The sequence below is a fragment of the Syngnathoides biaculeatus genome, chromosome 12 (genome assembly GCF_019802595.1).
Source record: "Syngnathoides biaculeatus isolate LvHL_M chromosome 12, ASM1980259v1, whole genome shotgun sequence".
Taxonomy (NCBI): Eukaryota; Metazoa; Chordata; class Actinopteri; order Syngnathiformes; family Syngnathidae; genus Syngnathoides; species Syngnathoides biaculeatus.
Genome location: NC_084651.1, coordinates 1,354,725 through 1,641,452, shown reverse-complemented (window position 1 = coordinate 1,641,452; position 286,728 = coordinate 1,354,725). Strand labels below are relative to the sequence as shown.

General features: G+C 46.1%; 8 protein-coding genes and 2 long non-coding RNA genes across 26 annotated transcripts; 7 read left to right on the top strand and 3 right to left on the bottom strand.

Moving 5' to 3' along the window:
- The first annotated feature begins 9,368 nt into the window (after positions 1–9,368).
- On the top strand, positions 9,369–119,431 carry cdh11 (cadherin 11, type 2, OB-cadherin (osteoblast)). 10 transcript variants are annotated; one of them, XM_061836556.1, is made up of 19 exons: positions 9,369–9,588; positions 14,036–14,128; positions 21,080–21,164; positions 38,003–38,339; positions 78,025–78,071; positions 90,353–90,645; positions 92,478–92,617; positions 93,974–94,268; positions 95,707–95,826; positions 99,402–99,569; positions 102,055–102,242; positions 110,949–111,062; positions 111,375–111,514; positions 111,594–111,730; positions 114,025–114,146; positions 114,652–114,769; positions 115,408–115,659; positions 115,895–116,046; positions 117,182–119,431. In XM_061836556.1, exons 6-19 carry the CDS (start codon positions 90,516–90,518, stop codon positions 117,548–117,550), a joined length of 2,445 nt encoding a protein of 814 aa, XP_061692540.1. In that variant the 5' UTR covers positions 9,369–9,588; positions 14,036–14,128; positions 21,080–21,164; positions 38,003–38,339; positions 78,025–78,071; positions 90,353–90,515; the 3' UTR covers positions 117,551–119,431. The 10 variants fall into 10 exon arrangements, with proteins under 10 accessions (XP_061692540.1, XP_061692542.1, XP_061692541.1 ...); XM_061836558.1 differs by lacking the exon at positions 14,036–14,128; XM_061836557.1 differs by lacking the exon at positions 38,003–38,339.
- Positions 119,432–139,701: 20,270 nt separating this feature from the next.
- LOC133510131 (uncharacterized) lies at positions 139,702–144,512 on the bottom strand. Of its 3 annotated transcripts, none has more exons than XR_009797527.1 (5): positions 143,868–144,512; positions 143,405–143,492; positions 141,511–141,587; positions 140,587–140,742; positions 139,702–140,509 (listed from the first exon to the last, which is right to left on the bottom strand). It is a non-coding gene; the product is annotated as an uncharacterized LOC133510131 (long non-coding RNA). The 3 variants fall into 3 exon arrangements; XR_009797526.1 differs by having other exon boundaries at positions 139,703–140,509; positions 140,587–140,845; XR_009797528.1 differs by lacking the exons at positions 139,702–140,509; positions 140,587–140,742; positions 141,511–141,587 and adding an exon at positions 141,641–142,984.
- Positions 144,513–149,834: 5,322 nt separating this feature from the next.
- Positions 149,835–159,551, top strand: LOC133509790 (acetylcholine receptor subunit alpha-like). The gene is made up of 10 exons (XM_061837147.1): positions 149,835–150,012; positions 155,104–155,246; positions 156,435–156,479; positions 156,678–156,787; positions 156,863–157,058; positions 157,201–157,438; positions 157,738–157,961; positions 158,517–158,631; positions 158,697–158,821; positions 158,893–159,551. The coding sequence occupies exons 1-10, from the start codon at positions 149,958–149,960 to the stop codon at positions 159,019–159,021; spliced, it is 1,380 nt and encodes a 459-aa protein (XP_061693131.1). The 5' UTR covers positions 149,835–149,957; the 3' UTR covers positions 159,022–159,551.
- Positions 159,552–159,977: 426 nt separating this feature from the next.
- lnpk (lunapark, ER junction formation factor) lies at positions 159,978–169,281 on the bottom strand. Of its 2 annotated transcripts, none has more exons than XM_061837148.1 (15): positions 169,147–169,281; positions 168,488–168,543; positions 167,850–167,891; positions 167,100–167,150; positions 166,884–167,020; positions 166,753–166,811; positions 166,640–166,680; positions 166,376–166,459; positions 166,234–166,285; positions 164,839–164,949; positions 164,501–164,611; positions 164,307–164,412; positions 164,150–164,220; positions 163,923–164,069; positions 159,978–161,902 (listed from the first exon to the last, which is right to left on the bottom strand). In XM_061837148.1, the coding sequence occupies exons 2-15, from the start codon at positions 168,512–168,514 to the stop codon at positions 161,736–161,738; spliced, it is 1,206 nt and encodes a 401-aa protein (XP_061693132.1). In that variant the 5' UTR covers positions 168,515–168,543; positions 169,147–169,281; the 3' UTR covers positions 159,978–161,735. The 2 variants fall into 2 exon arrangements, with proteins under 2 accessions (XP_061693132.1, XP_061693134.1); XM_061837150.1 differs by having other exon boundaries at positions 159,979–161,902; positions 164,501–164,593.
- Positions 169,282–178,242: 8,961 nt separating this feature from the next.
- Positions 178,243–217,980, bottom strand: LOC133509621 (uncharacterized). 2 transcript variants are annotated; one of them, XR_009797398.1, is made up of 4 exons: positions 217,580–217,980; positions 215,732–215,829; positions 179,521–179,610; positions 178,243–178,711 (listed from the first exon to the last, which is right to left on the bottom strand). It is a non-coding gene; the product is annotated as an uncharacterized LOC133509621 (long non-coding RNA). The 2 variants fall into 2 exon arrangements; XR_009797397.1 differs by lacking the exons at positions 178,243–178,711; positions 179,521–179,610 and adding an exon at positions 214,100–214,232.
- Positions 185,888–191,551, top strand: LOC133509748 (homeobox protein Hox-D9b-like). The gene is made up of 2 exons (XM_061837082.1): positions 185,888–187,837; positions 191,307–191,551. Exons 1-2 carry the CDS (start codon positions 187,090–187,092, stop codon positions 191,549–191,551), a joined length of 993 nt encoding a protein of 330 aa, XP_061693066.1. The 5' UTR covers positions 185,888–187,089.
- LOC133509619 (homeobox protein Hox-D4b-like) lies at positions 200,777–214,848 on the top strand. Of its 2 annotated transcripts, none has more exons than XM_061836828.1 (3): positions 200,777–201,008; positions 211,563–212,811; positions 213,896–214,848. In XM_061836828.1, exons 2-3 carry the CDS (start codon positions 212,286–212,288, stop codon positions 214,168–214,170), a joined length of 801 nt encoding a protein of 266 aa, XP_061692812.1. In that variant the 5' UTR covers positions 200,777–201,008; positions 211,563–212,285; the 3' UTR covers positions 214,171–214,848. The 2 variants fall into 2 exon arrangements, with proteins under 2 accessions (XP_061692812.1, XP_061692811.1); XM_061836827.1 differs by having other exon boundaries at positions 200,777–201,901.
- Positions 215,992–220,823, top strand: mtx2 (metaxin 2). Of its 3 annotated transcripts, none has more exons than XM_061836831.1 (10): positions 215,992–216,163; positions 217,993–218,040; positions 218,147–218,193; positions 218,320–218,392; positions 218,466–218,542; positions 218,678–218,770; positions 218,900–218,938; positions 219,014–219,139; positions 219,204–219,280; positions 220,306–220,823. In XM_061836831.1, the coding sequence occupies exons 4-10, from the start codon at positions 218,332–218,334 to the stop codon at positions 220,463–220,465; spliced, it is 633 nt and encodes a 210-aa protein (XP_061692815.1). In that variant the 5' UTR covers positions 215,992–216,163; positions 217,993–218,040; positions 218,147–218,193; positions 218,320–218,331; the 3' UTR covers positions 220,466–220,823. The 3 variants fall into 3 exon arrangements, with proteins under 3 accessions (XP_061692815.1, XP_061692813.1, XP_061692814.1); XM_061836829.1 differs by lacking the exon at positions 215,992–216,163 and adding an exon at positions 216,935–217,140; XM_061836830.1 differs by lacking the exon at positions 215,992–216,163 and adding an exon at positions 217,193–217,382.
- Positions 220,824–241,280: 20,457 nt separating this feature from the next.
- On the top strand, positions 241,281–270,793 carry cdh5 (cadherin 5). The gene is made up of 15 exons (XM_061837311.1): positions 241,281–241,495; positions 250,992–251,231; positions 251,528–251,807; positions 252,461–252,583; positions 252,914–253,081; positions 253,437–253,615; positions 255,224–255,337; positions 255,763–255,905; positions 256,026–256,159; positions 257,542–257,651; positions 257,850–257,952; positions 261,237–261,367; positions 261,450–261,564; positions 264,297–264,429; positions 266,268–270,793. Exons 2-15 carry the CDS (start codon positions 250,995–250,997, stop codon positions 266,647–266,649), a joined length of 2,352 nt encoding a protein of 783 aa, XP_061693295.1. The 5' UTR covers positions 241,281–241,495; positions 250,992–250,994; the 3' UTR covers positions 266,650–270,793.
- Positions 270,794–276,159: 5,366 nt separating this feature from the next.
- On the top strand, positions 276,160–285,269 carry synpo2la (synaptopodin 2-like a). Its single transcript, XM_061837738.1, has 8 exons — positions 276,160–276,575; positions 280,435–280,586; positions 281,443–282,146; positions 282,715–283,398; positions 283,803–283,873; positions 284,241–284,679; positions 284,746–284,937; positions 285,079–285,269. The coding sequence occupies exons 1-8, from the start codon at positions 276,474–276,476 to the stop codon at positions 285,267–285,269; spliced, it is 2,535 nt and encodes an 844-aa protein (XP_061693722.1). The 5' UTR covers positions 276,160–276,473.
- The last annotated feature ends 1,459 nt before the right edge of the window (positions 285,270–286,728 follow it).

Sequence of the window (286,728 nt, the reverse complement as noted above, 5' to 3'; positions counted from 1 at the left end):
ACATACAGTACACCACTCTCAGGTCACACAAGTGCTCCGTTCTCGAGTCAATCACGTACCTGGCCGTTCTTTTCTGTCCGAGGCTCATCCTCTCGCTTACATTTGCGCTTTTTGCACCTTGCTCGATGTTTTATTGACAAGTCGCCGTCAGAGACGAGCAGGCGGGTGAGTGACGGGGATAATGGCGCAAGCGCGTCGCCGTGACGAAGGTACCGAACGAAAGGAGAATGGTGTTACACGCACGCACGAATGCACACAAGTTTGCACCAAGTGCGAAAACGCTGAGAAGGAAAACGACATCTCTGGTGTCAGCCTGCAAAAAGCTACTCCTCGACTCTCGTGGACAATAACGCACACAAATGCCCGCACTCCTCCACCCTCAGTTCATGCATTTCTCGTCCATCCATCCATCCATCCATCCATCATCCACCATGTCAGCGTTGCAAATGACAATTTGTTCTCACTTGCCTTACCTGGACAGTTAAAGAAATACTGGGAAAACGGGGGAGAAATGCAGGACTCCGGAGACGCAGAGGCATTTTGGGAAAAGGGTTTATTGCTTCCAAGTTCGGGGATCAAGTGCAGCTGCGGTAGTCAGGACGTCGGGCGGAGAGAGCAGGTTCGCGGGCAGGCAGGAGTCGGTACACGGGAGATCGATCAAAGAAGGCAGGAGTGTCAAAGGAGTCAGGCTTACGGGGTCGGTCAGAGAACAGGCGGAGGTCGGTACGCACGGGTTAACGATCAGAGATACCGGAGTACAGGAACGGGGCATGAGTTGCGACGATCTGGCGAAGACCTGTCGTCCCCTGGGTCCTATATATAACGGAGTCAATCAGCCAGCATGAGGCGCAGGTGTGCGCCTCCTAATCAGTGCGACTGTGCGGGAACCCGCACGGCCCGGGCTTGACCGACAGTACCATGACAATTGGTGGATCTAGCCATCACGATCAAAACCGACCGTCATGAGCCAGGCTGGACCACGGCCAAGAGGGGCCGTCACCTGTCATGGCTGTTTCGCGTTGGGACTGTAACTCGACTGCCTATTTAAGTTTGTAGTTTTTGTCACTGGCTTGGCTTTTGCCAGTTCGTTGTGCCCTGGGTTAGTGAGTTGCATTCACTGACAGTAGGAATCCCCACCACTGAAAATAGAGTAGTGTTGAGCTGTCCTCGTCGCAGTGTTTCTGTGCCACCTCAGCTTAGTCCCGTCTTAGTTTATGTTTCATAGTCAAGTCCTAGTTCATAGTTTGTCTCCGAATCATCAGACCCCGCTGCATGTCTTTTGGATCCTGCTTAGCCTGGCCCTTCTGTACCTCTGCCTTCTCGGACTGCTTACCTCAGCTTTGGATAAAACTACACCTAACATCACGTCCTCGTCTTGGAGTCCTGCGTTTGGGTCCAGCCCCGGACTGGAGCTTTGTGAAACACTGACAATTCAACCGTCCACCACAAAACCAGACAATAACTTATGAATGCAAGGCTACCTCCAACCATACTTTCCCCTTTCTGTCAACATCCATCCACCCGTGCTATAAATTCAGTCTGGGTCACCATCGACTATCAGATTAGTCCATCCATCGAACCCAACCGTTGATCCATGAACCGATCCGCGCAAGCACGTCAAGGGGCGTGTTTGCAGTTGTAGGGTGCGTGGGAGGTCCGGTTTCAAGACACTTTCCTGATGTGCATTAGTTACAAGTCTCGTATAAAGGGCTTGGGACCGGCAGTGATCGGGGAATCGGTAGTCGGGGACCACTGCATCAACCCATCCAAGGACGGTTAATAAAGTTGACGATGCGCATAATTTTAGTACATATAGATTCCGCCACTGCGATGATGACGGAAAAGGAATTGGATGAAATGGTTTTTGGACGTACCGAATAAAAACAAACAAACAAAAAGACGGTCCGTTGCTCTTCTGAGGCAAAACGTCCACGGCGAAGTCGGGCACATCTTTTCAATGCAAATAAATTGACTGCGGCCCGAGACCCGAGTGACAAAAACGCTTCCATTTCACGGCTAAGCCTGTTAGCGTGTTTAGCCGCGGAATGAGGCCGAGAAGAAAGCGGCAGATTGAGCGAGAGGAGAAGAAAAGCGGGAGATTGAGCGAGAATAGGAAGGCCGCGGGAGGTGAGCGAGCGTGTTGATGTAGCCGAGAGGAGACGGGATATTAGATAGAAATTATTCATGCGCCTTCGCCAAATCCACCCTCTCGTGAGAGACGGCGGAGCGGTTGTACCTCCGAGACGCTCGGACGCGAGAGGAGATTGCGAGAAGAGAGCTGTCGCTGAACATCATTCGGCGTTCGTTTGCCAACTTTAGATTCAGTCCAGGAAACGACCACGTCTATTGCGTGAGAGACGTCGACTCGGAAAAGTCCTTTTTCGCCAGCCAATGCTTTTGTCGTGAAAACGTTTTTAGGAATAATTTGGAGCACAAAATTGCAGACGTGGCAAAGTTGACGCTTATCGGCTTGGTCTCTTCCGCGCAGAACCCGACGACTCCTGATAGGGTTGTGGTGTGATGAAATCCTTTTGGTAGTTTTGAATCATCCAAGTTAACGGGAAAGCCCACTCGTTGAAAATAACAATGTATCGTGTCATTGGGATTTTGACGTTAAAATAAAGATTTTCATTAGATATCATTTTATATCGGAATTTGGAATGTTCCCAGTCGCTGACATTTTGGCGGGTCACGTGATCAACGTGCTTGCCGGAGCTCCGGGGTGTCTTTGTTTACGCACTTAAGTCCCGGGCGTAGGCCTCCGAGTCGTTCCCGTCCGAAGAACCATCCGAATCTTCTTCTTCTCCTTCCGGCTTGTCCTGTCAGGGGTCGCCACGGCGTGTCATCTTTTTCCATCCAAGCCGGTGGTTCCCAAAGTCAACCTGGGCCCGGACCCCCAGTGAGTCATTCAAAAACCTCAACTTTTGCCAATGATGTCGTGCTGGACACAGCTACGTCCTTCTGGTACAAAGAAATACTCCATTTTAGTGGCTCGCGTGCTCTTGCTTTTTATTTTTGCACAATAAATCAAAAAAAAAAAAAAAGGAAAAGGACAATTCTTACGTCTCCACATCACGGACCCCCTGGAAGGACGTTTTTCACCCCCACGGACCCCACTTTGGGAACCCCTGATCCGAGCATCTTCTTCTCTAACAGCCACAGTCCTCGTGTCTTCCCTCGCAACATCCATCAATCTTTTCTCTGATCTTCTTCTCGCTCTCTTCCCTGGTAGCTCCATCCTTCCCATCCTCTGACCAATTTCCTCAGACTCTCTCGCCTCCGGAAATGTCCGAAGCATTGAAGTCTGGTCTCCGGAACATTCAACTTTGGCTGTCCCTCTAATGAGCTCATTTCTAATCCTACCCAATCCAGAACCTCCGAATCTTCATTTTTGCGACTTCCAGTTCCGCTTCCTGTTGTTTCTTCAGCGCCGCCGTCTCTCAGCCGCACATCATGGCCAGCCTCACCACTGAGGAACCATCCGAATATTCAACATTATTGACAAATCTGTACGGACGTATTCCTCCGTCTTCCCGATCAACCGATACTTGTATTTCTTCATCAGATGAGGATAAATCCGAGAAATCAGCGCTGCCCATAATTGTGTAGGAACGGAACCGAGCCTCAGGTTGAGCACACGACACGACACGTCACGTCGCCCACGCTCGTCAAAATTCATCGACCGTGAACATCTCATACGTTGTTATTTTCAGCGAGTTGACTTCCCCTTTAAGGTGGATTCTGTGATGAACCACTTTCAGAATTTCTGTAAAATTTAGATGCAGCGCTTCAAAGTACAACCGGTATTTATCATCTTGTCTCTTTTCCACAGAACACAGCTCAACATCTTCAACAGCTGTTGAATGTTTCCCCTTGTCATGCGCTAAGTCTCTTTTCTAAACCTTTTCACGGGTTTTTCCACTACATTCGCACAGCCCGTGTTTCCAAAGCTCTTTCACGCGGAGATTTTGCAAAAATCACCGATGGAACAAAACACGCCGGCACGTATCGGCCGCGTCTTTTTCATACGGATCCCAGCAAAGCCTCCTACGGTAAGGCCATGATTTCCCCCCGAGGGACAACATCCGATTGCCGTCCCCCTTCAGGGTTTTGCTGGGATCCTGAAAAAAGCAGACGGGAAGCCGCACGCAAACCCGACTCAGAACAAACGAAGCTGGCGGCGAGGGCTAATGAGCATGCGTGCGCGAGGCACGTCGGGCGGGCGTCTTTTGCCCGTTTGCGAGATCGCGTTCGGCGTGTAGCCGCGAGATCCGCCGCGTGTCTCATTAATGGAGACGAAGCCAAAGCCTCCGCAGCGCGCACGGGAAAGAAGCCATCCGACGGTCCGTCTCGCGTTCGAGTCGGATGAATAATTCAGCGTGAGCTAATGTTGTCTCGGCCTCATCGCGCATATTTCCCCACCGCGTGCTACACGTCTTTGTTCTTATTTATGTCCTTTTTTTTTTTACGTCACGTCTCGTTGGGCTTTGATTTCCCGACGCGATGCGACGACACGCAATCAAGTTCATCGCGTCGGCAAGCGCTGTTGCTGTTGCTTGTTCCGATGGCAAATATTGAGGCGTCCCGCGATGGATGGAAGCCATCTTCAAACCATCCGGTTATGCTGCGTTTGAATATGGATTTACTCTGGAAAAGTGACTTTTTACGAGGGTGGAAACAAATATTTGAGTGCCTGTTCACCCAGCGAGACTGAGATTAAAACAACCAATTCGATCTTTCATGGTTATTTATGATTGAAAATTCATTTTGCTATAATGTGATACGATCATTTGTCTTGCGGCCATAATCCCACCCCCGCATTACGAGTTTCCTCGCTCACAACTTGGCAGCTTGGACGTCTTTCAGGACTGAGCGCATAGCTAAGCAGAGCTGCATTGACTGTTTGGGGATGCGCGAAAGCTGTCGACATGGCGGCGAAAGCTCCATTTTTTTGTTTTTGTTTGGCGACCTCTCCGCTGCATGCGCCACACACGAGGATCCCCCCAGTAATTGACAATTGCACTTTGGCATCTCACAATCCAAAAACGAGTTTGTTGAAGACTCCAAATGGTGCGAATAACTGCGACTGTGAGTATGAATGACGTTTCACGACAGACATATTCAAATATATATTCGTTATGCACTGTCCCATTTTTAATGACATCAAATAAATACGGAAACCTGCGTGAGACAGGACCACCCCCTCAAAACAGGCTAATTTTAGGGGCATTTGACAAAGGCTCAACACAGACATGTTATTAAGATGCCTGAAAACGGTTTTAAATATAATAACTGTCCTTTAGAATTTACAAATCTATTTATTATTTATGTAGAACGACTACATTCAAATGGCAAAGTGCTTTTTTATAGTTTCTTCGAATCCTGTCTGTGTCGATTCTACGTTGCAATCTTAACGGTAATCGATAAAAATTGAGTCAAGGTGACTTGTTTGCTCGTTGAAGACGTTTCACCTTTCGTTCCAAAAGTCTTGATGAGTTCTCAACTTGTTCTCGAGATGCAAATGTCCGTTGAGCAGTCGCTTGGGTGTCTTCGAATTAGTGCTTAAATGTGTCTTCAATGGGTAAGGTTTCCGATTGCGCCACCTTGTGTCATGGAGGTCAAAGAACACCGGTGAGAGGTGAAGTGTAAGGTTTTTTTTTTTTCTACCGTTAATTTACCCAATTGAAACCTCCGTACAGGGCACTTGGCCACGCCTCCTGAAGTGACGTCACGCCACGTGCGCTCGCGTAAGACAAACAATTCGTAAAAATGGCAAATACAATACAATACATTCTGAACCGAGAGAGACGCCGTGCTTCTGATTTCATTCAAATCATTCACACTTAGCAATGTTATGCTAGCGGAGAACGTCTCATTCATTTATACGAGACGTGTATTAAAAATCACATTTAGGGCATATCTTCGCGCAAACACCGTCTGGTTATGGTTCTGGCCGCGAGCCGGCAAGAAATCGATACGTTTGCGCAGTCCGATCATCGCTAAATATCGCTCAACAAAGAATAAGTGTGGCAATCGTTCACACGCAGCAGTGTTATGCTAGCGAAGAACTTGGAATTCATTTATACGAGACGTGTATTGAAAATCAAATTTAGGGCATATCTTCGCGCAAACACCGTCCGGTTGAGGTTCTGGCCGCGAGCCGGCAAGAAATCGATACGTTTGTGCAGTCCGATCATCGCTAAATATCGCTCAACAAAGAATAAGTGTGTCAATCGTTCACACGTAGCAGTGTTATGCTAGCGAAGAACTTGGAATTCATTTATACGAGACATGTATTGAAAATCAAATATAGGGCATACCTTGGTGCAAACATGTGTGTTCCGGTTGATATTAGATGGATTTAGTTGATGATGCGGTCTTCCACAAAGTTTGACCCATCGAAGGCATTTTTCGTACCGGGTCTTCGGTTTTGGAAAGGGTACGAATCGAACTCCCACCGACTAGCCTTTCAGGATACCCGTCGTCACTATTACAAAGTCCGTGACGACACCTCTTAACCATATTTTTTGTTAAATAACACCAAATACGCGATAAAACGCTAACTAAACCTATACTGCACCACGCAATGTTGTAAAAAACAGGCTTTGGTCTATGCAGATCTCTGGCCTCTGATTGGTCAGTGACGCGGATTGCGCAATATCCACGGAGGGGTCAATTGGTCTCAGGGTGGTGGTGACGTCATTGGGAACCCATCCATTGCTTTGGAAACCATTGAAGGAAATATTATTGACGTTGATGTATGCCACAATTTCAGGTACTCAGTACAATAAATTCCTAAACACACGTTTAATAACTAAGAAGCAGCAAAGGCCTTCATCATACCAAACATGGCGGATGCTAATGCTAAGCTAAGCCGAAGCAAGGTTACGACTTTGGAGTCGTGTCGTCACAATTCGCAGGACACATGGGGACAAAGTGTGGACTGTGCAGAAAGGTTTATGCGATACATATTGCTCTGCTGGCCTCACTCTTCATCTTTTCTTCTTTTCGTTCCATATTTTCGGTCCCACGTGCCAACTGCGAATGTAAGACACGCGACGTAAAACAAATGTGCGCCGATAGAAACATAAGTCATAAAATCAGTCGCGCTCAGCAGCTGAGGCTGAAATGCGTTTGCCGATGATTTCGAGGAAATTACGCATGCAGATGTATTCGTCGCTCGCGTGCAATCAGCGCCGGCGAGAGGCACAACACTCACGTTGCAAAACACTTTTTTTTTTTTTTTTTTTGGGTTGTTTTTCTTGGCGCTCTCCTTTTTTGTCCGCGAGCTCTGATCCGCGCCGAGCGCGATCCTCATCAATGCGCCGGCATCACATTTTGTCCAGGTGAGGATCTAAAAATAGCAAATAAAGGGCAGCTGTCAGGCCGGCGGCCCAAATTGGAGATGGAAGCGAGCGGCGGACGCCGACCGCTTCACCCGCATCTGTCGCGTCTTTATCTGCGGCCGAAAGGTCGAACCCTGCCAGACTGCGGCTGACTGGCTCAAGTGTAATCAAGCATGGCCGACTTTTTCTGACACGTCTAACCAAGCCATTTCCTGGCGCTGACACTTTGTCATTTGTTACAAAGACGTCTCCTCTCCTTCAGCGACCTCCGTGGGCGACGACGTGAGCGCCTCAGCTAATAAAGCGAAAAGGACACGATGAACAACGCCTAAATTGGCGAGTTAACATCAACGCGCTGGCTCGGATCTTCCCGTTTGCGTCAGTTCCCAATTAGGGGATAACGGCGTATTTTTGCGACTCATTAAAACAACCACGCGAAATAGGCGGAAAACAAAACAAAACAAAACGAGAGAATCATCTTAAAAACTTTGAGCTTGCACTTCCGCAATTAAATCTCATGATAAGCCCTCAGACTCGCAAACTTATTTTGCTCGGCGTAACCTTTTCGTTAATAAACGACACAAACAATCAAGTCTGAATGGCAGAATATGGATTTCAGCAAACACAGAAGTAATACATATAAATGGAAAGGAGGGATGTTTTTATGATTATTATTTTTTCGTCCCAGTCACTGAAAGTCTTCCCCTCTGAGTTGGATTCAACTCGTGAGCATCGCGACCTTTTTATCGAGTTCAGAGGCCAGACGGACATCTCGGGCGAACCCACCCGGCCTCAAAGGACGCCCCGACTTCAGAGACGACTTTGAATTCCACAGTAGGAGGTTTGACCCCCCCACAACCCCATCCCTGACGAAAACAAAAAAAGAGAAAAAAAGAAAAAGCTATTCCGAAAAAGACGCTAGCATTCGCGTGGCGTGTCGCTAATTGCAATTAGCATTTTGTTTTTCTACACACAACTTTCCATCCGAGCACAAGAAAAATTAATACAGGACTCGGGACGGGCAGGTACCGATCGGGCCAATACCAGCTTTTTTTTTTTCTTTCGGTCTATCGGGACTCATAACGGCTGCCGATACTCGCCGGCCACCGATCCTCGTGTCCTGCCCGACGGCGATAGCTGGTGAAGCTTTGGCCTCGCAGTTCTGAGGTCCTGGGTTCGATCCCGGCCCCGCCTGTGTGGAGTTTGCAAGTTGCGTGGGTTTCCTCCCACATCCCAAAAACACGCAACATTAATTGGACACTCTAAATTGATTGTTAGTGAGCCGGTTTGCGATTGGCTGGCGACCAGTTCAGGGTGTACCCCGCCTCCTGCCTGTTGACAGCCGTTCTAGGCTCCAGCACTCCCCGTCACCCCTGTGAGGATAAGCGGCGAAGAAAATGGATGGATAAGTCTTGAAGTTGATTTTTTTTAAATTCTTCTTAGATCAGTGATTCCCAAACAGTGTGCCATGAGCGCTCTTCAGGTGCGCCGTGGGAAGTTATCCAATTTTATGTAATGTATTTCCAATAAATATGTATCTTTATTCATCTATTTAGGCCAGTGAGGCACAATGACAGACAGAAGAAAAAAAATCCTCTTCTGTTTGACGGCAGGAAGTACATACAGTAATTAATTGATCCATTTTTGGTGACATGTACTTTTGTTGGTGTGTCGGGGGATTTTTTCCAAATATGGTATATGGTAAAATATGTGCCTTGGCTCTATAAAGGTTGGAAATCACTGTCTTCGATTGACATCTTGATGATCTACCTCTCAGGTATTCCGAGTATTTCTTTATCGATTGTTTTTGTCTGATTTTCATCCTTGCCCACCTTGTCCTGTGCTGGAAACAATTGTCCTGTTCATTTTTTATTTATTTATTATTATTATTATTTTTTTTTCCTGTCTTGTTTGTTCATTTTTTGGGCCCACCTGTTCCCGTGAAGCTCCTCCTCCTTCTCGTGTTGACCAATCAGCTCCCTCCAGCCCCGGGTGTCTTGCCCAGGTGTTCCTCGTTGTGCCGCCACTCAATTTTTGTCACTTCCTTATCCGTTCACCACGTTTGTTCGTGTCGGCGCTGTCGTTACTGCCCAGTTGTCTTTTCGAGTTTTAGGTTTAGTTCACGATTTCTTTGCTTACTTTGGTTAGTTTGGTCATTTTGTCGAGCCTCCTGGACTCCCGCCTTGCCTCCCTGGACTCGCCTTGACTTCCTCATGTTCTCCAACCTCACCGTGACAACAACGTATGTACATATTTGTCAAGTTTATATTAATGCTTAAAGGGGAATGTTAGCTCGTCGCTCCCTAAATTTACGCTTATTTGCTACCTCGATGTCGCCCTTCTGCACGGCTGACAGTTTTTGCGTGCGTGCCGACCTTCTCCGCCGTCTTTTCTGCCAGTTGAGACATACGTGAGGGGAGCTCAAACCAACTTTTTAAAGAGGTCCAACCGATGAAAGCCATGCCGACCAAATTTCAGGTTACTCAGTGAAACCGGCTTCCTGGGCAGAATGAAAAACAAACAATCCCAGCGGGGGTGCGACTAAGATGTTAAGATGGATGATCACACCGACAAAATGTGGTGACGTTTTGATTGGGGGGGGGGAAGCCCTCAAAATGGCGACTGAGGAAGTAACAAAACTATTCCAAGATTGTCTTTGCACCCAAAGCGCAGGCCCTGAAAATCAAAAGACGGGTTTATTGTACAAGCAATAAAGTTGAGAGGTTTGCCCAGACGGGATTATTACAGCCCCGAAAAAGGCTGAATCGACAAATGTGCTGCAGAATTTCTTTTAATCCTCTAAAAACCTGCAATCACACACTCTGGCAAATCAGAAATAAAATGTACATACCGGATATATATATATATTTTTTTCCCCTTAGTGTTCAAGGGAGCGGAAAACGTGTCGGGCTCCACTTGTCCTGCTTTGGTGCAAAAAGACAGTTCAGCCGAGTTTTTAATACTTTGCAATATAAAGTGTACATATAGAGAAAATGGCCTGGTTGTTGCATTTCACTTGTAAAAAGTAACCAAATCCGTGTCCTGCCTCAATTTCGTTTGGGTCACTCGAAATGCTAACTAACTGGCGAGTCCAACCTTGACCCTTCGACTGCGAGTTGGCCGCATCAGGGAGAAGCGGCGTTTGCGTTTCGGGTCTCGGGTTCAAAAAGTTTCAGGAAACGGCGCTCTCGCCCGTCGATAAACGACACCCTCAGCTATTTTGGAGACAAAGACGCGGGCCGGCCAAGATGGAGAGCAAATTGAGGTAAGCCGGGGAGGAAGGGAGCTAAAGTGAGATTTAGGAGAGGAGGGAAGGCTGATTAGTGGGCGGCTGATGCATGGAGAGAGGCGCTGGGGTGAAGATGGACTTGGGGGGGGGGGGGCTCACGATGGAGGGGAGACGCAGACCATCACAGAGAGAGTCTGGCTGAGAGAGAGCAGGAAGGACAAAGTTTAAGCAGGATTGATGACCTGCGCCTGTCTCCGAGTAAGGCTGGAGATGTACATCATTACAAAAAGAGGATGCTCCCACACCTGAGCTGCGGGGGTGTTTCTTTTGCTCGCTTTCACAGGAGCCAACACCAACCTTGGATCACGGAGCACTTTTTAGTGGGTCGCTAAACCGAACCCCCAAAGGGGAGAGACTAATCTGTTTTTTTTTTTTTTTTTCTGGTTGAGAAAGAAGAATCGTTACCTCTGTAACGGAAGGGGCCACATATTTTCTTATCGATACAAAAAAAAATTCGCTAAACCTAACTCCTAACTTCCTTGGAAGGGGGTGACACTCATCTGTTTTTTTTCTGGTTGAGAAAGAAGAATCGTTCCCTCTGTAATGGAAGGTGCCACATATTTTCTTATCGATACAAAAAAAAATTCTCTGACCGTGACCCCTTCCTATTAAAAAAAAAAAAAACTTGTGATGCTTAACCCTATCCTGTAACAGTTCTTGAATTTAAAAAAAAAAAAATAAATTTGCACAGCAATTAACAAAACATTTTTTTTATATATATATATAACCTATTTTTGTTGTTGTAGTGCCAGGATAGCAAATTACACTTTTTGTTGTGTTCTCATTTTTCTCTAAGTGCTTGTCCTGTCTTTTTTTTTTTCCTACTTAAGGGTCAATATTTTGCTTCCTTGGCGGGTTGCAAACCCTAAAGCCAAACCTCTAATCCTACCCGTGTCCTAGTACAAATTTGGATTGGGTCACTAATGCTAACTCCCAATACAACTCCTGGATCAGTTTCTGTTGAGTTGCTAACCCGAACGTAAAGTCTTTCCTGATTTGGTTTTAAGTGGGTCTCCACGCCTATTACGGGTCTTTTTTTTTTTTTTTTGTTTTTGTTTTATTGGGTTCGTGGGTGTTAAACTAATGCTGCCCTATAACACATTTTACCGGTTTGCTAGCCCAAATCCCTAACACCGACGCCGATCACTTTGTAATGAGCAACTTATAACAGCCAACTGTTATCCCCAAACTAACCCATAAAGAGCACTTTGAATTGGGTTGGAACGGGTGTCTTAGACCCGTTTTTATCGGCTGGCTAACCCTAAACCTGTGGTGGATTGAGTTTTATTTTGTTGCTAACCGTAACCCCAGGCCTACATCCTCGTGCTTTTCTAATGACTCACCTTTTACTGGGTAAGTTTCAAGTGGCTTGCTGAACCTAATAGTTTTACCGAGTCATTAACCCTAACCCCTGTCCCCTAAACGCTGACCCTCTACCTCTAAGCAAAAACATCTCCCGGAAGACCTTTTCTAGGTTGCTAGCAGCTAACCATACACTCGCTTGATCACGCTATGTTCACGCTGCAAGCCGTGATCCTTGCTTCAGATTTGTCCGCCAAATCCGATCCTGTTAATGTTCACGTTACGAAAACAAATTTGACTTGAATGCATCACCGAAGTGACTGGTACGCTCACAAAACAGACGTCATATTGCGCATATGGACAAAACTCGCGGTGCAGTATTACTAGTGTTAATTTGGCCCCTCGTCTAGATTTCTGTGCTAATACTTTTGTGCACTTTTCAGGACTACATTAACCCTTAACGCGAAGAATCCCGCGGATCGCGGATACTTGTGATCTCCTTTAGCATCTCCCCGTGTAGGTCTGCTTGCAGTTCCAGATAAATGTTTTGTGCTCCTCGTCCTCCCGAACTCACGCAAATCGGGTTCAAAAACTGTCAGTGTGCCTGTAGCGTTCCGCATTTAAAGGGAATGGGAGAAGCCACTTTGAGCTGTACATGAAGTCGGCTGTCTTTTAGGAGCACCGGGGCGCGCTTCTCGGCAAAATCACCGGCACTGGGGTCTTCGCGGTAGATTTATGCCAGTCACGGAACTTGGAGGCCTCGGGATCAAAGGTTGGAGAACCATTTAATAAATGTTATCCGGAAAATGAAGAGCATCAGAGGGCGCCGCATTAATTCAGCGTCCCAAGGTAGTACATCCAGTTCTCGTCACGTATAGATTAGCCATTTGAAAATAAATAAACAAATAAAAGGCTCACTCAATTTAGACCTTGCAGGGAGAGGAAAACATGTCGTCGGCTGAATGCGAACTCACTTGGAGGTGGGCCAGCGAATTAGAGCGTGGAGGCCGTTGTCAATGGCTCCACTACGTTAAGTGTGCGCGCGCGTGCGTCGGCCTCCATTATCATTACGGTGATTCATTTCACCGCACGTGCTGGCGGAAATGGACGAGGGGGTGGGGGGTGGATGAGGATGGCGAAAAGGAGGGCAAGGGTGTGGCCACCGGAGGGAGCGATTTGGAGCAAACCGCCGTGAGGGCGCCGGTGCAATTAATGGAGGGGGCGGAGCAATCAAGCGCCACTTGCGTGGAAATACACGAGAAAGTGGGCCAGGTCAACTTTTTTTTTTTTTTTTTTTTTAAATGTTATTTTGGTTTTATTTATTTTTTTTTTTTATTTGCGTTGCCTCCATTGCCGACGCAATCGTGACAGAAATAATCCACACTGTGGAAAGTAGCATCATCAAAATTTGTCAAATGTTTCATAAAGGTTTCTTTACTTTTTTTTTTTTTTTTTTTTTGAAACATATAATTCCATTTACATAGTTAAGAAATATTGACTTTGTCTCCATTAGCAACTTAATGTTCCGGGTCAACTAGCAAATTTGCCAATCAATAAATTCTATTTTCAGACAGTTTAATTTTTCATTTTATTTTGAAAAAAAAACAACAAAGCTTTAAGATATTTGTAGTTATTTATCATTAAAAAACAAACTTGATTAGCCTTGGGGATAATTGACAATCATTTGAGAAATTAAGTGTATATTTTTTTATTTTAGCTGATTATTGGGCAAATTTTTATTTTATTGTATTCATTTTATGTCCAACCAGTATATCTCATTCCATGTTGTATTTTTGCGACTCTACTTGGGCAAAAATTAGTTGATTGATTTTAAATAAATAATAAAAATAACGATTTTTAACAAACGTTTTCGATCTGATATGGGGGTAAAAAGAGCAACTAATGGAGTAACTTATTTTTATACATTTTAATTTCATTATTTGTAGTTTTAATTAGCTTTAAGTATACTTATTTTTGTTTTTTAATATATTTTTGATTAATATCACTGAGTGATTAAGTACGTAACATAAGCGGCCGGGCACATATTCATATTTGACAGAGTCACGTCATTGCCTTGACCTTTCACCCTCATCCACAGCCCGCCCGCTCGACCCCGCCCAGGTGAGGCAGGCGAAGCCCGTTTTAGCCGAGGTGACGACGGGTCGCTCTGTCGTCGTCCATCACTCGCAGGGTGAGCGACGTTTTTTCATTGGGGAAGTTCGAGTCGGGGTCCCGAGGTTGGCGCAGGGAGATTTTAATGACTGACGAATTACGGCCGACGCCATCGCGAGCCCCGAGCGCGCACACACACACTGCTCGATGCCCTCGTTTGAAACTCTAACCCTGACTGTAAAACTTAATCCGAAATCATAAAACAGACTTGAAACTATAACCCTTGTTTCAAACCCTAACCCAGGCGTGAAACTGCACTTTTTTTTTTTTTTTTTTTTAAACTCTAACCCTGGTTTTGAACCATAACGTTGATTGGCTTGATTCCTTAATCTGGAAAACCCAACCGGGACTTCGAAACCCCCCTTGCTCCTTCTCTCAAACTTTAACTTCAGTTTGAAAATTTTACCCTGCTATGAAAGCGTCATTAAAAACCTTAACTCAACTCATGCAACCAAGGCATGTTTGGGGGAAAAAAAAAAAAAAAAGTAACAAAATTAAATTGCAAAACCACTCGTCAAAGTAAACAAAGAAACACTTGAGAAAGTCCAAAACAGGAAGCAAGTCATTACCAATGGCATGACTTGGAGAAGGCGGCACGGCGGGATCAGCTGGAAAGTGTTGGCCTCACAGTTCTGAGGTCCCGGGTTCAATCCCGGACCTGCCTGCGTAGAGTTTGGCTGTTCTCAAGGCACTCCGGTTTCCCAAAAACGTGCAACGTTCATTGGACACCCTAAATTGCCCCTAGGTGTGATTGGGAGTGCGACTGTTTGTCTCGATGTGCTCTGCGATTGGCTGGCGACCGGTTCGGGGTGCACCCCGCCTCCTGCCCCTTGACAGCTGGGATAGGCTCCAGCACTCCCCGCAACCCTCATGAGGATAAGCGGTGAAGAAAATTGCTGGATGGATGACTTAGAGAAACGATAATGAACCGACAAGCACTGAAAAATTCAAGGGCACGAAATCCAAACAAGGGGACGAGACATGAGTAGAAACCTGAAACAAAGCTAAACAATCTCAAATTAAAACGCAGACCATGGCAGTGAAACCTTAACCTGACTTTGAAACCCTGAACCTGACTTCAAACCTTACTAACCTTACCTACTTCGAAAGCCTAATGGGGGTTTGAAAACGTGGCTTGAAATCCTGAACCTCGCTTGGAATCCTAACGGAAATCCTTAACGCCGGTCGGAAAACAGTCACCCTCGCTAGAAAACCCAATGTGCTCACACGGTTCCGCGTAGAAGGATCTGCGTTCCGTGTGGTCCTGCTTTGTATTCCAAAGCGTCCGTCCCCGCTGCTACAAGACGCTTTGATTTGATATCAAACGAGCAGACGACTGTCAGATGAGCCAGCGAAAAGGTTAGCGCTCTTAATTGAACCCTCGTGTCGTCGGAGGAGATGAAGGAAGCGCAAAGGAAAACCTGCGAGAGCAGATAGCAGCGACTCTACGCGCAAGTACAAATACTTTGGTACTGTGTTTACGTAGCTTGATCAGGTTCTTTGCTTGAGTATTTATTTTCTGATAACTCGCTAGGATCCAGCTAAGGTGGCGATTAGCTTACAACAAATCTCTGGGAAGACGCTACCCAGTGACATGCGGACTTCTTTCACCGCCGCTAGTCCCCTCCCGTCCTTTCTCGTAGTTCTACTTTTGCCTTTTTGTTTTTCTCCAATAAACGGTACTTCACTTCTATTCAAATAAAACGGGCGAATGCTTTGCCATCTTGTTGTTGTCTAAATAAATAAGTAAAAATAAGCTCGCAGTATTTGGATAACCGAGCGCGGAAAGCCGCAATCCTCTCATAGTCCGCGATGGATTTAATGGCGCGGTCGGCCGTCGTCGTTCATCTGAAGACGCCGACTTTAATACTCTTCACGCCGCGGTTCCTGTTTGCGCTCCCAATTGATTTGGAGCCAGCCGCACGACGCGGTCCAATAGAGGGGATTTGCCGATGATGTAACGCGTGTGGGGAATGAAACAATGCCCGGGCAAGCCGGGCATATTCCATTATTTACGTCTTATTTCATCATTTTCACGTCACGGCGGGTTTCAGGCGCCCTTTGTTTGCGCCGAATTTGCATCCGCTGTCGTGTGCGTGCGAGTCTTTCTGACTCACTAGCGTGGTTTCAAAAAAAATCATTACAACTCGTGAGATTGACTGAATGTTTGGATCTTACATCAAATCCCAGCGCATTTATCGGTTGAGAAATTGGTCGTTTTTTTTTTTTTTTAAAAAAAAGATAATGAAAGATGACACCAGGAGGCCAACGTTAGCCGTTGGATAGCTTGGACAAGTTTTAATCCGTCTCGCATCTTGTCATGAACTAATATGAACAAATAATTAGCATGGCAACTCGTGGCTAGCATGGAGAATTGCGTTGCCATTAGTCAAAATCATCAACAACAACAACAAAAAACCACAAAAAAGGCCAACGTTAGTCGTTAGCTGGCTCCAACAAAGATCTCCATCGATCCATTAATCGATATTTCCTCGTCCGAAACTACAGCGTAGCCGCTAATCTCAAACGGTTTGACGGCCGCAAAATTGACATTTCAAGAAGAAAGTGGAAATCAATCTGGGCCGTGAGCGTCAGTTTGGCCAACAAAATCATCCACAAAACAGCGGAAAGTGCTAAAATGGGGAAAAATTGTCAAATGTGCAAAAAAAAAAAAAAAAGAGCTATTCAAGTACAAAATGGGAGAATACTACAGTTGTAAAATGCGACGTTGTAGACCTCGGTTGAAGTCAAACAACACGGTGAGTCACTCAAATTTGTGAATGTTGCTTCCCTTGAAACGCTGATATTAAAATACTGTAACCGATAAATCTAACCTCAAGCTGAAATATTATCACATTTGTCACACTTTTCAATAGGGTGGCAGTCTGCCTATTTACCGAGTCCCAGTGAATCAGATCGATTGAATTATTATTTTTTTTTTTTTTGACATGACAGTTTTTATTATTTAGCGGCAAATGAAACTATGCTCTGAAATGCTTCACCGCAGTGCAAGTGACCTTCACGAGTTGAATCAACAATAATAATTCGGAACAACACTGGGGGAAAAAAAAAAAAAAAAAAAGCCTTTAAAGAAGCGAGACGACGACATTGTTATGACAAAGACGATGATGACTTTGGAGTCCGCGCTGCATGTTTTTGTGCTGACGTTAGCCAGCGTCTTCCATAACCGCCATGGCGGCCGCTTTGCAACTCCAAATGGGTCAACTGAACACATTCTTACGGATACCATAAACGCATTATCATTTAAACTAATAATGTTGACGTGAATTCTGAGATTTGTTTCGAAATATATCAAGCGGCTTTGAAAGTCATTGCGGAAAATATGACTTAATAGAGAAGACTGACAACTTATTATTTAGCTTTGGACAGATGGCATTAAAACGCTTTTCATAATTTTTTTTTTTTTTTCCTCCATATTTTTGGGGTGTGGCTAAAACGTAGCAGCTTGAAGCACTTTGGTGTCCAGCCTACGTCCACACTTGCTGACTATTAAAACTTTTGCGCCTTCATTCGTGGCAAATATGTGAGGTACACTTCGCCAAAATATATCCATCCATGCATTTCCTTCACCGCTTATCCTCACAAGGGTCGCGGGGAGCGCTGGAGCCAATCCCAGCTGTCAATGGGCAGGAGGCGGGCGGGGTACACCCAGAACCGGTCGCCAGCCAATCGCAGGGCACATGGAGACAAACAGCCGCACTCACAATCACACCTAGGGGCAATTTAGAGGGTCCAATTCGTGTTGCATGTTTTTGGAATGTGGGAGGAAACCGGAGTGCCCACCCGGAAAAAACCCACGCAGGCACGGGGAGAACATGCAAACTCCACACAGGCGGGTCTGGGATTGAACCTGCGACCTCAGAACTGTGAGGCCAACGCTTTACTAGTTGTTCCACCGTGTCACCCACAAAATCTAAATATATAAAAAATAAATCCAATTAAAAACTGCATACAGTGCACGAAATGTCATGACAAGGGGAAATATTCTGGTTCTTTCAACTTGGATTTGAAATAATAATAATCCACCCATCCATCCGTCCATTTTCTTAGACGCATTCACAATCACACCTAGGGGCAATTTAGGGTCCCCAATTAATGTTGCATGTTTTTTGTTTTGGCTTGTGGGAGGAAACCGGAGTCCCCACCCAGAGAAAACCCAGGCAGGCACGGGGAGAACATGCAAACTCCGCACAGGCGGGGTCCGGGATTGAACCCGGGACCTCAGAACTGTGTGTGGCCACCATTAATAATAATAATCCACAAATGCATAATTATTGATTAAATCACTTCACCACTGGAACAAAATGTGCGCAGTCGAGTCCATAGAGAGGAGCGCACGTGTTGAACATGGACTCGAAGTGTCCGCTTGACCTTTGACTTCCACTCAGAACGTGAAACGGCAGCGTTCAAAGCCATCCGCCGGCGTCGAGGAGGACGCTCAGGATGTCGTTTGGGCGCACTCCGAAGAAGAGCTTGTCCGCTCTGTTTTGTTTCCCGGTGAGCGCCGCGTCCGGCCGTGTCATATTCGCGGGGGTCCGCGATGCGATCGGACAGCCCGCGTCGCCCGCGGAGACTCGGCACCGGCGTACCCGCTGCCGCCGCCGGCCGCCCGACATGACGGCGGGGCTTTGTGCGGCTCTGGACGGATGCGCCGGTTTGTGTTTGGGCCTGCGGCTTTGCCACCTGTGCGTGAAAAGAGGAAAAGACTGCTGCTGATCGGAGGAGGAGGAGGAGGAGGAGGACGTACCACCCCGGTCAGCCGTTCCCGGGGTTTTTGATGCATTTTTTTTTTTTTTTTTTTTTTTTTTCAGGCTGACTTGGATGCAAGATGGCAGACTTTCTGGAACTTTCCAGCCCTGGCTTTGTTTTGACACGGCCACCCAATTTCATCTTATTAAATTAAACCGGCTTCGGGTTGCGGATTGGGTTGCTTTTCGAAATAAAGATCGCTTTTCATTGCGAGTCTGCGGCTGTCGCGCTCTGCTGAAACTCAAATGTTTCAGAATTTAGCCGCATCCCTTCAAAGTGGGTTCAATTTGGTCGGCATGGGAGAAAAAGTATCTTTTAAATGCCTCTGAAAGTGCCCAAATGACTCGTCAAAGGTTGCTGTAAACCAAAAAGGTTGACTTGGTCGTACGTGACACAAAAATTAATTCGGATTGGATAAGATTGGAGACTTCCGGGTTCTTTTCAGGCGTCAGGTTTTTTTTTTTTTTTTTTGTGGTTCTACTACGAGAGAGACACCTACCAAATTTCAGATTTCTAAATCACACTGTAATCAGGAGTCAAATTTTTACAGTCTGAGTTCATCTTTGAAGGGTCCCTAGAAATGGCCTAAAATTCCCTCTTCAAACCCAGATGTAGTCCTTCGTGTCTCCTTTCAGGTATGGGTACTTGATACTTTTTTTGTAGAGATAATGATGATAACCACACGACCAAATTTCATGGTCCTTGTCGGTCCTTGTCCTGGCTGTGCCGTTCCCCGACACGGTGAGGCCCACTCCCGCACCTCATTCCCTGTAATTATGACTGATACAAATGGGACTCCTCCTCGGGTCTGGCCTTTGCCAGATCTTTGCCTCATACCTCGTTCCCGGATTCTCGCGATTCCGTTCCTGATCTCCCGTGTACCGACCCCTGCCTGCCCACTGACCTGCCTCTCACGCCTGACGACCTTGTTTCTGCCGCTCCCGTGGATTCCCTGCCTGATCCCCGACACCGGACTGAATAAAATCGTTTCCCGAACCGCCTCCATGTCTCCCGAGTCATCCATTTGGGTCCAACCCCGTGTTCTGGTCCTGACCGGCACAAGGTGAAACTGGTTAGGATGATTATTTTCTTTGAAGGCCCACCATTCGTGGCCAACAGGATCTGTTCAAACCCAGACTGTTAACTTGTTTTGTCTTTTTTGGCACGGGTTCCTGAGACTTTTTAGTGGGTCTACTCATGATAGAGCTTCATACCAAGTCTTGTGTTGCTAAACATAGACCGATCTGAGAGCTGGTTTCTCAAAAGAAATCCTATTTTCAGGACTGCCACAGCGCTCCGCCCATACCCAGGGACGAAAACGCAATGTTTCTAGCGTAGGTGCTGTAAATTTGGTGGCCGTCGGGCAAATTCTCGAGGCCGAGTCAATCTTTTGAATGTGCACTTAGAGGAATAGTTCCTGCTTTGAGAGGAGGAGATTTAGAATGGAGGAGAATTTCAGTCTACTCGCCGCTAGATTTACACACATCAGTGCGTTGAGAGGAAGAGAAGGAAGGAAGGAAGGAAGTGAAGGTTTTCAAATGTCAAGTCCTCCGAGATTAACAAGCCAGCGAGGGAGGCCCGAGCTCGGATTCCGCGGCGCTTCCGCCTCCGAGACGCCGCCGTCCCCCGCGACGCGACAAGCCGCCCCGACGCCCCCTAACACGCGCGCGCTCTCGTCGCATCCTTTGCACTCGCTCGCCTTTTTCGCTTCTCTCTCGTCGCACCTATTTTTTTATTTTTATGCGCTCTCGCTGTTGGGACTCGAGCAAAGAGGGCCAAGGAACGAATACATTAACTCCAACGGCTCTCGGTTGGAAGCGCGAAGCCAAACTGTCCTGATCCCCGGTGCCGTCAATTGATTGAGGTTGTTTGGGCGAATTCTCAAGGAGGAGATAACCGCACCGGTCCAAGTAGGGGAAAAACAAACTTTGCAATTTAGTATTGGCCATCTGTCGCGCGTACTTGCTCCTGATTGGACCTCATTTCAGCAGATTTCCACGTCGGAATTTTCCGAAAAGTCTCATAACTGGAATGTGCCCAAAATCTGCTGGAACTTGTGCAAAAGTGGCGGACTTATGGACGGTTCTCGGGACTGTTTCAACATTTCCACGTACAACAAGTGAACGTTTCTGATTTTGACATTTGGTTTTGGAACCATTTTTGTTTTATTTCATGTCATGTTTTTCTCTCTCTCGTTCAGGTCCAGTCTACTCATGAGCTTCTTGCGTCCGCCTGTTTTCGTCAGCCCTGTTCCTCGCGTCCCTCCGACCGCTCGTCTTGTCCAGGTGTGCCTTGTTGTCTCATCCGTTTTGTTTTTCTTTTAGTTCCTGCTTGTCTTCCCTTAGCGTCGATTCGCGAGTGTTGCAAGTCACACTTCCATAGTGACGTCATTTTCAGGTCTCTGGATTTGTATGCTAGCTTGTGTCAAGGGGATTTTGTTTTGTTTTGTTTTGTTTTCCATGTGCATGTATATTTTTGGGCTTGCACCTGCTCCCCTGCATTGTTTCTTCTGATACTCTGCACTTGGATACTCAGTTTTTCGCCACGGAAACCCAAATCCGTGGCAAACTCTCGTCAATCAAGATGCATTTTATGAGAGAAGGCTCAAAATTGATGTGAATCAGTACCACAAACTTTGTAGTAACTGTACAACAGGGTGATTTTTCTTTTTTTTTTTTTTTTTTTTTTTTCATATTGTTCTAAGTCACTTGAAAATATTTAGGATAAAAGAATATTTTCTGTGTGTCAAAATAGACAGGTTAAGCAGCATTTTTTTTTTTTATATGTTCATATTTTTCAGAGGCAATAAAAACATGCATTCAATCAGCAATGTCGGGATAGAAAGTCGTCAACTTTCAGCACGCAAAGTACATTTCCGCGCTAGCAAACAAATGATCTCGGGGATGGAATTTTATAGATGCACTGACCCCGATTCCGCTGTAGATTCCATCAGCATAAAACCCGACTTCTCCCTGGCGGGCCCAATCGATTCCATAGGGTGAAGGCGCGCGCACGCACACGTGGTCTTCGGAACGACAGCCGCGTGATTGCGCTCGCGTCGCGTTGGCGTGACCTCGCCGGCGCCATTGTTGAAGGCTCGACGCGTGGCGGCCATTTGTCCAAAGGACGCTCACGTTGGGAGTGGAGGAGTTGTTGTTGTTGTTGTTGTTGCCGCCGTCGGGGTGAACTCGGGTTAAGTTTCTTATGCTACTGCACGGCTCGCGGCCTTTTAGTTATACAATTCTTTCGATGGACGGCCAAATAGTCAATAAAAATAGTTGGAGGCATTTAATGGTTTTTTTGGTGGCGAGGGGGGGGGGGTGGCGTGCATCGTGGTGGGGGCATTAACTCGATTTGCCTTCAAAGTATTGCTCCTCACCACACTACAAAGTAACACGAGACTTTCACTTCTTCTTCTCAAAACTGAAGACCCGCCTGTGTGTGTTTTCATTTTGTAGTGGTTGACTTCTACGTGGACGCCAAGCCACACCCGCACGTGCACGAACAAAACCGTACCGTGACTTCCGGCCTATAAGCCGCGACTTTTTTCCACACGCTTTCAACCCTGCGGTTTATACGGTGATGCGGCCAATTTGTGCATTTTTTTTTTTTTTCCCCACTCGAGCGGAAAAGGTGAGAGTGAGACCGGTGGAATATGTGTGCCGAGGAAGTGACTTTTACCGCTCCGGCTCTCTTAGCGTTGCGCTAGAGTGCTACTGCCGTGTCTGTGATTTTTACCAGTATGTTTTTTTTTTGTTTTTTTTAAACCGGCCCAATTAGCGCGGCGTTAGCATGTGTGGCAGTGCTACCGTTAGCATTAGCACGGAGGCGAAATTGTTGCACTCTGTTTACAGTCTTTCTTTGTAAATATCTCGTGTTTCAATGTGGGCACTTGCAGCTTTTACACGGCTGCGGCGTATGTATGTACCAAATGGTATTTTCTTTACTAATGTACTGTGTGAGGCTTATAATCAGGCGCGCTCAGTAGGCCGGGAAATATGGTATTTGAATTTACAAGTGAACACACTAAGGCATTTTCCTATGAACATGCATGCACACACGCAAAAAAGTGCATGAACGCAGAAGAGAAGCCAACACCGATACACAAACAAGCACAGGAAAATATACAAACGCACACTAATGTACACAAGCGCATTGAGGAAACGCACACAAACGAACCCAAGTGAACAATGTTCACATACTACTGATGTAAAAGTACTCATTACCGTAATTTCTGGCCTACAGAGCGCACCTGATTATAAGCCTCACCCAGTACATTTTATTTGGTACAAATATAAGCCGCAAGTGCCCACATTGAAACCCACGTTGAGACTCTACACAGAGTTTTCAAAGTTTTAATACCTTAGCTTAGCTTAACATAGCAACAACATGATAGCACGAACAGGGCTGGTTAAAAAAAAAAAACAAAAAAAAATAAAATAAACATACCGGTAAAATAAAAAAACAGATGTGGCAGCTACACAGTAGAAACGTGGTAGGACAGTCCTAGCAGGGCCGGTTTTAAAAAAAAAAAAAACATATCTAAATGGAGAAAAGTGGCAGGAACACAGCAGCAACCCGCTAGCTCTGTACTAATGCTAGTGCAGCGCTAACTGCGTCAGTTAAAAAAAAAAAAAAAAAAACATACCGGTAAAAATTACTGAGACACAGCAGCAACATGCTAGCGCAGGGTTAACAGGGCAAGTTAAAAAAAAAAAAACATACCGGTAAAAGTCACTTCCTCGGCATATATATTCCACCGGTCTCACGTTTACATTTTCCGCTCGAGTGCCCCATTGTGCCCATTTAAAAAAATAAAATAAAAAAAAAATGCGCAAATTAGCCACATCACCGCAGAAGCCGCAGGGTCGAAAGTGTGTGTGGAAAAAAGTCGTGTCTTATAGCCCGGAAATTACGCTAATTATAGTAGCCGAAAGCAATCGGATCAATAAAACTAACAACTCGTCTCCATGACGATGCAGCAAAACGGCGACAAACAGCACCAAGACGAGCGCGGTGGTGTGTTGACGGTCCTCGTACAAACTTCAAACTCATCACGTTCGACTTTTCCAATTGACACCATTGCAGCATTCCTGACATTTTACCTTTTTACTGATACGCCCGTCTGACATTTTCTCACAGCGGCGTGAGGAATGAATGCTAATCGCGGCCGCTCATTCCGGAGCTCTTGGAGGAAACCGACAGTGGCGGCCGAGATCCACTTTTAAGCCGCAAAAAGACAAATCCAAATGTCACGCATTTTCGGTTTGTCCTTGCGTGTTTTGTCAACGTAGCATAAAAATACAGGAACGCACAACGTGAGCTTGTAGCCACTTTTTCTTGGGTTGCAAATAAATAATGTGGCTGGATATTATTATGGTGCCCCAATTTGGGAAGGTGGTGGGGGGGGGGGGTGTTCATATTTGTTTGGTACATGTTATGTCATCATTATGTCAGTACAAATGGAAATTAGCTTTCTAATAAATGCGGCGCAAGCATCTTTTCATGTCCACTAATATTGATTAATACTTTGTAATCATTGTCCATCAAGTAAATAAAAAAAAATCTTCTCTGTTGTACCGAAGTATAAATTGATATAAAAACATGAACATCATATTCTATTAAACAGTAAAAATTCTGCCGTGACTCATGTTGCTGACTGAAGGTCAAGGAGAGTCAAAGGTAACAAATGCGAGCGAATTTAGTGCCAAAGGTGTGAAAAGAAAAGGAAAGCAGTTCATTTCTTGACATTCCCTTTTATTGTCATGACCGAATGTACTGTACAATCTTGTACCGGTGCTTAAACCGTGATAAAAATGGTGTTTATCTGACGGGTTGGAACGGATTAATGGCATTTGCGTTCTGTTCAATGGGCGACGATTTGGAGCATGTGTTCCTGTATTTGGGATTTTCTTATGTGTTGAAACGCGTACGCTGCAGCGATTGTAATTTTTCAAGGGATTCCGCAGTGGCTCTTTTGTGTTGGGCTTGTTTTGTGCGACAAAATATGACAAGTCGCTTACTCACACTGCACGCTAATTGTCCCCGCAGCCCGCCATGCAAGCGCTCATTGAGTGCTAATTGCCGCCCAGAGGGAATGCGTTACGCCTCCCCCCTCCCCCTCCCCCCCCCCCCCCCCCCCCACACACACACACAAAACCCCCCACACAGATGCAGCACTTGCTATTGTTGTTATTAAAAGCAAAATTGCTAATTTGTGCCTGTAAATTGATAATAACAGTTTTGGGCGCAAGGGGATTTGAACGCGCGTTGACTCGTAGCCATGCGGTCGGCCATCTGATTGAACTTTAAATTGTCATTTAGACTACGGGAGCCTCGACCAAAATGCAAATGTCCGCCCGCGTCCTTAATTCACGTCTCACGCTGAACATTTTGACACCGTAATGAAAGTTGCGTTCATTATCGAGACGAACGTAAACTGTGGAAGGAAATGTTTCTTCCCATAATTTTTTTTTTTTTTTTTTTTTTTTTTTTGGCTGCCGTCTCGTCCCTTTTGCTTCTGAAATATTTTCATCTTGCAATAACCTCCGCCGGCGTGATTGGTGGTGCTGTGCCACAGGAATAGAAGGAGAATAATAATGCTCTGATTAAGCTTATAGAAATCAATTAAAATTGCAAGCACTCCTTTGTTTCGCGGCCAGCGTGAGAAATAATCATTTAACTTTGACGTTATGCTCCTCCCCATCTGTAGGACAAAGGCGAGAATTTTTTATGATTTATCTGTCAGGGATGCTTGCCTCTTATTGGGCATCGGTTCCTGACATTTTCTTTGTCCAATTTATCAAAGTGAGGCCTGGAATTCACCCAAAATGGTGGCTTCAAATCGAAACTGCCAACTTCGCCGTTCACTTTCTTTCTTTGGGCGTTAATAATTTTTCATGTGCCAATGTGATCGACTCGTTCACCCAATTTCAAGTCGATCGTTTTTTTTGTTTTTAAAGAAAAACAACCGAGTCCAGCTCTCCTTGGCCGTTTGCCATCCGATCCGTTAGCATCTGCTCCGTTCTCCTTGCGAGTGTTTTCATTTTGTATTTGTGCGTTTGGCTGCTTGTCCAGTTCGATATATTTCTATTTATATTTATATGTACATTATATCGGTCTAGTTTTTTTTTTTTTTTTTTTAATGGTTGCTTTTGTTTTGTTTGTTGTAGTAGGTCTTTTCTTATTAAAATCCAAGGTACTGCTCTTACCGATTTCCAATAATTTGTAGAATTGTATTTAGTGATAAGGATGTTTGATATTAGTCTCATTAGTCAGTTCTGTTTTCATTTATTTTTATTTTATATTACAGTAGGACAGCACGGTGGCGCAGCCGGTAAAGCGTTGGGCTCACAGTTCTGAAGTCCTGGGTTCAAGTTTGCATGTTCTCCCCGTCCCTGCGTGGCTTTTCTCCGGGTGGGCACTCCGCTTTCATCCCTAAAACATTAATTGGACACTCGAAATTGCCCCTAGGTGTGATTGTGAGTGCGATTGGTCGTTTGTCTCTATGTGCCCTGTGATTGGCTGGCGACCAGTTCAGGGTGTACCCCGCCTCCTGCCCGTTGACAGCCGGGATAGGCTCCAGCACCCCTTGTGAGGATAAGCGGCTAAGAAGAGGGATGGATGGATGGATAATGATGATGAAGTACAGATAGGGGTCAAGGTAAATAGTGTGTTGTATCTTCTTAAAAAAAAAATGTAGTTTTTGCATTTATATTTTTGTTCAAATGTTTTTTTTTCTGTGACTTTTTTTCTTTTTTTTTTTAATTAAAAAAAATTTTAACTCAATAACCGGTTGTAAGTTTCTCATAGGCGTCTGTCTATTCGCATATCTGAAGGCAATTTTTTTTTCCTTTTTTTTTTTTTTTTTTTTGCTCCCAGCACAAAGCAAACAACAGCAACTCAAGAAAACTTAAACTTTTTCTAGATAGCTTTTGTATTTGAAATTTTTGATCAAATAAAGAAATGTTCTTCTGCAGTATGCATTTGTACCCCACGGTGAGGCCGGGAAAGACCAATGGCAAACGTCGGTTCTTCGGATCAGCAGCGGAACTTTGTCTTCTCGCGTAAGAGACGAAACCCCCAAAATGTTCAATAAACACATCAGCAAAGGGCAGCCCGGGAGGCTCGCCAGCCGCCGTCTGCGTTTCCTCCGTCACAACTCCTTATCGCCGTCTTTCCCGGACATGTGCACTCAGTCAGCAGTCGGCGATAAGATAACGACAGGATGAGATGGATGAGGTGAGCTGAGCGGCCCCGCTGAGAAGAGTGACGGCGAGCAAATAAAGAGTCTGTGGGCTTCTTTAGCCCGCGAGGTGGGCTTCTCACTTCAAGAAAACACATTAACACCGACTTGATGACGTACGCGGCTATTTTTAGGAGCGGCGTCTTTGCCGCGTGTTGCTGCAACCGCGAAACCCGGCGTAAATGTTTGCTTCTGAAGCGCTCGCCTGTTTACACGAGCGAAAAGATTCAATCTTTAATTAGCCGCGCTTGTTTTCGAAGGGATCGCAAAACCTCAACGTAAACAAAAGCGCTTTCCCCTCCGAGCCCCCCGTCGGAGAAGGGGAAAACACACCTCGGAGGGAGCCCGCCGAGAGCTGCGGGGGTGCGACGGCTGACAATTGCGCTAAATTTGGATTCGGCCGCGGGCGACGAGCTAATCGGAGCCCGCGGCTGGCAGCCGAGATCGTTTTTTTCGGATCGTTGTCACGGCGGCGTTCGTAAATGCTCGCGCACTCGCAACGCCGATTCGGACAGACCGAATAAGTGACTGAGTGAGGGATCCAGTTGCTGTTACGCAAATGATTTAGATGTCGGTGGCGAGTTAGCGAATGCATTTGTTGCGAGTTTCGAAGTTGTATGTGAGCGAGTGAATTGCGAGACGCTTTTTAGCGGGGCAAGTGTCAATAAGCAGGTCGTGATCCGGTTAGGACTAAAGCGGTAATTAAATTGTAGGCTTGTAAGACTCAGATCTGATCTTGGTCGTGTCTCTGTATCGGATTAGCAAGACGGTCAAGACCAGCAGCGGCCTGCTATTCTTCAACTTCATTAATTCTGCAATCTTCAATTCATTGAAACGGCGCAGACCACGGCAAGCGTTTTACCCGGCCGGCATCGCGAACGTCTTGCTCGGATGAATACTTTTGAGTGTCACCATGAATATGCAAACGTAAAGCAAAGAACGAAAAACTCTTTAACTGTTCAACCTTGTCACTGTTTGGCAAATGGATTTGTGCAGTGTCAGCGTTTTCATACTTGAGTCTCGTCTCCGTCTTGGTCTTGATTTGGTCTCGACTCCCCAAAGTCTTGGCCTTGGTGCGTTCTGGTGTCGACTAGTATTTGTCTTGAACGGCTGAATATGTTCGTAGTAAGTTGTGAGTCGGCGAGTAAGTCACCTAAATGTCACGGAACAAGTGAGTGAGTTAACTTGTGAGTCAGTTGAGAGGGACTCATTTACCAGTGCAAGGGCCACGTCAGTGTCATGTGACTTAGTTCTTGGTACGCAAATAATTGTTGAATGAGCGAATTAATTAGTGACCAAGGGAATGAGCTCTCTTTTCTGTACGCAAGTGCGTTTTTCAAATTTGTATTTTTAAGAACTCGTGAGTCTGTTGTGAGTAAAATTGTGCAAGTAAGCGAGTGTGTTTGTTGTGATTAACCGACTTTGTGCGCTGTGAGTTCAACCATAGCATATGATTTTGTTCCTGTTAGCTAATACAAGACCTTTTTGCCATGTGCGAGGCCGGACCACGGCCAAGAAGGGCGTGGCCTGGCCTGGCGTTTGCCAGTTCGTTGCGTATGCTTTACCACATCCCGGGTTACTCCGCCACTGCGCCGTTATAGTCCAGTCATGCTCTTGAGTTGTCTCATAGTTATCGGACCTCGTTTCTTGTTTTGTGGATCCTGCCTTCTTGGACTGTGTTGTCGTCCACGACTTAGTTTATATTAAAGCCCGTTGAACATCATGCCTTTGCTTGGGAGTCCTGCATTTGGGTCCGCTTCCGCACCGCTGGTTTATGGCACCTTTTTTTTTTTTTTTTTTTTTTCCAAAGGAGACGGCCAAATATGTCAAATTTTGGAGGCAATGCACTGTTACTTCTTCTTGATCTTTTTTTTTTTTCGGAAATGATCTTCCAAAAATACCCGATTTAGTCCTGTAATGGTGCAAGGCTAGGCTACAAGTGTCCCTTCATTCTTCCCGCCGCTAACTCGTCTAACCCACAAAGACGGCTTACTGGGGCGCTATTAAGAAAATCAAAAGACCCCCCCCTATTAGCATTGGACAAGAGATGCGCATTAGCATAAATTCAAAACCATTTTTTTTTCCCCCCTCATCGCAGGCGACATTGGAAAAAGCCCACGAGTTCAAGCATATGCAAAGTACGCAACGAGAATAAAAACAAGAATCACATTTGACCGCTTCAAAGTGCCGCAGAGCTCCGGAGCATCAGCAGGGATTGGCAACTTCAGCACCGGTCTGCCGTTTGTCGTTTTTACACCTTCAGAAGGGTGGGGGGTGCTTTCTCCTGCAGAGAAGCTTTGTTCGCGTAATGGAACAATTGAGGAGAAAGTGAGGCGAGTAAACTGAACAGCAGCATCCACATCGGAGGCGAAGAAAACACTTTGGGGCCCCATCGACTGTGAATACTTAATTGGCCTCAGCCGAGGATTATTCAAGCGCAACGGCGACGGCTCCCAAACACTTTTGTGCACTTTCGTAACGGGAAACAAAAACAACTGCAACAAAGAGGGGAGGAAAAAAAAAAAAAAAAAAAAAAAAAGTTCACCCCGCGCTGAAAGTTGCAGTTTGTAGCGCGCGGTCGCCGCAAGCTAGCCGCGGCGGCGACGTTTTAATTGGAATGCGCGGCGGCGGAAGGCGTCCAACAAGTAAATTGTAAAATTGTGATGGAAATAAAACGGCAAAGTCCGCGTTGGTGACTCGCTGACTTGATTGTCAGCCTTTGAGTGAATTAGTTGTAAGACCGATTTGAGTGAGTGACTCCGAGCGAATGAGTCAATTGATGCCAGTGTCCCTACTGACACTTGACTACTCCATCCATCCATCCATCCATTTTCAGGCGCTACAGATATGGCAATGCGCTCCCAGCCTAGCCTACTCTACTACTAAAGCATACGCTTCAAGCAAAAAATCAATATATTTCTTAAATTATTTTATTATATAAACTATTTAAACTATGCACATATTCCAGTAAAGCATGTATCAGTAAGTGATCAGTAAAAGCTTTAAAAAATGCTCTAAAAAGCCCAATTTGTTAGGCTTGGAACGCATTATTTCTTTTTCCATTCATTGCAATGGGAACTATTGAATCGGTTTCCGAACAAATCACTTATCAAACCGCCTTCTGGAGTGGATTGTGATCGAGAACTGAGGCTGTGCTGTACTGTACTTGTTGGTTCACAAGTAAGTGAGCAAACATTCTTGCCGTTTGTAAAGTGTCACCGCATCGCAAATGTCCTTGAAACAATAAAGTAAGAACCGCAAAGTTGACCACATCTGCCTCGGCTGAGGTCTCCTTTTGGATTTGGATTTGCTCGAAGCCAGCCCGAGACCCCCCTGAGCGTTTATTAAAGGTGCAGGCTCGAACAAATCACCCGTGTCTCCTCTTAAAAAAAAATAAAAATAAAGATGGTCACCTTCCTCTTTCTGGGTGAGGAGGTGGAGAACAAAACGTCCATTTTCTCGCTCTCGCTCGGCTTCTTTCTGGCTGCGTTTGCCTCGGAATCTTCTCGTTGCATTCTCCCGTGGACGCGCCGTTGCTCTTTGCGCAACGCCGATGCATGCAGACGAGTCGAGGCTCCGATTAAACGAGTCCAGAGCGGAGGTCGAGGAGGGCCGCCCCGCGTTTAGCGCTGGGCGGCTGATTAAAGCGCGGGGCGAGAGGCCATTGCTATGCGGCGCCGCGAACTGGCACACAAGGCCGCCTCTGTGCGCCGCTCGCATCCTCCTTCGCCCATTTGGACTCGCCCGCCCGCTCTTGTTGTTTCCTTGTTTATTTTCCAACTTTGCGTCGACCTTTTCGCTTCTCGCCTGCGCCGTCGAGCCGCTTTATGAGGCCCATTAGTGCAGACAGACCCAATTAGAGGATGTTAAAATAGGGCCTGAAGGCAAAAAGCGAGTCTTGCTAAAATGATGTGATTTAAGGGGAGATATAAAAAAAAATTTTATATATATATATATATATATATATAAGTACAAGTCAGACACAAACAGGAAAGAGGCAGAATGTACAATGCATCTGAAATTTGTTACAGCTTTATTCCAACATGGATTCAGGTTTTATGTTTCTCTCGGAGCTCTGTAATAAAAAAGTTTATTGGGAAAGGAACACACCTGTCTGCATATGATGTTTCCAAAAATGTATTCGCAGCATTTGACGTTTGAAATGACTGGATTTTTCCCTCCCAACCTTCCAAAGTGACAACGTCCCCCGCAATCCATCAGGAAAATACTTGACTTTTTCCTCATTTTGTCATGGTAGTCAGCGAAATAGATCAAACATAACTTCCTCAAAATTCAAAATACTCTACGATAATTTTTTTTTTTTTTTTTCAAATCCGTCCCGAATGTACGGGTGAATTCCCAACCTTTGCCGATATACTCCACCGAATTTCTACTACATATTGATTGGAGTTCCACTCGTGGTAAATTCGGCAGATTGCTCTTAATTTGGAAAGCGACATGCCTGCAGTGTTTTCCACATTTTCGTATGTCCATCCATCCGTTCTTCTTTTCCGCTCATCCTCACGAGGGTCGCGGCGAGTGCCGGAGCCTATCCCAGCTGTCACCGCGCAGGAGGCGGGGCACACCCTGAACTGGTCGCCGGCCAATCGCCGCACTCACCATCACACCTAGGGGCAATTTAGAATGTCCAATTAATGTTGCACGTTTTTGGGGTGCAGGAGGAAACCGGAGTGCCCACCCGGAGAAAAGCCACGCAGGCACGGGGAAAACATGCAAAATCCACACAGGCGGGTCCGGAATGCTTTACCACCTAATCCACCGTGCCACCACCATTTTGGTAGGTACACATCCTTATTCCAAAATGGATGCCATATTTGTATCCTCTCAAAAATCTGCAAAGCGAGACCCAAAATGATAGTGCGGGGGGGGGGGGTCATTTCTGCATACTTATGCGTGTAAGATGTAATCACAGCCATCGCAGAGACTCTCTGGAGTGAACTCAGCCGCGTCCTGGTTCTGTTTATCATCCTTGAGATGTTTCGGCAGCCGATCGATGGTCCAAAAATTGCGTCGAAAAAGCACACAGCCATTTTCAAAAAAGTTCCCACGGTTGAGAGTGCGTGGCAGGAGCAACGCAAACATCAAGTCAATGGAAGTGTCTGAAAAGCACAAATACGGGAAAACAATTTCATCTACTTTGAAGGTCTTGGCCGTTCGTAAATGGAAGACCAATCCTGACACAAATCACAAAATGTTCTGTATTGTTGCTAGAACAAAGACTTCACCCGTTGGCACCGCAGTGTAATTAATTATCGGCAGCAAAGGAGTCACATTGATGGAATTCCTAGTTCGCTATGCGCATTCGTTTAATTATCCTGATGAAACTTGGAAGGTGACAAAAACAAGTCACTGTTGATAAAGTTGGATTGAAATGAAACGGCGGTAAATACTGAAAAGCGATTGACTGAGCAATTGGCGTATTTTCCGCGAAATAACGTGCAGATAATTTTCTCAAAAGCCGACGGTGCGCCTTATATATGGATCAATATTGAGCCTTTCGTGCAGCTCCATCTAATGGATGCATAACGTAACCCCAGACTCTACCGTAGCGACTATTCTGTGCGCCTTTATAATGCGGTGCGCCTTACATATGAAAACAGTTTTCAAATAGGCCATTCATTGGAGGGTGCGCCATATAATGCGGAAAATACGGTAAAAGCTCCCTCAATTCACTCCAACACAACGAGCAGGACAAAATCAAATGTCACACAAATCTCAGCGCTAAAACGTGACAAAAAAAACAAAGTAGCAGTGAACCGACATTCCGGTATTTTCCGCTTCATCCAGGTCATCGCCATTATGCAATCGTTTCTTCCTTGGACCACATTCACCAGGTTTTGGTTTGTTTGGGTGGTTGTTTTTTGTCGGATGTGCTGATTGGAGGTCGGTCATTTTTCGGGCTGGCAGCTGTCGTTTTTGTGGCTGATTGGTGGGTAGTTGTTATCCGAGCCTGATCATTGGCTGAAAAACAACTAGCATTTTTTTAGCTGTTTGCTTTGTTCTAGTTATGTCTTTTTTTTGTTGTTGTTTTTGTTTTTTGGGGGGAGGGGGGTTTAGTCGATTATTTTTTTTCTTTTTTTTTTTTTTAATTGCTTTGTACAAACATGACCTCGGAGACCAATAGCGATCCTCGTGCAATAAATTAGCGCAGAGCGTAGACGGCGGCACATAAAGCGAAGCGTTATTGCTCGGCTACCTTGCGAGCATGCGCTGAGCTCCGGCGTCGCGACCACGCGTGCGATGAACCAGACTGACGATTACGCTTTTATCGTTGCATCTTGATGTTATGAAGGGGAAAGCCATAAACGTTATTACCTTCATAAGCCTTTATTAAATAAAAGCTTTATGAAGGGCTATAGGTGAGGGCCGGAGATGCCGGCGTACGCGCCTCGTCATTAAGAACCAAAAATAAACCTCCCGTCGCTCCAAGACGCGGCCCCGATATCCTCCCGCTCGGTTACCGTGCCGACGGCTCCGATTCAATTATGGCCGACCGCGCGATAATCCCGGCCCGCTGATTGGCCGCCGCCGACCTCCATTAAGCCAACGCGGCGGGGAGGAGGACGAGGGGCTCCGCGGAAAGCGTAAGACGGGGAGAAGGCGGACAAAGGCTCGAGTGACTGAAAACGTATAGCCCGCCGTTGTGATCCCCTCAAAGCCGTCGCCGCCGCCGCCGTCCCGCAGGCTCGAGCGGAAAACAAACAAGCTGGCCCTTAAAAGGCCGCGCCGCAATCACCGGGCCGGCGTCCGGCAACGCTCGCGCACAGAAGCCCGAAGACGCGTAACGTGCGCACCCGTGTGTTTTTCATTTCGCCACATTAGCCAAATTCAGACATCAGAGAGGCAGTTGGTGCGGAAAATTGCGCAAAGATGGTCTCCAGCTGCACTCTTTGCAAATGGGGGGATGAAGGAAGATGACAAATTCTTCAAAATGGGCACGAGCGAGAATGGAAACTGGAAAGACGGCAGCTGGCGCACGTGCAAGTGAAAACAACAAAAGTGCGACTAATGTACGACTACTCGCCTACTTTTTACTGCTCATCTCGATGACATTGTGTCCATATCCCTGGAAAAAGATTCAAACCAAAACACTTTCTGAACATAACTGCCATTTTCTTTACTCTTACACAGAGAATAGTTTGGTGTTGTACTTGTAATTTTTGTGCGTTCAAATATGTCATCAAAATGTGCAAAAAGTGCCTTTGAATGAGTTTAAATGTCATTTTATGCCATTTGCTACAGTGCGTGACTAATAAGTGCTTGCGTCTTGTTGAGCACGTTTCTATTTTCCACAACAAGTTAGCAATATAAATCGCGCTTAATCAGAACCGATTTCCATAATCACATTCAGTGAAGAGTGAAGACGGAATTTTGCACCGGTCGGGGTGGCGACCCGCACCCGCATTTCGACTGCATCCCACTTTTACAAGTTCAGTCTGACCACGACGCATTTTTCGGACGATGCATTTTCCCAGAAATCGCGCTAGACGATCGGATGGTTGATGTTTTTCGTGCCCCTGATGTGATATTACAGCATAATTCAAGTGCCTTACGTTGTTGTCAAGATTAATTAACTTTAGTAAAGATGAAACAAAGTTAAGAAAATAATAATTCTGCTTTGACCGGGTGGACAGTCCTCATGTATCTGTGCAAGTTATTTACAAAGCCAGGCCGATAAAGGAAATTTTTCTAGCGGACTCAACACTGCGCTGCCTTCAAATTGTCCAAATTTGACATTTTCCTTTCTTTTCTGAACTAGTCACGTTTGTTTGCGAGTCTACTGACAGGCCAAACGGTCTCGTTTCCCTCCCTTCTCTTAATTCTTGGTTAAAAAAAAAATATATATATATATATATATATATATATATAGTATAATTGTAATTAATGCCCCCCTTCTACTCAGTTCAATGGCCAATCAGGTCTCCCCCTGCGCGGTGCAGAGGGTGGAAGAAAGAAAAATTGAATTTGATCAGAAGCCAGTTCCCATCTTTGAATCAAATTGAGCAAGGAACCCTTGAAATGGCCCAAATAATGGGTGGGGGGCGGGGGGGGGGAAATGCACCCTCATACCAAAACAGCCCATGATCTTTCCATTCTTTATTGATTTTTAGTTCGTCCTGAATGCACGTCAATCAGACCCGGCGGAGCCGAGTGCAAACACTTTGCAAGTCTCTTGGGGGCGACGGCGCATTGACAAAAACATGCAGCAAGCGCCTTAAGTAGGGGGAAATGCGCCGATTACACAACGGATGGCGTTCTCGGAGACGAGGCGACGCGTTTGTGACGGGAATGTCAAATATGTGCATCGGCGGCGCGACGTTGGAAATGTTTGGCGACAAGTCAGCGCGGACGCACAATTGTGCTTTTGTCCACGAAGCCGGAATCCAAATGTTTCTGTCGATACTTCTTTTGGTTTTATCGTTTTTTTTTTTTTAATTACCAGCGGTTGGCATGTAACATCTTAAATCGTCTTTTCCAATTGGAATGAATGGAAATGCCATTAATCTGTTCTGCGCACACATATAAAACTCCAGCAACTGGGGTGGCGGGGGGGGGGGTGGAAGGTTTGACTAAGATCACTTCTGAAGCGCAACACAATTTTGAATTTTGGGGGTAAATTATTTTTTTTAAACTGTATTAAGTCTATGGCATATTTTTTTTCAGCCATGAAAGCCACTTTTCATTGTGTTTCCAAGCAACCTTTCATGATGCAGTTGTGATCATGTCCTATATTTAGCTCTTTAGAATTGACGAACATTAAGAACTCGCAAATTTGAGTTAACTTTGGCAGCAGAAAAACTGAATCTTAGCTATTAAAAAAATAAAAGCCGTCAACAGGAAGTCAGCGTGAGATGAGACTCAAGTGAAGCACGTTTGAATTCGCCCGCATCTGGCCAAGAAAAATGGCCGCTGTTGTGTGCTCGAGACCCCGTAATTAAATTTGACAACGTGCCCTTTGTTTTAATCTAATTATGTCCTTCGGTCTCCAAACTAATAAAGTCCTACTGAATGTCAGGATGGAAACGTACAGTATCCGCCTCCATTTCTTATTCGTCGCCATGATTACTTCAGCGCCGTCGCTCGTGTTGTTGCGCAATTAGTTAGCGGGAGGCACACGAATAAATGACATTCCTGAAATTCCGAAACACACGGGAATAAAATGTTTTATGGCACGTTATCAAACTTCGCTGGCATCTTCCGCCCACGTGCCATGACAAAAGCTAACTGTTTTGACAAATTAGCATTAGCCATCGTTGCACTTTATGGGGTTCAAATTCGGTAAGAATAAGACGAGAAATGGATGACATTACCCACATTTGTCTTCTTTTGATATCATGCCTGGCACATTTAATGGCAAATTCATACACATTGACAACAAAATGCAATCATTTTTTTTTCCTATAGAATCTTTTGATGGGAGGGGGGGTCACTGATGGTGCAGTGCTACACACGCCTGCCTTTGGTGCGGGCAGCGTGGGATCGATTCCCGCTCAGTGATGCTGTCGATATCTGCCCTGTGACTGACTACGGCGACCGGTTCAGGGCGTAGTCCGCCTTTCGCCCGACGCTAGCCTGGATAGCCTCCAGCTTTCCTGCAAGCCTTGTGAGGATAAGCGGCTTGGTTAATGACATGACATGACATCTTTTGATGGCGGCACGGTGGTGTAGCCACGGAGTGTTTGCCTCCCAGTTCTGAGAACTGGGATCCAAATCCCGGCCCCGCCTGTGTGGACTCTGCATGTTCTCACCGTGATTGCGTGGCTTTTCTGCGGGTGGGCACTCCGCTTTCCTCCCCCATCCCAAAAACATGCAAGATTAATTGAAAGCGGTGTGATTGTGTGACTTTCTGTCTGTCTTTCTCGATGTGCCCTGCGAGTGGCTGGCGACCAGTTCAGGGTGTACCCTGCCTCCTGCTTGTTGACACAGCTTGTGAGGATAAGCGGCTCAGAAAATGGATGGATGGATAGCATCTCTGATCTTTCATACAGTGTTAAAATGTCATCGCCACTGAAGCTAAACGTAGGTTTAATCCATCTGTGAAGGATCTGCCGGACGTTAGCCAAAATGGCTACTTCAAAAGAAAATGGCAGATTTCGGCCATTTGCTTCTTGAGACATTTTTTTTATGGGGGGGGGGTCCACTCATGATGGACAGGCAGATTTACTAAATGTCATGTTGCTAACTGGGACTTAATTTTTTTTTTATAAGAATCAGAGGAAAAGAAATATTGTGGTGATGACAATGTAAGGATTTTTGCTGAATCATCAAACGTGGACAAGAATGTATAAAAAAATTATCCAGAAATGAGCATTTTTCAACCAAAATTCCCAACTTTCCCTGCCATTTTAGCCGGATGTGACTTCTTGAGACTTTTTTTTTTTCGCGGACGTCCTCCTGACAGAACTCGCCGAGCGAATTTCATGTCGTCTGATGAAACTCGTTCGCGACTCTCGCTGTCATCGCCTGGAGACGTGTGAAGCGGTCAGCCAATCGCCTCCCTCCCAGCGCAGGGTCTCCCGCCGGGGCCCCGCCCACTCTGCTGTGATTGGCCCGCTGCTCGTGACCAATCCAAGGAGAGCAGCAACTGTTGCATATCGGATGGGAAGAAGCAAAAGTTGAAGAAATCAATCAGCGGCTAAAGATTGAAGAAAGTCAGTCATTTGGGGGGGGGGTGCACACAGACAGAAAGAGAATAGCGGCTGTGATTACTGACTGCGCACCGCCCCTTGTCTCTCCATCCCTCTCTCTCTCTCTCTCTCTCTCTCTCTCTCATTGCCCCCCCCCCTCCCGCCCCTTCTCTCTCTCTCTCTCCTCTCTCTCTCTCTCTTTCTCTCCCTCTCGCACATCTCGTCCGAGGCTCGCGGAAGGAGGACGGACGGACTCAGAGCGGCTTCCGCACAATCGCAAGTGGAGGAGGAGAGGAAAGAAGGGATGCTCCAGTAGAAGCAGGGACATCTCGGCCACTCTTTCGTTCAGACCCCCACCCCCACCCCCCGCCGCCCCTTCGATTGTTTGACCCTCATTTTGTGGATGGAAACAAACAAACAAACAAACAAACCAAAAATAAATAAGGGGGATTGCCACCAACTGGACTGGACCAGCAGGCTGCGGATTTTTTATTTCTCGGCTGTGGAAGGATTTTTTTTTTTTTTTCCTCTCTTCCTTGCTCGGGACGTGCAAGCGTTTGACGGAGGTAAGAGAAGCCCTTGATGAAGGTGTAACAACCCCAACCAACACTAACCCCCCCCCCCCCCCCCGCAGATGAGCTCTTCTCGGGGACGAGATTGAAATGCTCGCCAGTGCCCGTTTGGGTGCACAATTGTTGCGCGGGGATTGCGGCGCACGCGCCCGCGACGCGATCGGACTTGACGCGCACGTTGAGGCGCCCCGAGGGCAGTTTTGCCTGCGTGGATGAAATGTTTCGCACGTGATTGTCCGCACTTAAGCGCCGCGGTGCGATTGCGCCCGACTGCGCGAGTGCGACTGATTGCCTCCGACGCGCAACTTTTCATTTTTTCCGCCGGTCTCATCTCTCGGCTCAGCTCGGTTCGTTTCAACCGAATGGAAGAATTGCCCGAATGAAGAAGAAAGAAAGAGATGGAGAAATTTGATGTGCAGCTCATCTCTTTTCTCTTTTTCTTTTTTTTTTTTTTTTGAATTGGTCTCCCCCTCTAACAATCCTCCCATTGTGAGCTGCTTTTGTGCTTTGGTTTTGCAACTCAATTGAAAAAGTAAAGGCTGCGTGTAATTACTGCGCCCGTCGTACAACGCGGTTACATTTTTTTCTTCTTCTTGGCAAATCTTTCGCTTGTGATGTGGACGAGGCTCGGTTCTATTTTGCCCGTGGTTGTGAAAGTTTCAAAGTTCCATGAATTTCATCACTTCTGCTCGAAAGGCTTCTCCTTTTTCTGAATCAGTGGCGTTTTCATTTTCATAAATAACGTCGATAGCAGCTGAGAGAACGATGCCAGGTGGAAGCCTGGATGCGCGTTGATTTCAACCAGGCTGATGAATTTCTTTCTGCGACAATTTGGAATCATCTTGTTGCATGAAAGCTGATTTAAAAAAAAAATGAGCATGGAGAAGATCATTGGCAAAAATGTTCCTTTGAGTTCTTCGACGCAGAAAGTTGAGATTTGAGGAACAGCAGATGGGTTCCTCTCCAACACGCCCCGTCGTGACCTTAGAGGTAAATTTATTCAGTTGAGCCTTCCAGTAATTAGACATCACCCACACACACATACAAAAAAAATTGCTGTTCGAAGGCCTTGGCAAGGGACTCCGTGGAATCTTTCAAAGGTCCTCCGACATGTTTGGAACCAGTTGAAAGAGCGCGAGTGAAGCTCTTGAGGTTCTTTGGGGGAGGAGGGGGTTGGGGGTGTATTAATTTACGACACTGTAATTGTGGTATATATAATTCATCAAGCGCCAGCTGGGAGGAAGTAGAAGATGAATGGGGGGGGGGATGTCGTGATTCCGCGAGCAGCAACAGAGGGTGCTGTCGGGCTTCGCTGCGGCGGCGCGGCGAATGCCCTTCGCTCTTTTTTTTTTTTTTTTTCAATCTCAACCCCCCCACACACACACTTCTGGCCACCCCCCTTTCAACAACCCCCCCCCCCCCATCTTTCCCAATAGCCGCTCTCGGTAGATGGAGCGCTAGTTGCTCTCTCCCCCGGGACAGCCGATTCAATCTCACACAAGTCGAGTCTGTCTGGATAAGTATGTCGGCCTGTGAGTGGCTTCTGTTACCTCCCAGACTGACTTGGGGGGGGGGGGGGACCCGTGGGGGGGGTGGTTATTGGGGGTGGGGTTCCACTGCTACCATTTTGTCCCCGGGATGTTTTTCTTTCGCCTCGCTCGCTAGCGTCAGCTCTGAGTTAACGCGCCGCTCCCCAACCTCCCCCCTCCCCCCGTGATGAGTGGCCGCCTTTGGCGCGACCGTTGTTTTTGGGGCGCTCGACTTTCCGTGACAAAGGAACGGCGGCGGCGGCGACAGCGGCAACGTCGAGAGCTAAGCAGAGCTGCAGTGTTGCCGGATGAGCATCGTTATTAATGTGGTGTGATTGTTTGGCAAAGTTGTCGCTTTGCCGTCTGCTGTGTGAAAGTTCCAACGACCAAACTGGAGATGACAAATACGCGTTCTTGTAGGAATGAGGGCGGCACGGGCAGAGCAGCTGGTAAAGCGTTGGCCTCACAGTTCTGAGAACCCGGGTTCGATGTGTGGAATTTGCATGTTCTCCCCCTGCCTGTGTGGGTTTTCTCTGGGCACTCTGGTTTCCTCCCACTTCCCTAAAACATGCAACATTAATTGGACGCTCTAAAATTGCCCCTAGGTGTGATTGTGTGTGTGAGTGTGAGGAGGGTTTGTTTTTTTTTTTTGTCTCGATGTGCCCTGTGATTGGCTGGCAACCAGTTCATGGTGTACCCCGCCTCCTGGCTGTTGACAGCTGGGATAGGCTCCAGCACTCCCTTGTGAGGATGAGTGGCAAAGAAGATGGATGGATGTAAGAATCGGGCAGCAGCAGATGGCCTTTATTCAAGATCACATGCTGTTGGAGAACCAGTTCTGGCCAATATTTGATGGTTCTGCAAGTTATCTATTTTACCCCAGCCTTGTGACGCAATGAATGTTACTCGAATGAGGCAGCAGACTTGAAGATCACAACACATCATAGCAAGGCAAAAACCTAAAGAGAGCTGCAGTGTTGTTGGATGCAGACAATTAACCTCCGATAAGTCTACGAATTGGAGGAAGCAGCATTTCGCTCTTGAAAAACGTATCACGTCCCATCCAAACTAGAAGCCGACCAGTGTTCTTGGATGCATTTCATTTGTCGAAGTTGCACGGACCGATCTGTCTCTCGTCTTCGTCTGGTGGAGCAACTCCGAAGTTCTTCCGAGAAAAGGGCCGCAACTTGCAAGCATAAATCGGCGAGCAGCCACCGTGTTTTCGCTCTCTGTACAAGTTTCATCGTTATCACTTGCCTCCACCTCGTGTCGTCTTTTAATCTTTGGTCGGGCGTCCCGCACGGAGGTGTAATGATGCCCGCCGTTGATTCCGACGACGGGATTATAACCGTGATCTGCTGTCGCGGGCGGATTGTGTGTCAGGAGGGTGTAATTAGTTCTTCTTCTGACCTCAAATCCTTTCAGTTGCCCCATCACCCCCCCACCCCCACCCCAAAACTCCCTCAGAGGTTCAAAACAGAGACTTGATTGTCTGCTTGTACTGAAATGTCCATTCAGGTGTTTGCTACTCACAAAGAGCCGAAAGAAGCTATGCTAAGTGCTAAGAGAACACACCTGTGATCTGGACACAAACATCACACGAGTTTCAACAACTCTGGGAAGCACGAGGACGCTGCTGCTAACAACATTGGCGAGTCCGTAATAGAATATACCGGCTGAATCAAGATGGCGTCAAAGGGATTTTGACGTGGTTATTTCAAGGGGGGAACAGTTTACAAGTTAGGAACAAGGTGTAGCTCGAGTGTGGCCGGTCCGCCGGCATTTCTCCCGGGCCAGCAAGAACATTCGCCCAAATGTTAGGTAAACGTCTCACGGTTATTACATAGTGCTGCTTTAAACTTACGGTACTGGAGAAGAAGGCTAAACCTGGAGTTCCTTGGACTGCTCCACCGCAAGGACGCCGGACACTAATTCAAGCCGGCGTCGCATCATAGCAATTTTTGACGTGGTTATTTTACCAACAGATTATTCCATGCGTTGCTTTCTATCAGTTCGAGGCTGAACGTGGCCGAGGAATGTCTGGTCCAGTCCTGTCACAAACCCCACTAATGTCGTGACTCTCTCTCGTCTCACCACGGCAACAGAGATCGCATTCTTTCAAAGTCAAATTTGATACGGTTTAATTGCGATATAAAAATGTCGAGGATGGCATCAGCGGGGCTGGGCCTGCTGCTGCCCCCCCCCCCCCCCGGGTGTCACCGCTCAAAGAGCAGCTGCAATTCGACTGGCATCGGATTTTACGTAACGTTGCGTCGTCAGCTATTTCTATTACTCTGAAATGAGTGAAAAGTCGTCGCCGTGGCAATGACAAATGTCACTCATTTCACAAGGATGTCTCGTGATGATGACTTTCAATATGAGGGGAATTGTTACGTAGCCTACTTTAATTGCTTCAAACCTTGTAAGATCGCTTCTAAAATTGTACCATCAACTTTGTCGTGATCTAAGAGAACAATAAGGTGCGCCCCCTGTCTGTAAACCACCGCTACTGCAGCACCGGGAAGAAATCTACGGATTGGTCTGACAACAATTAGCGCCACCGACGTCGAACCGAGCAGAAAAGCTGAGGTTCAAACATGCCATCTGTCGACTGCGAGGCAGGCGTGCGAACCACGATACAGCTCGTGCACCTACGTCGTAAAATCACGTGACTTTTGTTTACGTCGCCATAATTGCCGCTCAAGCTAAGCATTGCTCAATGCTAAGTCGCTTGGAGATGACACGGAAATGTGTCTCGTAGCACGACGCCCAGAGTCTTGTCCGATACCGTCAGACGCTTAGAAGGTGAAAATAAACGACGGCACGTGGAAAAAAAGTTGATGAACTCAACATAGAGGAGCCATATTTAATGCCGAAGTCGATGTTTTCGTCGATTAAGAAATTGGACTGTTAATTGGCTTCCGCTTGTCTCGGACAACTGGTTTGGAAGTCGTCCCGAATTACGCGGAAAAGTGTATAAAAGCATGGACGCATACGAATACTTTGTTGCTGGATCTGTCAATCAAGAATAAATCCCACATAGTGACGGTTTTGACGGCTCGTGAACGCGGAAGCGTGTTCGGCCACACGTTAACCTTTTGCCGGAATCCATCGTTTTTTTTCAGCTAGTATTCAATACAAATACCGATATTTAAATAAATGACCCCTGGTTTCACACAAACTCGCATTCATTAACTATCATAGAAAAAAAAAATATCGTCTCCATGGAACGTACACGGAAGCGATTGCGGCCACACTTAGCCTTCGTAAACCTCTGCGACCCACTTTTTTTTTTTTTTTAATAAGTATTCTTCTCAAATGAGCCAATTTGGCATTATAAATACTTTTTTGGTCATTTGAGATTGAGAAAAATAATTCCTACCTGAAATGAAGCGATTGCCACACAGGCGTGTGTGTATTTCGGCCATCACGTTAAATTGTCGAATTCCAATCGATATTTTCTGATCTTTACAGCTGGTATTCCATAAAACGATCTCTTTGAATATTTGTGTCGTCTGTTGTGACAACCAACAGCACAACAGGTCTCAGGTATTTTCAAAATATGGAAATATGGCGCCGTGAAAATGCTGACGTCACGTGCACGAACTCTTTAGCGGGTGTAACAAAAGTTTTTGTTTTTTTTTTTTGCTTCACCGTAAATGATTGGGGAGCCGCTTCCCCCGCCAAACGATTAAAACAATTGACTTTGCCGTCATACCTTCAGCGTTTCTACCTGAATGAAGCATCGCATTTACATTTTAGGGCGGGGAAAAGAATCAAAACTAAAAAAGAATTCTCGTTTTCTTTTCCCGGTGCGGGTCGGAGCGAATTGGTGGGCTAGCTTGAACGCTAATTAATAATTCACAGCCGAAAGGATCCTCGCCCCTTTGCGTCTGCGTTAAACCAGACGACGCCGGGAAAAGAAAGATTTTGCGACGCGTCGGGTCAAGGAGACATTTAATGAGTCATTTGCGTCTCATTATTCCTGATAATAATTAACAGCATGTGTGTGCGTGCGTGTGTGCATCAGTCACACTTGTCTTCTACTTGGATTCTCTTGAAGACATTTGCTAATTTATCACTGCGATGATGATGTCATGATTAAAAATCACACTTTGGGATTCCTTGCCAATCAATAAGGTAACGGATTGTGTATTCACACACGCATTAGCATAACTAATGGGGTTATGTTAATTACAGCTGCTGCCATTTCTGATGTTACATGTTATTTTTTTTTTTTTTTCGTTTTTACACGTACGTGTCTGTGCTGGTTCAGTTCTCCAAGTGCAACGCGTGTGTCCGTGTGTGCGTTTGTGACCTTTCCACGGGCACAGTGTGTAGTCGGTGGCGCGCACACACGTACCGAAACGGGCTCACGGACCGCGAACCTGACCAAAATGTTCAGCGAACACGCATTGATACCCGTTGCTCGTACTCCCCACAAGCTCGGACTGCGGCATTTAATTTTTATCTATATTTTTTATTGTCCAGAGAGTGAACGGCAACATGCAAACAGGCCACAAATCAACATAGACAAAATTAAAAAAAAAAAAAAAAAAAAAAAAGCTGCAGTATATACTGACATCTTTCCACGGTAGTCGCCTCAAAGCCCCCCGAACACAAACGCGGCGCACGGGAGATGATTTAAAAAGACAAGACTATATTTATCCAAAGGTGTGAGCGAACACTCGTGTCACGCACAAAATTTCCCAAAGCAGTTAAAGAAAAGAAGAGGGCCAATCGTGATTGGCAAATCAGCTCCTGTGCGTGTTTTTCCCAGTAATTTCCAGTGTGTGCAATCGTGCGTTGGCTGAAAAGAATGAGAAATGGCCTGGCAAAATTGATCTACGCTGTATAAATCAACATGCGAGGAGAATTAGCGCAGTAACACAAATCCTAACGTGGTACTGCGAGGATAATGGGGGGAAAAAAAAAAAAAAAAAAACGATGGGATTGTGCCATCTTTTTTTTTTTTTTAATCTTGTCGTGGGGCACAAATCCAAATAAACAAATTAATGGATGTATCGCAGGGAAAAAAGCAGAAGAAAGAGATCCATTTTCATCATCATTTCTCTGGTGGCGTCCGTCTGCGCCTTCGATCTTCTTGCGGCTAAAGTCCAAAATCGACGACGGCCACCTAAAGTAAATCGCGCTGTTGTCACAAACCAAATGCACCTTTTTTTTTTTTTTTTTTTTTTTAATTGAGTTTGAACCTTAGATTGTCGTCGTCGCTATTAAGCAGAATATAAATGAATAAAATAACAGATTTTTAGCAGCGTTGCGTAACATTTTACACGCTGATGTTTAACGCGATCTAATTGGACATCTTATGCAGTACATTTTCCATCATCGCCCTTGAATTTCTCAGGAAAAGCTCAATATTTGGAAAATATTAAGTGTTTCCACTAAAATATATATATATACTCAATAGCACAAAAATTACACATATTGGTCTTTGATAAACATGAATGAAAACATTTTTATTAGCAATCCAAACGTTTTGGCAACGGAAAGTGTGACAAACGCACCCTAGTGGCTGTGAGCAGAAGGGCGCAATTAGCTCAACATCCCGTTTGGCGATGCCGCGACATCACCGCTTTTGATTCTCTTGCAGCAAAATCAAAATCGGCGTGAAGACAAATAACGCAGTCGTCGCAGATTTTGTCCTTCAAATAAGTTTCAACCCAACGGCGCTGATATTAAACGCAATTAAAATGTACGCAATGGAAAGTTTTGGGCCTCGATATGACATCGTTGTCCAATATTTCAAAGTTGCTCCATGTTTTCACCAAGGAAATTACAACGCCGATCCTCACGAAACGTCGACACGTTTTCGATAAAACTGACGATAACAACAAAGGAACTTGGGAATTGACTTTCACCCGCGTTCTGCAATTGCGAGTTCACACCCGCGTACAAAGCCAAATAAGCGCGACTTCCTTTGGACGTCTGAGAAAGTCCGTTTGGCAATGCCGTGACATCATTTACCTTTTGATCTTCTCGCACTCAAAAGCAAAGTAATAAAGGCGCAGTTGGCACGACACTTTGCCCGTTGATTGGCGCCGGAACCCTCGAGCCGTTCCGCCGCTATCAAGCGCAAGAGAAGGGAACAAAAGAGAAGCGATTTCTGTTTTGCGCTCGGAGCGTCGTCCCTGCGCATTTACACAATAAAAGATTTTTATCGGCGTACGTTTGGCCGGCGAAAAGCGAGCGTTTGGCATACAAAAGGCGGTTTTCTTTTCTACATTCCGGCACGCTTGACCTCTCCTCCATAATAAGCTCCCGCCGTTGAGTCGCCTCCGTCCTCTGTTATCAATAACTCCCACAATGCATCTTCCCTCGCCGTTATTTTTTTTTTTTTTTTTTTTCCAGTCCACTTCCTTCTCTGACACTTCGAATGTCATCATACGATTGAATGGGACTGCTGCTACTTTGCCGCACAGTATTAATTTCGCTTTGGCTTATTTTCTTTTTTATGACTCTCAGACCAGCGTCTTTGTATATCTATATATGGATATAAAGGATCATGTACGTCTTTGTGGGTTTGTGTGACTGTTCTGACCTTTCCTTTATGGTTAGCTTTGGCTCCACCAGGACTTCCAGGATATTCAGTGAACACGACATCAAGTACGCTCAAGCAATCGATGTATTTGGGGGCTTTTTCTCGAATGTTAAATAGGTGCCAAAACTGTTGCTAGTCAGAGTCATAGTAATTGGCGTCAAGGAAGTAAGTCAAAGCAATCTTGCGGTCTCCGAGGAGCCAAATTTAGCCTACGTTGTTCGCGGAAGTTGTGAAGAGTCTGCCGCATGCGCATGTTTTTGTTCTGCCGAGTGACGATCAGAAAGCTGTCGGAAACAAAATAATTTTGATTGATTGATTACTTGACAGTTTGTCACCCTCAGAGTATAATTGCCATTTGCCAGACATTTTTGGACAGTTTTGTCAAATGAAAAAAAAAAAAAAAAAAAAAAAAGAGTCCGGTTGCCTCGATTCAACTTTTTGTAGATTAATATGACCTGCAGAGGGGGGTGGGGGGGGGGGGAGATGGCGAGGGTGGATGACTTCAAATACTTGGGGTCAGCAATACGGACCAATGAGAGTGTGGGAAGGAAGCGAAGAAACGGGTCCAAGCAAGCGGTGGCGGAACAATTGGTGGAAGGTGTCTGGTGTTCTATGTGACAGAAGAGTCTCCGCCAGGATGAAGGGCAAAGTTTAGAAACCAGCGGCGAGGACGGCCATGATGGACGGATTAGAGACGGTGGCACCGAAGCGACGACAGGAAGCAGAACTGCAGGTGGCAGAAATGAAGATGTTGACGTTCTGGCTCGGGATAGGATTAGAAATGAGCTCATTAGGTGGAGGGACAGCCAAAGTTGGATGCTTTGGAGACAAGGTTGGATCGAGAGAGCGGACTTGAATGGTTTGGACCTGTTCAGAGGCGAGAGAGTCTGAGGATGGAGCTGCCGGGCAAAAGAGCGAGAGAAAGACCAAAAAAGGTTGATGGATGTTGTGAGGGAGGACACGAGGACAGAGAGGAAGATGCACGAGATAGGCTTAGACGGAAAAAGATGGCACGCTGTGGCGACCCCTAATCGGGACAAGCCGTCAGGAAAAGCAGCAGCGTGATCGAGAACGTAAACACACGCTGGCGCAGAAATATTTTTGATAAATGTTGTAATATGAGGGCTTGTCGTACGGTTTAAACTACTATTACAGGCGCTGATACACATTTTAAGAGGAGGCGTTAGTTTATTCGTGTTTTTTTATTGTTGTTGTTTTTTTTGGTATCCTTGGGTATTCGTCGCTCCCTGTCTTATGAATAGCGGCGATTTACTGTATTATCTCGCTCCCGTTAGGCAAAGCAATCCATTTGCTGCGTCAATACCACCAACGGTTCTCATAATTGCTCGCTCGTGTGTCCAGCCTGTCCGGAGACGCGCTCTTCTCCTGCTTTTATATATATATATATTTCCCCCCCCCCCCCCCCTTTTCATCCCGTGTTTGCGTCCTCAACGTGCGGAACGCTTACGCGAGCGTGTTTGTTGTGATGTCGGGCGGGTACGAGTACAAAAAAGGTCGCTGGGCTTTGTAAGCCGCACTTGAGGGGGCAGTACGCCGAAAAAAGCACCGTACAGAGAATTTAGCCTCGAGTTGGGGGAAAAATATAGATAATAGTCGAACAGAATGCATCTAAAGTGGAAATTCTTTCAATGTTTAGTGACGCTACGACATCATTTTTCTCATTTTCTTACTCTTCTCTTCCGGTTCTCAACTTTGAGATGTCCCGCGAATGAAATCGACTCTGTGGAAAAGATGGCGTAACTCCATCAAAATGGGAAAAAGACGAGCCATTTTTTGATACATGTCGACATTTCGGTGCTGCCACGGACACGATCCAAAGAAAAATGCGATCCGTACCGCACTTTTTAACCATAAAAGGATCGTCGGGAACGTCGGGCGTGTCAAGTCCTCGGAATTGATCGGAAACGATATCAAGGTTGTAAAAGTTGTCGGCCGGTGTCGCGTTTGTTTCTCTCGGCAGGGCTAAAATCATCCGGACGGCTTTTTCGCCGCCGCTAATCTGCCCGCACGCGCTCGCGACTTCCTCGAGAGCGACGGGGTTTTGATGAAAGGGAAGCGTCGTCTCGCTTTGACACCCGGGCGGCGAGGAAATCTCATTTGCCGGGATCGCAGTATCGTGTTTATCCTTCAGACGCGGCGGGGAGGGATCCATCCGTTCAAAGCGAGCGGTTTGTTTGATGAGCGTCGACCAGGACGACGGGGATGGAGGTGGCGCAGTTGACGGGAGTTTAAACAAGAGGGTTTGTGGCGTTTGGATGAAGAGGATCCCACTCCACGCTCAAAGGATGGAGGAAATTGTTTGCGGCGGGTTCGGGCCACTTGATGACGACGCCAGAACCTTTTCCTGCGTGAAAGGCAGCCGCGTGTGTGAACTCCGACACCAGCGATGGCCCAACCTCCTGAGGACCTTACACGGATTGAGTACTTATCACTACAAACTATAACTACAGATCCTGCACATTTTTTTCCTGGTGATTTAAACTCGTAGCGCTGTCTATACACATTTACATTTTTCCATGATGCAATCCTGAATTCCCGGTAAATTCCCGTGGAGAGTTTCCAGTTCGGAATTCTGTTTTTTTTCCCGTGGAAATGGTCGTTGCCCCTTTTTTAGATGACAGACCGAGATCTCTTTGCTCGGTCGTCATGGAGAATGACGTCAGTCTTTGCAGTTGCTCCGCATTTGTATCCCGATTTGAAGACAAGTCCACAGCTTCCGCCACCTCTTTGCAAAGTTTCGCTGGCGTACCAAAGCGTAACGCTGCCGAAAATCGATCAAAACAAAACCTCTGGACCTCGGTGGGGGTTGCGGAAAACATTCAGGTTCCGCGCGCGATCCTGCGCCGAGCCAAGATCTCTCCTCTCCTTTGGGTCTCCAGCCTCCCGTACCGCCCCCGAGATTGAATAATTTTTGGCCACCATTGAAAGATTTCCTCATCAATCAACGACCCCCCCCCCCCTAAGAAAAGGACCCCGCAGGGGGCGGCGCCGTGGCGAGCCTTAATGGCCTTTCAGGCCTTTTGGCAGACGAGGAAGGAACTTCATTCAGACCCGAGATGGGGTTCGACGTGGCGGCTCGCGGGAACAGCGAGCACACAAGGGCTTCTTTGTCCACCTGGCTGCGTCCGCTCATTAGAATAATTGTATTCTTCGGACTAACCAGTTTACGTACACGTTTAAGTATTTGTCACATTTTTGTACTCATTTTACCGTTTATAGTAAGTTTCTTTCTTTCGGCTTGTCCCTTTCGGGGTCGCCACAGCGTGTCATCTCAGATGAACGCACATATGTTTGGCACAATTTTTACGCCGGATGCCCTTCCTGACGCAACCCTTCTCAGTTTATAAGTCCGTTAAATTCACAAAATTAAAACTTCATTCATTATTTTTTTTTCAAGCACTTTAAAATTGCATGTGAATATTTGTAAAATGTTTATTTTATTGAACAAGTAGTTAAATGATACATTCCAAAATAATTATAAATAAAATAAAAGGAATAAACAAGTATTTTAGTCACACTTTAACATTTCTAAAAGAGGTTTTACTTTATTAAAAGTCTCGAGCAGCGATAGCAAATTATTTTTGAACAACAAGAAAATGTTCCTTTTTTACTGTTGAATTGTGTATGAATATTTTAAAAACATGTTTCACATATATTATCAAAGAATGGTTTGATGAAATCCGTCCGTCCATTGGGACGTTTCTCACCTCACCCATGGTTGCGAGTACTTCTTCTTTTCCTTTCGGCTTGTCCCGTTAGGGGTCGCCACAGCGTGTCATCTTTTGCCATCTAGCCTATCTCCTGCATCTTCCTCTCTCAACACCCCAACTGCCCTCACGTCTTCCCTCACCACATCCATAAACCTTCTCTTTGGTCTTCCTCTCGCCCTTTTGCCTGGGAGCTCCATCCTCAGCATCCTTCTACCAATATACTCACTCTCTCGCCTCTGAACATGTCCAAACCATCGAAGTCTGCTCTCTCGAATCTTGTCTCCAAAACATCCAGCTTTGGCTGTCCCTCTAATGAGCTCATTTCTAATCCTATCCAACCTGGTCACTCCGAGCGAGAACCTCAACATCTTCATTTCTGCCACCTCCAGTTCAGCTTCCTGTTGTTTCTTCAGTGCCACCGTCTCTAATCCGTACATCATGGCCGGCCTCACCACTGTTTTGTAAACTTTGCCGTTCTTCATCCTAGCGGCGACTCTTCTGTCACATAACACACCAGACACCTTTCGCCAGCTGTTCCAACCTGCTTGGACCCGTTTCTTCACTTCCTGACCACACTCACCGTTGCTCTGTATTGTTGACCCCAAGTATTTGAAGTCGTCCACCCTCGCTATCTCTTCTCCCTGTAGCCTCACTCTTCCCCCTCTACTTTTCTCATTCACGCACATATATTCTGTTTTACTTCGGCTAATCTTCATTCCTCTCCTTTCCAGTGCATGTCTCCATCTTTCCAATTGTTCCTCTGCCTGCTCCCTGCTTTCACTGCATATGACAATATCATCTGCGAACATCATGGTCCAAGGGGATTCCAGTCTAACCTCATCTGTCAGCCTATCCATTACCACTGCAAACAGGAAGGGGCTCAGAGCTGATCCCTGATGCAGTCCCGCCTCCACCTAAGGCACACCTCACCATTGTTCTGCTGCCATCATACATGTCCGGTACTATTTCAACATACTTCTCTGCCACACCAGACTTACGCATGCAGTACCACAGTTCCTCTCTTGGTACTCTGTCATAGGCTTTCTCTAGATCCACAAAGACACAATGTAGCTCCTTCTGACCTTCTCTGTACTTTTCCACGAGCATCCTCAAGGCAAATAATGCATCTGTGGTACTCTTTCTAGGCATGAAACCATACTGTTGCTCGCAGATACTTACTTCTGTCCTGAGTCTAGCCTCCACTACTCTTTCCCATAACTTCATTGTGTGGCTCATCAACTTTATTCCTCTATAGTTCCCACAGCTCTGAACATCCCCTTTGTTCTTAAAAATGGGAACTAGAACACTTTTCCTCCATTCTTCAGGCATCTTTTCGCCCGCTAGTATTCTGTTGAATAAGTTGGTCAAAAACTCCACAGCTCTCTCTCCAAATTGCTTCCATACCTCTACCGGTATGTCATCAGGACCAATTGCCTTTCCATTTTTCATCCTTTGTAGTGCCTTTCTGACTTCCCCCTTAGTAATCATTTCCACTTCCTGGTCCTTCACTCTTGCCTCTTCAACTCTTCCTTCTCTCTCATTTTCTTCATTCATCAACTTCTCAAAGTATTCTTTCCATCTATTTAGTACACTACCGGCACCAGTCAACACATTTCCATCTCTATCCTTAATCACCCTTACCTGCTGCACATCCTTCCCATCTCTATCCCTCTGTCTGGCCAACCTGTAGAGATCCTTTTCTCCTTCTTTCGTGTCCAACCTGGTGTACATGTCTTCATATGCCTCTTGTTTAGCCTTTGCCACCTCTACCTTTGCCCTACGTCGCATCTCGATGTACTCCTTTCGCCTCTCCTCAGTCCTCTCAGTATCCCACTTCTTCTTCGCTAATCTCTTTCCTTGTATGACTCCCTGTATTTTGGGGTTCCACCACCAAGTCTCCTTCTCCCCTTTCCTACCAGATGACACACCAAGTACTCTCCTGCCTGTCTCTCTGATCACCTTGGCTGTCGTCGTGCAGTCTTCCGGGAGCTTCGGTTGCCCATCGAGAGCCTGTCTCACCTCTTTCCGGAAGGCCGCACAACATTCTTCCTTTCTCAGCTTCCACCACATGGTTCTCTGCTCTACCTTTGTCTTCTTAATCTTCCTACCCACCACCAGAATCATCCTACATACTACCATCCTATGCTGTCGAGCTACACTCTCCCCTACCACTACTTTACAGTCAGTAACCTCCTTCAGATTACATCGTCTGCACAAAATATAATCTACCTGCGTGGTTCTACCTCCGCTCTTGTAGGTCACTATATGTTCCGCCCTCTTCTGGAAATAAGTGTTCACTACAGCCATCTCCATCCTTTTTGCAAAGTCCACCACCATCTGCCCTTCAAAGTTCCTTTCCTGGATGCCGTACTTACCCATCACTTCTTCATCGCCCCTGTTTCCTTTACCAATATGTCCATTACAATCTGCACCAATCACAACTCTCTCGCTGTCTGGGATGCTCAGAACTACTTCATCTAGTTCCTTCCAGAATTTCTCTTTCAACTCTAGGTCACATCCTACCTGTGGTGCATAGCCGCTAACCACATTATACATAACACCCTCAATTTCAAATTTTAGTCTCATCACTCGATCTGATACTCTTTTTACCTCCAAGACATTCTTAGCCAGCTCTTCCTTTAAAATAACCCCTACTCCATTTCTCTTCCCATCTACTCCGTGGTAGAATAATTTAAACCCTGCTCCCAAACGTCTAGCCTTAATACCTTTCCACCTGCTCTCTTGGATGCACAGAATATCAACCTTTCTCCTAATCATCATGTCAACCAACTCCTGTGCTTTTCCTGTCATAGTCCCAACATTCAAAGTCCCTACACTCAGTTGTAGGCTCTGTGCATTCCTCTTTTTCTTCTGACGCTGGATCCGGTTTCCTCCTCTTCTTTGTCTTTGCGAGTACACTTCTACATATTCAAAATACACATCGGAACGGTTTATAAATTCAAAAGATCAATTATGAAAAACAAACACAACAATTTATTTCTCCATTAATTTGAAATATTTTACATAAATATTCCAAATTTTTTTCTGTTTGCTTTAATAAGAAAAAAAAAAAAGTTGAAAGGAAATTTGGCTCAGCCCCGTTTTTAGAAAATAGCAAGTAAAACAGGCCGAGGTCGAGAAAATAGTGCAGGACAAAGAACCGAGTGTCTCCTCCAGTGTCCCCGCCGAGCGACTGAGTGTGCGCGGGGGCGGCGGCGGAGTGGCGGGCTTCCCGGCGAGGGGCTCATTCAACCGGGGGTAATTACGGTCATCGCGCATTCAAAGCGAAACCGCTAATCAAACGGAACGCACGTATTGTCTTGGCGGCCGCTTGCAAAATGTGCGTCAGGAACTCCAGTGGACAGCAAACGTGTCAAGCGGCGTGACCGATGCGCAACTTTCCTTCTGCACATCGAAGAAAACAACAAGTAACTGCAATGCATTTGGCGAAAAAGAAGTCCTAGAAGTTTGCGTGAAATATTGATGAGGTTTTATTAGCCGTCCAAATATCTTTACTTGCTTTGCTTTCTGCACGATGCGCGTTCCGCTGCGCAATCCGGCCATTAAGCGCAATGAATAAAAAATGCATCCGAGCGATTGAAGAGCTAATGCCAGGCGGGCGACCGGATCGCGGCGCTCGGAGGGTCCGCCGGGGTCACGGCGGGCTGAGGCCGACCTAAATGCACTGCGCCTCCCTGGGCGAATGGGATGCTGATGTCGGGCTGACGTGCTGGGGGTGGGTTGGAAAGGGGGTCCGTGAAGGCTTAGCGGCCTTTTCTGAGACCTTCAGTTCTGGCCTTTGCCTCCTCAATAGAGCAAAGCTAATCAGGGGGCGCCTTGGGGGGGAGGGGGGCTCGGTGGCTCTCCTCTTTGCCCTCGGGTGAGTTTCAGAGCCAGCGGGGGAAGCGCTGAGGGGGTGTCTGGCCTGAGGACACTTGAGGTGGAGGCGGTCCCGGCAAACTATTGAGAGAAAAAAAAAAAAAGGCAAGTGGACGAGCCTGCTGGAAGCTCGCTTCGCCACACCTCGAACGCTCTGCTTGACGACTTCCATCCATCCGTTTTTCTGAGGCGGGGTACACCCTCCCTTGACTTGACCGCTGATGTTTTCGTCATCGCGTACGCATCTTGCTAACTGGACCCCCTTCCGGAATGACGCGAGATGCCAAGCCGGCGACATTTTTGTCACAGTATGATGCCGTAAAATGTTTGATAAAACTGCACGAGAGCTGATTGGATGAATTGTCCTGCGCTTGGATGCGACAGCCTCACTTCAATCATCGCCGCCGAGCCCCGAGAGGAGGGGGATAGACGGCAAAACAGCCCAACATCCTGATGCTGGCATGTCAGGCAGGGCAAGAGCCTATTTGCGTGCTAGGTGTTGTTTAACTGCATGCGAGAGAGTAGAACTAAGTCTCGAGACTTAAACATTTCTCATCTTTTACAGAAATTTGATAATAATGCTATTGCTGTTTTTACTGCAAAACCAACTGAGACAAATTCCTTGTGTGTTGTTTACGTACTTGGCTGATTCTAATTCTGAAAGGGAGGTGGAAAAATGTTTTGGATTACCGTACGGTGTAAGCGTACCCCACTTTAGAGCTCAACATTGCCATCTACTGGCCTGGCATGCATAGTACAACATTTTTCACTTGCTTTTGGAGATCTTTGTGACCTTAATCATTTTCGCACCTGGCAAACGCAACCTCAATGTGTCAATGATGACAAATCCAAGTTGCGGTGACGGGTCGTCGAAGTTCCTGCGGGTTTCCGTGTCTAGATTCCCCCCCCCACCACCACCACCCCCACCCCCACCCCCTCCTCGTTCGCCTGTCAAAAATGTGAAGACGAGGCCGAGCGCGATCGGCGAGCGCCGGCTGCTCGTCTACCCGAGAGGCTTTCGCGTAATCTCGCTCGGAATTAATACTTTTTCCGCTCGAGTGTGTCCGTCAAAACGCGGCATGTTATCCCAAAAGACAAAGAATAGCGGGGGGGGGGGGCGTGGAGAGACGGTGTCTGCATTTTCGATGTATTTAACCCCGTCTCGCTGGCTGCCGTCAATGGAGAGCCCCCACCCCCCGGCAGGCTCCCTGGGGTCACGGTGTCAGATGTGGGGATAATGGGACAGCTGTAGCCAGATGAGGCGGGGGGGGGGGGTTTGACATCAAGCCAATTAGCATCAGTCGATCACCGTGACGTAGCAAATGCGGCTGGATCGATATCTGAGATGTTTGGGGGGTGGTCAGCGGGGGGTGTGAGGAAAATGAGATTAGCCGTATCAAGTCTGTCTAAGTGAGTCAAGATGTCGTTTAATACGCGCATTTTTATGGCAGGATCAAACAAATGGAAGCTTTTTTTTTTTTTTTTTTAGCTGCCGTGTGTGAAAAGTACAGAAGGCGGGGCACTGGTGGTGGGGGGGGGGGGGTTCGCGTCTGTGAATTTGCCAGCTTCCGAGGCGTAAATGACGGGTACTGTGAATTTTTACACCCGCAATTTACCGCCCACGGCTCTCTGTGTCGAAAGCAATCGGCGGTCCCGCGTTGATATGGCGACAGGTAATTATGTGAACGTGTGAAGCCGCAATGGCCGCGTGAATGCGCGCTGTGCTGCGTTGTGTCCGCAAAAAAGCTCACAGCGTTATTTTTACCATTCGCATTTTGGACTTCTCTGTTTGTTTGCACAGAAAGACGACATGAGGGACTTACGAGGCTATTTAATTCAATGTTAGATGAAAATTGTGTGGAAAATATGTTCTAATGTATGGCAGAAAGAAGACGGCAAAGTTTAACTTGTGCGAGACGACAAACTGTATTTAATCATCGTGATGTACGAACAGCCCATGGAATTTTTTTTTTCTCGGAGGGAAAAGGAGAAGAAATTGTGACGCGGTGTGAAAGCAGTCACTTTGTTGTTTGCCTTTTTTGGCAATTACCGACACCTTCTTCTCGATTTGTTTTGACAGTCGGCAAAAAAAAAAAAAAAGTGCTTCGCGGTGAGACGACGCCATGCATCTGATTATCTAAATGTACGATTCTGCGATGCAAACTTTGGCGGTTTGGGACAATCAAACGAATGTTAAGATTAGCGACGGCATTTGTAGGCCTCAGAGCGCCGACGTGTCTTTTCCCTGATTTGTTCTGACCGGCGGCAACAGTTAGCAAGCGTGCTAGCGACGCGTGCGGGACGAAAGTGGAGATTTGTTTTCCAGATTGGAACAAAACAATGGCACGAAATTCTGATGCGGCGCCGAAAGAGGACGGTTAAGTGTCACTCGGGGGAGATGACGACTAATTATCAGAACGCAGCCTCGCTTTTTGAGCGTGACGACGATCGATTTGTTTCGAGCTCGCTAGCTGCCGCTACTTTTTGGATTAGATTCAAATTTTGTCGACTTTGGAGTCTCTCGACGAGTAATGTGAAGGAGAAAACAATCCGGGTGAGATGATGAATAACGGCGCAATAAATAACAATAATAATTGTCAAGATTCCACCTGCATGCCCGAGAGGTGTTCAAATGAAAAGTTGCGCAAATCACCTCCTCCCTCCGTCATCTCGCCGACTGTTTTGCATTCTCGTATTTGTTGCTTTACCGCTCGGAGAGTTTCAAATGAGTTTGTCACGACTAAGGACGTCGGGGAGGAAAAGATCCGGGCGGCGGAATGGAAGGCACGCGGAATGACAACGAGGCCGCGGAGAGGATGTGAGATTTCTTTTTTTTTTTTTTTTCCCCATTGGGGAACGAAGGCGACACTTCCACCGTATTAGCGCCGTCATTGAGGGCGCAAACACTGCCGCAAATTAACGGCGGAATGAAAGAAGAGCGAGTGAAATGGAAGGAGGATGAAGGCGAGGAAAGGGATGGGAGGGGGGAATAATAAAGGAGTGGAAGAAGGAAATTCCCCCCCCCCAAAAAAAAAAAATAAAAAGAGGACGAATGAGCATGAATGACGGAGGAAATGGGACAGAAAAATGAGACGAGGGCGGAAAATGAGGAGGGGAGGAACATCTGGTATGACTCTCAAAAAGTTCCATACAATTTCAAATGCACGCATGTGTGTGTGTGTGTGTGTGTGGTATTTAGGAAAGAGGAGGGGGTTGTTAGTCTAAAGCAATGATGCACAAAGACACACCAACCGGGCCTGCCACACTCGCTTATCTTCAGATGGATTCCTTCAGCGGAAGAAAACAAAAAAAAAGGAACTAAATGTTCGGCAAGTGGAGACCAAAAAGTAGTTTCCGATAAAAAAAAGAAAAAAAAATGGACAAAATCCAAAAGGGCTGCGTCGGCTTCGTTTTGTTTACTCGTTGGCCACAAGAATTGGGAAAGAGCTGCATTGAAAAGTGTTTTGGTAAAGATAATTCATATCACAATCAGATTTGAATCGATTGATCGCATTTGCGTGGGGCTCCCGCAGCCTCTGTGTGAAAGTTTGGATCGGCACGATTTTGTTTTGACGCTCAGCAACTCTTTGAACGCGCACAAAATTTGGCGCAGCCGTCGGATCCAACACATCCCAAAAAGTAAGGAAGGCGCCGCAGTGATGGCGACTACGGACTCGACGGGGAGCCCCGTCATTTTGGAGGAAAGCAAATTTAACCAAAAACTGAATCAATCAATTTGGACCTCCGACACACTTGACCTTTGTGTGAAATCAACCGTTAAAAAAAATAAACACCGCTGCAAAAGTCTCAATTTTATAAAATCAACTGCCACGAAATTTGGTGCAACCAATGATAATCAATATAACACTTTATGTATTTTGAGAATATCTCTGAATGCATGATTATAGCAGTCGCTGTGTATCCCCAGGGGCTGCCTCTGATTATTTGATCCGGTTCTATATGCAGTCTACATGCAGCGTGACGGATTTCATAAAAAAAAAAAAAATAAAATAAAAAAAAAATCAACACAAACCCCAACATCTGACATATTTTTACAAAGATTTTTCAACGAAAGGTGTTCACTTAATTCTTTCCAAAAGCAAAAGTTCTCCGTGAAGTGTTGAGCCAATCAGAAGCCTGGAAAAGTCCGCGTCCCTGGCCGTAAATATGATTTTCCCGTATTTGGACTCGCATCTTCGGAAGTGGCGACGAGCCGTCGGCCCTCCTTCCTCCTCCTCCTTGACGCGTTCATTTTCCGCCCGTTTTAACCCTTTCGCCGCCACTGAATTATTCAGCGGTTCTCTCGGACAAAGCCGCGAGGTCGGCTAATGGCGGCGTGGCAAAGGCGTGCGTTTGTAAATGAGGCTAATCCTCCTTGTGTGCGTCAAGGTTTACACGGGTCGAGCGGAACCGCAAGGAGCGTTTTGTCCGAGGGGAATTTTTGCGGTGTGTGTTTTAGCTGTCCAGTGCGGCGCCACAATGACCCTTGCAACCGAAGAATCGCACAACGGTGTGTGTGTGTGTGTGTGTGTGTGTGCGCGCGTCTGTGAAGGAGGAGGCTCTCGCTTCTTTCTGACCTATTTGGACCAGAACAATAAAAGATTGACAGCCCGGAGGCACAAACCGAAACGGGCCAGATATGGCGTGATATAATATAGACGGGGAGACACACCCGGGTTGTGTGCGATTCAGGTCAAAAACACACACACACACACATTTGAATGACAATATGGCAATAGTCACATGTTCTCCTAGACCAGGGGTGCCCAGACTTATTTTTTTTTTTTTTTTACCCCAAGATCTACTTTTCAAGCAGGCAGCCTCTCACAAGCTACTGATGTGTGATGTTTTAAGGTTAATGTTATTTTGCCTCCTATATTTAAAAAACAGAATTAGCTTTTTGGTGCACTGTGTTGTCTGTGCTTTCGTCCTGGATCAGGCTTTTCAAAATGACACACCATCTCATCCTGCACTTTCTACTTTGGCTTCAGACCAGAACTTTCCCACTCCGAAAAGAATAAATCTAGTCCAGTTTAATCAGTTTAATTTCCTTGATTATTCATATAGTGCGACAGTCATTGCATCTTTTTTAATTTTCTCCGTTAATATCGAAAGTAGACATGCAGCATGTCTAGCTCGTCTTTGCTCTACGTTGCCCAGACTGTGTTGCTAATTAAAGCAGCGGTGGTGGACGCTGTCATTACAGAACACGTTGATGGGCTGCGTAAGCATAAACGTAACATTTGTAATTATGAGTGTACGTCTTTAAGAGTAAGGGGGGGGTGGATTGTGTAAATTAAGCTAGGAAAAAGAGAATGGACGCATTGAGCACTGTCCTAGACTAATGAAAATGAACGTACGCTAACGAACTGATGGAGGCCCGGTGCCAACAAAATAACATTTTCAAATACTAAAAGTCAAACAGTGTCATTCGGTGATGGGATTATTTTTTTTTTTTTTAGTTGTTTTTTTTTTTTTTTGATGAGTTTTATAATAAGTTGTGTAATGTTCTTGAATATTCTTGAATGTGGAACTGCCGTGTGCGCGCGTGTTCAAGGCCAGGTTTAAGTGCCCCGAAACAGAACGAAACGCACTTTTGAAATGCCAAGCAGTCAAAGCTCTGAGCGGGAAGAAACCTTGGACGCCGTTAGATAAATGGCTGTGCAATGATGCGCACACTGATAGTGCTACGACCAAAAAAAAAAAAAAAAAAGAGAAAGTAGAGTCGGTGTGGGGGGGGGGGTGAGGAAAGTCGGGGAAGTGGGATTGCTGGGGAGCTTTTTAAGCACGTTGGGTAGGTGGGGAGGTGCGTCGCCAATAAAAGTAGGTTGGCAGGTCAGAAGGTAGGGCAGGGTACTTATGAGCATCTGTGGCGGAAGGTGGGGGGGGGGGACAGGAGGTAGCCAGTCCACCCCCTTACACTGGCCTTGGCCCCCACCAACAAAATAAATAGGATGCGACTGGACTACGCCATCGAATTTTAGGCTCACATACTTTATCGGTAAAGTGGAGAAGGGAAATTAACAAAAAGGCAGGAAGTACTCCCCCCCCTCCCCACCCCCCACCCCCCACCCCCCAACCACCCACCCACCCACCCTTCATATCAGAACTTTAGAAAACCCTTTGAGTCGCAGCTGAAGCCCAAAGAATCCAAATGGGAACGAAAATTAGGGGAAGGGTGATGAAGTGAATCCAATGGGGGGTGGGACGAGGAATGGAAACTAGCGGCGTGTATCGCAGTTTTCCCCTTTCATTGCGCTAGTCACCTGTGTGTGCGTGTGCATGCATGCATGTGTGCGTGATCCGGTTTCAGCAGCTGTGAAAAGTTCTGCCGAGACAAAGCAAGTCTGACACCGGCCACACACGCACACCCGCGAAGCCTCCTGCTGCCATTTGAGCAGATGTTTGCTTTGGCCTTGACTGGATCTCACTTTGATGACTTTTCCATAAGAAGGACTCCAAAAAAAAACCCCAAAAAAAACCTGGTCGCTTGAGCTAGCAAGAGTGCTGCGGTTTTTGGCAGAAAAATCAAATTTGATCCCGATTGGCCAGACGTGCAAACCCTAAGCGACGTCTGATTTATCATTTTTTTCTCCCCCCCTTCCATCGTACCGGCGCTCATATTTGCCATCTCGTCTTTTTCGCGCCGCTCTTCGAACCTTTTGAACCCATTTGTACAACTTGAGTCACGATTACTGGGGTTCAGTCAGGGGCGAGAACGAGAACCTCAAAGTCCCCGCTGAACGGAATAACAGGAATACGCAAAGATGGGTGGCCGTCTGCCTCAACTGCTCGCTTTGGCGGGGGCGGCTAGCGGAACGGGATACCGAACGGTACAACAATGCGCGTACTCGTACTTCTACTCGCAGCCGCCTGCGTCGATGGACGACGATAAATAATCGAAGTCGGAAAAAGTACTCGGGATGGTACGGTAACAAGTATTTGGAGTAAATAGGTAAGGAAGTCAAAGTATGGAGGCCCCGTTGCTCGGTGGTTAGAGCACCGGGTCGGTAAACCAGGGGTTGTGAGTTCGTATCCCACCGGGGCGTCAGGGAGGGGATCCGGCGTAAAAGCCGCGCCAAACAAATACGAGCGTTCATCTGAGATGTCACGCGGGACAATCCGAAAGAAACTTACCAAGGGAAAGAAGTCAAAGTCCACATTTCAGAAAACAAAATGGGTGGGTGCTTGGGTAGTTGGGTTGGTAGCTACAAACCTGAGCTAGGCAGGTAGGCGGGTCGGTCGGCCAACCGGTCGGTCAGCCTCTCCTTAAGGTGGGATCGGAAGGCCCAGAGGTTAAAGTCGGTTGGTCTGGTCAGGAAATGAGACGCGGAGCTGGGGACGAAGGTTGAGCTCGGTCAGTCGGTCGAAGGCAACGATGCTCGAGCGGGTTGGACGGGCATCGGGCAGACTTTACACGGTGATCCTTGGGGCCGAAAAAAACCCTAACCGCTGACCGATCCGATCGCAAGATGGAGCAATGAGTCCATTTAAATGACCTGTTCATTTGCTGTACATACATGTACATACTTAGTTACTCCAAAATATATCTCGAATAAATCATCATTGTTCATCTATTTATCCCAGTGAGGCATAAATACAGGCGGAATAAGTGGACGGTCTTCTATTAGATGCAGCATCTGTTGTATATTCTAATGTCCAAGCTATCTTTTTGTAACATTTTTGTTTGTTGGGGTGTTGTGAGATTTTTCAATTGTAAAATATGTGCCTTGGCTGCCGCATAAAGGCCGGAATTCGTCGCTGTTGGGAGTTCACGTGTCCAACGGAACGGCAGCATGTTTACCCGCAACCGTGAGCGTTAGCACTAGCGAGCAAGGCGACGTAACATTTTGTTGCCTGCTGGCGAGCCGACTTGGATTACAAGTACGTGAACATACCTCAAGCAAGACTTACACGAACGTCCTCCCCTGTCGTGGGCACCGGTGACCGCTAACGCATGTACTTTTTCCATCCTTTTCTTCTTATAACACAGTTATACACACTGGTGTCATGGAAACTCCACAAAGCCGGAGCCGGGATTAGAAACCTGGTCCTGAGAACTGTGAGGCCAACACTCTAACCGGTAACCCCACCGTGCCACTCGTACAACATATTGTTGCTCAAAAAAGATTTGAGTTTAGTTCCCGTTTACGGTGATCTGAGTTAGAACGCTAGATAACGTTAATCGGTAGTCAGTGCGGTGGGTATGCGAGGAAGGAAGCAAGGCATTACTTTGCTGCTGTTAGTGGACACAAGAACCGGCTCGGAATTGCGACTGATCTGAACTCTGAACTCATGCGGGGGGCGGGGGGGCTTGACTTCTTTTGCAGCCGTGACAGATGAGGTTGCAGTTTGCATCTTCCTCCACCCGCCAGCGTTCTGTCATGTTTGCTTTTCTCCGCTCTCTCACTTCCCGCCATTCCGACATCGGCATTCACGTCGCGAGCCGTGGGAGCTCGCTTGCTTTATCGAACGCAAAGCCGCCGTTCGCAGGAAGCCCGCCGTTTACCGACGGCCTCGGCGAAGGCCGTTGTTGAGAATTTTGGATTGCACGTATAAGTGAAGAAGGTTGTTTGGTAGGCCATTCCTTATCTTAGAAACAAAATCCTTTCATACGGGATCAAATCAGGATTTATGTGTCCATCTTAGCCCCTTTCGCACTGCCGGTGCAGAAATTTGGCACGCCAGAGTGACCGACGATAAAAGCCCGCTTTGCCTTTTCATCAAAACTCATCAACGCGGCGAGAGCAGGAAGTTCAAGAAGGTTAGCAAGGTAGGTCGGAAGCTAACGTACGCCGGTAGGGAAGGAAGTTAAGGTCAGACAGTTGGTTGCGTGGTAAAGAAGCAAAAATATGTGAGGAAGTTAACATACTTTCGACGTACGGTTAGTAGGTTGGTCGGCAATAACGACAAGTTTGTCTGTTGTACAAGTGTTCAATGCTTAATATTCGATGCACCGTTTGTGACAAACCGTGGTTAGGAATCTGTGGTCCAACGGAGCACCAGTTTTCCACCAATTTGAAGAAACGCCCCCTCCATAAAACTGTGGACGACAAAGGCGGCGGCACCACACAAAGACGGGCAAACAACAACAACAACACAGGCGGAAAATGTTCCCAATCCCGGCGGCCCCAAACGTGACCTCGCCTTCGTTTGCGTCGCGCGGGTGGTCTCGTCTTTGCCCGCCCCACTAAAAACGTTTTTTTTTACCGTCATGTCAAACAGGAGGAACGAACGGCGTAAACTAACGGCCGTCTGGGCCGGACAGAAAGACTCATTTGCATCACACATGCAGTAAAAGGGACGCTCGGTTTTACTGCACCCGCCCCGTGTGTGAGTGTGTGTGTGTGTGTGTACTTCAATGCAGGGTTTCACGCAGCCGGGCAATGAATGGCCGACAAAGCAGCAGAGTGTCATGTAAATGCTCGTTGTTGGCGCTCTTCACTCTCTTTCCTGTTGGTCGTCGCGGTAACCAATAGCGTCTGACCTTTGACGAACGATGCTCAGGGGACGGACGCCCGCTGTCGTCGCGTGTTGTGACATTTGCTGATGCACGACGACACAACCGATCGATACGACGACCGCGTTGCTCCGTTTTTATGTCGGAGGGCTGGCGAAATGCGTTGGACACGTACATGCAGTGCAAAACTGAAAGTATTAGACAATACAGTGATGCCTCGGTTCTCGTCCAGAATCCGGTTCGAGAAGTGATTTGTTCAAAAACCGAATCAATGTTTCCCATTACAATGAATGGAAAAAGAAATAATGTGTTTCGAACCTAAAAACATTTGGCTTTTTAAGGCTTTTTTTTTTTTTTTTAGCTTTCCCTGATCATAAACTGCATAGTAGAAATACATGTGTAGTTTAAATACTTTATGTAATAAAATAATTTGTATGCTTTAGCAGTAGAGTACGCTAGGCTAGGAGCGCATTGCCGTTTCTGTAGTGACTCGGCCCCCGGCCTTGTAAACTTTTTTTTATTTTGTGCAGAATAACTTTGAACACGCAACTCGTCTTCTTTGGAGCCACGATTGGGGGTTAATACGGGTCGTCCTCCGTAAGAAGAAAAACAACAGTCACTACCGGGACACGTCTGTGTACAAAGGCTGCGTTACACAGAATCACAAAAGTCCGCTGGTTGCGTCGTGCGCTTTATGTCGTTTCCGGGTATTTTCGCCGTCGTGGGAATTCACAACAAAGCGCGTCGTGGGTCAGCTGGTCTGGCCGCGTGCAATATGTTATTTACGGGTTTTGTTTGGCGTTTGAATACCGATTTTCGTTTGAAAACAGAAGCGAAAAAAAATCTCGAAATTTGTTCGAAAACGGGGACGTTCGAGAACCGAGGCTTTACTGTATTGTCAAAATAGTATTCCCTTGCTTCATTGTGATTTACCTGGATTTTAATTTTTTTGTATTCAAATTATGCGCAATTCCCCATATTGCAGTATGTCCTGTAGTTTTTTTTTATGATAAAATGACACTGAAAACATTAAAAATAAAAAGTCATTAAAACACAATCCTATTACAAGAAATTGAATGTACGTAGTGTAGAGTACTACTCTGGATTATTGTATGTTTCAGAGTTATGAGTAAATGTTTGGTGTAGATTAATAGGAATGTGAGGGAGATTAATATTCGCCGTGAGAGATTCATACGGCTTTGGGATATGTATAAATAATTCCCAAAACTGAGACTTTGCGGATTTCACCACTCGTCGGGTTGGTGTAGAACCGAACCCCGCCCCCAGCGCCCCCCCCCCCCCATCATTGTCAGCATTATAAGTAAACAAAAATGCTATGCTGCATCTTTGTTGCTATATTTAAAAAAGTATAAAATAAAAAAAGGTAGTATTATTTTCCGCACCGTTTCCAAAAGGCGTCGGGGCACGTCGGCGCGGTGGGATTTCGGATATTCGCTGACGTGGAGGTTCGGGCTTCGCTCTTGGAAGCCGGCGCTCCGTAAGCAAAAGCAGCTGGAGGCTTTGGACGCATCCGCACGGCGGCGGCGGCTGCCAGCGCGCGAGCACACGAGCACTTTGTTCGCGACACACGGAAATCACGTCGCGCCGCTTTGTTGCCGTCGATGTGGAATCTGACGTGTATCAAAACAATAACGCCACTTGTTGGCTTACAACTGCAATTCATAGTCGATGGTGGTTTTTTTAAGGTATCCGTACTTTATTTGAGTAATTTTTTTCTTTTTTACCTTAACTTTGGAAATTTGGAAAGAGATACTGTACATGTACTTTGTGTTGTCCTTTATAATAACTTAGCTGGTTACTTTTTTGCACCATCAAATGTCGAGGGGCTCACCTCGCGTTTCGGAGTCCGGTATTTTCTTTTGACCCTTTTTTTTGTTTGTTTGTTTGTTTGTTTCCCCACAAGTCTCTGTAGTTTTACCTCAGTACTTTAGCCTCGTCCGTCCAGAGTACATAAAGGATGTGCGGTGAAACGTTTCCTCGGCCCTCGGCCTTTAACGCTAATGTCGATTAGCTAGCCTTGTCGACGGTGCAGCTTTTTAAAAAGAACCAGCGAGGGTTTAGATTGCTTTGACCCCCGCGCTCGCGTCTCTAATCGGCTCGCGGCGCTTTGCTGCCATCGATCGCATCGCTAAAGACCCGGAAAGCCTTTTGTTTGCCTTATTTATGACGTTGCCACTTAGCGTGCGCGCTCTGACTGAGACATTAGTAGATATGTAAGATTTCTGAGACATTAAAACCTTTTCTTTTATTAAATTATTGATTTAAAGGCCATTCATCTGTTTCAGCTCCAATCCTAAAAAAAAAGCACCTACAAAATATGTTAATGAGGAAAAATAGCACGCTAATAATTAAATAGAAATAGAATGTAAGGACATAAACTTTCTGCAGCTTTTTTCCCACTTTTTTTTAATAGTCTTCACTTTATTTTTTGCATTTTTTTCCCCCACATTTGCTCACAAATTTGCATGATTTCAAACTTGAATTCACTGACTTCCTGTCCGCAATTTTCCTGTTTGCACCCGGGGTTTTAAAAAACATTAAAAAAATTGGCAAAATACCTTCACAAAAAGCAGAAAAGTGTTTTGAAGTTTCAGAAGCTCACTTGTAGGTCAAATATTTGGGTCACAGCACAAAACGAAAGAAACAAAAAAAATGAACAAATGACAAATTTTTGTTGGGGCAATCTTAAGTCAAGATAGCGCTGTAGCTAACAGTTAGCCTGCTAGTCTCAGGGTGAAGATGTAAAATGACTTCACATGTTGAGTACTGCCTCCCACATTTCCACAGTTTACAAAAAAGAACCACGACTGTTTTACAAAATGAACTAATAGTTCCCAAAACATATCGCTTAGTCTTACATTACTTTTCATTTATTTATTTGACTGGCAACCAGTTCAGGGCAGAGTCCGCCTTTCGCTCAAAGTTAGCCGGGATGGGCTCGGGCACTCCCGCGACCCTCGTGAGGATCAGCGGCCTGGAAAATGGACAGATTGACAATTCACGTTCAGCGTTAAGACCTCACCAAACTGTGTTCCAGCTACACAAGTTAGCATTAGCTTAGCATGGCGCTGCAAACTCTCACTTAACGATCCCTTTTGCAAGTCTTCCCTCCTTTTTTATCATTTTACTGTTTAATTCACATTTCTCCCTGCGCGGAAAATCTTCCTGCCCGGTCCGGTCCGGTCCGGTCCGGTCTTCTCTTGGTATTCCGCGGCTGCTCCCCTTGAAGCTCCCGGCTTCTTATCTAAATCTCCGTCGGGAGTCGCTCCGATAATGCGGGTTCGCTCGCCAATGACAGACCTAAAAGGCATCCGGGGACTCAGACGGAGAGGTGACGGACGGACGGACGGACGGCAAAAGAAAAATGAAAAAAACTTGCAGAGGTAACGAGCGGCTTCATCTGAAAACGAGCGCGCATCTGTTGTTTTGTTTCCCGGCGCTCGGCGATTTATTTTAAGAGCCGCGGGCTGCGATAGATCAGCGCCAAATACTCGCCACATGCTCGAGTGTTGGAGCGAAGCCACGCGTGCTCGCTCGCCTTCCTGTCCTGCTTGGAAAAACTTCTTTTTCGGACAAAATGGATCAAAGTCGCTCTGATAGGAATAAGCATCGTTTAGTTCTTGGTATTTCTCGCTAAAATTCATTTCGAGAGAGAGAAATTTTTTTTCCAGGCATATTTTTCATCACTTTTGAATCAATAGTGGAAGAACACATTTCAGTTTAAAGATGGAAAATAAAATGTACGGCTGCTGGACGGCTTTCCGCTTTTTTGGTTTTGTACTTTGTTGATCAGTTTGCTGGTTAAAAATAAAAGACGGGTCCAAAATTTTCAGCCATAAGCCGAGTTGTCGGTAAGTTTTAATTACAACAAAAATGTATGATTTCCTACAAATGGGCCACATATATTCTTTGATGTGAAATTTGTAATTAAAAAAAAAACATAACGGGATTTTCCTGGAGTGTGTTCAGCAATTTTTTTTGATCAGGCATATTTTTTTTCCATGACTGGAACCATGTTTTTAAAATTTGTAATCCATTTTCTTTGACGTAAATTGTGGAACCAGTTTGAGGCTCTCGTTTTTGGTGCGTTCCATTTTTCACAAACGAGTACCAAATTGTTCGATTTTAAAGCCTTATATTTGACTCGATTTGGTTAAGCCGTTGATTCTAAGACGTATTTTCACGAGCAAAAATGAATCAAGCGCAATTTTGTGCTTTTTACCAATGTTTTATCTTCATTTTTTGGGCTGTGTGTTAATAGGAATAACATGTTTGCTGCCAGCACCGGCATGGCTGATTTTCCGCAAATTTGTGCCACATGTCCTTTGCTACAAGACCCCGATGATGTCTCGACAATGTGAGACTGCGGCGTTGTTGTTTTCTTTCCGGGCGGTGGCGGCGCCGAGCAAAGTGCTGACCGGCCCACGTTGGGCTTCGGGACACGCACAGTGTTGTGTTCAAGGGCATTCGGGCAAAAAGATGTTGAGACGGCTCTCTGAGCTTGTTTCACCTTGAAAGTTTTTATCCTTTCGGGGGGGTCTCGGCGCTTTGGACGAATCTTTGGCATTTTTTTTTTCCTGCAATTTTCCAGCTTGAGTTGGGGAAAATTGCTTGAAAAGTCGCCGGTGGCTCAGGTCAGGTTGCAGAGATCGAGCGGCCGTCCCGGGAGGGAAAGTTTGTAGCGTGGCCGGCAAACCGTCCAGGGGATCGATACTGAACTTTCTCACTTTGTCTCGGCATCAACTGATTCTCCCGCCATGATTAAAACCACCGAGAACGAGAATTGGGATGGACGCGCTGGTTAAAGATGGCCCGTCCTATTCGTAGCCTCGATCTTGCGTCCCGTCGGATGTCGATTCGTCGTCGTCCCTCCCGGCGCAGGATTAACACGCGATATGGAAAACGGAGCCGGCTGACCCGGCACCACCGCTTGCATCCGGACGTTCCTTTTCTCGGCCTCAGTCTTGATTTCCGTGTAGGCAGTAGGGAATACGAAATCTCGATATCGCAATATATGGCTCGCGCTTGCGGCACTGGAGTCAAAAAAAAAAAAAAAAAAATTTGGGGAATGTCGACCTTCGCAACTTTGCGTGGACAAAACGTGAAAGTGAATTTTAAGTTTTATACATCATCATTCTTGTACTCTGCCATCAAAAATTGAGAGCAGGGAGAAACAAAGCCGAGCGACTTGAGACAGCTTTTTAGTAACCTTTTCGTAGAATAGATGTTTATATTGAAGACAGAAATTATTATATACTTCCATTTGTTAGCTCTGTTGATGCGATTTTGAGTTTGGAGACGGCCATCCATCCATCCATCCATCCATCCATCCATCCATTATCTCCCACTTTTCTGGGTCGGGTCACGGGGGAAGTAGCTTCAGCAGGGGATACCCAGACTTCCCTTTCCCCAGCCACTTCTTCCAGCTCTTCCGGAGGGATCCCGAGGCGTTCCCAGGCCGACCGAGAGACTACGTCTCTCCAGCGTGTCCTGGGTCGTCCCCGGGGTCTCTTTCCGGTGGGACGTACCCGGAACACCTCACCAGGGAGGCGTCCAGGAGGGATCTGGATCAGATGCCCCAGCCACCTCATTTGACTCCTCTCAATGCGGAGGAGCAGCGGCTTGACATTGAGCCCCTCCCCGATGACCGAGCTTCTCGCCCGTTCTCTAAGGGAGAACCCGGACACCCCGCGGAGGAAACTTGTGTCCGAGATCTTCTTCTTTCGGTCACGACCCACAGCTCACGCCCATAAGTGAGGGAAGGAACGTAGATCGACTAGTAAATTGAGAGCTTTGCAACGGACCGATCCAAAGTCCGCATCACTGCAGACGCTCCACCAATCTGTCGATCTCCTGCGCGTTTGGAGTCGGCCACTCAACCTAATTTGTAATTTCTCCGATGACGTGAAAATTGTTATATTCAGTACGGAGATCTTTTGTAGAAGTAGAATCGAATGAAACAAATGTTCACTTCCCTCAGACACGTACCAATGGAAAATCCTTGACAGTTATCCGGTGTTGTGTTTTCTCCTGAGCCGTATCATTTTCGTTTGAGAAAATAGCGACGGCGACGGCAAATTACGCCCACGTCGGCACTCCAGCCGGTGACTTCCTGTGATTCCCGGCCTCGCCGTACGTCGAGTAAATCCTCCTCCGGAAAATATGGCAAGGATATCACGCCGGCCCAATCCTCCCACTGCGACCACCAAATTACGTGCGTTCAAAAGAGTTGACTTCTTTTTTACGCGGCTGAGTCTTCCCAATTGATCCACGCCCCGGGTGTCTTTGCGAGCCCACACGCTTTATTTTTAGTCGTCTCCATTTCCGCCCTCGCATCTCGCAGCACGCCTCCGTCCCTCCGTCCGTGTCGCTGCGCAAGCGCTCCCACTTCCGCGCCTTCGATGAACCTTAAAAGCCCGATTGGGTTTCTTTGTCCTCGCGGGGGGTAATCCAATGTGCGGTCCGAGTGCGTTTGTAATGCGATGCGGGCTTTTAATTCGGGCGAGGAGATGGAGTCGCGACCCCTTGCTGGAGGACACACTTGGAACCTGACGGGAAATTGATTTCCAAGTAAAGTAGCAGAAACGCGTCTGGCGGGAAAAGCTGCTGGACTTTGTGATTGCTCCATTGTGTCTTGGTGTCTGTGGTTTTTTGTACTGCATTGTGCGTGTTTGTCTTGTATCGGGAAGGAAGCGAGACGGAAAGTCGGGAAGAGGAAATAAAAACGCGTCACCTGAGAAATCATCAATAAAGTTAATTGTTCCGCTCTTTGTTGCCATTCGCTCGTTAAAAACAAACAGAGGGGGAAAAAAATGATGAGTCGGCACTTGAGGCCAACGTGATGGATTTTCTACTTCTGGATCACAAGTCATAAAATTGCTTGAATTTGAGTGAAATAACTGGAAAAAATATCCTTCTGGAGTTCCATTGGAAAAACAGAAGCTGCGCAATTTGAAAATTTACATTCCCGGGAATTTACATTTTTATCATTTGGAAATGAAGTACGCCTCAAAAATAATGCAATGGACATGGACATAATTTTTATTTACAATTTGGTATCTGGCCAAAATATTTGCAAATGATGCACCCTGTAATATTTGACCCCAATATTTTTTTCAATATCCCCTACATGTTGGACAATTTAAAATTTGCTGTGCGCCAAAAGTTGTACTATTGACCAAAGTATTGTAGCGCCGGAGAAAAGGAGTCGGAGGCGGAGTGTCGGACACAGGAACAGAACTTGCTTTATTGTTCGACATCACCAAACTACTCGCATAACGGCGGGAACTCTGTTAACCTTTTGCTCCGGAAGCGCAACAACAAAAACAGTCCGTGTGGAACCCCGCACCCCAACTCGAGGTCCCGCGGGTGAATTATGTAAACACCACAGTATCATTTAAAAAAAAAAAAAAAAAACCTGAATGTCGTACAACCAGGAATACAATCAAAGTACCAAAGTAATACAATTAGAAATGTAACCAAAATAAATCAATCGACTTTGACCGGAGCACAATTTCAATTTTGCCCCAAAACTAAGCACTGAACGTCATCCATTTTGGAATTAGTCCCAAAAACGCCTTTTCACGCTTGACTGCTGAGAATATGAAAAGTTGACTTGAAATTGTCATTTAAGTCAATGTAGCTTGAAGGACATGATCCAACCACGGAATCAAAAATCCTCCAGACAGCCGCAGGATAGCAAAGCCGTGTGCGATATGGAGATCGGCATTTTTTGGTTGCTAGCGACTTGTATGCAATTTCTTTTTCAGAGGCAAAATATTTAAAACTAGCGCAATTGGATGGCGTTCCTAAAGAAGTGAAGTATCCGCTGACAACAGTCCCACTTCCACTGCCGCCGAGTTGTTTTTTTTTTCCATTTTATTTTTTTTTTTTGCACTGAAGCGGCAGCGGTCACCTCGCTGGAGGAGAATCTAGAAGCCATCTCAGCGCCGCCTCGAACCCGATCGATGCGGTCCGAATGAAGCGCTGGCCGTAATCAATTAGCTTGACCGCGGCCAGGAGGAGGAAAAAAAAGCAAGAAGAAGAATCGAAGCCGCTGTATGGAATCGGCCCCTTTTCACTATAAAATGCTGGACTGCAGGGGTGTCGCCAGGCGGTTTTTGTCGATTGCGTGACGGCGAGGGGCCCCCCCCCCCCCCGGCCCCCCAAAAGAAACACATCAGCCCATCACGCGCCCCGTCGTCGCTTGATTCTGCGAGCTGGCCTCCTCTTTTGCTCTCTCCACGTCTGTCCCGGCCATACGGAAATGGCCGTTTTCTGCCTTTTTGCGCTTTAAAAAAAGATATTTGTTGGAAAATTGATTGCATGATAAAGTATGATTTCTGAAAATATCATATTTTAGCCCGTGCGTACTGAGTTAGGCTACACGAACCCCTTTGTTATACTCGATTGAGCACAAAAGAACATCAAGTTCTTCAGCTGGTTTTGCATCTGAACTTTTCATATACAGCCCAGCGTGTAAAACTATTTATTATTATTATTTTTTTTTTCATTTTTATTTTCGTGGTTACGGAGAGTAAACAGCTTCACACTTTCGCTGCATGCTAAGCCGCTAAGCGAAGATGGCAGATAACAACACTCGCGGTCCGCTTCGTAAAAGGTTTACGTTACCATTTTTGGCCTAAACTCCCCACCGGCGTCACCATATCCGTCTCAATTTCTTATTCTAAATACGCACAAATATATCTAAATACACAGCAGACACAAACACACACACCCGCGCACAATCCCTCAAGCGTCAGCCGTGGAATTGAAAAACCTCTTCAGAGAAATAATGGAGCTCCGGCCACCCTGCAGCACTCGTCTGAGAGTTTGTGTGTGTCCCTTTGTCGCCGTCTTCAAGGTGGAAACGGGGCTACGTGCTCCCGAGATTGAAAACGCGGGTGAGAAACGACTCTTTTATTTTATACACCCCCCCCCTTTTTTTTTTTTTTTTTTTTTTAATACAGTGGTGAATTGAGAACACACAAAGGAAGCCCAAATCATCTTTCCCGATTTGAAAGAAATAAAAAATTGATGATAAGCTGTTCCAGGCTCCACACACCCTCCGCAAAATAAAAATTACAATTTTGTAGTGTATTTTTCAACTTGAAAAAGAAAAGACTTTGCACGATTGTACTTTATAGCAATATACATTGATGACATAGTTTATAGAATGTAACGAATTAAACCGTTTTGCCCATGTACAATTGAAGCCAGACGTTTACATCAACTGTGCAAAAACACACGTTTCATTTTTTCTCTCACTGTCTGAAGTCAAATCAGACTAAACGTCTCCTGTCTCAGGTCAGTCAGGAACACCAAAATTATTTAAATTCCACAATAATGAGAGAGAGAATTTGATAACATTTTCTTGGAGGTCAAACGTTAACATCTTTAAAGAACATGTGGAAGCCCGGATGATGAGGTCATGGCTGTGGAAGCTCCTGATAGGTCAACTCACAACATGGCAGTTAATTAACGGCGCACCTCAAACACTCTTCTTCCTTCTTTGAAATCATGGGGGAAAAAAATCAAAAGAAATCAGACAGGAAATCAGAAAAAGAATTGTGGCCATCCATAAATCTGGGTCATCCTTGGGCACAATTTCCACGTTGCCACGTTCATCTGTTCAATTAATTATACGCGCGTATAAAGATCACGGGAACGTGCGGCCGTCGCACCGCTCAGAAAGGAAATGGGCTCCTGTGTCCCAGAGATGATGCGCCAATCAACCCCAGAACAAACGCCATCTAAAACCTTCTTTTGCAATGCAAATAGGATGGCTGTCAATTATCTTCATTTTTTTTTCTTGCTACCCGCGGTCTGGCCCGACCCCCACTGAATGCGCCGAACTGCGGCTTGTTGTGTAAGCAGTCAACAGCAAATACTGCAGACTGTGGAAAAAATCACTTTAGAGTAACTCGGAAGTAGGAAATAATTTCAGTGATTCCAAAATGCAGCAGCGACGTTCAGAGTCATTCAACTCATTCCCTAATCCCCAATATGTATTTTTTTTTTTTTTTTCGGAATTAAAGTGTAGTGAATGAGTGATTGTCTCGGGTGTGCTTTTGTGTGTAGCTGTACTATTAAATGCATAGATGAGCGCATGAATGACGCCTTCTTAGGGGTAAAAAAATGACTGTCAGCGATTGTCTGACTCCCGCGTCATAGACTGACACATCCACGGATCGGTTTCCAGCCCGTTTTAGATACAGTAGTCGTGTATTTTGTCGAATTTCAGCTGATCCAAGAAGTCTGCACGTCTATGTTGCCAAAAAATCTGACATGTATTTTCAGTTGTTTTTTTTTTTTTTGTACGTTTTTACAGCCAGACGGAACCCCCCCCCACCCCACCCCACCCGATTCTTTCAACCGCACGGCCGGCGCTATTTTAAAACGGGCCGCCTGTGAGACTTCACATCAGGAAGTAGTAGTGGGAAGGAAGGGGGGGAAAAAAATGCTGCTGCTGTCTGGAGAGAGCGTAGGAGCGCATCTGAGCATGAGTAATACTCACTCGGAACCACAATGAGTCAGGTGAGGATGAGAGGAACACCAGGGAGGAGGAGGCTAACGTAGCAGCGGATGCTAAAAATGGGACGATGAGCGCGCCGTTGTTTGAGGCTCATTTAAAGTCTGAAAGGATCCGCACGTCCTCTAATGGATGTGAGCGGTGGTGACTGCTTACGCGACACTTCTAGATATGAATTGAAGTTCTAAAAAATATCCCTTCCGGCGCATGATTGTAACGTTGCTATGTATAGAATTTGTCAAGGAGTTGAATATTTATTTGCTGTGGCGTAAGCTAAGAGTTCATCCGTCGATTCAGAGCGTCGAAAAAGTTAAAGAAGTTAAAGAAAGACGGCAGAAATTGGGCAGTTTGGAGAAAGACACGAGAGATGACTAGCGCAAGGTCGGCGTGCTCGCCAAACGGCACCGAAATTCCCGGTCAGGAAGTTCCGAACACGACAACATCTCGTACTTGATATGATGCTGAGAGCGAACAATTCTGGTTGATGGCTAGCTAAAAATCTGTGGCGGTGCGCTTGAACGTTGGCCGGCTGAACAAGAAGACGTTTTTCAAACTTGTGCTTTGAGGATGATCGATCTGTCATTTTGATATCTGTCATGTGAATCTATGCTAGCTAGGCAAGCAAAACTACGATTACTCCTTAATGTTGCTTTTACGGATCAATTTGTATCATATTTCGACGATCCACGTTAGCGTGATTGCCATCACTACGATGTTGGGGGAGCAAAATTGCGGTTATTTGTTGAGTTTCCGGAAGGATCGATGTTTACAATGTTAGCATATGTGAATCTCTGGATGGTCAGTAAAGCTAGGCTACCATTGCTTGTTTACGATGTCTGAGTTGTCTTCTGTGATCAATCTTGGCGTGTGTGCCTTCGTCTGAAGTTAGCTAGGATATGCTGCCGCTCTCTGTTATGTGAATCTATGCTAGCTAGGCAAGCAAAACTACGATTACTCCTTAATGTTGCTTTTACGGATCAATTTGTATCATATTTCGACGATCCACGTTAGTGTGATTGCCATCGCTACGATGTTGGGGGAGCAAAATTGCGGTTATTTGTTGAGTTTCCGGAAGGATCGATGTTTACAATGTTAGCATATGTGTTCGTCTCCATTAGCTCAGCAAAGCTAGGCTACCAAAGCTTGTTTACGATGTCTGACTTGTCTTATGTGATCAATGTTAGCGTGTGTGCTTAATGTCACAGAAGAAAAGTCATATTTTTCCTGTAATGTTTTTCCAAGTACGCGCGAATGATGTAAACACAAATAGCATACACACACCACACACACACACATTTCACACGTGTTCCGACAGCTTGAAAGCTTCGCCACGAGTGTCGAGGTTGTCATTAGCTAAAAGGCCCGAGGCTGTAGTGAGACCGGAATAATTATTATGATTATCGTCCCCCAACTGAGCTCCGTCCAAACAAATTATGCTCCCGCGGATTAAAATCTGCCGTTTCTAAATGGGGACCGTGCGATTGATGACATCATCGGCCTTCGCTCTGACCGCGGAGCGAACGTTTGTCGGCACTCGTGGACCCTTTGGCCCAGTACAAGTCCAACTGAAGGTGGTCGGACCTTTTTCCTACTTCCTACCGAAACAGATGTGCGCGTCATAATCTTCACAAGATAATCCATTTCATTTTTCCTCGGATTTTGTAATCTCACACTTTAGCTCTTTAAATAAACGTCTAAAGGAGTTTATATCAAATTGTACCTCTTGATCACATTGTGGCCACTTTTGGGCCGATGGAAACCCACGCAAAGTATTTTTCTCCTGCTATTTACTGAATTGATGGAGCCATTCTGAGCGGAATGGTTTTCATAATTTCCAAGAGAGTTTTTTTTTTTTTAATGCTTTGCTGCTCTCCAATGGAGCAAATGAATGACACTTTTAAATTGAAGAAGTGGAAGAAGTCGATTGGACACAACAGGGGACGAAATAACCCAAATAATAGTTTTATTGGGGGAAAATATATTTATTGTTGTTATGCATTCTTCTTCAAATGTGCTTTTTCTCTCCTGTCGCTCTCGGTGTCTGACTCACTCGCCACTCGAGGAAGAAAATAAATTTGGTGGCGCCGAATCGATACAAAACGTGTTCACGTTCTGAAGGTTGCGGCCCGCGCGTGTGCCGTCAAACCCGCGACACGACGCGAGCTGCCACCCCGCGGGGGTGAGGGAAAAAAAAAAGAAGAAAAAATCGATACGCTTTAATTCATGCATCGCGCACTATTATGCTATCGACGCGGTCGCCTGGCCGGGCCCGCGTCTCGTAACAAAAGTGAGCGACGGCGGAATGGATTGTGTCGACTTTATCATCCCGGCGATCCAAAGCGACGCCACTCTGGGCTGATTTGTGGCCCGGTATCACGTACGGTAGCGTCCAAAATTAGCATTCAATCACGGGAGGGATTTACCATCAAATACACAAAAATGCTGTCGTAATATTGCAATATTCACAGGCATTTATTCTTCCTAACCTATGAAAAACTAGTTTAATAAAGTTTTGCTGCCAACTTCTTCTTCTTCTGCCTTGATTTTATTTGAGCTCACTGCAATATGTCACTCCATGCATCCAAGACACCAGACTGCCCCCAAGAGGCCAACATACATACAGCAGGAGCAGCAGATACAGTCGTGGCTTTCTATAAAAACAAACGAGGATTCAAACAAGCACATATCTTAGCTACATGCTAACCAACGATGCGAACAACCCGTGACCTTCTTTGATGTGAGTACGAATTCAACACGCCACTGCATTGTGCGTCTCACGTGAATTAAAGGTGAAATAATGCAATTTTTTTTTTTTTTTTTTTTTTTTTTCAAAATTGATAACAGTTCCCAGTGTTGCGAAACGCAACTCCGGCCGCTTCGCTTTTCTCCGCTTTCTCACTCCCAAAGTCCCGACAGAGGCGCTCGACCCGGCCGTTAAGCGCCGTCGCTCCAGGGCGTCTCGCAGGGAGCTGACTGTTGGGGGCGCCGTCACATATTCGGAGGATTTCAGCAACATCTTTACTGAAAGTGATGAAATGGGTTTGATGTCATTTCAAAATATGGGAAGAAATGTTGCAATGGTATTTTTTTTAGAGACTTTTTAAAATAAAGCGAGAAACATTTTCCCTTTGGTAGCACTTTAGCGGGAGTGGCATTTCTTTTTGTGTAGTTTGTTTTTTCCGTTTTTCTTTTAATTATTTTGGTATTAAAATGTAATTTAAATTTTTTTTTTAAGTTAATATAGATAATTGTCAAAAAAATGTGACCTGTGATTGGCCCAAAGTCAGCTGGTACAGGCTCCAGCTTATCCACGAGACTTGTGAGGGGGCGAAAAAAAAAAATCACATTTGCGACAATCAATAAAATATATAGAGTATATATTTTTGTCACGTCGTTGTCATTTGTTCTTCGATAAGTAGAAGTCAGATTTATGTGAGAGAGAAAAAAAAAAAAAAACCCTCCACGGTTGTACTTTTTTAAGGGCACACCAAGGGTTAAAGGCTAAATATTGTACTCTGTGTACACAGCACAGATGTAACGTTGCCACACGGCAGGCGGGAAGCATCTCTGCGAATTTAGTGGAGGGCTCGCATGAATTAAACATATTTGTGTTGCTTTCTGGCGTCCGCAGTCATGCGCGAATAGGCGGCGCGCGCTTGTTTTGACACACAATACGCGCCAGCCGACATCGACACCGACAACAATTTAAAATCCGCTAACCGGTTCTCCGCCGGTGCCCCGTCAGCCCGCTGCCGCCACTGAGCCCGTTCATCAAGTTTGCTGTTTTTTTTCCTCCCTCCTGCAAATTTCTCGCAGCGCAGCTTTGACAGCACAGCCCGGTTTTTGTTATTTTTAGCCGCGCCGGCCTCAGCTAACGTTTTTATTGATGGCGACAAGCGAACACGATGAAGACGTATCGCGCTTTTTCGAGGCAAAAGGTTAAAGCTCTTCTTCTTCTTTCCGCAGGCTGATTGGCGACTTTCATTGGATGTGACGCCGGTAATGAGCTAAAGGTGGGTGCTGCCAGCGTCCACCCTTCCGCCGTTTGCGTGTCGGCTGAAAAGTTCCCGTCAATTGACGTTGCCTGCTTAGCATTCCGTTAAACTTGCTTCCTTCCTCACGAGGAGGGCGAAGCAAAGTGACGGCTCAAAAGAGGCCATTTTTCTTTTTTCTTTTTTTCTTTTTTTGCTGGCCCTGAATGTACGCGGTGTAAAATTGTTTTGTTGGCAATGTTGAAGGATTTCCTGTGTACAAAAACTTTTATTACACATATATAGCAGAGTTCTTTTTTTGGTTCATCCTGGGGAATAATATTAATAAATAAGTCATAATAATAATAATGGGGAAGGTTGTGGTTGTGGTTGTGGTTGTGGGCATCGACCCAGAAAACTGTCTTGGTAACTAACGCCCACTGGTATTCTTTGAAAATTCCGCCTACAAAGTTAATTTCACTAAGCAACGTGAAATTTGGTTGACATATTTATCATCGGGACTCTTAAAAAAAAAAAAAAAATGTCAGAGTAAACACAAGATGTCTGCCATTTTGGTTTGAAGCAGACGTTCTAGGGTCATTTTGCCCGTTTTAAATCAAACATGAATGTCCATCCATCCATCCATTTTGTTAGCCGCCTATCCTCACAAGGGTCAAGGGGAGTGCTGGAGCCTATCCCAGCTGTCAGCGGCACACCCTGAACTGGTCGCCAGCCAATCGCAGGGCACATGGAGACAAGGGGCAATTCAAAGTCTCCAATTAATGTTGCGTGTTTTGGGGATGTGGGAGGGAACCAAAGTCCCGGGAGAAAATCCACGCAGGCACGGGGAGGACATACAAACTCCACACAGGCGGGTCCGGGATCGAACGCGGGTCCTCTAAACTGTCAGGCTTTACCATCTGATCCACCGTGCCGCCCCAAAGATGAATGCGTCCCACATATTTTTTTTCCCGATTGCCGCCAAAATTAAAATATATGCATATGTGCTAGAGCGATCGCTAACGCCGTGTTGTGAATAACTTTTCAGTTTTTTAGCATTGTGTGAGGGCTGAGCATAGCATAAAAGTTGCGACACAATTCTTGTCCAAACTGAGGCCCCAAAGCCAGCCTGGAAAAATTTGGTGGACTAAATCATTGGCGAGTCTCAATCAGCCACGGCTGAGAACGCAGGAAGTGACCGATTTTGCTTTTAGAAGACATTTTGCAGGATGAGTTCATCGTGGAAACATCGAAAATGATCCCACAATGTCAGCGTCAACCCCAACTGGCAGACTTCCTGTGGATTTTCGGCCACGGGTTCTTGGTACTTATTTGCGGGTTCGCTAATGATAGACCCGCATACCAGATTTGATGTTTTCTCGAGGAGATGAAGCGGTTTTTCCTTCCCTCTTTTTGCACCGTCCACTTTTTTCCATCCCTCCCCAGAAAAAATTGTCTGGTGGGCCCACAGCCGCCCGTCCAAGAGCGCTTTTGTTTGTAAAGGCGCATTTTATAAGATCTCGTGTTCAAAAAGAACTTTTCCCCATGCGGGGGTCGCGACCCCGCGAAAGTTCCGCGACCCCTTTAAGCGTCCGTCCGTCCCTTCCCTCCCATTGGCGTGCAAGAGTTGAATAGATTGAAGAAAGGTAGATCCAATCGATCCTGAGGCCGCTTATCAGCGGCCGGCAGGCCGACGGGCCGATTTCGGTGCCGCGCGGTCTAATCCTTCAAATTCAGGCCGGAAAACTGAAATCACGAATTCCGCTCGCGCCGTCCCAAAGTCGAGATCGTGACGCAAAATGTCAAAATGATCTTTGCCGTCGGTTGTAATGCGCGGCGGCTCTTAGTCGTTGGTGTGCCTCACGAAGTGGCTGGCGACCATGTAGCCAAATATTAGCCTTTCCCTGCGAGCGTCCGATATATATATATCTCTTTTTTTTTTTTTTTTTCTTTAAAAGTGACAGTGACGGGTGTCTGGCAGCCGTGATAAGCGGCAGGTATTAGCCGGCGAGGGCGGAGATTCCCACAAAACCGCCAGCAGGCCCAGTTTTAATGCCCTTTACTGGTATTGATTAGCCTGCGGGGCCGACTGATCGGCAGCGAGATACAGGAGAGCTCGCGTCAATAAAAAGCCGCGGCCGGCACACAAAAGGGGAATAAATTACGCTTCGGTCCGCTCGGCTGCGAAACTTCTGGCCCGCTTGAAAACCCAGACGGTCCAAATAAACGTTCTGGTGCGTCAGATGCTTTGAAGGTCTGACTTCACTTTCAAAACGTCTCATTTTTATGGAGTACGGCTGCGTTTGTGGAAACCGTTCAGCAAGAATTTCAGCTTTCTATTGGAATTTATGGAAATTAAAACCGGAATTCTTTGTCTCATGAGCAAGGTGATCAGACGGGCGTTTAAGTTGGAGTTTTTGTCACTGGCGTTTGCCAGTTCGTTGCCTTGCGTCAGTGAGTTGCATTCACTGCCTGTGGGATTCTCCGCTCTACACGTAAGCCGGAGTAGTCACAGCGATTCTGTGCCCTTTTGTTTGATCCTATCCCGTTGAGTTTGTTAGTTTGCCCCATAGTCATCGGACCTTGTTCTATGCCTTTTTGATCCCGCCTAGCCTAGCTTTTCTGTACCTCTGCCTTGTCGGACGGCTACGCCGCGTGTGACCCAGTTTCCGTGATCAACCGCATTGAAGATTATGCCTCTGCCTCGAAGTCCTGCATTTGGCTCCGACCCGTCCCGGAGATTTGTGACACCGTGTCAATTAAACCACGAGGTCTCCCAACGAGAAATCGGGCCTCACGTCTCTAAGAACTGAACCACGCGTACGTTCGGACCAAGCGAACGGGGATTTTTCAAGTCAAGCTAAATTTCTTTAAATTTCTTGAATTTTAAAACATGATACATTGGAATTAAGATCAAATCAAATACAGATGAGTCGCTAAATCCATTTATCAGCATTCCGATAAGTCGTTTTCAGTGAAGCGATGTCAGCAGATTTTCACTCCAATATGTCGTCCTTACTCTTTCTGACTTGTCATCAAATTACACACAAATAGCCCAGCAGCAGAATTATTGGGGATATGATGGGGGGGGGGGCATTTAGAGCGGGGAGAATATTCAAATATGTCAGATAGAAGAATACACACACAAACAACAAATGTAAGCCCCTGGGGATTAACTCACTGAGGGGAAAGGGAAAAAAAAGAAAAAGAGGATTTCCATTTCCATTTCCTCTTTGATATCTCACTCATGTTTCATATTTAATATCTTTACTCTGCAGTCTGCGGACACGCACGATCGGCCGAGCCGGACGACAAATCCGCTATTCTCTTTCCCTCTCGCTTTCCACCTCCTCCTCCCGACGGCAGGCCGACTGACGCCATGTCGGACGTTTCGCTGGGCCGCCGCAACTTCCTGATTGACACTTTTCAAGGCTCTTTTTTTTACATTTTTTAATTTGAGTTGTTATTTTTCCAGCTGTACACTGAACACGCACGTGCATAAAATTCAACTCTACTAAGACCCCCACCTGCGATAAATTTTTATCTCTCCAGGACACCTTGAATGTTTTTTTCTGTGTGTGTTTCAAACCTCATTGACGGCGTCAAAATGGAGTCTACGCCTTTAATTGGAATTGATTTAGGACATATTTGGTTCAGAGGCTTCATTTAACGGTAAGAGGAACAATATTGGGGGCGGGGGGGCTTTATGTGCCGCGCTACCTCGAGATGTAATTTGTTGCGTGACCATCTTAAATCAACATTCCCCATTGAATTAGATAGAAATGTGAATAATTTGTTCCGGCTGTCCCCCCCAGATCACACCCAAAGATGAAAAAGAACACTTTACGGTACTGAATTTTGTAAAAACAATTCATTCAATAGAAATGTAGAAAATGAAACACCGGTGCCTCCTTTTGGAAAGTGCATCTTGACCACCAGAGGGCAGCATAATAGATGGCAATACGCACGTGAGGGGCTGAAACTCGGTTATTTGAATAATCAAGGAATCCGATTTTTTTTCCCCGATTCTTTTAGAAGTGAAAGTGAAAAATTCACAAACTAAACTGCTTATGATTCCATTACTAGTCATCATAAAGTAGGCAAAAGTTTGAATAGGATTTAAATACAATTACTAAACAAAGCAAAGTTACTTATATTGTGCATTTTGAACACAAGGTAATTTCTTATGCTTTACATGTTTAAATATATTGTTATAATTAAGTTAGTTTTATTACTCTAATTATGAAAATTTAGTCTTGAAGGTGAAATTCAAAGGATTTGGATGGTACAAAGTTACAACAGGTCTCTAAATAGGTAAGTTTCTTTCGGCTTGTCCCTTTCGGGGTCGCCACAGCGTGCCATCTCAGATGAACGCACATATGTTTGGCACAATTTTTACGCCGGATGCCCTTCCTGACGCAACCCTTATCAAAACCCTTAATTGATTTGATAAGATATTATTTCTCAGTTAATCATTTAATTGTTGCACCTCTACTTGTTTTGTTATTTTGTCTGTCTACGTATATCGCTTCACTGTTTGTGTTCAAAGAGCTGTCGCTCAGCGGGATATAGCGCCGCGCTATCGGTGCTACTTTTATTGGCCCGTCTATGGCATTTTGCTTTGTGTGTCACAAAGCAAAGTTGAAAAAAAAACCTAAAAGTCGTCGCGCTCCTGTTCACGTGAAGAGGATGAAAGCAAAGATGGGGCCCCCTGGTGGCTCGGAGGAGCGCTGCCGGCGAGCTCCGCTTCGCCAGCAATCTCCATCTCGTCACGCGCTGACTCGGCATCCACACGTACTCACGCAGTCGCGCGCACGCGCCAATAACATCAAGTATTTTCTTTTCCTGGCGCCTGGCCTCTTTTTTTGGGGGGCTTTCTTTGGTTTCTCTGTGGCCGATTGTCCCCCAAAAGAATCGCAAACATTTTATTTTTCCTTGAGGCTGAGATTGTTTCCAGACGTATCCCTCTGGGCAAAACACAGACGCAGACGCAGACGCTGGCTCTAAAAGGACGCAGGGAGCTACTTGATTAGTTTTCAACACGCCGCTGCGTCGGTGTGCTTTGTGTGAACCGTTTGATCTGCACGCTTGTCTACTTTGGATTAAAAGAAGCGGCGAGAGCAGCGGGAATCTCGCGTGTGTGTGACCGCGTCGTCGCCGCCGTCGTCTGATAGCAGCTGCACAGAATTTGGGGGATTTTGGGATGCAATTTTCGGGGGAACCCTGGAGACTCTGAGGCAGACTTGAAACCCCAATTTGGAACCAGAATAACTGGAGTGTACTAGGAAACCCTCATTTGAAAGCCTCGTCGAATCCAGGCCTGAAAGCTCAACTTTAAACCCTCACATTGAACTCTAACCCTAACCATGTCTGATAATTTTACAATTGCAAGTCCCGCTTCGACCTCTTATCCCAAGATCTCATATCCCTTGAAACTTAAACATTAACCCTTATTCGAAACCCTAACTCTTGTCCAAAAGGCCTCATTTGAAGCCCCAACCCCCTTTCGCAAACCCGATTTTGAATCCCAAGTCGGAATTTGAAGCCCTAAAGTACTCCAGACTCAAAGCCTTCCTTCCAAGATAGGAATTTGAAACCTCAGACCTCGTTTCAAAGCCTATCACGGTGCCTTCAAATCTTAATTTCTAACTCTAAGTTTGAAACCCCAAGCCTGACGTTAAACCCTAATTTCAAAACCTCGATTCAAAATGATAACAACACTTGTGAGCCACAATAATAACAATAATAATACGGAACAGGCTGGAAAACATCTGCAGCATGTGCCTATTAATAATCACTTTGTGGCATGTGGTGTAATGCAGTGCAGCAGTCACTTAGTGTGTCATTTCAGCAGCGAGGCAGTAATTGGCGTCGCAGACGCTCGTGAACTGTGACGGAAGAAAAGAACGAAGGAACCGACCGACGAAAGCCGGACACGTGCAGAAATGCGCCGTGGGGGTGTGAAAGGAACAAGGAGCACGCATTCAAATGCCCGTTAATCGAGGGTGGCCTTCTCGTTTCTATTTGAGTCAATAATGGCCGCGCCTGTGACATTAGCGCAAACCGACGCCCTCGTTTCCCGTTTTAAATTGAACAGCGGAGATTAGCGCGCGGTAATTAAAAGGGTTAAATGTTGGACAAAGTCATTAAAGCGCGTCGGTCAGCGGCCTAATAATCGCAGACGGCTTTGTCTCGCCTCCGGCTTCGACGGTTGTCGAAGACTTTTTGGCTTCCACTAAGACGACCGGTCGGGGAAAGAAGAAGCTCGGGAACCGCATTAGAATCTTTGGGATGGACTAATTGAACGACAACACGCAGCAAAGCCCAGAATTACGACTTTCATTGTTTTAAACGATGTCAAAAATGATTGAAAAGTTGAAGCGACGCTTCCCTCGCGGATTTTGCGTCGCCGTTGCTGCTAAAGAGGGACAAACATGCTTTCCAAACGGCTCATTATTTCTTCTATGGTTGCAAAATAGCCCACCACAAACTGCAGATCAATGCAAAAATAATAATAAAGCTCGAAAAGAAAACCCTAACCCCCAACCCCCCCCCCCCCAAAAAAAACAAAACAAAACAATAGCTTTCCATCAAACATTCTTTCACAATAAAAGAAGCTTCCATGCCGACTGGCCGACATCATTGTCATCATGATGTTGTAAAATTGAAATCTAAAAGCATAACTGCCAACCTCGTTATTACGACAGTGTTGCCGTGACGTCCGGGTTTAGTTGGTTCCTTCCAACGCGTCGTCACGTGACATCCGCCTTCATCGCGACGGTGCGCGATCAGAGGCGTCGGGTGCTAGTTAGCGCTTGAGCCGCACTAATGGCCCGACGCTAGTCACCGACACGCACACATGCTAACAGGCTCACGGAGCAAGACGCACACAAAATAATTCTGGATTGGTGGGTCAGCGCTACTGTGTCATTAATTCTTATTTACATGAATGCTGACAAAGCTAAGAAGCGTTTTCTAATCAAAACACACACACACACACACTCTCGGTTGCCCAATTGGAAATGCGATTAGGCCTCAGGTTTTGCACTGATTTGTGCAACAACTTTCAAGCTATTCGCAGACCGCCACACAAATGAGTCGCCCGCGGTGAACTCCCAAAGCTCGGCGCCGAGCGTGCGTCATGTTAAAAAAAAAAAAAAAAAGTACACGAGTACAACAACACGGAAAAGGGGAACCCGAATGTGGAAAAATGGAAGATGAAATTTACAAAAGAGCAAATGAGAATAAACAGACAGCAGAAGACGGAATGTCGCGTCCGGATGGAGACGAGAGCAGGCGGAGCTCAAGAGGTTGTGATGAAGGCTTCATTGAAAAAAGGGGAACTGGAGATGGTCCTTGAGGCGCGCTGGCGGGTTGTTCAGGCAGCCAACGCTTGGCCGGCGGCGTCAAGGGCAGGCGACCCGTTTGGCGGCTTCGGTGCAAGGAAGACGGAGGGAACACTGAGGACAAGGACAGACGCGGAAGGTCGGAAAAGAACTCGAGGAACTGAGTGAGCCGACGTGACGTCTGAAGAGGGCGATCAAGTCAAGAGTGTCGGTTATCTGGCAGAATGGTACGGGGGGGGGGGGGGCTGATTGGGAGCGGGCGAGGAATTTGCTGGAAAGAGGGCGAGCGGGAGGCCGTAAAGCGCCACCTAGGCTGCAAAAGCAGAAGTGCAGGACGCTTCTTGACACAGAAACCTCGGTGGAAGCAGGAGTTCGAACATAATTCGTTCTTGTGAAGTGTTCAAAGTACCATTTGTTCAACCTCCAAAACATGATTTCCACAGGAAATCATGTAAATGAGTTTAATCCGTTCGCAAATGTGCATGTTCAGCCTGATAGTTCATCTCGGAACCGCCCCCGCGAGCGTTCGGCAGTGCTAAGCTTGACCTGGCTTCCCGTTCGACGTGTTCGGCTTTGGTCAGCTGTTCGGACTCTGAGAATTGGGTCGAACTCTGAAGTGTTTTTTAGTTTGGCCAAAGTCCGATTTGTACAACTCGCGAGTCATTTGAATTCCGAGGTCCGAAGAGTACTGTACAGTGCACCGCGACAAAATGACAACGTAATACCGAGACAATGAACATGAGAACATGAAAATTACGAAAGGACATGAGAATATAAGGGGAAAAAAATGTCACATGTGATCATGTGAAAATTAAAATAAGACCATGGCAAAATTAGACTGTAGCACGTTCCGTCGATCCATCGTTTATTTCCTCGTTATCACGTTGCATCCGATCAAAAGAAGTACACAAGTTGCGGAGGTAGAAAATCAAACCCAATTCTGCAGCTTTTTGCATCTGTAGCCTGATAGACAAGCTCAGGGGATTTGTTTTGGCAAGTGGATTTTTCTTTTCTACAGTAACAGAAAATCTCATTATAAACCTCGCATGACCTGGTTTTGATTTTTTGTTTATATTTCATCGCCGGGATGAACACGGGAGGAAGTAGAGCTCACATCTGGAGTGGGAGCTCTGACGTTCGTACCTGGATCAGGACACGCTAATGATGAAAAAAATAAAAAAAAAAATCAAATGGATGCAGACATTTTTGCTTCTGGGCTCATTAAAAAAAAAAAAAAATCATTCTTCAGACAGGTTGCCAAATACTCTGACAGGTGCACATCTGGTGCACCCCAAGGGTGCCTGGAGTGTATTTAAAACCACATCACAGGTTTGCCTTATACCTAAGTCAGCTCGCTTGATGCTTCCAAAGTGCCACAGATGGGCTAACAGTTACTGTTGTAACAGTTCAAGTAACGAATATTTGAGCACCGTGGAGCAACACATATGGAGAGACAAGATAACAATATTCACAAGCATATATTCTTTATCCTCTGGAAAGGATGACTAAATGGTTCAGTTGTGTGTTTGTTTGTTGTTGTTTTTTTTGGGGGGGGGTGCTTTAAATGTAATGTATTTTAATATAACTGTTGCTTCATGTAATGTATATTCCTGTGGCTGCATTATCATACCGCCAGGTGGCCAAGGAGTACACACCAGAAATGCCCCAATGTCCATTGAATTCAAGCAAAAAATGGTAGAATGTTTTTTTCTCCAGATTCAGATTAAAGTTCAGTATTGTAGCAGGATAGTGGGTTAGTTCTCATAAAAAAAGATATATAGCTATATAATCTATGTCAGGGGTCGGGGCGTGTTGTACTAACTAGACCATCCTTTCCCAAAACTTTGAAGCCCTTTGGAACGTTCGACCCGGAGCTAAAAATTCCGCCTTACGAGGAGTGGGAATCATCGCTCGTAGCCAGCTGTAAACGTGCACTTATGAAACTCGCTTGCCATTCCAATTAAACGGGCACTCGGGGTCGGCCAGACTTCTGGGAATCCCTGCACTTGACCCTGAAATGTAATCGCGCCACTTAAACGGTGGCGTGTGAATTTCCAGCTTTGTTCGGACACATGTGGCGTCAGTTAGCGAGGTCGCGACCCCGCCGCCGCCCCAACCTCTTCAACCACCCCCTTCCCCCCCGCCCAAAACTCCCTCAGCGGCGTGCAGTCTAATGTTAGCCAATGAATCAGAAACGTCTCGACCAACTCGTGACTCCCGCCGCCCGGAGGGGACGCACGTATATAAATATACACACACGCATACGCATTGTCGACTGTTTTAATGTGACTCTTGAGTCATGTGTTCAGGCGCAGGAAGTAGGCGGGTGAAAAAGGGCTCGCTCACCCGAGGGAGTCGTTACATCCTCTGCCTGCACGGCTCGCTTGCACCTCTGGCCAAATCCGAGGAGGAAATAAATACATCACGATGGAAAATTCAACCGATGGGTCCCTCGCAAACACACAAAAACACACACGCACACACACAGAATTTGAGAGCCGCCGCAAAGTATCGTGTTTTATGACAAGTCATCAAATTTGGCCGCCGTGCTCGGCCCACGTGGCAGGTCAAATTCTGAAACTGTTTGCAACTGAGACTTGTTCATCTGTTCGGTGTAAGTGCTTCAAATTAGCTTTGGAATGGTCCTTGAAGGGATCTGCTGGGAAAAAAAAAAAATTGTCGCTTCAAACCAAAATGGTCGACGCCTTTGTCAGACTATTTTGCGGGTCTTCTCACCGTAGACGATCCAATTGATTTTCATTTTGGCAAGTGATACCGGATCAGGGGTTGCATTTTCAAACGATATCGAAATGACAAGTTTCGCTTTGAGGGACTCAGAAAGTGGTCCCAAAATCCTACAACTCAAAGCCCTAAACCTCACCACTTCAAAGCAAAATGGAAGACTTTGTGTCTCTTTTATGTCATGGCTTCTCAAGACTTGTCTTGAATTTCACGTCGTTCAGTGAAAGTGCTCCAGGGGCTGAAGACCGTGGATAAACCGAATGACCGTTGCAAACCAAGCACGTCAGGGTTCCGTCGTCTTTTTGGTCACGGTCTCCTTTTTAAAGGTCCACGACTCACGATAGGCAAGCCGAGCAAATTTCGCGTTCGTTGCAGAAATCTTGAAGACCTGAATTTCCAAATCATGTCCATGAGGTGCTTTAAGGCCATTTCTGTCAAGTCCTCAAAGTTGACGGTCGAGCTCTGCCCACACGCTGTAATCAAAACTCAAATTCTTGTCTTGAGTTTCTGAGGCCTTGTTTGTGGGTCTACTCAGAAGATTTGACTTTGCTCTGTGAAAGTGGCTTCTGGGGCTGAATTTTCAAATGGTTCCCACGTAGTCAAGAGAGCTTATTTTTGTCGCGTCATCAAAACTAGCTTCTGTGCTCTGTTAGCATGCTAGAACAAAAATGCAAGTGCATTGCTCATCTTTCTCATGTCTGTGGTTCAAAGTTGGTCGCAGTCACAGAAAATCCTGAAGCCAAGTTCATCTTGCCACCCGTGTGTCTGAAATGGCACACTTTCCGAGTTTTGTGACTTCTTGACACATTTTGCGTGAGCCTGCTCGTGATGGACACGTCCACCAAATTTCGCATCGCTAGGTGAAACCAGCCTGCTCCCAAATCTGTTCCAAGAGGCTCCCGCCACCTTGTAGTCCTCGGAGAAGAAGAATTGCCGTTTAAATCAGTGGCGGCGTTATCAAGTTTCATATTTGTAGAAGCGTCACTCAGGCTGCCGGCAGCGCTCATAAATATCCTGTTCCTCTATCGCAGCGACGCATCGCCTCAGAATAACAGATGAGTGCGGTCAAGCCAAATAAGACGCTGCTAGCGATGGTTTTTCTTTTGTTTTCTTTTCTTTTTTTTCCAAAAATTCAATTCATCCTGGACTTGTTGAATTCGATTGACCCTCGATAAAAGCTGACGCGCTGGTGACGCTTTGACAGCCGGCGAGTAAATTCCCTGCACGTTTTCTGGCAATAAAATCGTTCGGAAGCTCTTGGAATTCTTAAACACGTTGGGACTTGGACGCAAGAACTTTGGAAAAGTTGCTTGGAATAGGAATTTGCTTCACCATATAAATGATCTTTTTCTTCCGTGAGTGACTTTTAGTTTGGCTTTGCTACCAAAATATACAATTCAACAATGTTTTCTCCAAAAAAAAAAAAAAGTCTCCCAAAATGGGCCTTGATTGTTTTGAGACGAACGTATTTCCGCCCCACAATATGACCGTGTTGTGCCGCCTTAGAGTTTGCGCGATGGCCGAGTCGTGTGCCGTCGCTCCGCCGGTTTGTGCCACTTTTTGTCATGCCCGCGGAATGTCAAAAGTTGCCTTCTCGCGTCTCCTTCAGTCCACGTCGGAGCGCAACGACGAGTCGAACGTGTGTTTTCCGCGATCTTTGCGTTGCGATGTGTTCAATTAATACATCTGGCAAAGTCAAATCTGAGCGCGCCAGTTCCTGCTGCTCGATTCAAATCACGACGGCGTCTTTTTCTTTCTTTCTTTCTTTGGCTTTTCTGTTCCAGTTTCAGTCCAATTCATTTCTGTCGACGAGCAGGAGTGAATAAATCTTCCTGACTCACGAAAGGGGATTTTGGCTGACCGTCTCATTATTGCTAACTCTTGGAACGACTGGATAAGAAGCCAGTACAGAGAATTTTCTTGCCAGATCGCTTCCAGTTTTCTTTTCAGCGCGGCCCTTCGCAACGTCGTCTTTGACTGCTATTTAAAACAAAATCGATCCCCACTGTCAAGTCAACGGTCTGCAGCGATTGAAATAAACTCGCGTAAACGGAGGCCAACGTGGTGTTTTGCACCCTTTTCACGTGACTGCATCCAAGTGAAATCAAGCAAATTAGTTTACGGGCGGCCTCGACTGCCTCATTAAAGGCGAGTCGCAGAACGCGGCCGGCGAGACAGGAAGCTTCCTTTACTGCGGACATCATCAATAATTCCAACGTTTCGTTTTGGCTCCAGGTTTGGAGGACTGGAGGAGAAGAAGAAGAAGAAGAAGAAGAAGAAGATTGGCTGGCGCTGCAATCGCACTCGCAACATTCCCTTCGCCAAACAGGAAGTCGTCACCTCAGTGGGGGCTGAGCTCCACTGAGAGGAAGCAGAGAGGAAGAGGAGGACGGATTTGATGACGAAGATGAAGGCGCTGAGGGCCTTCCTGGTGTTGGCGGCGCTCGGCGCCCTTTGCAGCCTGGCGGCGGCCAGCCGGAGGGGGCGCGACTCGCTGGACGGTCGCTCGCGCCGACATCGGCACGCAGGTGGGAACGCCGCGTCTGGAATTTGACGGAATGCAACCGGCGGTACAAAAGCAGCTCATTTGGCCGCATAAGTGCAATATTTCAACGCAAAAATGAAAAAAAAAAACACAAGAGTGAGAAAGTGGTCCAAGACTTAAGACTTGGTGCACGACACAATGAAAACGCACCCAAAAATATTTGCCGATAAACAATTTGGGGGAAGAAAAAAAAAAAAAAAAAAAGCACAGAAATATCTTGCTTACTTCCTCGTTGAAATACTTTTACATTTAATCCACATTTACTTGTTCACAAAAAGGCTAAATTAGTCAATGAAACTGTTACAATCAGTAATCAGGCACTCAAACGCTGTATATTAAGAAAAGACAATCTTATGCCACGGTAATATTCGAAGATGACTGTGTAAATGGACCTTTCCAACTAGTGAGCTTAAGCTCCGCCCCCCCCCCCCCTTAACTACAGTTGCCGTGTCCCACAAGCTTCCAAAATGGCGACTGAACAGAACAAGTTTGAAGTCGATTCTCTGTCGCGTCTAGATATGTACGCGGAATTAAGATTTTAGACGGAGCAGGACGCAATGTCAGAGTTGGAGCGAAACGTTGGCGGTCGGTGCAAAAAGGTTTGACGCCTCACAAACTTCATATTGAAATCCAACAGGATGAAATAGTGGAATCGTCCTGCGCATGTAAAACAGGGTGAGTACGTTTTACTTGGAAAGATCACCAGCAATATCGTTGGAGTCTTTAGTAGTGAGTTGGGTTTGATTTTCTACAAGTGCATTGAAACAATGGTGATGAACTCAGTCACCAGATGAAAAAGTTTGACTTTGCTCATAAAGGAAACCAACCCGGTGCTCTGTCTTAAAAGTCCGACGTGATACAAAGAGGAAAAATAGGCATCTGAGGACCATTTTCTTCGTAAGATTAACTTTTCCAAGCGCACGCTACTGACAACCAGCATTACTTGAGGAACAATACGGCGAGAGGGGCGTGGCAAGACAATGCGGATATCTGATTGGCTGTTGTACGAGTGATTGACAGGCCGGAAAGGTCCATTGTCACGACGGCGCTCCACTTGTTCAGAAAACGACATTTGCCTCGAAAAATGAACTTAGAAAAAGATCATTCTATCCTGCAAAAACTTTTTTCTCGAGTACTCACCAATCGCAAGTACTGAAACCACACAACACTTTTGAGACGAAACATTTCAATCAACACGATGGCATGCATTTTATTTTTTTATGATAATTCGCTGGTATGTCCAACTGCTGCGGTGTAGCGCCACCTACTGGCAAGTAGGACTCAATGCCAGTTTTTATTGATTGATTTGGAATATAGGTGGCTGCTATCGGGAGGCTGCACGAATACGCGTGTATTCCTTGAAATGAGGCTGGTATCGCCCCGGTTACGTGTACTCGCCCGTCGCTAATTCTTTCGGCTTGTCCCTTTCGGGGTCGCCACAGCGTGTCATCTCAGATGAACGCACGTATTTGCTTGGCACAATTTTTGCGCCGGATGGCCTTCCTGACGCAACAAAAGACTACGTTAGGCTCTCAAAATGTGAACTTTTCAGCCATGAAAACAAAAACCATAAAACTAAAATGATCCAACTTTTAAAAAGGTGCTACTTTCCCATTGCTTTGTCACCCAAACATCAGATTTTCTTACAAAAAAAAAAAAAAAAAAAACGACATCAGACGATGAAAAACACCTGCAGCAAATATTATGTCACTGCGGACGAGCGTGAATTCTGATTACAAAAAGACACTCGCGGACAAAACGTGTGTGTTGTTGTCGACTCAACTCTCGTGTGTGTGTGTGTGTGTGTGTGCGTAGGTCACACATCGCTGCACAGACACCGGCCCCGAGTGGGCAAGGAGGGTCAGGTGCTGCACAGGTCCAAAAGAGGTTGGGTCTGGAATCAGTTCTTTGTCATTGAGGAGTACACCGGACCGGATCCCGTTCTGGTGGGACGGGTGAGTTCTGAGCCCCGACGGCGACGAGGCCGGCCGAGCTTCGGCTACACCCAACCATCGGTAGCATCTAAATTTGCCGGAAAGAAATGGAATGAGGAAAAAAAATAAAAAAAACATCGCGTCAAATAGTGCTTTCATTCATATCGTAATCCATTCAAAAATGTTTTGTTTGACATGAATCACTCATTTTGTACATTTTGGGGTTTTAGCATTTGGCTCTAAAGCCCATTTTACTAGTTTACATAAAATTATTTGTTTTATGGGTATATAACTGCAAATAATTACATGCAGTCAGTTTTATATTTTACATTTGATATTGTATATTTTTTCATATTTGAATTTTTAAAAAAATAGGTGTTATAGCGCTAACGTTTGGTTGCTTTTATTCTGATTATTTAATCTGCATCGTAATCCTATATTAAAGGGTTGTACTGGGGAATTGTGGGAGATGGAAGGCTCATACTTGGGGGGGGGGGTGATGAGTGGCAGCACGTCTCCACGACGACGACGACATCAGTCAAAACGGCAACGAGTGAGATGACGTCCAACGAGCGCCATATTTCACGCTCCAGAGCCCCTAAAAGGAGAACGCAGAACGTTTGTCACAAGCCCCTTAAAACTCGCACTTATTAGTAATATACACAAAAAAACACGTCGTTGTCAAAAATATGACGAGCAAATTTTCGTGCTCAAGGGCCACGTTTGGATTTTTTTAAATGGACTCATCAGCAAGCTCAATTGCGCATGAATTTACACCGAACAAAAGGTAAAATGTGAAAGATGTAAAATTATTTTATTAATAAATATATTTTTTTGTTACCTAAATATTTAATTCAATAAAAACATTCACATTGTTTATTCCAATTTTTACTTTGTATAACATGTTTCTGGAATCAAATAGTCCATGTGCATTTTCAGTCCAAGTATTTATAATTCATTTGAATATAATTAATTCACCAAATATTTCATAAAACACGCAAAAATAATTTTGTTGATTTTAGGTCTTGAGTTTATGCCTCAGAAACGCATTTAAAAAAATTTAAATAATTAAATAAAATAATTCATTGTTGTTTATTATTTGTAATTAAAGTAATTGTAATTCATCCACAATTATTTTTCATTTCAATTGAGACTTTCATTGGTCATGTGTTTTGTATTTTGGTTAATATTATGATCACTTGCCACTGTTTTAATTGATACTGCACGGGATTGTTTTGACGTCACCATTTATTTGTTGAAGTGGTATTTTAATATTTTGGAATTTCCAATAAATCAACACAGATCAATGAAATGAATGAATAAAAATGAGTACATTTTTCATCTACAAACCCGATTTGATCTTATCCCCCGGCGCAGCTCCACTCCGACGTGGACTCGGGCAACGGCAACATCAAGTACATCCTTTCGGGCGAGGGCGCCGGCACCATCTTCGTCATCGACGACAAGACGGGCAACATCCACGCCACCAAGACGCTGGACCGCGAGGAGCAGGCTCAGTACACGCTGACGGCGCAGGCGGTGGACCGAGACACCAACCAACCCCTGGAGCCGCCCTCCGAGTTCATCGTCAAGGTGCAGGACATCAACGACAATCCTCCCGAGTTCCTGCACGGGCCCTACTACGCCAGGGTGCCCGAGATGTCCAACGTGGGTGAGTAGCGGGCCGCCGGACTGGACCTCTGTCAATGTCAATGCGCGGCTCTTTTGAAACTGTTTTACGGTTGGCGGTTGCGACGACTGTACGCGGTTGTAACTCGTAACGTGTGTTCCTGTTACAGTTGTGACTGTCAACAATTTTCAGTTTGTGACCGAAAGCAAAATTTGCCACTGTAACCGCAAGCAATCGTAGGTTTACGGTCGTAAGGGCAAACAATTGCGCAAAGGACGGCCCGTGACACGAAGACCTTGCGCGTTCCGTGCATTTGAACTTGAAACTCGTCTGTCCCTTGGTGGTAATTATTGACTTTTTAATGTAACGGGTCCTGCCGTTTTATCGACAGGATGCCAAAGCTTATCATATGTCAAACGTAATGGCTAAGTGCATTTTAGCGACCTTTTTAGGACTCGATCAGCTCGCCCAGACCAGACCGCAGCGCCGGTCCAAGTCACACGAGTCCAAAAGTCATCAAGCCGAAAGAGAGCGAGTGAGTGGCGCTCGCTAATGAAGTCCCCGCCGGAGCTCATCTCGCTCGTCGTTCTTCAGGAATGATCGATTGTCGCGGAAATCCGAGCGCAGGAAGCGCGGCTACACGACCGCACCATTAGCCCGTACATTAAAAGGAATCAAACTCCCGACAAGCTCCCGCGGCTCTCACGTCTAAAAGGGCTTCCGATATCAATAGAAGCTCGCTTGCGGTCACGGGGATGCTTAACGGCAATGAAATCCCAAAGAAAAACGTCGCTAGAGGACGTTTAGCCGATTGTTTTTCACGTTCGTCCGACTACGTGAAACCTCGACGCTAAACTTGGGCCCAAGCGGGAGGGGGAAGGTTCTTTAAAGCCAAAGTTAGGCTTTAAAATTGGGGTTTCAAGACAGGGGTACCATTACAAAGTCATGTTTGAAACTGGGTTTTCTGGACAGTTTTAGGGTTTCAAACCAGGGCTTGAAATTAAGGCTTCATTTGGGGTTTTAAAACCAGGATTAAGGTTTTTTTTGAATTGGAGCTTCAAGCTTGGCTAAGGCTTTCGCACCAGGGTTAGGATGACAAATCAGGGGTTCAAGACAGGGTTACGGTTTCAAGTACGGGATGGGTTTTCAACAATATTTTTCAAATGTAGGCTTGCGTGCCAACGTTGGCTTTTTCAAATGATACAGTCGGTCGGGGTTTCAAGGTAAGGCGAAGGTTTGAAATTTTTTTGAAAGTAGGTTTTCAGGTCTGGGCTGGGATTTTAGCACAGGGTTGGCTTTTGAAGTAAGTTTAAAAAGTGTGGGTCAGCAAATCAAGGTTATGGTTTCATTTCAGGGCTCCAGGAAAGGGTGAGGCTTTCAAACAAAATGTCGGGCTTGAAATTGGGCTTTTATGCCCGGGTTAGGGGTTTTTTTTTCCCCCCCCCAGGGTTTCAAGTCCCGTCCTGTTTGCGTGCCGCAGGTACGTCGGTGATTCAGGTGACGGCCACGGACGCCGACGACCCCACGTACGGCAACAGCGCCCGGCTGGTGTACAGCATCCTGCAGGGACAACCCTACTTCTCGGTGGAGCCGCAGACGGGTGAGAAAACGGGGCAACGCCGCCGCCGCTGTGTAAGAAATGAGGAGCCGCCGGGGAGCGCTCAACACGACGTTGAGCTACACTTGCACTTGCGCGCCGTCTGTCTCATGATACTCGCTTCCCGCCGGGACTCATTTGGACCAGATCTCCAGTAGCTCTTCAAACCGAAAATTGGCGACTCCCTGTTCAGTTCCGGGCGTGATTCCTTGAGACTTTTTTGGCATCCCCGTCACGATGGACACGGCCGAGCGGTTTCATGCGGCTGAGCAAAACTGCGCGAGCCCTCGAATTTGCCTAAATTAGTCTCTTCAAGCTCGGGAAATCGTTTTCCTGGGAAACCGCTGGCGGTATTCCGCTGCGTCGCAAGTCCGAAACACGGTCACGCACGAATGAAAGAGTAACCGTGACCGTCAAATCAAAAGTCACTGGAGCGGGGAGGCTAAAAACGGAAAAAGGACGCCACGTTCGCTTTGATGGCGACTGAATCCCCGGCCTGACGTTTGGACAGCGCGAGGTGATAACGGACGGACGCGTGGGGTCACGCGGAGTGGCGGTGACAGCGTCTCGCCGGCGGGGGAGGGCGCCCGGCTGGCGGTGGGCTTTCGGCGGCGGATTTGCGCACGGCAAATCTGAGCTAATCAGAGCGGTGTCGGCCATTTGACTGGCGCGCATCCAAAGCTCACATTTCTAATTGGTTTGGAGATTATCAGCTTTGCGCGCATACACAAACGCACGGACGCACGCAGCCGGCCGGTCGGTCGGTCCACCGTGACCAGAAAAACCTCAACGCACACCAGCAGATTAGCGGAGGGGGGTCGGGAGGGGGATAATCTCACACTTGTTTAAGTGGAGTCCATATTTTTAGCTTGATTGATTCTGAAGGCAAATAGATGATTTTTGGAGGTCACGTCACGCATCGCAATGAGGGTTAGGCGGCTGTGGCCTGGTTGCCGGGGTAACAAGCGTCAAGAATCAAACACGCAATCACTTCTTCGCCGCGGGGACCCGCCATCCGATCAATTGGCTTTGCGGAGCGAACGCCCGTCGAATAATCCAACTTTTTCGCTCCAGTGATGTAGATTCAAAAACGGAGTACTTTAGTGGTGATTTTGTGAATTTTACCCCAAGATCTGCTTTTCAAGCAGCCAGCTTCTCGGGAGCTACCGATAGTTGGGGGGGGGGGGGGTTGTGCTCCCAATGTTATGTTATTAATGTTATGTGATATATTATACTATATATTTAAAATGCAGAATTAGCTTTTTGTGCACTGTATTGTCCGTGCTTTCATCCTGGATCAGGCTGTGCCAAGACTGAATTTTCAAATGACACACCATCTCATCCTGCACTTTCTACTTTGGTTTCAGACCAGACCTTTCCCACTCGGAAAAGAGAAACTTTCATCCCGTTTAACCACTTTTTCACATGCTCCGACAGTCATTGCATCTTAAAACAACAGATTTTTTAACTTTCTCCATTCATCTTGAGAGTAAACATGAGCAGCATGTCTAGCTCGTGTTTGCTCTACGTCGCCCAGACTGTGTTGCTAACGAAAGCAGCGGTGATGGACGCTGTCATTGTAAAACACATTGTTGTGCTGCGAAAGTACTGTAACATTTGTAATTACTAGTGTACGTCTTTAAGGGCGGGGATGGGGAGCAGGTGCAAGGTAAACTAGGAAAAAGAAAGTGTGGCGGAACAGCGGTTGTTGTTTGAGAAAGTTCCGTGTGCTGCCTTAAAGAAACCAGCGGCTTCTTCGTTTCCTTTTTTGACAGTACGTATGTGAATTGTGGCGTTGGATGTACCAACCAGTCATCCCTCACTCATTGAATCACATTGCAAATTTGTCACAAAATGAATAGCTGGATGTTAGACTTTCAATTTTGCGCGCAAAGCAGAATATCTGCAAAGAGACTGCATCAGCGGTGCACAATTGCGCATGTGCGCCGTTTCGAGGGAACATTGGCTAACTTTTTGGGGTTTTTTTTTTTTTTTTGGCACGTTGGCAGTCTTGGTCAGTTTTTCGCCGTGATGAAAAGTGGGTGTAACTTGGCGATTTACTGTGCTCCATCTGTCCGGGGGACCTGGTTTAACGTTGATAGCCGTCAAACGAATTGGCTCGGAGAAGTGTGTTCAGGTAGCGCAGGAGCCGAGTTGTTATAGCTTAGTTTATGTACGGGAATCGTCCAAATTTGTCAACTTGTTCCGCCGACGTATCGTGGTGAAAGCTCGCTAGCTTGGCAATTTAGCGCGCCCCATCTGTCCGCTGCACTTGCTTGAAATTTGGTACCATTCACTGGGAGATATTTGTAGGTACAACAGGGGCGCAGTTAATAGCGCTTCCTTTTTTAACGGTGAACCATCAAAATTTGTCACCGTGTTCCCGCCCACGTACCGCGATGAAAAGTCAAGCGGCTGGCAATTGAGAACGCGCCATCTGGCCGCGGCGCCTGCTTTCGGTCGGATATCGACGGATAAATTCCCCGAGTCTGTTTGGGTTTGGCGCGATCTGCACTCGTGGAGCGGCAATATCGGAAGGTTGGCTTCCGGTGCGGGATCACCGAACTCCGCCGTCGTGAAAACTCTCGAATGCTCGGCAATTAAGCACGCGCCATCTGTTTAATGCACCTGCTTCAAACGGCGGCAGAGCCATTGTGCTCATACGCTCGTTGTTCAGGTATGACGCGAGCTGAGGTGGGAGAACTTTTCTCTCTTTTTTTAAGGGGAATTCGTCAGCATTTTCCGCCGTGTTCCGCTCGCGATTTAGCTTGGTCCACAAGTTTGATAATCAAATGGATTCATGGAAATCTCACCCAAAAACACTTTGATAGTTTTCTGTCTGTGGCGCCTTGACATGGGAGTGACCTGACTTACGCGTTCTTCAAGATACAAGCGCTTCGTAGCCCCTCCCGGTTGAATTTTACCGTCAAATGGAACCGTAAAAGAAAGAAAAAAAAAAACAAGACTACATCCGTCCGCGCATTTTCTAAAACTGCACAACTTGCCAATTTAGCTTGGTCCACATGGTTGAAAATCTGACGGATTCTGCCCAGGAGCCCGTTTACTTGTTGGGATGAGCAAGATGGCAGCTTCCAACTAAAATGTTCAACACTTTTTGTGTGTGCACGCCACCAAATTCTACATCGACTGGTGTGACGGTCTGAGCGCTCCCCCGTGCTGAGAAGTCTCCTCGTGATGAATGCGCATGCGTTACCAACGGGGGGAACTCTGGGTACGTAGCGGAGGCATACTGGGAAGTCCCCCCGGTCTCGTAGTTCCCCTTCTTCTACGTAGAGGGAGCTAACGTACGTTATAACCTAACCTTGAAACAAAAGTTGATTAAAAAGATATACGCATATATGTACGTTCGCAAACGTGAACACTCGGCGGCAAGTTGTGGAATGGCACATGTTGGCACAAGTCAAATGGCCGGAAGTTTACAAAATATCCGCTCGTGCGCATTAATCAGAAGGAGACTTTTCAGCACCGGGAGCGCTCAGACCGTCACTCCGGCGATCCGTCGGCGACGTCATCCTCCCGGATTTGGTCGGAAAAGCTGACGTTGTCCACGCCCGCAGGGATCATCCGCACGGCGCTGCCCAACATGGACCGCGAGGCGCGGCAGGACTACGACGTGGTGATCCAGGCCAAGGACATGGGCGGCCACATGGGCGGCCTGTCGGGGACCACCGAGGTCAAAATCACGCTCACCGACGTCAACGACAACCCACCCAAGTTCCCGCAGAGTGAGTGCGCGACAATTACGGACGCTTTTTATGTCTCCCCCTGAAAACTTCCACATTTTCAATTCAAAAAGACAAAATTAAAACAGAAATGGAAGAAAAAGATAGTTGGCGGTGTGTCTGTCAACCGCTTAAGCTTTAAAAAAATATATATATATAACAAAAGGGGAATGAATTTAAAATAATATAATACATATTAATTTACATTCTCTGGGCAATTTGTTTCCTCCCACATGCCAAAAACATGAATTCATTGGAGACTCTAAATTGCCCACAAGTGTGATTGTGATTGGTTGTCAACCAGCTGACAGGGTGTGCCCCGCCTCCTGCCCGTTGACAGCTGGGATTGGTTCCAGCAGTCCGCGACCCTCGTGAGGATAAGCGGCTCAGAAAACGGACGAATGGATGATTTTGTACATTGTATAAAGGTAACCCTAAAATAAAAACAAGTTTGTAAAACATCAAAATAATCCAAAACTGTACATATTTCAAGTGTGAAATCTAAAACGATATATTCAATTAAAAAAAATAATTGCTAAATAATACAAATACAATTTTCCACGGCGATCATTGGAGTGCATGAAACGGCCGCTGCCGAATCGTCGCCCGTGCGAGCAAATCGGATTTTGCGACGTGACGAGCGGCCGGGAAAAAAAAAAAAAAAAATAGCGGCAACAACATTTCCACTTTTACACTCGTGGCGCCAGTCTGAGCATCTGGAAAGTGCGAGCAGGAGGAGCACCTGCGAACGGAACCTTCCAGATGGCGCCAATGAGGACGCTGATTACATATTTAGCACTTTTGAGAGAGGCGGCCCGGCTAAAAGATGAAAATGCCGGCAGGAAACAAAACGCAGCCATTTTTAGGGTCCTTTCTTGCAATAAAAAAAAAAAACGTTGGCGCGCTTCCTGGCTTCTCAAAGACTTCCTGTCACTGGTAATTGTTTCGCTTTTAGCCAGCAACATAGAATCAGCGTTGAGACTCGACTTAAGTACAATTCCCTTCCACAAAAGGACATGAAGCTCGGAAAAAGGCCATTTTTATTTTTTTCGACTTGATCTGTCACATCGGCGCTGGCACGTATCAATTACTCGAAACACTCCTTTTGTGAGATTACTGAGCCGCCGCCGCCGCCGACTCGCTCGTCACCCCCGAAAATGAAATGAAACGAGGCGCAATCCGGCCGCACAAAAGACATCCCGACTTGAAAAGAAGGGAAATAGCAAGGGAAGTTTAGTGCCTTATCCTGCTAATAATATCGCGCGATGAAATGTACGTGAGTGTTGTGCTTTCCTGTAGGAATAGAATGTGGTGGGCACGCTGGTTGGGCGCGCTGGGAAATGGGAGGTTTTCCTGGGGGAGGTAAACGCGCGAGAAATAGGGCAACGTTGGGGGGGGGGGGGACGTTGCTAGCGATGCTTGCCGAGATTTGGGAGTGGAATGAGGGCAAGAAGAAGAAGAAGCGAGCATTGGCCCCGCAGTGGAGGGCGGGGCAGTCCTCCGTTTGCATCAGACAAAAAAAGCCTCCACCTCATGATCATCTTTCCAGCTACATCAATTATCAACGACCTGATTAGCTACCCGCCCATTGAGCAAGGCAGGTATCAAACTACCCATTGATCCAACTACAGTAATTCCCGGCCAATAAGCCGCGACTTTTTTTCCACACGCTTTCAACCCTGCGGTTTATGCGGTCGATGTGGCTAATTTGTGGATTTTTTTTTTTTTTTTTTTTGTAACGGCCGCAAGGGGGCGCTCGAGCGGAAAAGGTAAGAGTGAGACCGGTGGAATATACGTGTCGAGGAAGGGACTTTTGCCTGTATTTTTTTTTTTAACCGGGTCTGTTAGCGCCGCGCTACCGGTTGCTGCTGTGTTACTGCCGCGTCTCAGTGATTTTTACCGGTATATATATTTTTTTTAACCATCCCTGTTCATGCTGTTAGAGCATTGGGTTGGTAAACCAGGGGTTGTGGGTTCGTATCCCACCGGGGCCTCAGGGAGTGCCCTGAGAAGGTTTGCGTCAGGATTCGGGCGTAAAAATGGTCCCAAACAAATATGCGCGTTCATCTGAGATGACACGCTGCGGCGACCCCTCCCGGGACAAGCCGAAAGAAACTTACTTATCCCTGTTCACGCTGCCGTTTTCTTGCTATGTTAAGCTAAGCTAAGGTATTCAAACTTTCTGTGTAGCGTCTTTCTTTGTAAATATCTCGTGTTTCAATGTGGGCACTTGCGGCTTATGCATGTACCAAATCCTTTCCAAATGTATTCGGGGGAGGCTTTTGATCAGGTGCGCTCTGTGGGCCGGAAATGACGGTACCCATCTATCCCAAACGTAGATGATGAAGAATATGCGCAGAGAATCAAATGGAAAATATCGAAATGGGGCCGAAAACGCGGTGCGATGTACATTTTACACGTCTGCTCCGTGCTCCTTGCGAGTATTTTCGTTTGGCTGCCCAACACTCACAGCCGTCCCTCCCCGCAGGCGTGTACACCATGTCCGCGTCCGAGGACAAAGTGGAGGGCGAGGAGGTGGGCCGTGTCAAGGCCAACGACCCCGACATGGGAGACAACGGGCTGGTCAACTACCGGCTGGTCGACGGAGACGGCATCGGGACCTTCGATCTCAGCACCGACTCTGAGACCAGGGAGGCTGTCATCAAGCTGAAAAAGGTCCAATAAATCTCCATTTCAAAAGCACGTTTGTTTTGCGCTGCCACTCGTTTCGGTGGAAGCTTCCGAAAGTTGTTAGTGGCGTTCCCTGATGCCAGCTGCCAAATAGCTGAAGCTAATAATTCTGTGGAGCATCGATGAACGGATGGCTAGATGGGTGTTGGACAAATTGCGAAACGGGTACATAGTTAGATGGGCTGCCGACTTCAAATGATATTCACGTACATTTCTTAGGTAGATGTCAGTGGTTCGGGGGGGGGGGGGGGGGGTGCCCTGTAGCTCAGTGGTTAGAGCACTGGTTTGGTAAACCAGGGGTTGTGGGTTCGTATCCCACCGGGGCCTCCACTCCCCGAGAAGGGTTGCGTCAGGAAGGGCATCCGGCGTAAAAATTGTGCCAAACATATATGGGCGTTCATTTGGAGATGACACCCTGTGGCGACCCTGAAAGGGACAAGCCGAAAGAAACTTACTATGTCAGTGGTTCGGGGATGAGAGTTCAAGCATCTTGGGGTCTTGTTCACAAGTGAGGGAAGGATGGAGCGGGAGATGGACAAATCGGTGCAGTGTCTCCGGTGATGCGGACTTTGTATCGGTCGGTTGTGGTGAAGAGGGAGCTAAGTCGAAAGGCGAAGCTTTCCATTTACCAGTCGATCAACGTTCCTCCCCTCACTTATGGGCAAGAGCTGTGGGGCGTGACCGAAAGAACAAGATCCCGGATCCGAGCGGCCGAAATGAGTTTCCCTTAGAGGTGGACATTGAGAGGAGCCAGATGAGGTGGCTGGGGCATCTGATCCGGACGCCTCCCTGGTGAGGTGTTCCGGGCGTCTCCCACCGGAAAGAGACCCCCGAGGACGACCCAGGACACGCTGGAGAGACCACGTCTCTCGGCTGGCTTGGGAACGCCTCCGGAAGAGGGCTGGAAGTGGCTGGGGAAAGGGAAGTCTGGGTATCCCTGCTGAGGTTACTTCCCCCGTGACCCGACCCAGAAAAGTGGTAGATGATGGATGGATGGATGGATGGATGTCAGTGGTTCGATGGTGGAGGAAGCAGAATGTGATCTCCACTGAATTGGGATTTGTTTGTCCTCGCTTGCACTTCCCATCTTACTCACACAGAAACATTTTGTAAAAGCTTTGGAGGTCAGAATCAGGACTGGACTTCCCGTCCACGCGGCGCACAAAGCGAGCCGGCTCACTTTTGTTCATTCTGTGGGAAAATCTTTCTCGAGCCCGACTGGATCGATACAAATCTTCTTTTGTCTTAATGCTGCAGCTCAGCGCCGCTCCTCCACTCTGGCGGCTTCACCTTTTATAGTTTTTCGCCGCTATCAGGAAATGAGAGCATGAATAAAAACAAAAAAAAAAGAAAGAAATAACGAACATTGGAGTGGCCTAGAGCGAGGCGGTTAACCTCGAGCGTCATCCGGAATCGGAGCCGAGTGCTGATCCCGACGTGGCCGGAGAGGACACGCGAAGGATGACGACGACCACGACGCCACGGCACCTTCTGATGTGGTCCGCGGGGAGGAGTCCCACGTTTCAGGCCTTTGTCCTGCTCGGAGCTCAAATCCACTTCAAGGTGGAGAAACTGCAGAAGAAGAAAAAAAAAAAAAAAAAACATGGCAGTCAGAACAACGCGTGCTAGCACATAAAAACTTGAAACATTTTCAACAAGCTGATGAAGTACAACACGGCGGCGTCCAGAACTAAAGCCCGGTTAACAGTCATCTCTCCGGTCTCCGGTTTCTTTCCGTGGCTACATTTTATTCAGGAGGAGACTACGGGCCTGCTTGGACAAAATGGAGACTGTGGAGTGGAAAGAAAGTGGATGCGATGCCGTATTCTTGACAACGGAGCGGATGCCCGCGTAGTCACGATTCGCCACCCGAAGGTTCATTTTTGGGCCGCCGATTAAATGGCGATTGGGGATTTTGATTCTTTTTGGAGAGGAAACCAAATCCCTAAAAGACCGATTGTCAGATTTGCCATCATTTTTTGGGTTAAAAAAGAAACAAAAGATCATTAATGATCTGTTGATTTCCATTGGTTGTGGCTCCGGTCCGTTGCCGACTGGAAAAATACTTTCGTTTTACGTATACTGAGCTTTTCTAGCAATGCGAAGACACAAGGTAATTATTTACATAACAAACATTGTCATCGTGAAGATAATGGACCTTTCTGACTGGTGATCTTAAGCCCCGCCCCCCTTAGCTACATCTCCCACAAGCTTCCAAAATGGCGACTGAACAGAACAGGTTTGAAGTGGATTCTCTAACGTGTATTCCAGATAATATTGCGGTATGTTTTTGGGCCAAATGGGTCAGACTCGTCCAAGAGAGTTCTACAGAGAGGTCTCAACTATTTTAACGCTAGCATTTGTACACGGAATGAAGATTTTGGACGGAGCAGGACGCAATGTCAGAGTTACGGCGAAACGTTGGCGATCGATGCAAAAAAAGTTTGACGCCTCACAAACTTCCTATTGAAATCCAACAGGATGAAATAGTGGAATGGTACTGCGCATGTAAAGCAGGGAGAGTACTTTTTACTTGGAAAGATCGCCAGTAATATAATTGGAGTCTTTAGAAGTGAGTGGGTGTATTCATTTGACCCGGCTCGTAATGGAACCCGGTGCTCTGCCCTAAAAGTCCGATGCGATACAAACGGGCAAATAGACATTTCTCTTGCGTGACGTGACGTAATTTTCGTATCTTCGGCATAAAAGATGACACATTTCATTCAGCAGGTCAGTGATACGCTAACGCTAAGTGAAAGTTGTTCTCCTGCACTGATAATAATTCAATCAAACTGAGAGAAGATACTTCTCCCTCACTTACCTGCCAACATAGAGCCTTGTGTTTGTTGATACTGTTCACATTTAGTTGTACGTGCGCTCTTCCGTGAGCCTTAATCCATCGTAGACACTTCCAAAACTGTCTTTTAGACATTGGGAAATAAATCAAGCGGCTTGGCCCCTTGGAACCCAGCCGGATATCTTTCATCAGAATTGCACGTACCCCAAGCGCAGTTTTCGTCGTAACATGAACTTTTCCAAGCGCACGCTACTGACAAGCAGCACTGGCGGCGGCAGGGGCGTGTCAAGACAACGCGGCTATCTCATTGGCTATAATCGTTCGAGTGATTGACAGGTCGGAATGGTCCGTTCCATTTCCAAAAAAAAACAAAATGGCTTGCAGCAATTTTTGCTCCATGTTGGGGTTCCACATGTGATCATATCACAATGACTCAAGTAAACGCTGATTTATAGTCCCATTTTCTGTACGTGGAGGTAAAAGTTTGGAAAATTCCGCTGTACACGGACGGAGGACAAAAATCCCGCAGAATGAAAACAAGATGAGGAGAAATTGTGCGTGTTAAGGACAGGGAACAATCGCACCCAAAAAAATCCTTCACGGCGACTTTTGTAATATTTTGTAGCATCAGAGCCCGAGGCTGATTTGAAACGTGCGTGTGCGCGCATGCGAGAACGCTTACACACAAGTGTGCGCGCGCTGGCGTCACGAGACCCACTTGGACTCCATCTGATCGCGGTGCCCTGATTCGGATGCGCCGCATTGTGATTTTTGAGTCTTGATGCTTCTCGGGGGAAATCATCACCTGTTGGCCACGAGGGGCAGCGCACGCACACGCCCGAACGCTTTGAAATCAGCGTCAGGAGAAGTCTTCACTAATCTCTATTCTCCCTCTCGCACGTTCACACTCACCGGCGTGAGCTTTTTAATCAACGATTCTCTTTCAACTGTGTCCTGACGAAAGCACTTTGTGGAATATTAACAAGTCCTGCGTCACTGTGAATATTGTCATGAATGGAAGTGAGCGAGCCATCCGGGGAGTGTGACCAAAGCGATGGAAAATGAAAGAAGTGGGACACGTCGATGACGAGTTTGACTTCCGTCGGGTATTGTGAGGTTTTCATACAAAAGATGGCGGGTTCGGGTAGGCGCCGGTACCATAACGTGGAAAATGTCACCCAAAAACAGTTCGTTCGCGGCGTTCCAGGGGCCTGACCTGACTTACGCGTTCTTCAAGATACAAGCGCTTCGTAGCCCCTCCCGGTTGAATTTTACCGTCAAATGGAAAAGTAAAAGAAAGAAAAAAAAACAAGACTACATCCGTCCGCGCATTTTCTAAAACTGCACAACTTGCCAATTTAGCTTGGTCCACATGGTTGAAAATCCGACGGATTCTGCCCAGGAGCCCGTTTACTTGTTGGGATGAGCAAGATGCCAGCTTCCAACTAAAATGTTCAACACTTTTTGTGTGTGCACGCCACCAAATTCTACATCGACTGGTGTGACGGTCTGAGCGCTCCCCCGTGCTGAGAAGTCTCCTCGTGATGAATGCGCATGCGTTACCAACGGGGGGAACTCTGGGTACGTAGCGGAGGCATACTGGGAAGTCCCCCCGGTCTCGTAGTTCCCCTTCTTCTACGTAGAGGGAGCTAACATACGTTATAACCTAACCTTGAAACAAAAAGATGTACACGTACGTGTAGTTGAATTTTACTGTCAAATGGAACCGTAAAAGAAAGAAAACTACATCCGTCGAGGCGTTTTCTGAGTCGCTTATCCTCACAAGTGTCGCGGAAGTGCTTGGAGCCTATCCCAGCTATCATTGGGCATATTGTATATTTAAAACACATAGCTTAGCCCAAATTGCTGCTAGCTTAATGCTAACACGGCATGTGGTGGTATAACCCGTTAAGCAACAGGTATCTGAGAACAAATAGTGGCGCAACACACGTAGCCAGATAATATAAAAAATATTGACGGGAAGGAGCGGCGTTGAAGAGCTTTGTTTGGATGAAAAAAATAGTCTTGTGCCACCATTTTGTGGCAATTTCTTTCAATTCCAGCAGAATACACACCTTTTTTTTTTTTAGAGGGTGGTGGGGGTGCATTGCACTTCCTTGACAGCAATTGCACTACTTTCCTGTTTAGACGCAGCTTTGGCGGCATCTTGTGGCACCTTAAGGCGTTTCAAATTGGTGTATTTTTCCGTAACAAGCTGGGAATCAGTTTCCATTTGGAAAACTGAAGATATGCAACGGGGTAACTCCGTCGCCCCGGATTCGGTTTTGCATTCCACCACGACGCCACGGCGACTAAACGTTCGCACCCCACCGCGTCGTTAACCTTTTTATCTTTTGATTCGTCGACGACGAGTTCGCCCCGCGTTTGACGCATCGGCGTCTGGGACGACAGGCAGCCCGTCCAGACGGAACAGATGCTTTGCGCCGCGCTGTACCCCCGCTAATTAAATCTGTGATCACTTAACTGCTGTCATCAGGCCGCTCGTAAAAACAACAACAACAAAAAAAAAAACCTCCGTTAAATGCGTCGAGCCGCATTTGGCGACGGGCGCTCGAGTAGTCGTGTCCGACGATCGGCCGGAAGCTGGGACGGTCTTTGGTGCTCGACGGTTGACGGCTTTTGACATGATGTGCGTTGTTCACGCCCTTTTCACTATATGGTGCCTTTCGGAGTCACTATATGAATATATTATTGGCGTCTTTCAAGTGTTTAGTGAGCGCAACGAATGATGACCGGAAAACCAAAGCAACGCAAAAAGGAATGACAAAAGCAAAGGGCTGCGGTTACATCGTTATACTTATTTTGGAATATTCTGGGAGCAGTTCGTGATGCGATAAAACAGACGACGAGCTCAATGAGTTCAATCGCCAGAAATGCCTGACCAGTGACGTCTTCGCCGAAGCATTACAGCGAAGAATTTTGAACAAAACAGGCTCGCTCGAGTTGACCTCATTATTTTCACTCGTCGGTGTCTTAAAAACCGACAACGAGATTTTCGGTCTTGAGGCCACCGCGGAGGGAGGGAAGGGGCGGAGTTCGACGGCACTCCTCGGACCATTTGCCAAAGTTAGCGCTGGGTACTTGTTCTCAAGCTACTTCCGACATGTTGTACTGGTTTATCAGTCACTGCGATTCGACAGGCGCGTATGCGCCCGCGCGCCGTCGCACTCGCAAATCTGCACAGTCCAGCATGAAAAATCACGTGCGTAAAATTTCTTACGAGTAGAAATACACAGATATTGAAAGACGTCGCAATTGCGCACTTGTCGCACATTCTCAGCGCACATGAAAACCGATCCAGCGCAGTGAACCGTCGCCCGACATCGACTTCCTAGTTTACCTGACACCCCCCCCCCCCTCCGTTCTTAAAGTGGTACACTCATAATTACGAACAGAACACACACCCGCAACTTTATATCCGCGGGCGTGACTGACCACACCCGTACATTTTTCAAATGCGAGTGACCGGTTCATAATGAGTAAAAACGACCAAAGGAGATGACGACAAAAAAAAAAAAAAAAAAAAATGAAATGGACCATAATTGGGTAGCGGACATTTCCGCCTGACAGCGATAATGTGATTTCATAGTTTTATTACTCTATGTAGTGTTATATTTGTGATAAGGGCGCGGCCTAGTGAGCGGCATCAGGAAGTGCACTCGTATCTGGCCAATGAATTTGCGCGTGAGAATTTGGGTGTGAGTCGTGGCCGGCAGCGGCTCCTCGGGAATGTTCTCGTTTAGCATTTTTGTGTTAGCCTGGGCCGCATTCCGCACAACTCACAGTCGCTGTAATGAGCGGCGGCCTCGCGCTTGGCGTCTTCCCCGCGAGCCGCTTCCATCTTGAATCTCCAAATAACGGCAGACTATGACCGCCCGGCAGAAAATCCTGTTTCGCAGCGATGGGATTTTGCAAGTGGAGAGCATTGCGTTTCTTTTCCGCCGAGCAGATTGAATGATCAGGGCGGAGGGAACGAGTTAATGATTCCGAACGCGCTCGGCTTGCACAGCATTTTAATCCACGCTAGCACCTGCTAAATCGGCTGCATGTGTGCCTGTGCGCGGATCTCATACGTGCCCGCTCGGCCCAGCTGAGCTCGAGTCGGACTTGAAGGGCCGCTCCTCCCGCCGGGATCGCGTTCAGCGACGCTCGACGCTCCGGCCTGCCGATGAGGAGATCGACTCCCCCCCACCACCACCAGCGGGACTCCTGCCACGTTAAAGCTCCCACAGCTGCTGGAAAAACAGCGTCGGGGGAGGAGAAAGCGTGTTATTATCCCGCTTTCTCAGGAGACGGATTGATGCGGCGCCGAGGGTGTTATTTACCGTCATTACGGGGGACAACAGAGATGCAGATAAAGCCGAGACTGGTTCTCTTGGCACCGCGCAAGGGGCAGGTTATGGTTTTGGTGCAACGGCTGACGACGCATAACTTGAAACTGGAGGAAGGAACTGAGGCCCGCGAGCCGTAGAGCTTGGGTTTGTACGTGAGTAAAGTCCTCCCCCCCCCTTTTTTTTTTTTTTTAGAATAAAGGCGGGTTTTTTTTTTTTCTTTTTCCACAATAAAAAAAACTTGAAAACTTGAATTTCACCAAAAATAATTTAGGTTGGGCGGCACGGTGAAAAAGCTGGAAAGCGTTGGCCTCACAGTTCTGAGGACTCGGGTTCAGTCCTGGAAACCCGCCTGCGTGGAGTTTGCATGTTCTCCCCCTCCCTGCGTGGCTTTTCTCCGGGTGGGCACTCCGGTTTCCTCCCACATCCCCAAAAACATGCAACATTCATTGGACACTCAAAATTGCCCCGTCGGTTTGATTGTGAGTGCGACTGGTCGTTTGTCTCCATGCGCCCTGGGATTGGCTGGGGACCAGTTCAGGGTGTACCCCGCCTCCTGCGCGTTGACAGCTGGGATAGGCTCCGGCACTCGCCGCGACCCTCGTGAGGATGAGCAGCAAAGAAAATGGATGGATGGATAATTTAGGTGTTTCTTGTGAAGCTTGACTTTTTCCGTCAAGCACTATTTTCGCAGCTTTCCGTTTTGTTTCTCTCTTTTTAACTTTTTCCTCAAAAGTTGTCGACCCGAACCCCCCCCCCCCCCCCGAGACCCGCGGTGCCCGCCACCTCCAAAATTTTACTTGATCCGTATCTCCGAGCTTTCAGGAGATTCCCGAAATAGGGATGAAATTTATGCAGGATATGGACGGAGGTCTCGCTGCTTATCCCGATAAAAGGCGGGGGCGCAAAATGAACTCAAAATATCAGTTCAAAGGTATCTCCTCGCCCCGGGCGACGCCATCACTCGTTCCAGGTGCCTTCATATCGAAATATCTCACATGTTTCATTCAAAATATCCCAAAGTTAGAGGACAATTTTCACCCTGTTTAAATGAGTTTCGGGCGGGCTGTCCTGTGTGTCCTCCCCAAAAAAAATGTCCAGCCAACCAAAAGTCAGTTTTTCTGGCTCCTTCTGGACAATTCTGGCAGTCGGCTTCTAATATTATTGTCTACTGCGTGTCAGTGCTTATCGGCCCCTGCAAAATAAATGAAATTACAGCTCAGTTTGATATAAGCCGGAATTGAATCTGTGGCTTCACACCCCAATCAACCGTGTTGAGGAAATAATACGGAGTCATTCTAGCTAGTTCTGATAGTGCTCATCTTTTGGGTCTTCCTTGCGCCGGTTGTCTTGTCAGTCAGTGCAGGACTGCAGCGGTCGCCGGCCTCATTCCTGCAGCAACAGCGCCCCCTTTCAGCAGGAGTCGGCACCACGCATCGCTCCAATCCGACTTGCAATTGCTTTTCATGAGAATTGATTATGACGCCGTAAAACTGATGTGTTGTTTGGTATGTATGTGTGTGTGTGTGTGTGCGCGCACAGCGCGTGGACTTTGAGACCACCAAGTTGTACACGCTGAAGTTGGAGGCCTTCAACATGCACGTGGACCCCCACTACCTGGCCTGGGGGCCGTACAAGGACGAAGCCACCATCAAGGTAAAGCGGGACGGGGATCAATCTCCATCGCTCATTCTCAAACTACATTTGGGGAATCTCGCAGGACACCAACAAACAAGTCAGTTCTACACTTCCTGCCGTCTCAGAGAAGAACATTTTGTTTTGTTTTCTGTCTTTATTTCCCACTGCCGTAGATAGATGAACAAAAACAGATCCTTTGTTGTTAATAACTAGCATTATGCCCACGGCACGTTCTTTGGGAATCACTGGTCTAGATCACCGATGACTCTCGTGGTTCTCAGTGTGCGGTACGTGTTCTCCCACACTGCTCTTTTTTTTTTTTCTCTCCAGATTTCAGTGGAGGATGCCGACGAGCCGCCCGTGTTTGTGGCGCCCTTGTACACCTTTGAGGTGGAGGAGAACGCCCCCGCCGGCACTCAGGTGGGACGCGTCCACGCCCAGGACACCGACGCCGCCAACAACCCGGTCAGGTACGGCGGCAGAGATATCCCGCCGCGTGTCGGAGTGCGGACTGTACGGGACTAAAAGTTGGCGAACGCCTGCGCGCAGGTACATGATTCCGCGCTACACGGACGTGGAACAGTTCTTCAGCGTCAACTCTGAGGACGGCATGATCACCGCCACCAGACCGCTGGACCGAGAGACTCAACCCTGGCACAACATTTCTGTGTCGGCCACCGAGATAGGCGAGTCCCCCCGCCCCTCGTTTTGGCGCTCATTGTACGTGGAAAAGGGAGGAAAAGGCTTTTGCTCGGTCGAGTCATGATCAGTCATCGGGAACTTCTTCTTCTTTTCCTTTCGGCTTGTCCCGTTTTTCCATCGAAGCCTATCTCGTGCATCTTCCTCTCGAACACTCAATTTGTCCTCATGTCCTCCCTCACAACATCCATCAATCTTTTTTTTTGGTCTTCCTCTCTCTCGTTCTCCTCCTTGGTGGCTCCATCTTTACCATCCTCTTACCAATTTCCTCACTCTCTCACCTCTGGACATGTCCAAACCATCAAAGTCTGCACTTTCCTTGAGCTCATTTCTAATCTTATCCGAACTGCTCATTCCGGGCGAGAACCTCAACATCTTCGTTTCTGCCACGTCCAGTTCTGCTTCTTGTTGTTTCTTCAGTGTCGCCGTCTCTAATTCGTACATCAGGTCGTCATCAGGAACAAATTCACGTTTATTAGTCTGTAAATTGTCGTAACAAAGCCTTGGCAATTTAATATGATGAGTAGTTAGTCAATTGCAAAATGACGTTTTGGCGTGGGTAGTCTCGCTAGTCAGTTAGTTGTCGGTAACAAAAGTGTCCCGCTGACATGTTCAGCGGACTTAGACGGAGTAACAAGCTGTCATATTGACCCAGTCAATGCTCGAAAGATGTGGTAACGATAGATCTTGTTGACACAGACTCCAAAATAGAAGTTAAGTTAACTGCTGACCCTATTCAACTTTTTCTGCTAGGCCAAAACGCTCTCGAGTTTAAACCACCCACTGAGGGAAAATCATGTCAAAACATCCATGCACTGTATTAGGTAGCGATATCTTAAAAATAAAAATGGCAGAGAGAAAAGAAAGACAAAAAGAAATGCAATTTGAGCCGCGGGCCCTCTCGTGTTTCACCCCACCCACCCAAAAAAAAAAACCCACAAAGGGGGCCCCGCCCTGGCATTCGAGCGCCGTGCGGTTTCCCCGCGGCGCCGTCGACGCCAGACGGCCAGATGGAAACGGGCTCGCGGCCCGCTCGCCCGGGCTACGCTAACCACTAACGGGGGCCCTGGGAAGCTAAGTAGAGGCCTGCTAATGACGGGCTGCTGGGAAAAAAAAAATCAAATAAGAGGGTCCGGTCGCGAGAGGAACTCGGATGCAGTTTCCCTTCCTAAAGAAACAAATGCGCTTATTTGACTGCCAACGGGGTGAGTGCTGGGAGATGATTCCCATTTAAGGCATACGCGCGACGAGGTGCTAAAAAAGGTGACAAACGCCTTCGAAGTGAACATTTTTTAAGGAGGGCGGGAAGAAGGGCAACAGAGATGGAAGGAAGGAAGGAAGGAAGGAAGGAAGGCCGAAGGAAAAGGGGAAGGCGGATGGATGGTTTGGAAGGAAGGAGGAAGGAAGGAGGAAGGAAGGAAGGAAGGAAGGAAGGAAGGAAGGAAGGAAGGAAGGAAGGAGGAAGGAAGGAAGAAGGAAGGAAGGAAGAAGGAAGGAAGGAAGGCCGAAGGAAAAGGGGAAGGCGGATGGATGGTTTGGATGAAAGGAAGGAAGGAAGGAAGGAAGGAGGAAGGAAGGAAGGAAGGAAGGAAGAAGGAAGGAAAGAAAGAAAGAAAAAGAAAAAAAGAAAGCAATAAGTGGAATGGAAGGGAACAAAAGAAGGCTGAAGGAAACAGGAAGGCGGATGGATGGTTTGGAAGGAAGGAAGGAAGGAAGGAAGGAAGGAAGGAAGGAAGGAAAGAAATATGTGTGGATGGAAGGCAACAAAGGAAGGCCGAAGGAAAAGGGGAAGGCGGATGGATGGTTTGGAAGGAAGGAAGGAAGGAAGGAAGGAAGGAGGAAGGAAGGAAAGAAAGAAAGAAAGAAAGAAAGAAAGAAAGAAAGAAAGAAAGAAAGAAAGAAAGCAATAAGTGTGAATGGAAGGGAACAAAAGAAGGCTGAAGGGAACGGGGAAGGCGGATGGATGAGAGCCGGGATAGGCTCCAGCACTTCCTGCGACCCTTGTGAGGATAAGCGGCTAAGCAAATGAATGGATGATGGAAGGGAGGGATGGACAGTATAAGAGGAGGAGGCTCATGGAACAAGGAAGCGCGTGGAGCTATCACCTCCCTTTTGGTGGTTGACACAACATCGAAGCAGGTTTGCGCGAGACACGAAGCCGCCACTCTTGGCTCCCTCACGGCTTGATTGACAGGCTGTGGTCTTTTTTGCGCCAAACACGTTTTTGCACAAATTATCTCTCAGGCTGACATTTTCCGCGTGTTTGTGCTGGCGTCCGTAGGAGGCCACCACCAGGACACCAAAGTGCGCGTCAACATCAGAGTCAAAGACCGGAACGACAACGCTCCCGAGTTTGCCACCAACAACGAAGTCCTCATGTGTGAGAACGTTGCACCGGGAAAGGTACGAAGGATGTTTTCAACCTAAAAATTGACTTTAGCCCGAATACCAAACCTTAATCCTATTTGAAACCATCATCCACACCGGGGACCTGAATTTGAGACCTAATTGGCTTGAAACTCAATTTTACTAAACCCAAACTCAAGAACTGAACCTTTGATTGAGATGCAGGTTTCAAACCCAAATCCAGACAGACTTGAGACTCTAAAACTGACTTGAAAGCTTCTTTTGGTTTTCATACTTGAAAGAACGCAATGAGAAACCCTGTTTTGAAAAGCTCATCCATGCGAACCCGAGACCTGAGACCCTAATTAGAAAAAAACAAAACATCCACATTTGAAACCCTACATTGAGACTTCATACCTGACTTGAAATCTTCCTTGGAAAGCCAAACCCTGACTTGAAATGCTCACTTGAAACAGCAGCCCCCAATTTAAATTCCACACGATAGACCCGATACCTGACTTGAAACCCCCACCAAAAACCTGCACGCGTGTCCTCTCGACAGGTTATCGAAACGATCAGTGCGGTGGACAAAGACGAGATGGCCCACCGGCAGCGTTTCACCTTCAGCCTGGCCCCAGAGGTGGCGCACAACCAGAACTTCTCCCTCAAAGACAACGCAGGTGAGCCGCGTTAGCATCAACGCTAACTTTGCTACGGTTCTTTGAATTTGCGGCCACACTCGCCCACGGCTACACGTCCCGCGAGGCGTATTAATTGCGTTGTGGTCTCGATCCATCTGTCCTCGCGTCTTGGGGGGGGCGTGATTGAATTAAGACATGAGAGAAGCTTCAAGTAGCAGCCGGCATGTCGAGGTCGCGGACGCGGGGAAGGAATCCGGCGTGCAGATCATGAAGTGGAAGCGAAGCTGCGACGCGGACGCGTTGGCGGCTTAGCAACGGATGACGCTCACATCTGAGCAAACAAATCTTTGCCTTGTTTTGGAGTCATCGAGCGCCGTCTTCACGAATCCTGTCCAGTTAAGAGTCGAGTGATTTTCTTCCAGAATTTTGGTCCCGGAAAGCTCATTTGAAACGTCAATTTAAACTCTAAACCCCGTTTAAGATTGCCATTGAAAAGCCAAAACTTGAGACGCAACCGTGACTGAAAAACTAAACCTGGAAATCCAACATTTGATTTGAAACCCAAACCGCACGTCCAAACGCCATAACCCTGGCTTGGAATTGGAACTAATTTGAAAACCCGTAAGTCTGGTTTGAGACTCTGCGTGCTGACCGTGTTCGGCGTTCCCGCGTCGCAGACAGCACGGCCAGCGTCTACGTCCTGCGGAAGGGCTTCAGCCGGCTGACGCAGGACGTCTACTTCCTGCCGGTGGAGATCAACGACAACGGCGTTCCGCCCATGAGCGGCACCGGCACGCTGACGGTGCGCGTGTGCTCCTGCGACAGCAAGGACACCATCTTGTCGTGCAACGTGGAGCCCTACGTGCTGCCCGCCGGCCTCAGCACCGGCGCGCTCATCGCCATCCTCGCCTGCATCGTCATCCTGCTGGGTAAGCGGCTTGAGACTCGTTACGTGGAACGTTGACTTGTTGCCGTTTAGGGAGGAGGGTGGAACTGTGTTGTTATTGCTGTTGTTTACTTGTCAACAGCTGAACAATTAACCACCCACAGCTGGACGCGCGCATACTGCAAAACAAAAACTACTTGTATGCTAATGAAAGTGTCCGTCCGAGGTTTGCTTGCGAGTGGACGTTGGGCTAACGCTTCGCTTGTTGCGCCCCGCAGTCATCGTGGTCTTGTTTGTGGCGCTGCGGCGTCAAAAGAAGGAGCCCCTGATCGTCTTCGAGGAGGAGGACATCCGAGAGAACATCATCACCTACGACGACGAGGGCGGCGGAGAGGAGGACACGGAAGCCTTCGACATCGCCACGCTGCAGGTGACGCCGCCGCCGCCAGAAACCCGATCGCACCACAATGCCATTGTCGTCGTCATTCAAAAGAAAACACAGCAGCCATCAGCGCACCTCACTCAGTCTCCTTTGAGCCGCCAGCATCGAAGGAATTTCAAATCAGACTATGAAATCTTAACTGTGAACCCTTGACTCAACTAGAACCTCCTTTACTTACCGTACTTGAAACCCCAATTTGAAATCTTAACCAATTCTTGAAACTCTATTCCCAAGACTACACTGTTTGGGACCCTAGACCAGGCTTGTAACGTTCATTTGAAACGCTAGCCCTGTCTTACAATGGTTTTACCGTTTATGGTTTTGAGGCAAAGCTCTCAATTTACCAGTCAATCGACGTTCATACCCTCACCCATGGGCACGAGCTGTGGGTCGTCGCCGAAAGAACAAGATCCAAAATGAGTTTCCGCCGCAGGGTGTCCGGGCTCTCCCTTAGAAAACGGGCGAGAAGCTCGGTCATCCGGGAGGGGCTCAGTGTCGAGGCGCATTGAGGGGATCCAGATGAGGCGGTTGGGGCATCTGATCTTGATGCCTCCCGGGTGGCCCCCTGGTGAGGTGTTCCGGCCACGTCCCACCGCAAAGAGACCCTGGGGACTATCCAGGACACGCTGGAGAGACTATGTCTCTCGGCTAGCTTCGGAACGCCTCGGGATCCCTCCGGAAGAGCTGGAAGAAGTGGCCGGGGAAAGGGAAGTCTGGGTATCTCTGCTGAACTAACTTCCCCCGCGACCCGACCCGGAAAAGCAGTAGATAATGGATGGATGGATGGATGTACTGTATTTAAAACCGTAAGCCTTGTTTCAAACGCTAATTCACACCGTAGCACTCGTTTGAAACTCTAACCCCTGCTTGGGAACCTTTATTTTTAAGGCTAACAATTTGCTTAAACCCTAATTTTCAACCTTCATCCTCGTTTGATACCCAGGGCTGACCTCTTCAATCTATCTGATTTGGAACCCTTATAACTGAAAACTCTTGAAACCAACCTCACCCCCTTGTTTGAAACTCTTGTTAGTTCCAAGACCGAATTTAGAAACCTGACCTTTGTTTCAAACCCTACAACCTTCAGCCTGAGTTTAAACCCCCTGACGTGTCCGTTTTTCAGAATCCCGACGGCGCCAACGGTTTCCACCCGAGGAAGGACATGAAACCGGAGCTCCAGTTCCCGCTGCGTCCCGGCGTCCACCCGGCAGCCAACAGCGTGGATGTGGACGACTTCATCAAGACGCGGGTGGCCGAGGCCGACAGCGACCCCACCGCGCCGCCCTACGACTCCATCCAGATCTACGGCTACGAGGGCCGCGGCTCCCTGGCCGGCTCGCTCAGCTCTCTGGAGTCGGTCACCACGGAGTCGGACCTGGATTATGACTATCTGCGCAGCTGGGGTCCGCGCTTCAAGAAGCTGGCCGATTTGTACGGCACCAAAGACTGCTCCGTTCACGAAGGGGACGACGACGACGACGACGACTGTTAACGGCGGACCCCCTTCCAGATATAAAAACAAATTCCGATGATTCCATGAGGATTTTTTTGCTCCGACGCCTACCCAGCTTTTTCCCATTTCACGAATACCCAGAGCTCCCAACTTTACTTCTTACGGACCGGACCGGAGTCGGGCGGGAAAAATGTATCACGTCACCCGTGTGTGTTTGGAATTTACTTAGCGCAAAAACAAAACAAAACAAACAAAAAAATGTTTAGCTGAAATTAGAAGTTGTGTACACTTAACGTGGACTGGATTCACAAGCGTTTTCGAGGTTTTAGTCCCTGGACCGGATCCTCTGGCTTGCCGTCCCAGTTGTTGCTTGTGCGATTCCCGCTTCGGACTCTGGGTTGTTGATACTGTCTTGGCAGTACGGTGGCCTTAAAATAAATCAACAACAACTCCGGAGGGCCAACACGCACGATACGAGACCGACGACGTGAGAGGCTTCGTTCGCTAGCTACGAAAACCAAGACTGAGGCCCTGTGGCGGAAAAACAAAGGACCACGACGACAACAAAATCAAGTCGGACCGAATTAGACATGGAAAACTGCGGAGGACCAGTAGTTTTTGGATCCCCGGATCCCGTGTCCTGTCTTATCACTTCCGCCGAGGGCTGCAAACATTTCTGGGAGCTTTCCTGTCAATTATCGAGTGGAAAAGAAGCTCGTGGAAACTTTCTGTGGGAATTCATCCAAAATTGAGAATCATTCAATATTTCAAACGAAGCATATATCCGCGTAAAAGAGCCGAACTGCAATTTGTTCAATTCCGGGTCGTTGTTGCATTTACTCCCACAAATTCCCACAGAAAGTTTCCGGGCTTGAACATTTTTTGCAACCGTACTTCCGCCAATGATGATGACGACCAATCCTAAACGAGTCCAAACCTGTGAGATCTTAACTATCGCCTTAACGGACACTCGCAGTGCATTCTAGCTTTCCATTGACGGGTTTTTTTGTTTTGATATTTTTTTTTTTTTTTTTTTTTTTTTTGGAATCCAAGACGCAAGCTTGCTCGCCTCCATGTTTGAGAGAATGTTGCAAAACGAGCGGCGCGCTCCGCTCGCTCAAAACAAAACAGGATATGACGGGGTTTGATTGTTTTTTTGTTATTGTTGTTTTTGTTTGTTTGTTTTTTTTTTGTTTATTTCCCCACCCTACCCCAAAAAAAAAGGCCAGGCAACATCTGTTGCATCAACACGTGTTGCAAATGTTTCCGAAAAACCTTCGCCCACTCCCGAGAAGCCAGGTCGTAGGATTTTTTATTGTTTTGTTGTTGTTTTTCTATTTGTTTTTTTTGTGGTTCAACATCATTTTTATTATTCCATTATAATTATTATCAGTTTCTTTTCTTATCACTTTTCCCATTATTATAATAATTATTATTGTTGTTTCTTTGCCGACGCGTATTCAGCGCTTTGCCGCCAAAGCGTTACGCGGTCAAATGACGACCTCATGTTTGGTTTGGTTTATTTTATTGCTATTATTGGCTTGTTTATTTTTGTTTTGTTTTTTTTTTGTCATTTTTGGGCGTTTCATCGTGGTTCCTCCCCCTCGAGAGGAATACGGCGAAGCGACCTGTACGTCGCTCGAGAGAAAACGCCTGGTTTTTATTCTTCTGTCGAGTTTTATGGTACCGATTTGTACAATTTTAAAAGTTCTTATTTTTTAGTATACATGCAGAATATTCCAGTTACGACAAAAAAAAAATGTTAAGATTTAAAAAAAAAAAAACTAAATGATTCAGCATCACACTTATATTTTCTGAACATTGTACTGTTGCTTTACTATGTGCTTCAATCTACGAAGCGAAAAAAAACCCTTTGAAATAAATGATCTTTTCATAAAAATGACAGACAATTGTTTGCCTTTTAAATACAAAAGTACGTTGGGTAGTGAATATGAGGAAAACGATGCTAATATGAAATTTACCACGTTACGTGTATTTTTGCCAGTAAAGGTTAGCTTCTTTCATTAGGAGGCGCCACGGATACAAACTCCCGACCCTTGGGTTGCTGACCCAAGGCCCGAACCACTGAGCTAAAGGGCCTTCAAGCAGTCATCCCGTTAAATATGGCAAAAATGATCAATTAAATATAAAGAACTTTACTGTGGTGGCTGAATTAGCGTACGCATGAGAACAGATGACTTCCTAGAACCGCGCCATTCACAAAAAGACGAATTTGATACGATGTTTTGGAAGTGAAGAAACGGGTCCAAGGTGCTTGGAACAGTTGGCGGGAGGTGACAGAAGAGTCTCTGCAAGGATGAAGAAGGGCAACGTTTATAAAACAGCGGTGAGGCCTGCCATGATGGATGGATTCGAGACCGTGGAACTGAAGAAACGACAGGAAGCAGAAATGAAGACGTTGAGGTCCTTGCTCGAGGTGAGCAGGTTGGATCGGATTTGAAATGAGCTCAGCCAAAGTTGGATGCTTTGGAGACAAGGTTCGATCGAGAGAGAGAGAGAGAGAGAGAGAGCGAGAGAGTCAGTCTGAGGATGGAGCTGCCGGGCAAAAGAGCGACCACAGAAAAGGTTGACGGATGTTGTGAAGGAAGACAGGAGGGCAGTTCGTGTTAGAAAGGAAGAAGCAGGAGATAAGCTGGGCCCGCGTGGGAAAAGATGACAAGTTGTGGACCAGCCCGAAAGAAAAAGAAGGAGGAGGAGGAGAAGATGGATGTTTTGCGACATCTTCTCGGCTGGACCAATCAAAATGCAGTACGAGATCACCTGATGCCTTAGCGTGAAAAATGGGATCATCGCCCTCTCTATTTTCTTCCCTTTGTAATTAATTACTTGGAGTGTGTCGGTCACAAGGTTGGGCGCGGTTCTTACTTTTGAAATCATAAAGTGGCTTTTGAGTAAACAATGAAATATGCACGCGACAGACGTCCTTGGACGGTACGACGGAGTTAATTAAGCGACTCCGGTCGGTCCCGGGCGCCTCGGCGAGTGGGCGGTCGCTCGTGTTTGTTTATCGTCCTTGAACGCGACACGCAGCAAATGGCGGCGCTAATACGACGACGCCGTTCAAAGGTCGCGACTCGGACGTCGGCTCACAGAGTCCGCACGACTTCGAGTCATGAAAGCAAAATCATCCGTCCGCCGGCGGGACGTGTCTATCAGCGACTTCATGCACGCGCCTCATCCATTGATTATTTACCAATCACCTATTTATCATTTATCCTTTCATTATCCATTTGTCAATTGTTCATCAATAAATCCCTCAACCATCTCATCCGTATCCGCCTATCTGTCCATCGTCCATCAATATCAATCTCTCAATTCATCCATATCCATTTATCTCTCTCCATCTATCCATCGATCCAGTCGTTCATCTGTCCATTATCAGGACACACAGTCAAACCCAAAAATAGTCATCATTAAAAAGTGCCGCCGCCCGCACACGCAAGCGAAGAAACAAAAGCGACGCGGTCGTGCGTGTCCGACGTCCGCATGACCGAGGAGAGTTTAGCGAGAGGCCATTTTGACGGCGGACCGATGACACAAAACGTAGCGCACGTGTTCGCGCGCAGCTGAAGGTTATGTAAAAGCAATCAGAAGCCCGTTTAATCTTTCAAAAAGAGAGAGTGCTCAATTTGCATAATCATCATCTCCCTTCCAGCGGCAGCGAGAGACCGGCGCTGACGCGTGCGGAATCCTCGGGAATGGCGTCGAAACGCGAGCTGAAAGTACTGCGAGAACCCGCTCGGTGCCTCATGGTCTGTTCCGCGCGGAGACTTTTTTTTTTGGAACGAAAGCGGTCCAGGTCACGACAAATGTGTTTGAGCGGGATGCCACCAAGAGCCGAGCGCCCCTGTCCTTCCTACCCCGATGACCTTTGCACTCTGACGAGCCTCGTGGGAAGAACAGTCGCCTTTCGGCTTGTACCGTTCGGGGGTCGCCACAGCGTGTCATCTTTTTCCATGTCAGCCTATCCGGTGCATCGTCCTCTCTAACACCCCAACTGTCCTCGTGTCCTCCCTCACAACGTCCATCAACCTTTTCTTTGGTCTTCCTCTCCCTCCCTCTCTTCCCTGGTAGCTCCATCCTTACCATCCTCCTACCAATGTCCTCCCTCTCTCGCCTCTGGACATGTCCAAACCAATCGAAGTCTGCTCTCCCGATCGAACCTCGTCTCCAAAAGATCCAACTTTGGCTGTCCGTCCCTCTAATGAGCTCGTTTCTAATCCCATCCAAGCGAGAACCTCAACATCTTGATTTCCTGCCACCTCCAGTTCTGCTTCCTGCCACCTTCATGGCCGGCCTCACCACTCTTCTAGAAACTTTGCCCTTCATCCTAGCGGAGACTCTTCTGTCACATAAGGACGCCAGACACCTTCCGCCAACTGGTCCACCTCGCTTGGACCAGTTTCTTCACTTCCTTACCACACTCACCAATGCTCCGTATTGTTGACACGAAGTATTTGAAGTCTCCGGCCTCGCCATCTCCTCTCCCCGGAGCGTCACTCTTCCCCCTGCGCCCCTCTCATTCATGCACATACTTTCTCCTGGGAAGAACAGTACAAGAAAAACAAATTCGTACAACGTAAGAGGTGACACACAACAGTCGAAAAACGATGGTAAAAATCCTGCATTCGCACGGGCGTTTCCTCGCGTCATTTTGCTGGCCCCAAAATGAGTGAAGAAGAACGATATAGTGGGCTTGGCTCCCCCTCAAAAAATAAAAAAAAAATGGAGAAAAATGGGACGTCGGCAGATGGGAATTTGCGCAACGATCTGGATTCCCGTCCGGCTTCCATTTAGCATCGAGTGAACCCGTCGGCCCTTAATGCATTTTGAACGAGCTGATCTTTCATCGCAGATCCGCAGCTAATTTGCCCGATTATCCATCAATACGCGCGTGCGGCGCATTTGCCGTGGCGTGTGCGCAACCGTCGTCGTCGTCGGGCAGATGGCTCGGACACGCCGTGTGGTCGCACAGCAACGTCGTTGCGAGAACGTCTCCAAAAGTGAGAAAACGGAGCCGCCGTCAGCTTCAAGCCAAAGAAAAAGCCACACGTGCCGGCATTTGGTGCGCCGCTTGGGCCTCCGGCGATGTTGCCATGACGATGACAACGGCATGGCCAAACGACGCGCGCGAGGTCGATTTCGAGAACGCTGATAAAACCTTCAGTTTTGGCTGAAAACGGGATTGGACAAGACGTTGAGAACGGAATTTGAAATCCTAACCTGGATTTAAAACCCCATTTTGAAACCATTTGCCTGTTTATGAAGGTCGTGTTTTCAAACCTACCCGTTTTCAAACCCTACGTAGAAACCCTAACTCCGTTGTAAACCCTTCATTCGAAATGTTACTAAATTTTGAACCCTTACTTTGAAATCCTCGCCCTGTCTTGAAAACCTCCTTGGAAACCATAACAGCTTCAAAACCCTAATGTGAAACCCTACAGTGAAGCCATTCCCCTAAAACTCAAAACCTTGAAACTAGAACTGTTTTGAAAACTTAAATACGAAACCATAACTTCTCATTGGAAATGTATGTCAGGTGACTCTGCTACTTTTAAGCATTTGAAGCAACATTTATTGTTCATTTCAATTCACACCTTTTTTTCGGTTGTTTTTGGACGAGCGCCCTTGATGCAGCGTGTTCGTTTTTTTTCAATCATGTTTAAAAATCTTTTGTTGGGCGTCCTCCAGTGGCCAAAAAGGGGAGCCTCTGAATCAAATGTAATAAATGCATTTTGAATGCGATTATGAGGAGTCCGGCGGGCCGACCCTCGCGATATCGTCGTGGGCTTCGAGTCCGACCGACGGTTGGTCGGCCTGCCTGTCCTCCCTCCCTCCCTCCCTCCCTCGTTCCCTCCCTCCCCGGTCTTCCTTCTCCTCCTCCCCCTGTGACAGCGCTATGAATAACAATTAGAGGATATACAAGTCTCACAGAAACCATTTAAAAGTTTGAAACCACTTTTGTGTGTCACGTAGGAGGACGAGGAGGAAGACCAGGGAGGGAGGCGGTTGCCGGGGAAACGGGTTGAAAAGTGGAGGGAGGGGTGATTATTTGTGCGAACGCGTTTGTGCGTGTGCAAAAACATGATCAGCGAGTCGCACTCCACAACAAATTGCGGCGAATGTACCCTGACCGTTAAACGGGAAAGCCCGCTTGGATCGCGAAAACTTGGGAAAGTTGTTCACCGCGTCGGCTTTAGCGAGGCACCAGAACGCCGTCCTCGCGCTGACAGTGACGTACAGCACAACAAACTGCTGAAAACCTCGCCCCACTTTGAAAAGCTCACCCTGTCTTAAAACCCTCATTTGAATTGTAGCCATTTTGGAAAACCTAAACTGGGTTTGAACTGCAAGTTTGAAACCCAAAGCTGGCCTTGACGCTCTACTTTGGAATCCCTAATCCAATATAGTCATTTCAAACCACAACTTGAAACGCTAACGCTAGTTTGTAACCCGACTTTGAACTTTGAACACCAGGTTTCAAACCCTCAATCTGCAAAGTTTTGAAGGATTCGATCCGAATTTCAAAACTCGAATCAGGACTTGCTAGCATAAATCGAAACCCTAATTTAAAATTTAAAAGCCTCGTTTGACATTTTAATTTGAAATCACAACCCTAAACCAGGTTTTTGGAACGTTGATTTGAAACCCGAAAAAAATTCAATCAAATAAAAATATCTGCAACCCTGTTTGGAAACGCCAACGTTATCGCCAGTTGGAAATCCGGATTTGAACGTCGAAACCAGGCTTGAAATCTCATTTTGAAACTCCAACCCAGGATGGAAACCGTCATTTGAAAAGTGCCTCGTCCTATTTTTGATCGAGTTCTGCATTTTTCAGAATCTGAAAAGGCCACGTGTATTTTTTTAATTTTTCGATTTTTATCCCGGTCGCGTTTGTGTTCATTTCTAATCATGTCTCCGAGTTCACTCGTTTCACATTTTCCCAAGAGAATGCGGCATGGAAATCGCTCACCAGTATTTTCCAAAACATAACTTTTTTTTTTGGTTTTGTTTTTGTTTGTTTTTTCGCAAGCGAGGACGCACACGCCCGCGATAGAGGAATGCAATCAGAAAAGGTATTTGCTTTGCGGAATGGGGGCACGGCGCAGTCTGACTCCATTTTCTCTCCTTCTGGACACTCTTCGATTTTCTCAAAAGCATTTTATTTTTTTATTACTTTTCGGCCCGGTTTCCACGCCACCCCTTTCTTCCTTTCTGTTCGCTTCCACGCGCCGCGCCGGCTTAATAAATGTAATTTTATGCTCAACAACAAAAGCAAAACGCAAACCCTTTCTTTGGAATGGAACCGGGAGGGAAAAAATGTGCGCATAAAAAGCGGGTTTACAGATGAAAACCTCTCCATCGTGGGGGGGTGGGGGGATTAAAATGAATATAAAATATTTGGGGTTTTTTTCTTCCCCACCTGAAATTGTTTTTAGCCTCTTCAAACACTTTTAAACACAAAATTATTTGAGAGAGTGCAAGAGCAGTGGACAAAAAAAAGGTGAAAATATTCAAATGAATAAGAATTACAGTACAACAAAAAAAAAAAAAAGCATCCCGGAGACACTACCTGCATAAATAAAATAAAATGAATGTTGTGCAGTTAGGAGAAAACACAAAAAAGGGGGGACCGTGAAGCGTGATGATCACACAATTATGATTCAAAACGGGAAACTATTTTCAAAAATAAAACACTAACGTAAAAGCAGTTTCATACGTGTTACATAAAAAAAAAATGGAGGAAAGAATACAAATATGAGATGAAATTTTTAAAAATGGGGAAAATAAATGGAAAGCACATTATATTTTTTTAAAAAAAGTTTGCTAACCCTTTGAAATCTATTAAACGCCGTCCGGCGGACCTTTGGACCGTGGCGACGTTTCATATCTCATCCATCGACATCGACCGTCAACGTACGGGCGCTCGCGAGTTTTCCTTCAATGCTGCTGGTCGCTAAAGTCACGAAAGACAACAATGCATCCAAATTGTGTACAAAATGGTCTTATATTCAAATCTATTTTGCACACGTGCATTTGCGCCAGATTTGACGAAGGAGGACTCAAAACGTCTCCGCCGTGTTCTGAATTCTTTGGCTGAGTGTTCCAGATCCTTCCAGATGTTGCGCGCCGAGATGAAAGTGCACGCAACACCTGCGAGCTCGCGGCTCACCGGGGAATACGTCAAAGTAGGTCAGTCGGATTTTGTTGTTTGGGTTTTTTTTTTCCCCATTTTTTTTTTTTTTTTTTTTTTTTAATTGTCTGCTTTTTAAAAGCCAAACAACAAACCGAAAGCCAGAAAGAATCCGTGACGGTCGGAACGCCAGGGAGGGAAAACAATTAGCGCGATTTGATTAACGCGGCACCTTTAAGTGTTTAAAGCCGGCGGCCGCGGGAGACGGCGCTAATTAAAACGTATATCCTTCTTGGCGGCCTAATTAAAACATATAGCGGCCTTCAGTTGTCAGGAAAAGATCATTTAATCCTGCATTGCTCTTTTCGCTGTTGATTTGCGCCTAATGAGAACGGATTAGCCCGTTGACATCTCGGCGAGAAAAAAAAAAAACAAAACAAAAAAAAAGAAAAATTGTTCTTCGGCCTCATCTGAATACACAAGAAGCTAATAAAGGAAATTAAATTGGTCACACCACCAGTTGATGTGTTGTCAATATGAATTAGGGCTACGCGCTCGCTAAAAATAACAGCGCGGAAATTGGTAGCTTCGGCCGGCGTCGCCGTGGCAACCCTGAGTCAGGATTCCGAATAGCGTCAGCGCTAACGTCGAGACGAGCTGTGACACGCGTCACGAGAATCCAGCAGCTCATAAAGGGATAATCAGGTGAAGCAGCATGCGGCTCGTTAGCCAGGGTTATTTTTGAATACTTTTGTACTGTTCAGGACCACTTCCCAATTTATTGCTTTTGCTTTATGTTTTTAATTGTTTACATTATCTTTTAGAATTAAAACAAATGTAGAAAAAGAATGCTTTCAGACGCCACGTTGGCTCTCGGCTGGAAGCCAGCTTTCGTTGGACACAAAAGTTGACGAGTAACAAGGTCAACAATTGAATTGCACCAAAAGTCATCGAGCCAGACGCAAGATTTGGTGAAACCATGTCATTATCCAAGCCGTTTATCCTCACAAGGGTTGCGGGAAAGCCGGAGCCTATCCCGGCTAGCTTCGGGCGAAAGGCGGACTACACCCTGAACTGGTCGCCAGTGAGTCGCAGGGCAGATGTCGACACCATCACTGAGCAGAAATTTATCCCACGCTGCCCACACCAAAGGCAGGAGTGTGTACCACTACACCATGAGTGACTCCAGACATAAATGTCAGAAGTAAATAACGTAAGAAGAAGAAAAGTTGAACGAACGGTGGACGTCTCTGATGCTAATTGCGCAATGGATTTGGTGACAAAGATACAGGAAGTTCATCGCGGGTAAAGATTGACGTCCCTCCAAACCAATGGAGGGATGTGATGCCAGGAAGACGCTACGCGCTAGCCAATGGTTCTAACCAAGATGCAGGAAGTGCATCATCGCTAAAGATTGACATCTCTCCTAGCCAATGTGACGCCAGGAAGATGCTCTGGCGGTAGCCAATGGGAGAGCAGCCCTATTGCGCCACTTTCAAACCAAGCTACAGAACAAGATGTTTACGTTTGGTGGAATCCAGCGCCATTATTTCCTTCAATATCCTGAATTTCTCGAGACATTTTTCCGAGGAGGCTTTTCATAACCTGAATTTTTAGTTAGTAGTGACGTTTGTAAGTAGAGGTCCGACTGTATTTACAAACAAAAGAGTGCTCATTAAGTTGGGCATATGGTATACATCCAAAGAAAGAAAAAAAAAAAAAACCCATCGGATTCACTTTTTTTTTTTGATCTTACATGTTGGCGGCGCGCCCGTTTCCGGTTCGCGATTTACTTTTGGCTCCCGGGCCACCAGTTGAGAATCCTTTCTTCAGACAACCTCGAAACTGCAGCGGGGCTTTATCTGCACACCTCGTTCCAGGCCCGGAATTTATGCTCCTGTCGAATAAATACCACACTTACCACAAAAACGTCACTTTCCATTTAAAAAATGGATTCGGTTCGGAATTAACGACCTCGGCCGGTCAGCGGGCCGACTTTACGGGCCGGCCGAGTCCTGGGCTAAACTTTTAATTCAATTACGGAGCTAATCAAAAAGGGCTTAAAAAAAAAAATATGTGACGTTTTTCATCCGAGGCGACAACGTAGCCTTTCTGTGTAAAGGTCGAGCTGGCCGACGGCGCTAATTAGCACACAAAAAGCTGGCGGATGCTAACGAGGCTGACGACAAGCCGGCGAGCTAACGTGATGGACGGCGGCGGTGGCGGCCCGCTGCATTTTACAGCGAATACAGAGTCCTTTGCCAATCAGCCAAGTGCACCTTTGGCTGTGAGTTTTGGCAACTGTTGGCAACCTCGCAAAATGGGCCTCGACTTTCTGGAAAATTACCAGAAAATTCAGACGAGTTGGAGCTGGACAAATGTTTATTTTATTCAGTGAACTCTCGTGACTTTAATATTTGATAGCAAGACGCGCTGTGTTGTGAATGGTGAAAATTCACAGGGGGGGGGAAAAAATGTATAATAGCCTATACCGGTGATTCTTAAACAGACGTGATTTGAAAAATGAAATGTATGTAAAATATGAAAAAAGAATGAAAAATAGCCGGGGGGGTCTGGAGCTCTGCAAGCGTGATCAAAAGGATGACCACCAAATTTATCGTGCAAGTTTTATCAATTGTATTAAAAATTAATACCTCTATACAAATGTACACAATATTGATCATTCATTGTGTAGGGCGCATGGAGGCCCCGTAGCTCAGTGGTTAGAGCAGTGGTTGCGGGTTCGTATCCCACTGGGGCCTCCACTCCCTGAGAAGGGTTGCGTCAGGAAGGGCATCCGGCGTAAAAATTGAGCCAAACATATATGTGCGTTCATCTGAGATGACACGCTGTGGCGACGCCGAAAGAAACTTACTTTTTATTATTTAGGGCACATGCCTTTACCCCGAAAAATTACAAATTCAACTAACTCTTAAATTGAATTCAGATTTACATGATGGCATGCGAGCGTGCTTTCAGAGCGTGTGTATCGTATCCATTCAAAAACGTTTTCATTTCTCGTTTTTGTAAATGATTGAAAGGCATGAATATGACAACAGTTGTTAACGTCAAGTAACATTTTTACAAGTAATTGCTTCTGAACTCTCTTCGTTTGCAACTGGGGTTGCTTGTTGGCCTTGGGTTGACATCTTAAGGTAGCAGCTATGGAAAAAGTTTGTTTTCGTTGCTTTCAGTAGTGTTTTGCGTGAATTTCTAATGCCTTCAAACCTCTTGATCAATAGTATTCTGAAACCTCTTCATCCACCATCAATCGTCTCCTGACCCCACGTGCACAATCAATGCTTTACCAGGTTGATCGATTTTGCGAATAAAGTCGCTTAACAGAGAGACAACTTCCTTCTTTCCAACTGTATCGACAATTTCTCATTCCATCGGAACTTATTTTTGACATATCAATTTCTTTCACACGATAGGCGTCTTCCCTCTTGAGCGCCGCCATCGTGATCACTTGAAAATGGCCCCATGATCCAACAAGCGTTTTTATTGGTCAGGAGGAACACATTCGACCAATCAGCGTTTTCATTGGTCAGGAGGAACACTTTCGACCAATCAACAGACGCGTATCTAATCTTCCCCCTCGCTTGCAAAAGTCGGACCGGAATATGAACGAGTGGATTCTGCCACGGGTTACGGTCGGAATATATATATATATATATATATATATTTTTTTTTTAATCAATGCAATTTAAAAAGAGGGAATTCCGCCTATAAACGGAAAAATCATATCTGCTTAAAGAGCAGTACTACAGGCAAGTTTACTTTCTTGAAAATGCGTAGATAAGCGCTTTACATGAAGGGCAAAATAATCCTTTTTCTTACGGATATACACAAAGAAAGCCGACAGAGGAGCAAAACAATGTCAGTGGCTTTTTTTTTTTTCATGCCGCAAGCCGTCACTGAGTCACCTTTTCTCACAGTTGTGACCAACTTCCTACGACCTACCCCGACACCTACCGTTTATATCAAAAGTGTACTTGTACACACTCTCATTGAGGGTGAGGTACTTAAATTCATCAGACTTCCAACATGTTGGAATTTCTCTCCCCCATAATCGTCGTAACGTTCCGAGATTCCGCCCTCATCTTTATCTTCTCTTCGAAACCTGCGACGATTCTCAAACCCAAAACCACACAATGCTGCCATCTACAGGGTCCTATTGGTCACTACGGCGGTTTTACGACCCTAAATTGCACAAACAAGCTGGGTGAGACCCTCTTTCAATGCCGGATGAAAAACATACTTTGACGACTATAAACGTCGTTGGCAATCAACGGTTGGATTCTTTTTGGCCATTATAAATATCCACAGACGTAAAAAAAAAGGTTAAAAGTTAATGTTCAGGTTTGCACATTCCTTGTTTATCCCGGTTTAGTCACATAAATTCCTAAAAGCAGTTTGGAGAATTGAAAATTCCCCGAATTTGGCAATTTTTTTCCCCCATAGTTATTATATGGGGCTCTTTTATTAGTGCTTCAAAAACAAAAAGATGTAATATAACCACTGGGCCTGATTCTCGATACAAACCCGATTCCTCAGAGTGTAAAAATCGCTGCAAGACAGCACGTTGCTCGCAACGACTGCACGTTAATAATGCCATAAAATCATATTAGGGCCCGCGAGAACATGCGATCATAGATTAATCACGCATGTTTCGTTCCCCCGAGCAGCAGCAGCAGCAGCAGCGGCACACGCGAGCGCGTAACGGAAATGCAACAAACAAATTTGATCGTCATTCATCAGGCCTGCGCTGAGCCGGGCTTTCGCTTTGTGACGTCTTTTTAATATCTGACTGTTGTTTGCATATGTAATGCCATCTAAGCTCATTGCGCCGCTTCAGATTAATTTTGCGAGGAGCCGAGATGCCGCTTGAATTACAAGCGCAGCAGATAAAGAGGCAGGGAAACAACGCAAATGCGACGTCGTCGCAAAAGAAGTCAGACGCCACAAAGGCGGCAAAAGCGCGCCATTGTTTTAGGACGCGCTCGGATATCGTTCACGTTCATTTTATTTTCATGTTCCATCGCCAGCTGCACAAATGGAGCTAAAAGCAATTTTAAGCCAGACAGAATCGAATATTGTGTTTATTTCAGTGTTGCTTTTATTCAATTGAACTCATTTGTTCTCTTTGGAAATATTAATTATTTCATGCCAACGTCTTTTTTTAAGCTGTAATTAATGTTACATAATCGATATTCTGGAAGCCATTTCAAGCAAAAAGAACACTTTTCAGATGAATCAAATAGTCCGTGCTACACCATTTGTCTTTGAACAAAATTATTCATTCATTTGTATGACTATTTGGGTTTCATTTGATTTATGGAGTTCATTTCATGAATTTACATATTTGGCATTTAGATTTAATTCATTTCATGGAATCTTTCAACTGTGGTACCTAAAAGACGTGCAAAATTGCTCGGAAAATGATCGCGTCGTCGTCGTCGTCGTAGCTCAATTTTGCCTGATGCCGTTTTTTGCGGGCAATGCGAAAGCGGCTAAAGGGCACGCCCGATAAACTCGAGCGTTCCGGACGGATCCGCAACCAAGTCCGCAGTTTCGTGAACGTCGTCCATCGGGTTACGAACGAGGCACGTCCGTCACCAAACATGGCGGACGATCTACTTGGTGACTGACGACGCGGCGGCGCTACTTTTAGCCGGGACGAGTGGCGGAACCAGACTCGGATGTGGGGGAGGAAAAAAAAAAAAAAAGTAAAAAAATGAACACACGTCACCGTAAACATGGCGGCTCATGACTTAGTAATGACGGCAAATTGAATCGGAAGAACGCTGAGACGATTACGCTCCGGGGGAGGAGGAAGGGGGTGTTGGGAAGGGGGGGGGGCAGTGGTGTGGGGGGGTGCGCCAGTGCGTACAATTTTTGTTCATGCATTTAGAACCATTAGCCACCAAATCATCCATCACTGACAACAGATGCAAAATTAACAGGAGTGTGAGTGTTGTGTGCGTGTGAGCACGTGTTTATACGCGCGTGCATATCTGTGTGTGCATCTCTCCATTTGTGTTTGTGTGCGTTATTGTATGTACGTGCGTGTGTGTGTGTGTGTCTGTCCGTTTGTGTTCGCGTCGATGCGTGCGTGCGAATTGAACGAAATTCCAAAGCCAAATATTCCGACGCTAATTTGAAGCCTGATACGCGACCGTCATTTGCAACCTTAACTTTGGTCTCATTTGAACTGTTGTTGCGGTTGAAAGCGCGTCATCCATCTTAAAAACGGAGCCGGTTTTGCCATTTGGAACCGATTTGGATTTTTCCGTCGTTTCCCCGCACTTGACGTCGTCGTCGTCGTCGTCTTCCCTGGAAAAACCACAAAAACAACCGGCGGCAATTTGCGCGCCGTCGAAACGAGCGCTTCCTCAACGACATCGACGCTTGTGTTTGCGCATTGTGTTGCGTTGCTGCGGCAACTGGTTGGGGAAGACGACAACAACAACAAGAACGACAGAACCACAAAACGCAAAAGGGGAAAACCGACATGAAGAAAAAAAACTTTTTTCCTCTAAAGTGGCCTCGCGGCACATTTGCGTGCGTTTGCCTTTCCGCTGGCCTGCGATTGTAATGACGCCCCCCCCCCCACCTTCTCTTGTCAGGGTTCAAACGATTAGTCCAGCGGCAAATGTGCTCGTTCGCCGGGGTCGGAAGGCGTCCGTCTACGGGATAATGAGACGCTCACGTTTCCCGTCGCAGGCGAATTCCCCCTCGCAAGACGACGCGCTTTGCATAATTGCGCTCGGTCCCATTGACGGCTTAGCCTGTCGGATTGGGTCGCGGTTGGGGCAGCCAAGGCCGCCGTTCAACTATTTGTGACGCTGGCAACATTTATACACGCAATTAGAAAGCGACAACGTTTGAGTGCATCCGAAGGAGCAAAGTCAAAGGTTCGTGACCGACCGTGTCACGTTTCAACGATGAAAAACTTGAAACCATAACTGGGGGGGTTTGAAACACACCCACACTTGATACCCTAAATCCTGATTTCTTAACCTTAACTTTAAATCCTAAATTTTCCTTGTTTGCAACCCTATCCCAGCTTTCAAAATCTAACCACCTCTTAAAATCCGAACGAGAACTGGGTCTTGAAACCCAAAACCGAGCTTGAAATCTACATTTGAATCCAAACTTCAAACCCGACCTGAAAAGCCTCATCCCGACTTTGAAACCCTGGCGCTTGAAACCGGGATTTTAATTTGAAAACCTACCCAAGGCTCGAATATTTTTTTTTTCTTGCCGGCTTTACCGGATTTGGTGGTCAAAACATCGCCCCCTTGTGGAGACATTTATGTAGCTGTGGCCGTCCCTCCGACGAGAGTCTTCTTTGTTCCGATAAGCTCTCAAGCGCCACCGGCTGACTTCTCAGCACTCCCGAAAAAGACGTCGTTGGAAAAACAGCCGTCATTCCGCCGACCTCGCCGGAGAGGGCGAGCGGAAAACAAGAGAGACCGCGCAAGTTCCGCTGCGCAGGGAGCAGCTTTGAACTCGCCCGCTGATACATTTTGTTATCTGCGGCGGAAACGCGACTCCGTCCATTACTTCGGATGATTCGGCGTGCGCGCCGCGCCTAATGGAGGCGCTTCGTCGCGGGAAGAAAAAAGTTGTCCTCCGACGCTCAAGGAGAGCAGCTTATCGGAGAAACTGCAACCCTTCCGTACCGCTCGCGTCCAATTTGATCCCTTTCTGACGCGTGACCGCCGTAAAAATACTGCGGAACCTTCTGCACCTTGACTTTTCATATTTATATCGCGCGTGATTCACCCCGTGGCAGGTTTTTGAGTTCATTTCTGCATTTTCTCGTGGTGGCCAAACATTCAAGATGAACTTTCCTTTTCCCCGCATTCGGTGCCATTGGCGGGTTTAGAAGTCAAATACATGAGATATTTTTGGAACCTCAGATGAGCTGTGATTATGTTTTGAAACAGTACGTAATTCATAATTTCAGACAGCCAATTATTCTTGGAATATGCTACATGTGCATGGGAAGGGAAAACTATGTAGAGGTTAATGAATAATATGTCGCCGTAGATTTGATGTATTTTTTTTCAAAGAAAAAGAAACCTGGCTGACCTCCTCGCCCTCATTTTCGCGAGCATGTAAGCGAATTAATTAAACACCCCCACACACGTCACGCAATACGGTATAGAAAGTTCCGGATTTTTCAAAGAGTCGTTGGACTTTTGTCCAGAGCAGCAGGTGGCGCTAAAGCGATGCAATTTCAGCCGATCGGAAGCATTTCCTGATCATACAAATTGTGATACGAAAATCTCCTTTATCGTCATAGAACATGAGAAATTACGTTGGCATTCATTTTTGATTACATCATTGTTATATTTGTATGCATTTGCATTTCTATTCCGTTCAAGTAAACATCGTTCAATGATTTAGTTGTTCTTATTCATTTGTTTCATTTCATTGCATTAACTTTTTGCAGGCTCATTATTCAGATCCATTTGTATTTCATTTGTTTTCCTTCGGTTTTATTAAATGTTTTGTTTCCGCTTCATAAAATTTCATTCATAATTTTTTGGCCTTATATTTCATCTTGTTATGTTTATTTTTTATTAATGTTTTTATTTTATTTTTTTTTCAATTACCTATAAAATAGGATACGAAAACACTTGGTTACTGTAATTAATGGAGTATTACTATTAATTGTAATAATTTAAATAATTTAATGTAATAACGTAATTACTATTTTCAAGTAGCTGTACTTTGCATGTTTGTTTTTCCGACTACTTATTTCCTCGAACTCCCCATATTTGACAACAGATATGTATATTTTCCGCTCCTTACTTTGTTTGGAAGGTCCACCGAAAAGGCAGCACGGTGGAGCCACCGGTTAGCAGATTTGCCTGACTGTTCTGAGGTCGTGGGTTCAAATCCGGGTTGCCCGAGTGTATTTTCTCCGAGTGCTCTGGTTTCCTCCTGAAAAGGCGCACATAAGATATGAGATCAAATTTTCCTTTTGGTGTGAATTTGGGCACTTGTTCAAAACATTTGAAGACATTTCAATCTTTTCATTTTTGTGTATTTTGGTCCCTTTAAGTTTAAGTTTAAGAGTGAAAGGATGAGATTGGCGGCTTGTCCCCCCAAAAAATGTATACACACTTTATCCATCCATCCATTTTCATGGCCGCTTATCCTCACAAGGGAGGAGCCTATCCCAGCTGTCAGCGGGCAGGAGGCGGGCTACACCCTGAACTGGTCCCCAGCCAATCCCAGGGCGCATGGAAACAAACGACCAGTCGCACTCACAATCAAACCGACGGGGCAATTTTGAGTGTCCAATTAATGTTGCATGTTTTTGGGATGTGGGAGGAAACCAGAGTGCCCACCCGGAGAAAAGCCAGGCAGGCACGGGGAGAACATGCAAACTCCACACAGGCGGGGTCCGGGATTGAACCCGGGACCTCAGAACTGCGAGTCCAATGCTGTCCAGCTGAGCCCACCGGAGAACAACAACAACAAATCAGAGACAGAAGGTGCGACAATCATTTCTTGCGCTCGTTTGTGGCCGCAGACGTTGACTGGCTAGCATGGGCTTCAGGAGCTTTGCTGAAACTATGGCATCCATCCATTTTCTGTGCCACTTATCCCCACAAAGGGTCGCAGAAGGCAGAATCTCTCCTGTAATTTCTCCAAAATAATGCACACATTTTTTTTTCTTTTTTAACATGTAAAAGAAATTACAAATATTATTTCACGTGTTTATACATGTTTTTTGGGACACCCCTGTATTTATACACACATAAGTGTCAAAACGTGTCCAAATTTCAGGCAAACAGCATGTCAGAGAGAAGCCTTAACCATTGCGAGGGGATGACACGGACATTATTGGGGCCAGGCCGGTTCTATCCCGAGCTATTATTGCACATCCACGAGATTGATGGCACGCCGAGCGCTTCAGTCTTCTTTTTTTTTTTTTGCATCTCTTCCGCCCGACTGCCACATCCAAATTACAGCTGAGGTAAAGCAAAGGCAATGGGGTCAGCATGTAATCTGCGCCCGCGTAATCACACTGATGAATTATAGAACGCCAACCGCGGCGGCGGCATAATCGGAAAGCGAACGCGCCGGATGGCTACTTGGGCGCTGATCCATTGCGAGTGACAAACGCCAAAGACACAAAAGACGCTAATTTCCGTCGGGGGGAGTAAGTCGCATGTGTGCAAGTCACAAGTCTTAACCTTCACGGATCCAAAAATTGCCAAGAATGAGGTACGCATCATAAAACTTGCCCATGTGGGTGGGATTTCCTTCAGGCCTGGGATCTCGAGGCTTTGGCGCAGGATCTTAGCTGTTCCTAGTATCGCTTGTTTTTGGACGGGGATGTGCGCAGTTTTTCCAAATGTCTGCTGGAGTCGTCCCTCCCAGCTCGGGGGGGTGCTTCCTGCCCCCATCGTCCCGATCACTATTGCAGTTTCTCCAGTTCTTTCTTCACTTGTTTGTATTTTTCCATCTTTTCGTGTTCCTCTGCCCGGACGTTGCCATCACTCTGGATCGCCTCATCAAGCGAGGTTCAGAAATGAAGCCACGACGAGCCGCCTCCTCTACAGAGTAGAAGGATCTGCAGCGATGACATTTGGACCGGAGAAGTGTGGGCGAATCGTAAAGTGTCTCGACGAGAGACGAGGATCGGCAGAACAGATGCGCAGGAAGGTCGCAAATATTTTGGAATTCCGCAGGCAAATGGCAACCACGGGGCCAGACCCGGCCAAGATCCAGATCCTGAATGATCAGCTGATCAGCAAGTATATGATCCAGGTCATGAACAATAATCAGAGTCTATTCGCAGGTCTTAACCTTACAACTAGGGTTAGCGTTTCAAAGCTAATCAGGGTTAAAATTTCAAAGGAAGATTCCAGGACCATGTTTGGTTTCCAAATTAGGCCACAAGCCAGGGCAAAAGTCTTCAAATGAGAGTTTCGAAACAGGCCTCGCGTAGCCTGATCAAACCACAGTGCGTAAAAATCAGCGGGCAGTCAAATTTGGATTTGAACAAGACAAAAAGGCAGCGAAATGACCACCGCAGGCGTCCGTCGGATATTTGTCCGTCTCGATTATTTGCTGCGACTCGTCATCGTCTGAGGATCAAGTGGGAAAAATCAGCTGGAGGAGAAACGTGAAGTGTGGAGACTGCACGTGACGATTGGGCCTGGGAGGAAACGTCCTCAGGGACACTTCGAGCTCCCCCGCTGGCTCGCTTTTGGAGGGGGGGGGGGGGGGGATTGCTCCAATAACACAAAGCCGTATTAAGTTGGAGAGAAAAAAACAAAACAAAAAAAAAACAAGTAAACGGCTCCCCGGGGGTGCCCGTCCTGCTCTCGTTGTGTACAACGCCGATGAGTCAAAGGACAATCAGGAAGACGTCCGAGAAAGCAAACGGATCGCTGCGACACGCGCAAACATTTGCACCCGACCAACACTAAACTTGGCAAACATCTTCATCGTGACACCATACAAGAAAAAAAAAGCAGAGAAAAACCCGTGCCGTGAAAAACGGCGTCGCTAATTGGCCGCTTGGTGCGACGATGCCATTTTGGGGGATTTTCACCGTTCGAAAATCTTTGTGTCCGGCGCCGTGTGTCCGATTGACCTGCGCGCATCACGTTCAGGATCCAGAAAGATCATCGTTATGTATAGATGATGAATATATGTTGGGAATCGAAAAGGTTGTCGGCCATTTTGGTTGGAGAAGGTCGTTTTCCCAGGATTTTGACCATTTCGAAGGTCTGCCAAGTGTTGGGGAAATAAAAATCAGCATCCAGCATGACCAACTGACACAAACTCCTGAACTCATGTTCATCGTGCTTCAAAATCACTGGAGAAACTACGCTGTCAAAAGCAGAATTCCATCCATTTTGGTTCAAAGGTGACGTTTTTCTATGATTTGAGGCCTTTCACCAAAATTCACTCCATCTGACACAAGCGTGTCCCAATGACTTGAAATTCCACACGCGTGTCAATCGTGACCATTTGCACAGAAACCACTGAAGAAGAGATCCTGCGAAACCTTTGGCTTGTCAGAGGCCCTCTTTCCTGATTTTGCCCATTTGACCTGAATTCAGCGCATCTGGCCGCAATCTCTCCGACTGACATGAAATCCTGTGAGCGTGTTTATTGCGACAGACTGCGCCAAAAGCCATCTTGTGAATCGAACCAGTAGACGTCCATTTTGGTTGAATGCTCTTTTTTTCGGGGATTTTGGCGCTTTTACCCAAATTCGCCGCATCTGGCGCACGTTCATCGCGACAAAATGCACCCAAATCACTGAAAACCTTGACTGTAAAAGGTTTGACCATTTTGGTTGAAGGGAAGCAATTTCCTCCAGTCAGAAGGTGACATTGTTTTTTTTTTTCCAGAACGATTTCTCCGTCACATGGATTATTCATACGATGAGCGAAAAATCCCAAACGGTGATCAAGACGTCGGGCGCGCACATTAGTTAGAGCGGAACGGAGGGCACGGCGCATGTTGTTCACCGCCGAGGACGTCCATCTCCACGTCCGACAAGGCCAGCGAGCCGGCGAGAGAGCGAGAGAGCGAGGGAGCGAGGGGGGAGGGGGGGGGTGGAGGCTAATCCAGCAGGTGAGAGCGCAGGCTAATGGAATCCCGGGCAGGAAATGAAGCCTTCGGAGAGCCGGCGACAGCGTGACTGACAGCAACATTAGGCCGACCACGACCAGAGCTGAGAGGCAAGAGGAGATGAAATGAGATGAGGGACAGACGCGCAAGACAGATAGAAGCGACAAGGAGGAGACGGCGGGAGATAGATGCCTCGCTCAACTTCTCAACTTTCCATCAAATTGATAAATCATAGACGCACACCCCCTGGTCGCCACAGCGCCCCCACCAATGTCGCGAAAAGTACAATCAAATTGCATTTAGAGTCACATTTCCAAACTTTGGAAGCAAAGTTCCTCTCCGCGCCACCGTCACCCGAACAATCCGACCGCGGACGGCAACTGAAACCCGGCTCCCGGTATTTCCACTGCTCAGAACCGTCTGTCGGCCCGTCCGACGATTCCGCTCGTCGGCCGGCACTTTCGACTTCAGCGCCGTCGCTGGCGAGGCCGCTTAAAGTTCTGGGCTGCGATTGGGGCTTGTGACACAGCAGAAATGACGTCGACGCGTTCGACTCGGGAGCGCAACCTCGCAACCTGATGCCGTGCAGCCACCCGAAGTCTGGTTTCGGGCCTCGGCTACGACCGCAGGGACGCGTTTGGCCCGACCAGATGGAAGGAGCTTGACCCTCAGCCCCCCGCGTCTGTCGCCGTCCCGATTGGGCGTCGATTGTTTTATCTCCGCAACACGACGGCCGCAGTCCAGAACACTTTCTGATGTAATCCCGTGCCTTTGTCGAATCACGCGGTCAGATTAATCGGCATCCTCAGAGCGTGATGGATTTCATTTGTAGCTTTAACAGGATCCGCAAAGCCAGTGCGCCAAAAATAATAATCCTGACGTTTGTCACCTACTGCTTCATTCCGCGCTCATTGCGTCCCAATCCAAACTGGATTCCTTTCCACGTTTCACAAAAATGAAGTTTATTTTCATTTGTCTGTTTGTTCGGGCATGTTTTAGCGTTCCGGGCTGTCCCTGCTGGCGCGGTAACAAATGAGGAAAAGCCAGTGAACAAAAGTGGGCACACTTGACCTCGACGCACCGGCAAAAAGATCAAAATCCCCGTCACGTTCGGCTCAACGTGACGAGAATCCGTCTTGCTTGCTGCGCGTTTCATTATGTCGCGTTTGTTTGCCTTGGAAATATGGAAGCGGAGCCTCGGTGCGCGTTTCAAAAAAGGTGCGACGGCGACGTGCAGAAGCTCGAGCGGGTAAACTGACACCGCAGATGTGTCATTAAAGAGTTCGGGGGAGGGGGGGCGGGACACGGGGAAAAAAAAGCAAGCACATATCAGATCTACACGTTGAAGAGGATGAGCGAACGAGCTCGTAAAAAAAAAAAAAAAAAAAAAAAAAGTTTTTCTTCCACACATTTCTTTTTAAAGATTCCGCAAGCAGGTGATGGCGTTTTTTTTTTTTTGTTTTTTTTTTTACAATGATCTTTCTTTGACGCAAAGCTTCAAAATGTGTTTTTCCATTTTTAAACAGGATGGGATTTGCATTTCCCAAATCCAATAAACTCGGGACGCTGTGTAAAAATGTAAATAAAACCAGAACACAATGATTTGCAAATGCTTTTCTACTTCTACCCAACACAACACTGCAGGGGCAACAAAAGACTGGAAAAGCGGAGGAATGCTCGAAAAACATCGATTTGGAACATTCCACAGGTGCGCAGGTGAGTCATGACTGCTTGGAAAAGGGGCAAACCCGAAAGGCTCAGTTTTTCAACGGCTTGGACGACGCGAGATTTGCCACTTTGTCAACAAAACTTTAAGATCATTCCAAATTGGGAGCCCTCACTTTGTCTATTTTATGCTTTGTGATGGAAGCAAGTTTAACCTTATGTCAAGTGACCGGGATAAAAAAAAAAAAAATAAACACTTGCAAGGAGCATCGAGCTGAAGAACGTCAATGGCCAACTGGAGTCTGAGCTCCCGCCGTCGCTCACTAAGCCACATTTCGCCATTCGTTAAGTCGTTTAGTAAATATATTATTTGGCGTAATCTTGTGTTGTCATAGTGCAAAAGATCTACGTGGGACTGAAGGGAGGAGCTTCAATTCATCAGACCACAGTTTCGTCGTTTGGGGGAAAAAACGTTCTTGCCGACATCTCGTGGACTTTCGCCCGTCGCAGCAGGGCGGCGGGTTCGCCGTCGCTGGCAAACAACGAGCGTTATTATCTCTGCAAAAACAGAATTGTGGGAGTCAAACTGCGCATTTCCTTCTGATACGTGATGTTTTTTTGTTGTCTTCCATTACCTGCGCTGCCATTTTTTTTTTTCTATCAGCGGCTCGTCTTGAAAGTCGACTCGGTCTTTGTGAAGATTACACACGTCGTCTATTTGCCGTCTCCGCCGAGCTTATTCCCAACGTAAACATCGTTTTATCAGCGCTCGCCTCCTCCTCTTCCTCGCGCTTTGGTAAATACGACTTTGAGGTTAGATGAGCCGGCGTTGTTCTTCGTCTCCTCGGGGTTGTCAAACTCTCGCTCTTTATTTTACTCTGTGTTTGCTCTCACCTCGTATTTTTTGAAAAAAAAAAAAAAAAAAATCCATTTTTAGAGGGTTTTTCTCCCCCCCCCCCCTCCAACTTGTTCTCTGGCCACACGCTGCTCGTCTGACGGCTCGGGTCAAGCGGAGCGACCCGACGCGCATGGCTAATGCCGGTCAGGGGGAATAACAGTTAAATTATGCTCGCCGCGGGGGGGGGGGGGGTGCGAAACACCCACTTCGAATTCCTCAAGGTCGTTTGAGGCAAAGAGTCATGCTAAGTAGTTTGTTAGCCTCGTTCCCACCAGGTTAGGCAATTTGGACCTCTTCAAAGTGTTGCCGTGGTTTTCGCCGAGTGGGTCCGTTTGATTTAGTCGCCGTTTGTGTTGTGCGGGGTCCCCAAAATATTGTGATACAAGTTGATTGGATCCGGTGACCATAAATTAATCTCTAAAATCAGGATTTAAAATGAAGTGAAATGCCACTAAGTCTCCACCCAGCAATGGATGGATAGAACAAGAATATTATCACTAACATTAAAAAAAAAAAAACAAAGCAGTGACTGTGAAATAAATTTTTTCGCCCACTTGGGGGCAGTATAAGAGATGCACACAAAAAAAAAAGATTCAAAATGTTACGCTTGATGTATTTGCACGAATGTACGATCAATTAAAAAGAGAGGCGATCAACTGACCTAAAAACACGAGGAGGGGTCTGCTCATCCGTTCGTACAGATGTGACTCCCAAAAAATTGGATCTTCGAAAAGCCCCCTAAAAATGTGAAAGATTTGGTCAGTGAGGGTGAAGTGAGAAACATTTTGCACACAAATAAAAATGTACATGTTTATTATGAGGTTTCTTAATTATTAAACATTAAATACATGACTTAGTGTTTTTCGAGGTGGGGGGGGGGAACAGATTAAAAGCATTTCCATTCATTTCAATGGGGAAAGTTGATTTGAAGTGAAGGCCTCATTGTATTCACTGCCTTTCATACAGAATATCAATTCACGTTTGCGACGCCGTGACATTTGAACAGAACTCAATGACACAACACGTCGAACGTGATCGGGGTTTGACGAGGTTATCGATCCGCCCGGGCCCCTCTCGTCTCTCGCGCCGCCAAATCGTCATTTCTGCTTACATCGCCGCACAGCCGCGACCGAAATAGATCAACAAAGCGACACGCGAAGCCCCCTTGGGGTGGGGGTGGGGGTGGGGATGCGGGGGACGGAGCGACGTGCCGAAGACGATCGCAACGCATCCGCGTCAAAACAAAACAAAAACAAAAAATCCGCTTCCACAAGTTGCTTTTTGCGGAGTTTGATCTTGAGTGCAGCTCCGTCGCAGTCTGCCACCTTTAGTTTGCCTGTCATAAGCGTCACCTTTCATCACGTCGGCTTCCTGGTGTGCAAAAGCAAATCGAGTCAAACGTGTTGCGGGGAAACATGGCGGCGCTGCCGCGGCACCAAATTGAGACAACACGAATGGCGGAGACAAGCGCCGCACTGGGAGGCCCGCGGCAGCCATCCATCCATCTTCCACAGCAAAATAAGAAAATCTTGAGATTCTTTTCACAAAAATCCCATCGTAATCCTTTTTTTTTTTTTTTTCTTTGTCTTATAAAAAAAAAAAAAAAAAAAAAAGCAAAAAGGCATTAATATTACTCAAAACAAGTTTTGATTTTGTTTGTTTGGTTTCCCCCTTCTGGAATGTGCAAGCTTTGTTATTTTCCCATCTTTCATATCAACTCGTAGAAATGTCCAAACTTTTTTCCCCCCTCTTACCTCATTTGGGGGTGAGCTGGAGCCTAAATATTACATTTATGTAACATATACAAGCGGCTGAAATGAGTTTCCACCCCAGGGTGTCCGGGCTTTCCCTGAGAGAATGCGTGAGAAGCTCGGTCATCAGGGAGGGGCTCAGTCTCGACCCGCTGCTCCTCCCCATTGAGAGGAGCCAGATGAGGTGGCTGGGGCATCTGATTCGGACCCCTCCCAGGTGAGGTGTTCTGGGTCATGTCCCACCAGAAAGAGACCGCGGAGACGACCCAGGGAGAGACTACGCCTCTCGGCTGGTCCGGGAACACCTCGGGATCCCTCCGGAAGAGCTGGAAGAAGTGGCTGGGGAAAGGGAAGTCTGGGTATCCCCTGCTGAAGCTGCTTCCCCTGAGACCCGACCCGGAAAAGCGGCAGAGAATGGATGGATGGCTACTAGTGGCACCTGGTCAATGGATTCATTTCAATGAGGAAATCTGATTTGAGATGGAAGCGCATTAACAGAACGAGAGAAACTCGCAAGTCAGGGAGGCGCTCTACAAGGTCTCGTGACTAACTTCCAGTTGTTTACTTGCGACGGAGTGCACGAGGAACCGCATGCTGCTGCACCAACTAGGCGCGGGGTCCGACGCAGTTTGAAGCATTTGCTCAAATCTTCCTCTTAAACCATCAGGGAGGCGCAACCTTGTTAGCGGAGGGAAATTAAAAAGCTCACCGGCGCGAGTAAATATAGACTCTTATAACCCAGAATCCTCATTAAAATATTCAAGGGCGCTTATCATTAAGAGACGCGAGTAATCGCCTCCTCACCTGGGGTGCCTGGGGGGGGCTGTTCCGTGTTTGGAATCGCCTCCGTCAAACGTTTCCTCTTCGAAGGGAAAAGAAACACCGCTCGAGTCTGCGTGGAATAAAACAGAAAAGTCAGACAGACAATAGAAGAGGCCTTCACTAGTGCCGAAATCGGAAAATTGTGCTTTCACGGTGAGAAGGGCAAAGAGAGAAAATATTTTCACATCATCGGGCCAGGAGAGCAGAACTTCATGCGGCAACGCTACATGAACAATAAACATACATGAGTGAACGAGATCGGCAGCATCAAGAGTCAGCAGCGCTGGATCTTGCAAAAAAAAAAAACTATATATATATAAATATGTAACACATAAGCTGATGTACTCCAGATGCGATTGGCCAACCGTGTAGAAACCGACATTATTGTCACGGCTTGGACTTGAGAACGCGAGGAAGGCGAGGCAAAGACGACAAGCGAGTTTACCTATGCGCGGATCCTGTTCGTGGACTTCAGCTCTGCGTTCAACGCCATCATCCCTGAACTCCTCCAAACTTCTCCAGCTCAGCGTCTCGCCTGCCACCTCCCGGCGAATTTACAACTTCCTGACGGGGCAGGATGCAGAAGGAGAGTGCTGGGGGACACCCACCTCATCCACGGGCACTATCAGCACTGGGGCACCCCAAGGTTGCGTCCTCTCCCCTCTGCTCTTCTCGCTCTACACGATCGACTGCCAAACTCCAGAAGTTCGCAAATGACACCACGGTCATCGCCCATTCATAAGGAAGAGTTCCTATAAACAGAAGTGTTTCTTGCTCTTGTTGCTGTGTTGTTCCTTGTTCTTTGTTCTGTACGTCGTACCAAGGCAGCACCGACTTCCGGACAAAAATTCCTTGTGTTGTTACACACTTGGCCTGATTCAGATTCTGAAGGACCCGAGCGCAGGACCCAAAGAGTCTCAAAAAAATGATATTCCCTGGTCAGAAATGCCAACCTAAACAGAGTCCAATAATTAATAACTAAAGTGACAAAAGAAAACCTTGAATAAACCAAAACCGGAAACAAGACGAGACGTTGCACGGAGAGGAAATGGCATGGGCTCCGAAAAACAGGACGCCAACAAACAAAAGATCAAACAGAAATGAAAGAAAACCGGCCGGGTGTTAAATACAGAGACTGACGAGACAACGAGGAACACCTGGGCGAGCGGTCGGACGGAGCCGATTGGTCGACACGATGGGAGGAGCTTAACGAGAACAGGTGGGCGCACGGAAATCGTGGAAGACGGGGAAACATGAAACAAAACAAACCCAGGCGAGACGGAGACCGTGACGAGTAAAACCAAGCAAGAGCAGTCAGCAGCTACCGCGCTGCACTTAGCAAAAAAAAAAAAAAAATGCTACCCATTGTGGAAAAACATACTTGAAATATGCAGACGTGAACGTGTCCACGAACACACAGAAAAGTGAATCCCAGCAGGAACTGGAGTGAGCAAAAGGATCGCCATTGAGAAATATTCATGCAAACGTGATGTTATGCAGGGATTCACGGCGAAGTGCGCATTAGGAAACAGCTGCTGTGAACGGAATACAATAAACAGAAAAGATAACGTGACCAGAAAGACGCCGTTTGGAATAAACATGAGACATCAATCTGCCGTAGACACCGCATGTTGTTGTCGTGGTCGTGTATGAGCTGGCGACCAAAACGACATTTCGACAAGTCGTCATCTGCTCTGACGTCAGCCCCCCCACCCCAAATTCAATCTCCGGGAATGTTCCAGAATGACAGACACGCTGGTATTATCCCGTCTTCCCGAATGACTTGACAACAAAAAGCCGAATTTGGGCACCGTGAAGGGGGCGACGGGCTTCGGGCCTTCGTTTGGCGCTTCCATTGGACGCCAGTAGGTGGCGGGAACCTTTGCAAAATGCACAAATCCTACTTGAAACGTTTGAAACCTCAACATGGAACTTTCATCCACTGGTTCTGTCTGTCTGCTTTGAAACTCCACATCGAAACGCAAACCTTCACTTGAAACCCGAACCCTCCCTGGAACGCAAACGTTGGACAGCTGGCCAACACTTGCTTGAAACCCCAAAATGTATTAAAAAGTCCGAGTTGAAACCATAACCCCGTCTTGACACGCTAATTCAAAAACCAAATCCAGTTTTCAAACGTGACTTTGAAAGCCTCATCTGGTCGCAAACGGGCCAAACTGCCGCGAAATCGTCAACCCGCGCTTGAAAAGCGAAGCCTTTTTCGGAAGCGTAACGTGGAAGCCGACCGGTGCAGAGACGGCTCACGACGAGGCGCGGGGCCGCCCCCTTTTCATTTGACCTTGATTAGGACCAAATACTTCCAGAAGGAGAACCGGGTGTCATGCCCTTCCCAACCCGGTTCCTGTTCGTATGATTGACAAAGAAGCGACTCCGCCGCCTCACTTTTGTCAACAAACGGGCAAGAATACGTGAAAGGCGTCATTTTGGTTAGCGAGTGTTCCTGGAGGAAGGCGTTTATTTTGTTTGTGCTTTTTTTTCCCCACAGTCTTTTTCATCTGGCTGCCTCTAATCCTCAGTGCTGTCACATTTTAGTCATAATTACGTGAATCTGCATCTTGTGTGTAATTTAATTTCATGTACGCGGCGGGAGATTTCTTCCTCCTATCGACGGCGAGGGAATGAAAACCTCGTGCCAGTCCCCCTTGTCAAGTCCCGAGTCTTGAGACGGGATCTAGTGACGCACGGGCAAGTCTCAAGTTAGTCTCGAATCTTTGGTTTCTAGTCTAAAAGAATCCCTGAGTCATTTTGTCCTGGGATGATCAATTCCCTAATGATGCGGGAGACGTGCGCAAGTCTCAAGTTTGGCGTCTCAGGCCCTCAAGTCTCAAGCGAGATCCGAATCATTTGGTTTGGAGAAAGCCGAGTGAAATCAAGTCCCAGGTCGCAGACAAAAGTCTCAAGTAAGTTCCAAATGTTGAACCTCAAAGATATTTTGTCCGAGACAAGTCAGAGATGATTGGAATCCCAAGTCTACAGATCGGATCAAGTCAGGTAAGGGCAAGTCTCAAGTGAGCTTCAAGTCTGAACTTTCAAGTCACAAGTCGGAGGGTATCTCGAGTCGAGTCGAGTCGAGTCGAGTCGAGTCGAGTCGAGTCGAGTCGAGTCGAGTCGAGTCAAGTCAAGTAGAGTCAAGTCGAGTCAAGTCGAGTCGAGTCGAGTCGAGTCGAGTCGAGTCGAGTCGAGTCTCCTTATGAATGAAGTCTTAGTTGCAATCTCGTCTGGACCAAGCAAGAAGACCAAAATGAAAGAGTTTCCCCGTCCTGTCCGTCCCGGACGTCCGGACGTATGGCAGCTCCGTCACGTCTCAAGTCAGCAGTCTTTAACGTCCAAGTCGGGCCCGAAGTCGGCTGTTTTTTTGTAAAAAAAAAAAAAAAAAACGAGTCACAAGTCATCAAGAGAAGTGCCCCCCCCCCCACTCCCATCTCTGCTTTGTACACGCAGAAGCTTTTTTGTGCGCGCGTGTCATGTCCCGCCCACCCCACCCCACCACCCCCCCTCGCGAAAGTTCTGCCGTCAGCAGAGAAAAGTTAAAATGAACTTCCAGCAGATACGCATCTGCCGTGTCAGAGGGGGCCGCCGGCGCCAGGGAACAAAACGGACCGATATTATCGCCACTATATTACAGATGTATTGAAGGACTCGGGGTGGGGGGGGGGGGGACTATTCTAAGCCACAATGGCGAGAATTAAAATATGCGCATGGTATTATCGTCACGGATATTACAAGTTGGGCCACTCCGACGGGCTCTGGAAAAGTGAGGCCTGATGTTTCTATTTGGGGGGGGGCGACGCCACTAAACGCGTGTCAAAGGTGCGTTTGAATGTTTGTGTTCAGCAATCGCACCCAAGGGATTTGGCGGCGGGTGGGCGGGCCGACCCAGTCACACACGGGCGTGCGCAGGCTCCATTATTGATATTTGTAACATGAAATTCATGTCTCGTGCCTACGCGGCTTCTCATGATAAATTTTTCCTCAAATCCAATTTCAGCCCATTCGTGTCGTCATGTCAACGCGATCCGCTCGGGATCTTCAGAACCGGCAGCGGCCTCGCGTTAATTAAACCACGTTAGCAATTGGACTCGTTTATTTGTTGAATCCATCAAATTCTGCCATTATTTTTCCTTTTTTTGTTTTTTAAATAACCGGATCAGAACAAAACTTGTTCGGTCGACGTTGTGTGTAGTGCTGTGCACACGTGCATAAATATGTTTAATAAACAGCATCTCTGGTGGGTGAGATGCATTGTTTTGTTTTTTTTTTCCCCTCATGTTATTATTATATTCAATAAATATTGATTGCGATTTGCGTGGCGCAGCCGCGTGCTGCGATTTTGCCTTTTTGTCAAGTATTGGTGGTTTGGAGAATTGCGACGTGATCGCGGTGCTGTGAAGGGCTGGATTAAGTCAGGAAAGCCCCCACTGAAGGCTCGAGTGGCAATTGAAGGGATTCTGCAGTGGGTTGAGAATGGGGGGGGGTCGGGGCACGGGGTGGGGGGGGGGGTTGAATGCTTTCGTGGTACTGCGCTGCCATCTGGCGGCTGCGGCTGGAACTGACACAAGGCCTCAACACAAAAAAAAATTGCAAACATACCCTTATTAGGATTACACGTCCATCCATCCAATTTCTGAGCTGCTTATCCTCACAAGGGTCGCGGGGGTGCTGGAGGCTATCTCAGCTCGCAAAACCGGTTGTCAGCCAATCGCGGGGCGCATGGAGACAAACGACCAGTCGCACTCACAATCATGCCGACGGGGCAATTTAGAGTGTCTAATTAATATTGCGTGTTTTGGGGATGTGGGAGGAAACCCGAGTGGCTCCCCGGAGAAAATCCACGCAGGCACGGGGAGAACATGCCAACTCCACACGGGCGGGGCCACCAGAATTACACGCTTGTCCCAATATTACAAGTGTAAGCCATTTTACGCAGTAGAATCACAGTAAAATATACGACATACTGTTCTAATCTCCAGGAATGAATTCCTGGAATGATTACAAATGTGTATTTATGACATATAAATAGAATATGTATTACATGCATGCACCAGGACCGTCTTTTAATCTGCAGGGTTCTTTCTTCTTCTTTTTTGGAATTGATTTCAAATGCGTTTCAAGCTTGGGGCCTTTTTCGCTTGGCTGGCTGGTGACATTCGGTAATTCTTTAACTGCAAAAATGAGCTCACATCAGTTCTTATCATGAGCATAAATAAACGCGTTCACTTCAAATATACACACGCACACAATAGACGTTATTAAAGGATTTTTTTTTTTAACAGCCACCAGAGGGAGAATCCCATCGTTCAAAAGGACGGTCAGCAGAGGCTCTCTAAAATTCTTGAGATCCAAATTGCGACACAATTTTGCTCCATCGGAGGCCAATAATTGAAAGACCTCTTTAGGAAAGTAAGAATGTGGTCCCAAATTGCTCGTTTGTACCTAATGGTGGCTTTCAATCGGCCACAAAAGAGTTTTGCAATATGAAATTACGAGCATACTGCCGGTGTCTTTTCTGCAGATCCAAAGTCGCACATCGTTGCCGAGCTGACTCGCGTACGCGACGACAAGAGAAAAAAAAGTTATTTTTAAAACCGGCTCGCACAAGACCGGCAATGCGGCGACCGGGAGCGGAAGTGCGCTCGGTTGTCGGGAGTCGCGCGTGCGTACATACCGTCCATTCCTGCTGGGGGGTTGGGGCAGGACGGGGGGCTTCAGCTGTCCGTCCGTCCGCCGTCTGCGCGGGTTGCGATGAGCGCACTGGAAAATGATCGGCATGCACGGCAAATGACGACACTCTGGATTTGTACCCTCTCTACGGATCCCTAAACCTGGTTTAGAACCACAACCCTACTTGTTTAACCCTAAGCAAGCCGACTTTTGAGACCCTGACCATTGACTTGGGATCGACATTGCTTCGAACCACACTTTGATACGCTAAACCCGGTTTGAAACTCAGACTTGACTTGACTTGACTCAACCCTAACCAAGTCTCCAAACCTGAATTCGAAACACGGGCCCCGCCTTAAAACCGACATTATTGCTCCAGATCAATTTGAAACCCTATCGGTATGTGCGAAGCCCTGACCGAGGTTCCGAAGAACGATGTGGAAACCCTCACCCTCACCCTGCTTTGAAAGCTTAAATCTGTCTTTAGGAAGGAAGAAAAAAAAAAAAAAAAACCATCTTTAAAAGCATAAACACGGCTTGAAGCCTTCACTTGAAACGGAGAAAACACAAACACACACTGGCAGCTGTCTCCAAGTGTGCTGGGACAGGCCGATGCAGTTTTGAGGGGAGGGGAGGGGAGGGGAGGGGACAGAATGGACCGCTGCCCTTAGAAACCGGAGCCGCCTACCGGGATTCTCGTCACTCGCCCGCTCGCCCGGAAAAGCGGCCGAGTCGTCCTGCTGCCGCTTCGCTTGGCTCACGTGGACGGCAACAAACAACAACAACAACAACAAAGACGAACGTTCCACCTCCCTTCTTTTCTTTTTCGGGGTGACGAGCGCACAGGGGAGATATGAAGCTGTCGAGGTTCCGCACGGTACCGTTTTGGATCCTCTGCGCTTTGGCCGGTGAGTCCAAAAGCTAAGATGTGAAATGTCGGTCGGGTCTCAAAGAGCTGAGTGGCTCCGTTACGGGCCCTTGAGGAACCTCAAAAACAGCGGTAAAAATATTTGATTTTCAAGATTTCCTTTCAGGTGTAAGGAGATGGTCTTTTCGAACGGCACGGGCCTGAAATATGAATATCAGATATGAGATTTATTATTGAATACTGTATTATGCAGTGTGTGGACTTGGTCACTGTGAGTCTCTTCTTTTCAAATAAGGAAAATAGCACTCAATAATACTGTACTTACTCAACGTTCTAAAAAAAGATAGTAACCACAAGTAGAATTAAACAGGTTGTGATTGTGGCGCTTTCTGCAGTGTGCGGCCACTAGGGGCAGTATATTGCAGTCATGCAGACAAATGAAGATGGGCTTCACAGCTCAGAAAACTTCAGTTGCTTTTCGCAGGGGATAAAACCTACTTTGATTGTTATATTGTCTATCTACATGCGTTGCTTTACCATTTGTGTCGCTTGAAGAATGAAAACACGGACGCATTTTGTTACCACAGTCTTGCTTTTCTGCAACTTGTTAGCACTCGCATCAAGCTATGTGGTTGTTTTAAATACTTTACACGTTTAGTTCTCTGCTTGATGTTTCGTTGAAAATGAAAGAGCTTGAAGCCTCTTTGCGGAGAAACGTTTGTTAAACGCCAAACTGCAACTCGTGAAGTGAAGTGAGTTGATTTCGTCGTGCTTTAATTTCAATGTTTTCCTCTCACATCAAAACCCCCAAAAATGGGCCAAAAAAGTTGGACGTTTGGACAACTGAACCACGGAGGCTAAAGCGGCTACTACTCAGAAGGAACAGCTGCGCTCCTCCATTTTGGATTTCCCAGCATGTTTTGCGGCAGGGAGGGGTTCAACCTGCTGTTTCCCGCAGGAGTGAGTCCCCCCCCCCCCCCATCCCCCCGTCGCCCTCGAGATCCCCTAAAAGCGCCGGCTCCGCGTCGTCGGCATTCCCGCCCGTGTCGGAATTTGAGGCATTTCGTCGGGGCGGGGGGCGTCTCGTGCCGCGCGACGATTTACAACCCGGCCGCCTCGTCACTTCGGGCAAGGACGCGAGAACTGGCGGCTTCTCCCCTGACAGGTTTCAAGCTGAAAAAGTCCTGAACTCCAAAAAATTCCCTCAGGAAAAAAACGGAATCATTCAAATTTTGTAAAGAGGCATCAAAGTGCCAAACGTGGTGAACTGTTGATTCTCTCCCAGCAGTTTTCAAAGCCGTTGCCCCGTATTTGAAGTTGTTTTAGGGTATTTTGACTGAATTTCTTCTGTCATAATACAGTACAAGCGCCTTCGGACCAAAAAGCTGAGAAAAGAAACTCTATTAAATGAAACATGGCAATCAAATCTTTTGACATTTGCTGCTTTTGTGCCACCCCAAACTAGGAAAGAAAAACTAAGCCTTTCCAACTGGCTGCACAGCTGGACGTCGGTGACTTTTTTTCAACCTTTGTCACGATTGTGGCACACTTTCTACTACCTGCCGTGACACGTACATGGTTGACACCATACGTGGAGCCTGTTTGAGTGCGAGGTCCTTCAAAATATCCGATTTCCAATGTGTGCAAGTGTTAATTGACGTGACAAGCCGAGACTGACTGCATACTTTTTATCTTCCACTCAAAAGCTGTGCACATTTAGAGGTGCACTGTGGCAGGCTTGTGTTGAAATTTCAAATCACACTTCCGAACGATGCGCTCCCCAGGTATAAATCGAGCGCACCCGGCTTTCAAGGCGAGCCCTTTTTTTCCATGCCGGCATAATTAATAACATCCGCTTTTTGCGATTCGGCCGGCGGAGCCGTCCGCGTTAATAAACGGACGCTGGGATGTTTCCCGCCACCAACGAGCGGGTAAAGACGCCATAAAAGTTTCTAAATCATCGGCTGGCCTTTTGTTTTATCGTCAAACAATATTTGCTAGCCGCCCGTTAGCGGCGCGTCCATCAAAAAACGAGATTACGCCGCCTTGATTGTCCTCATGTGACATCTCCCTGCAGGCCCTCCTATGAAATCAATAACTCTTATGGTCCCATATTTCATCATAAACACACACTTGACAATGTAAAAGCAGTTAATAATCAATTCAGCTACTCTCAATTGCGCACGTATCGTACGAGGCCCGCCTGTTCGGGACTATAAAGGTTGTTTTATGCTTCAATAAAGTGGCCGTGCTGTAATCTAAGTGGCGCGACGGCGTTGACATAACTGAGCGTATGCGGGAGAATCGACGCAAAAGATCTTCGGGAGAAAAGATGAACACAAAGATTCATTGAAATAAGCCTCAGGCCATCTGCGCGACGCTGGCGAACACACAATGGAGTCATCCGAGTAAGCAGCGACGGCGTCGCTTCGTGACGAAAGCTCCCGATGAGGCGATCGGAGGCTCGCGTCGGACCGATTGACTTCCTCGAAAATTCTCCCCCCAACTCGGTGGCCAACGTATGAGACATCAAATCCGGCTGTACACCGGCGCTGTCAGATAGCGGCGACCGGACTCGCCAGTTTTTCAAGGCAGAAGCTGTCGTTCGGTCAATTTTTAAGCTTTGACTTGAGAGCAAACGAGGCTTCAGCCTGTCTACTGCCACTCCCGGCTGAAGTTTACTGTCACAAAACAACAATAAAATCAAGTTGTGCATTTAAAACAACCACAGTCCTCATCTTAGCCTCTTTGTCCAGTTACTTAATGCTAATGATAACACAATGGGAAACGCCATAGACGTGCTAACAGCCTCCGTGTAGCTTTGTCGAAACCCATTGAAGCAACACATATATTAGAACGCAAACGCTGACGCAAAGCATGATTAGACACAGTCGACAAAAAATACAACAATACTCGCAAGTATTTGTTCTTTATCATCTGATTAAAAAAAAAAAAAAATTGCAGCTCAGCAAGAAGCGACCATCCCCGTGGAAAGTGGAAGGCTGAGGCTCAGCTGGTAGAGCGGATGGTCCACTGACCAAAGGGTCATTTGTTCGAATCCCAGCTCCAACCCACTGTCTTGCCCAAGGGTCTTTAGCAGCCCGTGGGTGTTATCCTTGGGCAAGACAGTGAGCCCTAAATTGCTTCCAGGGCAACATTGAAAATAAGAAACTGTTATTTATCTAAACAAGACAAAATAATAAATCCATCCAAGAATTGAAGCAAAAAATATTTGATTCTTTATATTTCATTTAATTGCACTAACTCTCTTTTATAAAGTCCAATATTATGGAGTGCTATTTTCCTTATTAAAATACACAAAACAATCTTTTTTTTTTTTTTTTTTTCTTCCGGGGAGGGGCGGAACAGATTAAAGGCCTTTCCATTCATTTCAATGGGCAAAGGTGATTTGAGACACGTTGTTACGAAACAAATTCGACTCAAAGTCAAAGGGACCACTTACAGGAGCGGAAACAAAAGTATGATCGTTACCAATGATCCAATTTCTGGTTCAGAGGGAGAATGGCGTAAAACTCCAATTAGATGGCGAGGGCGCTACCATCTTTATTTTGGGGGGGGGGGGGGTGGCCTTGACAAGAAAACGTAAGTTCCCCTAACCAAAATGGAAAAAAGTCGTAGGGCGCTGACGTCTTACATGGTGAAACCCATCGTATGAATAAAAAGAGGACGGAACCATTTGCATTCTGGAGCGGCGCTGAAGGATTGTATCGTCACTCAAAAAATGGAAAAGTTCATTCTTGGAAAAAAAATAACACAACGAGGACAAAGTAAAATGGCGTGAATACATCAGCCAAATATCGAATCCATTTTGGAATCCGGTTTAAGCAAAATGCTGCTAACGGACAAAGCTAATGGCGACCGTGTAAAACGGGGGGAACGATTTGACAACGTCCCAAATACCAGGAACTGGAGCGGAGCGTCGGGAAAACCTACAAGTGTCGTTTTACTCGGGCTGCGGGCGGAAACGCGAGGCGAGCCCGATCTGCCGTGATTGACAGCTGCAAGTGCCACTTTTTCGATTTCTATAGACGGCCACAACAAAGGGGGGGCGGGGGGGGGGGGGCGACGTGACGGACGCAATAACCATTAGCGCCATCTTTGTGTTCAAGCGGACTTCATGAAACGGGATACACACCAGGAGAAGCTTCCAGAAATAATGCACTCGCACACACATAAATCTGCAACTCAGCACGGTCGTCTTTCTGGGAGACGAACTTCTTCGGAAGACGAGTCTCACAATTGTTTTGCAAACGTGTCTTTGAACGCATTTTGTGTCATCTCCAATTTGCGATCGTAACTGTGTACGTGCGACTTCCCGCGGACACGTTCCACCCCCCTCTGATGATGAGCCAAACGCTCCGTGTCAAGCGGGTCGACTCCGGCCCGTGGCCTTCATTCTCCCACGTAGCCTCTTAAGTTCTTTCCGCGAGGAATGCCGGCCGCTCGTTGATCCGGAGCGAATCCGTCCATGTGCGCGCCTGTTTCTGGGCGTCTGTCAGCTGCTAATTCCTCGCTCGTCCCGCATTGCGATGCGCGGGGGTCTCGGGTTGCGGGCGGGAAGCCGAGCGAGGGAGGGCTTGGGGGTCTGTTCAGTTCCGGGCCCGCGGGCTCCGCTATCACCCCAGTTCCCGTATTTGACAGGGATCAAACATTAGCCAGGTCGCGCGCTACGACGTGAGCCCGAAATAACGTTTGCGGCGACAGCTCAAGGCGGCGTCCGCGGCCACAGGGTTCTCTAGAACTTTTGTCTAGGGAATGGCGCCGTTTAGTGGCCAATCTCTCACACAACACGCTAGGGTTTGCTCCCCGACTTTAGCCGTCCCGTCGTAGCAGCACAATTACGCAAAATAACAGCGTGCAACATCGCCCGGAGCAGCTCGCAATTAATAGTGATCGAGACACAAAAACATCATACTCAGCGGATATGCCGGTAACGTAGCGAGTTTTGTTCTGACCAACAAGTGGATGGGAAAACGCCGACCCACAGCGACCAATAAAACCAAAGTCCCGCTGCCGATAGAGTCGACATTGAGCACTTTTGAATAAAAGCCGTGATTTTCTTTGAATGAAGATGGGGGAGATGCTGAAGCTTCCCGTCCGTGTGTGGCAGGCGGGGCGCGGTGCTCGCAGGACGAGACGCGTCTGGTGAAGAATCTGTTCGACGGCTACAACAAGGTGGTGCGGCCGGTCAACCACTTCAGCGAGGCGGTGGTGGTCACCGTGGGACTGCAGCTCATCCAGCTCATCAGCGTGGTCAGCCACGCGCTCTCCGAATTGTTCTTTTCGAGCCGCCGCTTCCGATCTAACCTCGCGGGTGTTGCCGCCGGGAGTGCTTCTGCAAAACCGGTTGGCCGGGGGGGGGGCTTAACGGGTTTTCGGGCCAAATTGCTTCGGGATGGTGACATTTTGGGGATCTGCCCATCTTGGCAGACCGTCAAATGGTTTTACAGGCGACGACAGCCGCAATTTCTTTAAAGGGATCATTTCAAACCGAGACACCCCCCCCCCCCAGGAGCACGTTGCGCATTTTCAGTGATCATTAGCGTCGTAATTATTAACATCGATGGAAACGAACGACTGTTTGAATTGACCCCTCCGTGGATATTGCGCAATCCGCATCACTGACCAATCAGAGGCCAGAGATCTGCGTAGACCAAAGCCCGTTTTTGCTCCCGCCATTTTCTCAGACAACATTGCGTGGTCCAGTATAGGGTTAGTTAGCGTTTTATCGCATATTTGGTGTTATTTAACAAAAAATATGGTTAAGAGGTGTAGTCACGGACTTTGTAATAGTGACGACGGGTATCCCGAAAGGCGAGTCGGTGGGACTTCGATTCGTACCCTTTCCAAAACCGAAGACCCGGTACGAAAAATGCCTTCGATGGATCAAACTTTGTGGAAGACCGCATCATCAACTAAATCCATCTAATATCAACCGGAACACACATGTTTGCACCAAGGTATGCCCTATATTTGATTTTCAATACATGTCTCGTATAAATGAATTCCAAGTTCTTCGCTAGCATAACACTGCTGCGTGTGAACGATTGACACACTTATTCTTTGTTGAGCGATATTTAGCGATGATCGGACTGCGCAAACGTATCGATTTCTTGCCGGCTCGCGGCCAGAACCTTAACCAGACGGTGTTTGCGCGAAGATATGCCCTAAATGTGATTTTTAATACACGTCTCGTATAAATGAATTCCAAGTTCTTCGCTAGCATAACACTGCTGCGTGTGAACGATTGAATGAAATCAGAAGCACGGCGTCTGTCTCGGTTCAGAATGTATTGTATTGTATTTGCCATTTTTACTGTTTGTCTTATGTGAGCGCACGTGGCGTGACGTCACTTCAGGAGGCGTGGCCAAGTGCCCTGTACGGAGGGGTCAATTGCATGAAGGGAAGACAATCTGACTTGTTTCCTCGTATGATTTTCAGGATGAAGTCAACCAGATTGTGACCAGCAACGTTCGTCTCAGACAAGTAAGAGAGCGCTTTACGGTCGGCGTCGTTTTCAGCTTTTGTCGGGACGACAGAAATCCTTTCGGATCAAATTTTCTTACCTTGTACTCCGCAAACTAAACGAGCAGGAAATTTTAAAGAATGATTCGTCCCCTCCGTGTCGTGTTTGCTGGTTTTCGTGTTGCTTTCTGCCCAACGTTATTTCACTTTTACGCGCAGCAATGGACGGACGTGAACCTGAAATGGAACCCTGACGAGTACGGCGGCATTAGGAAGATCAGAATTCCTTCCACGGACATTTGGAAGCCCGACTTTGTGCTTTACAATAAGTAAACGCGGTTTTTATGTGCACTAGTCTGGGTTCACCGTTTGCGAACGTTCTCTCACGCCGTCGTCTTTGCCAGCGCCGACGGCGATTTCGCCATCATCCACGAAACCAAAGTGCTGCTGGAGTACACGGGCCTGATCACGTGGAACCCGCCCGCCATCTTCAAGAGCTACTGCGAGATCATCGTCCTGCATTTCCCCTTCGACCTCCAGAACTGCAGCATGAAGCTCGGAACGTGGACGTACGACGGCCTGCTGGTGGTCATCAACCCCGTCAGTTTGCGACCGATTCTGGGAATTGTCAGCGGGATTCGCTTTGTTTGATGTTTAGCTTGACGGCAAACGTCCGGGTGCGTTTTTTGTTCAAAACGGGCAAACTGTACTGCACTGCTTGAAGCTGCGGTGTCACCCGTAGGACAGCGACCGTCCTGACCTCAGCAACTTCATGGAGTCCGGCGAGTGGGTTCTGAAGGACTACCGCAGCTGGAAGCATTGGGTCTACTACACGTGCTGCCCCGACACGCCCTACCTGGACATCACGTACCACTTCCTCATGCTGCGCCTGCCGCTGTACTTCATCGTTAACGTCATCATCCCCTGCATGCTCTTCTCCTTCCTCACCGGTCTCGTCTTTTACCTGCCCACGGACTCCGGTACGTGGAGGCGGCACAACTTCCGGGAGTCAAGAAAAGGCTTCCCTTTCGCACTGAGCTGTTGCAACAATTTGACTTCATTTCCTCATCCATTAAATCACAAGACGTATTTGTGGCCTAAAAAATACGAATAGGTACAGTGCAAGATGCATTTTGTTCATTTTTCGTGGGCTAGCGTTAAAATGGTTGAAAAGTTTTGGTTTATCCGGGATTTTGAGATCCAAGCGGACACGAGCATTATGTCCGTTAAATTGACGTCATGAAGGTTATGAAGCTCACCCGATCCGGACTCTCTCCAGGCGAGAAGATGACGCTGTCCATCTCGGTCCTGCTGTCGCTGACCGTCTTCCTGCTGGTCATCGTGGAGCTCATCCCGTCCACGTCCAGCGCCGTGCCGCTCATCGGGAAGTACATGCTGTTCACCATGGTCTTCGTCATCGCCTCCATCATCATCACCGTCATCGTCATCAACACGCACCACCGCTCGCCCAGCACGCACACCATGCCCGCCTGGATACGCAAGGTGGCCGCCCGCCGCTTTTTCTTGCGGGGCGTGAGAACATTTCCTCCAATCGCGGTCGGCGTCGACTCCGGTGGCCTCTCTGAGCTCACGTGGACGACTCGTCGGAACGGAGGCCACCGTTAGTGGGAAGACGGCTGGAAATGAGGGTTCTCGAACCGGTGTGGAGGTTTTAAACCCGTTTGGGATTTACAGCGCCCAAGTACGGCTTCAAATTTGGCTTTCAAGCTTTCAGTTTTTCCAATGACAGCAAGGCTACAAAGTCGGGTTTTGGAGCCCGAGGTGGGATTTTTGAGTTCCAAAACCAAGGTTGGCCTTTGAAAATAGGGTTTGAAGCCGGGGTTCGGGTTTTAAACTGGGGCTAGGACGCAGCTGTCTCCAACTAAAAGGGTAAGACTTTGAGGTTTGGGCTTTTCGGGGTCCAAAGTAAGACTTTAAAATTGGCTGAACATTTCAAATTAGAGGCTTCAAGGTTGGATTTCAGGTTCTGGGCTGAATCTTGAAAAGCAGCATTGAAAGAATTCTTCACGGATTCTCTGCCGCCATTCCTCCTTTCAGGTATTCATCGAAAAAATCCCCAACATGATGTTTTTCTCCACCATGAAGCGACCCAGCCAGGAGATCCGCCAGAAGAGATTGTTCCCCACCGACATGGACATCTCCGACATCTCAGGTCAGAAGGCGGCGGGGAATGCTTTTTCGCCCCCCCGCTCAAAGGTGACGCTTGTGTCGGGCCAGGTAACGCCACGCCCGCCAGCGTCCCCTACCAGTCGCCCATCATCAAGAACCCGGACGTCCGCAGCGCCATCGAAGGCGTCAGGTACATCGCCGAGACAATGAAGTCGGACGAGGAGGCCAACAATGTGAGCGAGGAAGGCCGGCGGGCGCCGTTTCGCCGCAATTCCTCGCGTGACAAATTGTGCGATCGTTGCAGGCGGCCGAGGAGTGGAAGTTTGTGGCAATGGTTCTGGACCACATCCTGCTGTGCGTCTTCATGGCCGTGTGCATCGTCGGCACGCTGGCCGTGTTCGCCGGCCGCCTCATCGAGCTCAACACGCTGTGAGGGGGCGCTCGGAGGCGTGGTTGACGGGCACCTTCGTCATCTTCCTCCCGCCAACGCCGACGTTTGGAGTCGAACTTGACGTTTTTCTTCACGTGCTGAATTTGTCTCCACTGTTTGGGATGAATTCTTTCCAAGCGCATCAAAAGCGGGAAACTCGCGCTTTCATTCGAAGGATAGCAAACGCGGTTGTCGGCCACAAAACGCAATCGGAGGACTTTTCTTTGCTTTGTGGAGAAGCAAAACTGACGGAGATTTTCCATTGGGAACTTTTGATATGCAAATTAGCCCCTTGAACAAAAAAAAAAAAAAAAAAACCCGAAAACTTTTGACGCCAAGTAATTAAGTATTGAACACATTGTAAATCACCGCAGCTTAAAAAGTAAAGCTGCACTTAAATATAGGAGAACAAATGATTTGATTCAAAAGTATTGAACGTCAACCCGAAATAAAATTGCACCCAAGTAAAAAGTATTCGGAATCATAACCCAAAGTGTTGATTTGTTGTTTATGTTGTTGATTTCCGGGGGGGGGGGGGGCAGAAAAAAAGTGTCTCCTAACAGTATAAATGACAAAGGAAAAAGATGGAATTGTTGGAAATATTCGTGAAATATTCTTCTTATTTTTGTCAAATGATTGATGGGCGCTAACTTAACTTGAGCGGCTAACAATTTGTGCCGGTCTGAAAAAAATGGAAGTAAGGAAGGAAAGTGCAAAAGGAAATTGCGGCTGCGTTGTTGCTGAACGTCGTCTTTGACGACCGGCGACGTCATTGATTGGGCGGCCACAACTCGGTTGATTTCCTCCACTTTGCCCGTCAAGTTGAGCTCACACATTCTTCCTCTTGTTTGTTTTTGATATACATATAATTGCGGTTGTGTGTTATGTGAAGTTGGAAATAAACCTATTGCTGGATCTTTTCTGCTTGTTTTTTGTGTTTGTTTGTTTCAAGACAACGCAAGCGCTCCAAGTTATGGCTGAAAAACTTTTATTCTAGCAGCCACAGCGCCGTGAAAACCAGCAGTGGGGTGACAAATGCGCCGTTCCAGTCTCGGGATTTGACAAACACACATTTCAGGTCATCTGAAATAATACATATTTCAAAGTTGTACTACTCCTGCGACCCTTGTGAGGATAAGCGGCTCAGACGGCTGGATGGATGTCGAACCAAATTGCATGAAAGATTGCAGTAGTTTTCAAGCAGTGATTACGAACTGCTGTTAGATGCCAAAAAGCAATTCAATTTCACTGAATTGGTCCAAAAATCATTCATTACTGTAATTTCCAGCCTATAAACTGCGACTTTTTTTTTCACAAGCTTTCAACCCTGTGGCTTATGCGATAATGCAGCTAATTTGTGCATTTTTTTTTCCCTAACGGCCGCAAAGGGGCACTCGAGCGGAAAAGGTAAGAGTGAGACCAGTGGTATATATGTGCCGAGGAAGTGACTTTTACTGGTATTTTTTTTTTTTTTAGCACTGTGCTAGTGTGTTGATGGTGTGTTACTGCCGTGTCTCACTAATTATTACCGGTATGTTTTTGTTTTTTTAACCAGCCCTGTTAGCGTTGTGCTAGCATGTTGCTGCTGTGTTACTGCCGCCTAACAAAGCCGAGCAGCGAAATGGGTACAAGTCGCGGGCACAGAACGGCGGCATTTTCTCTTTAGTGGTCGTTTGCAACTATTTGCGGATGTCGGAGGAGAATCCACAAATCGACAAGACGCGGAACAAATGTTGTTTGGTGGTGTCCTCTGAGATTTTTGAAAATATGTGCCTTGCTTCAACAAAAGTTGAGTTGGGAAACAATGATTGAATGGACGCGCTCAAACTTTCACTCTTCAAATTTTCTCCTATTTGAAACAAAAATTGTCTTGGGACAGTTTGTTTTCATGGAAACAAATATTTTAACTTTAGTGTAAACAAGAAAAAAATAAGGAACTACCATTTAAAAGACAAGTCTCAGCTCGTTGAGTGGCCACAAGGAAACCAGACAACTAGGAAACCATCATCTTTTGAAATCATCAAACAAAGCCCAACTAAACCTTTGAAGGCCTAAAACAAAAAAAGTCAGTGCAAGTGCACTCAAGAAGACTTTTGGCAACCACTTTTATGAAGGGAAGCGCGTCAGACGAAGAAGAAGCCACAATTTGAAGTCGCCGCTTACAAAGTCCTGCTCACAAAACAGTAAAAATCATCAACTGCAGTCAGAACGCAAGGCTGGCTGACAAGCTACAAAAATAACCGCAAACGAAAGCGTCTATGACAAAAGTTGAGGAAAAAAAAAAATGGCAATAAGCAAATGTCATCCAACTGTTTGCCAACAGTTAACGACAAGGATTTGGTGCTAATAATATTTCAGATGAAGTGAATTTTGCCTGGCAACGAGTGACCAAGTTACCAAGAAAAAGTATTATGAGCTATGTTCGCGAGGTAAAAATGTAAACTGTAAAGTCTCATGTCGAGCCAGAAATTAAACTAAACTAGATTGCAATTTTCTCCCTCTCTCGCCGTTAATAAATACAAAATGGAGCCACACTTGACCAACTCCGGTTTAAAATGAAGGAGTCTTAACTTTAACACGGTCAGCTTGTCGTGAAACTGCCGATTCGTGAAGTACGCCATGATAAGAACGTTGCTAATAAATACGGACACACAAATAGCATTGAGCGTCTACTGCCTGTAGCGGCGAGTGCAAACACCCCCCCCCCCCCCCCGCAGCTACGAAGGTTGACGCGCTCGAGCGGCGACGCCTTCCTCTTCCTCTTCCTCACCTTTCCCTTCGTCTTCCTCATCCCGGAGCAACTCTTCTCGCTCGTCCTCCAACTCGCCGCGGCTCTCGGCCTCCTCGACGTCAGCGTGGCCGCCTTCGCCGCGCTCCCGCTCGTCTGAGGAAAACGCCGACAACAAGTCAGTCGAGGCGGTGATGACGGGGACGGGGGGGGGGGGGGGGAGTGGGAATCGTTGACAGGGCCCAAACTGAAAATGATTTGCCGTCAGACAGATCTAAGAGGGAAATGATTGATTACCGGAAGATCTATAGACAATGACACGCCGTATTTTTTTTTAAATACTCAACTGCTGTGTGTGAGATAGGCGAATAATGCATTTTTCCCCCCAAAACAGCTTTATTTCCATTTTTGTTGCAAGAAAATTAAGTTTAAAACTAAATCCAATGTGAGAAATGCAGATGTAGGCAAGCCGGCCCACCCGGCCAGCACTGACACCACCACAAGTCCTCTTATACTTGATGCATTTTGGCGCCAGATACTTTACGGCATTTGTTTACTGCAGGGATGGCCACGATGAGAGGAAATACGACATTTCACCCAAAGAAAAATTGTCAAACAGTGACTTTGTGTCCATCGAGAAAGTGTCCCATTTCAGACGAGTCAAATTCCAGGAGGAGGGATGGAATATTTTTCCATGGACTTTTTTCGCCTTATTGAGTCCAATGACCTGCGAGTTCTTCTTTTAATATACGCCCATCCATCCATCCTTTTTCTTTGCCGCTTATCCTCACAAGGGTCGCGGGGAGTGCTGGAGCCTACCCCAGCTGTCAACGGGCAGGAGGCGGGGCTACACCCCGGACTGGTTGCCAGCCAATCGCAGGGCACACGGAGACAGACAACAGCTGCACTCACAATCGCACCGAGTCTCCGATTAATGTTGCATGTTTTTGGGATGTGGGAGGAAACCGGAGTGCCCGGAGAAAACCGACGCGGGCACGGGGAGAACACGCAAACTCCACACAGGCGGGGCGGCGATCGAACCAGGGTCCTCAGAACTGTGACCAGATGAGCCACCGTGCCCCCTTTTCATAAATAAAACAAATTCAAATAGTTAGCTCATGAGCTCCAGCACAAGAGCTGTTTCAAAAATGCCTTTTTAAAGAAAATAATAATCATAATAATGCTCACACTTGGTAATAGTTCAACCACATGTGATATATTATTGTGGCTATGGCTATTGGTACTCATCTTAGTAATATTCTCAAACTCTTAAGTATCTTAAGTAAGCCCAACAGATCATTTTTGACATAGATTTTAGGTATCGGATCTGATGAGATGGTCCGGGCCAGGTCTACCGAATGAAGTGGCCTGTTGTGTCAGCATCAATAGAAAAGCCACAAACTGACCGGGCATGCAGGCCAGGCGCAGAACCATCTGCTGCATGCGCACTCGAGAGAACACACACACACTTTGTGCACAAAATACAAAAAAATCATACGGATGGACCACTTCCACGTCTTTTGCGATTCGACGTCAGTATTTGGTGCACTCGGAGAGCTTCCTTGTTTGCGACACCATCTGCTTATTCCATCACCGATCAAATCAGTTTACGTGAAGGCAGAAAGAAGAAGAAGAAGAAGAGGGAGGGAGGGAAGGGAGGGGGAACCTGGACTCTGCCGGGCTTGATTCTGAGAGTTCTGCCGGACGGGATAAACCGTGGACCAAACTCCACGCTGCCGGCGCCTTGGCTAGAAGCGAGATCACAGCGTTAAACGGCGGCCTTCGGCCATGCTACGTCATGCGCTCGTTATTGAAGTTGAAGCGCTCGCCGTAAAAAGCGAACACGGGTTAGAAGACGCACGGAGGAGAAGGGAGCGGACGCAAACCTGCCAAATTCCTGCTTTTATCAAAAAAAACAAAAGATCCATTTGCACCACTCCAGAACATTCAGTGACCAACTTCATTGATAAAAAAAAAAAAAAGATTTCTACCACGGGGCAAACATAATACATTTTTTGAACTATTGTGAATATTGCTCATAGCATCAACAGCTGTGTTGCTGAGTCGCTATTAGCGATCGCAACGGAAGCAAACAAAAACAAAACAAAAAAAATTCTCAATTCTCAGTGGGAAAGTTTTGCAATTGGAGCCCCTGCGTGTACGCGACGGCATTTACCTGCAGAGGGGGGCGCGCTCTCCTCCGGCGGGGGTCCCGGGGACTCGGCACGCAGCCTCCTCTCGTAGCTGAACTCCGGCAGCCTGGGAGCCTGCGGACGTGTCTTCCGGGCCGGATTCAGGAAGTAGCAATAAGCGCAGCGGAACGCTGGAGACCCGCAAACGGGGAACAATCGGTCGGACGTCGGTCCTTAAGTCCCGGCGGAACGTGGTGTCAAAAGTTCTCACCGAGGTATTGAAACTCTTCTTTGAGGGCCATGCCGTTGTGGGAGAAGCACTGCTGACAGATTAAGGCGTACCTGAGGGAGCGCAGAAGAAGAGTTGAGTCGCGTGAACTGCCATCCAAAAGAAAGGGAACGTCATCCATTCATTCCTTCCTTGTTACCGGTTCTGCGGCCCGTCTCCCACCAGGTACTCAACCACTCGGTCCAAGGCCCCCCTCTCTCTGGGCAGAACGGGTCTCGCCAGCGGGGGACCGGGAGGATGCAGACCTGGACATCACCATGGAACATCGTCATCGTCGTCGCACGCTGTCCGCTTTCTCCCCCGCGCTCGCTTTTCAAAGTCATTCCAGCTCACCTACGCCAGGAACGGGCGAGTAGGGGGGCCTGGCCCCTCCCCCGTGGAGGCCCGCAGCAGACAGGGCGGCTCTCTCGGGGGGTCCGCCTGGAGCTGAGAGAAGGACACGTTCTGGAGGGAGAGCGACGGCGCCAGCGCACCCGAGTTAAATGCGGGTTGGACTCCCGCTTGGCCGTCGCACCGCTGCCAACATGCGTCACACTGCGCCTCGCTTGTTCCACATTTTGTTATATCGCAGCCTTATTCCGAAATGGAATAAAATTCATTTTTGATACAAATCGGGAGTGAGGGCATGCAGCAATGAAGGCAAAACGTAGCGCTTCTTGCCGTTCACTCACCCACTGGTACGGGCCCGGGGCCCGGCGTGGGTCGGCCTCCGGCCGGGGGGGTCATCGCCGTGGCGGCGGGGGTCCCCAGGGGGCTCACGGGCACGCCGCGTTGGCGAATATCTGAGAATAATATGTGGTTATGTACTTTCATAAAAAGCCAACCTTCGGGTTTGAAATATCTTCCCAATATAAATCACAAAAAAATCTCATGCTAATCCTCAAAACCTGACATCTTAAATTCAGAGAGAAATAAATCAAATGGATTATGAATTAAAAATGCACCTACAGTATTTTATCATCGATGGTTTGACAAACATTTCCATGCTGTGCCTTGACTTACAAGTCAAATTTATTCTGTGACCACACAAAAACTCATCAAAAATCTTTTTTCCTCATTAAAATGAATGCAAAAAAAAATAAGGCTTTTAAATCAGAATAACATTCTTTAACTAAATAAAAACATTAATAATTAAGTAGGACGAAGAATTTATTTTATACATGATGAAATTGTTGCGCGGCTCCCTCTGGAATGTGCGATATGGCCAGCAGGTGGCAGCATAATACACACAGATGCGAAAGTCGCTGATAGCAGCTGCAAATAAACTGCAGCAAGATTTAAATAAGCCACATATCCTCACAAGGATCGCGGGAGCACCAGAACCAATCCCGGCCATCATTGGGCAGGGGGCAGGCCACACCCTGAACTGGTCGCCAGCCAATTGCAGGGCACATGGAGACAAACTGCCGCACTCACGATCACGCCGACGGGGCAATTTAGAGTGTCCAATAAATGTTGCACCTTTTTGGGATGAGGGAGAAAACCGGAGTGCCCACCCGAAAAAAAGCCACGCAGGCGCGGGGAGGACATGCAAACTCTAAGATTTGAACCTATTTGTCCTCAATCACTCTAACCGGCTGTCCACCATTCCACCCTTTATGGTGGTTTCTCCCTATTTATTTAAGATTTTGCCCCAACCCCCCTCCTAAAAAAAAAAAAATAATAATAATTCAAAATAGTGATAATTCCAGTGCAATTGTAAACTGAGTCAATAATCAGAGTCCTGACCCGCATGAAGAGCCGAATTTCACTGTATTATTATATGCATATGTATTTGCTGCAGGAGTGGCAATAAGCAGCTTGATGCAAAGAAGGAGATTTAATTTTTTTCGAGAATTGTTCATCTGTTTTGGGATTCAGCACTCCAGCACTCCCCGTGACCCTCGTGAGGCTAAGCAGTGAAGAAAACGGATGGGTTATTGCAATGAGCCGACTACTGGAGACAAATTGCTTGTGTGTTGTTGCACACTAGGCCAATAAAGCTGATTCTGATTCCAGACGCTAATTCATAAAATGAGATCTTTAATATTTCTGAAGAAAAAAAAAAAAAAATGCATGAACGGTACCTTGTCCCGGCCTGGGAGTCATCGGAGGCCGTACCGGCGTTGACTCCATCTCCTGCATTGTAAAAATCAGTGGACAGATAAGAACAATTTTAAACATCTCGAGGGTGATAAAAAATAATAATAATAAAACGAGAAGACCCACAGCTTTCCTCTTTGCTTCCGGATCGAAGCGTTCCAGTATGAGTTTGGCATTTTTGTAAGTCTCCGTTTCCATCACTTCTTCAAGCTGCAAAAACAAAGCGGCAAATGTTCAATTGCAAACTGGGACCCAGTTGAGCAAATGTTCCGGAAGGGAAGGCTACACGCGAGACCTGAACATGCTTCGACGAGCCCTCCACATAAACGCAGACCAGAAGACAAAATAATAAAAACAAAAATATCGGCATAACACATGATGCAAACTTACTATCTTTTTTTTGGTAACCTTCAATTCTTCTAAGATGTCGCCTGAAAAACGAGAAGAAACTTTTCTGCAAAGGGGCCGACGACGGAAAACGGACTTTTCCAGGGTTGACTTACTGTTCCTCTCGGTACGTTTGGAGAAGAGAAAAATGAGCAACTTCCGGATGAACCACACCCTGGAGGAGCGACCGAGGCTTGTGACGGATGACGACAAAAAAAGGACATTTCGAGACGCCGCGTTTACTCACAGAACCGGGTAGACGAAGAAAGGTAGGGCCATGGCAAGTCTGTGGAGCCATTGGTCGGGCAGGTAGAGGCAATAGACCAGCAGGCAGGTCAGCAGGTAAAAGACGGACGAGTAGAGGAGCAGCCGGCCCACCCACAACTGCGCGCGCACAAACACAAACGGGGTCAACCGGGGGGGTCAAACAACACGAGCGGCGCCTACGGCAAGTCAAGCGCACCTTTTGGAGTCGCTGGTTTTTGGCTCGAAACTCCTCCAGCTCCTTAATCTCCTGGGATGGCAACAGATTGGCTGTCAACATCATTCGTGGATGGCAAAAATCCTCAAAGTGTGCCTCAATGGCTCCCTCTAGTGATTTGCTCATGAATGACTCCATTAAATGTTCCACAGCTTTTTTTTTGGTTGTGTTTTTCTTTGCAACACATGTTTCAAATCTTTTCAATCATTTATTTGGGTACAATTTGAATGTAACTTTTGATGTGCAATACGTGATACGTAATTGAATCATTTTTGTTCCAGTACAGATTTCCCCCCCCCCTTCATTTCAGCACAGTGATGATGGACAAACAGTGCATAATATTACTACACTTTATAATATGAAATTAATTACACTTCAGGAAAAAAACTCTGCTTCTTTTTGATGATCACCTAGGTGTGCTACACAATTTTTTTTTTTTTAATGAAAAAACGTTATCTATAGAAGTATGACAAAATAAAAATGTAAAATACTGTGTATACATGTGACATTTTACAAAATGTGTGTCTGTGTATATGTGCATAGTAAAATAACTATCAGGTACATTACTACTTTTAAGCGGGACTTGGTGGAAAAAGTTTCTGGAGTAAGGTGTTTGACAACAAGACTTCCAAAAAATAAAAAATAAAAAAAATCAATATTTGGTTGTTTGTCTGGATGACTCTCAGGTGTTCATGCGAGGATTTGAAATGGGAATCAATAACAAGCCATCACCTTGTCCAGGTTCTCCAGCTGCTCCACTGTAGTTGCTTTTGTCTGCGTGAAATTACACACACGAAATAAAACAATAGAAAATGAAGCTCATTCATCAATAAGCACTTTTCACGCACATGTTTCCAATTTTTCAAAAAACGTGAACGTCATCGGCTGCTTGGCTTCCCTTGCTGCCTTTGCCTCTTCAGAGAGCACGAGTTATTTTCTGGAGATTTATAACTTGAAATATCTGGCACAGAAACAGTTTTTTCCAATCACTATTTGAAGCAGCGCTTACCGGAGGTTTTTTTTTTTTTTTTTTTTTTTTGCAGCACCACCCTATTTGGAGCTGGCTGCAACTGCATGAAAAGAGTTCGTGGTAGTACCCACCGTCCAGATCCCTCATTTGCAAAGTTGTCCAAATGATGGGAAAAATGTAAATGACAGCTCACGTTCCGTCAACCTGGGAAGCAATCTACTTACCGAGAAATCGGCACTAAAGCAGAAGACCGAAACAATAATTCAAGCATTTTCCAATTGCTCTGCTTTGTTTACTAGTGTAGCCGTGCAGGAGAAAGCTTCACCGTTTGCCATCTGGACGAACTCCTGACACGGTGGCGTTGTGGTTCAGTCTCCCTTTAACGAAAGCGCTTACTTACTTTCCATCGTGACAGCACGGCCCCCATGGCGCCTTCTTCTTGATTCCTTTGGCTCACTGTGGAACACAAGAAGCAGTGTTTAAATAACCAGTTCGGAGTAAATTCAGCATGTAATCCTCCGAAAACCCAAACGACGCACTCCGTTTATGTATTCAACCGGCACCAATCACGCCTGACGTCATTGAAAGAAATGCTGAGCATAATGGGCTGTTGTTGGGGGCTTAAAGAGAGTAAATCTGGGAATGATCGTGCAACACTTTGCACATATGTAACACCCTGTCCTGTGCTGATGACATCAAGCCACACGCCGCTTCATCAGTCATCATCGCCATTGAATAAAGACGTTTTCGGAACCACTCAACACTCACTGTACGCCGGCGACAGCCTGCAAGTGCCCACTTAGCGCTAGCCTCACCTTGCAATGACGTAAATGACGACAGAAACTCGCCATTTTGCCACACGACACCATCATGTTAGCTACAAAAAAAAAAAAAAAAAAAAAGTACGAAAAAAGCGTTCGTAAAATGATCCCGAACGAAACAAAAACAAACTACTGGAGTCGCCCACACTTCCCAACCAGACTCTTGTTTGCTAATTGACCCGCTGAGTTTCCACAATATTCGCAATAAATGTATTTGGTCTTTAATCAATATACTCACATTCGGGGCGGTTTGGAGGGCTCAATTATCTGGTCATTTTGTCAAAAGTAGCGTTGAAAAGCAAGACAGGACTTTTTACGCTTCGGTGTGACGTAGGAAAACGATAAGTGCGGGTCGCGGGGTGATGACGAAAAAGGAAGTGGGCGTAGGCCTATAGGACGCATTGGCGATTTTCTTCCGGTTTACGATTGTCAACACACACAGACGCCGTTTTCCTCAACATTATTTTGAATGCTTTTTAAATATGGAATTCAATTAAAATTATACGGTTTTTTTATGCATCAAAGCTTGAAATTGTCCGTATTGAAACCACGCCATGATTGAATTGACGACGTATTTTGATTTTCTTCTTAAAAAAAATATTGATCCCATCTGTGTTGTTCAAGATGACCGAACTTCAAATTCAAAGCAGAGAAATTGAAAAAAAAAAACTTATTATTATTATTATTATTGCAATTTTTATTTTTCCCACTGCAGGGCGCTATTTGACAGGTTGGAAAAAGCACGAGCCTGGCTGGAGCACAGGAGGAGGAATCCACTCATTTGGAGATTGTTCATCATTTCACAAACCGCTCTCCATATTCTGCGGCATATAAGCATATTTCACTCGCTAATTGAGGCGTCGCGCACCTTTCATTGTCTTTGCTTGTTAAAATTCATAGTTGAACCACCTTCTTCCATAAAACCACAATTGCAAGTCCTCCCGGTTTGTTGTTGTTGTTGTTTTGCCAGCAAATCATTCAAAAAGACACTAATTGACGCCACGCGCGCGCGCTAAAACCCCGACGTGCACACGCTCACGTGGAATATGATCACGCACGGATGAAGGCGTGCGTGCGCGTGGCCTTCAGGTTCCAATGGCGGCGTGCGTGCGCGCTTCCGCTGCTCGGTGAAGAATTATAGACGTCATAAAACAGAAGAGCCTCAAAAACACCCACACGCCTTTCTGTTGCATTAAATTCACCCAACATAAGCCAAACTTTTTTTTTTTTTTTTTTTTTACTCACCAATTCATGCGCGCTTGGCTGAGTTGTAATAAAGGTGTAATAAAGCTCAGCCAAGGCCGCGCACTTGGAATGCAAATCAGCAAATATTTCCTGCATAATATTAGACATGCTCAAATATGGATCCTCGTTATTTCAGCAAAGACGTTAAAGGTGCACGCCTCTCTAGCTCCGCTTTATCGTCCTCGTTGTCGTCGCTGAATTAAGAGAAGACATATTTCACGGCCGGCAACTTTGCAGCTCATTTGCACGCGCCAGATGGAAAAAAAAGCAGGCGGCGAGGAATATTGCAGAGTATTATATGGAACAAAAAAAAATGTAACAGCGCAAAAAAAAAAAAAAAAAAAAAAAAACGATCTTCCACTGGGAAATAAAAGTCCTCTTTCTGGTCAACACTGAAATGTACAATTTGTTTCTCATTTTACAATTCAATAAAATTAAAACAAATAAAGGACAAACATATGTTGAGGTGTTTTATGGCTTCGTCTAGAATCTTCTGTTTTAAATTTTAAAATAAAATTATACCACGCGGATGTCTGCGTGTTCTATAATTGATGAAAAAATGGAAAAAAACGTCACGTTTCGTATATATCGTAATATTTTAAGCCTTCCTTAGAAGTTTTTGGCCAATTTTCATATGAATAATTTATTTTCATTTCAATATAAGTGGATGAATTCATCAATGGGTTTTGACTTCAGTGAGATTGAATCGAGTGAATCAAAAAAAATTCTGACAGCTCAAATTAGAGAACACCTCGAGCAAAACTGGACTTCAATCACTACTAAATATGAATCTTCATTCAAGAAAAAATTGAACTCACATGTTCATCTCTTGACTTTCGGGGATGATAACGACCATTTTAGAAAAGGAAGAAAAGGGATTCGTTTATTTAAAAGGTCGGCGGTGATCTTGGAAATTTCTCAGTGCGTTGGCACGGAACGGTCACGTGCATAATTTGGGCGTCTCAAAAAAAAAAAAAAATCATATTTGGATGCAGTGACTGAAACTAAACGGGATCGCGCGTGTGCCCATTGAGCATCTTCATCTTCATCACTCTCTAAAGTTTCTAACTGCGCACTTTGGTTCAAAGTCACTTTACGGGGGGTGGGCACTTGGGGGGGGGGGGCGTCGTCGTTTATTGCACTTGGCGCTCTGAGTGTGTCCAAATAAAAAGACCACGACAAAAGACGCTCATGTAAAAAGGACAGATGTGCGCACACGCAGAGGGGCGCTGACAAAATACAAATTAAAATAAAATCATATAAAATACGCCTCATTTGCACGCGTGGATCATACCTTTGACATCTTTTATGGATATTTCGACGAATAAAGATGAAATGACACAAATAAAACAATGCCGGACTTTTCTGTCATTTGTAATTTTCCGCAGAGGGCGCGGGATCTTTAAATTACAACATTTGTCAAATTACTTTTGCCATGAAGGACATTTTTCATTTTACTCAAATATTTTAATCACAAAGTTTGCAAGAGTTTTTTTTTTTTTGTGTGTGTGTGACTGGTTTCTTATCTTCTTTTGTGTAAACGCATCTTAATACCGATGAGGATGAAATCATTCAAATTATGTCGATGATGCCGATTGCAATTTTGTCTTTTTTTTTTCAATTTACGAAACCATCTCGAAGCAGAAATAAGCAGGTAGGCGGAAATCAACGATAAATAATAATAATCCTGCCATGATTTCAGCATGACAGTGGTGACTTTCCTTAACATATTTCTTCTCTTTTTCTACTACTTTTAAATGCAAATCTCGGAATCACTAACAGCGTCACTACCCTGTATTTCCATTTGTTTTAGTTCTCGTTTAATTCTATTTTAAACATTTTCATTTTGTACACAAAAGGTGCTTGGGGAAAATGTATTGTGATTACATTAAAACAGAAATATAGGATGACATACTTTATAAATACATGAAATATTTAATCTTTTGCTAATGAAGTATTTGTTTTTATTTTTTTTTTTCTGAAATGGCTCAAGATATTTTTCGTCTTGTGCTGGGGCTCATTGAAAAGTTGCAGCCAAAACTTCATTTTTTTTTTTTTTTTAATCATCCAGTTGTGCCTCATTCCCTTCAATTTTTTGAGAAACCGACCAGAATTTTCGTCCTGAACGGCAAAGTATTCCCCGCAAGGCCTCACAAAGGTTGATTTTTTTCTTTGTTTTTCATATTTTCTTTGCAGCAGGTCACGAGGCGGATGAGCGTTCGAGCAGTCCAGCCCAGATAAGATTTCGCATCCATTTGGGCCCGGACGCGCTGCGGGGAAGCTCCCAAAAAATGCACGCAAACCCAAAAGAATTCCCCTATTAAAAAAAAAAAAAAAAGACGCGAGGAATTGTTGGATATTATGTGCGGATTCCACCCCACCCCCTTTTTTTAAGCAAGGGACACGTCATTAGGTACAAGCACTGTCCAAAGTTTGCGGATTTGTTTTTTTTTTTTTTTGTGTGTGTATTTTTTTTTTTTTTTACATTAGCGCTGTATAACAACGACAGCTTATTTTTTTTGGGGGGGGGGAGGGGTGGGTATTTGGCCTAAAAACAGAAGTTAAAGTATTGTTTTTTTTGTAGTGAGACACACAGTGTATGCACAGCGCAAAGCAAACAGTTTAGCGAGGCCTTCATGTAGTGTGTGTGTGGGGGGGGGGTGCGTGTGCGTGCGCGTGTGTGTGTGTCATCGGGTTGTTAAAGTTTAACAACAGTGTTGCATTGGCAGGTAATGGGCCGTTTTAGTGCTGTTGCATGTGTAATGACATCAAAAACAGGTGAAGTTGTTAAACTAGCTGACCCTGGCGTGCGTGACGTCACACAAGGCCGCGCACCCTCAACCCGGCACCGGTGTGACGTCATTTGATTGACATAGCAGGCTCAAGCTAGTTTGTTAGCAAGATACCAATCGTGCATGACTTTCTTGTACCGCGCTTCGTTTATTTTGTGTCTTTTGGTTAATTTGGGAAGCAGAAACAGAAAGAAGCCGCTTGCGTGCATACAACTGGAGCCAGTGCATGTTTATTTATGTGTGAGTTCAGATATTGTGAGCAATTGACAGACATTTTGAGAAAGCTATTTAGAAATTAACATAATGCAATTTGAAATGCCGGTAACCATTTTTTCCCCTCCAGAAAACACAAAATAGTTTATCACCAAATGGCCGCGACTGTAAACGATAACCGCAACCTTTGAACGTTGTGAACACAATTTCAAGAGCAAAAAATGATACTATATCAAAGATATCAAATGAAGCGTCAAAAGCGAGGGGAAAAAAGCAAGCGGTTGTCCCCGCTCTCAAATGCGGCCCGTGTCGACTGAATACCTGAAACGGAAAATTTGGATGCTACTAAAACTGCAAAGATGATAACAATGTAAGGCGACATCTCCACGATTTAGCTTTGTTTCATGTCAAGTCTGGTTTTGTCCCAGCTTTATGTCTCGTCTTGCACGTTTCATTTTTGTTTCCAGTAGTTCTGAGTGACTTGTGTCAACCAATCAGCTCCTCCCGCCCGCCGGCGTCTTGTCCAGGTGTGCCTTGTCGTCTCTTCAATTGATTCGCATTTAGTTTCTCCATGTTGCCCCAACATTGTTGTCACATTTCCCGAGTCGCTAGTGAGCGCTGTGTACTTTTACTGAAACAGATTTTTACTTTGGAGTACTTTTCCTAACAAGGAACTCTACTTTTCTGCCGCTCAGTCGCGCTTGATCCTGTCCGATGCTTTTGTGTTCCTCTAAAGTCAACGGCCTGATAACGTCTGCATTTCAGCCTACAAGAATTTCACATTGAGCTGGAGAAAACTTGAGTTTTTTTCATTGTTGAATTTGCATTCATTTGTTGTTGTTTTTTTTTTTTTTTAGGAAAATTGCTTTAGTGAAAGTGAACTTGTTTGCACGTGTCATTTTTTGCATATCTGGCTGATTCAAAAGTATGAAATCAGAAATTATACTCACAAGTACTTCCTTTTACTTGCAGATGTGACTTTTATTTTGCTCATTTTATTTGTATGATTTTTACGTTGGAGTACTTTTCCTAACAAGGAACTCTACTTTTCTGCCGCTCAGTCGCGCTTGATCCTGTCCGATGCTTTTGTGTTCCTCAAAAGTCAACGGCCTGATAACGTCTGCATTTCAGCCTACAAGAATTTCACATTGAGCTGGAGAAAACTTGAGTTTTTTTCATTGTTGAATTTGCATTCATTATGTGTTTTTATGAGAATTGCTTTAGTGAAAGTGAACTTGTTTGCACGTGTCATTTTTTTGCATATTTAGCTGATTCAAAAATATGAAATCAGAAGTTATACTCACAAGTATTTACTTTTACTTGCAGATGTGACTTTTATTTTGCTCATTTTATTTGTATGATTTTTACGTTGGAGTACTTTTCCTAACAAGGAACTCTACTTTTCTGCCGCTCAGTCGCGCTTGATCCTGCCCGATGCTTTTGTGTTCCTCTAAAGTCAACGGCCTGAAAACATCTGCATTTCAGCCTACAAGAATTTCACATTGAGCTGGAGAAAACTTGAGTTTTTTTCATTGTTGAATTTGCATTCATTTGTTGTTGTTTTTTTTTTTTTTAGGAAAATTGCTTTAGTGAAAGTGAACTTGTTTGCACGTGTCATTTTTTGCATATCTGGCTGATTCAAAAGTATGAAATCAGAAGTTATACTCACAAGTACTTCCTTTTACTTGCAGGTATGACTTTTATTCGGCTGAAGTTATTCGGAAGTGAAAGTAGACAAAAAAATTTTGGCCACCTCTGAATAGGACGCCGGAAAATTCTCAAGGGCCCGTGGCTGAAATTAAACAGGAAGTCGGGCGTCACTTTTCCCTGATGTGCATCCGAAACTGGAGAATTGTGCAGTCTACATAACATGGACGCCACCAAAAAAATGATTGACTGTCAGTGGGCGAGTTTGTCCTTCTGAGCCGGCGCCCCCACGTGACGTGGCGGAAATTCCCCTTTCGACTCACGCAACTAATACGCGGCGTAAATCTTCCGGAAAAAAGACAAAGACGCACCTTTTGCGGCTGTCGAGTGAGCGGGTCAACTAAGAGCGGGATTTATTGCTCCATCTGCGTCTCCATTTTTGCTAGCCATCGTCGCCGCTAGCTGCTGTTAGCCGCGTGCTACGGAGGAAGTTATGTGTCGGCTCCCTTTTAGAATTGCATCACGGCGGCGAATGGAAAAAGCAAAACAAAAACATGTTGACATAACTTGGTTGTCAACGTGAAGTCTTATCTTGTTTTTAACTTTTTACAGTGGCCATATTCTATAATTTGTACAAGGTAGATTCAGTCCTTCGTTTTGTCTTGTCATGCCTCCGCTTATCCACAAATCCATCCATTTTCTTAGCCGCTTATCCTCACAAGGGAGTGCTGGAGCCTATCCCAGCTGTCATCGGGCAGGAGACGGGGTACAACCCGAACTGGTCGCCAGCCAATCGCAGGGCACATGGAGACAAACAGCTGCACTCACAAACACACCTACAGGCAATTTAGAGTATCCAATTTATGTTGCATGTTTTTGGGATGTGGGAAGAAACCCGGAGTGCCCACCCGGAGGAAACCCACGCAGGAACGGGGAGAACATGCAAACTCCACACAGGCGGGGTCCGGGATTGAACCTGAGACCTCAGAACTGTGAGACCAACGCTTTTCCACCTTGCCTCCATTTAATTTTTTTTTTTTTTTTTTTGCTTTGTCAATGTTTACCTTTTGAATGTTCCACAATGTTAGCAGCCATGTGATTGGTTCACCTCTTTTCCTAAAAGTGATGTTATCCAGAATCTTTTTGCGAATGACAGCAGATGCCCAGGAGTACTTTCAAAAGTGTCTTTTGAAAAGTTCAATGCATGTGCAGAATTTGAACTCGAATTTGTGGGTGTGCAACATACGCAACCCCGTGATAGAGGGGGGGGGGGGCTGAAGAATATTTGTAACGCATTTCACAACATAATTAAACAGCTACGAGGGAAGCGCAGCATTTGGTGTTTTTGCGGGTTTCAAAACGACAACAACACGCTTGCGAGTTTTTCCTTTTGGCCCGAGTCGGTCTTCACCCGCTCGAAATCTCGAGGACGTACGAGTGGTCACTTCAAAGCTCCGCCGGTGATGGACTTCTTTTTACACTTGTGTGATAATGTCGGGAAAGGACATCCCTTGCACAAAGGAGACGTTTTATTATTTTTATGTCAGACTTTTAACCGCGGGTGGGTCATTTTTAAGACTTGGGTGGCGGTGGAGGCAGGTGGCAAGACGCCGGCACGCATGAGTCGTCGTGCTGCCTTGCTCATTAGCGAGGCTCTCACATTATGGGGCTAATAACAATTTGTACACATACTATTTGATTTTTTTCCCCACTCCAGTACTATAATGCATTTTATTCTCATTTATGAGGGATTGACTTCAACCCTTAAACTGCATCTTTTGGTACTCAGTGTACAGTACGGTATAAATCAGAATGTACGCAATGTCATCCAGCCAAATGCTCAATGCCAAAAGTTTAGCAATCGTGATTAGCAATAGCGTGCTAGCAATAACCATTTTAGGTCAAAAATGCCATCTCTGCATGCTTGATGACGCATCTTAAAAATCATTTCGTGGAGCTCTTCCTTTGTGTTCTTTGGCAAAGTTTTTCACTGGCCCAACTCTGCGTCCATCCGCAATACACGCCAGTGTGAAACACGTGTTCAATTCCAGGTGGATTGTCTCTTTTTTCCTCCCCTTTCTTTGGCCCCAGAGGCCATTCGAGGCAAGTGCACCAATAATCAAAGTCAACTGAACCAAGTTAGTCCAAACCTGCGTCCTCTTATTGGTTTCCTGGCCACGTGCTTCCCCCCCCCCCCTCCCTCCCTCCCCCACAAATAAGAATGCGACTCCTTTGTATAAAATTACTTGATTTTGTACTTTTCATCCACCTCGTCTCGTGTCCACTCACATCTTTTTCTATCCAGCTGAGCTTTTACTAAACATCGCAAACATTTCGATAGTCACAGAGGGAATATTTCAAATTCCCTTGTTGCCCATAGCAAAAGTCCTCCAGCATTAAAAAAAAAAAAAAAAGGCCTCCATAAAAGTGAACGTCACGACGGGAACAGCTCAAATGCAACAGATTCCAATTGAAATATGCACAACTAAATCGATAGGAACCTCTCGGTATGACAATAATAAACGTTGTTCAATCAAAAGTCAAAATGGAGCATTTTCATTTGCAAAGGCAGAATGTTGAAATCATAACATCTTCTGCGACGTAATTGCTGATAAATCTCCACGCAGCCGACGGCGAGCAGACGTTTGGCTGCAGTCGCGATAAGGAAATCTTCCCGTTGGGCCATAAAAAAGCTGAGCAGAAGCAGAACCGGGCCGTCTCCTCTCAGATTTAGTGGAGTCCAGCGGGGGCCCGAGCCAAGCGGGCTGCGATTGGACGCTTTCTTTGGGAGCCCGCGCTGCTGCTGCTGCTGCTAGACTCATTGGTTGTCGTTCAGAAGTGGATCTGCTTTGGACATCAGCGATCCAGTCCGTCCAGGATTTCGGATCAAGTGCAGTGCGGTTCAGCCAAAGGGCCCAAAGGTGCCTCGTCCGTTCCAAACGACAGCAACCTCGTTCAGTTCCACCCGCCGCGTACTGATCAACAAGATCGTCGCAAATGGAACGTTGCACAAAAACAAACGAAAAAAAAAAAAAAATCATCGGCCAATGTCTTGTTTACATACATGGAGATGATAGAACTGAATCAGTTTCAGTCCCGCCCTGCACTGTGGCTTTCAAGAAGCACGAGGATCCCGAGGAATGTTTTTCCCCTCTTCTTTTCTTATTTATGTTTTTTTTTTTTTTTTTTTTTTTTTTTTTTGCAGAAAAGATAAAAACAAACCGATTCAAACAGTCAATCCACGCAGGCCGGTCACGGTTCTAAGAGCAAAAACATTCGATGCCTTTGTTGAGTTGGACCCCGCAGTGCAAAAAAAAATGTGGGCAGGCTCAAGGTCAAAGCGTCGAAGTCAACCCCCCCCCCCCCCCCCCCCAAAAAAATGCTTCCCTGAGCAGTTTGACTTCGACATGCTCCGCGTCGACGTGCCAACTGTTCCGACTGCGCAGAAAGGATGAATTCGGCCAGCTCTCCTCTCGGCTCGGTCGGCGGGCTTCCGGGAGCCCCGCACGTTCCAGCATCCGACCCCCCCCCACACCCCCACCGGAGGGGCGGGCCGTCCTCCTGCAACACGGCCGAATTCTAACCGGTGCCCAGTCCCAGCTGTCTGTGCGGGGCGACACGGGAACACGCTCCGGGGTGGGGAGCCGCCCGCCGGTGCAGGAGGCGCCGAGCGAGCGGGCCGGTCCGGAGGGCCGCTGCCACGCTGGGTTTCGAACCTAAGCACTGGCCAAGAAATCACTTTCAAGTGCTTTTTACTCGAGCTGGAATCCAACAGCTTTGCCGTTGAAGCAAATCACGCCCCAATTTCATGAAGTCGGGGCCATCGGAGCAATTAAAACCTCCATAATTAACGTCTGAGGTTGGCGTTCATCTCATTTCATTGGCACCACGACTATTATGGGGTGCCTTAGGGGAGAAATGGAAAAGACACCTCAGAACAATTTCAAAATATCATTTTCACATATTCAAAGGTCACTATTGTTCAACATATATGCTTAAATAAGGATCTTCACTAAATTAAACTTCGTTAACTATTAGGTTGACATTATTTCGATAATAAGAAAATGGAAAAACATTTCATTTAATTAACCGTCTTTATGCATGTGGTAAAATATTTCATAAACTATAGGATCCGGAACACATTTCAAATAAATGATTATAGCCTACTAAAACCATTCAAGGGACGACTGTACTCCACTTTGTCAAATGCGTTACTAGAGCAGTCTATTTTATTATATTTCAATGATACAATTTAAACATTTATACACACTAAAATAATTCAAGATCAAATTGTTACGAATTTTAGATTTTTTGGTCAAGTTACTGCCGTTGAACGGGGTCATATATTTGCATATCAAAAGTGATTAAATTGTATATCACCCCAAAAATCCAAACGTTATTCGATTAATTTAAAATTTTAAATTTATTTTGAATTTTACTTGAAATAGTGTAAGAAAACAATCTAACAGCATACGTTTTTTTTTTAATCTTCCAACGACAATTGTATCAGAAGGGTAAACCTTATATTTTTTTATTTAAAAAAAAATAAACAATCCGAGCCAAAATGAATTTTAGTTTTGAAATCATTTGCATTTCTATTGACTGCAATGCCGGTTTATTTCCCTTATTAAATTCAACATTTCCTGTTTTGTTGTTATTTTGCTTTGCACGTGCAGCGAGAAAAAACAAGAATACGAAGAAGAAGAAGTCCTTACTCCAAGCAGCAAATTGTGGAGGTGGAGAAGTTTTAATTCGTCTTCGACGTGCACGTCAGTAAGCGGCGACGCGCTCGGCTCTCTCGTCTCCTGCGTCACAAACAAACAACACAACAACACAGACAAACATCGACGTCACGTGACGCTTCTTGGATAAAGTTTGGAGAAGGACGAGGTTCCCCATTAATTTGGATCCTTCCTAGCAACGGAGACTTCAAATATTTGGCGATGTTAAACGTGTATTTTATTTTGGATTGGGGGGGGGGCGGATTTACGAGAATTACTTTTGTTTTGTCTTGGGCTGAAATTGAGGCTTTATGTTCAAACCAAGATAAGAAAGAATCAAAGTGGTCTCGTAAGAACATTTCTAATGATGTGATTATTTTATATCCGGATTATTATTTTTTTTCTTCTTTTCATTTTGTTTCACACATTTTAGTACCATAAAATACGGCCCAGGGTCAGTTCGACCCAGAAAAAAACGATGACTGCCGGAACACAACATAACATTTCAGTGTGTTACAAGAGCCTTTCATATACATATTTTTTTATTTCAAATGTATCGCTATGCTGAATGAATACAAATATACTTTTGCAGCATCTCTTAAATGACCCTTAAACGCCCAAATTTCACAAACGAGGCAGATGTCCCGTTGATGTCTTTTTTTTTTTCATGCCACATACATCATTTAATAAACTCTCGCAACAAGGAAATGTTTCAACGTTAAAATTTTGTTCAGTTAAATTATGAAGCTATTAAACGTGTCCAAGAGATGGCGCTGATTTCCCCCCATTCAAAGCATGCAGCAACGCTTGGATAATGCCATGGATGTAATCCAACTAATTTAATGATAGAGGGTTAAAAAGTCATTAATATTTCTGAATGAAGTACATTTGTTTTTAATAATTAAACAAATACACACAGCACGTATTCTCTTTTTTTTTTTTTTTTTTTTTACAGACCTTTTGAGAACTCAAGGAGCTCTCGAGGTTTATCCTTCAAAATTGATTTTCATGTCATTATCTTTTTCCTACATCAGCTGATTGCGTCTCGTTGGCGTCGCTGCAGACGAGCGACGATCTGGTGGAAAAACAGACGCACTAAAGTCGCCCGGAAAGGACGATGACGACGCTCGGGGGCATCGACAACCTCGCGGCGTGGACGTGTTAAAAGTTCCGTTCCGCTAAAACCGTCCAAGCGGAAAGAATCACTGGATTCCATCCATGCACACATTTACAGTCAAATACATGAAATGCAGCTAAATTCAATTCCATAAAATATCTTCAAATCTCTAAATTAAAGGTGAACTGAGCAAAGCAAATGTATTTATAACGCATATATTGCACATTTCATACTTGATGTGCGTGCTGTGATTGGAAGCCTTGTAAGATGATTTCAAACAATATTTGAAAGCAACGACAACAATATTTTAAATATAACATACAAGACGGGCAAGATCATTTAAAAGTGGAAATTTTGTAGAAAGGATAATAAAAGGGAAAAAAAAAGAGGAGTTTTTAACCTGGACTGACGGACACTCACGGCTGGCTCGAATTCTGCAGGCAACAAATCAACTCAAAGCTGCTTCGCCACGTTTGCTTCGGCCTTGTGCTTCGTTATCTGATCTGAGTCGGAAGATCTCGGAGCCCCTCTGGCCTTTTATTCCATTAGCGTGTCTTTATCGGATTCAGGAACCAAACAATTTCGTGATTTATTGACCAGTAGCGCAACTTTAAAGTCTCTTCCAAAGCTGACTGGGGAGCCAGTGCAGAGACTTTAGAATTGGAGTCATATGTTCTGATCTCGGTGTTCTGGTCTGAATTCTGAATGGGTTGCAGCTAATGTCCAGTTAGAAGACCATTACAATAGTCAAGTGGCCTTGGGAGAAGAAGATGAGGTTCTCCTGGTCAAGTCTTCAATCTCGATATGTTCTTCAAATGCTAGAAGGCTTTTTTTTTTTTTTTTTTTACTGTATGATTTAATCAAATTTAACAACATTTCTGTTTTATTGTTTTCGAATGTTGTCAATGCTTCCTTGCACACTTCTATGGGTTGTAGTAAAATGTTACTGGAGTGACGAGATCAGTTCAAGATTTTACGACAAGACAAATAGTTTCGTACTATTTTGTCCCTTTTTCTCCCCTTGATGCTGATCCAAATAAAGCTGCGCAATTGGAATACACCTTGATGCAACTCTGAAAACATACGAATGATGTCAGTTATGCATAATTCCCTTTTTGTGCTTTTCAAACGTTTCATGACGGCAGTCGCGGGGAAAGTGAGTGTCGGGACGTAAATGAAACGTCCCTCCTGAAACGAGCTCCAGTATGTTGTCGTGTCATAAGACTTCCCGCGAGATCACTGTGACCAAATGGTCTCATGCTTTTTTTTTGAGGTGGGGTGAGGGGGGGGGGGGGGGTGTCCGGAATTCCCACAACTGACCGACCACATTTTCCGATTTGGAGTCAATACGACGCCTTTGAGACGTCGCCACGTCGCCCAACAAACGCTGAGATTTTCCACCGAAGCTTCCCGTTGATTGTCTGACGTCGAGAGACGTAAGACTCGCAAGCACAGGCGACGGTTTTCATGCTGAGCTCGAGGTCTGACCTCACATCGCAACAGAACATAGCAAATACTGCGGTTAGTAGTGCACTCTGTTGCTTACATGTGTGTGCAGCATCCATGTGTGAAGGGTACGACGGGCCCAAAAGTCATCCCTCCGCGTGCGCCTCAGACGAGTCCAAGTCTGAAACTTGAACCGCACGCATCAACGCCTCCCAGCGCCGCAATTTCCTCCGGCTGGGCCGCTTTTATTGGGGGCAATCGGCTCCCCTCGCATTCTGTCTGCCGGCGCGCACTAGACGGGCGGATGAAAGGGGAGATTGTGTCGGGAATGAGCGGCAATAAAGCGGCAGGCCGTCGGGCCAAACGCCGGCGCGCTTCCGCTTTGTCGTGCATTCCGGCCTCGTTGTCGTTGGCTCCGTCTTCCGAGTCAAACGACAACAACGTCGTTGCGCGTGGTTTGGCACCCGACGTGCACGGATGATCCTACAACGGACTCTCGGGGGAAAACTGAACACTAGTCGACATCTGCGGGCTACTAGCGCGACCGCTGAAACACTAGACGTGTTAACGATGTGCTGCTATTGCTGCTACAGATGATAGGAAGGAGAAACACAATGAGATGAGGATAGCGGTACTAGTTGCACACTGTTGTCGACTTGCGTGCAATTTTTAATCACTAGTGACATGCAGTTGCTCAAATAGTCAATTCTGAGAATTTTCTTACTAGTGACAACAAAGAGCATACTAGTCCATGAAACTTAAGATGGATCTAAAGGACTTTGAATAAATGGGCAAAGGACTTCCTGAGGGGCTAGTCGTGGGGTAAAACTTTACTGGTAAGACCGAACCCTCACAGTCCTTAGTCAACGTACTCATGTGGTGAACTGTCCTACTAGTAAGGACAAAGTAGGTACTAGCCCAAGGATACGAGAAAACAAAATATCTTAAATAGCTTTCCATGAAATTATTGAAGTATCTTAAGGTCCATGTACCAGTACGCACTTCTTTACTTGTTGACAACTAAGGACATTGTAAAATTCTTCCAGGAAACATCCAGTGCTCTACCCGCAGTACTAGTCGCAAGCAGATGTCACGTAGTGGAGAGTTTTGCCTCACTAGTAACGTGTAGTTGTCTTACTAGTGTGCAGAAATGTCAAACCCGTAGCCAAGGTTTGCACGTTCCCCCAGTGTGCCGGATTGCCGTCCGCGTTCGGACAAAGAGCGTACTAGTAGCAGCTGGATAGCGGCGATACATGAAAAAATGCGCAAAGGTCTCTCTGGTGAGTTCCCGTGCGGGATAACCGCCCCCATTTCCGATTTCCGCCGGCGCTAGCTGGCGGCATATGCGATCCAAAGACGCGATAATAGATCCTGATTGATTTCTCGGTGTCATTTTCACGACTCCAGTCGGCGCAGACCGGCGACACAATTAACATGTCGCTGGGAATGCAATTATGCAAATCGGCTGGCTGCCATGTATGAGCTATTTTATGTGTCAAATGTGCACGGCGGCGATATAAAACTATGCCAGCTTTTATGCAAATAAGGCAGCAGAATGAAAGCTTGACTGCAAGGAGGAACTCAAAAAGGCCAAAGGCATCGTTGGCAATGAACGCCCGGCATTCTAATCATAATTAAAAGTCATAATAATAATAATTAAATGATTGCATTGCAATATCAATACTTTTTTTTTTTCCAACACACTTTCTGTCTTTGCTCCTTTTCATTTTTAGGGCTTTAGGGATTAAAAAGACTTTGAGCATCCACATGGTTTCCATTTCACAAACAAGTTCTCGTTATATTTATTTTCATTTTGCTCAAGAATAACTGCCAGTCACTTTCAGTAATATCAAACCGTTTTCGATAAGTGACTAATTGCCGTGGGACTGCCCCTTTTGCCACGGCCAAAACGGACACGCCGCCATGTTTTGATGCGACGTCAGCGACAGAACAAAATTTGCCGGAGGAGACCTTGAAATCTTTGGTCTCTTTGATCAAACTGGTTCAAAACCGGCGCCAGCGAGGCGCATCTCTCAAAGTCCGCCAGTGGCGTACAAAAAGCCTTTCAAATGACACGATTGCGTAACGTCATCAACACAAAAATGAGCAGAAAAAAAAAAAATCTGTGTTAATAAGCAGCTGCCTTCCATCGGCAGAAATCAATTATAAAAAAAAACAAAAAAAAAACCAAGCCTACTCAAATGTCTCTAACGTCACTATTGTCACTTTGTATTGTTAAAAAAAACAAAACAAATGGCGTACGGTGTTGGTCACAATTATGGCCCAGAAGACACGCGAGTCCAAGAAGGAAATGTGCTCGTTGTCTGTCACTGACAAAATGCGTCTGAAAATCAAACGCATCATCAGAAAAATGCGACAAAAGTTACCACTGAATTTTATTTGGTGAGAATATTTTTCCTGCACACATTTTTAAATCCAGAACTATGAAGGAACTTCCAAAGATCACAAAATTTGTGAGGTCCTGGAATTTTTGACAACAAAACCTTTGTGCTTTTTTTTTTTTTAATGAATACACGGCCTTTTTTTAAAAAAACAAAAACAAACATTCACTAGTTCGCTATCAAGGAATTTCAGGGGGACTCAAAAATATAATAATTTGGGACACAGCTACAATTTAGCGTACTTTTTGGATTTCAATGGCATTTTGTTGTATTTTCTGGGTTTTAATTGGTCGGAATGCATCAATTCAAACGCTGTGCACACAAAAGTAAATTGTTTTGTAAACATTTTCAATTTAACAGTTCTTGGGTTCAACTCTATTAAATGCAAATGAACTTAAATACAACTGAGTTCTATATAAAAACTGAAGGACTGAAATGTAAAAAAAAATAGATTTGAAAAGTAAAAAAAACATACTATACTGCATTTATTAATTTTAAGCAGAAATACAAGCTCCATTCTAAAATGCTTTTGATATCAATAATGAGATTTGATTTGTAAATTGTTTGTATTTCTTTGAGTGATTCTTCCACGGACCACTAGGGGGAGCCCAAGAACCACTATTTGCACCGGAGGCACACTTTGCTAATCACTGGAAGGATTTTCATATGGAAGTAAATATGTGCCACCAGGATTTGAATTTGAAATGTAAAGTGATCACATTTTCAATAGTTGTATTTCATTGTAACTTGTTAATGTTAACAATTCAAATGGCTACAATTCGTTGTCTGAAATTCAAACGGCTACAATTCGCCGTCTAAAATTCACCGTCTGTGCCACCAGGCAAGGTTACTTCAGGTCAGAACCGAGCACCCGCCCGATCGCAGTTACGCTTTCTTAGTCACGTGACGTCACATACTAAGAAAGCGTAATTGGATTGGCTGGCTGTGGAAAATGTGAACACGTTACATTTCAAATTTAAATTTTCTGTGGCATTTCAAATTCAAATCCCGGTGGCACATATTTACTTCCATATTTTCAACACACAACTCCGACACTTCCTTCGTCTGCGGTGGTGAAGGCGCAAGATGTCCCGGGGACGGCGCCCCCCAGAGGCAGGCGTCGGCCTCCGACACAACCGCCGCAGCCACGAGCTGCGAGTTTAATGACGTTTTAGGAGCTGATTCACGATTCGCTCTCTTTAATCCCAGACCCGCCGGCGGGGGTTTATTCTACGCCGATAAAGCAGCGAGGACGTTTTAGTAGGTGAAATATGGCCGCTCTCAAGTGTTGGCTGCATGCAAGCTGCTCCGTGTTTGGTTTTTTTTTTTTTTTTTTTTAGTTTAGTTTAGTTTTTTTTTTTTTTTCCAAGGCTCCAGATGGAAAAGTCCACGCGGGGTAGCCCGATTAGTAAAATTTAGCAGCAAGGCGTCCTCAATTCCGGGGGGGATCGTTCACGTTAAAGTCGATTCGTGTTGAGTTGAAGTGCTAATACATAAGAAATATGGTCATTAAATGAGATGCCACCGGAGTTGGAAGTCGCCCGCCCAATAGGTGGCGCTGTGACGATGTCTGTAGCATGAAGGGCACGCAGCTCAATGATCTTTTTATGATTATACAGGTGCTGTGTTCTACAAACATGTATTTTTAAGTATTTTTATGGCAATTATCATTTTACACTAATAATCATCATCATAAGGTGTAACCTTTAAAAGTTAGAACACTCTGATACTTGGAGAAATTATATTTGCATCATTATAGTTGTGTACAACAACAGGCAATTCAATGTATACATGTACATACATGGAGGGATATTGATTTTAAATGAAAAAAAGAGATCCAATCTAACATGTATGAGTTTGTGTAATCGTGTATATATTTCAGTTCTGTATATAAAACATTTCATGCACGCCGTGTCTGCATTAAAAAGTAACTTGGACATTTCCAAAATATAAAAAAAAAAAAAAACCTCGAAAATATATTGTTACGTCCGTAAAACATGAAATATAAATGAATATCAATCATTTTCAGATATTACCGTATGCATCTATTTCACAAGAAAAAAATAAGGGGGGGGGATAAAATGACAATATAGGTTACTTTTGGGGGAAGGAGGTGTCGCACAAACACATTTTAGAGTGCATCAAGCAGTTGTTAAGTTGCATTTGCAGATCACCCAAAAAGTAAAACTGTAAAGTGATCGCTCATTCATATTTTTGTTCATCCAAGCACAGAATGGAAGCAGACGTCACACACATGCAGACGCTGCCTCGTTAGCGCTCTTGTAAACGTCTCTGCTATTTCATTCAGTCTGTAAAAGTAGTTTTTGTGAGCGTGTGCGCGCGCGCGCGCGCGCGCACAGCCGTCTGGCCTCCTATCACATTTGCCAGCACAAAAGAATGATGTGATTTATTCGCCGTGCAGGGTAAATACAGTGCGACCATGTGATCGGCGCCATAACCAATAGGCGGCTGAGGAGAAGGTAAGGGCAGGAAAAAAATTACTACCGTTTTAGGGGAGGATGGAAGCCACTATACTGACCCATCTAAGGTTTTACAGTCGCCTTTAAGTGTCTTTTTTATTGAAATAATAAAATAAACATGTCGCTAACAAATTATTATTCCATGATGGGGCTGCAGACTGAGGAGCCGTACGGTGCGCATTTCCTCCCGGCAGGCTTGCAGGCGTCGACGAAGCCGTCGCGCGGTGGTGGCGGCGGCGGCGGCGGCGGCGCCGAGGAGGAGGCGGCGGCGGCGGCCGCGGAGGGGACCCCCGGCCCCCACATTCCGGATTTCGCCCCGCACTTCCCCACCAAGCAAAGCGGCTTGAACGGATTCTCCCCGTGGAGCAACCCCCCCTCGGCGTCGTCGCCCTCGTCCCCGCCGCTGCAGGCCGCCCCGGGCGCGTCCATCTCGGGGCTTTTCCACCCGCACCACCTCGTCGCCCACCATCACCACCACCAGCACCACCAGCACCTCCAGCACCTCCAGCCCCAGCAGCCCGCCTACTACGCCGAGCACCTCGCCCCGGCCTCGGAGGGCCGCTTCGTCCGCTGCTGGGAGGGCCCCGGCCCAGCCGCGGAAGGGGGTTTCGCCGCGTGCCCGCCGCAGCCGCATCCGAGCCCGAGGTTCGAGGCGGCGAAGCCCGACGGCTCTCCGCCTCGGTCGCGCGGAAGCCCGGGGGGAGACTCCGGCTTCGGCGGCCCGGGCGAAGTGGTGCTCGAGCGGCTGGGGACTGCCGAGGAGCCCCGCAGGAAGCCGGAGCCCAAAAAGGAAGTCGACGACGGCGACGACGACGATGATGACCGGGACGACGGCAGGAAAGCCCGAGCCGCGGCGCCCGACCCAGGTAAACGTGCACGTCCGGGGGGGGGGGGAAGCATGATCGGACCAACTGCACGTGTGTGTGTGCATGTGCGCGCGCACAGGAATGCGGCCATATGTATAAGGAAGTACGTGTCAGGGACTTTTATTGGCCTATAAATGTCCTGCGGGCCTCAACGACAATGTATAAAACTTTATTGACCATTCAAATAATTAGAAGGACTTTTGCTGTTATTTAGCACATTTCGCGCCACGCACGCACCCGCGCACGCGCAGGTGTGTCCAACAACACGGACACCTCATTAGGGACACCTGCACAGGAAACGGTTCGAACACTCACGCGCGCAGCAGCTTCCAAATGGTCCCAAAAAAAAAAAAAAAGCTCAAAATAGCTCGCAGTGCAGTGCACAAAGGTGACATCAAAACATTAAATATCGCAGTCAGAGGCAAAATTGGAGGTGTCCCCTCATACGTTCCAATACAAAAGCAGCCAATAACGTGCAAAATGTCTCACAGGAGGAGTGATTAAAGCACGACGGGACTATCAGTCACTTTTCAAAGGAAATAAAAAGATCAAGGAAAAGTCAAGCTGGTCGGTGGGAAATTTCAAGGTCATCCCACATGTCCCAAAAAATTGAGCAATTCAGGAAAGCAAACTAGTTGGAGTTTGTTATTTCAGGGCAATGTTTCCCCCCCCCTCCACTGAGTGGAAAAAGTCAAGTCGCTGGCTGGGAGAATTTCACTCAGTGGCAGCTCATGCAAATGCTTCACGATTAAATGCATCAATGGACGCAATTTCAGCCTTTTTTATTTCGCCTTTTCTATTTACTGGAGATGCGCGAGGGGAAATTCAAGTTGTTCAACATTTTCCAACTCATCCCATTGCTAGATTTGAGGGGAAGTTCACATTTTAAACATACAACTAAATATTACGACTTTGGATTCAAGCGTTTGAAGTGCAGCTTTGTAAAAAAAAATAATATATATAATTTTTTTAAATTTAATGCCAAATGAGCCAGTGAGAATTTTCACGAAGTAAAAAAAATACTTGAATTAAAGCAACTTGCCATTTAGCTTTAATTGGACATTTCAGTGCAGTAAGGAGTGAAAATTCAAGCTAGTGAAAGAAGTGTAAAGGTCAGCCCATGTGATAAAATGAAAAAATTAAAATAAAATCACATTAAAATGTTATTTTTAAAAAACATGAAAGGAATTGTTGTTTCATGTTGTGCCATTTAGCCATTTTAAACTATTCCAGTGCAAGTACAACAGTTGCGAAAGCGTCATTGAGAATTCTCCAGGCCACCATGAATGGATTCTGGGTAAAATAAAAAGAATAATTTGCATGTAAAAGTGAGGGATGGGAATAACACCAATCAGGAGGAAAGCGCTTCATGTCTTCCACGCGATCCCGCAATCGCGACGCAAAGATGTGCAAAAGGCCTGAAAAGTCATCATCGTCATCCTGTTGCCCAAGACAAGAAAGGGCTTTAAAAATAGCCCCGAGGTGCTCGGTACGAAAAACGAGCCCGGTGGGCTGCACGTTTGCTGCTGTGCGCTCCCGCAGGTCCGACGGCAGCCGTATTTTCTCGCCTGAGCTTCTCCGAGGCCAATAAAACACAGCTCGGGATATCTGGATTTACTTTTTCTTTTTTTTTTTTTTTTTTTCTTTGGGACTTGTCAGGATTTATAACAACTGCACTTCCTGCAGAACCTGACGAGATGTTTTGGACGGGGCCTGCAGGGAGGCTGAACGGGAAAATAAAAAAGAAAGAAAGAGAGATTGGAAGATAATCGTGGCTCGATTTGGTGCTTGGTGAGCACCGAAAGCATCCAAGTCGTAAAACGTCATCCCGGGATCGTTTTGGGGGAGGAAGTCATTTTGGGTGCGTCCGGGATGCTGCACCTCTTCCGATTCTTGGCCAGTTTCACGTCCAACGTGAAGTGCAACGTCCTTTAGTAGCATTTAGTAAAATAAGGTTTCCACGCTTAACTAAACTTTTTCTGCAATTCGATGGCCAAGGGTGCTCTGAAAATGTGTCGAAATTGCAAAAATTCTGCAAAATCTTTTTTTTTTTCTTGAAAAAACTTTAGAAATGATATGGCCAAAGTACTTCAAAATGATGGAAATTATGTACAGCACCACTCAGGTTAAATTTACCAACTCGCACTTTTTGTACCATATCCAACGACATTCTTGCAACAAAACACCCAAAAAGTTCAGAAAATGTGACAAAATTACACTATTCTCTCAAAGTTAAAAAAAAAAAAAAAAAAGACAGCCTAGAGTCGAACTTTTAGAAAGAGAAACAGGACGAACCGAGAAGGAGATTTGCTAAAGTGTGCAGTCGGCGCACGAGCACGCACGTGAACCCGAGCTACATTTCCTCTCATTGACATGATCGTTTGAGAATTCAGCAAATAAAAAGGCAGGTATTATTTTAACCACTTTGAAATTATGGTCCGAGAACAAGTAAAGTCCACGAGAATGCAAACTATTTACAGCTCTTGTGAAAATTTTGTACAAAAAAGGGGGCAAGAAAGCAAACTTTGTACAAGTGTTGCTTAAAATGTATATGATGGGATGTTTTGAAAATAACGTAGCGCGAGCACTTGGAAATTGGAGTCAAATATTTTGGCAATTCGGTACCATGCAACATGTCGGCCATTTTTGTGGACTTGATGCAGTTCAATCTCACCATTTTTGATGAGTGGAGTCGCCGGGTTGGCTCGTATCCATTTGCAAACATTTTTTTTTTTAAATATTGCCCAACTATAGTCTTGCGTAAACCTGTTACCTTTTTTTTTTTTGGCAGAATTTTGCACACAAGAAGCCAAAATTGCTGAAAATAACAGAAGTGACGGATTTTTGTGGCACGTCGGCCATTTTCCCGGAACGTAACGGCGGCGGACTCGGTCGGCCATTTTCATTAGCGATGCGATCGTTGCGGCCATTGGCGAACGCAGACTTTTTGTACGATTTCAGATCGGACGCTCGTTCGCGGAAAGTACTCGGAAAATGTCAACGTTTGTGTCGCTCGTCGGAAACGTATTACAAAAGTGTCCCTCGAGCACCTGCGTAACGTGCTTTGTAAATGTCCTCTTAAACAATACGACATTCAAGGAAGTGAGATGATGAGATATTGAACTTCACATTCAGCCAACATGCATCCGCACATTTGAGTCTACGGGAGAGCAAACTAGATTGTCAACATGTTCCAAAGAGAGTTTACTTGGATTTTGTCTCCCCCCCCCCCCCCACAAAAAAATAAACTATTAGTAACAAGACGAGCCCTTTTGGGGAGGTGGGAATTGAAACAAATGTGAAGATGTTTTGAAATCATGGTCAAAAATATCGCGGTGAAATATTCCCATGCAGCGCGTCGGCCATTTTGGTGGAACGTTTTGTGACTCGTTATCTCGTATTGTTTTGGGGAGAAGGTCGTACTGTGATTTTTGTTTTAAAAACACTTCCCCCCCCCCCCCCGCCGCAGAAAACCCTTCGGCCAGCTGGATCCACGCCAAGTCCACCCGCAAGAAGCGCTGCCCCTACACCAAGCACCAGACCCTGGAGCTGGAGAAGGAGTTCCTGTACAACATGTACCTGACCCGGGACCGGCGCCTGGAGGTGGCCAGACTCTTGAACCTGACCGAGCGGCAGGTGAAAATCTGGTTCCAGAACCGCCGGATGAAGATGAAGAAGCTGATGATCCGGGAGAGGAGGAGCATCAACGAATAAGGGGAGAAGCCCGAAAGGATGGGTGGGGGGGGGGGGCGTCAAATAAAAGTCACAAAATTTTTTTTTTTTTTTTTTGGAAGCTTCTCCTAAAACTTCAACGTGCAAGATGGATGAATGGACGACGTCACAGGACTTATTAAAAAAAAAAAAAAAAACATTAAGAACTGAGATGGCGACGTCCACACTGTGACACGTCCATGTGAATGGAAAATATATTTTTTGCTTTATGTCGGCATGTTCCTGTCAAAATTTAGTAGGACTGTCTACAAAAGAAAATGTCCCAATTTTCACGGGGAGGGGGGAACGTGACGCTGGAACGGAGTGAAGTCCTGCTCAAATATTTCTGCGCCGGATGTCGCCCATTTTGAGGGAAGCGCCAAATTGGTGAAGGACTTTTCTTAAATATCAGGAAATTCCACCAAAATCTTATTTGAGCATTTGCGGAGTCCGAGGAAAAACGTTCCCACTTCGCCCCACAGAAATCCAAAACTGATTTTTCTTCTTGCCTTTGTTCTCCCGATTGGCATGCGAGATTTTAAAATGATTTTATTTAAAAGAATTAAATTAAAAAATAGTGGCAAGTAAACACTATTCAGAGGGCAAACCTGAAACATATTTATTTTCCGTTGATACACTTTAAAAATTGTAGCCCAGAACTGATTTTTTCCTTGCCTTAGTTCCCTGATTTGCGTGCGAGATGTTAGTAGGATTTTATTTTAAAAAAAAAATTAAAAAAATAGAGGGAAGTAAACACTATTCAGAAAAATATTAATTTTCAGTTGATAGGCTTTGAAAATTGAAGTAAAAGAATGTGGCGGGCTCAGAAGAAGATTCGGGCAAAATTTTACATTTGTGTTTGAAATTGTGTGCCATTAGCAAGAAATCTGATTGAAAAGTGTCGGTCAAAAACTGCCCAAAGCAAATTTGAAATGATTACAAATGTATCAGTTTGAATTTTGAGGAAAAAATGATTTCGAACTTTAACGACGACGAGCTAAAATGTGTGTTTTTTTATTTATTTTTTTGCCTGCATAATTTAGTGTAATTTGCGAATTAAAAATAGTAATTTGGAAGTAAAAGTGAGCAATTATTTACAAATGTTATTATGTTTACATTTTTGTATTATTATTATTATTATTTTAATCAAAGTGTCACCAGAACGGTAGTGCATCATAATTAGTCAAAAATGGATATGGCTACAAAATGTTATTCTAAATCTTATGTCACCATATTTTTTGTAACTATTGTTGTCCTTTTGAAATGACGGGGTTTTTTTTATATATATTTTTTTTTAAAGCACTAAATTAGTAGGAAAGTGGCATTTTTGGGGAGGGTTAACTTGAAAATGTGTATTATCAGATGTAATGGGGGCAACCTACGTGAACCTCTGGAAAATAGCAGCAAAATGTTCCCGCGTGGCGTGTCGGCCATTTTTGCGGAACGCAGACGTCTGTCTTTTCCTGATAATATTTCAGCGCAAGTGCCACAAACTTCTTGTGACGACATTTTGTGATACGCTGAACCTTACACACACATTAGAAAGAAAAGTATCAGATCACACGATGAAAAGTACCCAAGTTTTTAGTACAATTCCCAACTCAACTTTGGTAAATCTTGGATATGAAATTTCCCCAAAGCACAGACAAATGGCGGGAAAATTAGTGTTTGGAGAAAAAAAAAAAAAAAAGTCCTTATCTTTACGAACGTCATTTGGCGGTTAACTTTTTGGCTCTGATTTATGGCTAATCGCTGAAATTGTAATGAGTTAGAAAATCAATTTTGCAGGAAATATGAACGCAAATGACGGTCCAATTTGATTGCAACGGCCATATTCAGGCAAGCTATGGTGACGGGCCAATTTTGCAAAGTCCAGTCTCCAAGGTGTTCCATTATTACATTTTTTTATCATTTCCTACTAAATTTTGATCATGACACGCTGCCCCCCCCCTTTCCTTTTTCTGTGTGTGTGTAAGTATGCTAACTAGTCAAACCTTTGAATGAAAATTCTTGCACACGCGGCTTGTCTAGGACAAAAGTTTTTTGTCCAGTTTCCCCCTCGTCGCTCGCTCATCACGACGCGTCGTCCATTTTGTAGCACGATATTATGTCGTATTTAGTAGGAAACTTTGGGGAGGCCCTGTAGCTCAGTGGTTAGAGCACTGGTTTGATAAACCAGGGGTGTGGGTTCGTACTCCCTGAGAAGGGTTGCGTCAGGAAGGGCATCCGGGTTCAGCTGTGGCGACCCCGAAAGGGACAAGCCGAAAGAAACTTACTTACTTTTTTTAGTAGGAAACTTTGGCAAAATGTCGTGTGTAATAGTAGGACTGTGGCGACCCCGAAAGGGACAAGCCGAAAGAAACTTACTTACTTTTTTTAATAGTAGGAAGCAATCCAGTCCACCGGCGCTTATGCCGGCACAGCCGCACACTTGCGGATCATCAAGGACTTTTTTGTTGTCGTTGTTGTCCAATTTCCTACTAAATTATCCTCCGCCGCAGCCCCCTGCTCCCCCCCCCCCTCATGTCTTCTAAAGACGTAGAAAAGCTCCCAGAAAGCGCAATCAAAAGCACGTTTAGCTCGCACAAAAAACTGGGCTAATGTTTAATGTAGGAATTTGTCTTTAAACGGTTGAATCTGTAAATATGGAGCATCTCAAGTCAAATGAGCTGACATTTGCATATTATTGTTTGTTTTACAGCCGCATTCACTAATTCTCCATATTCGGCATCATTTGTGACGAAATTGCACTCCAGCAGCTATTCTTGATTTTGTCGTCGATGTTAAGTGTGACAAACAGTCTGTAGGACAGACAGTAGCATACATAAACTTTTCATGTGACGCAATTCCACAATATATTTGTGAAATTGTCCCACCGCCGTTTCCCAAACGTCACGAGGAGGACAATTTATGCGACGTGACCCCGACATGGATTTAAAAAAAAAAAAAAAAAAAAAACAAGCGGGAAATGTGACTGTGATTGATTGTGAATGGAAAACACATCCCGGCAGTTGGTTAGCATTAGCATGTAGCATCGGGGCAGCGTTGGCACCCGCGCATCGCACCCATTAGCGCGTGGACTTAAAAAGTGCAAATTTCATGACAAAATATGAAATCTTATTATCCTTCAGTTTTTTGCAGGTTAGCTTGTCATGTATTTGTTGCGCTAGCTTGTGAGAGGAGTGACACGGAAAAGACGCGGGATGCGTCCTCATCCGGGCCGGTCGCTAGCCAATCACAAGCGAGCGATTAATTAGTCAATTAGTCTTAAATGAAGCAAACGTGGATATTTGCGAAAGGCGGGAGGAGGCGGGGCCACCCGAAGAGAATCCAACGCTGAACCTCTGAGGTGCGAGGCACATGTGCTAACCATTAGCCGTGCTAACCTAAGCTAAATGACATGAAATGTTATTCCTTCTTTTTGGTGTCGATATTGTTTATCTTTTTTTTTATTTATTCTTATCAAATCCTCAGTCAGGATGATTTTACGCAACGGAGCGCTCGCCGTCTTCGCTTCTGGCTAACAAAGCGCACGCAAACCAAAACGTTAGCGACAAGCAAACTCTTTGTTTTGAAGCGTGCACTTGTGGCTGCACACTTTCAACTGAGCCAACATTTCCCTCTCCCTTGACGGCATTTTTGGGGGTGGGGGGAGAGGGGGGGTACTGTCCAACAGATTTTTTTTTTTTTTTTTACAACCTGCATGACTAATGTAACAGGCATACATGTTGCTGTTGGCATCATATATTTGTTGTAAATCACACAAGCGTGTGCGGTTTGCTTTGTGTCAGCTAACAACAACACAAATGCTGATAATTTTTTTTTTTCCTTTCCATTTTTGGACGCACAACTCCAAACCCCAACAACGTGTGTGTGCGCGTGTCTGCCGTGCGACACAACTGGAGTCCAAATGTCATGCTGTCTGTTCTCCCCATCACCCTCCATCCCCGTTTTGTAAAATAAAAAATAAAATTTGCATTACGACCCCTTTAGTGCTCATGCATTCGTAATTTCAGAATCTGAATCGTTCTTTACTCCTATTTACTTTTTACACTTTGACATATTTAAAGAGACGGTGACGTGCAGCTTTTTTAAACGAACCGAAAGTGTTAAATATGGCAAATGTTTTTTGAAAGATCAAACAAATTACAAATGTTAAAAATGTGAAAAAAAATGTTTCAACAATGAGTACAAAATTTCAATATTAGAATTAATCAAAATAAATTGTTTCATTTCAAAGTACAATAATGTGAAAATTACAACATTAAAAGATAATGAGCAATGATTAAAAAACGTTTGAGTTTTCATTTTGACTTACTACAGTTTATTTGTTATTTTTTTATTATTATCTAACGTGGGTTCGTGTGTGTGTGTGTGTGTGTGTGCGCGGGGGAGGGTGTTTCCAGCATTTATTTACTGATTGGGAGAAATGGTTACTTTATCTAAAAAATGGGGATTTTTTTGTTTTTGTTTTTGTCGCTTCATTTTGTCGAGCTCCAATTATTCATTTGCGTGCTCGGTAAATGTGTCCTTGTATATAAATGTAAGCACTTTTCTCCCCATAGCATGTTTTTTTTTTTTTTTTTGGGGCGGGGGGGGGGGGGGGCGAATGTGCAGCCTCCCGTTTATGGGCGCCATATAAAGTGCATCCTCCTGCAGGGTCATAAAGCAACAGCATGCATTTGGAGAATAAACGTGACTTTCCCCCACCAACACATACACAGAGAGAGAAAAGACGCGGCTTCTTCTTCTTCTTCTTCTTTAAAAAAAAGAGAGAGAGAGAGCGACAGAGGAGAAGAAGAAGAAGAAGCTGCCATAAAGCAATTAAGGCCAGACAGTCTCGGTGACTATATGGTTTTATTGGACATCCTTTTCCTGCCTCGGCTGCACCTCGAAATGTTAAAGTCATTGTCCGAGCTTAGGGGAGGGGGCCCGGTGGGGCGACGGCCTCGAACCTCCGCGCAAAAAGTGCCCCGCCACAAAAGCGGCCCGCGGGAAGCCATCAACGAGCTCCAAGAGGGGGGAAAAACAAAACCAAAAAAAAAAAAGATAAAAAAAAAAAAAAGGAAATGAAAGAAATGAAAGCATCTCGTGTTTGCTCGCGCCGGCGCAAAAACTGCGGCCGCAATGAACCCAAAATGGGAATAAAATAGGAATGAAAAATGAAATAAAGAAAGAAGGAAAGAAAAAGAAAGAAAGAAGACAACGCAAAGTGGCCCCCGCCCAAGCCAATGCCCCGCATTTCCATCGACATGTCGGATTTGCTACTGCTCGTCGTGTCTTCTTGTTGTTGCCACGTAAAATTAATTTTGCATTGATCCTGATTTTGAAGTTGATTGCTTAGTTTTATTTGACGACTCGTCATTTTGACGTCCTACATTTTGGAGTTGCACCAACATCTTTCATTCTTTTTATCATGTACGAATTTATCCTCTTGACACAATTAATTTTTTTTCTTTTCATTGTGACGTAACTTATTTATTTTGCGATTATATCTGGACTTTTTCCCCCCCCAGATATGTTAGCATTTCATTGCAAATTTGGGAGGTTCTTTTCATTTCCTACATTTTTTAATTTTATTTTTACATTAAAAATTATTTTTGCTCCCCTATATGAACTTTTAATCACATAGGGTCTTTATTTCTATTTTCTACAATTGTAATTGGCAGCTATCCTTGATTCCATATATATATATACACACACACACACGCGCGCGCGCGCGCACACACAATATAGCAGATAAGTGATTGTAAATGCTTTGGCGTACTAAAGCATACTTTGAGTAAATCCAAAAATTAAAAAAAAAAGCATTCACTTTCGCACTTTCGTGTTACTGTCCCCACACAGCAGGCAGTTTTTATCACTGAAAACCAATAAAAAAGGCAAATTAATATTTGCTTGGCCTGGAGCTCTCGTGTTTAAACGTGTAAAACATTCTACACTAACGAGAGACAAATATGAATGATAAAAACCGGAATACGTAAAGAAAAGGAAGGAAAGTACTTTTTCGGGGAAACAGAAGCATGAATCACATTTTTAGAGGCTCTCGTAAAAGAAATCAGAAACACACACACACACACACACACACACACACACACAAAGTGTGCGTTAATAGCAAGTCGTCGCGGGGGTAGTTAAAGTGCTCCAGAAATTAAATAGAAAGTATGTAACGTAGGGGTTATTGCTCGTATAATGGAAACTTGCCCCTGGTTGTACTTTGTGCTATCATTCACACACTAAACGGGTTATTACGTGTAAAACAAAAAAACAAAAAAAAAAAAAATCAGATGGTATTGGAGGACGACGACGCGCTTAAATATTGCAGTTATTTCGAATTAAAATGAAGGAGGGATGGGCTGCTTTTTAAAATGTGAATTCCAAAGATGATCTCAATTCAATTCCAACATTAGCGCAACGGAAAACAAGACGTCATTTTGTCTTTCAAAGGACTTTGTACATTTTGGCATTCACGTGAAACGCGGTCTGTAGTTACACATTGTCGGCGCTAGGTGGCGGCGTTGCCTTGCACGAGTGCGCCAAAATCGCTTCAGGTCGTAAAAATACGTCATTCAAAACGATCAAAAAACGATAGATAGATAGATAGATAGATAGATAGATAGATAGATAGATAGATAGATAGATAGATAGATAGATAGATAGATAGATAGATAGATAGATAGATAGATAGATAGATAGATAGATAGATAGATAGATAGATAGATAGATAGATAGATAGATAGATAGATAGATAGATAGATAGATAGATAGATAGATAGATAGATAGATAGATAGATAGATAGATAGATAGATAGATAGATAGATAGATAGATAGATAGATAGATTTGTTGAGTAAAACGTTTGCAAGGTTCCTTCCTCAGAAACGCAGCAATTATGGAAAATGCACGTATTCATTTCACAGGCGTTTTGAAAAGATCTCGAGTTCAGGAAATTGTTCCATCTGGAAAATAGAGAGCAGGAAAGGTTTTGCATTCAGATCGATTCTGGATTCATTGTTTGGAATTGTCCAAATCGTCAGAATTTCATAATTTTCCCAGTAAATGCTTTGCTAGTGATTTTTCAAATCTCTATTTTGTACTGAGTCCAAATAAATCGCAATTTATGTTTTTATTAAAAAGTTAATTGAAAACAAAAACACTGAAAATAATGTCGGTGAACATAAAAGTATTTACGTTTATTGGCAGAGTGATGGGCGTGTCGGGGAAGCCTTTGAAGATATCGACGATGACGCACTTCCGTGTTTACGAGGCGCAACTTCCTGCGTCCAAATCGGGAGGAAGCCACAAACACGCTCAGAACAAACCAACAAAAATAAACAAATAGCAAAAGGCAAGGGAAAAAAACGTAGTCACAATCCAAAAAGAAAATTTGACGTGGAAATTGTTTCGACAGAAAAGCTGCGACGTCCAGAAAACAAAATGAATCCTCTTCAAAATTGAAGACTAAAAATGCTTTCATATTATTTCATGATTTCAAAATGACGTTTGAATTAATGTATTTCGTTTATGAATGCATCGCAAAACGCGCCCGATTTTTTTTTGAATTATAATCATAATTGCAATGACATGAGATCACGATGGAATAAAATGTTCACGCCACACAGAAAAAAAAGGATAAAAGAATATTTCACATCGACCACTTTGCATGTTTTGGAAACTGGATTTTGTTTAAAACTGCGCTGATTGAACTCTTTGAAGCGAGATTGTTTTAAGATGTTAATAAAAAAAGAAAACAAGCGACACACGCACACGCACACACACACACACACACACACACTGGGGGTGTATATAATGTCATAAAAAACGCATCGACGTAACCATAGTAACGTTCTTAACCATAGTAACGTTCTGAAGGGCAAAAAACGGCACAAAATAAACGCAAACCTTTCAATTGTATTCATTTCTATTTGTGGCCGTAAAGAGGCGATATGGATTTTGGACAATTGAAATTCGTGCGGGGCCACAACACGAGCTTTTTTTTTTCCTGCAATATGAAGATGATCGTGGTGGTCTTGAGTCAATGGGGGCACCGCAGTGCGGCACCAGAAGCCGACACAAAAGGAAAACGCAAGACGAAAGAAAAGAACAAGGAAAGAGAAAAAGAAAAAGAAGAGAAATGTTCAGAAAAAATAGTCGCGATTCCAGAGGAAAATCCTCATTCATGTGTGGTTGGAGCAGTGGTAGAAAATTAGATTTCATCTCTATAATTGATTTGAAGATGGCAAAATTTATCAGCGGGCTGATTCGAGGCCAAGTTTTCTTGAAATGCAAAATAATAACTTGATTTTTAAACATTTTGTATGCGGTTTCAAAAATCATACGTTTTCTATTTATTCATCACCGCGTTTTGATTGCAAAGAAAAAACGATTTTTTGCTTTTTTAGCGTTGTTGGACGAAATACAAACGATGAGAAAATGAAGTCAAAATATTGCTGATTACAAAAAGACAAAAATGTCAAATCTTTGGCCGATTAATATTAGATATAAACCATTTTTTTAAAAATCGTATGAACAGCTGCAAATGTCCAGCAACAAAAACACAGCTGTGCATTTTGCAACAAAACATATTTCTTTGTGACGAACTGAAAAGAGAACAATGGTAATTAATATGAAGACGTTTATAAATCATCGACAGCTTTACTGAAACAAAATAATTTTATCATCTGCATGTTATTAAAATGTGGCGCAATTTTCCCATCTGCTTGTGGAAAACAATCAAATATTGTTTGTGTGTTCGAGACAATATAAATCAGCTGCAAAAGATGTTCGAATTAACTTGAAATCGAAATAGAACAAAAAAAAATCGTGTTAACATCCTCACATTTCCATGTAGTAAGAAAAACACTTATATTAGTGCGATTCATATTTTAAATCTTGCTCGACCAAGTTGAAACGGGGGATCACGCACACACGGACAAAATTGCACTAAAAGCAAAAATGTTGCAGAAGAAATGAAAACTGAAAAATCATAACGCATGACATATAAAGATCTCTCCCCTCCCCCACGCGGTTTGCAAGATGGCCGCTCCTCGCGAATGCAGCTGTCACAAATCACACACACACACACACACACACACACACGGAGAAAAAAAAAAAAAAAAAAAAACAAGCCTGACGCCTTCGTCTTGTTTTTTAGGGGAGCGCGCTCGCACCCCGCCATTGGCCGCTTCCACTCACGTGACCCCACGTCACCCTGGCCCCCCTTCCCTTCCCGCCGTAGACCCCTCCGCTCGCCTTCGTCTTGGCGTCACAGGCACGAAACGGCCCAACTTGCTTGAATTTTCTCGTTCTACGATTTCATCATTTCATTTGCACGCATTTCGTTGGAGTTCGACGCGAGCCGACGCGGCACGCACGTGCACGCAAAGTGATGATGATGATGTTGTTATTGTTTTTAGGACCCTGGCGGGCAAAACGCGCGGCGACGAGGATGGCGTGAACAGGTAGGCTGCCCGAATCAAAATATGACGTAATATTACTTTTCTTACATTGCATATCTGACGCCCATAAAAACAACAATTATTAACGATGACATGCGATGACGTCACGGACAGGCGGGGAAGCCGCAATTGAGTTTCAGTGCAAACTTTTTATTTTGGAGGGGACATTTTCAGACTGCAAAGTCTGCATATGCTTTAGATGACGTCACCGCGGCATGTAGATACTACAAGCAATAATGATAGTGCTTCTTCTTTTTTTTTTTTTTTAAACTGTATCTTTGTTCTTCCTCATAAGGTTTTGACGTGTCTTGAATCACAGCGGGGAATTTTCATAACTCAAAATGAAATTGTCGAAAAGCTTCAAGCGCGGTCGTTTGGCCTCACTTAAGGCCTCGCGACCCCCTCCGTTCCCTTCATGGCAGTTTTGTTGTTGTTTTACGAGGGCCCTCTCGCGCACAAAGATTGGCAGTATTTTATGTTTTTCTTTTTCCTTTTACAATCGCGCGTGAGGCTGAGCAAGGGGGCGGGGCTGCAGGAGTGGAGGCTGGGGGGCGGGGCCACGATAGAGGAGAAACAAAGACAGTATTTCACCGCTGATGCTCACTGGAGCTCAGCTGGCACTGGCAGTATTTACAACCTACTGCAATGCGGCACGGCAAAACAAAAAAAAAAAAAAAAAAAAAGGGACAAAAGGGGCGACAGTGACGCCACACAAACCTTGAAAATTTACACCAGGCCACGGACAGATGGACACTTGTGCTGTGCTGCTGATTGTGGCTTTGCTCTTTGTCGGTTTGTGTGCAGGATGACCAAAAAAAAAAAAAAAAAAAAAAAAAAACCACGATGACATTACCTGAGAAGAAGACGGCGAAGAAGAAGAGTTGCAAATTTGTCACGTAAGCGCCAACGTCTTACAAGCAAGCACATGTGCAAATGGAGAAGGCCGAGAAATGTTTTAGATTTTGCAGTTTAGAAGTCATTTACAAATATTTTTAATGCACTTTGATAGGTCATTAATACCAATTGTACAGAGCTCAATATAATGACGAATATTAAATAGACTCCACATAAAAAGGTACAAGAGCTGCACCAAGATAATAATAATAATGCTTAATTGTGATGGCTCGAGAGGTACTAATGGATAAAAAGAAGAGGCAACACTGTACAAGAGTTCGATTTAAATGTTCTGCCTTTAGATGTGAAAACGTAAAAAAGATCACTTTTTGGTTGAATATTGCCAATTCATTCAGATTTATGATCAGGGACTTTTTCCCCACGTCACTGCCAGCCTTCCACTTAACGTGGATGTTTGACTTCTATAGTGAATGCGCCAAAAATTGGACAGAGAATTTGAGGAATTGTCACAAAAATAATGCTAACTTTACAAATATCATCATGCTCAATTTTGATCAATACTATACAGACAAATGTGAGGAATTTTTCTATAACATCATTGAGCTTGCAGTTTGCAGTGTGGGGCTGCAGCTCAATCAGCTCTTTGCAACATATGATTATTATTATTGTTTACAGTGTGACGCAGTGCAGTTGTGAACCACCATAAAATATTGTTCAAGTATCAGGCCGATGTTTGCCAAGTTAAAAATTGCGTGACAGCTCACTGCAGCATGCCAAATCGATGATTTCCCGATAAATATGTTTGTTTCAAGAAGTTTTGGGGAACTCCACCCTATTATTGAGACCAATTGCACAATATTAAACAATACACAAAAAAAGTGAATCATATCCGCAACACTGCAGATGCTCAGGTGACGCCCTTTTTTTGTCCCAAAGCGCAGTCCTCACTATTTCTCACTAGGGGGCGCTACAAGACAAAGACTCACACCGTGCGCACTGCAGACATTTCACGTAATCACCGTTTTTCTAAAAACTGCTTTTTACGTTACGCAATTATGTCATTATGTCCAGTAGATATGTGATGTTATGATACACGAAAATGCATTGACAGCACAAAATATTACAATAATACACATTCAGACATTTGATGCTTTTTAACCTTGTTGGATTTTACGACAAAAATAAAAACGTCGCCTCGGGGAGGAGCGGCTATAAAGGGTCCATTGCGGTTGCTTTTATGACTTCGCCAGATTCGGTCACGTTGCGACGCAAGAACTGCAATCTCCGAGTGACAGTGAACTCGGCTCATCCGGCTGCGTTATCATCATGGGGAAATGAATTACTGTACAATATTCACATTACAGATGTCCCAAATCAGTAAATCTGTCGTTTAAATGGCGCGATATATATTTCCAAATGTTATTCCTGCGATCATTCAACGAAGTTTAATGAAAACAAATGATGCATTAATATTTAGTTCATGACGACGCGAGGCACCTTGAACGTACCGCCGTCACGGCGCATTCAAAACCGTGGGAAAATGTAGTTTTAGACATTTGGGCGGTCATAAATTAGGAAGTGTGGTTAAACACATGACACACCGCCGCAATTAAATCCCACCTTTACGATTATTACGCTTTTGTGATATATTTAAAAGAACTTTAGGTGGTTTGAAGACGAGGATGAGTCTTGGGGGGGGGGGGCGTGGGGGTGTTTTCGGAGCATTTGGCTGGAGACACACAGACACGCACACGCACCGCGTGGCGTTCGTGTGTTTTCACAGCGCCCACTTTATGGCTTTATTGCTCCCCGTATAGGAAAATCAAAGCAGGACACAAATGTTCCAGCATTCCTGGGGCATCCGGAAAAGTGCACAGAAAAAAAAGAAAAGATGGAAAAAAGATTGGGTTGTTTGGACAAAAGGTGCTCCAAGGAGACGTCTGGAGGCGAGCGCGAGCGCGCACGGCCAACTTTAACGCGCACGTACACGTATCATGAAAAAAACGTACGTCAAAGACCGTAAATGAAATCAATTTAATAAATGTCACGTTGGAAATCATGCATTGCATTATCTGATAGGAGAAGATCAATCTTAATCGTATTTTATTATCAAAAGAGATACAAAAAAAAATGTTTCCCTTCCACTGGGGACAATTTATGTTGCCCGCGTGGGGGGACGTGAAAAGAGAAGGTGTGTGCATGTGTGTGCGTGTGTGTGTGTGTGTGTGTGTGGCCCACGTGATAGCTATAAAGTGTGTTTTATTGCCGTCGGCGTGTCAGGCCGCAAAGTAAAAGTCAGCCGGCAGGCCACCACAGCATCTCTGCGGCCACGCGCACAGCCACAAAAATCGAAGAGAAGCCACCACGGGATTCGGACGCGCAACGGGGAAGGGGGTGGGGGTGGGTTGGGGGCCAAATCCATGGTCCGGGGACTCTGCGGCGACCCCGCCGGTATGAGCGAGAGGGTCCCAGCAACCCACCTGTGACGCAAATATGTCATCGTGCAAGGAAGTCACTCGGGCTGCAAACGGGGACACGCGTGGACGCGCTCACGGAGGACGAGCCCCCGAGGGCACGTGACGTGGACTCGGCCGGTAAGAAAGACCCGTTCGCGTTCGTAAATTGATTTAAGAGCGGCTCCTTTCAATTGTAGTTGCAAACCAAATATTGTATTTTCGCATTTATCAAAACTGTACACTTGAAAAAAAAATGCAATTCCGCATTGAAATAGTTTTCCATTTTGTGCAAAACAAATGCTCTTAGTGCTAAATTCGTGTTTGGAATTTCAGTTTAAAATGTCATTTGTGTATTTTATCCATTCATAAAGACACATTTATGAAATGAATAGTCATAAAACGCAGGAAAAAAAGTTCAGGATTTGATTATATCTGATTTAATTTCAATAACATTTACATCTAAGATTATAAATTCGTATCCAAAGTCTCCGTAGTGCAAACATATTTATTTGAGATTTGTGATTTTTAAATCATTTAAGGTGGGGGGGGCGAAACGTCCATTTTGTATTATATACTTCAAGTAAACCCCCTCCCCAAAAAAAAAAAAAAATCAAAGAATGAAGAAAGGTACACCGTGATGAAATATTCGTATTGCAAATAAACAAAGAAATACAGATTCGAAGCGTAGCTCTTAAAATAAATACTTCTACTACACGCGGATATTTTACACTATCTAAGAAAATTTTTAATATTTGGAAAAGGCCCTTGAAATCCTCTGATTACAATTGGGAGGGGGGGGGGGAATTCCAAAAGTCCCGAATGTCCCGTGGTGCTTGTCCGGGTGGATGTTTTCGTGGAAGTGGGACATGTTGACAAGTCATCAGCACACTTTTTTGTTTTAGTTTTAACCCCCACACGTGCTTGTGTTGGCTCGGAGTACTAAATAATAAGAAAGAGCAGCAAGCGCAGCAGTTTGAACCAAACGGGCTGACGAACAAGCCGGCCGGGCGCACGAGATCCCCCCCCCCCCCCCGAAAACTGGGACATGAAAGCACTCTGGGAGGGTTAGGAATTAGGATTTCAGCTTTCATTCTTAAAAAACGGTGGACGCAATTCTGCAAGGCTTTCATCCGCCGTCATTGGATGTGCTGCACACGACGCGCTTAAAAACCTCGCAGAAATTCGCCATTAGTGGGAAAGTAGAAAATGTGGCACTTCGTGCAAAATGCGAAGTGCGGCGGGGGCGCCGCAGGAGGCCTCGCGCGAGTTAATGTCTAAACCGGCTTGGAGAGCCGCGCGCGCTCTCAGCCCGGCTTTGACCCGGCTGCGGGCCCGGGGCGGAGGGGACCAGGGGTGAGCCGGCGGTCAGCCTGTCTAAGATGAAAAAGTGAAACGACCCCTCGACAGAGAGAAAGAAAAGAAAAGCCACCATCTGAATGGCTTTTGGGAGGATGGCGACTGAGGTCGCGCACCCGCACCAAACGCACGTGTGCAATTTTAATGCCGTCTCACATTTAGTTCTAAAATTGTGTGACGAGGAAAAAATATGGAAATGTGCACCGGGAGCGAGAAATAGTAAACTTGAAAAGAAAATAATTTTCTCCTCAACGAGATAACACAATGCAGGACAATGCGCAAGGCGGCCACAATGGCCGAGCGACTCGTGAACTCTGCGTGGTCGCCCCCCCCCCCCCCCACCCACCCCCCAGTGCTGTCCAGCTCGCATCGGGCTAATGGTGGGTCCGGTGAAGCCGCGGTCAACCCTTGGTCGCCTGACCCTGCGGCGACCCGCTCGGCAGCTAGGCTACATTCTCCCTGCATGCACAAGAATGCTCGCTTTTCAGCTCCGTAGCTGCTGTTGCTGGAGGTGTTGTTCTCTATTTTTTGTAATTAAAAAAAAAAAAAAAGGGGGGGGGCTGTAAAATTCACAGCTAGTGAGTCAAAAGCGGAGCTGAAAAATAAACTCGTTTTGTGCATAAGAAAAATGAAAACGCTCCGCGTCTTTTCTGCGGGCGGGCACCGAAGGCTTGGATTAATCGTCCCGCGCTGAATGAACGCGTTTGTGCCGGCCAAACATCATTTTTCAAACGCACCCACGAGGACGCCTTCGTCGATTTGCTTTTGTTGCGTGTGGCATTTCACTTTAAAAATCGACTTTTTGGCCCCCCCATCCTTCAACTCAGAAAGACCCCCCCCCCAAAAAAAAGCCTCGATTAGTCGCGCAATGTGGAAATTCAGATTTTATCAGGGAAAAACGGGAAGCATCAAAAATATCTTTTCAGACTCCGCGTACAGTAGTGAATGCCTTTCACTATATGCATGCAGACGTGAATGCCTGAATAAATACATTTACAGAAAGAATGAATGTCAGCAGCAGAAAGAATAGTCAGCGTTGTCATATGTAGCAAAAAAATGTAAATATATATAGACACACACGTATGGCACGAATGTGTTGCGTGCATGGTTGTCAATCATGATCTCTTGTTTCAGAAACCTTTTTGAACTTTTGGGCAGATTATATTTTCCTTGGTTGTATTAAGAAAGTCCATTCATTGGCATCCAATAATTGATTTCATCAATTTTGTGACAAAGTGTTGTCACTGGTGTCCAATTTCAGCAATCTCAATGTCACAATATTAAAATTAGCATTGCCGAAATGCAGCGGAACGCGAGAGTTTCACAGGCAAGTGATTATGTGGTTACGGTGTTAGATTTTTAACTGATAACCGACCAAATCGGATATTTCACTTTGCACTTTAGGAAGCTAAAACATGAATATTTCAAAATGCTGTCAAAGTGGACGTTTGGGAAAATGAATATTTTGCATCGATGGAGTCTCTCTCAAATGCAGAAAATAGTTTTGCTTTTTTTTTTTTTTCGTGTCACACCACTTTTAAAAAAAGTGTCAGTTTATAAAGTGGTATCGCCAACTAGAGGCCTGGCGTGCACATTACACCCTTTAGCCAATTTCGCAATTCCACACGAGCCATTTTGAGTTCTTACTTTTACATCGACCTGCAAAGCAAGATGTAAAAATCTGAATACGATATGCATCCATAAGGTTCCATCGTTTTGTGACTTTTACGATACAAATAAAAAACTAAATATTTGCAGTTGCACGCAGGGACAGTAATGAAAACATGGAGGGGTACGAAATTGCACTGGATGATGATTATGAATCACAAATTCAAGCTAGCATATGTTTGCGTGTTTATGAGCTACTAGCGGGCAAAATTAGCTTTGCTGTGCGTTCGGACGCTTGTTTACATGTCCTCGAACCCTGACAGACGACTTCCTCCGTTTAAATTCACAAAAATGTGACGACAATGCAGACTTGTGCTCTTTAGGATTTATTGCTTTTTTTCTTCTTCTTCTTTTGACTCTGGTGAACTTTGAGAGTACATCAAACCCAACCGGCGACTGTTAGTTTTTTCTGATGATTGTTACGTATGTTGTTTCACAAACTTGAATGAATTGTCGGTGCCGTGGTCGTCCGGGACGTTTGCTACAGCACAAAGCGAAACAACGGACTTTAGTCAGTATTTTCCGCGAGAGGAGCTGTGACAACACAATATTTCATCCTAATAATTGCTAATGTACACTTAAGGGCAAAGTAAATACTCTTTGTGTGAAGAATTTGAGAATCAATTCCCCCGAAAAGTAGAAAATACCATAATATGACGTAACATTCAAAGTGACTTTTTCCAAGAGGCTCCCCTCCTGTACAATACCTTTTCAAAATGTGATGGAAACATGAGCACTGTGTTGCCACAGCAACGTTGGCTAAGGTGACATTCAAAGTGGTTTGGAGAATTCAGTTCTCTGTTCATTCATTCATGAAATCATACATTTTCAAAGGGAGGCAAAAATGTGCATTTTCTACAAATTGCCCTTCAAAACATTTAGCGATTAAGGTCTCGCTCTAACAACATAGTGTTGATTTTTTTAAATCCCTACAATGTCAATTTTGTTCTACTTAACATAGATGACTTTTACTCTGTTATAAAATAATGAAAGCAAGCAAGCCAAACATTTGAGCTTTCTACTAAATGCGACGGATTCCATTGTGCTCGGTCACGACTTGTTCTCTTGGAAATGAGTGGACAATCAGACAAAAAGATGAGCGCTACACTTTCATCCGTCAACAGTGTTTTCAAATAGCAAACATTTGATTTCTGCAGTTTCAAAGCAAACGGGAGGAAATGCGGCTAAGAACAGAACAGAACGCCAAGAACAGCAGGCGGAATGGCGCATGCCCGAGGATGTTGCAGCAGCCATTTCCGTCGCGCGTGACGCTGGCAACCGACGCGCTCCCGGGAGTAAAGAACGGCGCCTGCAGAGCGTGCACGCTTCGCCTATAAATACCCTGTAGAACCGAATGTGTGTGGACTCTGCTCGGTCACAGATTGGGTTCTAGGGGCGTCTATGGGCGGCGACTAACCAGCCCTGGCACGCGGAGCTTCACCAGCGCCGCTTTGTCGTTTCTCGTCGGGTCGCCTTGACGCCTCACTTGTGAGACTTTCGGCACGGCGCGTTAGAAAAAAAGAGAAAAGAGATTCTTTAGTGTTCAGGAGCGACGACGCTTGGCTTTATGCAAGGCATTCATTCAAATGCCGAGCACATCTTTGAACGTGATGATGTAGAACTTACATTTTCTGCCTCTTTTTTACCATGACTCTGCTCTTTTATTTGTAAACAAAGTGAAATTCAATTTATTCGGTCAGTTCTCTTTTCGTTACAGCTGCGGAAAAGAAATACAAAATGCTAACTTTTGGGGGGGGATCTTGGTTGCTAAAGGGTTAAAGGCTACGCATCTACACTTGAATATGCACCAAATGTTAAATTCAGGGCAACCTTGATTTAAAAGACCGCGACGGGGAGGGGTCGTCTGTTAAAGTGGAGCACCTTTGTTCGTGGTCTAAAAACAGCAGTACAGTCCAGAGTTAAAATAAAATGCAAAAAAAAGCGTTCCAATGTTTCAGAAAGGAATATGTTGTCCCCAAATTTACATCGCTGATTATGATTATGATGAGTTCCAACTGGACAACATTTGATGTCCGTTAAATCGAGGTTGCACAGTTCAGTGAACCAGGCATATTTGCGCTCTTAACTGCACAAGGATCATCTGCTGGCATATCGGTGTCAAGGAAGTACGCTGAAGTGATTTGAAGAGTTTTATTTCGACCTAAGGAGGACTTTGGTTTCTCCTTGTGGTACAATTTTTTGGTGGAGGAGGAAGGCTGTCAATGACTTGCTAATTTTTACTATTGGTGGCAGACTCAGTAACCTAACCTCATCTTTGCTAATAGTGGGGGTTGGCCGTAATTGGCGTCAAGGACGTACAATGCAGTCATACACCTAATGGAATAATATATTTTTATGTCCGGAAGAAGCAACGTTTAGCCTGGTTTGTTAGCGGAGGTTTTGGCGAGTCTTTGCCACAACTGTTCACAAAATTTCTATATATTCCACCCCCCGACCCTCCCAAAAAATGTTTGGCAATCATTTTTCAGTCTGATATGAGTTTAAAATGTTAAAGTGTTTGTATCAAACTTTAGGGACATTTATGGTTCAAACCATGACGATACAAACATTTACAAAGCATCACTGAAATGCTGCAATTTACATGCCAGGCCTGTAGTTGGCGACGTCAAGCCATCAAGAAACATGACGAGCGTTCAGACGACTTACTGCTCCAAGCGTTTTTTTTTTTTTTTTTTTAATCAGTGGGTCGTGACGTGCCCGTTTTAATGACTTTGCTCAACACTTTTGAGTTTTTTTTTTTAAGTCACACGCAAAAATATGACTTTGTCTTGGCTCGACAGTTTATTATAGAGTAAAAACTTCTCAGAAACGTGTCGCAAAATGGACGTTGTCGTCCCCTGACACTGACAAACGTGGACACGCTTTGTAAAACTGACGAGTGTGCGAGTTATGCGTCACATTCATGGGGCGGTAGATGTGTATGTGTGTATACCACTTAGCATAATGAAGTTGATGACGTCATCCCAGCTAAGTGCATCCACTCCCATCACTCAAAATCTCACCTCAAACATTCACAGGGTACAAAAAAAACAAAAAACAAACAAAAAAAAAAAACAAGAAGACCATTTATAATTTTGTGTCAGTGACACACCCAAAAACCTTTGTCGATATGTAACATACAGCCTGTCTTTCATTTTTATAGACGACTCTTGTCAGTGTGAACGTTGAGGAAAACGTCCATTTTGAATCACCTTTTCAAACGTTTATGATTTAATGCTCCCAAAAGCAGCGACTCCATTAAAAACCCGTCTTACTTCTTTTGTCAAACCACATTGACGCCATAACTTTTGTTTTGTTAATATTATTCTACCAATTTTTGCCATTTTACTCCCTTCACGCCAATTTCAACCGTTGCCACATCCAAAATATGTACGCGCCTCCTTTGCCTAATTTTGGTAACTCCTTTGCATATTCACAAAATTGCACGCTTTTCACAGTAAAGTTCCCAAATGAAGAAGTACTTGAGACTTTTGCCTCCCCCTTTCCACATTTCTTGAGCGATGTAAAGCATTCCAATGTCACAGTTGTCACTTTGTTGGCGACATCTTGAAAACTTGATGCACTTGCCCAAATTCTCACAACAAACTTCCCAACTTCACCAGATATTTACGACATTTACCTCGTCTCAACGTCTCCGTTTCAACAATTCTCTTCATTCCACAGAAGTTCATTTCATCTTTTCCGCATGCAGCAATGCCCCCATTCAAAACTCTGAAATGGCCCCAGACCCCTTTCACCGTCTGAGCTTGTCATGCTTTACAAGGCCTAGTAACAAAATGCATTATGTCAATAAAACCAGATAATTTAGATTTACTGATGTTGCTTTTATACTCTCGTGCTTTGATTAAATGATTCCTGCCCATTGTCTCATATTAAATAAGTCCTGAAACTCCTGAAGAGAACGTTTGATCTTATCGGAATATCTACAAGCCAGCCCCAAAACATCAGCCCAGATGAAATAAATGAAGAAACATTTAAGCCAAAGCAATGCAGCACTTTGTTGCGGTGGGGGGTAAGGAATCAATGCTTATTTCTTTGGCGGGGTCAATGGACTATCATTTATTTTTCTCGGTGAGGGCTCTATTTAGCCACTTTTGTACCTTCTAAGTCAAAATGATCATTTTTTTAAACGCCTTTGCAGGATTTTTTTTTTTTTTTTCCACAGCAGCTGCATCATTTTTCCAATGTGGCTTTTATGTAGAAAGGACGACGACGATGACTATGATGTGGAGGAGGAAGAGGAGGAGGAGGAGGAGGAGGATGGTGGCGCGATGGTGAACGGGCCACCTCGAGCTGACCCCGGGCCACAACAAAGCCGACTACCAGTCCCTGTCTGGGGCCTTTTTTGCGCCTTTTCTCCCTGTTGTTGCGCGGCCACAAGGACAAATATGGCCCCCGCGTCCCTTCAATATGGGCCCGATTAATTTTTCAGCTCGGGGCCCCCATCTGTGGGGGGAGAGGTCCGTTAGCTATAGGTCATAAATCTACCGTGCGTGCTCAATAGAAAGGGGGTTGGGGGAGGGTGGAGGACGAGGAGGAGGGGGGGGGGTAGATGGATGGATGGTTTATATAGATGAGATAATGACGCAGCAGTTCCCATCCACAAACATCCAATTTTCCACTTTACCCCCGATGGCAAATCTTCATTAGGTCAATTGGATAGCAATTTTGTTATTTTATTTATATATATTTTTTTTTTTCATGAAAAGTAAGACCCGCAAAAAAAGGCGATGCCTGCCATTGGCTGAGCCGGCGAGTCACGTGCTCCTCGCGGCCGTCCGTCTATTTGACAGCCGCGGGGTGGCTCGACGCCAGAGGGGGGAAAAGGGGGACACGGGGCGAAGGGGTAGAGGGAGACAGAAAGAGAGAGAGAGGGCAAAAAGAAAAATTAGTATTCTCCTTGCAGCCTCGCTATAAATCAATCATGGAGTCCTACGCGGTGAGCTGCAAATACGCCGCCGAGCCGCACTTCCCGACTTGCGAAGAAGATTACAGTCATTTCGCGGACCAGGGGGGCTACTACGACAGCCCCCCGGACTGCGGCGCCTACGGCGGGGGCCGCTACCTGCACCGGCAGCAGCCCGCCGCCGCGGCCCCTCCGCCCGAGCCGGGCTACGCGCCGCAGCCGGCCGCCTACGAACACTCCTTGCAGGCGGCGCTGCCGCCACTACCGCAGCAGCAGCAGCAGCAGCAGCAGCAGCAGCAGCAGCAGCGGGACGACCCCGAACGGCTGCCCCAGCAAGGCGCGCCCTTCCCCGGCTACACCGAGCCCGACGTGCACGCCGCTGGGAAGGAGGCGGCCTTCCCGCAGATGTGGATGACGTGCGCCGGTAAACCCGCTCAGGTGCAGAGGCGAGCCGGGGGCGGAGGCGTCGGGGGGGCCCACCAGGCCAAGGACAAGCCGCCGGTCGTGGTCTACCCGTGGATGAAGAAGGTGCACATCGCCCACGGTGAGCCGTTCGAATCTCGCGCTCGAACATTTCAACAGCCTGCAAGTCATTTGGCTTTATCGTTCCATCTCTCTCCTCTCGCGCACCCCCCCCCACCCCACCCCACCCCCAGCAGCTCAGCTGACACCCCCCCAAACACGCTTGTTGTAATGTTTTGTCCATTTGGGAGCAGCATTTCTTGTGCTGAGTTATTTACGATCGCGGTGAGAGTCAGGCAGAATTACAGCCGCTATAAACTTTTATGGCTCTGCGGCAGCTCGCGCGTTTGTGTGTGCGCGCGCGCGCGCTCGCTCGCGCGTGCACACGTCCAGTGAACAAAGAGATGCGCGTTAATGGTCCGAAATGGTTTCTTAACCAGTTTGCTGCTCAACCGCGAATGGACACACACACACACAACAAAAATATAACTGCACTCTAATATATATATATATATGTGTGTTGATTGATATAGTGTATATAATACGAATATGGAAATTAATTGGCCGATAAATTACCTGAAAAAAATATCAGCACGACGCTGTATTAAATAAGATGAAAATGTAAAACGGCGCTATATTATTTTGTGCGGTATTTTATTACGTAGAGGGCAATTGAGGTTTTTATACAAAACTAAAAATAGTTAACCGAATTACTTTTTAACGAAATAAATGTGCATCATAGAAATGTGAATTCATATACGTCTACAAAATGACAAATGTGTCGTACTGGTTATTGCAATAAGCCACACACATATCCGCAGAAGTGCACGTGTGTGTCCTTCCATCGATTCATTTTCTCTTTCTTATCCCCTCACTTGGGTCACAGCGTGCGGTCAACTGCACAAAATATTTTTTCAATAAAAATGCAAAGGCCATATGATTCTAGGCACGCGTCTCCTCCGCAATTTAGCCACTAACCCGCTTCACCGACACAACTAAATATGTGTCCTGATAAGCGTGTAAGGTTATTTTTCGTAGGCTGCTGTGCCTATCTGACGATGCACTCTGCAATTTATAAATGTTCAATTTGCCAATAGCGGGATCGATAATCATTTGCAATGGCAAATGCGCGCAAATGACGCCGATGCTCCCCGTGTCCCGCACAGTGAACCCGAACCATCCGGGCCCGGAGCCCAAGCGTCTGCGCACGGCCTACACGCGCCAGCAGGTCCTGGAGCTGGAGAAGGAGTTCCACTTCAGCCGCTACCTGACCCGCCGCCGCCGCCTGGAGGTGGCGCACGCGCTCGGCCTGTCCGAGCGCCAGGTCAAGGTGTGGTTCCAGAACCGGCGCATGCGCTGGAAGAAGGACAACAAGCTGCCCAACACCAAGGGACGCGGCAAGGCCAAGAAAAGCGGCGACAAGGCGGAAGTCCCGCTGTGAGCTTTTGGCAGTTGCGGCGGCGGCTTCTCTTTCGGTTCTGCATCTCCCGGAAGGACTGAGGCCTGGTTTCGGGGAGAACGGGCTTCTTTTTGCAATTATTGTTATCATCATCATCATTATTATTATTATTATTATTATTTCTACAGGGTAAAACGCAACAAAGCATAATACAGGGTTGTATGAGAGCGAGGCAGAATGTTACTTGTACGCACGTGACCAAATTTTTTTGTTTTTGTTTGTGTGTGTGCGTGTGTGTGTGTGGAAGGCACACACGGGCAACAAATGGGCACGCCGTTGATTTTATGTGCCACACACACACACGCGCGCGCGCGCAGCTGAGCCCCAAAAGGTGTTTGCATATTTGTCTCAGGGTTTCCTTACAGGGTTTTAAAGCCAATCTAGCACCAACATACAAAGAATAATATCGTGCTTTTTTAAACTTCTTTTTTTAATTCCAGTGTAATATGCTATATTTTGCCTCCCTTAGTACTTATTTTTTATTACGTGTACGTTCCAAAGCCTATTTTATTCATGTTAGTAGCCAATCTGTGTCGTTTTTTAATGTAAGAAAGTACATAAAAAAATCCGCGTACAATTTTTATATATGTGGTAAAAAAAAAAAACATTTTGATATAAAAAAAAACTTGGATACATAAATAAAAGCTTTATGCCACACTACTTTAGTGTTTTAATTTGTCTTGCACACATGCACAAGAAGTTTAAAATTTAATTTAAAGACTCAATTTGATGAGAAAATGTTGCAAAATATTTAAACCAAACGAAGGGAAATAAATAAATATGGAGAAAAATACCTTTAAATCAAGCACAAATCTGTTTGGTCTGAAAATGTGGCAAGCAAAATATGGACCAAACAAGGGAAATCATACGGAATGCGTTCTACAACAAGTCCATTTTTGAAAACGTTCAAAAGTTATTTTCAGAAAATGTGGACTCGAGGGAAGATAAATAAAAATGTAAAAACATGCTTTAAATGAAACAAAAGTCTCCTCGTTGAGAAAACGTTGCTAGTAAAGCATTATCTTAAGGACATGTCCAAAGCGAAATGAATTTGCAAAAAGGTTTCAAAGGAAGGTTCAAAATATGTTTGTCGTGAAAACTTTGCAAACTTGAACAAAATGTGGAATCGAAACGAGACCTATAAATATTTAAAAAATGGCTTTGGGCTAAGGAAAGGAAACAAAGAAATGGAGAAAAGACATCAATAGTCCTCGATCAGTCAAGTTAAACGTGCAGATCAATTTGCTGCATTTCAAATGTTTCGCCTCATGAAGGAAGTCGTTGGGGCGCTTCTGCTGAGATGCACTTTGGGAAATGAGCTGCTTTAATTGGAGGTTTCCGTTGGAGACAAATCGGCAGGAAAAGTCACCAGAGATTCATCAAAACCACGAGCGCGCATTGCAGACCTTGCGACTGAGAACATTTGCCACAGATGGAGCCAAAAATGGGACTTCACGGCTGATCGCTACCAGCTTCACGACATCGCACGCATCCACAAAGTTCACGCAGCAAGGAGAACATGAGCAAATGAAACAAACAGTACCTTGCTTCTTCTTTTTGTCCATCTCGAAACGTTCCAAGCGTTCGCCGTCCATCTGGCCCTGTTGGAACGAGGACGTCCTCGTGTGGTTCGTTTGTGAACTGCATTCAAAAAAGAAAGCTTCCATTCAGCACGTCACAATCAGCAAGCAAAACATACGCCAACGAAAGTGTCATTAAAACATCACAAACGCACAACAGGAGATTGTAGACCTTCATACTAAATGTGGACCCAACCCATTACTTTACAATATTTTCATTAAAATTTTCCCAAGAATTAAACCAAGTAAATTGTGGCCATATACTTCTGAAAATGTATCGATGAGCCCTTACGAGACACAACAGTGCGGCGAATTAATATCATCTCAGTCAATGACATCATCTACTTTTGGCCGGTGGAAGGAACTTCTCAGACGCCTCATGTGAAAGCGAAAAGGTAAGCATAGCTGCAGTGTTGACGAAGATCCGTCCGCGTTCAATAACAATGTTAGCGTTAGTTTTTTTTTTTTTTTTTTTTTTTAAATCACAACGTTTGCCAGTTTACCGACGGGATGCATTTGCGTTTGGACATGTCGTGTGCACCAGACCACAAATAATTTTCATCGGGTTGGTGATGCAATGCTGCATTCACTATCAATGGAAGCTCATCATGGGCGCTTGCTTGCTTTCATTAAGTGCACGAATCGGGCCACCAAGCGGCCACGGGGAGACGGCTATTTTGGGCGATGCGTCCACGTGCTACAAAAAAAACGTTTCCATTGGATTGGGCACGCACTTATTTTGCCACACTGGCCAGTGAGCAAGGCACCCAAACTGTCTCGCCTACTGGTTATTGATGGAACAAAGGTTTGGTTGTGGCATTGGCGCGGCACCACGAAGGGCTGGAACAACACAGATTTGCTACTAAAACAAACCAATTCCACAATGGCAACAAATGTGATGTCAATTTGATTGTTATTCTTGCGGTATTTTGATTAAATCCCACGACTAAGACTCAAAAATACAACATGTCGCCTTTATTTTTATCCCATTATGTTTCCCCGCAACACGAAAACTTCCATCTGAATTTTGCATTGGTCCATTTGCAAATAGATATGGTCTCCTTTGCCCCTTTTCGTGTATTAACTTACACACAAGTCTAGCAGTCTGCCTTTAATGGAAGGAATACTTCAAGGAAAATTCGTGTCATTTTCAGTCTAGTAGCGGAACTCATATCCGCCCCCCAATTTCCCCGTCGGACCAGGAAATGCAGTCGGTGACTGGAAAGCTTTGCCCTCAAACTCTCACGAAACTCAGCTGGCTTTAGCTTTGGAATAATTTGCACATTACGTTATCACACAAAGTATATTACGAGGGAGGAATTCGGGGCAAACATGTCTCTTGCGGCGGACGCCTTCGTGTCGCAAATGGCCGGTAAGGTGTCGCAGCTTTTAGCGTCACTGCCCAGTGACTTTCACTAGCCAGCTAGCTCGCTAACCACATTTTACTCAACGTCAACACATCAAATTAAAACATGTAATTTGACACACGTGTTTGACTACAACACTAACAGTAGCAATGATTATTCTGCTCCAATGTATGAGCGTAGATAGACGCTCGCAGAGTCCTAGAATGTTGGCGAAACCTTGACGCCATTAGCAACGTTTCTTCTGAAGGTACGCTGCAGGTTTTGACGTTAACCTTTTTAGTGAATTTGAAGCCCGCCGAGTCCCGTCGTGAGAAATTTACGGGACTTCCGGTAAAAGATTCTCCAGCAAGTTTGTTTGTCGGAGTTGGAATTCGGCACGTCTCACAACGTTGATTATTAAATATGATCAGATAATTGTTTTACGTACGGTTGTGTCGTATTTACCTGTTTCGGAATCTATTGGCATTCTTCTGCGCTCTTCCTGACCCGGAAACACACCCGAAGCAGGCATTTTGCGGGGAGATTTGTAACTTCCGTTGTGAGTGAACTCTGACCTCCTCAAAATTAAACGTTTACATTTAAAATAGTCACGATGCTCTGGTATCGTAATAGCAGCATGAGAATGTTACCCAGGAAAATTATTCATATTTAAATTACTTATTTTAGAACGACCAGTCACGGTTAGGCATAGACCTCTACATTTGGTGGACCTGCAAATGAGATCCAAGAGCTAGATTATGTTATGCTTCTATAAAGATGAAGTTTGCTTTACATTGTGAGGGAGACATTACTTTGGCAATGTTTGTATTATTAATTTTGCCTGTAATATGCAAATCTGTTGTTTCTGACGCGTCCAGCCACCGAGCCGTGGCCCGAGAGTGCGGCCTTATACCAGCCGCTCAAGGGTGAGTGTTCTTTCTCATAATCATATTCACTGAGATCTTGCCGTGTATATGTACCTTGGATTTCCCTTAAGAGTCATTACAATGAGCTATTTGTTGACTTGTGCAGAGGATCAGATTCTGCTGTCTGAGTGCGCCTCGTCCCTTGCCGTCCAGGTAAAGTCCTCATTTTCGAGCTGCGTGTCGGATCTCATCAGATTTCTTGCCCGACGACGATATGTCCCCTGGGCCCGTTTTTTTTTTTTTTTTTTTTTTTTAATTATTTTTTGGTCCCCTGTGCAGACCTACTTGCGGATGTGCGGTCTGCCCGTCAAGGTGGTTTGCAAAGCCAATGCCGAGTACATGTCGCCCTCCGGTGAGTTGACCAGCACATGCGTTTGCTTGAGTGGCAAACTGAGTTCAAAGCGCTTTCATTCTTCCGTCTTTAGGGAAGATTCCCTTCATCCACGTGGGGAACCAGGTGGTCTCTGAGCTGGGCCCAATCGTGCAGTTCACCAAAGCCAAGGTGGGTGACCCTACAGGAAATATCAGACATTCATAGTAGAAATAGTTTCTTCCACAGTCAGACTGTCGTCTCCCAAAAATGTTAAGTTATTTTCAAATGTGATAGACTTGAGGGTCCCGTTTGTGCTCACTTCAGGGTCACTCTCTGAGCGACGGCTTGGACGACGTTCAGAGGGCTGAAATGAAAGCGTACATGGAGCTGGTCAACAACATGCTGCTGACTGCCGAGGTACGGGCTTTTCACTCGAGGGAGGCGGAGGTGACTCCCTCCTGATCTTGCGCGCACTTGTGGATGTTTGCCATTTGGGAACCGCACAAGCCGGGACAAAGCGTTTTGTCCCCCGTGTGTCTTCTCCAGCTGTACATCCAGTGGTGCGACGACAGCACGGCCGCTGAGGTGAGTCGGCTCGTCGCCTCGACTGTCTTCAAATCGGCGTCCGCGCCTCGGTGACGCCGTCGCTGTGGGCTTCAGATCACACGTCCCAGGTACAGCAGCCCCTACTCGTGGCCCCTCAGCACCATCCTGGCCTACCAGAAGCAGTGGGAGGTGCGGCGCAAGATGAACGCCGTCGGCTGGGGCGGGAAAAACCTGGAGCAGGTCGGCCGTCGGCGGAGTCGGCGTCATCGTCGCGGCGGCCCGCCTCACTCGTTTTGCGTTTCAGGTGTACGAGGACGTGAGTCAGTGCTGCCAGGCTCTCTCGCAGCGCCTCGGAACGCAGCCCTTCTTCTTCAATAAACAGTACGTACGTGTCGGGCGCCATTTTCACAAGACTGAACTCCCGCCTCGGGTGGTGCTTCGCTATTTGAGATTTTTTTTTTTCTTCTTCCCTGTGAAACCAAACCTTAGCTGTTATTTAATTACAAAATAAATGCTAAACATATGTACGATACATTTTACATACAAGAAATAAACTCACTATTTGCTTGATTACATAAATGCATGAAAATTAAAACATTTACAATCAACAGTAAATCATTTTAGCAGCTAAATTATTCCAACAATTATGGGCCTCTTATCATACGTGTATACTGAGGCCATTTCTACCAATGCTATCTTTTGTTTTTAATTTTAGTTTAATTGGTTTATACAGTATTAATAGTGCTTCCATGTGAATAGTAAGTACGGCGTATTATAGTTAGAATTGGTCTGTTTTACAAGGGAATACACAGCAGTCTGTAGCACCACCGTGTGGCAGAAATTCGCAATTACCAGATTCCGCTTGGCCTGGATTTTCATTGTACATCCGTGTCCCAGATTACTTGGATCCATTTTTTTTTTAAGTGTATATTTTGATGCACGCCTCAAGTGTGACATATCCACTGTGACTTTGCTGACTTCGACACAATGCATGAAACAAGCTGCAAGCTTAAGTTGCACATAACTCCGCAATAGAAATGTAAAAAAAACAATGAAATGCAAACTGCGAGAAAACGCAGGTAATTGGCGCCTCAAATACGCTTTAAAATGGGCTCAATTTAACTGTATGAATAAATGATAGTCCCAAAACACGCATTTTTGAAAGAGCACCAAAAAAAAAAAAAAAAAAACGTGACGAGTTATTGCATTTGTGATTAACTGCAAATTTTCCAGGGATCACTGAAAAACGAAATTTAATTTTTGCACTTTCCGTTCAAGTTTGACACAAAGTGAGTGAGAATTAGCGAGCCAAAATTTGAGATATGTTCTGTTATTACGGCTGCACTCCCAAATGTCGGCGGGCCGCAGACGGCGCAGTTGTAACCAGAACTGGTGTAATTCCTCAGGCCCACCGAGTTGGACGCGCTGGTCTTCGGCCACCTTTTCACCATCCTGACCACCCGGCTGACCAGCACCGAGCTGGCCGAGCGGGTGCGTAGCTACGGCAACCTGCTGTCCTTCTGCAGACGCATCGAGCAGACCTACTTTGAGGACAGGACCGCCTGAGGGGGACGGGGTCTGGTACCCCCAGACCAGACCAGAGCTACCGACTGAGCCACCCTCTCATCCGTTTGTACATAACACGAAAAGCTGATAATATGACCATACGCACCTTTTTTTTTTTTTTTTTTTCTTGCTTCTTCCCAGATAGACAGAAAAAACTGCTGGTCCCCAAAGAAGCTCCCAGACATGAATTATTTATTTTCTTTTCTGCACTTACGGGTAGTGTTTTTCGATTACTCCAATGTGACGTGTCTGGGCCTTCCTTTGGACCAAAAAAAGAGGGAAAACAAAAAGAATATAATGAGTGTTATTATAGTCTTTGTGTGAATGCTCGGTGCCTTAAAAAAATAAAAGGACTGCATGAAAGGAAAAATCTGGATTTTTTTTTCTCCCCCCCAATAATTAGTCCTAAAAAGGTCTGCAATGACATTTTTTGGTAAAAAAAAAAATAGAAGATAATTGCGACATGCTTATTTTACACCAGGCGTGGGCACTTGATTTTGAAACGCACGCGTGGCCTGGATGATTCATAAAGTAAAAATAAAATGTAAGCATCGAAGCAATTTGCTTCATATTTAAATGCAGCCTATTTGAAGAAAATAATTTTGTGTGATGAATGTGAGCACGAGTGGTCGTCCGCATGTGCCGCGCCGTCGGCCGGTCAAGCGGTCCGAGGCTGAGGGCGCCAGTGCACAATGAAAGCGTTCAAGTCCCGTGAAGTGCGTTGCGTGCCGCCCGGCATCGGCCACACCCGCACGTGAGCAAAGCTCGGTTCCGACTGTCCGCGAGATCTGCTCTTACCTCTGCGTGCCCTCTTTACGCCCGTGTGTCCGTCTGGCCTGCTTCCTCTCGGGGTCGCCTCGTGACCTTTGAACCTCTCGGAGCCGAAGCACCCCGAGCGACGGCTCCCGCCGGGTTCCGAGGTCGTAGGTGAGGCAGCGGGTTCACAGGCAGGAAGAAATAATAAACACAAGAGACAGAAAAGAAATGAACTTGTCACTGACGACTTTGGCTTTTGGAAGCTTCCGGATCAGATGTTGACTTTTTGCCGCTTTGAAGGTGAAATGTGTGCTATTGGCTCGCTTTAAACTTTATTTAATGTTTCATTACGCACTTTTGTTGTTTAATTCGTCCATTTTAAATACAGTGCTTCGCATCATGACAAATATTGGCCCAAACTATGTACGACTGCATTATTTTAAGGCGTTGCAATGACAACATTTTCCCACACGGGGGCAGCACGAGCACAGAAGCGGTTTCTGCTTGCAGCGTGAAAAAAGAAACAACCCTGCAAGTCAATTGATCAATGATAAGTGATAAAAATACTCACGCTGCTTCTACTTCATTACAGATTCGTGTGTTACAAAAAGGCAGTAATCGATTACTCAAGTAATGAAAAAAAGTAGCAGTACTAAATTACAACAGGACACCCGGAGCAGACATCAACTCTCTCACAAATTTAAAGAAATTTGTACTTCCTTGCTTTCCACCGCTGATGAAAGAATAGACCAAAATAAATTAATTGTATCAATAACCCCCCCGCACCCCCCCAAAAAAAAAAAAAAAAAAACGTTATCACACGCTGGCCTCTGAAGGTTCACAACATTAATTTGATTGTGTATTTATAAGCTTGGTTATCCTCGCAACGCTAGCGACACGTGAGCAGCCGCTGATTATCGCTTTCCCGACGCCTCATGATGCAACACAAGGCAAACACACACACGCACACGCACAAGAATTAATGTGTGCGAGGTGTAATATTAAAGCAACACGAGCGTCTCTTTTCACCTTCCTGCCACGCTTGATCCGAGTTGACGTGCAACACATGTAAACACGTCTTCTTCGCCTTGCTGGCTTCAGCCTTGGGGGATATGCAAATGTTTCAAGAACCCAGCCCGACGCAGCCGAGCTGCGAATACTTGGAAAAATGTCAGAAATGAGCGCCGCGACGCTCAGCGGCTCGACGAAAGGTTCGCGCCAGGACACCGGCGAGGCGAGGGCCGCGACCTCGCGGGCCGCGAGCGAATTAGCACGGCGCCTCTACGCGAACACACGCCGTCGCCGATCAAACGGTTACGATGCGGATGGTCGGAAACAACGAAAGCAAAGAGTTCGAGGTGATCGGCATGATACATTTTCAGCTTGAATTTGGAAAGCGAGCTCGTCCGGTGGGAACTCATTGTGGCCGATAAATGACAGAAGCTTCCATTGTGCGGTTTGTTTGTCTCAAGGCAAAATGATCCGATTCAGACCCGTCGGGTTTGCTGCCCTATTGGCTCGCTGCGGGGCCGCCGAATCAGCAGAGGGGTCACGAACCAACTGTACGGGGGCGGACCCAAATGCAGGACTTCGAGGAAGAGGCATAATGTTCAATGTGGCTCATTCCAGAAACTGGGTCATACGCGGTGTAGCGGTCTGACAAGGAAAAGGCACAGAAACGCAAGGCTAGGCGGGATCCAAAAGGCATACAGCAAGGTCTGATGACTACGGGGCAAACTAACAAACTCAACAGGACTGGATCAAACAAAAGGGCACTGAATCGCTGTGACTAGGGTTACTCAAACTTACGCGTGGAAGCGGAGAGTCCGACAGGCAGTCAATGCAACTCACTAACCTAAAGCAGCGAACTGGCAAATGCCAGCAACAAAAACTCCAACTTAAATGGCCGTCTAATTGCAGTCCCAATACGAAACGCCTGAGACCGGTGACAGAGCAGAGCGGACCAAGACTTGCTCATGACAAAACGTGCTAAAAAAAAAAAAGAAAAACAAAACAACTGAAAGTGTGTCGTTACGTCATTATCCAAGCCGCTTATCCTCACAAGGGTTGCAGGAAAGCCAGAGCCTATCCCAGTGAGTCGCAGGGCAGATTATCGGGAATCGATCCCACGCTGCCCGCACCAAGGTCACTACGCCATCAGTGTCTCCCCAACTGAAAGTGAAACTTGATTTTTTTGCACTTTCAATGATCTCAAGCGGTCCGTTTTCATCAGCCAGCTTGTCGGGTCTGAAATCATTCCGTCGTCGCGCATTTGCGCGTCAAATAATAACGCAAAAGGTGACAACCGAACGCTTTGACTTTGAGGCAACGCCCGCATTTTTGCTCGTCGACATGCGACAAGAAAGTGATTGTCAACACCAGCGTGCACGTGCGTGACTGCATTCATTTTTTTTACCATTTTTTTTTTTTTTTGAAGCGTGTCCATGTGCATTTGAGTGCTCCAACTCACAGCACCAGGAACTATTTTTTTTTTTGTTCAGCGTCAAGGGGAGATGTGCTGTAGATTTGAGTGGAATAAAGAGATTAGCTGTGTGCGGATAATCCTTTTCTCCTGTCTAGTCAATCAAATCCTTCTTTACAGTTGAGGGCGATAAATTGCAAAGTTTTTACCGCAGCAAACGTCACGTTTGCGACGCCTCAATGCGAAAAGTCAGCGCCACGCTCACGCCTTTCAAGGTTATTCCGCCCGCCAATTTGTTCTGAGCGACCCGTTTTGTATCCATCTGCCGGCTTTGTGTGCGTGAGCGAGGCTGCGAGGCGAAATCCAATCCAAAAGCCTCCGAGAAGGCCCTCGAAGTCGCTCCGACTCGTCCCCCGGCGCGGCGCGACCACGCACTTAGCGGTGGCTAATGGCAACGTAGCATTAGCTTCAAATAGGAAACTGCAACACGCTGCCGACGAGACTAATGAGTCTAAATGTCCATTTGAAAGAAACTACATAATGATGTTCTTATTATATACTACAGTATACTACTATGAAATACGAGCATCGGCACCATTTGCACAATCGACACGGTGAAAGTCACTTTAAAGTGCATCCACTCTTTGAAGTCTTGACAGCCTTTGCGCAAAGGTCACGGCACTGGATCATCGTCGTAACTGCTCCTACACACGAAAAAGCCAAAGAACAAAACAAAAAGCAAAGCGACCCTCGACACGACGGGCTCCATTTTCTTCTCGCTGTCCGCGTGTCAATCAAGTCAAGACGCGGAATCGGGTTGGAAACGAGAGACAACCGGCGTTGAAATCCACGCACGATCGTGGGCGGCTAAAAGACGCTAACCGCTAACCGCGGGGATCCTCTTAATGATGCTAATGTCATTATTGCTATGGAAGATTAATGAGTATTATATTTATAGGCCAGAAAGGGATGCTGAGTGGGAGCGAAGATTCTCGTCTTAATCGCTCGTCGCTGCCCCCGGAAACTTGAATATTCCAAAATTGCGCGCGCGAGAGATGCAGCGCGGATCGCAATTTTTTCCCTCTCGATGTCATCATCTCGGGATTATCTCGTGATTAAATTGTGTGTCACGTTGTTCCTCGTCAAAGACTCAAAAATCAAGTTTTCATTTCATTTGGACTTTTTCTTACAAAGCGCTTCACTACTTTTCACACTTCCTGTAAAGTGGAACTTGTAAAATGGACCCAGCGCTGAGATGAGCGTCGTGAACAATCTTGCCAAATTTGAATGATTTCAAAAAAACTCGCCAAGGGTATAAAATGAAATTTGAAAAATCATGAAACGTTCTCTCACATGGGACTTAAAAAACAAAACAAAAAAAAAAAAAAAACTCGACCTCCTCACTGTTGTCTTTCCCTCCCTGACGCGAGGACACTCAGGGCCGACAACGAGGCGCTCTAATGCTGCCAGAGTCCGCGGGGAAGATGGCATAGCTAGCTAGTGAACATAGATGTGCGAGTTTGTCACTCGGCCTCATTTTAGACCCCCCCTCCATAATCAGAGAAACTGAAATGGTGAAAAAAAACGTTTTACGCTATAGCTTCACAAACGACTACTATATAATCCATCCATTCATCCACTTTTTTGCTGCTTATCCTCACAAGGGTTGCGGGAAGTGCTTGGGCCTATCCCAGCTGTCAACGGGCAAGAGGCGGGGCACACCTTGAACTGGTCGCCAGCCAATCGCAAGGCACATCGAGATAAACAGTCGCACTCACGATCACACCAAGGGTCAATTTCGAGTGTCCAATTAATGTTGCATGTTTTCGGAATGCGGGAGGAAACCGGAGTGCCCACCCGGAGAAAAGCCACACGGGCACGGGGAGAACAAGCAAACTACACACAGGCGAGCTGGGAGGCCAACGTTTTACCGGCTGAGCCACCATACTGCCTTTAGATATATACAGTCAATATAAAATATGCTTATAAATATATATCGGTGAGTTAGGGATAAGAATTTAAACATTTTATTGTGGTCTGGAAAAAAAAATGACTGACTGAATTGGAAGTTACAGTTTAGGGGCAAAAAAAAAAAAGAAATCAAAACCTTTTTTATTTCTATTTTTAGGGGGGTAGAGCTGGACTTTTGGATGTCAGGCAACCTTTGACCCCCCCCCCTCCCCTCCCCTCAAAAAAAGTGAGCTGACACTTGACAGTAAAAGTTTGATGCTGCTTTTGCATTTGTGCTCGAATGTTCTAAATCCCTCCTGGCCTCGAACGCAGCATCGCGTGAGCCGCCAACTGGCCTCACACCTTCTTTTTGGGACAATTGCAACGTTTGTTGGAGCTTCCATTTTGGGAATTTAACATCTGCACAGGCGCACCCTGCGGTCACCCGAGGTTCTGATTTCACTTCATTTGCTCCGATCTATTGTGGGGAGGAAGAATGTACTGGAACATTTTCTGAAGGTCTCGTGCGGATGCCCACACAAAGTGGAACTTGAAACTATAAACCAGGATTGAAGCCCCAACTTGAAAACCTGACCCTTAGTTTGAAACCCCAATTTGAAAGCCTTGTCCAGGCTCAAGTCTCTAACCCAGGTCTGGAGTGACTCCGTAATCTGAAACCTTAAACTCCATCTTGAAATTTGAACCCGGTCTTGCAACCCTAACTCAAAATCTTGGTTTCATACCCTTATTTTTCAGGTTTCAAACCCTCCCTCTGGAATGAGACCTAATTTCAAAGCATAACGCGACTTCGAAACACTCAATTTTGAAACACAAACTGGAAAACCAAAACTTTGTGTGAAATGACAAGACAGGCTTGAGACCCCAAATCTTGTTTGAAACCAAATGACAAAAACTCTCCTTTGAAACCCTCATTTAAAAATGTCTTTGGTTTGTGGTCGACCCTCTCCAAAGGCCCACGAGTGTGCCTCAAGGCTCACTGCTAGGGACTTTTGTTTTTCAATAGTCTTGATGCCTGGAAGACTTTCCATGCACCTCAAGATTGACTTTGTCACACTGTATCGTATTAAACTACAAAGTCACATTAACATTTAATAACAGTGTGATTTCCTGGTCATCAAAACATTTCTTTCATCCTTTTTTTTCCCAGTGTGGAGCTGTAATGGCGTATCATTTCATTTCAATGTGGAGGGGGGTGGGGGAGCGTCCAACGGCCGCGATCCGCGTAGGCGTGGCGGGGGGGATCGTCCCCCCGAACGGTACCACAAGTACGTACACGTCGTTCATCGGGTTGCCCTCGCGTCGCGTCAAGGCTGCGCTCGTGCAAAGCTTTTCCGGAGCATTAACACGAGGACGCACACGCGACCGCAGAGGATTTGCGTGGATGCGGAGGCAGAGAAAGAGGATTTGGGACTTGTTCAAATGTCAAAAAGAAGCTTGAAAGCACTTAAAAGAGAAGATATTGTGGTAAAAACCGAAGAGCCTCCTTGACCCACGTGGGCCCCCGTAAGCCGCACGCTGTTATTTCCTGTCTGCGCCACATGATTCAGACATCGATTAGCAAAAACACTCGAGCGACACGATCGTCCTGAAACCTTCATTTGGAAGTCCAAACCCTGGCTTGCAATCCCAATCTAAAACCGTGATCTTGTCTTGAAACTGCAACCGTTAATTCATGAGAGGAACCCTGACTATAAACTCTCAAACCATTGTGAAACTCTTCATTGGAAACCCGGACTTGAAACCCAGACAATGTTCATTTAAAACAGGTCTTGAAACCGTTCTTTGGAACGCTAACTTCAAACTGTAACCCAGACCGGGAAGCAAAAACTCCTCGGCCACTCGGTTACTATTTCAAATACTGCGCTACAGTTCCTGAGCCTTGTTTGAAACGCGAAGCCAGTCTGGAACCGTCCGAACCAGGATTTCCTCCCCCCTCGAGGAAATCCGAGGTTATGATGTTGAAATGTGCGCGTCGCTACTGTTTGAATGGCGGGAAGTCCAGTGCGACCCGGGTCAGCGGCACAGCTGTAAAACGTTTCACCGACAGCCTCATTCTTTCAACAGGCGCACGTTATCGTGTCGCTCAGTTTTTGTTTTTTTTTTAACGCGTTGCACCACCGGAGGCCGTTCGGTGATTCACGAGAGGCGACAGCGCGGCCGACTCATTAGCGCGGATCGCAGGTGAGAAGCGGTCCCGTTGCCGCACAACGTCCGAGGCCCGACGTCGACGCTTTTGAAAGTCGCATCCTGGCTTCAAAATCTCGGAACCCTCATCCGGGTGTAGTTTCAAAGCTCTCTTATCGTGCCTTGACAACCGACAGACCAGTTGAAAACCCGAACCGAAACCTTTCTTTGAAGAATAATTTCAAATCAGCTCATTTTTTTTTTCCCCCCAAAAAATTATTTTTAGTCCTTCCAAACAAAGGCGGCTGGCACTCCTTTCACGCATTTCAGCTTTTAAAATAGCGGCCGAACAAAACGCCAGAGGACACTTGCAGGAAGTGGGGCCTTGTTGCCATGGAGACGGGAGGAAGCTCTGGCGGGACCTGATTTTGGGATGGGCCAGATAAGACCGCGCAAAGGTTTGTTTGGATGGCGCATTATCTTGGGGAGCACGTTGACCTTTGTTAGCGTCTCCTAAAAGGGAAAAAGTCCCACAAAACGTAACCAAGTACACATTCCGCGTGACTCCGCCCTGCAAAATATGAAACGCGTGCAAGCTGAATCCTCGGCGAAATGATTTGAGTACTTTTGCCACCTCCTGGCGCTTCTCAATTCGTCGCCGACGGGAGCGACTCCTTATAAGGAAACGATTGGAATCTCGTTTCCTTATGAGGAAACGATTGGAATCCCCTTTGCGTCACGTCAGGGTCATTGTGTGACTCTGCGTCAACTTCCTTTCGTACGCAACAATGAGGTGAGCTCACTTGGTCAACAGAAAACAAACAAAAAAATGAAGACGTGACACACGGTCGCCTTGAAGATGACAAAATACTTTGGATTGTCTTTGTTATGGAATTAATAAGTGCCACCAGGATTTGAATTTGAAATGTAAAGCGATCACATTTTCCATAGTTGCTCAAATTGGCCGTCTGTGCCACCAGGCAGGGTCACTTCAGGTCGGAACCGAACAGCCAGCCGATCCCAGTTGGGCTTTCTTCGTCACGTGACGTCACATACTGAGAAAGCCGAACTGCGATTGGCTGGCTGTTCGGTTCTGACCTGAAGTGACCCCGCCTGGTGGCACAGATGGCGAATTTTAGACAGCCAATGGGAGCCAATTGAATTGTTAACATTGAAATGTTACACTGATTTACAACTATTGAAAATATGATCACTTTACATTTCAGATTCAAATCCCGGCGGCAATTATTTACTTCCATAGTTTCTTTGACTCCAAGGCTTTATTTATATTATGTTTTGTCACTGTGTGATTCAGTCGGATCGCAGGACTTCCTGGTTGCCTGACTCATTTCAATCATCTGCCGAGGAAAATCTAATCCATCCATTTTCTTTTGCTGCTGATCCTCACGAGGGTCGCGGGAGTGCCGGAGCCGATCCCAGCCGTCGACGGGCAGGAGGCGAAGCACACCCTGAACTGGTCGTCAGCCAATCGCAGGGCACACGGAGACAAACAGGTGCACTCCCAATCACACCGACGGGGCAATTTAGAGCATCCAATTAATGAAACCGGAGCGCCCACCCGGAAAAAAACCCACGCAGGCACAGGGAGAACATGCAAACTGCAGACAGGAGGGTCCGGGATTGAACCCGGGACCTCAGAACTGCGAGGCCAACGCTTTACCAGCTGATCCACCGTGTCGCCCGAGTGAAGTCCATATAAAAACGGAACCGAACGACCAGACAACGAGGGAAAAACTGGACAAGACATGGTGGACGCGATAACTCAGTGAAATGAAATATGGAATGCAACAAAACATGAAACAAAAACCCAAACCAAAAGACGGACCGGGACACGTCTGCTGCAGAACGTAAAAGCTAACGAACCAAAATTCAAAGGTAAAATCGATACTCCAGATCTTATTTGATAACACTTAAGAAAAACAGCCCTAAAAAGGAATCGTTAAATACCTCAAATCTCATCCCAAAAAAAATCAAAATAATGACCATCTCCAGGCATTATGTCGCTATAATCTTTGCCATCCCGTCTCGAAATGTTTTCCTAGCGCGCTACCGCACGTTAGCGAGCGCTAAACAGGCAGCGTTTGCACACGTCTGCACATTTTGCACAAATCGGCCGTTCGTGATGAAATTCTGCCGCAATTTGACGCGGGAGGAAGGAAGGAAGGAAGGAAGGGGGAGGAAAAAAAGGGGGGGAGGAAAGGTGTGAAAGCGGGCAAAATGGCAGAAAAACAAAACGAGATGAGGTGAGCGAGGACATGAAAGCCAAGATTACGCGCGGGTGTTTTCTGCTGATGGCGTCGCGTTCGTTTCGCTCTCCGCCGTCGCCGGCGTCCCGCGAAGCCTTCGAGGAGGCCGCTTGGATCGCCTCCAGGCTATTATAAGCAGATGAGATGGCGTGGGGAGGGGGGAGGGGGGTGTCGTTTGGCAAGCGCCGAGGAGAGGTTGCGTCACGGAAGGTGGGGGGGGGGGGTTGTCAGCCCCGAGCCCCCCCCACTGCTAGCTAAACATAAAAAGTGTTTAAGCTTGATGGCGGCGTGGCGCAGCTGCCCGGTCGAGCCTCAAAGAAAACCTCCAGTGAGCTGACCTTGACTCATTTTTGATATTTTATGGTTTTGTTTTTTTTTTTTTTGGGGGGGGGGTTGTTTTTACCATCAATACATGCATGTATATTCGCGCACTCATGAATGGACCCAATTTCCGATTCCCGAGGTTAGCGTGCGAGCCGATTGTACCCACTGTATGTCCTGATAGCTCCGAGGTTCTGGGTTCAAATTCGATACAGCTTCTGAAACTTTTTACTGACTGATATTAATACTTTTTTTCTCATTTGTTGAAATTTATTTTCGGGAGAAATTGATCCCACCTGGTTTCGGAGCTCACAGCATCCTCGAACCTCAGGTCTTAAAATTGCTCCTGTCGTGGAATTTTCTGTGTATGTTCTCCTCCGAGCTGAAAAAAAAAAAAAAGAGAAAGAATTTCATTCATACACATATGACAGGCGTGTCAAAATCATTTTTCTCACGTTTTTTCGCATTGTTGTTCCGGTTTCCCTCAGAGGGCCGTTACGACTGTGGAAACAAAAATATGTAATCATCTCATCATATCTACATCACCAATCTATGAACTCGTTTTGGCATCAGAAATCAAGCGTAATGCGTTTTTCAACCATTCACGTTTGGTAACACAAAAATGCTCGTCATATCTCAACTTTATCATTGATGATATATGACAATTCTAAATTTTGGCACAGATTTTTACAAGAATCATGGAAATTGACACTCGAGATGTGGCTTCGCGGGCCAGATAAAATCAGATCTTGCCCCCGGGCCTTGAGTTTGACACCTGTGACATATGACAAGGAAAAAGATGCAGTACTACTACTATGACTGCATGTTCAGGAGTTTAGAAAGTATTTAGCACTCTACAAGAGTCCGGGGAGGTTGATACATCTTTAAAAAGTGTACCAGTACTCCCCTTCGCGGATTTCACCTATTGCGGGGGCAGTGTACCTCACGTAGCGTCCGCAAGAAAAAAAACGTTACGAACGGAGAAGCCTTGACATCAATGACGGCCGCCGCCGCTTGCCGTACGTACGACTTGAAAGAACGATTGGCGAGCTGCCGCCGAGACGCCTCGGGAGCAGGAAACAAAAAGCGCGCGGCGGCGGCGCAATTTTATTTGCTTGCTGTGCACCTTCATTCCAATTCTGTCATTGGAGAAGATAAAGGCGCCGTTTGTTTTTTTTTTTCTTCTACCCAAACGGCGACTTTGTTTTTTCTCACTTGGTTTGCCAAGCCTGCCGACCAATCAGAAGGGAATGCTTCCACGCCGTTGGCATTTGAATTCTCCTTTTGCGTCGTCGTGAGCTCATTGTTTGCCCGCCTCATTTTAGTCGGGTCGGACCGGAGGCTCCGGCACCACCCTTGTGAGGATAAGCGGTGCAAAAAATGGATGGCTTGTGTCAAACAGAGACAACAAAATAATTATCATAACTACTGTAACATCTACGCTAATTTTCGGGAGCCCATCTATATGCTAGCATACCTTAGAAGTTAGCATTAAGCTTCCAGACTTTTTTAAGCCATCAATCCATTTTCCTAGCCGTTTATCCTCACGAGGGTCGCAGGCGTGCTGGAGCCTATCACCGGGCAGGAGGCGGGGTTACACCCTCATCTGGTTGCCAGCCAATCGCAGGGCACATGGAGACAAACAACCGCACTCACCATCACACTGAGGAGTGTTCAATTAATATTGCATATTTTTGGGATGTGGAAGGAAATCGGAGTGCCCACCCGGAGAAAAGCCACGCAGGCACGGGGAGAACATGCAAACTCCACACAGGCGGGTCCGGGATTGAACCCGGGATCTCAGAACTGTGAGACTGACGCTTTCCAGCTGATCCACCGTTCCGCCAGACTTTCTGAAATATGAAATGAAATCCTGTGGTGGAGCATTTAGTTGAATTTTGTGCGTCCGTTTTATGGTTAACTTAACATAAAAAAAAAAAAAAGCGTGAATCAAGAACGCTTTGCTTTTCAATCGGAGAACCGAGAACGCGAGGGAGAGTATTTTGCTTTCTCAAAGTGATCTTACCCGATCGTCTCCCATGACGAGACATTTTAAGACTAAGAAGAAACACTGAACAAAAAGGATGTCAAAACCAGAAAAAGACCTAAAAACGAGAATTTTGGACGCAAAAGTACATGCATTATGTTTTGTTTTTTTTTAATAACCTGATTGAAACATGTTGATAGAATCGGTGGATTCCCAAACATAAACAATGCCAATCAGCGCAAGCGGGTTGCAGGAAGGAGCGGAAAAAGTTGCCTCCAATCAGCGCCGCTGCCAAAACAACCCCCCCCACCCCCCCCCCAAAAAAAATCCCCCCCCCCAAAAAACCCACCCACTTGTACACACACACACACACAAATATCCACGCCTGGAGCGTTTGCATTCAGCAAATCCATCCTTAAAACAATCGTTTGTTTCCCCGGGAGAGCCGCTGATTGCCGCGTGTGATCTTTGCTCTTGTTCAAACATACAAACTGCGAGGAAAAGATGTCAAAAGTGACACTTTTCTTGGATGAAAACCTCCAGACGTTTTGACCGTGCAGGAATTTGCATGTTTTTCTTTGCAGTCAAGCATCAATGGAGGAAAGCAGACAAAAAAGCCCGAAATGTGGAGGAAAATCTTTCTTTTTCTCTACCAATTGTGAATGAACACAGTACCGAAAAATCTGTATTTGCTGAAATGACCACTTGGCATCCCTTCATGTAAAATTATTCTAATAACTTACAAGACACTATGTTCTATGTGCACACAAAGTTCACGTAATTGATTTTCCATTTTTCAGTCCGCCCAAAGTTTTCTGGTAAATTTTTGAGTGGCGTTCGTCAAGGAAACTGAAACTGAAAACAAGTTGAGCAAAGATGTCACATTTTCTTCAATATTTGTCGGTGGAATATGTCACCATACTGCATAGATGGAAATCTGCTTTCAAGGTCATCGATTAGCGCTTTTAGTCAAGTGAAAGCAGCCAGTGCAAATGCCCGGAGCGGAGTTCCACAGGGAAATGTTCGAGGTCTATTCGTTTTTTGAAATGTTGGCTTTCTTCACTTCCTGCAGGTGGAGTGCGTCCCATGACTTATATTGCAATATAAATATCACATGTAAGTGTACAGTGTATACGATACACCTCTCAATCAGTCATGACACATTTTTCAATGGAGTTCCTCAGGGAAGTCGATTCATATTTGGTAAAATTGCAGAAAACTGTTGAATGTTTGTTTTCTTCCTTTTCGTGTACGTAGAATGCGCCCTAATACTTTTGTCCGTAGAGCGTCCCTAGAAAATCATATCAAAAGGCCCTTCCATTAGCTTCATTAGCCACGTGAACGCCGCCAACTCGAGGCGTGAGTGGAGATGACAGACGAAGGAATGATAAACAAGCGTCGGCCTGACCCGCTCGTGCGTCTTCCGCACGTCAGCCGCTCGCCGGCGTTTAAAGCGCAAATATTTTCAAAGCCGGCGCTGCTCGTCGAGTGTGTTGTCGGGAGGGAGGAGAGGCGCTGCATTATTTAGCGGCCGCCGCAGACAAACAACACATTTTGTTCAAGCCTTTTTTTTTTTTTTTTTTTTTGACCGCCTTACATACGGCCCCCACCCCCACCCCCACCCCCACCCAAACATGTACACACTCCTCACAACAAGTGTCTATATCAAATGAGAACAAATTATAAAGCGCTCTGATCTTCTGTTCCTTATGTGTAATGTACCCTGTATAAAATATATATCCATCCAGGCAGCACGGTGGATAAGCTGGAAAGTGTTGGCCTCACAGTTCTGAGGTCCCGGGTTCAATCCCGTCCCCGCCTGTGTGGACTTTGCATGTTCTCCCCGTGCCTGTGTGGCTTTTCTCCGGGTGGGCACTCCTGTTTCCTCCCACATCCCAAAAAACATGCAACAATAATTGGACACTCTAAATTGCCCCGAGGTGCGATTGTCTCCATGTGTCCTGCGATTGGCTGGCGACCAGTTCAGGGTGTAACCCCGCCTGCTGCCCGTTGACAGCTGGGAAAGGCTCCGGCAATCCCTGCAACCCTTGTGAGGATAAGCGGCTAGGATGGATATCGATAGGCGGGGTGCACCCTGAACTGGTCGCCAGCCAATCGCAGGGCACATGGAGACAAACAGCCGCACTCACAATCACACCCAGGGGCAATTTGGAGTGTTCAATTCATGTTGCATGGGATGTGGTTGTCACGACACATCGGAACGGAGGGTGGACCCAAATGCAGGACTCGGGAGACGCAGAGGTAATTCGGGAAAAACGTTTATTAATCCAAGGTCGGGGATCGGGCAGGGAGTCAGGTATAGCAGCGGTAATCAGGACGTCGGACGCGGAGAGCAGATCAGCGGCCAGGCAGGAGTGTCAAAGGAGTCGGGCTTACGGGGTCGGTACACACAGGAATACGATCAGAGATACGGGGGTGCTGGAACGGGGCATGCACCTCAACGATCTGGCGGAGGACCAGTCGTCACCGGGTCCTGTAAGTGTCGAAACAAGGTGCAGGTGTGTGCTGACTAATTGGCTGGCCACGCCCAGCCAGGGCAGGATGCCAGGATCATGACAGTGGGAGGAAACCGGAGTGCCCACCCGGAGAAAATCCACGCAATGATGGGGAGAACATGCAAACTCCACACAGCTGGGGGCCGGGATTTGAACCCGGGACCTCAGAACTGCGAGGGCACCGCTTTCCAGCTGATCGGTTGTCGCGAGTGCCTCCTAAAACCAGCACTTTTCCAGAAGGATGACATTTTTTTTCCATCTTTGTGATTTTTGGGTCAGTGTAGCCAAAAGTCCGGAAATTTCAGCGGGAAAGAACAAAGGCGGGGTTCTTTCCACTGCTGTTAAACGTCAAAAGGAGTCCAAATCGAGCCGAAGTCGAGCAGGCACGATGACGCACGCCATTTCCGCCAGGTGAGCCGAACGAGTGATGAAAGACGAGCGCAACGCGAGGTCGACGGGGGGGCTTTACCAACAGACAGACATTTGTAGCTCATTAAGCGGCGGGTTTTGTTTTTTTAAAACATTGTGTAGGTGTTAAAAACTCCTTTTTGCGAACATCTTAAACAATCCTTGCCTACTTGATCTTTCCCGTGTCACGGCGGCAACTTCGTTGAGCGACGAACACAAAAAGACTTTCCAGAGAGATGAAACGAGTCGGAAACGCGACAAAATGGGACTTGAACGAATCCTTGAAATTCTTCTGGAGTTTTTGTTCTCCCGAGCGCGACGACGATCAATGCAGAAATAAAGCCGCGTTTTGCTTGCAGCTGGAGGGCGATTCTGACAAAAATTGACGAGAAAACCAAAGAAATTGCAATACTCATATAGTGTTGGAGTCGTACATTTCTGGATACATATTTTCTCTTTTTTAGAAAAAGACTTTTTTTTTTCCCCCAGGTAACATTTCTTTTTTTATTATAGACTTAGGGGAATGGAGGGTACGGAGTATTTATGTCTTTTCTAATCTCACACTAGTATCACCGGCCCCACTCCTATAGCGCGTTCATTCCCACCTTCCCGCACTGCCAACCCCACCCCTAAACGTGACCCCGGTTGTCCCCCGCCCTCAACAACTCCATCGCCCCTCCGGCACGATTTCGCATGAACATGTACGTCGGAGTTGTGCTCTTTCACACACAGACAACCGTTCTGCAGCACTGGAGTCATGCGAGCTGACACATCCGAACGCTTTTGTTACTTTGCGGCGCGCTAAAGTCTGACAAGTACAGTAGACGGCCGTGTACGCACGCACGCGCACGATCATCTCAAGGCAAACAATGTGGACAGCCGGCCTGCTATTTATAAAGGGCACACTTCACAAGATATCATCTCCCCGTCATTGGTCCTCGGGGATTTTTGGCTATTTACACACCGGACGCGCGCGCTCACAATTAAAGGCAACTCGCCGCCGCCTTTGCATGTTTTCCCTGACATGATGAGATTTTTCTTTTTTTAAATACAGCAGAACAACGTCCATAAGTTTCAAAGAATCAACCAAGACGTCATTTTTGTTTAGTTTTGCAGAGCCTGGACGGATCCGCGCACGCGACGGAGATGTAACACTTGCTCCGACTCGTTAGCCGCGCGGACGCCGAAGGGCAACTTTTTGCGCCGTCCTCCCCCTCATCTGCTCTCTTCGCTCTTCTTTTCGGGACCGCCCGCCTTTCGTCTGCAGGCCGGCCGGTGACGCAAGCCGCGGCCGATCGGCGGCAAGAATCAGCTCGGAATCGTCTCAGCACCTCGGTCGCGGGCTTACTTGGCTTTACCGGATCACGCTGAGACCGAGCTGAATCTTGAATACGCCGCCGCTGGGGTCAGTCTGATTGGCTGTTCTGTTCCATTTGTGATACGATGCCGTATTCTGCATTTGATATACTAACGTGTCGCTACTGACCAATCACGCAGGGCCGCATCATCCCTTGCCCTTGTGTACAATGGTATCCCCCAGGGATCAATTCAGAGTCCAGCGCTTTTCTTGCCCTGACACGCTCCCACTGGGCAACACCATGAGAAAATTCACTATTTCATTCCATTTTTATGCAGATGACCCACAACTACACATCGCCCTTGAATATGAGAACTTGATCACCTAATTTAGACTGATTGGAAGAAATTAAAATCTTGACAATAAAAAAATGACAACAAAGATGAAGTCATTCTCTTCCACCCTTTGAAAACCAAAAATTCCACCTCTTGCTCCTCTTTCCCTTCTATGGTAAACCTCATAAAAGTCCATCAATCCATCTTTGCCGCTTATCCTCACGAGGGTCGCGTGGAGTGCCGGAGCCCATCCCAGCTGGCGGGGTACACCCTCAACTGGTCGCCAGCCAATCGCAGGGCACATTGAGACAGATGACAGTCGCACTCACAATCACGCCTGGGGGCAATTTAGCGTGTCCAATTAATGTGGCATTTTTGGGGGGATGTGGGAGGAAACCGGAGTGCCTACCCGGGAAAAAACCCACACAGGCACGGGGAGAACATGCAAACCCCACACAGGCGGGGACGGGATTGAACCCGGGTCCTCAGCTGAGCCGCCGTGCTGGCCTCAAAAATTTGTACACCTCAACCTTACCTTGGAAAGAAAACATCGCAACCGTTGTGGAGAAGAGCTTTTCGTGACTCAGAAGAACTCGCAAATTCGTGTCTTATTCAATAATTGGTCTATGTGCGGAACAAACTTCCCCCTCCATAAAAATTGCCCCTTTCTTCACCTAATATGTCCGTAATAAGCGTTTGTATCTTTATGCTGTTTTGGATGAAGGCTCTGTTTTGGAACCGCATCTACTCCCCTTTCCACTACGGATCACACTTTGGTCCAGCGTGGGCTGCGTTCAAATTGTGTTTCTACGAATAAACTTTACTAAAGAGGACAGGAACTGACCCATGGCGTCGGCCCGAGCCCGCCGCGTTTAACTTTGAATTTCACAGCCGGCGGGCTAATCGGGGAATACAGACGTTCCTCGGTGCCGAAACCGCCGAGCGAGTCTTGGTGGCGTTCTCCTGCGCTTGAGCTACGACGTTGTGTTTTGATTCGACGGAGAGAAGCTCTGTCAGGTTTGGCTCCTTCAGGCAGGGGGAGAAAAAGAAAAAAGAAAAAAGAAAAAGAAGCCAGCCCAGATCGACACTCTCCTCATTCGCCTCGCTCCTGTCGCGTCTGGCTGGCGGTCCTTGATGTCGGCCTCCCGGTGGTCCTCCCGCCGTCCCGCCGCCATCCGGGAGAACATCAACCGCTTCCTTACACGTCAGCCAGCCAGGACGCCGTTTGGAACGCTTCTTTCTATATTTATTTTTTTCGGGAAAAGTAGGCCAAGAAGCGAGGCGAGCCGTAGACCGAACGCAGAGGAGGTAAAGCGGCGGGTAAACAAGAGATTTTGCGTCATGTTCGCCGTGTCGCGTTTGATCGACGCGGGGACGGGCGTCATTCTTCGCCGACGCGCGACGCTCGGCTCGTCGCTCCTTCGTTTTCCTCCAGGAATTGTTCAAACGCGTCAACGCAAACTCTATTATTTAAAGCCGTTTGCTCGTGATGTCCGATTCCTGAGGTTTTGATGCTCAAAGTGACACACGTCAACTGTTTTGTCACTTTTCCTCATTCCGTCTGTCTGGAACGACAAATGCAGGATGCAGACTCGACAAAGAGATGAGGAAAAGTGAACCACGCCGCAGAGACCTTCAATTTGAACGAGCAACCATGTACCGAATTCATATTTTTGCATGATCCCTATGCGGTGGAAGAACTTGCCATAGTCCGCTGCAGCGCAGTCCGCTTTTAAGAGTGCCAGGAGATCGGGCGTACCGGTCGACCGTGCCGGGGCCAGAAACCGGTTTTCGGCCTGCATTTGAACGTCTCAAATCTTCTGGAAGACTGTTCCAGATTTTAGCAGCATAAAACCCGAGTTTAGTCTCGACTCGAGGCTCTGACAGAAGACCGTTTGACGAGGTTTTCAGAGTCTGAAACTGTTCATCTGGCTTCTACATCTCTGTGATCTGACTTGTACACAAGCAGAGGTGTTTTGAAGTCTACGCTCCGAGTGACGGGAAGTACCGGCCAGTGCTGTTGCAGTTTCTGGTTCTCGTTAGGACTCGTGCAGCAGCAGCAGCAGAATTCTTGATGTACTGTCTTATAACTTGTTTCAGGTCGTTACAGGAGTGTAACCTGCCGGAGAGAAATCCCGGTTTTTCTTCAAATACATTTTTTGCCACAACCCAGCCAAGTTACTCACACATTCGATGATATTTAACCAACAGAAAAGAAACGAGCGCACACATTTTGCACCAAAATCAGTCATTTCCGATGCTGGTTTCAGTTGTCCGATTCCAATTGAGGGCAGCCTAGAAATTTAGCGGCTAGCGCAACTTGACTCGCTGGATTTCTGCCACCGCAACTCGGGACTTGCTTGAAACGTGAAGGTTGTCACTTGAACCTGACTTTTGTGGCACATCTGTGAACTACTTGTCGGTTGAAGTTGTTTTTTTTTTTTTTTTTGGCTAAGTTCTAACCACTCCTGCGACTTTGCTGCAAGCAGTACAACTCCCTCACTCTGTAGCCGTGCGTGAGTGAAAGTTGACGCCTCGGGGGTTCGCTCCGGAGTTAATTGCCTGCTCGTTGCACCTCCCACAGCGGCAGTGATTTTCGACGAGCTTCTCAAAAAGCTCATCACGGTTGACTTTGTGGGATGACAGGAAGACGACTTAATCGGTCTCTTCATCCCGCCCACCCCCGGGTGCTGATTGGTCAATAGTCTTTGAATCCTCCGAGCCCCGAGGGCCAACACATCGTGACGCTTTTTTTGTTGTTTTATTTGTTTTTCGTAAAAAGTCAATTAAAAGACAAAATCGGGTAAGAAGGGTTTGCTGCAAGTCTTTGAAGTGACACCAGGAACTCAAAACAAATTAGAAGCTACGCTAATGTAGCATATAGTTCACAGACGACGACAACGGCGAGGGGCAAAACTTTGAAACGAGCATTACAAAGCAAACGGATCGACTTACTGTGTTGCTAGCTTTGTTGGCGAAGCATGAAATAGCATTTTGCGCTTTTTTTGCGGTTAACACGAGGCAGTATGGTTTGAAAATTTCATTCTAACACGTTCAGAGTGACACAAGCAAAGCACGGAGCGCAATACAACACGTTTGCCAGAAAGTCTTCGACAACGTTAGCTCTTCTATTGTAAAAAAAAAAAAAGCTTCTTTATGCTTGCGCGTGCAGCAACCACACGGACGTCACTGTTTTTTTTTTTGACGGTGTCTCTAATCACCTCGAAAAAGGGAGTCCCACAGGGATCAATTTTAGGACCACTTCTCTTTTTATATCAAAATAACATCTGTGACAAATCAAATCACTGCCAATATCGTATGTGGGTGGAGGGTAGTCTAGCGACAGTTGCCCTGCGCCGCACCGTGACTGGCCACGCTGCGTTTTTGGGGGAGTGGCCAAGCCAAAGCTCAAAGTCCATTGGTCCGAGATGGGTCAAATCCCTTGAAATATCCCTTTGAAGACCACTCCGGGGAGGAAAACACGTGTTGTGTATTACAAAGACATTTAGGCGTGTCCTTATCCACTCTGGGTGGCTTCAAAGTCAATATTTGTTCCCCCCTCCTTTCCTTTTTGTTTTTTTTTTTTTTACCCAGCGACACACAAGGCGACAATTTAAGCAAAGAAAAAAATTGTCTCGGGGGGAAACAAGGCGGAGTGACACACAGCTATTTTACTAGAAAAATGCACACACACAGACGCACACTCTTAAGGAAGCACATAAACACTCGGCCAGTCGAGAAAACAAACGTACTCGCACAAACAAACAAACAATAACAAACAAAACACACACACACAAACGAGCGCACCCTTAACACACACGCACGACTCAAATCACTGACTTCTGTGTAGCGTGTGTGATATTATTATTATTATCGTTATAACTGTGTGTGTGTGTGTGTGGTAGGGCATCGCTCTCATCTCATTTATCGGCGTAGACAAGATCTGTCTCACGCGCACACGCGGTCGCCTCATGTGTTGAAATCTGCGAGGATGATCCCCAATAACCTGTTTAACTTAATCCTTATCGCAAACACATGAATAATAAATCCGCTCCCCCTCTCTTCCACTCTCTCACCTCACTCCCTCCTTCCTCGCATCCCTCTCTCTCTCTCTCTCTCGCTCTCTTCATCACACACTCGCTCCATCGTCTCTACCAAGCGCCCCCCCCCCCCCCCCAAAAAAAAAGCTCCGTGTTCCTGCGTCGGCTGCTTGGTGGTGGCCGTGGCTGTCTTTCCCTCCAGGACAGGAAGAGGAACAGTAGCGCAGGAGTGGACACAATAACAGGAAGAGGAAGTGGGCAGTGACCTTTCTTTCTATTTCTTTTTTTTTTTTTTTTTCTCAAGGTGGGGCGGGGGGGCAAAAGACGTTGAGGGGTCTTGTGAAATTTGAGGGGAGGAGAACGAGGAGGAGGAGGAGGAGGAGAACCTGTTGGTGCTCCCAAATTGTTTTCCCGAGTTGTTCTCTGGAAGCGCCGCATCGACTCTTCACTCGGAAGATTTTGAGTTCGGGAAGGAGCAAAAATTCATTTGACAGAAACGATCCGGGCTCAGGAAAGACTCGCAAAGGATTCGCAAAGGATTCGGCCAAGGATTCCGATTTGGTTTCGGACGCTCCGGTACTTTGAGGTAAGCGTTTGGTTCTGCTCGCGGGGCAGCTTCGTTCCGCACACCTGCACAGTTGCTCGGTTCCTGATGTGAAAATGATGCCTTTGGGATTTGATGACATGATCATTCGCCAACGGGAATATCACGAGTCATTATGCGATAACTGGATTCCAAAGACACTTCATTAGGTACACCTGCACGAGATTCACGACAACCATCTGAAAATTTGGAGCCAAAAATGTCAACTTTTGCGACACGCTATTAAAATATGCAGCTTGCAATAAATGACGGGAGAACAGATTGCACTCACAGAACTCTTCATTGGGGAAAATTCAGATTTGATGATATGATATGATGACAATGCAGCGGTTATGCGATGTGACACATGTAGAAATTAAAATATAGAAACACACCAATATCAAATAGGTGGAAACGATTCGGAGAAAAATGGACTTTCTGGGCATATTTTCATCAGTGGGTATGTCATCAGTCTGTTCCACCCCCCATTCAAAAAAAAACAGTCCTTTATGAAAACATATATTTAACAATAACATCATGAAATAGAATGGAAAGAAGTCAACAACTGGTGCAAATCCTGATTTCATGTTTCGAGTCAGTGTGCTGTTCCCTCTGGCCCTTGTCCACCAGGGGGCAGTATAATGCATACAGCCAAACTACGCGAACATTTATTTGACAATGAGGCAGAAGAAGAGCCTTGCAACTAAGCTGAAGGAGTCGTTTTTCGCATACATAAAAATTATACGGCGGACCTGAACTCTTCGAAGCGGACATGGAAAATTTGCAGGGAATTGGCCTCCAATATAAATGCGCAGAAATGTTATTTATTTACAAATTTAAACCCGATACATTCTTCGATGAGCGAGGATAAATGATCAACAAGCGTTTAGGTTGATTCGGGTTGAGGTGCCACTGCAGCGCATTTAAGTCCCCGGATGCCACAAGATGGCGCCAAGTCAACATATTCATCATAGATAGGGCTTTGGCCTGAACCCGAACACAGCAAACATATGAGGTTTCAGGGATTACCAGAGTATAGCCACCCCCCCATATAGGTGAATTTCAGAATGCTGCACCAGAAATATGTGGTGGTATATTCACAGTAATCACACCGCATGCGTTTTGTTCACCCCCGTTAAGCAATTTTGGCCCCGTCGGTTTTGGGAAGCGTTCATTTTCCTGGCCGATTGTCAAAGCAGCCACTTGCTTTCAGGCCGTTCGTCGCCAGCTCCCAAAACGGCGACTTTTAAATCATCTTCCAAAATCGCTATATTTGCACACGTGATCTGTTTTGCGTCTCCTCCGCCCCGTCCGTGGATTTTTCCATCCCGGAGGGAGACGGAGGTGATTTCGTTTGTTGTTTCGCCGCGTCGGAAGCCACCCGCGCAACGAGAGTCGCTGGTCTAATTCCTGGAGAGGCAAAGAGGGGGAATAAAATCTGGGAAAATCCTTTGGGTGCCATCTGGGAGACTTGGTCGGACCACCGTTACACAAACACACACACACACACACAGATACGAGACGGGGGGGGGGGGGGCATGATTAGAGGCATTCATTCATTCGCTCGGACGGATGTCAGAGTGCTTGACAAGCTGTCCAGCTGCGACGATGGCGGCCGGGCCCGAGTCACTCGCTGATTGCTTCGGGAAAGATCTACTTTCATTTAGACGAACATTTCATACGACAACACTAATCACAAGAAAATAAAGAAGAAAAACAACAAAGTTACTTCAATTGAATTCATGGCAAAAACAATGTCAAATGTGTACAATAAAAATAGTATTATTCACCTACTTTTTAAATAATATATTCTGTACAATTGAATTCATGTGGCAACATTTTAAATAAAATAAATAATAATAAACTACAACAAATAATAAGAATACCATTTTATTATTTGGCCATCGAATTGCCGACTGTGTTCTACTTGTGATGTTGGTCAGTTGGCTGAACACATTCATCTACTGTAGTGTGTAGTAGTAGTAGTAGTAGTACTATTGTGTGAGGTACCCCCGTCATATATGGCGGGGGATCATATCGAAAATAATTGTTTAAAAAAATGAAAAACAGTACATTGTTTTATTACTCGGTTTTTTTGCAAATATACTGTCATTTTGAATTTGACGATTGTAATGTTTTGTAAAAAAAAAAAAAAAAGAAAGAAAAAAGATTGAGAAATTTGACAAATGCCAAAAAAAAAAAAAAAAAAAAAAATACCAAAAATAAAAACACGACAGCATCTGTGATGGTATGGGGGTGCTAGTGCCCATTTCAGGGGTAACTTGCGCATCTGTGAAGGCACCATTAATGCTCAATGGTACATGCAGGTTTTGGAGCAACAGATGCTGCCATCCAAGCAACGTCTTTTTCAAGGAACGTCACTGCTTATTTCAGCAAGACATGCCGAACCATTTTCTGCATGTGCTACGACAGTGTGGCCTCGTAGCAAAAGAGTGCCAGTATTTGACCGGCCTTTGTCGTAGTTCAGAGCTGGCGCGCGACGAAGTGTAAATTATGGAGACCCCAGACTGTTGAGCAATCAAAGTTGTACACCAAGCAAGAATGGGAAACAATTTCACCTCCAAAGCTTCCACACTTTGTGTGCTCAAACGCTTCTTGTGTCGCTGAGAGGAAAGGTGATGTAACCCGGTGGTAAACATGCCTGTCCCAGTTTTTTTTTTCAGAACGTGTTGCTGTCGTCAAATTCAAAACCAGAGAATATTTTTCAAACAACAACAACAAAGCTGATCAGTTTGTAGCGTGTTCAATTGAAAATACCGTTGAAAAGGATTCACAAATGGTGTTCTGTTTTTATTTACATTTTACACAAATTCATTGAAATTGGGGATTGGATATGCAATTTGTGAATCTTATTTAACATTTATTATAACAAAAAAAATGGATTTCAATGGCCTCCCAATAGACGGTGACCCCACACAGTACTTGTGCACCTTGGATGAATGTGTTCATCAAACCGGCCAACATGACGAGTATAATTGCGGCGCAATTTGACAGGGATCAAGGAGCAGTTACGCTAAATTGCTCCAAACTTGTGCAAGTTGAATGACGTCCATTCAACGGCGGAAAGCGCGTCGAAAAATGGACATCGTTCTCTCCGCCGTTCGGCACCGCGCAAACGTGCGATTCCATTCAGGCGCCGTAATTGGCCTCCATTACAAAGCGAATTTCGCCCCGACGACAGGCGGCGGCGAACAGATGACGCCAGCAACCATTTGCGCGCTCCGAACGTGCGAATTTGTGCGCCGCGCGTCCCGGCAGATTGTTCCAAGCTGCTGCGTGATTAAGGCTGTTTTAATCTCCACGCTCAGTGGCGACGGTGCCACGTTGAAAGCGGACTTGTGTCGAAAGCAGCTTTTACAACTATAAACAAGGACATCAACAAAAAACCCATCACATTTGATTTGATTTCCCTTTTCTGAGCAGTGGTAGAAAAAAAACGCTCAAAATGTATTTTTTAGGACACAAATGCACACAAAATACTTAATGCTAATACTTGTGGGGGGGGGGGGGCAGGATATGTGCGGATGTCCTTGCTGGAATGGGGGAGCAAGGCCCCCCCCCCACGCCCCGCCCCATTCAACCGCATTTGAACACTAACAGATGCCTTGAGCAGATATTGAGGACATATTCTACTGCAGTACTTCCCAAAATGTTTACATCCAAGATATCATCAATTTTAGAGAATATCATTTCAGATCTTGGATACCACTTTTTTTCTTTCCCCAGACTGACACCAGCAAAAGTATTCACTCTTGAGTACTCACTAATACAGATTACTGATACCGCTATCATTTTTGACACATCATTTCAATGAACACAACGCCACATAATTATGAATAGACTTTTCGTTCTTTCTGACGTGCATGACGAGTCGTAATCGTTTCAAATGCGTTTGAAATTTTCCTTTTTCTCACAACAGAATCTAAAAGCGTATAAATGACGCACTCGTCGGCGTTTATTTCATGACGAGTAAATGAGGAAATCTTTGCAAAGAGAGCAACACGTCGCAAGCTAGTTTTCTACCTTCACTGAAAGATTGAGAAAAAAAAACTCGATTGTACAGAAGTCAGAGAGGAAAACGAGGGAAAAAAATATCAAAATTAACAATCGTTAGTTCTCAGTTTTCATCTTTTCTTGAGAATCCGGATGGGACCGGATGCATGCAACACTTGGAAAGCCAAAATGTGAACAGCTTGTATTGAGAACATTTGCAAGGACGCAATCCAAGCAAAGTGACAGCAGCGTTCTGGAATAAAGTTGCACCAAGTACCGGCAAGGAAGATTTAATGTCATTTTTAGCCAAGATCGGCAGCCTAATGGAACAAAAAACAAGTCAACACTTCGCAGATTTCACCTACTGCTGCGCTGCTTTGGAAATCAGGATTACGCTGCATCAATTCTCGGGCCCTTTAAGTGAAATTGGATCATTTCCTGCGGCACAGCTGATGCTCATTCATAGCCACACCCGAACCCCACCCCCACCCCCACCCCCACCCCTAAAAGTGACAAAGTTCTGCCTGCTTTGTTCGGCGGAGTAGCAAAAAGTAGGTCAGCGCGTTGTGCCACTCACTCTGCCAGCGAGAAGCGAAAGCGTCTCATCGCCGTGGTTGTCTGCTCGCTCGCGGCAGCCCGCGGACAACGCTCACATGTAATTACCGATATTCCTGGAACTTGTTTATTCTCTTTGCACCTCTGCGTTAAATAAGGACAGGGGGGGGGTGGGGGGTTTGTACTTGAAATTAATGAGACTGTAATGTGCAGAAAGTGTTAAAAGGAGGGGGAAAAAAAAAACAGCTGGCATGACAGCACAGGTGCAAAAGCTTTCATTATGTTACCATGGATACCCACAGTACATCCCACTAATGATTTTCTTATTTATAGTTCGAGCAACAACTTAGTAAGAAGTACATCCAAAAGGTTAACTACTGCAGTGCATTCAAACTGCAGTTACTCAAATACGGAGAGCAGCTGCGTGGATGCCAAGTAACTATGTGGACGTCAGTTGAACAGTTTCATTTAGACAAAGGTACTGCTTTCTTCGTATGGAGAAGTGAGTTGAGTAGGGGGGAAAAAAAGTTGTTTTTTTGCATCTTGGTGACAAGGAACTAAGTTCAACTGAGGTGAGGAGCTTCTTTTACATTTTCTTTTGTATAGGGAACAAGAGAACTTGTGAGGGCAACGACTGTGTATAATCCATCCATCCATCCATCCACCATTTTCTTTGTCGCTTATCCTCACAAGGGTCACGGCGAGTGCTGGAGCCTATCCCAGCTGTCAATGGGCAAGTGACAGCTGGGAACACCCCGAACTGGTCGCCAGCCAATCGCAGGGCACATTGAGACAGACGACAGTCGCACTCGCAATCAACTTAAGAGTGTCCAATTCATGTTGGCTGTTTTTGCAATGCGGGAGGAAAGTGGAGTGCCCACCCGGAGAAAAGCCACGCAGGCACGGGGAGAACATGCAAACTCCACACGGACGGCTCCGGGATTGAACCCGGGACCTCAGAACTGCGAGGCCAACGCTTTAGCAGCTGCTCCACCGTGCCTGCCCTGCATAATTCATAATTCAAATATATAAAATTGCATAGAAAGCAAAACATTTCCATCCTTGTTACCAGCCATGACGCTAATAGTTTATTAGTTTCTGGTTAGGGGAAAAAAAAAAAAAACAACAACAACCGTGCAGCTTTTCCCAGATAAAATCAACTCAATAAAAGTGAAGTTGGAACTCATCTGATCCAATCCATCTATCCACCCATATTCTTCGTCGCTTATCCTCACAAGGGTCGCAGGGAGAGCTGGAGCTGTCAACTGGGAGGAGGCGGGCTAATCTTACAGTAAATTCCATTAAAAAAAAGTATACAAATAACATAATTTTTCGACTGCTTCCCATGAGGTTTTACTACATTCTGGGAAGAAAAGAATCAGAATTAGAATCATTAACATCTTTCATTTTAAATAAAGTCTTCCCCCCCCCCCCCGACACCACAGGAAGTACTTCCATTACAACCTATAAACTATTTTTCAACAAATGACAGATTTTTCTAATTCGACTAAATTGCGCTGGGCGAAGACTTTGGTTCCAAAGACGGGCAGATGACGTCAACCGGCGGAGGAAAAGTAAATAACGAGCGTCCACGCGAACAGGACGGAGGAAGACGCCGAGTGACGGCGAGATGACGAGCGCCAGACGAGACGGAAAGCGGGGAAAACGATGGAGGGAGGAGGGAGGAGGAAGGGAGGGGCCTCCTGCCCGCGCTAATGACCGCCGTTCGTTAGCCGCGTTTTCCCAAAAGGCTTTGCGTTTACACTTCCTGTAGCTGATTAAAAGGAATGGGGCGGGCGGGGGCGGGGGGGGGGGGGGAACATACTGTAACTGGACTCAAACTGTTTGTCATCTCACAGGAAGAGCATATACATTTACTTGAGCGTAATACAATCTTGTTCAAAAATATGATGGCAATACAAGATTATATCGAACATCCATCCATTTTCTTAGCCGCTTATCCTCACAAGGATCGCGGGGAGTGCCGGAGCCTATCCCAGCTGTCAACGGGCAGGAAGCGGGGCACGCCCCGAACTGGTCGCCAGCCAATCGCAGGGCACATCGAGACAAACAACAGCCGCACTCACCAATCACACCGACAAGGCACTTTTTAATGTGTCCAATTAATGTCGCATGTTTTTGGGATGTGGGAGGAAAGCGGAGTGCCCACCCGGAGAAAAGCCACGCAGACTCCACACGGGCGGGTCCGGGATCGAACCCGGAACCTCACAACTTACCAGCTGCCTATATTGAACATTTTTCATCAAAATAATGACCTTTGAACGTTTTCCTCTTTTGCCCACGCGGTTGAAAAGCGTCAATCCAGTTCAATTCCAAACGAGAAAATCATATTACATAATTCACACGAAGCAATGGGAACGTTGTTTTTACGTCTAATTTGGATGACACTTTGCAAAACGAATGAAAATATGACATGAAGCGGCTTCTGCTGAAGATTATTAGAAGGCCAACTCGCTCCCGTCTGCTCGTGTCTTTCTCTCTCTTTCCGATTGCACAAAATTAGAATCAGTCGTGTCAAGATGGGCGTAAATCGCGTTCGCTTTGGAAAACTTCCTTGGAGTCGCCAACCTGCCGGTGTCTCCTTGGGTGCAAATATTTATTGTCTCTCAAAATAATTCTTCTGTTCCAACATTTTTTTCCCGTGGCCGGGCCGCAGCAGCTCCTCGCCTGCGCGTCGTTGACGTTATTTGGGGCGGCCATTTTGTGTGCATTGTTTTGCGTTTTGTTCGTGTATCTCCCTCGTGATGACGTTTCTGTGTCACTTTGGTCAAGTCGTGTTTTTGCTCACATTCCAAGTTTTGCTTCGGAGTTGTCGGACCTCGGTTCAGGATTTTTGGACCTTGCCCTTTTTTGACACGTGTTTTTTTTTTTTTTTTTTTTGCTTCTACCTTTTTGGACTTAGCTGGCTTACCCGTCTATGACCTCTGACCCTCGAAAATTAGGTTTCTGCATTCGGGTCCTACCCCGTGACAAATATTATAATATCCAAATCCTTTTTTTAACTTGGCCTTCTGAAAAGTATTTTGGAGCATGTTAGAGAATCAATATGATTTTTACTTTTGGAATTGAGTCATTGAAATAAATGAACATTTCTACCCAAGTCAATTCGTTCACTTATTTTATTTTTTTCCGCGCTTGTAATTGAAGTTCAAATTTTGCTTCAAGGCAACGCGAGCAAGCAGTCATTTTGACTTTCCTATCAAATCTCTCTCTAATGGTGTTTTTTGATCAGGTCAAAATAAGTTTGAGCGTAATTCGACGTACGTCATCGGCGGATTTTTTTGCAGTGAAAGAAACTGTTGTAATTAGAGCCACTTTATCGCCGACAAAAAGTGGAACTTTGAACACAAGCAGCGGCGTGTTATATTCCAACATTTTGAAAAGTCCCTTGAATAAGCGTCTCCACGCTGCAGTAAATGAGATGAATACATTTTGGAGGGAAAACTATTTATCCGTCTCCAATTTCGCTCAGCAAATACTGCATGGGGAAAAAAAAAACAAAAAAAAAACATCACATTTCCACTTTAATTAATTTAGCAGTGAAAGAATACAAAAGGCTGGCGGACAAAAAGGAGGACAAATGAAAAGTGGTGCTTGGCGTCTTTGTTTGAGCTGATTTACGGGCGAGAGGTCACGGCGGGTCTCCGCAATACCAGATTAGGCCATTAAAGGGACGGCGGCTCGGTAATCCCCGCGTCCTAATGCCGCTTTCTCCCCGAACGCCGCTAATGGTTGACGGACAATAAGACGCCATAATCTATCCGGCGGGACGCTCGGAGATATTTGTACGGTACACGCGGACGGACAACTCTCCGATACGTCGGCGCGCAAAGGGAGACTGTGCGGAGCGGGCGAGTGGCGAAGTCATGGGTGGCGGCGATAAAAGACTGGAGTCAAGGGTGGGACGACTGGGATGAGGTGGAAGGGGATAAGAGGGAGACAATGGGGTGACGGGCACAGTAGATCTATGGGGAGGGGGTCGGGGGGAACAAGGGGACGGAGAAATGAAGACACCGAGTGGGGGCGAACGTGAGACTGAGGCGCGATGATCGATGGGCTCACCTGAGCTCACACCGACACCCGTCCCCGGGGGAGCCGACCGGGGCTGAGGTTAAAGAGCGAGGGCGGGGGCTGAGGATGGGGACAAATTGATCGGTTTGCACGAGTGAGGATACCGAGAGTGAAACTGAAGCCGATGACAATGACCGGCAACGGCGGGGGGAGGTTGAGTTGCCTTCAGGGAACCCCCACGTCAGCCCCCCCGCCTCACTCTCAATTGCGGTCTCCCTCTTGGGTCGTCACCCTCATTGCCCGCTCCCCCCTCCCCACCCCCTTGTCTCTCCCAGAACACGCAATGACCTCCCCTCTCCTCACTTTTAATTTCCCCTCCCGCACCCTCCGGTTTGAAACGTGTGCTTAACGTATTTTTTTTGTCTGTTTTCGAATCAGGGCGTTCACACCATGAAGTCAGTCATCAGGAATGCTGTCTTTCTTTTTTTTTTTTAAATCAGCGAGGTTGCTGCCAAATGACGTCAAGCGCGTTGAACTTTTACCCGACATGCTTCATCACGTGCTTTTAGCGCTTCTTCCAGTTTTCTTCCCAAGCGAGAACGAGAAATGTTGGAAAATGTCAAACCGTCGCTCGCTAAGTGTCCGATAAAGACGACTACGTCCTGAGTGCTCGGTTAAAAGCGGGCTGGCATGTTTAATAAATCCCCCGGCGGCCCGCGGAGTGAAATGCTTTCAGAGCGGGGGTCCTACATGTTCCACCGGGGTCCCATTTCTGAGGAGCTTTAAGAGTCCTGCTCGTCCACGATAGGCAGTCCAGGACTCTCGGGTGGTGTGGGCACAGCTGATAAGTGGTTTTAATGTCACACTCTTCTTCTTCCTTATCCTCACTTCTTCACAGATCATGGCTTCGCTCCGACTCTGGACCGAGGGGCTTATTCTGGCCATCTTGGCCTGGTCCGTCTCGCCCGGCGTTTCCCGGGACTCGGCAGTGGGATCGGGGACGTGGCGTGGACTTTCCGAGGAAATTGTGCGCAAGGAGAGCCACCCCGTCCTGTCGCGGAAGAAGCGGGAGTGGATTTGGAATTCGCTCTATGTGGAAGAGGAGAAACCGGCTCCCATTCCCTACAAGATCGGGCAGGTAAAGCAGAAGTGACGACCGAGCACCCAAACGATCGGCATCGCGTCTTGGCTCGTTAGCACCTTTCAATGACGACAATAAGGAAGAATCCAAGGAAAAAGCAATTCAATTTTGGGGCCCCGTGTCCACTACGGCTGTTACGATATGGCTCAATACCGCTGAACTCGGGAAATGAGTTTCACAGGAAGAATTCCTACCACTTTGGCACCGATCGGTTATAGAATTGCAAAAATAGATACTTTTGTACATTGAGTTTGGCGGAAGTCTTACGTAGCCGCTTCCCCGTCTTTCTCCAGCTCAAATCCAGTCAGAACGTGGAGGTGAAGCGCTTTAAAATCGAGGGCGAAGGCGCCGATGGGATTTTCAGTGTGGACCTCAAGGGCGACCTGTTTGTCAGCAAGTCTCTGGACCGCGAGGAGAAGAGCTCGTACCACCTGACCGCCAGGATGTACGACGGCAACAACAAACTCATCGAGGACTCGGGAGACTTTGTGGTCCAGGTGACCGACATCAACGACAACAGTCCCGTCTTCCTGAAAACTTACAACGGATCCATCATGGAGAGGTCCACCGTAGGTACGTATAGTTATACAATTTAATAATTCATACCGACTAGCAGTAGTACTGCATCAGTTTCACAGCGAGTCTGAAAGGCTTCCAAAAGCAATTTGAAAAAAAAAACACGACAAAGATTAAGACAATATACTGTACACATTTTTACCACAATAAAAATAGACCCAACAGGGAAAGCGTGCTGCGGTCCGAGAAATCCACATTTCGGATTGTTTTCGGAAATCACGGATGCGGTGTCAAAATTGTCATAATGGTTGTCAGCGTTAAGTGAAATGAACAGCAGCTGTGATTCGTATGGGGGTGTGTTAGTACCCACTGCGCTCGGCATGGCTAACCGTTAATGTGCAAAGGTACCGAGAGGTTCGGAGGCAAAATGTGCTGCCATCCAAGCAACATCTTTTTCACGAATGTCCCTGCTCATTTCACCAAGACAGTGCATGTTGTAAATATATCATATTTTGGAGAGAAACAACAAAAACAAAAATTGAACATTGTCATAATAATGGTCCATTTTTTAAAAAGACAAAAAAACGATCAGAATAGTGTCCATTTTGTCTTGTCTAACCAGAACATATATGTGTCTGCATGTATCTATTTTTATTTTTTGATTCAACGTTGCAGTTATGAGAGAATATGTTTTTAACTTGTCTCCACAGGGACCAAAGTGATCGAAGTGAGAGCGACGGACGCTGACGACCCAACCACCGCTAACGGCGAGCTCCGCTACTCTCTGACGCCCGACGGCGACCTGTCTGCCTTTGAAATCGACAGCATCACAGGTTGTCACCTTTTTAGCTCTCGGAATCTTTTCAAAGTCCAGTCCGATTCAGACCAGACTTTTTCACCACGTCGGCACATGATGGCGACTGCAAGTACAGTTTGCCTTCACTCCTGGACATACAACTTCCGTGTCATTTGACCGAGGCCAAGCCAGCGACCAAACGGGGCAAAAGGCTTTGAATGACAATTTTCTCTTGCAGGAACAGCTTCCTATTTCAATTTCCCTTAAGTCAAATCTGTTCTCCGAATGAAGAGTTAGAACCTGACGGGTTTTCTCCTCCTCGACTACTTTGGCATCGCACGTGTTATAAACGGATGTGCGTGTCCAGGTATGATCAGCTGCAAGGTGAGCACTCTGGATCGCGAGACCAAGAGTCGCTACGTGGTGGTGGTCCGAGCTCAGGACATGAGAGGAATGGCGTCCGGGAGCACGGCCACGACTTCCGTCACCGTCAGCGTCGGCGACGCCAATGACAACATCGCCTCCTTCACCAGAAGTAAAGAAGCACGCCGCGCGCATGACGACACATTCCTGACAATTTTGCAATATTACAACTTCTACAAGAAAATGATGACTTTTTTTTTTCCCTTGTAAGATTGTTTTGTTTTGTTTTGGGTTTTTTTGCCTTGTCATGTTTTTAAAATTTTCCTCCTTTCCAGCATGGCCGAGCCCATCTTTCCACATTTTAGGCTAAAGTTTTGTTTGAAAGTTTTTTTAAGTTTTGCATCCAGGACTTAAAAAGCCAACAGACGAGCCTTCTGGGACGGAAATAATTGCTTATTTTGTGGGCCTTTGTGTAAAGTAAACACGACTGTTTTACTTTGGAACATGCCGACGCGTTTGCTCCGCAGGGACCTACGATCTGGAGGTTCGGGAGGACCACAAGCTGAACGCCAGGATCGGCACTTTGGAGCTGGAAGATCGCGATCAGATCCAAAACAAAGAGCCCATCCTGTCTCTGCCCGTCGACAACAAAATCTTCTACGTGGAGCTCGGCCCCGGCAACGACGGCGAGCTCATGCTCAGACAGGTGACCCGACGTTCGGTCGGTCCTTCCCAGTTGTCCGATCACCATTTGCGAACGTAACTGAGGATTACCCCAAAATATCGATGACTGCTTTTCCCATTATCAGTTTTACGATAGTTTCCTCAGAACTTGTTCACGTCGTTACCGCGCAGGGCAAACGCACGCCTCTGTTGTGCATTTTCGTTGTTGTTGTCGTCACTGTGCGGGTATTTTGCTTGATTTTCTTTTTCCTAATAAAGACGATGACAACTCAATTAAAGCTCGGACTTATCGAAAAACATGAGCGAAATCTGCGTGGAGTGGACTTGGCCAAACAGCACGTGCGTAGTACGTCTAGGGCTCGTACTACACTAAGGCGGCACGGTGGAGTAGCTGGAAAGCGTTACTACTTTTCGATTTCGGGGGCGAACTCCCCGTGAAAAACGGGGATCGACTACGCTCCAGCTGCGCCGGTTTTCGGTTTGGTGCGACATTTAAGCGTCTTTTTATCCTCGCCTGACTGCGGGCACATAAATAGAACGCGGCATCCGTGCATGACAAAACATCCCAGAGCGAAAAAAAGAACATAAGCATGTGAGGCAAAAGGCACACTTTTAAATGCCCTCGCACACATTTTCACTTTGATAAATAACAATGTGCGCTATTGCCCGTCTGCTGAGCGGAGATATTTCACGCTCGCGAGCTTTCCGATAAAGTATTTAACAGACATCACAGAGCACGAAATGTATTCCAACGGCGCGGAACGGGAAGCCCGGTCCTCGGGCTCCGCGGCCCGTCTAGCCGGCGAAGGGGCGCACGGTCGTTAGAGGTGTTTACGGGCCGCCTTTGGAAGTCCTCGTCGGCGGGAATAATCCAGTTAGCGGCGCGCTCGCGTCTACCTGTCCGCAGATAAAAAAAAAAAAAAAAAAAAAACACGCAAAGAGAAGCACCGCTAAGCCGCCTTTAATACCCGCGGGAACACCAAACGGGAACATGTGCCGCTTAGCGCGGGATGTTTGGAGACATCAAAGAGGCAGCGGAACGCAACAAGGAAACTGCACGGACTCGAGTATCGGGACAGCGGCTACTGACAAATACTCGAGTACTTTAAACTCCCTTTTCCTGAAAAAAAAAAAATGTTAAAAATTGCTCTTGATTTTATTCCCAATTGTTCTCCCAAAAAAACATACGCTTCTCTAATCTAGTAATATTATCCTAAAAAATATATTTTTATGTGAAGGAAACACAACTGTTGTCTAATAATATTTCAGTTCTATATAAAAAAAAGGAATGTTACCACTTTCTTATAAAAAATTTGTACTTAATCATGTAATATTACGATATTTACCCACTGATACTACATCAATGTAAAACTTCAGGTACTTTTCATCAAAAAAAAACTAAATTCAGCAACGTTACATAAATATCTATAGTCACAAATCACTTGAATTTTGGAATACGTAAACTTTTTTTTTCAATTACTTAAATCTTTTAAATGATAATGTTTTTCCTGAAAAGTCCCCACTTCTCGCAACTAAAGAGCATACTTCTTGAATCTCGCACTATTAACAATAAAATTCATTTTTTCAGATGGCTTTTTTTTTTTTTTTCGTTCGTATGTTTTGTCTTCAGCCTCTGGACTACGAGACGAGAAACAGTTACTCGTTCAGCGTGCAGGTGCGGGAAAACTTGCGGAACTTGCGCTTCCCCGCCGACAACGTGGCCACAGCCGTCACCTCGGCGCAGGTAAATACAGTACAAATATGACATTTGTTTGGTTGCCCCCATTTTACGCTATTTTCTCTCTCACGTGTACAAATCAGCACCCAAATATTTGATCTTCACCACACGGGCGTTTTGGTTTATCCATCTCAGTTTCGGTCAAGCAAGTTCAACTGGATTTTTTTTTTTTGTGGGCCAGTTTTCATCTGATGTTCTCCAGACTTGGTGGACGAGTAGTGTGTAGCGAGCCGCTTGGATGATTAATTTCTTTGGTGGGCTTCCACTTACTTACTAGGTCAAAGTTCATCAGTAACCGGGGCAAAAATGGCATTGCAAGTCACATATCAAATGAAATGACTTGATGAGGGCTTTCCACATCATGAATAATAATGCAAACATACAACTCGCATGACGACGTCATCACGGGAAAAGTGCCTCCCCGCGTGCAGGTGAACGTAAAGGTGTCGGATGTGGACGAGCCGCCGGTGTTTTCGCTGCCGACGTACACCTTCACCGTGCTCGAAGAGCGCCTGGTCAACAACGTCGGCGCCGTCAGCGCCAGAGATCCGGACAAAGCCGGCAAGAGCATCCGGTAGGAATCCGTCGTGACGGCGGCATTAAATACATGCAGCAGTGGTTTTAGGAAAATACGGCGACAGGGAGGGACAAACGCTGTCAGGGAAGTGAGTTAGTACGCCGTGTCCGCCCTCAGGTACTCCATCTTGGACAAGGATTGTCCGATCGCTATCAATCCCATCACGGGGCAGATGTCCACCCTGAGGACTCTGGACCGCGAGCTGGAGTCCAGGCATATGTTCCAAGTTAAAGCGCAAGAGGAGCCAAGCGGTGCGTCACACACACACACACACACAAACAACTTTTGCACACATACGCACTTTTACCAATTCAAAACAAAAGATCCTCACAGGCAAATGGAAGCCATGTGTCGGATTAACACGCACTCGGGGAGAGAGTTGCAGAGGCCAAGCGCGGTTTCTCTCGCATGCGTTGGCAACGCAGCATGAAGTCTATTACTAAGAAAAAACACGCACGAGACACCTCGCCAATGCACCTGGCCGAGCCGCGGCGCGAGCAGAAAATCACATTACGACGTCTCTTTGTTCGTCTGCAGCCTCCCAAAGCAAAGTCTGTATTTTTAGACGGGCATCCAAAGATCTATTTTAGTGGTTTGCCGTGTTTAGGGAGCACAATGGTCCCCCGAGCCCCGCTCGACAAGGTCTCCGATATAGTGAACCGCACTAAAGATAGTCGCTAACATTAAATGGACGACATTAAAAGAGGCGGCGAACGACGAGGCTGCTTTAATGTGACAAACAAATCGCTCGCAAATAGAAACCCTTTTGTCCAGTGGCCTCAATCAGCTCAGCCAACGACAAAAAAAAAAAAACATCTGCCGAAAGCTCTGGCATGAATAAAAGCGCAATTAAAGCGCCGGCGACCGACGGGCCATCGCACCCCCGCAAGAGTCGCCAGATGCAGGACTTGCTTCAAATCTTTGCAAGTCGTGGTTCACATTTTGCTTCGAGGACGGGTTCCTCTTTGAAGGATTGCCCGAAAAAGCCAAAAGCAAGCCTACGATGGCAAAACGGCAGATTTCCCGTTCGTTTTGAGGCGAAGCTTCTTCTCGAGGCTCCCGACGGACAGGCCTACCTACCCGATGTTATGTTTCCAAAAGACCCACGACTTAGTCCTCCGGTTTGGTGCGTTACGGCAAGTCGTTAAGCTTTGCCAAAATGCTCCGCCCACAGTCAGCGATGAAAAATCAATATTCTTTGCAATTTCCCTTGTATTGATTGTTCAAAGCCGGTGGCAAATGAACAACGACCCCGGAAAATGTCCAAAACAACAATAAAATGGGTGCAAAGGAGCAAAAGGGCCACCTTGCCGTCAAGTTTATAGTCCGACACGCCTACCGAATTTCATCTGTGCTGAATGAAAGCGGTTGCGGGGGCTGATTTTTGAAAAGCCCTCAAAATTGTGATTTATTTCAAGTCAATAACGGGAGACATCTTGAAAAAGGAGTCAAGGAAAATCAATAGGAGTGAGTGAAGGCTGTGTGACAAATTCTGACGTCTTTGTGCGTTTGTGATTGGATTACTTCACAGCGACCAGAGCGGATTTCCTTTCAGCCGGCAGCGCAGTCGAAAGCGACGCCCGCGGGCGGCCTCGACGTGACGCTCGCTGATTGTTTTGCCGCCTGATTGCAGGTTTGGAGTCGTTCGTCAAAGTCAACATCGTCGTGGAGGACGTCAACGACAACAAGCCCGAACTGGATGCGGACGAGATCTTTGTTTGCGAGAATGACGCCGCAAACACGGTAAGTTGTGTTTGTGCTCCATTGAAAATCATTTCCAAACTTTTTATCCACCATAAACGGGGCCAGACGAACTTTATTTGGGGTTCGTTTTTTGGGGAACTGGTGTTGGCTTTCTGTGCAAGAATAAATAGCCTGGAACGTAGTAGACGCCGCGTATACGCAGAGAGAATCTTTTTTGACGATGTTTTGTTCCTGCAGGTCATCGGAACGTTGAGGGCCACCGATATGGACGACCAACCGGCCTCGTTTACTTTCAGGCTGGACTCTCCCAGCTCCAATTTCTCCATCAGAGACTTTGGCAGTAAGTCACTGTCGTTTGTCTTCTTCCAAACGTTCAAGTGGAAGCAATTTCGTTCCGGTGACTGCTCCGGAGCTCCAGAACCCCGTCTGTGGCGCGAACCGCTGTTGGGAGCAGCAAATATCGCCTGTCATTGTTCCCAAAAACGTCCTGAACGTAACGGCGTAACCGTCTGAAATTAGAATTGTTTAAATTGTTTGGATCTAGGAGAGAATGGTGTGAATGTGAATTTGGGAATTTTGTCGTTGATAAACAAAAAAAGTCAAATTTCATGGAAGATGGAAAATAGTTCTGAACGGGCTGAATAGTTTGGAAACGCAATGGGAAAGACGGGGAACTCATTTTGTGGGATGTTTCATTCGCTTAAACGGAACCGACGCTTCTGCAATGGCACAATAATCTCAGAACGGACGACGACGATGTCTCGAAAACTCATCTGGAAAAGTGAGAACCAAATTGCTGAATTGAAATGCGACGCTCCCACCATTGTGCCCAGACACGGGTGGCCAGCTCTTAGTGGAAATGCAACACTCGATGCCTGCTTACATCAGAGCTCTATCTTCGGACACAAAAAGACCGCTTTTGATCATAGGAAGAAAAGAAAAACATTGAAAAATGAAAGACAGAGGCAAAGTGTTCTCGTCAAATATTAAAGGATGAAAGATGCAAGTCGGCGCAGGAGACATTCAGGTGAAGCGTTGAATCAGAGTCCAACCTAAAATAACACCCCAGAAAGATAAACAGGAAGGGGGGAGTGGCCTCATCCATTTCCTGCGCGCTGGTGCTCATGGGAGGGCCGACGGAGGGAAGACAGATGAGAATGATTTGGAGGGAAAAGATGAAAGGAAGCCAGGGGCGATTGGGAGAGATGGATCGCTGGATCGCTGGATCCACAGTGACGAATGATCATCGCAATGGCGCTCGACGGACCTCCGCCGAGGCTCGACGCCCCTAACCACGTCCGGCTGGAAAAATATACGAAGCTGCGTGGCAAAAAGTTCCGATTTTTAGTTTTATTTTTGGCGCAGTGCATTTTATGACCGTGTACAAGGTCGATCCAAATCCAGAGCTGCACGCCTTAAGTGTAATGTCACACCTCGCCACACAACATGTCGGGCAGCACTGAGCTCAACCGGAGGAAGTGCAGAGTAATCGAGAGCCAGACGAAGAGCAAGAGAAGCTCCCCAACTAAAGTCCAGTAAGAGAAAGCGCAGACGAGAGAGACATTTACGATATGGGTCCGTGATTACCGCCGTATACACTTTTTGCCGCTTCGTGCGTGTAAAAGTACGAGTTGTTCAAAGGCTCACAACATCGATGATGATTTCCATCGGCCCAGAATTTCATTATTTGTGGTCAGGCTCGGTCCCGACAGTACCTCCCGCGAAAATTTTACTGGGGAACCTTCTGAAATATGCCGTTTTGGCTCGATACATTTTGAGGAACACTGGAGTAGAAGAAGCAGTCAAATGAGGAACAACGAGGGAGAAGGTCAGCCAGAAAGTCGAAGCTCCTTTTGTAACCAGAGAATGCCATTTCTGGAGAAATTGAGGGCAAAGGCCAAAATGTCCGGAATGAACTGATGAAATGGTTTGGACCTGTCAAGAAATGTGGACGCTCATCGTGTCAAATATCTCCAAATTTGAGAAATTGACAGTCATTTTACCGTGAAAAGTACGGGATTCGGGGAACGTGGGTGTTATTGGGTCGTGGAAAATAATCCTGAAGATGCTCTGAATGAGCTGAACATTTGGAAGTTGGAATCAGTGAAGAAATGTCGACGCGGTTGGTCAACGTGCAAAATATCACATCTTTTGGACAATTTGACAATGTCGGACATAAAGTAAAGTTCCTCTCAGGTCTCTTCAAGCTGTTTCAGAGGACGGATGGACAGTGGTAAAAAGACACGAGGGAGGCGGAGAACATGAGCGATGAGTGCATTTCACAACATGTCAAATGTCGTCGCCTTGCACTATTTAGCACTTGCTCTCTACACAAGAGCTGCTGCAAAGTGACGTTCCTGTCAAATATTCATGCGGTACAAGCCCGCTTTCACCACCGCGCCCCGATCCGAGTCGCCCCCGATAACGCCGCCACCCTCGTCACGGGGAAAGCGACAGCCGCCGGCGGTGACGCGGATCTCGCCGCCGTACGCGGCCACGCAAACACAAAAGTGCGGCGAGACGGGATAATGAAATTCAACAAAGTGAGGGAAGAAAAGACGGCGAGAGGATGCGGGACAGTCCGGGGAGACGGCAGAGACTTTCCCGTCAAACAGAGACGAGCGAGACGGGAAGGTGTAGGACAGAAGATGTTTAGATCTTTTATTGACACACCCTTGGAGACGCTACATGTTTTTCATTGGACAGAGGCTGTCGAGCAGGATGTGTTGTGGCGTGTTGCGAGTGACTGGGGGAAGCTAGCGTGAGATGGGAAAACACTGCAGAACCGCAACTTTGGTGACTGTGGATTCTTTGGCCTCACAGTTGTAAGACTAATCAAAGGAACCAGACTCTGCCGAAGCATGGTATAAATTCTCTTAATAACGCTTACTTAAATACAGTTCTAGGGGTTGAATCAATTACTTGGATTTGCTAATCACGGTCTTGGGATCTCGTCTGCCAATGGACCAATTTCTAGCGGACTCCCATCCCTCGCAGGACGATAACGCTCCGTAGAGCACAGAAATGTCCGGCCAACGAGGCGGCATACTGCTCTGCGCAGGTCCGAGAGTATGAAAATAAGATGGTCGTGGATCACATTCGCGGGTAGCCTGGCTAGCTTTGGCTATTTCGATAGCAGCTGGTCTTAAAAGATTGATGCAAGCCGTACCTGAAGACTGGGAGGTGGTGAGGAACGAGGGCTGCGGCGCAAAATGAAACCTCACCGACATGTTACCGCCACATAATTGAGTGACTTAATGATTTGTTTTTGTTTGTATGCTAATCTGTCAAAATATATTTCTCAATGATGTCTTCGACCGTTCGAATGTCAACGTTTGTTTTTGAAGCGCAGCTCCGTGTTTCTTTGAGACCGCGAGGCTCCCGTTTTCCTGCTATTGTCAGCTCTGGAATTCCTTCAGCCGTTTGTACATTGTGGACAAGAAGAAAAAAAAAAAAAAAAACCCCGACAGACTTCTGCGCAGGAAGCTGTGATTGTTTGGCTGATGGCTTCATTGTTGTTTAACCTCGGACGCTTGGTTTGCTCGCTTGTTTTTTTGATTCTAAAAGGTTGACGGTGGTGAGAAGTAACCAAGTAAAAATACCGCTGGTCTATTTTGTGTTCAGACAACACCGCAGACGTGGTGGTGCAACAGGGACCGTTCAACCTGGACGATCCCAGAGATTACAGCGTGGACGTCAGCGTCAGCGACGGCGGACGACCCGTCCAGACCAGTGTCACCAAACTGGTCATCAAAGTCTGTATTTGCGTGTCTATGTCAATCGCGATACAACTTGACCTCGTGGGTCCCTAGATTGACTTGATTCCGCCTTTTGTAGGCATGCCGCTGCGACGGCAGACGGATCCCGACGCACTGCAAGGCCGTGGCTCAGAAGATGGGAGTGAGCGTCCACGTTCTCATCGCTATTCTGCTCTGCATACTCACGATACTGGGTCAGTTCGAAGTACAAAACACTTTACACACAAAGTACCACCTGAAAAAAAATAGAGCTCCAGGCGCGCTGGGACATGGGAAAATAAGACTGCACTTAATCATTACATTCAAATTCATTTCACTATTTACCGTCCATTGAAGATTGCTTGGAAGAACTGAGATTCTGTTGCTGAACTTCGCACCCCGTCCTGTCCTTTCACGGGGTCAACATCCCACCTCTGATCATGTGACAAAGTCACACGCAGGGCAAGGACAGAAAACAAGCACTGCCAAAGGATCTCCGAGGGGATTTCAACGCAATCGTTTCCCGGCCCCGTTTTCGCTTTGTGCCCCCCCCCCGCCCCCCTTTCCACGCAGCCGCCGTTGACGCCGAACAGTGGTGAAATTAGCGTTGACGTCAACTGCGTTCATTTTCACGTCGCGTTTTCGTCCTTGCTCTGCCATCGACAAGGTTTCACGCGGTAGAAGTTTCCCGCCTCCCGGTGTTGTTGGTTTAATGAATAATGCAGGGACAGATGCAGAAAACAACGCCCGCGGTTTCCGACGCGCTGCTATTCTCTTTGATAGCCGCCCCCGCCCTCCTACCATTCCGCTCCGTACGTTGACTTAATCAACACGCTCGTCACAACGGTGTTTGTTGCTGTGCTTGGGGACATTTCTCAGGTACCGCGACTTGGCCTGAGTATTTTTTTCTGGAGGACTGAACCGCACTTCGTAGTCCTTCGCGGTTGAGATTTTGATTGATGGAGATCTTGGGGATTTATAACGCGGAATGATGGCGATGGCTAAGGAATTGGGGGTGGTGGTGGGGGGGGGGGAATAAAAGAGAAAATTGTGTGGGAAAAGCGTGTGAAGTATGGGGGCATTAATGAGGAGTTTATCAGCACTTAAGGTGCCGTCTGCTTATCAAGGAGCGGCAAACATTAAGTGGATGAACTATTAATATGCTCCACTTCTTCCTCTTCTTCTGGAGTCCCACTGGGTCGTCTTCTCTATACCAAACCCTCTCACCACAAGACAGATTAACTATTTAACGCTCTTGTCATTATCTGTCATGCCCCGAAGCAATTTAGCGGCGTAGCGCTAGCTCCCAACTCGCCACGAGTCGCGTTTGACCCCCCCCCCCCCCCCCCCGCAGAAAAAGGACATTTTCTCGCTGGCTGGCGCTGGTTTTTCTTCTTCTTTTCTTCTTCTGAATCGGCTATCTGTCGGGCTTAATAAAGTGCGAAGCATGTGTTGTAAAAGATTAATCTGTTGCGCGCTGGGCCCGGCGCTACGAGGCACCGCTAATGTCGCACGTCCAGAGAGCGAGAGACAGAAGCTCCTCTCAGGGTCCCGGAGCTTGTGGCCTTCGAAATTTAACCCTTTTTTTTTCCCCTCACACGGTTCGTCCTTGACTTTTCCTTCTCTTCCAAGTGGTTTACCATTTTCATTTGTCGACTGAGCGATAACTGGCATCCCTTCACTTCCTGCCTCTTTCCTCCCTTTTCTACCTTCCCTTGCTTTGTCTTCCCTTCTCTTACTTTTTGTCCTCCCCTGACTACCTACTAGTTCTCTCTTTTCTCCTTGTCTTCCTCTCCTGCTTTCTGTCTCACACCTCTCCCTCCCTGTCCTTCACGTCCTTTGTTGTCTCTCGCATCCTGTCCTTCACTAGCAACCTTTTTCCACTTGCTCCCATCCTGCCTTTCACTTTGCCCCTTTTCTCTCTCTCCTTTTTCCCCTTCCTCGTCGATATTCACTTGGTCCTTCCTTCTTTGAATTTATTTCCCTCCCCACCTGACCTGCCTTCACTTCTTACCTCCTCCTTTGTTCATCACGTTCCCCTTTCAGTCCGTTTCCTTCCATCTGCTTCCTCACTGATATTCACCATCCCTTCTTCCCTGCCTTCATTTCACTTATTGGCTCACCGTATCCTGTCCTTCACTTCTTCCTTCCTCCCTGCCTTCTTTTGCTTTTTGTCGTTCACCCCTCATCTCTCCTGTAGGTTACTTTGTATCCTTCACTTTCTGCCTCCTTCCCCGCTAAGCCCGTTTATTTGTCCGTCCTTTTGTCCTTCATTTCCTCCCTTTGGTCGCTCTTTGAACTTTTTGTCTTTCACTTTGTCCCTCCCGACTTTTCGGCCTTCACTTACCGCCTCGTCCTCTGCTTTTCCTTTAGTTCCCTCCCCTTCCTCTTTGTTCTGTTTGTCCTTCACGCCCCGCATCCTTCTCTCATTTTATCCTTCACTTTCCTCCCTTTCTCTTCCATTCTCCCTTCCTCGCAGCCACTTCCTCATTGATATTCTCCCCTTCCTTCTTCCCGTCCTTGCCGAGACGTCGCTGCGTGTTTTTAGAGCTCCTCGCGCTGGAGGCAAACTTCGCAGACACCTAAAACCATTCGGCTTCTCATTTTCCAGGCGCCCTCCCTCCTTCGTTAGCGCACCGCCTTCCTTCCTCTTCCTTCTCGCTCGCTTCCATCGTGGCCCCATTCTCCATCCTGCCCTAATTTCCCCACATCTTTACAGAAAAGCCTTGGCTGACCGCTTTAATCTTGCCAGCCCAAGTTTTCACGCACTCGCTAATCGCGTCTCTCTGTCAAACATCTAAAAATTGCAGGGACGACTTTTGTGTGTGTTCCAAGAATGAAGTTTGGTGGTGGTGGTGGTGGTGGTGGTGGTGGTGGTGGTGGGGTCCCCCCCCCCCCCCCAAAAAAAAAAAAAAAAAACTTAACAAGCGTGTCTTGTGTCTTGCAGTGATCGTCATCCTATTTGTGATGAAGAAGCGCTACCACAAAGACTCGCTGGCCGGCATGAAGAACAGCGGCGAGATCCACGAGCAGCTCGTCACCTACGACGAGGAAGGCGGGGGCGAGATGGACACCAACGGGTACGTGGACCCAAACGTTTCCCATTTCCCCTTCAATGTCACGCGTAATAATTAAATCCGGTCATTCCTAGTACGACGAACCAGCGCATATTTGTGGTTCAGCATTCACAAATTCGTCTCATCGCAGATTTTTGGGCAACCGTGTCCTCCGTTATTCACTGAAAAAAAAAATGTTTTTGTGCTCAGAACGAAGCACCATCTGGTGGCATCTTAGTGGCCAGGAGACAAATTTAAGTGAGTTGAGGAGATTCATTTACACAACTGCCACCATTCTGTGGCAGTTCAAGACCTTGTTGGGGAGTTGCCATCAATTACTCGCAAACGATATAACAATATTGTTGGTCCTTAGCCCCTATAAATAGCCAAGAACAGTAACTAGAATCGATGCTAGCGCTAATGCAAAGCGGTGTCCAAGTTTGGACTTTTCTTGTCAGATGCATTTGTCCAAAAATGCTCCCAATTTACGTCAACAGTGACATGTGTGTGCAGAAATTTTTATTTTCAAGTGATAACGTGTCACCGCAGTACAGCAGCATTTCTGAATCTTCATTGAGAGATGGCTCATATTTTACACGATGCACACAATTTTCGATATGGTTTCAAATGGCGCAGTGAACAGCGTCCCTAACCTTCCATAACAATACTTGTATTCCTACATTTTCGAGATTCCCACACGACCCTCCACAGACTAACGGATGCGTGTTTTTGCGGGAACTTGCTCAAATGTGGTGGATGCACACGTAGTTTTCCCGTTTGCTTCAAGATTCCTCTTGAACACTACGCATTTGTCGTACCTTTACAAAAGAATGCTATTTTTCAACAATTTTGTCATAAATTTCCAGAGCGAAACAATTTCATTTAAGGTATTTTTTTTTTTTTTTTTTATTCCTGTCAAATATGAAAATGGGTCAAATTTGATGCAAGCCTCAAAACATTTGCGTATCGTCACCTTGTGTCGATATTTGATGCCGCTAACGCGAGACACCCTGTACTTTAAGAACAGCCACACGGCGTATTAATCCTCCTCCGCGTGCAATATTTATCCCGCCGCCGCATCGTATCATTTAGTGACCCAGTTTAGCTGAAAGGAATCATGAAAGTTTGATGTAATCTGAATCTAATCTAACGTGAAGCCTATTAAAAAGCGCCCGCTTAATGCGTCGCTCATGTTTAATGCTCAAATAGCATTAGCGTGCCAATCCTTATTGGCCAATTATGTTACCATTAAGTGACCAGATGTCCTCTTTTCCCTCGCAACTTTTTTTTTTTTACCTGATGATGACCTCACTCGGTATTCATTATTTTATTGGGGCTTTTTTTAAACAGTGCTTTTATGTCATACATTTGTTTGATGTTATTGGTGTCTTCCTTTCTATTTTTTATCTATACATTTTTTTTATCTTCCACTGTGCAGCACTGGTCAAGTCTTGTTTTGAAATGTGTTTTGTTCCTAAATATTTTTGGATTGGGGGTATGGAATATGATTGTATGAATGGATTCCGCTCTGCTTTGACTTTTCTCCCTTCTTTTCTTTTCTTTTTCTTTAAATGGGTGACCAGACGCAATTTAGCGATCGAAGTCCACCCATCATAAATGAGAATGCATCGTTCTACTCAAAATTTTAAAAGGAAATAGCAAGAAAGGGGAGGTGGGAAGATGGTTTGATATTGGCCGAAAATCAATACGACAATTAATTTGAAAAAGATTCGATGGTGTGACAGCCCTCCTGGGAACACATCTGATCTTAACTATTGCGCTGACCTCTTTTTTGCCGCTTTTCGGGATATTATCCGCTTGCAGCATTTTTCTGTGACACGCAACTTTCCGCCCTCCCCCAGCTACGACGTCTCCATCCTGACGTCGGCCTTCCACGACGGCTCCCTCCTGCCCCACCCGTCTCTCTACGCCATGGTCCAGAAGTCCCAGCCGCTCCCCCGCCAGCACCAAGCGCAGCCCGCCTCCACCCGCAAGGGCGACATGGCGGCCATGATCGAGGTGAAGAAACACGACGCGGACCACGACCGCGAAGGCTTCCCGTACGACACGCTGCACATCTACGGCTACGAGGGCCCCGAGTCCGTAGCGGGGAGCCTCAGCTCGCTGGCGAGCTCCTCCAGCGGCGGATCGGACTCGGACTACGACTTCCTGAGCGACTGGGGCCCCAGGTTCAGGACCCTGGCCGAGCTGTACGGCGCCGACGAGTCAGACTACTACCATTAGTTGACCTTTTCGCCGTGACGTCGCGCGTACTTCCGAGCGGCAAGATAACACCTTTGGCAAACCAACCGTCTCGTTTGACCTCGGGTAAATTCGACCATCCTTTTCTATCTTCTCGGCAATTCTTGCGATCGTCTCTGTAAAACGATTTCGTTTATCCTCGCCAACAGCCTTCTCGTGATTCATTTAGCTTTTATTTTCTTTTGAAATTGATAAACAACTCAACCATTTGGGATAATGGCGGCGAGTTCTGGTCGTGGTTTTCAGGTCGTATCAGCGGTATTGGATCACTTTTTCTGCCACCCGGACGTACCCAGGCGCGCGTTGTTTACAAACATTACGAAAAGGTCTATAGTCGACAACTGCAGGATAAAATCACCAACAAAACGAGACACTTGAACAGGAACGGGAACAACAGCTGAATTTGAAGGCGTCATTATTCTTGTTTCCGGACGCAGGGTCTCTCTCTTCTCATCCAATCAGATCGAAGGACGTCCCATGAGGGGGAGTGGCCAAACGAGCGCAAACTTGCGATGTGAGGACGCAACCCGAGTTGACCTCTGAGTGTCATTTGTTTATACGGCGTAATTGTGCACACGGGCACAAGAATTACATAACACAGGCGGGGGGGGGGGGGGGGTCCATTTTATTCCGGACACTTGTTTGATTTCATCATCCAATAGGAATGATGCAAAGATAATCCCCAGTTTTCCTTGCCGGAAATCATTGGATCAAACAGGTGTACCTGATATATAAGCCATGTAATAACGATTTTATATCCTGGTTGACACAAAAAAAAAAAAAAAAAAAAAAGACAAGAAACCAATACTGCATTGGTAAGACCTCGGCCTGGCATTTTTTACCGTTTCACCAATTTGTCGGCGTGGCGTTTTGTCACTTCTGAGCTTTTTATAGCTGACAAAAGCAGACAAAGCAAAACTTGATGTGCTTTTTTTTTTCCCACGCCCATGCAAATATGGCCACTTCATTAGGTACACCTGCGACATCTAAAGACATGCATTGCAAAAGCTTCTTATCAAATTAGTGACGGCCAGATTTGATTGGAGCCAATTCTGGATCCTATTAAGATTTTGAAGGTGTACCTAATAAAGTTGAGCTGCTGCTGTACAAGCCACAAACTGCACGTTGAGTGAAATACGGGCAGGGTTTGTCATCGCCACAGGACTAGTTCTTGCCAAAACGAAGCTCCACAACGGACTTCAACTTAGTTTATTGTCATCGAGATGAAGTCCGGCGAATTTGACTTTTTCAGCGGATGACGAGACAGCTTAGCCAATATGCAAATGCAGAAATATGAATATGAAGGGGCTCACTGTCACGACAGCGTACGTACACGGTATTTATTGGTGTTTTCCCCCCCATTTACATTTCAAAAAGCAAACGAGCAAAGGATGTTTGATGATGATTTTTTTTTTTTTAAATCAAATCAAGTGTGAACTCTACACTGATTGATTTTTGCTTATCTCGTTTGGTCAAAATCGAGAGAGGCCAAACGGCCCAGCACAATTAGCTATTGGGTGTTCCTGTTTTTTTTTTTTTTATTGACGCGAGTCATCATCGCTCTCATTGTCTGGCGAGGAAAGCGCAACTCTCAGAGGCCTCCTCGCCGCGGACCACTCAGGAAGCGCACAGCAGCTCGGAGGTGCTTCAACTACTTTAACCTCTCATCCGTCTGGCTACCGGCAGCTGGTAGAAGCTCATCAAAAAAAAAAAAAAAAAAAAAAAGCAGTCAATGGCTAAATGCTGTGGGAATGGAAAAAAAAAAATAGCAGTCTCATCTCCAAAAGTGTGGATTGAGAATGTCTGAGGTTGCAGATTAAGCCAGAGTTTGACTGTGTACTGAAACAAAAAGGAAGTCATTTCATCCATCCAAACAAAAGTTTGTTGCACTTTTGGTGATTCCCCGTCGAAAAACGCTGAAATGTGAAGAATGCCTTTTTGTTTATTGCCATTCTTTGCCTGGAGGAGCCATCACAATCGCCGGAAGTCACTTTGGCCTTTTTCTCGTCGGCGTTCACGTGTGAACTTGGTCTTCCCTCCCGCCTCCTTCTAATCAGTGCTAAGCTAAACAACGCTAAGCTCAACTTCCTGTCCATCTGGGGGAGGGATGGAGGGGGGGGGGGGCGATTATCTGCCCGGCGGTCCGACACATTGTCCCGACTTCCTGTTCGGTGGGCCCGATAAACTTGGGTCTTGGAGAGGAAGGCTGAGGGGTTAAAGGTTACGAAGGAAGGTGAAGAAAACAATGAGAGCCTTGGAGTGGTTTTCAATGAGGGCCCCAGAATGAGAAACACTCCACGTTGGTTTACACTTGTTAGGATGGGACACAAACCAATTTTGCAGAATTTCTCATTTCTCTGTTGCTAATCAAAACAGCAGCACCTCGTCAGGCAGCATTGAGATGATGTTGTCATCAACGAATTGGCTGCTTATCAAACGTACATTTTAACACCAAACTGTTCAATCAATCAACAAAAGTCGATGGGACGGGCTAACAGAAATTAGCATCGACGTTTCAACAATTCTAAAGAACTGCTGCTCAACACACAAAGCAGCAACGCATACAACATTCTAGCTTCATGAACGCCAACGTCGGCTGATGAAGATTTGGAAAGTTCATCCGCCCATCCATTTTCTTAGCCGCTTATCCTCACAAGGGGCGCGGGAGTGCTGGAGACTATGCCAGCTGTCAACAGGCAGGAGGCGGGCCGCAGTACACCCTGAAGCGGTCACCAGCCAATGGCAGGGCACGTAGAGACAAACAACCAATGGCACTCACAATCACACCTTGGGGCAATTTAGAGGGTCCAATTAATGTTTGCACGGGAAGAACACAGCTGGGGGCCGGGATTTGAACACCGGACCTCAGAACTGTGAGGCCAACGCTTTCCCAGCTGCTCCACCGTGCCAAGTCCAGACCATTGAAAAGGTCTTTGAGTCATGATGAAGTGAGGCCAGGGCGTTCGTTTTGCCTTTTTTTTTTTAAACGTCGCTCCCATTCGGGGAGAAAAATGGCCCGATGTGGAGTTTGCTGAGAAATGTACCACGTGGAACTTTCTGGGCTTTCTCTCGCGCTGAGAAAAAGATTTGCTTTTCACAGAATTTAAGCACAGAAGCGGCGACGGTAGACGGACAAATTGGCCAACCATTTTCTCTCTCTGGCACGGAACAAAAAAAAAAAAAAAAAAAAAGACGTGTTTACACATTTTCACTCCTCGAGTGTTGTTGACCACTGAAGTCGTCCCTGAGGGTTGTCACGGCAACGGTGGAAATGGCAAGCCTCTGCGGCGCTCAAATCGTTGACGCGCTTTTCGTGTTTTCATTTCAAACAATGAGATTGAGAATTTTCTGAAAAGGTTGAATACTTTTTGATTTTTTTTTTTTTGTACGTCATTGTCTCAGGTTGGGATGCAAACAAGTCGTCATTATTATATATATATATATTATATATATATATAAACAATTATTTTCCAGTGTTTATTGTGTTACTGACAGACTTTGAGATGAAAAACATAAAAAAAAAAAAAAAAATGTGCCTCTCCTTGTGATCTTGCTATTTGTTATTTCTAACTCTTGAGTCAATTCTGATCTCAACACAATCGCTGTAAAAAAGTGTCAATCGTTTGGATTTTTCGATATGAGAGGGGCAGGACGACGACGGAAGAGTGCAAACGTTTTCTTGTATCAAATGTGAGATTTTGTAGGATTTTTGTACCGAAAAGTGCGACACACAAATTTTGGACTGAAATCAAATGAAATTATTTTTAAGTCAATTACAATACAATTACTCGATTTATGCATTCAAACTAGTTCTTTAAAACAAGAAAAATTAATGTGGGGTTTTTTAATGATGGTTTGATAGTACCGTAATTTCTGTGCAATTTTTGTCCAAAAGCCCACTGAATTTCGGTGAGAATTTTGAGGCTATCCCTTGAAACAAACATTTCATATAATATTTACTGAATATTCTTTGTTGTGTAAATAGAGAAGACGCGCGTGTGCCTTGATTACGTCAAGAAAATAATACTGGATTTTCAATTATTGTTTTTAATGGTCTGTATAGCAAACTACTTTTTATTACCTGACTTTTTTGTATTTGTACAATAAAAATAAACTTTGGAAATAATTTCATTTGGTGAGTGAAGCTTGTGTGTACTGAGTCTATTTTTTTTTTTTTAAGTTTGATTGTTTTCTTATTTTTAGAGATATAAAATCTGTCCTCAAATGGGAATATCCTACCCCAGCCGCGTCGCGATTAAAAGCTTTTCAATTCTCTATTAATGAGTCATCGTGTTATGATTCCATTCCATTACGATTCAAAAAAGTGAAAGAGAAAAAAAAACATAGCTAGAATGCGGAAAAAAAAAAATGTTTTTCCAGATTCAACTGAACTATACAACACTTCAAATTGTACTGGATAGCGAACGCTGGCAAATTTCCAAACTTGCTTTTGTGTGCATTTTTTTGTGGAGGAATGAAATTTCTTTTTGGAAGCGACCTCTCAATATCTGGCAAGCGGAAGTCGGCCGACGGAAAGAAAAAGTAGCCAAGATGAAGTTGAGCGTTCTATTGTGAAAAGAACTTTGCTCCCACTGACGTCAAGATTTACAATCAAGAACAAAACTAAAAAGAATAACTCCATTTTGGGAGGGGCGGCACGGTGGGGGGTGTCTGCCTCACAGTTCTGAGGATCGAGGTTCAAGTCCAGTCCCCGCCTGTACGGAGTTTGCATGTTCTCCCCGTGCTTGTTTGGCTTTTCAAGTGGTTGTTTGTCCTGACTGGCTGGCGACCAGTTGAGGGGGTAAATCCTCCCCCTTTTTCCCGAAGTTGGCTGGGGTAGGCTCCAGCACTCCCGCCAGCCTCGTGAGGATAAGCGGCTCAGATAATGGACGGATTTGGGGAGGGAATTGCGAACTGATGCCGCAAATCTTCCAAGCCTCTTGACCTTGAAGCTCCAAATGTCCTTTTCCATCCAATCGCACTCACACTTTCAAACGCAAGCATGTGATTGATTTTGCTGTTGCATCATTCCAACGCCATCACGCAGGAGGCGTCGTGAGCGGATTTCACGCCGCGGTCATGTCAACGTCCCGCCTGGTGTTGGCGGCGTAACGGTTTGCCTTTCAGGGAGGTTAGCAGCCAACGGCGCAATGTTTACCGAGGCGCTTCTTTCCTCCATCCTCTTTCTTCTTCTTCTTCATCTTCTTATCTTGCAGACATCTGTCACGTGTTCCCAGCGAGCTCCTCGTCTTGAATAAATGATGACAGAGATGATTTGGCGCCCGTGGAAATCCTCTGCAACCCCCCCCCTGAAAAAAAAAAAAGCATCCCAGTTCCTAATTTGCTGCTTTTGGAGACGAAGGCGCTTTCAGACGGGTTGATTCAAAAATAGACGTTGCGGAAATCCAGAAAACAGTCAATGTGACTATTGCGGGACATTCATTCCTGTTGCTTGGATTAATGATCGAATGACCACAGGGAGCAGCACGATGAATTGCGGCATAAAATAACTGTTCCGATGATTGGCATTCCCGTTCATTTTCCACAGGCAGACGTTTTCAGTTGTGAGTCCGCTCACGCGACAATTTCATCTTGTATCTTGAGTTTTGTGCTCTTCGCTCGGTCAAACCCCGAACATACTGCCCGGCGTCCCATTTTGCTGTCTTTTTGTGCGGCGTCCTACAACAATGCGCTTTGTCTGGTGCTAACCAGGTACACAAAATGTCATCCCCACTTTTAAGCGCCGGATTACAGGTCCGCGCCGCCACTTGGACCGGCGCCCGCCGTCTGGGTGCCGTGCGGGCGTAACGCTGCAGTCAACCATCACACAAAAAGCCAAACAAGCCCAACGTTAACACCCTGTGGTTTTGGCAGTTTAAGACCTTCCGAGGAACGCGATCGAATGTCCAATTTTCCACAAAAACAAAGACGGGGCAGTCAACAATGGCCGCCGCCGCCGCCGCCTGCTGCTTGGCTAACAGGATGTTAGCGTGCGGCGGCTAATGGGGCAAAATGCGCTGAAAAGGAGGATATCCCCCTTTGTGGTCCGCTCGTCCTCTTTGTTTGCACTCCTTTGTTCGCGCTCTCAGCGGGAAACGATGGCAGAAACATTCGCCTGCCATTGAACGAGCTTTGAGATACAAGTTGATTTTGTTCCGTGCCCGCAATCGTCTCTCCTATTGAAGTGAATGGAAATGCCATTCATCCGTTCCAGACTCCCCAAAAAAAGCAAAAAAATATTTGTGCTGTTTATTTTTACAGAGGCACGGCGGCTCAGCTGGAAATAATATTGTTCCGTTCCACCTTTCTTCGGGCAGGAAGTGGGGTACACCCTCAAGGGGTCGCCAGCCAATCACAGGGCAAAAAAAAAAAAAAAAAAAACCAACCATTGGCGCTCACATTCGCACTTTTGGGCAATTTGGAGTCTTCAGTCGAGCTAGCAGGCACGTTTTTGGGGTGTGGGAGGAAAACCACGCTGGCACGGGAAGAACATGCAAAGTTCGCAGAGGCGGGGCTGGGATTTGAACCCCAGTCCTCAGAAGTGTGAGACAGACGCTCTAACCAGTCACCCACTTAATGTGGTATTATTTAATATCCAATACTTTGTGGTTCTATTATGCAAATCCAGTGGGGCAACGAAATGTCTTCCTTTGCAAATGATGCACATACACACACAAACATATTTGTGTTGTTTGCAGCTTGTGATGATGATCAAATGTTTACTACCTAAATATTTTAATCGGTTTTGAATCAACTATTTTGATATTCAGCGATCGACATCTATTTTATCTCTCGAGCATCAGTGTCACGTGTTTACTGTGTTATGAGCCTTCACGGCCACAGGGGGGCGCTACTGTATCACTAGTTACTGCAGAATTAGAATAAATACATTCATTCATCTTCTGTGCTTATCCTCACATGGGTTGCAGCCTTGCTGGAGCCAATCCAAGCTGAACTGGTCACCACTGCAGGTTATGATGGGTATATATATATATATATAAACAGTACAACATTTTTTATCGCCAATGTTGAAGATCATGTACTATTTTTAATCATAAACTCATGCATGGAAAATGTAGCCTAATCATGCAGCCACTGGAGAGCGCCATCATATGGAGTGAAATTTAATTCTCTTCCATGTTAATTCTCAAATGGTGCATCCTGAAATCTGAAAGTATTGAGATGTATGAAATTTAATAGAACCTGCATAGTAAAAAAAAAAAAAATGCCGAACAAAACTTCAAGGTTAAATTGTCTGAAAGCTTTCGAAGTTGACATTTGGAAAATGTGTGACTTTTCAAGTGAAATCTATTTTGCTGAAAACGACATTTTAGGTCTTTTTTTTCCATGCTGATTCTGATGATTGAGATGATTCTGCAAAACACGATTGCAGGGTGTTAAATAATGTAGAATACTAACAATAGTTTTTTCGTTTCTTCGGAAAGCGAACAGGTGAACCACAAGATAGCCACACTCTGAAATACAAAAAGTACAGATACTACACGCAAGAAAAGACCGGCAAAAGGAGAGGTACTGTGTTAGCCTGCATGTTTGCGATTCGCTACACCAGTTGTCACTTAATTATTGTGTGTAACTGCTAAAGAGCAAGTTTCATAACGTCACGTATTTGCTAGGCCACGTACTCCGCTGAGTGTGTTTGTGCTAAAGTGTTATTGAGGCTAGCATGCTAGCTAACACAATGGATGCGAAACACGTGGAGGTTAGTTTGTTTGAAATATTTCAAAACTGAATGATTTTGTTGATGAAATAAGCGTTGTGCTTTGCCACCCTTTTGTGACAATTTCCGGCAGGAGATGTCAATTATTGGCAGTTTTTCACAACTCGCGGCAGGCTTGGGGTTCACTGCGTCAAAAGAAATCGAGTTAAGTTGTAAAGTGACCGCCAGAGGGCGCTATTGTCACAAGTGACGTTCACAGCGGTATATACTGTATCCGCTCCGTTCACGCCGGAGTTAGCGCCGAGCCGATTCCAATCTGTGTAAGGTAGAACACGCTCCAAGTCGTCAGATGTGACACCGAGGCGGGGGGGGTCGGTGACATTTCCTGCGAGCGTCTGACCCCCGGGGGCCCGATCCGAGCCGCTATCCTGAGATGCGGAGACAGCTGCGCAGCGAAGCTGCCAAGGGGCGGCTATCATTGGTCACCTCAAGCGCGGCCTTCATACTAACGGCACTGCGGGGGGAACCCGGCCCGATATTTAAAAAAAAAAAAAAAAAAAAAAACACTTTAAAGGCCAGTCCGTGCCCAAAGGAAAATACAGCATCATTTAGTCGTGTTTACATACGCCCGCTCGATGTTGCCCGGGATACTCCATTATGTAATGGGTGGAGGGGTTCTTTATTTTGGAACAGTAAATGCTGTAAATGCCCAATAACAAGCATTTAGCGCCCAATTTGAACGTTTTATGTTCTGTGCAAAAATTGGACAAAATGTTGACTACTGCAAAAAAAAAAAAAAAAAAAGGGGAAAAAAATTGGAGATGCTTGCGGGGCATTAAACCAGCTCACAGTCCGGACTGCAAATGAAAGTTCAAGTTCTCACTTTCCATTGTAAATATCATTTAAGATAACAAGTGCAAAAGCAAGCAATAGATGGGTTCCAAAGAAAATTGAAAAAAAATTTGGGAGTTTAAAAAAAGATAAATAGGTGGGGAGAAACACTATATTTGTGTGCAGTCTTCATGTGTATTTCATTGAGTAATTATATTGGTGACACGTTTCCGTGATGCTATGCTGGCTCCTCGTCCTCGTCCTCCATTTATCCCAAAAGCTCAATGATGACAGCCTTGAATGTCTTCTTGCCCGGAGGAGCTGACCGGATGCCGCAGCAGCCTCACAACATTCAGTAAGTCAGCCGTCGCGTTGCAGAAACGCCGCATGAAGAAGTTGCACTGCGGGTGGGCTTGAAAAGACGCCCTCAAAGGAATTCAGAGGTTTATTTCAAAATACATTTCCATCCTTGAAGATAAAATGTGCAAAAACAGAAAACTGCCGTATGTAGCGCTCAACTGAGGGAGATGGCGTGAAAATGTCTTTCACAATTTCAGTTTTGCAGGTTCTTGGGAGCGAAGCTAAAATTCTGACCGGTGACGCACGTGCGCGTCGAAGCTGAGTCGGGATGAAATTAGAAAAGGATTTGAGCGCCATTGTTTGCATCAGTGGTTAGCCGGGGCAATTTCCCATTATTATTATTATTATTATTAGGTGCAAGCTAGCTGGTGGCTAGCATCTCTTGTCCTAAGCGGCACCCGGAGAACATGCAAACTCCACACAGGGATTCGAACCCCGGTCCTCAGAACTGCGCGGCAGACGCTTTCCTATATATTTTGCAATTTGGATGTTCATGAGCGTTCTTTTTGTTTTTTTTGCTTGATCCCCAAGAGGAGCAGAAGTGGTGGAACATTATTTTTAGAGGGGCTATCAGCAGCTCAGTGGCATACAAGACTGAGTGACAGGACAAGTGTTGCGCTCGAGCCGTCCCTCGCTCATTTGGGGAAAGGCATTCCTCCGTGTAAGCAGACCCCCCCCCATCGTGCTCTCCGCCGGGATGGTTGGGGCGGGGTGTGTTTGTGCGCGTGCGTTCAGGTATGAGCATCAGCCTCGGGGCCCGGCTTAGAAAAATGTCAGCGCTCGGACAGTGCGGCAGGCAAAGCGTAGGTGGGAGCGTTTGAGGGGGGCCCTTAGTGCTATCCATGGGGCCAAGGTGTTGAGGGGCCCCGCCCGGGCAAGGACCAAGAACAAGAAGACAAGATAAAAGGCAAAAAAAAAAGTTGAGAGAAAAAAAAAAATGGTTGCGGAGGAAGTTTTGATTACGTTGTCCGGTGGAGCGCCGTGGGGCTTCCGTCTGCAGGGCGGGGCGGAGCACCACAAGCCACTGCAGGTGGCCAAGGTAAGATGATGGGTCGCTCACGCACTGAAACGGGCTTTCCAAAACGTGAAATTTTCCCATTTTGTCCAGGAAACCCAGAATTGCCAGTTTATAGCTACGGTGATTTGTCCAGAACTAAACTTGACAACGTCCTCTAAAGCGTTTCGATCAAATCGAATCAAAATTTGACCTTGGCGGACGATGTTTGTGTGTAAGGTTGTGGCTTGCGATTCAGGTCAACCACTTAGCCACCGTTTCTGTCTTTTCATTGGACACAGCATTGACGCTGTGACCGCTCCACTCGAGTTCAGCCTATCATGTGATTTGACATTGAGATGGAAACACTCGCATCAGAGCGCTAAAAATCGGGATTAGGTTCCCTTCCGGGGAGATGCAAACATTGCGCTCCACTGCGTTCTAGAATTTGGCAATTACGGACGTTTTTTCAATTTCACATCTAAACTCATCAAAAATGTATAAATAAGGCACTTCAAGGAAGTTCTTCAAGTTTTTTGTTGTCATTATCAGTCACATGAGCTGTATGACATCAATTAAGTCTTTTATGATCACAAATAATTCAATGGGAACATTCTCTTTATCAAAGTGTTGAGCGAGCAGGTGTCTATTTTGGGGGGTCAGACAGGGTGTGCGTTTCAGTTCAGTGCTTAAAAAAAAAAAAAAAAAAGTCAACCCCGTGCACTTTGTACTTGGCACCTTTGGAACGGGCGCTGCTTTGAGAGGGGCATAATGTCCATTCTCAAGAAAAATATCTGACCTGCACTGTCTCATTGTTGTGGATATTGGTCTTCCAAGTAAAAAGCGCAATAATATTTACAGGTGAAATTATTTTAAACTTATGTAATATTTGGAACGCACATCCACGGATCGACCGGTAAACATCTGGGGTCCATTACAATTTGTAGCTTCTAAAGGCGGGGTAAATCCGGCCCAAGTCAGTGCCGGTCTTGGGATAAATTGGGAAAGTCGGCGTCACGGAGGGCAGCCATCCATAAAACCAACGCCAAAATCGACAAGGAAAATGACCCTGAAATCGTTACAAGTCTCACTCAAAATGGGGACCCCGAAAAAAAAAGAAAAATTGGGAAGAATTAGAATTCGTATTTAAGAAATCTGTCAACATTTTGACATCACGAGACCAAGACGACACCCAACAGTCGATCAAAAATGTGCTTCTACAAAGGAGTCCTCACGGGGGAAGACGCCACTTTGCTTACGGCGTCACCACCGCCGCCATCAGCGGGTTACAAAAAAAAGGGTCACGAAAAGGGGTTCAAGTGGACATCGGTGGAAATTTTCACCTGTCGGGAACGTTGCCATTCAGCTCCTTGCTAGAGGAGGAGAAAGTTCGGTGGTGTCTTGAAATATCAGCGACACGATTTCAAAAAAGCTGCTAAAAAAAAAAAAAAAAAGGAAAGAAGGAGAAGAGGCATCCTCTTTGCTTAATGTTAGCAAACAATGCCAATGAAATGATCGTCATGATTTTAGGAGCAAATGATATTTGGACACAAACAGCGGAGGCCCGTTTATAGACAATACTCAGAGAAAAATGACAAATTGTTTCAGAAACTTACGGAGACACTTATAGTAGCTATGTGTAGTAGCATAGAAGTACTATTGCTCTTCTTTTCTATCTGTAGTATCATACTACATACCAGTCACCAAGGCCGGCACACCAGAAGGATCAGCACAATGAATTAGATTGCGGCATTACCTCATCACACATAAACTGTTGAATTCTTTCCATTCAATGAATAATGTTACTCTTTTTAAAAAGTACAACGTTGTAGCGAGCCATTTTCTCCTTATTAAAACGATTTTGGGAGAGCAAGAAATGATTAATGGCCTATCCATTCCTTTCAGCAGGGAAAGGAAAGATACCATTGTCTTGAGTCGCAAGCGCGCTCACGAAAGAAGCCGAACTCATATCTCAAGGCACCGCTGTCCGTTTATATCTGGGTCTGGATGACTTAGCTGCCGTGTTTATACTGCGCGACGGGGACATCAAATCACCTTTACGGCAGAGGACAGCTGCTCTTGTTCGGATCTAAAACGGCGTGGCTCCTTCACCCCCGAGAGCGAGGAGGCGTGGTCACGTCAGACGCCCAACAGGTGTACGAGTCGGGCTCTGACACTTTGGGATTTTGGGAGCGCTTGTGGACCGCTGCCTGTGCGCGTTTCTGTGTTTATTTATGAGCGCGCGTGTATTTTTGAACTAGCGGCGCGCTCCCGTGTACGCGCGCGTGTGTGTGTGTGTGTGTGTGCGCGCATGTAAGGATATCAGAAGTGTTGCGCTTCATAACCGCAAGGTGACTGAATGAATCGCTGATATTCCGCGCCATAAGTAGGCCACTTCGAAAAAAGGCTTTGCTAAATGAGGATGTGTGATTGGGTTACACTTCAATTAGAATAGCCAGCAGGGGGGGACAGTTGACTAATGCGATTTTTTTTATGCCCAAATTTACAGTCAAGAGCACCTCTGCACTGACTTGACTGGAATTCATAATCAGAGGTGGATGCTTGACTCCAATGACGCGACTTGACCGGAGTAAGACTTAAGTCATCAACGTTACGACGTACTTGGCTACATCTAATAAAAGTCTCAATTTGAATTTTTAGACTTGAACTATACGAACGTTATTGTTGCAGTTTTGCTTTGTCAGGAAAGCAGCATTACGCCATGCGGCAGAGTGCAAAGGTCACTTCACGATCAAAGTGTCATTGACAGCGCGCCAAAGATTAGATTTGGATTGAAGAATTATTTTGTTTTGAGAAAATCAGGCAAGATGAAATGGTTTACAACTCAAATATTAAAAGAGACATCAACTATGACCTCGAACTTCATCTGTCCCTCGAAAACCAACGAGGACAGGTAAGCTATGTCAAGGTCACAGTTTTGCTAACTGCGAGCTCGTCAAACATCGACTGAGAACACACAATACTGAAATGATGGGCAATACAGAGAGACTGGTTTTAGAACAATTATAAAACATCGAACTAATGCAATCGCAGGTACTTTGTCCAAAGTGGCTGACAATATGTTGCGACTGTAATAAAGCCAATAAAGCTGATTTTGAACAAGCTTGCATGACTTGACTTACGCCTCGCTTAGGGCAAGTAATAACTTGACTTTACAGCCTGACTCGATCTTTGCTACGTCAACTTTGCTTCCGCCTTCCCGATGACTTGCACACGTGACTTACACTCAGCTCGCCGACTCGTTTCTTACGGGATTTGCGTCGCCTTACGGGGGGGCATCACGTCACGGTCCTGACGAACCTCGCGCAGAAATAGCAAAGCTCCAAAAGAAGACAGACAGCTACTCGCTGGCATCTGCCCGTTTAAGAGCGGATGCGTGTTCCACTTGAGCGGCAACATGTGCCATGTGACCACAGCAAGGCGAAGCTGTCAGGGAATAAGTCTACATAAAGCAGACGCACCGCACAGACGTTGGCGTGTTGACTTTCGATTTGAAATCCGCCGACGAGCCGCATCGGCCCGACTTATGAAGCGAGTCAAACATGAATTGGGTCGTTGCAATGGCACCGGTCAGTGGGTTGGTTTTATCGGGCGTGAAGAGACCACGCCAAGACGTTCGTTCCATTGAGTGCAAGGATCACCAACAGGGCCTCTGCTGTACTGCAGATTTCCACTTTCATCTGTTCTGGATGCCAGAAAGGATGACAAAGCACCACATCAAGCCCGTTAAGGTCAATTCACTTTCAATTTCACTTTCTTGGCAAAAAGAGGCGATAAAATGGCACAATCTCAAGTGATCCTCACACGCGCTGTAAAACACGCCCAAAGGATGCGACTCTGTTCTTACGAGCGGGTCCATTTCTTCCCATGTGCGCCGACGTAGGTGCGCAAACGCAGCAAGGCCTGCAGAGCCGGGTTGAGGGAGGCGGACGAGCTGATGTCCATCAACGACCGGCCATGTGACGCGTTATCCCACGCCCAGGCTATGAACCTCATAGACGCCTCCCCGGGAACACTACACATCCGTGTCAAAAGGTAGGAACTGAGGTGGGAGTCAGCACATATCTGCAAGCCATAAGTAAGTCTCGAGTCTGACTTTCCGATTTTCAAGCAAGTAGCGAGTTATCGGGCAAATATCAAGCAAGTCGAGAAAAGTCACGACTTGGGTTAAGCGAGGCGTGACTCAAGTCATACAATATGCTTGGTCGCAACATATTTCTCCACATTAGCCCCTCTGCAGTCAATACCTGCACTTGCGTGGTGTAGCTGTACAATCACAGTTTTGAAGGGTTCCAAAAACCCAAATGTCTCTTGTCTGTCACTTCATCCTCTTCTCAATTCAACAAAATAAACATGAGGCTAAGTTGGCTCTCTGACCAGCTAGCTAAACTGTAAACAATTTACTTGTCTTTGTGATTATCGTAATATAGCTGTTCTGTCTCTTCAATTTGAAATTCAAACCTTGCACGTCGCCGTTTTAGTTTTCCCAACCTTAACCAAAAGGTAATAATTTTCTGAATTTCCTCCGTGATACTCATTTCTCGAGGTGACCTTTGGAGTCTGCATCATACGCTCGCATACTGGTGGCTTGCCAGGCTCCCTCTCATTGCCAACAAAAAAAAAAAATAACTTTTCTTCAAAAAAACCTTTTCAAATGCAAAGAGGCAAGACTCGTAGTTGAAGTCCGCGCCAAGTCGAGTGTCATGAATAGCGAGTCATTCAAACGGGGCTCATCATTGATCTCAGCCGAGCAAATGCCAAGCGCTTAAATTAGCATCTCAAATCGGAATTGAGTCGTGTGCCTCAAGTCCCCCACCTCTCGAAAGAAGTACAGTACTCTAAATCCTGGTGTTCCAAGCATTTACAGAAGTCTAAACTTTCATACTTCCAGAGTACCTGCTGGGTTTCAATCTGTTGTGCTTGTGACCCGTGCCCCTTCTCCTCGCATCGACAAGGAATACCGTGCTTCCCTGCAGAACCCGTCAGCCACCGACGTCCACCAAGCGCCGCTCCGCGAGGTCCACCGCGGCCGATCGTCTCGGGCCCGCGGCCTGACTTCGCCGCCCGGTAGCGAGGCCTACTACGGCGAAACCGACAGCGACGCGGACGTAGCGGCTTACGAGAGGCAGCGGCGTCAGAAACGACGCAGCCCCAACTCCAACCCGGGGAAACAGACGGGATGGACCTCCCCTGGGGGAGGGGAGACGTCAGAGATGAGTGGCTATGACAGCGCCCCAGATGCAAACGCTTATCTAAATTCCTCGGAAGGATTTGGGGGAGGTGAAAACGGGGGGCTGCCAGGGGTAGCGCGAAGAGAAGTGATTTACCAGCCCACCGGTCCAGGAATGTGGTCCTCCCACACCTCAACCGAGACATCTTCCAACATCTCGTCAGCAGATGACCAGGGGCCACGAGATGGAGACCGGGAGGAGGACTTCCTGGAGCTTGCTAACGTCCCTTTAGTATCCCCCGAGAGGGCAAAGGAGGCACTGATGCTGGGTTCTCGGAGCCAGCTCGTGCCCATGGTGGGGCCTGTCAATAACCCAATTGATGAGGAATTGACGACAACCTACATGGAAAAGGCCAAGCAAGCCAGTAAGTAGCCGTGTCGAGAAACGTTCACATTTTTGTACCGTTCGACACGTCACATCTGCTTGAGTTTCCTTTTTCTCATCACCAAATTAGTGTCCAAAGTTTACCATCGTCTACGATATCAAGTTGAAGAATAAATGAAGACAAAATAATTCTCACGCTATCCCTTCTGCGGTGCACAGTGGGGACATGTTCTCTTTACGGTCAGCGACCAGGTTAACTTTGCAACTTTCTACCAGCTCGCACATTTATTAAACATCTCACAGGCTCATACTTTGCTGCAGCTAACGTGAGTAGCTGAAGGCTTGCCTGGAATTTGGCAGATGATTGATGATCGATTGATGGCTGCTACGGGCGGCCATTCAGGATGCGTTTGTATGAAGACCTCAGAGACAAAATCGGACAGATCGCTCCTCGCTGCTATATATGCTATTGACTCATCTTCTGGACAGCAAATTTTAAACAGTAACATGTGGCACATTTAGACAAGATCCATATTTGATTGATGCATATTTATTTCACCCAATCGAACACAATTATGTCTAATAGCTGCGGTTTATACACTCTGCAGAGCTTCACCGGGGAGACACGCCACAGGACAAGCACGTAAAGGAAGCCCGAAGTAAGTGTAAAACTATCGCATCCCTGCTGACGGCCGCTCCCAATCCTCACTCTAAAGGGGTGCTGATGTTCAAGAAAAGGCGGCAGCGCTCCAAGAAATATACCCTCACAAGCTTTGGCAGCGTGGATGAGGATCAGCGCCGGGACTCTCAAGAGGAAGATGGGCCGTTACTCGGCAGTGAGTCCGAATTTGAGGAAGAGGGCTTTTCGTCCGCTCCTGACCCAACTTGGGACAGTGACTACCTGAATATGCTCGAGAAGAGGGCGACTGCCGGTGTCGAGGGCCGCGGGGATAGGGAGGAGGATGCTCCAAGTCCAGGTTTGAATGCTACCGCAGGGAAGGGTGCCCAGTTGTTTGAACAGCAAAGGAAAAGGGCTGCTGAGCATGCCAAGAAGGTGGAGGAAACACAGTCTCAGGTGGTCGAGCGAGGCCAGATGTTCTATCCAGACATGCGGCAAGATATGTATCAAGCCCAAGCAACCTTTAGCGTATCGAATGGAGAGGCGTCCCAAGCCACCGGTGGAACTAGAACCGTGGTGACGCAAGGAGGACCCAGGTCGGCCATTTCCTCTGTGGATATGATCATTGGCAGTCCACCACCAGGAGAGACACCCATACCAGAAGCCCCTGCCGGTAATGTTCTCAATAGAACTGCCCGTCCCTTTACACCTGGCTTCATAACTATTCGGGCTGCAACTGCTCCGGTGGCATTCAAGCCATCGGTCACAAAGACAAACCAGCGACCTACCTCAGCAGCTGCGGTGCCGCCGCCATTTTCTACTGGCCAAGATCAGGCTATTAACGCGGCATCAGTAATGTTACAGCTGTCCCCCGGTCCTTCTGTCTCTTCTAAACCTGCTGCTCCTGTAACCCGCACACTGGAGGCTTCTGTCATTCTAAACCCTTCGACCAGTCGCTCTCTAGCAGAGACGACATACACAGGCCAACAGATGAGTGCTGCTTATCCAGTTCAATATGTAAATGTGCCTCCGATGGCCCAACCTCCAGCACAACCCATGTTTTCTGCTCCACCACAGACCGTGGCTTCAGCTCCACCAGAGCATATGGTATCACCTCGGCCGCAGCCCGTGACGCCAGCTACACCACAGTATGTCGTTTCAAGTCCTATTCCCTGTGCAGCTCAAACTCCCAGTACAATTGACGGAGTTGCAACGGGCCCTCCAGGCGTGCCAGTCACTCCTTCATGCCCTATTCAAATTCCCATGACACCTGTAGCACCGGTGTCCGTGGTCTCAGAGTCAGAAGCGATAGCTCCGACCCCAGGAGGTCGTACAGGAATCTTACTTGGGGCTCGTCGCCGTGGTGGGAAACCCAAACCTATGTTCAATATACCCCAAGTAAAGAAAAATTCCCCTAACCCTGAGCTCTTGTCCATGGTGCAGAATTTTGATGAGAGGGCTTCACGTCCCAAGTATGACCAAAGGTTCTCTGAAGATTTTTATGATGTTCCGCAGGAAGGAAACAATGCAGCAGTCAGCACAGGGAAGATGCCACCCCCAGTAGCACCCAAGCCTCGGGTTCTGCATGAGGCCCCAGAGATCATTCAGGCAGGAGGCAAGGGGGCTCAGCTCTTTGCCCGCAGACAGAACCGCATGGGTATGTATTTAGTGGATGCCCCTCCACAGACCCATCACCAACAGGAAGTGTCCTTGCACGGTGCTGTACAACCCCCTGACCACTCCTCCTCTCAATGGAAATACTCCTCCAATGTGCGTGCCCCTCCTCCCATCGGGTATAACCCACTCCTGGGCCCCTCTATCCCCACAGGGCCCCAGAGGAACATGGGCAAGCCAAGCAGCAAGGGGAAAGGTGCTCCTCAGCGAGAGGGCATCCAAGCGCTGGATTTCATGAGAAGACAGCCCTACCAACTAAACTCTGCCATGTTCAACTACTGTGGAAGTGCTGCAAATCTCTCAGCGAGTCTTTCGCCACGGGACCAGCGCCAGGGCCACCTTACAGCAATGGCGGGCAGCTCATTAATGTCACCGAAGCAGATACCCGTAAAAACGGTCCGCACCTACGAGATCAAGAGATTCTCAACACCAACACCTATGTCCGCTCCCACTCTGGTTCCCAAAGTCCTCGCACCTCGTTCAGCCACTACCCTCGGCGAGCGTATAAATCACTCTGACATGACCACTCCACCTCCTGGTCCGACTGCTCCAACCGCAGACACCGACTTGGCACGAGCCGCGTTCGGAGAGACAGCTTTATTTTCCTCCCAAATAGATGGACTGCCTAGCTTTCCAAAATTATCTGCCATCCCTCCTCCAAATCCTGTGCCTGGTGCAGCAACACATTACAGTCCGGCGTCCTACAACACCGGCCTCCGGGGAGCCAAGCAGTTCCAGAGTGCTCCTGAGCTCAGCATTCTTTCGTCGTTGCCCCCCCTCAAAGCCAACCCGGTCCAGGCACCCAAACCGCGTTTTGTTGCCACCAAGGGGGGGGTTTTGCCTGGCGTGTGGAGACCTGCGGCAATTTAAACAACTGGAAACATGTACGACTCAATTAGCCAACCTTTGCTGCTAGTGTTAGCTTGCTTGTTTTTCCACATACTCATCCAAATAATACGAGGTCGTATATTCCAACAGAGACGGGACGGGGTCACGGTTTTGGAAAGGGATGTCTTTCCTGCCCAACAAAAACCATCAACCCTAAACACAAAATCTATAGTATGAAGATACTTGGTTCAAGCTTGTAGACATAAACATGTTCATCAATTTGATACCGCTGCTTATTCACATGCATAATTGAATGAATACTGGACTGCTAAGTTATTGTATGCTGTAAAGAAAACCAGAGACAAACACATTCTAATTTGAAACGCACAGAAGATGTTAATTATAAATTTGTATTTGTAAAAACTACCACAAAATAGTAGCAGCACTGTTATGACTTCCCCTGCTAGTCCGAGTAAACAATGTGGAGCCGTTTTACATTTTACAGAATTGTAGTCACGTACAGCTTCAAAAGACAAAATATGGCACTGCAGAGAAGTGTGTGTGTGTGTGTAACTCGTACATTTTATTTTATCAACTAAATAACAGATGGATGAGTGTTTATTTTGCTGATTTTATATGAAGTTGTGCAAGGGAAGGTTGATTTACTGCCAGCATTAACAAAAGGGATTTATGGTGCAAGAGAGGCTGTGGAGAGGTGGAATTGATCGCTAGGATAAAAATAGGACAGACAACTGAATGTGGTCAGTGATCAGCATTGCCCATGGAGGATTATGATCATATTTTTGTTTGTATGCAAGATGATAAATGTGATTGTTTAAGTCATGAAAACACACAGCCTTGTGGACATTAATGGAAGATGACTAGGAAGGATCAGGACTAGAGATTAGAGGGGAAAGGCAAAAGGTTGATGCACAGAAGTGTGTAGCTTTCTTTACCAAATACTGAAATTGCTTTCAATTAAAATAAAATACAATTAAATAAAAAAGATTTTAGATGAGATTTTCAATAATTGGTTATTTTCTACTGTATGGATGTCAAGGCACCAAAAAGACATTAATGGTAATAAACTATGATCACATTTTTCGGGGTACTAAGGACATGTCTGAAGAGGTTTATATTTACAATAAAATGAGACATTTTTAGATGAATAAAATTTGATCTGAAATGCACTCCACTTGTCTGACGTGTCTGGTTTTATACTGCCCCCTGTCGTTTATTATGCAACCACACAACTGTACTTTATTTTAGTCTCATTTTAATTTCACTCAATCTGACTTTTTTTTTCTTTTCCAAAGTGCTTTTCATAATATCCAGCCGTCCATTTTCTCAGCCGCCTATCCCCACGAGAGTCGCGGGAGTGCCGGAGCCAACCCCAGCTGTCAATAGGCAGGAGGCGGGCTACACCCCGAACTGGTCACCAGCCAATCGCAGGGCACACGGAGACAGACAACAGTCGCACTCAAAATCACACCGAAGGGGC

Bases quoted from the DNA above. Each gene is read 5' to 3' on its own strand.
- cdh11 (XM_061836559.1), top strand. From the start codon at position 90,516: ATGACGAAGATGAAGGCGCTGAGGGCCTTCCTGGTGTTGGCGGCGCTC. The intron at 114,147-114,651 runs GTACGAAGGATG...TCCTCTCGACAG, and splicing joins AGAACGTTGCACCGGGAAAG to GTTATCGAAACGATCAGTGC. The intron at 115,660-115,894 runs GTAAGCGGCTTG...TGCGCCCCGCAG, and splicing joins CTGCATCGTCATCCTGCTGG to TCATCGTGGTCTTGTTTGTG.
- LOC133509790 (XM_061837147.1), top strand. From the start codon at position 149,958: ATGAAGCTGTCGAGGTTCCGCACGGTACCGTTTTGGATCCTCTGCGCT. The intron at 155,247-156,434 runs GTCAGCCACGCG...TATGATTTTCAG, and splicing joins TCATCCAGCTCATCAGCGTG to GATGAAGTCAACCAGATTGT. The intron at 158,822-158,892 runs GTGAGCGAGGAA...CGATCGTTGCAG, and splicing joins CGGACGAGGAGGCCAACAAT to GCGGCCGAGGAGTGGAAGTT.
- lnpk (XM_061837148.1), bottom strand. From the start codon at position 168,514: ATGGGGGCCGTGCTGTCACGATGGAAA. The intron at 166,286-166,375 runs GTGGGTCTTCTC...TTTACAATGCAG, and splicing joins CGGAAGCAAAGAGGAAAGCT to GAGATGGAGTCAACGCCGGT. The intron at 164,221-164,306 runs GTAACAAGGAAG...GCGCTCCCTCAG, and splicing joins GGAGACGGGCCGCAGAACCG to GTACGCCTTAATCTGTCAGC.
- LOC133509748 (XM_061837082.1), top strand. From the start codon at position 187,090: ATGTCGCTAACAAATTATTATTCCATGATGGGGCTGCAGACTGAGGAG. The intron at 187,838-191,306 runs GTAAACGTGCAC...CCCCCGCCGCAG, and splicing joins AGCCGCGGCGCCCGACCCAG to AAAACCCTTCGGCCAGCTGG.
- LOC133509619 (XM_061836828.1), top strand. From the start codon at position 212,286: ATGGAGTCCTACGCGGTGAGCTGCAAATACGCCGCCGAGCCGCACTTC. The intron at 212,812-213,895 runs GTGAGCCGTTCG...TGTCCCGCACAG, and splicing joins GAAGGTGCACATCGCCCACG to TGAACCCGAACCATCCGGGC.
- mtx2 (XM_061836829.1), top strand. From the start codon at position 217,101: ATGTCTCTTGCGGCGGACGCCTTCGTGTCGCAAATGGCCG. The intron at 218,194-218,319 runs GTAAAGTCCTCA...TCCCCTGTGCAG, and splicing joins CCTCGTCCCTTGCCGTCCAG to ACCTACTTGCGGATGTGCGG. The intron at 218,393-218,465 runs GTGAGTTGACCA...TTCCGTCTTTAG, and splicing joins CGAGTACATGTCGCCCTCCG to GGAAGATTCCCTTCATCCAC.
- cdh5 (XM_061837311.1), top strand. From the start codon at position 250,995: ATGGCTTCGCTCCGACTCTGGACCGAGGGGCTTATTCTGGCCATCTTG. The intron at 251,808-252,460 runs GTACGTATAGTT...TTGTCTCCACAG, and splicing joins CATGGAGAGGTCCACCGTAG to GGACCAAAGTGATCGAAGTG. The intron at 253,082-253,436 runs GTAAAGAAGCAC...TTTGCTCCGCAG, and splicing joins CATCGCCTCCTTCACCAGAA to GGACCTACGATCTGGAGGTT.
- synpo2la (XM_061837738.1), top strand. From the start codon at position 276,474: ATGGTTGCGGAGGAAGTTTTGATTACGTTGTCCGGTGGAGCGCCGTGG. The intron at 276,576-280,434 runs GTAAGATGATGG...GCGCCGACGTAG, and splicing joins AGCCACTGCAGGTGGCCAAG to GTGCGCAAACGCAGCAAGGC. The intron at 284,938-285,078 runs GTCCGACTGCTC...TGCCTGGTGCAG, and splicing joins CATGACCACTCCACCTCCTG to CAACACATTACAGTCCGGCG.